Genomic DNA, 203,200 nt, shown 5'->3' on the forward strand with positions numbered 1-203,200 from the left:
TCCCTCTTTGAAACTCATACCCAACTCTAGTGCCCAAGAACAGGTTAAAAATGGGTGATGTGACATCTCAGGAAAGACATAGGATTACTTTTCTCCCCCTAGTTTGTGAAATGAAAATATTTCCTGCCATATCAATAAACAAGAAATGTCACAGCCATCAGTGATTTCTGGCCTCCAAATGTAAGTGAGGGCTCCCAAAACTTTGATTCTGGGGATGCTGCCACCCCCCATGGTGATTACTGAGGAGCTGGGGAATGCAAGAAGCAGCCATCTGCCGCTCCATAAGGTGAACGGGAAACAAGGTTGGCCCCAGATAGCTGAGCTGCATATGGAAGGAATGAATCCAGTGAGTCCAGAGGCTTGCATCTTCCCACACATAGAACACTACATTCCTTAACTTGATACCCGATCTTCGATGTTCAGCCTGACTGCTTCTTTTGTTGCAAACTCATGTGTAGCCTGACTTGCCCTCCTGCCTTTTTAGAGCAGTTTAGTCAGAGTTACTGAGATGATGTCTCCAGGGCCTGGAGTCCTAAACATTCCCACCAAATAAAATAAAACTACTTTCAGATTCTGACTATAGTTTTTGGTTGAGAAGTTCATCTTGCTAAGAAGGAGGGTATGAATGTGAACCAAGTTTAGACTCTTTTTCTAAGAGTGACCTGGAGCATTTGTGATCCTGGGCAAAGTCATGACCTCATTAGCCTTTGAAGGAGGTGAGAAAACAGGGCAGTGCACTCATCGTGTATTTCCTTTGAGGAAAATGGTGTTTGAGGATCAATCATCTAAAAGCATCTGACATGGAACTTGCTAAATTACCAACAAAGCAAAAAAGTTACTTTATTCAGAATATTTCACTTTGAGCAATTTTCATGTAACACAATTAGAGGCCAGCATTACTGCATTGAAATACAGGCAATTAGAATATCTGAGGCTTCATCTCATATTTAATGCAACATCACCAGAAAGTCACTGTGGATGTTCCCTGGACACTGAGTTCAACATCATCATACTCAGGGTGCCCTTTGTCCCCCTGGAGCAGCCAGGGGCTCTCTTCTCCTTCCCCAGGATTAGCTTCTTCTCTAGAAACATTTAGAGAAGAGCCTGAAAGAGGAAAGAGAAGTATGATTAGAACTGAGACAAGGGGACCAGACAATGTGGTGGAAGCAAGTTAAGCATGTGGTGATGACAAAGTATCCCTGGGACCCAGGTGTGGGCAGGAGGCTCAGGCTATTCCGCATCAGTTACAGTGAGAATGGACCTGGGTTGTCCTCTCGGATCTGGTCCATGTGGTCTCTGGGGCCTCAATTCATGTGGAAACCCTGCATCACAGGAAACCTGTGCTCACACAGGAGCTCTGGGAAGACCTGCTTCCAGGCTACACAATCAGCAAGGAGATGCCCAGGAATGGTAAGAATCATAACAATGAATTTAAATGCTCTCCTCTCACAACAGACAGATGTGAAATGACAATGAGAGAGTGGAGAAAGGAAAACCTGAGTTCCTCAATCACAAACCAGCTCTGCTCTTAGTTGACTTGACTCCTGTTCCCAAATGTCCACAAATACTATAACAGGTGCAGCCACAGAGGCCCCTCCCCAGGGACCACATGGGCCCTCAGATGGAAAAATGTTTTTTCCAGAGAATGAGTATCTTCTCTCAGCTACTGAACCGTCTGGAGTAATTAGACTTTCAGTTCAGTTCAGTCGCTCAGTCGTGTCCAACTCTTTGCGACCCCATGAATTGCAGCACACCAGGCCTCCCTGTCCATCACCAACTCCCAGAGTTCACAGAAACTCATGTCCATCGAGTCAGTGATGCCATCCAGCCATCTCATCCTCTGTCGTTCCCTTCTCCTCCTGCTCCCAATCCCTCCCAGCATCAGAACTTTTTCCAATAAGTCAACTCTTCGCATGAAGTGGCCAAAGCATTGGGGTTTCAACTTTAGCATCAGTCCTTCCAATGAGCACCCAGGACTGATCTCCTTTAGAATGCACTGGTTGCATCTCCTTGCAGTCCAAGGGACTCTCAAGAGTCTTCTCCAACACCACAGTTCAAAAGCATCAATTCTTCGGTGCTCAGCTTTCTACACAGTTCAACTCTCACATCCATACATGACTACTGGAAAAACCATAGCCTTCACTAGACGGACCTTTGTTGGAAAAGTAATGTCTCCACTTTACAATATGCTGTCTAGGTTGGTCATAACTTTCCTTCCAAGGAGTAAGCATCTTTTAATTTCATGGCGGCAATCACTATCTGCAGTGATTTTGGAGCCCCCCAAAATAAAATCTGATGCTGTTTTCACTGTTTCTCCTTCTATTGGCCATGAAATGATGGGACCAGATGCCATGATCTTCGTTTTCTGAATGTTGAGCTTTAAGCCACTTTTTCACTCTCCTCTTTCACTTTCATCAAGAGGCTTTTAGTTCCTCTTCACTTTCTGCCATAAGGGTGGTGTCATCTGCATATCTGAGGTGATTGATATTTCTCCCGGCAATCTTGATTCCAGCTTGTGCTTCTTCCAGCCCAGCATTTCTCATGATGTACTCTGCATATAAGTTAAACAAGCAGGGTGACAATATACAGCCTTGACATCCTCCTTTTCCTATTTGGAACCAGTCTATTGTTCCATGTCCGGTTCTAACTGCGGCTTCCTGACCTGCATATAGGTTTCTCAAGAGGCAGGTCAGGTGGTCTGGTATTCCCATCTCTTGCAAAATTTTCGACAGTTTATTGTGATCCACACAGTTGACTTTAGCTGACTGTGGACTCAAACTCTGAGTCCATGACCCACCTAATCATCTTTATGTTAAGGCCACTGTGTATCATTTATGCTTTTGAACTGTGGTGTTGGAGAAGACCCTTGAGAGTCCCTTGTGTTGCAAGGAGATCCAGCCAGTCCATCCTGAAGGAAATCAGTCCTGAATATTCATTGGAAGGACTGATGCTGAAGCTGAACTCCAGTACTTTGGCCACCTCATGCGAAGCGCTGACTCATTGGGAAAGACCCTGATGCTGAGAAAGATTGAAGGCAGGAGGAGAAGGGGACGACAGAGGATGAGATGGCTGGATGGCATCACTGACTCAATGGACATGCATGTGAGTAAACTCTGGGAGTTGGTGATGGATGGGGAGGCCTGGCATGCTGCAGTCCATGTGTTCGCAAAGAGTCGCACACGATTGAGGGACTGAACTGACTGACCATGTATCATAGATTTGTACATGTTAGTGCTGACAAATAAACAGAGCTCACCTTAAATTATCAGAATGCCTCACAAATTCAATACTGCAGTACATTTTTAAAAATCTCTAGCTACCTTTCATGTATAAGACAGCACAGAGGTGTTATCAAATATTTGTTCTATTTTTGGATTTTGTATATATGCCCAATTAATCTCTAAGTTTTCTTTTTCTTTTGGCCACTGAACAATGCTTGTGAGCTCTTCGTTGCTTGACCAGCGATTGAAGTCAGTTCCTAGCAGTGAAAGTGCAGAGTCCTAATCACTGGATTGTCAGGAAATGCCCTAATCTGTAAATTCTCATGCAAACATATTACATATAAAGTGAAAATTGATGTTGCAGTATAGATACATAATTGCCAAAAGTAGAGTGATTCCTCACAGCCAAGGCGTGTGACAGCATTAAAGACAACATATGGCTGAGAAGTGAAGTGACATTAAGTCCTGTCCAACTCTTTGTGACCCTATGGACTACAGCCTACCAGGCTCCTCTGTCCATGGGACTCTCCAGGCAAGAATACTGGAGTGGGTGGCCATTCCCTTCTCCAGGAGATCTTCTCATCCAGTGATCAAACCCAGGTCTCCTGCACTGCAGGCAGATTCTTTACCATCTGAGTCATCAAATGCATATGATTACCCAAATTTGAAACTCTAGAGAGGCTGGGCATTGAGGGGCTCAAATAAACCCTTTCCGGGACAGAAAGAAAAGATTGCAGGAGATCAGCTAACACCACTCACCTGTCTGAGAGGACCTCATCCCATATTCCTTCTCTGGGAGCACTTCCTCTTCGCTCCCCTGAGAGGCAGGAGGAGCCCCAGGCACTGGTACCTCTTCAGCATCATCATAATCCTCACCAGGGGCATCAGTCCTCTGATCTGGGGCCTCTGAGGGCAGAGCAGGGGTCTGATGAAACCACAGTAAGTGGGTGGGTCTGGGAAATACCTAAGATCCCTTCTCACCCAGAGTTTCTGAGCCGCTAAATAGAGTCTGCTGCTGCTGCTGCTAAGTCGCTTCAGTTGTGTCCGACTCTGTGTGACCCCATAGACAGCAGCCCACCAGGCTTCCCCCATCCCTGGGAACAAAGCTTGTTTCAAAAGATTTTTTTCTCTAAGACCATGTTTCAGTTTGAAGTGTCCAGAAGCCAAAACATGATTTTATGGATCTTTCTCAAAGGAACTCATACCATTGAGCATTACTAAAGTATTTTGACAAATTGTGCTTTCCAGATGTTATTTTTAAAAACATTTTGTGCCTGTTGTGATTCTGGACACAGAGAGCCCAGCCCCAATGTGAGACATCACAGAACAGCCAGAGAAGGGGAAGGACGGACCCCTTCCATCCAAGGGATGCCTCTGGTCCGTCAAAGGAAGACTGCTCCCCTTGCATCTTGTCTCTATGAGGGAAACCCCAAAGCCCAGCTGAGGCAGGTCCATCTCTATTACCTGGTGCAGACCTGGAGTCATTGTCCTCCCCATCTGACAGGAAGCCTAAAGTGGAGAAAAACATCACACAACACACAGAATGACCTTCCCACACCCACAGGACCTGTGTTAAGGCTAAGAAGAGACAGGCCTGACTCCTGCAGTGTAGGTTGGGAGCTCTCGGGGCTATGAGAGGCCATACTACCACGTTGGAGGAGCCGCCTCTGTGAGCCTGGGGCATGCATAGGGTCTGAAGATGCTGAGAAGACCTGCACAGCCAGTGGGTGGTAACAACCCTAGGTACCAGGAGGGCAGACAGAGACACCCACCTGGGCTGTCGAGAAGACCCTCCTTCTGAGTCACAAGGTAATCGAGCTCCTCATACACGGCTTCAGCAAGAGCATCTTCATAGCTGGATAAGGCTGAGAGATCTCCTAGAAGGTCAGAGAAGCCGCCCCAGACACCCCAAGCCAGCCAGCCCATCTTCACCTCCCAGTGCTCACATGGGGCTTGCCAGGGCCTTGGCTTAACCTCCCACCCCATGCCCCGTGTCAGCACCTTCTCCCCTTATCTGACCTGAATCCACAGCTCAGCCCCGAACCTGTCTGATCTCATAGGAGTGGCCATGACTTATGAGAGTTCACACCCCAGTCCTAAGAACTTCTGTCTACTTAGACTTTAGAGTTTAGCATGGAGCACATGGAGTTCTGTAACTCAGAACAGAGACCTGGCCCAGGTTCCCCTCCTCGCACCTGCCCCATCTCCTGCCTGCACACACCTTCCCTGGTCCCCAGTTCCCCCTGCAGCCCACCTCTGCGCTCTGCTCTCCGTCTGAGCAGCTGAGTCACCAGGATGATGAGGACCAGGAAGAGAAGGGCCCCCAGGATGAGGCAGAGGACCCCAGGCAGGGAGAAAATGCCAGGGAGGGGATTTGAGGTTGTTCTGGTCCCTAGGAGAACAAGGCAAGTGGGTGTGGAGAAGGTCACATAGAGGCACAGAGAAACCCCCTGTGCCAGCATTTCCAGGGAGCTCCGGACAATGGCGTCCCAGCCTCAGACACAAGTGCACTGACAGTGACTGGGGTCCTCCAGGTCTTGTCCTGAAATGAGTCAACTCCACTCCAGCTGAGGCAGAGCTGGGGATTGTCAGGGAGATGCCTGCTGGGACAACCTCTGAGGACCCAGCTCATCTCTTTTCCTTGGGCTTCAGGAGACAGAGTGTCAAACAGTCCTGTGACCTGCACCTCACTGATAAGCAGCAACACTCAGGAGCAGGTGGGAGATCCTTAGAATCTGCTCCATGGGAACCAGACTCACTTGGGCCTCGGGCATGAGAACCTTCTGACCTTAGGAACCAAGGCAGGGGATTTCCCAAACATAGTGCCCCGGTTTTCACCCACCAGCCAGGGCTCCTCAGGCTCTTTCCTCTCCTGAGCTGTCAGAGAGCCCACAGAACAGGCCCCCAGTATTTGAGTATTCTCCCCTACCCATGGATGGACCACAGTACCTGCTGTATTTAAGGGCAATGTTGTCCTTGCACCTAGAAAGAAAAAGAGTAGATTGGAGCAGGGTGATTGGCCAGAATGCAGGGCAGCCCATTTTCCCCTCCTGAGCCTGAAATCACCACTCAGTCTCCACAACATCAGTGTGCAGTCCTCCCAGCTCCCCTGCCCTAGATCAGAGCCCCAGCACCCGGGATGTCTGAACATAAACTCCCCACCATGCCCGACCCAACCCACTGCCCCCAACGCTGCCCCAGCTCACCCAGGGTGGACCCCGAGCCCCTCACTCACCAGAGCACCTCACACCAGCATCCTCCTCGTGCTTGCAGTCGCTCTGCCCCCAGGGGTCTGCAGCACAGTCCCACAGGGAGGACTCCCGGCCCTCGCACCGCACCTCATCCAGCCAGATGCTCCCATTTCCAGGGCCAAATGTTGCGGCTCGCACGGCTTCCAGGGCCTGGCCACAGCCCAGCTGCTGACACACCACCTCGGCCTCTGCCAGGCTCCAGGAGTCATCGCACACGGTGCCCCAGGAGCCACTGTGCCAGACCTCCACCCGCCCTGAGCACTCGCTGTCTCCTCCCCTGAGCCGGAGCTTCTCCTTGTCTGAAAAGGCAGCAGCCCCTCCTGTGACTCCCTTGGGGGGAGGAAGGAGCCCCTGGGAGCCACAGGGAGGGGGCGGGACTGATGTACCTGTGCAGGGGGCAGCAGTTGGACAGCTCTTGGGTCTTCTTCCTGCAGAAGCAATGATGGGAAGCTCTGGATCAGGGACAGCTGGGGGAGGTCTTGTCCCCAGACATGAGTAACTAAGGTTCTGGGTCACAGTCAAATGAGAAGAGACCACAGAAGCTTCACCATCTACTTGGCTGAGAGGGTCACTGCATCTTATCAGCAGCTGAAATTACTTTATCTAATTAGTAGTTTACCAGGCTCCACGTCCCATAACAACAGCAAACAGACAGACACAGAGACAAATACAAACATACACCTACATTTTGTAGATTCAATCAAAACCCATCATTTAGATCTGAAAATATTAAATCATCCTAACGATATCCTACATGGTTGGGAGTGACATAGAAACAGACAGTAAGTCACCTGCACACGAGATATAGGCTTCCTCCTTTGGAGAGCATGAGTTGTAATTCCAAGGGTCAGAAGGACACTGCCAGAGAGAGGTGTCAGTTTTCCGACACTGGATTCCATCTACCCAGTGGGGTCTAGAACCTTCCCTAAGAGCAACAGAAGAGTTGAGACTTCCACTGTCCCCACAGCCAAGCTGTCTGCAGATCACGGACATGGTGATGTCTTCCATTGGGCTGCGGCAGACACTGCCCCAGGTCCCGTTGTAGAAAACTTCCAGCCACCCAGTGCACTCCTGGTCCTTGCTCACCATCCTGAGGGCCAGGAACTCTAAGATTGAAAGGGAGGAAATGGGACACAGTGAGCACCCCACTCAGTGCTCTGGGTTTTCCTCTCCCCTAGAAGTTGTGACCATACATCCCTGACTCAGTGGAGGAGATGCCCACTGGGTGACAAGACTGACTTCTACCTCCCTTTCACCTGACTTTGTCCATTAATGTCTGTATACCTATTTCTACCACAACAATGTAGATATGAACAGAGAGCAAGGCCAACTTGGGCACCTGCAGTGACAGGAGCTGATTCCTGCTTCCTGACAAAACTTCTAAAAGAACAGAATGTGATGTGGATAGCAAGGTGGTCAACAGAATAACGGACCCCCAGAGATGTCCACAGCCTAATCCCAGAACCTGTGACAGTTACCTTACATTTCGATAGGGACTTAACAGATGTGATTAATAAGGACCTTGGGATGGAGAGATAAAGCTCAAATATTGAGGATTAACTATGTGAGCCCCGCCTAACACGTCTTTAAACTCACTACATTGAGAAATGCATCATCTTTCCCAGCTCCAGTCAAAGGGAAATGTGAGAGAGGGAGAATGGTTGGAAGAGGCACTGTTGTCTGAAGAAGAACAAAGAGGGCTCTGAGCCAAGAAATGAGGCCACACAGAAACCACAAAAGGCTGGGAAAGGAGTCCTCCCAGAGATTCCAGGAAGAACACAGCCCTGTGGACACTGGGATGTTGGCCCACGGAGACTCTCTTCAGACTCCTAGCAAACAGAACTGTAAAGGAAAAATCTGAGCTTTCACTATGTCAGGCTCCTCTGTCCATGGGATTCTCAGGCAAGAATACTGGACTGGGTTGTCATGCCCTCCTCCAGGGGATCTTCCTAACCCAGGGACTGAACCCACATCTCTTACATGTCCTGCTTTGGCAGGCAGGTTATTTACCACTAGGGCAACTTGGGAAGCCCAGGATTTCAAGATGTTACTACCACAAGTAACTGCAGAATGAGCCCTGCTTTCAAGTGTTAACTGTAAGAAATGGCTCTGTCAGGAAACACTGGTGAGAAGAAAGGACCAGAACCTCAGCTGATGCAGGAGGAAGTGAAAGAACCTCGTCTTCACATCTGCTGGAAAGACAGGTTCCATGGGAGGAAGCCTCCTACTCTGGTCCTTTCAACATCTCTCCAGCAGGGCTCAGACCCCCGTCCTCCAGGGCCCCACCCCTGCCCCAGAATGTGGACAGAGTGTAGTACAGACCTGAGCAGATGACCCCCGCGTCCTCCTTGTGTCTGCAGTCGTGCCGCCCCCAGCCCCGGGAAGGGCACCTCCACACGTGAGACTCATTTCCTGTGCAGTTCAGGTTGTCCAGCCAGATGGGCCCTGATCCTGCCCCAAAGTGAGCAGACCTCGTGGCGTTGAGGGCTTCTCCACAGCCCAGCTGCCTGCACACCACGCGGGCATCGTCCAGGTCCCAGCCGTCATCACAGATGGTGCCCCAGGAGCCCTGGTCAAGGATCTCCACTCTCCCGGCGCAGGGACCGCCCCCGTCCACCAGGCGGAGCTGTCTGCTGTCTGAGGAGAGAGAAATGGGACAATGGGGCGGTGACGGGGTTGTAAAGGGTCTTCTCTTCTGTGGGACCCTCACCTGAGCAGTAGGGGGCGCTCTCCTCTGAGGCTGCAGAGCCTGCTGGTTCTGACAGGGAGTCATTGCACTGGGGCAGCGCCTGGGTCTGGTTTCCTGAAGAAACAGCAATGATCAGGGTGTTGGTGATTGAAAAACAGGAAAATAATTAAACTAAATAATAACAAGCAGTGGGGTCTGAGAAGAAAAATGTGACATAGCAGTTTTTGCACTTTAGTTGCTCAGTAGTTTCCAACTCTATTTGACTCTATGGAGTGTAGTACTCCAGGCTCCTCTGTCCATGGGATTCTCGAGGCAAGAATACTGGGATGGATTGACATTTCCTCCTCCAGGGGATCTTCCCCAACCAGGAATTGAAATGTCATCTCCTGTATTTCCTGTATCGGCCAGCAGATTCTTTACCAGTGAGCCTTTAGGGAATCCCAGGTTAACATAGCTGCAAAATTTTCATAACTGTAGTGTTCACCTTCGCTATGAAGAGTTCTGTTTCTGACAGTGCCACAATTTTTGTCTTAAGCACTAAGAATGAGTTAAATAAGTTATGTTCTTAAAGTGAAAGTGAAGTCGCTCAGTCATGTCCTACTCTTTGCGACCCCATGGACTGCAGCCTACCAGGCTCCTCCATCCATGGGATTCTCCAGGCAAGAGTACTGGAGTGTGGTGCCATTTCCTTCTCCAGGGGATCTTCCTGACCCAGGGATCAAACCCAGGTCTCCCACACTGCAGGCAGAGCCCCCAGAGAAGCCCCAAATCTGTCTGTCCCCAAATCTACCCCTAAATAGAAGAAGCAAAATGAAACACTTTCTGAGGTATTTCTACAATTTGTCATCTACAGTGTCTGCATTTTAAAAAATATTTATTGAAAATAGATCTCATGAGAAACCAAGGGGAAATGTAGACATTAGAAACAATTCCCCAGGACACTCAGCTACTAGAGTTACTTGACAGAGAATTTAAAGAGCCTTGATTAAGGTGCCCATGGAATTAACTGACAAAATATGCACCCTGATGAAAAAAAAAAACGATAACAACAACAACAACAACAAATACAAACTCTAGAGCTGAAAAACTTACTAGTTGAAAATAAGAACTAAAGAATGAGAATATCAGCACATTAGCTCAGCGTAATGGAGAATCAATAAAGTGGAAAGTCATAGGACAAATAGACCTCTATTTAGAAGTGTTGGCCACATACTAAGTGTCCTGATTACACTGCTGTATAACAAATTATAAAAACAGCCTCTGAAGCAATATATATATATACACCCACACTCTTCATTTTCTTAAGTCTTCCTGGGCCAGTTATTTGAGAAAGACTCAACTTGGCAGTTGTGTCTTGGGATCTTTCATGTAGTTGCATTTAGATGTCATCTGGGGTTGAAGTCAGCCGAGGACTTAACTGCACTTTGGTTAATAAGGAAATTTCTTGAATTATCTTAGGGATAAAAGGACATCATGACTGCAACCTAATTCAGAAAGATTTTGCATATTTATGGAGAAATGGAGCAGGAGGGGGACAGAGAGAGAGAGAAAGACAGGAAGATTACAGCAAAGTACTAATATTGGGAGATCCAGGTAAAAGTCATCTTGGAATTTTTCTATTATTTTTGCAACTTTCAGGTCTTAAATTAGGTCAAAATAAAAAAAAATTAAAAGGTGAAAATAAGTCAGAAAGAATTCATTCCTAGGATACTTTCACTAAAAGAAATACAAATAATTTCAAAAATGTGAAACACCTAGAAGAAAATCTAGTAAAATATGTCAAAACCTCTGATAGACCTAAGTGAATGGAGGGATATCTCATGTCAATGAATTGGGATACTCAAAATTGTCAAAGTCAATCATCCTCAAATTTCTGGTAGATTAAATATAATCTCAATCAAAATACATTTAGGAAGTTTCTTTTGGTGAAAAATAACAAACTAATTTCAAAAATTTTTTCAAAATGTAAAAGGCCAAGAATGACCAACACAGTTGGCAAGAAAAGCAACGTAGTTAGTTAATATAAAGTAACTCTTATATGGGCGTCCCTGGTGACTCAGAGGTTAAAGCATCTGACTGGAATGCATCTGTCAGGAAGATCCCCTGGAGAAGGAAATGCAGAGTATGTCAAAAGAAACGCTGTGCTGGAAGAAGCACAAGCTGGAATCAAGATTGCCGGGAGAAATATCAATAACCTCAGATAAGCAGATGACACCACCCTTATGGCAGAAAGTGAAGAGGAACTAAAAAGCCTCTTCATGAAAGTGAAAGAGGAGAGTGAAAAAGTTGGCTTAAAGCTCAACATTCAGAAAGCAAAGATCATGCCATCTGATCCCATCACTTTATGGAAAATAGATGGAGAAACAGTGGAAACAGTGTCAGACTTTATTTGGGGGGGCTCCAAAATCACTGCAAATGGTGATTGCAGCCATGAAATTAAAAGACACTTACTCCTTGGAAGGAAAGTTATGACTAACCTAGATAGCATATTCAAAAAGCGGAGACATTACTTTGGCAACAAAGGTCCATCTATTCAAGGCTATGGTTTTTCCTGTGGTCATGTATGGATGTGAGAGTTGGACTGTGAAGAAAGCTGAGCACCAAAGAATTGATGCTTTTGAACTGTGGTGTTGGAGAAGACTCTTGAGAGTCCCTTGGACTGCAAGGAGATGCAACCAGTCCATTCTAAAGGAGATCAGTCCTGGGTGTTCTTTGGAAGGAATGATGCTAAAGCTGAAACTCCAATACTTTGGCCACCTCATGTGAAGAGTTGACTCATTGGAAAAGACTCTGATGCTGAGAGGGATTGGGGGCAGGAAGAGAAGGGGATGACAGAGGATGAGATGGCTGGATGGCATCACCGACTCGATGGACATGAGTTTGAGTGAACTTCGGGAGTTGGTGATGGACAGGGAGGCCTGGTGTGCTGCAGTTCATGGGGTTGCAAAGAGTCGGACATGACTGAGCAACTGAACTGAACTGAACTGAACTGAACTCTTGTAAATTAAAATTACAATAATTAAGAAAATATAGTATTTGTGCAAGGATAGACAAATGATACAATGGAATAGAACAGAGAGTCTAAAAAAGGCTTAGACACATATGCCCTTCTCCTTATGGCAAAGGTGGCACACAGTGGAGACAAAAATCTTTTCAGAAAATGATTCTGAGTCAATTAGATGTCAATATGAAACTTGACCCTTATCTTACATAGATATCAATCTCAGAAGGAATATACAATTATATGCAAGAGCAAAGTAAATTTCTATAAGATACTATTGAAGAATGTTTTTATGGTCTTGGAGTAAGCAAAGTTCTTTTCAAAAGGATATAAGAAGTACTAAGTATACCGGGAAAAATTAGTAAGTTATATTTCCTTAAGATTAAGAACTCTGCTCATCTAAGGACACGGTACCATTCAGAAAATGAAAATAAAAGACCAAGGATTAAATAAATAGCATAGATTTTCACCCAAAGCCATTGTCCTGGTAAATTGTGGCATCATATTTGTAATAGTCAAGGACAGAAAACAATTCAACTCTCTACCATCAGTCAAATGGTTCAGTATATTGTCATGTGATCATTCAAAGAACTACTCTACAGTAATAAAAATGAATAGTCAGCTGCTATAAACAACATCATGAGTGAATCCCAAACATAATGTTGAGTCAAGGAAGTGAGACACACAAGAAACATACTGCACGATTTTATATAAAGTTCAAAAATCAATAAAATATCCTATGGTTGTTGTTATTGTTGTTGTCCAACTGCCCAGTCATGTCCAACCTTTGCGACCCCATGGACTGCAGCATGCCCGGCCTCCCTGTCCCTCACCATCTCCTGGAGTTTGCCCAAGTTCATGTTCATTGCATCAGTAATGCCATCTAGCCATCTCATCCTCTGACACCCTCTTCTCCTTCTGCCCTCAATCTTTCCCAGATTCAGAGACTTTTCCAACAAGTCATCTATCCACGTCAGAAGACCAAAATACTGGAGCTTCAGTTTCAGCATCAGTCCTTCCAGTGAATATTCTATGATAGTAGAAGTTAAACTGTTTTCACTGGAGAGGACACAGGACATAGTTACTGGGAGGCAACAGTGACTCTGTAGTGCTGGGAGTGTTCTCTTGGCTTATCTGGGTTGGGGATCATGACTGAGGTCTACACTTATTGTTTGTACATTGTTTTCTATGATTATTTGTAAATAATAATGTTGCTTAAAAATATATTATTCCCTTTCACATTTCTTGCCCTGACCTGAAAAATGAATGAATAATGAGAAGAAGCATATTTCACCATGAAATATCTGATTTTTGAAGCCATGTTTCCTTCACTTTCTGCTCTTGGGAACATTTCACTCCACGAGTACCAGTAGCCTTTCCCCCCTCTCTTACCTGAGCAGATCACAGAGGCCGTGTTGCCATGGGAACAATCAAGACCACCCAGGGCAGTCACAGGGCACGTCCATAAGAAGGACTCAGCCCCCGAGCAGTGAAATCGGACTGTTGAGATCTGATCTCCTCCTTCCACAAAGCGTGGTCCTCTAGGGGTGGAGATGGCCACTCCACAGCCGAGCTGACGACAGACAACATTGGCATTGGCCAGACTCCAGTGGGAGGCACAGAGCGCTCTCCATCGTCCAGAAATGTTCACCTCCACCTGCCCCTCACACCGAGAGGAGCCGTTTGTCATGAGCCGGACTTCTGCATACACTGGTAGAAGAAGACAGGATGTCAGCAAAATCTCATTTTTTAAAAAACCTGAACAGAGAAGGGGGAGGAAAAAAAAAAACTTGAACACAGTGTGCAGGGAGGTCAAGTCCTGACCTGCATCTCACCTGAACAGACAACCTGAGCAGCTCCACTGTGGTGACATGTGCCTCCTAGACAGGGCGCTCTGGGGCAGGACCAGAGCTCAGGCTCCTCCCCCTCACACCTGAACTCTTCAGCCCAGACCCGGCCATCTGACTCTCTGAAGGGCCCATGTCCCAGGACAGACACAGCTTTGCCACACTGAAGCTCTGCACAGATGACCTGGGCAGTGGGGAGTGTGAAGTTTCCATCAGACACTGGGGTCCAGTCTTCTCCAGAATGCACTTCTACTCGCCCTGAGCAGGGTCCTTCTCCTCCAGCCAGACGCACAAATCCTAAGGGGAATAATCAACAGCAGCAACAAACCCTGTGAGTGTTCATAGTCCTTGCTTGGCATTGGAAACAGCACATCATAGGCAAGGATGTGAAAGCGTTTCATTTCTAGGAGTGGAGCATGGAGAGAGAATTTGACAGTTAGGGTCAGAATTGTATTAATATTTTCATGAGCAAGTTTATGAAAAAGAACCCAGAAAAATTTGCAGTCAGTAAGAATGTATATTTTGAGGTTGATTAGGATGATAATTCCTCATCTAGGCACCTGGAAACGACAAGACCCAAGGAAACTGCACTGCAGCAGGCATCAGACTTGAGCACAGAGCAGAACTAACTCAGAGTGAAATAGGTTTATGGGATTCAATAGTTTAGAGGACTAAGAGCCAGACAAGGTTAGAAGGCCATCTGAGATTTCTGGAGCTAGAATTCTGGCCAGTTTTCTCTCAGGAGCCAATAATCAAGTCACTGAAGACAGGGGACCTCATAGTGGGATATCTATTAATTCAGGCTAGACTGTAGACAGACTTATGGCTCACAGGAGGAAAGCTAGACATCATACCAAGTCTACCAGTCTATTATGATTTTTGTATATTATAACAAGCTTATTATGATTTCACATATATTTCTCATAATTCTTCATGATGAAAAATTCTTGGGATTTCTTAGGTGACTTGATTGTGAAAAGAAGTTGTCCATAGATGAGTCTGAATATTAAGAAAGTTCAGAGAGTCATAGAAGAGGGAGGGGCTGGTCCTAGCCATCTTTCTTGAAAGCCTAGGATTTATCAAGGGAGAGAATGAGTTTTCAGTGGGAGTACGCAAATCAGCCGAGTTTGATTACTTTCTACTAGACATGGGGATCTAAGACATGGGAATCTTAGCAAATACTAAGAAATGATGATAATTTAATGTATTTTAATCCTACATATATGCTAACTGCGTATTCCTTTCCTATTTGGATTCTTGAGAAACAGCTAGCATGCAGTAAAAAAAAAAAAAAAAGGAGAGGGAGAGAAAGAGAGCAGTTTAGAGATTTCCAAATGCAAAAACTTCAATATGGATGAAAGATAGACTTGAGGAAAATATTTGTCCAAGTTTTTGACAGATTTTATCCACTGCGCTCCTCCCATCTGGCCACCTATCCCTGCTACCCTTTCCCATTTTACCAGCTACAGACAAAGAGAACAATCGTAAAAGCTACAAATAGATGGAAAGGAGACACTGAAACAGAAGAACTTCTGTATGAGTGGAGTGTGGGTGGGATCTATGATAAATTAAACTGGGAGTGGATGGAGTATAAAACTGAAAGAGATCAAACTGGTCTGATGGGGAGTTCGGTCACAGGCTACTCTTTCTAATTAAATAATTTTTACTCAACACCTTGTTAGTTTCTGTATTAATCCGACCAGATTATGAATTTAGGAAGAACAAATATTGCTTACATGTTATTGTAGATAGCCTGACACATGTTAGACACTCAAATATATTCAGAAAAAAGTCTTATACACATCAGGATAGTCTCCCAAAACAAATTATTATTATTTCTTTTTTACTTTATATTTGCTTTCAAATGGAAAAATAAGTGTGGGAACATTGGAAGAAAATTTATGAACTAGAAGGATGATGTGAAGGGATAAGTTATTAAAAATAATAAAACCAAACATGTTCTTATATAACAATAGAGAGAATGGGGCAGAATATAAATATCTAACAGACACAAAGACATACACGCACAGAAATCTAGTATTTGAAGAAGATGATATTTTATATCATTAGAGAAGACAGACTGTTCAATAAATAGTGCTGAAACACTTTTGGCCCCCATTTTCCAGGTTTAGTCCATTTGCAAAAGAAACATCAACCTGAGACATAGGAGGGACCTCAGGGGCCAGGTTGTTAGGAAAGGACTCTGCCCATATGCCTGAGCCTGGGAGAGCCCTGATTTTCTGTATCTCAGCTTCTGCTTAGGGCCCTTTGTCCCAGAGGCAATCTCACTGTTATAGCTTTGGGGCTGGATTTTATCCAGGAAACCATAAGAGTAAGAGGAACCTGGTGGGTTTTCATCATTGTTCATGTAAATCACATCCTTACTTCTCTCCCTCTGACCAAGGTGGCCTCTCTTCTCCCTGTAGCTGTGATGCATCTGCCCCCAGACCAACTCTCAGCCCTCTGACCTTCAGCTTGACCTGACCCTGGACCCTCTGGTTCTTCACCTATCACTCCGGATTCCTACTGGTTTGACTGGGACAGAGCACTGTGTGGCCTGAGGTGTAGGAAATATCCTTGTTGGGTGAGGGATGTGGCCTCTCAGAGATCCACAAAGATCAAGTATCTTCCTGGAAGACCAGACCTGCCCTCGACCCTTGGGCTGCCCATTCCCCTCTGAAAGCCAGAGGGTATCAGTGTGACCTTTCCATCAAGGTGCAGCAAAGGTCAAGGAGAGTGGGTTCCTAGAGGCCCAGAAATAGAACCTCTGATTGGGAAATGAAATGGAGAGAGAGGAGAGGCTACAAGGGAGTCATATCTGAATCCTCTGCAGAGGTCTGATATTTAAGTAGGAGGATGTTATTTGAAGGTAATATTGAGAATCTATTTTCATGTGGTTTATTACAAATACAAGCACCTTTTTAGAGTCTGTTATATTCAGGAATTTTGGCCAATGTTGGGAATGTAAGTCACAGTAAAACAATGCCCTTATCTTTTTAGAAGTGCAGGAGAAAAACAAGTAGACAGTTTAAAGCCCTCCAAAATGTTTTTGAGAGACTTGGATAATCAAAGAAAGGGAAATTGCCCTTCAAGAGGGCCATTTATTTATATGAATGAACTGCAATAAAGACAAAATGAAACTGTGGTCAGATTTATCCTTGTCTGGTCTCTTGCTGTACAGACATCCTGTGTCCTTAGGCGCACGTAGCATCCTCCACATCACACCTGGACCTTCAGTGCTGCTCAGAGAACCCCACAGGTGACTTTGTCAGCTCCCATTGCCCTTCCATCACTCCTAGCTATGATAACTCTCTTCCAGGTTCTTCAAAAATTATATTTGTCCCCTTACTTCTATTCCTATCAAATAAACTCCCAAGTGTAATCCTCTTATATCACTGAAATCATCAGGTATAAACTATATAATCTCTTACTATAAAGCACAGAATCAATATTTCATTATCTCTACCACTGATGTGTCAATGCACAGCTAGTGTTCTTTCAAAGTTTTGGTTTATGCTGATGTCTTAAAAGAAAACATGGACAAAGAATCTTTTCTAATAACAATGGAAGGAGAAGCTATGGCTCAGAGCATTTCATCCACAGTTCTCTGGTCCTACTAGCCAAATGGCTATAAATATTTACATTTAAATTTGCAAAGGAGACTTGAAATTTGGCATAAATGCCTAAATTGCTTTCTGATTTGTTTAATGATATCCCCTGTGCCTCCCTCTACTCCTACTGACCTAGTGCAAAATAGCGTGTCATCGGGTAACTACAGAAACAACTCCACCCAGGGAGGTGGACCGTCATTCTTGTCCCTCCCTCCTATGGGTTCACTGTGCAAAGGGGTGTGTGTGTGGTGATTTGCAAGTATTTCACTCTTCCAAAAATTATATAAAAATTGTGAAGATCAATTATAATTGGAAATAATAGATTAAACTCTGTCAGGTAAGATCACTGGAGAAGAAGTATCAGAGACTGACAAGAGGGAAGCAGTGAAGCCCATCCTCACAGATAAACGTGCCCTCAGGGAGGACGGGTAGACGTCTAGACCTCCCTAACTCAGTCATCTTCTATGACTATCCATGATCAGACACCAACTTCCTTGGAACTTTCTACTTTCTCAGCCCATGGACAATGCACTGACTGTACCTGAGCAGACGATCCCAGCATCCTCTGCATGCCCACAGTCGTGCCGCCCCCAGCCCTGGGAAGGGCACCTCCACACGTGGGACTCCTTTCCTCCGCAGTTCAGTTCATCCAGCCAGATGGGCCCTGATCCCTGACCTAATTCAGCAAATTGCAAGGCATTGAGGGCTCCTCCACAGCCCAGCTGCCTGCACACCACGCGGGCATCGTCCAGGTCCCAGCCGTCATCACAGATGGTGCCCCAGGAGCCCTGGTCAAGGATCTCCACTCTCCCGGCGCAGGGACCGCCCCCGTCCACCAGGCGGAGCTGTCTGCTGCCTGAGGAGAGAGAAAGGAGACAATGAGGGGTTGACGCGGGCGTAGGGGCCTGGGACGGGGTGGTAGGGATGAGGAGTCTTCGGGTCCTGAGTCTCCATTGAGGCTGCAGAGCCTGCTGGTTGAGACACGGAGTTTTTGCACTCTGGCAAGCACCTGAGTCTGGTATCTTATAGCAGCAATAAGAATAATAAGGTTGAAAATGGGCAAAAATAGGAAATATTACTCCACTGAGTAGTGTGAGACAGCTGATGTTACCCAAGTCCTATTGGTATTAACCTTCTGATTTGTAGAGTTCTGCATTGTTGTTTTTGGGTCACCAAGTCGTTTCCAACTCTCTTGCGACTGTATGGACAGTAGTCTGCCAGGCTTCTCTGTCCATGGGATTTCACAGGCAAGAATACTGGAGTAAGTTACGCCATTTCCTTCTTCAGGGGATCTTCCCAACCCATCAATCAACCAGGCATCTCCTTCACGGGAAGGTAGATCCTTTAACACTGAGCCACCAGGGAAGCCAGACAAAGGTCTGTCTAGTCAAAGTTATGGTTTTTCCAGTAGTCATGTATGGATGTGAGATATGGACTATAAAGAAAGCTGAGCACTGAAGAATTGATGCTTTTGAACTGTGGTGTTGGAGAAGACTCTTAAGAGTCCCTTGGACTGCAAGGAGATCCAGTCAATTCTAAAGGAAATCAGTCCTGAATATTCATTGGAAAGACTGATGCTGAAGCTGAAACTCCAATACTTTGACCACCTGATGGGAAGAATTGGCTCATTGGAAAAGACCTTGATGCTGGGAAAGATTGAATGCAGGAGGAGAAGGGGACAACAGAGGATGAGATGGTTGGATGGTATCACCGACTCAATGGACATGAGTTTGAACAGTCTCCGGGAGTTGATGATGGACAGGGAAGCCTGGCATGCTGCAGTCCATGGGGTCACAAAGAGTCAGACATGACTGAGTGACTGAACTGATTGATAAATAAAAAAGAAAATTTTAAACATTCTAGAGAAAAATAAAAATGGTAATGAAAGCTATCATAAAGTCTTCTAAAATAACTTTAAATATTTACTGGTTTATCACTCCCTGCATCTAATAACAAATGTAAAAACAGACATACAGACATCTACAAATGTGTACACACACACACAAAAAAAAAAACCCTACCTGAATTAAAGTATCACTAGAGGAAGGACTTTGCATATCTTAGTTACCCTGTGATTCTATTAGGAGAGTGCCTAAATATTGTGTGCACTCATTCAACAAGATTCAACTAGTATGTATATGGAGAACCTTTTCTAAACACCATGATAGTTGCTTAATAAGTATTTATTGAATGAATGTGTAGATGAATAAAATTCATGAAATAGGAGTCCTTTAGCTTCATGCTAATCAGTGAGATATTAATAGTAAAGCAAATATAAATTAAAGGTAATGTTTTGTGATAATAAATAGTGCATATTAAAAATAAATTTAATTTACCACACAGCATTGCTATTAGGTAGGCATTGCTGGGTTTCCCCAGTGGCTCGGTGGTAAGGAAACTGCTAGAAATGCAGTAGATGCAGGTTTGGTCTCTGGGTCAGGAAGATCCCCTGAAGGAAATAGCAATCCACTCCAGTATTCTTGCCCGGGAAATCTCACGGATAGAAGAGCCTGGCAAGCTACAGTCCATGGGGCGGAAAAGAGTTGAACACAACTTGGTGGCTAAACAACAGCATACTTCCAGCACTAAGGTTAATGTCATGAGGATGTAATGTACAGTATGGGGAGTACAGTTAATGTGTGCATGTGTGGATGCTCAGTCTTGTCCATCTGTTTGTGACCCATGGACTGTAGCTTGAGAGGCTTCTCCATCCATGGGATTTCCCAGGCAAGAATACTGGAGTAGGGTTGCCATTTCCTCCTCCGGGGATCTTCACAACCCAGGGAGGGAACCCACGTCTCTTATGTCTCCTGCATTGCCAAGGGGATTCTTTACCACTAGCATCACCTGGGTTAATACTGTATCTTATATTAGAAAGTTGGTAACAAAGTACACCTTACAAGTTCTCATCACAAGAAAAAAGTAAGGGTTTCCCTAGTGGTCCATCCACCTTGCAGTGCAGGGGACACTGGTTTGATCTCTGGCCCAAGAAGATCCTACATGCCACAGGGCAACTAATACTGTGTGCCACAATTACTAAGCCTGTGCTCTGGAGCCCTCGAACCAGAACTACTGAGCCTGTGTGCAGCAACTCCTGAAGCCCTCGTGCCCTGGAGCCAGTGCTCCACCACAAGAGAAGCCTGCACAGCACAACTAGAGAAAGACTGTGTGCAGCAAGGAAGATACAACACAGTCAAAAATAAACATAGAAAAGCTGGTAGCTATACTATACTTAGGATAGTCAACATTTTCCGATATGTACAAATACATAAACATTATGTTGTACACCTGCAACTAATACTAATACTCTTATGTGAATTGTATGTCAACTGCAAATTTTTTTAAATAGTGTTGGGACATGTGGATTAAAGTTTCATCTTAACTTCTGAGTCAAATTCACCCATTCCAGTTCATTTTAGTTCACTGATTCCTAAAATGTCAATGTTCACTCTTGCCATCTCCTGTTTGACCATTTCCAATTTGCCTTGATTCATGGACCTAACATTCCAGGTTCCTATGCAATATGGCTCTTTACAGCATTGAACTTTACTTCCATCACCCATCACATCACAACTGGGTGTTGTTTCCTTTTGGCTCTGTCTCTTCATTCTTTCTGGAGTTATTTCTCCAAGCTTCTCCAGTAGTGTATTGAGCACCGACCAACCTGTGGAGTTCGTCTTTCATTGTCATACCTTTTTGCCTTTTCATACAGTTCATGGTGTTCTCAAGGCAAGAATACTCAAGTGGTTTGCCATTCCCTTCATTTTGTCAGAACTCTCCACCATGACCTGTCAATCTTGGGTGGCCCTACACGGCATAGCTCATAGTTTCATAGAGCTAGACAAGGCTCTGGTCCATGTGATTGGTTTGGTTAGTTTTCTTTGATTGTATTTTTCATCCTGTTTCTGTCCTCTGATGGATAGGGATAAGAGGCTAATGGTAGCTTCCTGATGGGAGAGACTGACTGAGGGGGAAACTGGGTCTTGTTCTGATGGGTGGGGCCATGTTCAGTAAATCTTTCATCCAATTTGCTGTTGATGGGTGGGGCTGTTTCCTTCCTGTGGCTTCACCTGAGGCCAAACTATGATAGAGGTCATGAAGATAATGGTGACTTCCTTCAAAAGGTCCCCTGCACCCACTGCTGCACTCAGTGCCTCCGACCTTGAAGCAGGCCACCGCCAACCCACACCTCTGCTGAACATTCCTGGACACACGTGGGCATGTCTGAATCAGTCTGTTGTGGGGTCACTGCTCCTTTCTCCTGGATCCTGGTGCACACAGGTTTTGTTTGTGCCCTCCAAGAGTCTGTTTCCCCAGCCCGTGTAATTTCTTGTGGTTCTATGACAGGGTAATGGTGACCTCCTCCAAGACGGCTTATGCCATACCAGGTCTGCTGCACCGAGAGCCACTGCAGCAGGGCACTGCTGACTTGCACCTCCACAGGAGACACAGACACAGTTCTGGCTCAGTCCCAGTAGGGAAAATGACTAGACAATTCAGGTATGGCCTAAATCAAACCCCTTATGATTATAAAGTAGAAGTGGCAAATAGATTCAAGGGATTAGATCTGATAGAGTGCCTGATGAACTATGGATGGAAGTTTGTGACACTGTACAGAAGGCAATGATCAAGTCCATCCCCAAGAAAAAGGAATGCAAAAAAGCAAAATGACTGTCTGAGGAGGCCTTACAAACAGCTGTGAAAAGAAGAGAAATGAAAAGCAAAGGAGCAAAGGAAAGATATACCTATTTAAGTGAAGAGTTCTAAAGAATAGCAAGGAGAGATAAAGTCTTCCTCAGTGATCAGTGCAAAGAAATAGAGGAAAACAATATAATTGGAAAGACTAGATATTTCTTCAAAAAAATTAGAGACACTAAGGGAATATTTCATGCAAAAATGAGCACAATAAAAGACAGAAATGGTATGGACTTATCAGTCAGTCAGTTCAGTCCCTCAGCCATGTCTGACTCTTTGCGACCCCATGAACCACAGCACATCAGGCCTCCCAGTCCATCACCAACTCCCGGAGTCCACCCAAACCCATGTGCATTGAGTAGGTGAAGCCATCAAACCATCCCATCCTCTATCGTCCCCTTCTCCTCCTGCCCTCAATCTTTCAGCATCACGGTCTTTTCAAATGAGTTAGCAGCTCTTCACATCAGGTAACCAAAGTATTGGAGTTTCAGCTTCAACATCAGCCCTACCAATGAACACCCAGGACTGATCTCCTTTAGGGTGGACTGGTTGGGTCTCCTTGCAGTCTAAGGGACTCTCAAGAGTCTTCTCCAACTTCACAGTTCAAAAGCAGTAAGCGTCTTTTAATTTCATGGCTGCAATCACCATCTGCAGTGATTTTAGAGCTCGGAAAAATAAAGTCAGCCACTGTTTCCACTGTTTCCTCATCCATTTCCCATGAAGTGATGGGACCATATGCCATGATCTTCGTTTTCTGAATGTTGAGCTTTAAGCCAAATTTTTCACTCTCCTCTTTTACTTTCATCAAGAGGCTCTTTAGTTCTTCTTCATTTTCTGCTACAAGGGTGGTGTCATCTGCATATCTGAGGTTATTGATATTTCTCCCAGCAATCTTGATTCCAGCTTGTGCTTCTTCCAGCCCAGCATTTCTCATGATGTACTCTGCATAGAAGTTAAATAAGCAGGGTGACAACATACAGACTTGACATACTCCTTTCTCGATTTGAACCAGTCTGTTGTTCCATCTCCAGTTCTAACTGTTGCTTCCTGACCTGAATACAGGTTTCTTAAGAGGTGGGTCAGGTGGTCTGGTATTCCCATCTCTTTCACGATTTTCCACAGTTTATTTTGATCCACACAGTCAAAGGCTTTGGCATAATCAATAAAGAAGAAATAGATGTTTTTCTGGAACTCTCCTGCTTTTTCCATGATCCAGCAGATGCTGGAAATTTGATCTCTGGTTCCCCTGCCTTTCCAATCTCCAGCTTGAACATCTGGAAGTTCACGGTTCATATATTGCTGAAGCCTGACTTGGAGAATTTTAAGCATTAGTTTACTAGTGTGTGAGATGAGTGTAATTGTGCGGTAGTTTGAGCAATCTTTGGCATTGCCTTTCTTTGGGATTGGAATGAAAACAGACCTTTTCCAGTCCTGTGGCCACTGCTGAGTTTTCCAAATTTGCTGACATATTGACTGCAGCACTTTAACAGCATCATCTTTTAGAATTTGAAATAGCTCAACCGGAATTCCGTCACCTCCACTAGCTTTTTTAGTAGTGATGTTTCCTAAGGCACACCTGACTTCACATTTTAGGATGTCTGGCTCAAGGTGAGTGATCACACTATGGTGATTATCTGGGTCGTGAAGATCTTTTTTGCATAGTTGTTTCTCAGCTGTGGCCACAGGACTGGAAAAGGGCAGTTTTCATTCCAATCCCAAAGAAGGGCAATGCCAAAGAATGCTCAAACTACCGCATAATTGCACTCATCTCACACGCTAGTAAAGTAATGCTCAAAATTCTCCAAGCCAGACTTCAGCAATACGTGAACCATGAACTTCCTGATGTTCAAGCTGGTTTTAGAAAAGGCAGAGGAACCAGAGATCAAATTGCCAACATCTGCTGGATCATCGAAAAAGCAAGAGAGTTCCAGAAAAACATCTATTTCTGCTTTATTGACTATGCCAAAGCCTTTGACTGTGTGGATCACAATAAACTGTGGAAAATTCTGAAAGAGATGGGAATACCAGACCACCTGACCTGCCTCTTGAGAAATCTGTATGCAGGCCAGGAACCAACAGCTAGAACTGGACATGGAACAACAGACTGGTTCCAAATAGGAAAAGGAGTATGTCAAGGCTGTATATTGTCACCCTGCTTATTTAACTTCTATGCAGAGTACATCAGGAGAAACACTGGACTGGAAGAAACACAAGCTGGAATCAAGATTGCTGGGAGAAATATCAATAACCTCAGATAAGCAGATGACACCACCCTTATGGCAGAAAGTGAAGAGGAAATAAAAAGCCTCTTGATGAGAGTAAATGAGGAGAGTGAAAATGCTGGCTTAAAGCTCAACATTCAGAAAACGAAGATCATGGCACCTGGTCCCATCACTTCATGGGAAATAGATGGGGCAAACAGTGGAAACAGTGTCAGACTTTATTTTGGGGGGCTCCAAAATCACTGCAGATGGTGATTGCAGCCATGAAATTAAAAGACGCTTACTCCTTGGAAGAAAAGTTATGACCAACCTAGATAGCATATTCAAAAGCAGAGACATTACTTTGCCGACTAAGGTCCATCTAGTCAAGGCTATGGTTTTTCCTGTGGTCATGTATGGATGTGAGAGTTAGACTGTGAAGAAGGCTGAGCACCGAAGAATTGATGCTTTTGAACTGTGGTGTTGGAGAAGACTCTTGAGAGTCCCTTGGACTACAAGGCGATCCAACCACTCCACTCTGAAGGAGATCAACCCTAGGATTTCTTTGGAAGGAATGATGCTGAAGCTGAAACTCCAGTACTTTGGCCACCTCATGCGAAGTGTTGACTCATTGGAAAAGACCCTGATGCTGGGAGGGATTGGGGGCAGGAGAAGAAAGGACGACCGAGGATGAGATGGCTGGATGGCATCACTGACTCAATGGACATGAATCTTAGTGAAGTCCGGGAGTTGGTGATGGACAGGGAGGCCTGGAGTGCTGCAATTCACGGGGTCGCAAAGAGTCGGACACGACTGAGTGACTGAATTGAACTGAACTTTGTGTATTCTTGACACCTCTTCTTAATATCTTCTGCTTCTGTTAGGTCCATACCATTTCTGTCCTTTATTGAGCCCATCTTTGCATGATATTTTCCCTTGGTATCTTTAATTTTCTTGAAGAGATCTCTAGGCTTTCCCATTCTGTTGTTTTCCTCTATTTCTTTGCATTGATCACTGAGGAAGGCTTCCTTATTTCTCCTTGCTATTCTTTGGAACTCTGCAATCAAATGGGTATATCTTACCTTTCTCCTTTGCTTTTCACTTCCCTTCTTTTCACAGCTATTTGTTAGGCCTCTCCAGAGAGCCCTTTTGATATTTTGCATTTCTTTTTCTTGGGGACGGTCTTGATTCCTGTCTCCTGTACAATGTCACAAACCTCCATCCATAGTTCCTCAGGCACTCTCTCTTTCAGATCTAGCCCCTTAAATCTATTTCTTACTTCAACTGTATAGTCATAAGGGATTTGATTTAGGTCATACATGAATGGTCTAGTAGTTTTCTCCACTTTCTTCAATTTAAGTCTGAATTTGGCAACAAGGAATTCATGATCTGAGCTACAGTCAGCTCCTGGTCTTGTTTTTGCTGACTGTATAGAGCTTCTCCATCTTTGGCTGCAAAGAATATTATCAGTCTGATTTTAGTGTCGACCATCTGCCAAGAGAAAGCACTGGACTTAACAGAAGCAGAAGATATTAAGAAGAGCTGGCTAGAATACACAGAAGAACTATACAAAAAAGACCTTCATGACCCAGAAACCACGACGGTGTGATCACTCACCTAGAACCAGACTTCTTGGAATGCAAAGTGGGCCTTAGGAAGCATCACTACGAACAAAGCTAGTGGAGGTGATGAAATTCCACTTGAGCTATTTCAAATCCTAAAAGATGATGCTGTGAAAGTGCTGCACTCAATATGCAGCAAATTTGGAAAACTCAGCAGTGAGCACAGGACTGGAAAAGATCAGTCAGCATTCCAATCCCAAAGAAAAGGAAAAGGCATTGCCAAAGAATTGCACTCATCTCACACCCTAGCAAAGTAATGCACAAAATTTTTCAGTCCAGGCTTGAACAGTACATGAACCGGGTACTTCCAGATGTTCAAGCTGGATTTAGAAAAGGCAGAAGAACCAGAGATCAAATATTCAACATCCATTGGATCATCGAAAAAGCAATAAAGTTCCAGAAAAATACCTACTTTTGCTTTATTGACTATGCCAAAGCCTTTGACTGTGTGGATCACAACAAATTGTAGGAAATTCTGAAAGAGATGGGAATATCATACCACCTAACTTGCCTCCTGAGAAATCTGTATGCAGGTGAGGAAGCAACAGTTAGAACTGGACATGGAACAACAGACTGGTTCCAAATTGGGAAAGGAGTACATCAAGGCTGTATATTGTCAACCTGCTTATTTAACTTATATGCAGAGTACATAATGTGAAATGCCAGGCAGGAAGAAGCACAAGCTGGAATCAAGATTGCCGGGAAAATATCAATAACCTTAGATACACAGATGACACCACCCTTATGGCAGAAAGCAAAGACGAACTAAAGAGCCTCTTGAAAGTGAAAGAGGAGAGTGAAAAAGTTGGCTTAAAACTCAGCATTCAGAAAACTAAGATCATGGCATCCGGTCCCACCACTTCATGGCAAATAGATGGGGAAACAATGGAAACAGTGACAACCTTTATTTTTCTGGGCTCCAATATCACTGCATTTGGTGACTGCAGCCATGAAGTTAAAAGTTGCTTACTCCTTGGAAGAAAAGCTATGACCAACCTAGAAAGCATATTAAAAGCAGAGACATTACTTTACCAACAAAAGTCCATCTAGTCAAAGTTATGGTTTTCCCAGTATTCATGTATGGATGTGAGAGTTGGAATGTAAAGAAAGCTGAGTGGCAAAGAATTGATGCTTTTGAACTGTGGTGTTGGAGAAAACTCTTTTTTTTTTTTTTTTTTTATTTGGGAGAAGACTCTTGAGAGTCCCTTGAATAGCAAGGAGATCCAATCTGTCCATCCTAAAGGAAATGAGTCCTGAATATTCATTGGAAGGACGGATGCTGAAGCTGAAACACAAATACTTTGGCTACCTGAAGTGAAGAACTGATTCATTAGAAAAAACCCTGATGCTGGGAAAGATTGAAGGCTGGAACAGAAGAGGATGACAGAGGATGAGCTGACTGGATGGCATCACTGACACAATGGACATGAGTTTGAGTGTGCTCCAGAAGTTGGTGATGGACAGGGAAGCCTGGCAAGCTTCAGTCCAATGAGTTGCAAGGGGTCGGACACCATTGATTGACTTAACTGTACTGGCCTTAACTTCATTTTGTAGACCTAAATTAATTACTTAAATATGAAAATATAAAATCTCACTATTATCATTCTATGGGTTTAAGACAGACACAGAAACAGATAGTAATTCACCTGCACATGAGATGTAGGCTTCCTCCTTTGGAGAACATGAAGTATAATTCCAATGGTTAGATGGACACTGCCAGAGAGAAGTATCCGTGTTCCGACACCGGATTCCATCTACCCACCGAGGTCTAAAACCTTCTCTAAGAGCAACAGAAGAGTTGAGGGTTCCGCTGTCCCCACAGCCAAGCTGACTGCAGATGATAGACACAGTGATGTCTTCCATGGGGCTGCGGCAGACACTGCCCCAGGTCCCGTTGTAGAAAACTTCCAGCCACCCAGCACACTGCTGGTCCTCGCTCACCATCCTGAGGGCCAGAAACTCTAAGATCGAAAGGGAGGAATCAGGACTGGTGAGAACTTCACTCAGTGCTCTGGGTTTTCCTCTCTCCCAGAAATAGTGCCCATTCATCCCTGAACTAGCTGAGGAGATACCCATTAAGTGATAAGACTGAAAGTTGTCTCCCTTTTACCTGACTTTGTCCATTTGTGTCTATATTTTTAAACATTTCTACCACCATGATGTAGTGAATATGAACAGAGAGGAAGAGCAACTTGGGTACCTGTAGGGAGGGGAGCTGAATTCTGCTTCCTGACAAAACCTCTAAGACAGCGTGAAAGGGATGTGATATGATATTGGGGAGGTGGCAGAATAGTGAACCCTCAGAGGTCTCACCCAAATCCCTGGAACCATGAATGTGTTACTTTACCTGGCAAAAGGGATCTCACAGATGTGATTAAGGTTAAGAATCTCGGGATGGTGAAGTTAAGCTGGACTATTGTGGATTACCTGTGTGAACCCAGTCTAATCACATTCTGTTGGGTTGGCCAGAAAGTTCCTTTGGTTTTTAAGTCAAAATAAAAGACATTTTTCATGTTCACCAAGAACTTTATTGAACAGCATATTCATCATTTTGTTCCACTACCTTCTGCCGTTTTCAGGCAACTTCATAATTCCCTCTTCCCATAACTTTATCTTTCCAAGCAAAGAAGTATTCCAACTGTGTTTTATAGTTTTCCAGGGAATTTAAATTTTTTCCATTAAGAGAATTTTGTAAAGATTTAAATGAATGGAAAGCTGAAACTGCAAAGTCTGGTAAATGCAGTTAATGAATCAGAACTAGCCAAACTGTCGCAGTTTTTGCCTGGCCTACAAAGATGTATGTGGTCTTGTATTATCCTGATGGAAGATTATGCATTTTTGTTGGATTAATTCTGAATGTTTTTCCTTAAGTGCTGCTTTCAGTTGATCTAATGGTGAACAGTACTTGTTAGAATTATCATTTGGTTTTCTGGAATATACTCTCTTAATAGAGGATTCCTTTCCAATACCACCACATATACATCATCACCTTCTTTGGAAGAAGACTGGCCTTTGGTGTGGTTGGTGGTGATTCATTTTACTTGTGCCACAATCTCTTCCATTCTACATTATTGTGCAGTGGCATCTGCTCCCATCACTTCATGGGAAATAGATGGGGCAAACAGTAGAAACAGTGTCAGACTTTATTTTGGGGGGCTCCAAAATCACTGCAGATGGTGATTGCAGCCATGAAATTAAAAGACGCTTACTCCTTGGAAGAAAAGTTATGACCAACCTAGAAGCAGAGACATTATTTTGTCGACTAAGGTCCATCTAGTCAAGGCTATGGTTTTTCCAGTGGTCATGTATGAATGTGAGAGTTGGACTGTGAAGAAGGCTGAGTGCCGAAGAACTGATGCTTTTGAACAGTGGTGTTTGAGAAGACTCTTGAGAATCCCTTGGACTGCAAGGAGATCCAACCAGTCCATTCTGAAGGAGATCAACCCTGAGATTTCTTTGGAAGGAAGGATGCTCAAGCTGAAACTCTAGTACTTTGGCCACCTCATGCGAAGAGTTGACTCATTGGAAAAGACCCTGATGCTGGGAGGGATTGGGGGCAGGAGGAAAAGGGGACGACAGAGGATGAGATGACTGGATGGCATCACTGACTCGATGGACATGAGTCTGAGTGAACTCTGAGAGTTGGTGATGGACAGGGAGGCCTGGCGTGCTGCGATTCATGGGGTCGCAAAGAGTTGGACACAACTGAGCGACTGAACTGAACTGAACTGATCCACTTTTCATCACCCATCACAAATTGTTTTAAAAGCAAAATGTTTTCATTATGTTTAAGTAGAGAATCTCATGTAGAAATACTGCCATGAAGGTTTTTTTCACCTATGTGAAACCCAAACATCAAAGCAATTACTATAACCAAGCTGGTACAAATGACTTTCAATGCTTGATTTGGATATTTTGAGTATGTTGTCTATCTCTTGCATGGTTTAACATTGATTGTCTTCAAGTAATATCTCAATTAGATTGCTATCAACTTCAACTGGTCTACCCTACTGTGCAGTACTGTTCAGTGAGAAATCTCCAACACAAAACTTCATAAATCACTTTTGATTAATGTGATCAGTCACCTCACTTCCATACGCTCTACAAATTCGTTTTGCATTTCCGTTGTGTTTCTAACTTTTCTTGAAATAATAAAGCATGATATGCTGAAAATATTGCTTTTTTCCCTTCCATTTTCAGTATTAAAATGGCTATTCAAAAATTCACCAATTTTGATTTTTTTTGAAAAGATGCATGTTGATATGATAGCTGCCACAAAAGAGTCTAACAAAATTGTTTCAAATGAAGTGAAAGACAACTAAGTGTTACTAGACCATCTTACAGGAAAAAAGAAGGGACCTTTTGGCCAAACCAACAGAAGCACTCTTTTCTGGCTCTGGCTCCGGGGAGGTGTGACTCTGGATAATGGTTAGAGATGTGCAGTGTTGCTGGTCTGATGATGGATGAAGGGAGGCTATGAGCCAAGGAATGCAAATCGTTTGAAAAGAAACTTGATATAAAAAACAGGATTCTTCTCCAAAGACTCAGAAGTGATGTGGCCCTGCTGAAATCTTAATTCCAACAGGGAGATCCTGTTGAACATCGACCCTACAGAACTCTAAGGCAATAAATATATGTTGTTTTAAACTATTGTGTGGTAATTTGTTACAGAAGCAAACAGAAACTAGTACGATGGACTTAAGCTTTTTGTCCCATATGTAAGGCAAGGTGAATCCTACTTTCAACTGGAAATTCTAAGAAACGGCTCTGCCAGGAAACTCTGCTGAGAAGAAAGGACTAGAAGGTCCGCTGCTTCAGGAGGACGTGAAAGCACCTAGTCTTCACGTCTGCTGGAAAGACCAGATCCACGGGAGGAAGCTTTCTTCTCTGGTCCTTTCAGCATCTCTCCCTCAGGGCTCAGACTCCCGTCCTCCAGGGCCCCACCCCTCCCCAAGCCTGTGGACAGTGTGCAGCACAGACCTGAGCAGATGACCCCCGCGTCCTGCTTGTGTCTGCAGTCGTGCCGCCCCCAGCCCCAGGAAGGGCACTTCCACACGTGAGACTCATTTCCTGTGCAGTTCAAGTCGTTCAGCCAGATGGGCCCTGATCCTGCCCCGAAGTGAGCAGACCCTGTGGCATTAAGGGCTTCTCCACAGCCCAACTGCCTGCACACTACGCGGGCATCGTCCAGGTCCCAGCCGTCATCACAGATGGTGCCCCAGGAGCCCTGGTCAAGGATCTCCACTCTCCCGGCACAGGGACCGCCCCCGTCCACCAGGCGGAGCTGTCTGCTGTCTGAGGAGAGAGAAATGCGACAATGGGGCGTTGACGGCGGCGGGGGCGGGGAAAAAGTTCTTCTGTTCTGTGGGACCCTCACCTGAGCAGTAGGGGGCGCTCTCTTCTGAGGCTACAGAGCCTGCTTGTTCAGACATGGAGTCGTTGCACTGGGGCAGCACCTGGGTCTGGTTTCCTGTAGAAACAGCAATGATCAGAGGGTTGGTGGATTGAAGAACAGGAAATTGAATTAACCTAAATAATGATGAAGTCTGAGATAAACAATGAAACAGTAAGGTTATCATAATCTTAGGGCTCACCTTCTCCAGGGAGAGTTCTGCTTCTGACAATGCCACAATTGGTTTCAGGCAACCATTGCACTAAAAATAAGTTTAATAAGCCCTTTTGTCTCTAAATCTATCCATAAACAGGAAAAGTAAATTAAAATCTTTCCCAAAGGGATTCTACCACTTTTTCATCTACAGTGTTTGTCACTAAAAACAATACACATATAAAAGAAATCTCATAGAAAACTAGGCTGAAATAGACATTAGAAAGAATTTCCCAAGTTATTCAGCTACTAGAGTTATCTGATGGAGAATTTAAATAGCCTCCTAGAATTAACTGACAAAAGAAATTGACAAAATAATAACAGATAAAAATTCTAGAGCTGAAAAACTTAACAGCCACTATTAAGAAATAAAGCGTAAGCGTTTCAACACATTAGCTTGGCATAAGGTAGAAACAGTAAACAGAAGATCAGAGGACAAATAGTCTTCTATTTAGAGATGCATGGGTCTCTAAATAAGAGGTCATGTAATAAGTGTCCTGGTTGTTGTTGTTGTTTAGTCACTCAATCATGTCTGATACTTTTAAGGATCATATGGACAATAGTCTACCAGGCTCCTCATCCATGGGAATTTTCAGGCAAGAATATTGCAGTGGGTTTCCATTTCTTTTTCCAGGGAATCTTCAAGACCCAGGCGTGGAACTTCTATTTCCTGACTTGGCAGGTGTGTTCTTTACTACTGAGCCACCAGGGAAGCGTGTCCTGGTTATATTGCTATATAATAAAATTTCCTGTAAAACTTAGCCACTTAAGCAAAAAAAAAAATACTTCATTTTGCTTAAGACTTCCTGGGTAAGTAATTTGGGAAAGATCCCACTTGGCAGTTCTGTCTTAGAGTCTTTCGTGTGGGTGCACTTAGATGTCATCTGGAGCTGAAGTCGTCTGATGACTTGACTGAAGTGTGATTATATAAGGAAATCCCTTGAAGTATTTTAGGGGTAAAGAGACATCATGTCTGCAACCTAATCAGAAAGATTTTACATATTCATGGAGAAATGTGGTGGGAGGGGGACAGAGAATGAAAGACAGAAACAGAGATAGAGAGAGATGTCAGTTGGGGGGAGAGAATAAAGCAGAATACTAACGTTGGGAAATCCAACTAAAGGTTTTCTGAATTCTTATATTATTCTTACACCTTTACTGTAAGTCTTAAATTACATTAAGATTTTAAAAAAGGAAAAGTAAAAACAAGTCAGAGATAAATCATTCCTAGGACATTTCCACTAAAAGTAATACTTATAACATCAAAAACATAAAATGCCTAGGAGAGAAACCTAGCAGAAGATGAGCAAAACCTCTGAGAGAAATTGGAGACCTAATTGAATGGAGATATATATATATATATATATATATATATATATATATAGCCAATGAATTGGAAGATTCAACAACGTCAGTCAATCACCTCAAATTTCTGTGTAGATTAACTCTAATCTCAAACAAAATACATTTATGCTTTTTTTTTTTTGATGAAAAATGACAAGATGAGGGACGTCTCTCCTGGTCCAGTGATTGAGACTCAACCATGCAATGCAGAGGACTCAGGTTCGATCCTTGGTGTGAGAACTAAGATCCCACATGCCACAGAGAATCTCAGCAAGAGCCTCACAACTGGGCAGTCCATGTGTCATAACAGAAGATCTCACAAGATATAATGAAGATCCATACACTGCAACTAATACCCAACACTGTCAAATAAATACATATGTTTTTTAAATGAAAATCTGATTCCAAAATTGGAATAAAATACAAAAGAACCAGAATGACCAACACAGTTGACCAAAAAAGCAACGAAAGTGGAAGAGTTAATAATATAAAGTAACTCTTATACATTAAAATTATCCAGACTTACTATAAAGTTACAATAATTAAGAAAATGCAGTATTGGTGCGAAGATAGAGAAATGATACAATGGAATAGAAGAGAGAGTCTTAAAAAAGACTCAGACATATGCTCTTCTTATGATAAAGGTGGCACTGCAGTGGGGAAAAGAGTCTTTTCAGAAAAAGATTCTGAGTCAGTTTGATGTCATATGAAACTTGATCTTAACTTACATGGATATCAGTTGCAGAAGGGATGCACAATTCTATGCAAGAGAAAAATAATTAAACTTCTGTGAGACACTCTTGGAGAGTGTTTTTATGGTCTTAGAGTAGACAAAGTTCTTTTTAAAGGATATAAGAAGCATTAAACGTTAAGGAAGAAGTTAGTAAGCAGCAATTTCTTAAGATTAAGAGACTGGCTCATCAAAGGACACCATACCATTAAGAAAATGAAAATGAAAGACCATAGGTTAAACACACAAGATAGCATGTTTGCACCCAAAGTCATTGTCAACGGTAAGTTGTAGCATCATTTTTGTAATTGTTAAGAATAGGAAACAATTCAAATCTCTACTATCTATTGTGGAATGGATCAATTCATGGTCGTGTGATCATTCAAAGACATACTCTACCGTAATAAAAATTAATAAAATGCTTCTACAAGCAACATCATGAGTGAATCTCAAATATAATGGTGATGCAATGTTATACACAAAAGAAAACATACTGCATAATTTTATACACAGTTCAGAAAACGATAAAGCACTCTATGGTAGTAGAAGTTGGGAAGTCAGTTTTAGCTGGAGAGGAGGGAGACAGAGTCATGGGGAAGGAACAGTGACTGTGATGCTGGGAATGTTCTCTTTGCTGATCTGGGTATATGACTGAAGTCTACACTTACTGCTTTTACATTATTTTCTATGATTACATTTAAATAATACTGTTACTTAAACATACATTATTTCCCCTTACCACTTCTTGCCCTGAGTTGGAAAATGAATGAACAATGAGAAGAACCACATTTCACCATGAAATATCTGACTTTTGATGCCAGTTTCCTGTCACTCTCTGCTCTTCAGGACATTTCACTCCAGAAGCATCCTGAGTACCAGTAACCCTTCACCCTCTCTTACCTGAGCAGATCACAGAGGCCATGTTGCCATGGGAACAGTCAGGACCACCCAGGGCAGTCACAGGACAACTCCACAGAAAGGACTCCACCCCGGAACAGTGAAATCGGACTGTTGAGATCTGATCACTTCCTTCCACAAAGTGTGGTCCTCTAGGGGTGGAGATGGCGACTCCACAGCCGAGCTGACGACAGACAACATTGGCATTGGCCAGAGTCCAGTGGGAGGCACAGAGTGCTCTCCATCGTCCAGAAATGTTCATCTCCACCTGCCCCTCACACTGAGAGGAGCCATTTTTCATGAGTCGGACTTCTGTGTACATTGGTAGAAAGAGACAGGGTTTCAACAGTCTTATTTTCTCACCTGAACAAGGTAAGTGGAGAGGTTATAAACCTGACCTGCATCTCACCTGAACAGACAACATGAGCAGCTCCACTGTGGTGACAGGTGCCCCCTGGACAGGGCACTCTGGGGCAGGACCAGAGCTCAGGCTCCTCTCCTTTACACCTGAACTCTTCAGCCCAGACCCGGCCATCTGACTCTCTGAAGGGCACGTGTCCCAGGACAGACACAACATTGCCACATCCTAGCTCTGCACAGATGACCTGTGCAGTGGGGAATGTAAAGTTCCCATCAGACACTGGGGTCCAGTCTTTTCCAGAATGAACTTCTACTCGCCCCGAGCAGGGTCTATCTCCATCAGCTAGACGCATAAATCCTAAGAGGAACAAACAAGGAAACCCAGTGAGTGTTCTTGATCCTGACTTGACAAATGGAAACAACACACACAGGCAATGATGTGAATGCTTTTCTTTTCCAGGAGTGGGGTATGGAGAGAGAATTTGATAGTTGGTGTCAGAATTGCCTTTTCATGAACAAGATTCTGAAGAGAAATTCAGAAGAATTTGCAGGGTCAGTTTGGATGACTGTATCCCAACAATGTTTACTCTGAGAATAGTTAGAAATATGAATTCCTTAATCTACAGGCCTGGAAACTACAGAGCCCAAAACCTATCATCAGAAATGGCTGAATACCAGGAACATGTAATTTATCATTGGTTGGAGAAGTGAATTTTACATGTAGGAGCCCAGGACTACAGAGCCCAAGGAAATTGCATAATGTGTTGGCATTCAAATGTGAATGCAGAGATATGAAAAACAGAACCATCCCAGAAAGACAAGAACTATGACAGAGTAGAGATCTGTCGTCTAGACAAATTTAGAAAATTTTCCTGAGACTTGTGAGGTTATTATTTTGAATAATTTTCTTTCCCAGGAGCTAGTCCTCAAGTGACTTAGGTAAGGAAAATCATGAAGCAGGATCTAAGAATGCATGCCAACCTGTAGGGAGGTTGTCTGAGAGAAGAAATATAGACATTATAAATAATTGACATTTATGGTTTTTATATTTTTCTGATAATTTTTAATGGCAAAAATTCCAAGAATTTCTTAGGTGACTTCAGTGGGAAAGAACATGAGTTAAGAAAGCTCAGAGAGTCATAGAAGAGGGTGTGTGGTCCTAACCATCTCTCTTGAAACCCCAGGATTTGTCAATGACCTTGGGAGAGAGTGAGTTCTGATTGGAAGTTTCAGCACTGTGAGTTTGCCAAACAGTTCCGGTTACAGGTTTTCCTTCTGACACAGGAATCACAGAAAATGCTAAGGCCTGATATTTAACTGATTTTAATTCTATTATTATGCTTTTTCTGTATCCATATTTGACATCAAGATGATAGAAAAGGAGATTCCCCTGCTCTCATTTTCCCACAGAAACAGGGTGCCCCCAGCAACATGCCTGCCAACTTCAGACAGAACTGTGGACCCAGAATCAGCTCCATAATGTTGCTCCAGCTCTGCACCACCATGTTCTGGGCAGTCCTGTCTGCCCAGACATCCAGAAGGAGGCACAACCTGTTGGAAACTCTGGTAATAGGAGGGCCAACTGCAGACCTGAGTACGGATTATGAAGCAGCCCCTTCACTTAACAAGACCCATTCTACCAAAGTAGGGAGGCAATCCTGACCATGCAGGAACCCAGAGAAAACCACATCCATCCATGCCTTTGCTATATACCCACTGACCATAGACCCCAAAGCAGCTCCAGGAGCAGCAACATAACCTAACTCCAGCTTTGCTAGTCCCTGATTCCAGAGGCAGTCCTATCAGTTCAAGGACAAGGCAGTAAATATTTACTTGTGGAAACCGGTCTGTAAAGTCTGGAAGAGGTGTCTGCTCCTTCAAATGCACAGTCACCAGTGCAAGCCTACCCAGATGATGAAGAATCTAGCAAACATGACACCACCAGAGGAAACTAATAAAGCTCCCAAACTGATCCTAAAGAAATAGAGATCTATGAACCGCTTGATAAAAAATTCAAATTCATTGTTTTGAAGCTCAGTGACCCACAAAAGAATGCAGAAAGACAAGTAAACACAATCAGGAAAACTGCATGAACAGAATAAGAAGCTTCATAAAGAACTAGAAAACATAAATAAAAGAACCAAACAGAAATTCTGGAGCTCAAGGATTCAATAATTGAATTACAAATCCAAAGGAAATCATCAAGGAAACTCTATCAAGAAAATCAAAGAATCAGTAAGCTTGAAGACATTCCATTTGAAATTATCAAATTAGAAAAACAAAACGAAAAAACAGTGAACAGAATACATAGCACATATGGGATACCATTACACACACACACACACACACACACACACACACACACACACACACATATATATATATATATATATATATATATATATATATATATATATATATATATATTTGAGAATCCCAGTAGGAAAAAAGAAATAAAGGAGCAGAAAGCTTATTCAAAGAAATACTAACTTAGAAATTTCCATATCTAGGGAGGGAAATGGACATCTTGATTCATGAAGCCTATGAGTTCCCAAATAGGTGAAACGCAAAGAGGTCCACACCAAGACACGTTATGATTAAATTACCAAACTTTAAGATAAAGAGAAATTTTTGAAAACAGGAAAAAAATAGTGACTTGTCACCAAGAAAAACCCTTTAAAACTAGAAATCTTGAAGTCCAGGAGAGCAGCATAATACATCAAAAGTACCACAAGAAAAAAACCTTGCCAACCCAATCATCAAAGCTTTACATGGATAAACTATCCTTTAAAAATGGGGGTACTAGATATATACACATATATATGTATACACACACAAAACGGCTTCCCAGGTTTCTTAAAGGTAAAGAATCAGCCTACCAATAAAGGAGACGCAAGTTCAAACGGAACCACAACCAGTACCCAAACAATAATATATGTATATTATATACGTTATATAATATGTGTGTGTGTGCATTATATAACATATACATGTTATATATACATTTGTGTGTGTGTTAGTTGTTCAGTCATGTCCAACTCTTTGTGACTCCAAGGACTGTAGCCCTCCAGGTTCTTCTGTCCATGGAATTCTCTAGGTAAGAATACTAGAGTGGGTAGACAATCCCTTCTCCAAGGGATCCTCCCAACCCAGGGATCAAACCTGGGTATCCTGCACTGTAGGAAGGTTTTTTTACCATTTGAGCCACCAGGCTCTCTCTATATATATATGTCATATATATAAACGACAAGCAAAATCTGAAGGATTTCATCATCACTACATTACCAAAGTGCTAAAACGGTTCTTCAAGTTTCAATGAATAAACAAAACAAGGATACAAAAGTATCTTCACATATGAAGGTGTAAATCTTACTGGTAAATCTAAAGAGAAATACAGAATATTGTAATATTGGTACATAACTTGCTTTTAACATTAGTATTTAAATATAAATCAAAAGACCATCATAAGAGTAACTATAATTACAGAAAACTGCTGTTTGAAACACAATATAGAAAGAAGTAAACTCTGATATCAATCACTTAAAATGTATGGGAGGAATAAAATGCAGTTTTTGCATGCTATTGAAATTAAGTTGTTTTCATAACAGTACTTAACTTTGCTATAGACTGCTATAGCTAGAAAATGTTTTATACAAGTTCATTGGTAACTACAATAAAAAGTATGGTACATACACACAAAAAAGAGAAATTAATCAAAGCATACCACTATAAGAAATCATCAAGCCATAAATACAACACAGAAGAAAGGAGGAACAAGAAACTATAAAACAGAGAGAAAACAGTTAATAAAAAGGCAATGTAAGTCCTTATCCTTCAATATGATTATAAATGTGAATGTACTGTACTTTCAAATGAAAAAGTATAGATTATCTGAATGGATTAAAAACAAGATCCAACTACATACTGTGTATAAGAGACTCACTTCAGATTTCATGACTCAGGTAGGCTGAAAGTGAACAGGTGGAGAAAGAGATGCCATGCAAATAATAACCTAAAGAGATCAAAGTCAGACAAAAGAGACTTTAAGTAAAAAACTGTCACAAGAGACAGTTCAACTGGAAGACATAACAACTACACATATATATGCACCCAACATTATAGCATTTCAGTATACAGGACAGCATGGACAGCTCTTAAGGGAGAAGCAGAAGCAATACATTAACAATAGAAAACTTCAATATCCCACTCTCTATAATTAACAGATCATTCAAACAGAAAATCAATATGCATTCTTCTCAAGCACACATGGAATATTTTCCAGGGTAAATGCATTGTTAGCCTACAAACAAGTCTTAACAAATTCAAGAAAATTTGAACAATTCCAAGTATGTTTCCTGACCACAGTGGAATGAAACTAAAAGTCAATAATGGTAAGGAAACAAAAAATCATGAATAGATTGAAAGTAAACAATATACATATTTTAGACCGTATTTCAGAATTGTACTTTCTATATCTATAATGAATGCCATTGGACTTTTGAGAAGGATTATGTAAAACCTGTAGATCACTTTGAGTAGTGTAGACATTTTAACAATATAGATTCTTCCAACCCATGAACACAGGATGCTTTTTCATTTATCTATATCTTCATTAATTTCTTTCTTATATATTTTATAATCTTGAAAGAAGGTGGCATGCTGCAAAAAGAGAGGGAGAAGAGAGTAATAAAGAAGCAGAAATCAAGTAAGTCCTAATTGGCAGAGTTCTGAGTTTTAAAAGCCTCAATCTGTATAAAATACACAAGTATTTGGGGAAAATAGTTGTTAAATTAGTAATTAAAATATTTCATTGCACTCTGCTCCTCTTATATGCTACCCAACTGTTCCATCCTTTCCCATTTCTCCCACTTCAGACAAGAAAACACAATTTTAAAAGACATGGATGGATGGCAAATAAAATGGAAAAAGGAAAGCAACTGCTGTAGAAGTAGAGTATAATTTGGGTATGTGGCAAGCAAAAGTGGGATAACAAGAAGTTTTGAAGTTAAAGTAGAGAAACCAAAATAAAAATTCATCACTTTGCCACCCAAGGAACATATTTTTAAGAGAATGCAATGTAACTCAATGAAAAACATTGTTTGATTCATCAAGTAAAATTCCCCGATATTTGACTGTATTTATATTAGTCTCCGTATTCTGATTGTTTGTTGCTAGAATTCTTTCTGTTAAAGGACATCCTAGCAGTGCCCAACATCCAATCAAAAAGTTACAAGGCTTTCTAAAACAGAAAAATGTAACTCATAGCAAAATTTGAAAAGAGCAATCACTAAAAACAGATTCCAGAATAACAAATTATTTAATTGACTGCTAATAAAGACAGTAATGTAAATATGCTTAGCAAAAAAATAAATAAATAAAACAAAGAGAAAAAACTAGAAAACAGCCAAATGGAACTTCTAAAACTGAAAAATCAATATGTGGAATGAAAAATTGTCTGGATTAGCATAAAAAGAGGTTAGATATGGCAGAACAAAAAAAGGGGGTGGGGAAATTAAACACCTATCAATAGAGACTATCCAAACTGAGGCAGAGAGAAAAAAGAGCCAGAAAATGAACCATGGATGGGAACTCTGTGGCACTTGGGACAAGAGTAAACCATGTAAAAATATATATATTTGGAGACTCAGAATAAGGGATGAGTAGAAAACTAGTTGTAAATAATGGATGGAATTTTCCCCAAATTTAACAAAAGCTATAAACGAAGCCAAAAAGCTAAACAAACTCTAAAAGATAAAAATAAGGAAAACTACCTCAGACACCTAATAATATAATTATGGAAAACCAGTGATAAACCAAAAAAAAAAAAAAAAAAAAAGTGGCATGAAACATTGACATGTTATGTAAAGGGGGACAAAAATAAGTATTCAGTTCAGTTCAGTTGCTCAGTCGTGTCCGACTCTTTGCGACCCCATGAATCGCAGCACACCAGGCTTCCCTGTCCATCACCGTCTCCCGGAGTTCACTCGAAGTATTACTGGCTATTTATTAGAGGCAATGCTAGCCATAGGCCAATGTAAAAATGTCTTCAGTGTGGTGAAAATTTCTAAACTAGAACACAGTCACTGGTGAAAATATTTTTAAAAATTATTAAAAGTTAAAATGTTTCATATAAAAAAGATGATAGAATTTGAGACCACCAGACCATCACTACAAACACACACAAAATGTTCCAGTAAGGTGCAAGAAAGTGATAACATGTGAAAATTTGGGTCTACCCGAAGCTATAAAGACTGCTCTAAATGATAATTCTGTGAATAAATACAAAAACTATTGCACATGTTTGAGATAAAAGAATATTTAAGATAAAAATAGCAGCAACATTTTATAAGATTTATTAATTTGTTTTATTTTTGTTAAGTGACAAACTGTCATTTTAAGGGCTTCTGTGAAAACTCAGTTGGTAAATAATCTGCCTGCAATGCAGAAGAAGCCAGTTCAATTCCTGGGTCAGGAAGATCTGCTGGAGAGGGGATAGGCTACCCACTCCAGTATTCTTGGGCTTCCCTGGTGGCTCAGCTGGTAAAGAATCCACCTCCTATGCGGGAGACCTGGGATCGATCCCTGGGTTGGGAAGATCCCCTGGGGAAGGAAAAGGCTACCCACTCCAAGATTCTGGCCTGGAGAAATCCATGGACTGTTTAGTTCATGGGGTCTCAAAGAGTCAGACACAACTGAATGACTTTCACTTTCAGTTTTCCCTTATCCTTTTAAGATAAAATATGAAGGATGGCAGAGTATAATGACTTAAGCTCACCTCCTCTCACAAAAGCACAAAAATCACAACTAACTTTTGAACAACCATCAACAAAAAAGAGTATAACCTATTAGAAATGATATTCTACATCCAAAGACAAAGAAGAAGCCACAATAAGATGGTAGGAGAGATTTATTTACAATATAATCAAACCTCATACCCACCAGGTGAATGATTAACAAGCTGGAAAATAATTATATGACAGATTACCCGCAGAACGTTTCTGAAACTCAGGTCAAGCTCCCCACCCTGGGGGTCTGGCGTCAGGAAGAGGAGCCCCCAAAGCACTTGGTTTTGAAGTACAGGGGGCTTGATCATAGGAACTCCACATGAACAAGGGAAGTGAAGTGAAGTGAAAGTCGCTCAGTCATGTCCAAATTTTTGTGACCACATGAACTCTAGCCTGCCAGTCTCCTCTGTCTATGGAACTCTCCAGGCCAGAATACTGGAGTGGGTAGCCTTTCCTTCCTCCAGGGGATCTTCTCAACCCAGGGATTGAGCCCAGGTCTCCTGCATTGCAGGCAGATTCTTTACTGTCTGAGCTACCAGGAAAGCCCAAGAATACTGGAGTGGGTAGCCTATTCCTTCTCCAGTGGATCTTCCCAACCCAGGAATTGAACCAGGATCTCCTGCATTGTAGGCAGATTCTTTACCAGCTGAGCTCCCAGGGAAGCCCACTGGGGCCCAGGGGAAAAACCATGACTTCACAGAAGTCAAGGCCAGACCTACCTGCTTGTCTTATAGAGTCTTCTGGGGAGGTGAGGGCAGCTGTGGCTCACTGCAGGGACAAGGACATTGGTGGCACAAGTACCAAGGAGTACTCATTGGCATGAGCTCCCCTGGAGGCTGCCATTTTGACACCAAGACCTGGCCCCACCCAACAGCCTGCAGGCTCCAGTGATGAGATGCCTCAGATCAAACAACCCACAGGGCAGGAACACAGCCTTGCCCATTAGCAGACAGGCAGTCTAAAGTCTTCCTGAGCCCACAGCTGCCTCTATACACATCTTTTGGCATGGCTCTGCACAGCAGAAGATCAAGATCTGGCTCCTCCCACTAGTCAGCAGGCACCAAAACCTCCACCAGGAAGCCTGCACAAGCCTCTAGATGAGTCTCACCCATCAGGGGGCAGGCACCAAAAGGAAGAAGAATGACAATTCCACAAGCCTGTAGAAGAGAGACTATAAACACAGAAAGTTAGATAAAATGAGACAGCAGAGGAATATATTTTAGAAAAAGGAACAAGATAAAATCCCAGGAGAACAACTAAGTGAAATGGATGTAGGCAATCTGCCTGGAAAAAAAAAGCAGAGTAATGATAATAAAGGTGATTCAAGATTTTGGAAAAAGAATGGAGGCGTGGAATGAAATGATACAAGAAATGTTTAACAGAGAGCTAGAAGATATGCAGAACAGAGTTGAAGAATAACACAGTAAAAGAAATGAAAAGTGTACTAGAAGGAATCAACAGCAGAAGAAATGAGGCAGAAAAATAGATAAGTGAGCTAGAAGACAGGATGGTGAAGAGTCACTGCTGTGGGACAGAAAAAAGAATGAAAAGATGTGAGGACAGTGTAAGAAACTTCTGGGACAACATTAAATGCACAAACATTCACATTGTGGGAGTCCCAGAAGGAGAAGAGAGCTGAGAAATATTTGAAAAGATAATAGCTGAAAACTTCCCTAACATGGGAAGGGAAATAGTTACCGAAGTCCAGGAAGCACAGAATCCTAAATGGGATAAACCCAAGAAGAAACATGTCAAGACTCACATTAATCAAACTGACAAAAGCTAAAGACAAAGAGAAACTATTAAAAGCAACAAATAACTTAAAAGGGATTATCATAAGTTTTTCATCTGATTTTTCAGCAGAAACTTTGCAGGCCAGAATGGAGTGGCATGATATATTTAAACTGATAAAAGAGGGAAACCTACAATCAGGATACTCTACCCAGCAAGGCTCTTATTCAGATTCTATGGAGAAATCAAAAGCTTTACAGACAAGAAAAAGCTAAAAGCATTCAGCACCACTGTACCAGCTTGCAAGAGCAAAAGGAACTTTTCTGGGCAGAAAATTAAAAGGTCAGAGAAGAAAAGAGTGAAGTATGAATGAGAAAGCTTACCAGTAAAAGCAAACTTACAATAAAGTTAGGAAAGCGTTCTTTTTTTTTTTTTTCACACACAAATATGATACTGAAACTAGCAATCGTGAGGAGAATAAAAATGCAAGATATTGGAAATCCATTAGAAATTTAAAGACCAGCAGCTTGCAATAGACTGCATATCAAAACCTCATGGTAACCACAAATCAAAAATCTACAGTATATATTCACACAATAAAGAAAAAGGAATTCAAACATAGCATTAAAGATAGCCATCAAATCATGAGAAGAGAACCAAAGAGGAAGGGAAGAAAAACAGACCTACCAAAAAAATATAAAGCAATTAACAGAGTGTGAGTAAGAACATACATTTCCATAATTACCTTAAATGTAAACTGATTCAGTGCTCTAACCCAAAGACAGAGACTGGCTGGATGAAAATGAAGACAAAACATATATATATATATATATGTCCATGGGTCCTCACACTCCATTTGGGGGGCACCACTGCTTGCATCAGGGTGTTCTACAGGCATCTCCCCCAAGTACCCACCGACTGATACTCTGTCTCTGTAGGATCTGTGAGTATAATAAACCCACACCTCTCCTTACCTGCACCTCTCCTATATCTCCTCTTAGAGCTGCACTTGTCTGACCATCCCATGAAAAAAATACAAAAAACTACGATGGTACTACGACTATATTAACCTAATTAATGTAGGTTCAACCAGGCAGTTGTACATGTATGAAACATTTGATCTCACCTCACTGCCTCCTGTGACACATCACACAGACTGGAAGGGCACAGTGCACACTGGATCTGGAGCCTTTACTGTCCATTGCCAAGAAAGCCCTTCTGCTCCCTTGAACACCTAATGGTCTAGGAATAACTGTATGACTGAAATCTTCACTCAAGTATGTACTAAAGTCTGTGATCCATATTCTTATAGTTAGGCTGGGAATGAGACTGAGGCTTTTCCTGCTGGAGATCCCCTCCCAGACCAGACAAGCCTTACCTGAGCAGACTACACCAGCATCCTGGTCATGGGAAAGGCCCTCAGGACGATAGTCTTTAACAGCACTATAAGTACATTCCGTGATAGCTGACTCTGTCCCTCTGCAGTAAATAGCATAAAACCAAATGGGGCCAACTGCTGATCCAAAGTGAACTCTTTGGAAAGCATCAACAGCAGCTCCACAACCCAGCTGTCTACACACCACAGCGGCCTCTTCTAAGCCCCACTTGTAACTATTCACTGTGCCCCATTCTCCTTGGTGCTTCACTTCCACTCTCCCCTCACAGCGGCGACCTCCATCCTTCAGCCTCAGCTCCAGATCTGCAAGAGAGACACAGACACAGATGCAGGACAGATTTTAGTACACCATGCAGTAGTGTACTGGCAAGTAATAAAAAATGAGCACTCTGATCTCTGAAAAAAATTCCCTGTGTACAGCATTTGTTGACTTCTGTGGTAAATATATTCCCCCCATGGCCAACTCTAAGCTCCCAATGTGCCATTACTGAACCCAGAGTTGGAAGGGAGGCACCAGGTGTTTCTCACAAGCCTGTAGAACCAGCTCCAGGGACACCACTGAGGACAGGCCTCCAGAGACTCTGGATGCTGCCCTCCCTGTAGATGTGCCCAAGGCTACTAGGGCCCAGCTTCCCTGTCTCAGTTACAGCTCATGGCCAAGGATCCAGAGAGGAATCTTCCCTCTCCTTCCCTGTCCATAGGGAGCATCTCATCCAGCTCAGGAACAGAGGGCTGGGGTAACAGGCTCTAAAGTGTTCCAATATTTTCTGTTGCCTGGTATCCACATCCTTGTGTAATCCCCACACTCAAATGTACTTAGTAACGTGCATGTAACAAATGGAATTTGGCAAAAGTGATGAGATGACACTTATGAGATTAGATTTCAGTTCAACAATACACCAAAGTCTCCATGCTGCTAACAATCAGGTAAGTACATGGGCGATATTCTCCCCTGATTGAACCTTCAGATAATTGCATCCTTGTGAGACATCATGAATCCGAGGATCCAGGTAAGCCATGTCAATTCTTGACCCACAAGGGGCGTTCCTAATATGGTGGAGGAATAGGACTGGGAGACCACTTTTTCCCCCACAAATTCGTCAAAAGAACATTTAAATGCTGAGTAAATTCCACAAAACAACTTCTGAATGCCGGCAGAGGACATCAGGCACCCAGAAAAGCAGCCCATTGTCTTCGAAAGGAGGTAGGAAAAAGTATAAAAGACAAAACAAAAGAGGTAGGGACGGAGCTCCGTCCCAGGAAGGGAGTCTTTAAGAGAGAAGTTTCCAAACACCGGGAAACACTCTCACTGCCGAGTCTGTGGTGAGCCTTGGAAGCACAGAGGGCAACGTAACAGGGAGGAAAAATAAATAAATAATTAAACCCCACAGATTACAAGCCCAACGGTAACTCCCCCAGTGGAGAAGCAGGGCAGACGCCTGCACCCACCACTAGCAAGCAGGGGCTGGGCAGGGAGGCGCTGGCTGCATCACTTAGAGTAAGGACTGGGCCTGAATGCCCCTAGGGCAATCTGACCGAACTAACTTGGGCTAGCGAACCAGACTGTGGGATAGCTACCAGTGCGAAAAGCCCAAAGACACCACCAGGCCCGTGCACAGAACAAAGGCCTGAACAGAACTAGCCGGCTGCAGACCATCCCCCTTCGGTGACAGGCAGCCAGAGCCGGAAGGGGGCAATCGCAGCCCCAGAGAGACATTATCTACCAAACTGCAAGCAGGCTTCTTCACTAACTAAGACTTCTAGGGGTTCTGGACAATCAACATCCGCCTGAGAAGGTGCACCGGTTGTACACCCAGAAAACCAAGCAGCAGGGACGGGGGAGGCAATAAGTCACAGCAACTGCGCTCACCAAACACCTCATCACCTAAGCTGCTAGAACCTGGGAAGGGCACAAAACGCAGGCCCAACCAAGTCTGCGCCTCTGAGGACTACCTGAGTGCCTGAACCTGAGAGGCTTAGACCTGGGAGGTGCATGCAGCCCAGGGCCAGCCTCAGACTGTTCCTGGTGGAGCAACCTAGAGCCTGAATAGTGTGGGCAGGGAGGGTACATGCGCCGTGAGCAGGGGCAGGCCCAGGGTGGCTGAGGCACTGCGAACACACACCAGTGTTATTTGTTTGCAGCGTCCCTCCCTCCCCACAGTGCAACTGAACATGTGAGCCTAAAAAACGTGTCCACCACCGCCCCCTTGTGTCAGGGCGGAAATCAGACACTGAAGAGATCAGCAAACAAGAGAAGCTAAAACAGAGGGAATCGCCTTGGAAGTGACAGGTGCAATAGACTAAAGCCCTGTTGTAGTACCGACTACATAGGAAGGGACCTATAGAGCTTGAGAAATATAAGCCAGACCAAGGAACTATCCAAAAATGAACTGACCCCACAATACCCACAACAACACCAGAGAAAAATCCTAGATATATTTTTACTATTTTTACGGTCATTCTTTTTTTTTTAATTAAAAAAAAATTTTAAGTCCTCTATTACTCCTTTAATTTTCACTTTTATAACCTACTATTACTTTGAAAATCAAAAAGAAGACCTTATTTTTTAAAAGCAAACTTCATATGTATATATATTTTATAATTTTTGTGACTTTTTTTCTGTTTCTTTTTTTTTTTTTCTTTTCTTTAATATTGTATTTTTGAAATTCCAAACTCTACTCTAGATTTTTAATCTTGGCTTTTTGGTATTTGTTATCAATTTTGTACTTTTAAGAATCCAATCTTCAGTTTCCATTTTTACTTGGGAGGGAGATTACGGGCTCGACTGCTCTCTCCCCCTTTGGTCTCTCCTTTTTCTCCACCAGGTCGCCTGTGTCTCCTCCCTACCACCTCTCTTCTCTACCCAATTCTGTGAATTTCTATGTGTTCCAGACAGTGGAAAACACTTAGGGAACTGATTACCGGCTAGATCTGTCTCTCTCCTTTTGATTCCCCCCTTTTATCCTCCTGGCCAGCTCTGTCTCCTTCCTCCCTCTTCTCTTCTCTGTATAACTCCATGAACATCTCTGAGCAGTCCAGTTGTGGAGTGCACATAAGGAAGTGACTACTGGATAGCTTGCTCTCTCCTCTATTGATTCCACCTCATCTCATTTGGGTCACCTCTAACTCCCTCCTCCCTCTTCTCCATGAAACTCTGTGAACCTCTCTGGGTGTCCCTCACTGTGGAGAACCTTTTCATCTTTAACCTAAATGTTTTATCAATGGTGCTGTATAGAAGGAGAAGTCTTGAGACTACTGTAAAGATAAGCCTGAAAACCAGAAGCAGGAGGCTTAAGTCCAAACCCTGAGAACACCAGAGAACCCCTGACTCCCGGGAACATTAATCGATAGGAGCTCATCAAATGCATCCATACCTACACTGAAACCAAGCACGACCGAAGGGCCAACAAATTCCAGAGCAAGACATATCATGCTAATTCTCCAGCAACACAGGAATACAGCCCTGAGCTTCAATATACAGGCTGCCCAAAGTTACTCCAAAACCATTGACATCTCATAACTCATTACTGGACACTTCATTGCACTCCAGAGAGAAGAAATTCAGCTCCACCCATCAGAACACTGACACAAGCTTCCCTAACCAAGAAACCTTGACAAGCCACCTGTACAACCCCACCCACAGTGAGGAAACTCCACAATAAAGAGAACTCCACAAACTGCCAGAATACAGAAAGGACACCCCAAACTCAGCAATATAAACAAGATGAAGAGACAGAGGACTGCCCAGCAGGTAAAGGAACAGGATAAATGCCCACCAAACCAAACAAAACAGGAAGAGACAGGGAATCTACCTGATAAAGAATTCCAAATGATGACAGTGAAAATGATCCAAAATCTTGAAATCAAAATGGAATCACAGATAAATAGCTTGGAGACAAGGATTGAGAAGATGCAAGAAAGGTTTGACAAGGACCTAGAAGAAATAAAAAAGAGTCAATATATAATGAATAATGCAATAAAAGAGACCAAAAACACTCTGGAGGCAACAAATAGTAGAATAACAGAGGCAGAAGATAGGATTAGTGAATTAGAAGATAGAATGGTAGAAATAAATGAATCAGAGAGAAAAAAGAAAAACGAATTAAAAGAAATGAGGACAATCTCAGAGACCTCCAGGACAGTGTTAAACACCTCAGCATTCGAATCATAGGATTCCCAGAAGGAGAAGACAAAAAGAGAGACCATGAGAAAATACTTGAGGAGATAATAGTTGAAAACTTCCCTAAAATGGGGAAGGAAATAATCACCCAAGTCCAAGAAACCCAGAGAGTCCCAAACAGGATAAACCCAAGGCGAAACACCCCAAGACACATATTAATCCAATTAACAAAGATCAAACACAAAGAACAAATATTAAAAGCAGCAAGGGAAAAACAACAAATAACACAAGGGGATTCCCATAAGGATAACAGCTGATCTTTCAATAGAAACTCTTCAAGCCAGGAGGGAATGGCAAGACATGCTTAAAGTGATGAAAGAAAATAATCTACAGCCCAGATTACTGTACAAAGCAAGGATCTCATTCAGATACGAAGGAGAAATCAAAAGCTTTACAGACAAGCAAAAGCTGAGAGAATGCAGCACCACCAAACCAGCTCTCCAACAAATGCTAAAGGATCTTCTCTAGACAAGAAACACAAAAAGGGTGTATAAACCCGAACCCAAACCAATAAAGTAAATGGCAATGGGATCATACTTATCAATAATTACCTTAAACGTAAATGGGTTGAATGCACCAACCAAAAGGCAAAGACTGATTGAATGGATACAAAAACAAGACCCCTATATATGTTGTCTTCAAGAGGCCCATCTCAAAGCAGGGGGACGCATACAGACTGAAAGTGAAGGGCTGGAAAAAGATTTTCCATGCAAATAGAGACCAAAAGATAGCAGGACTGGCAATACTCATATCCGATAAAATAGACTTTAAAACAAAGGCTGTGAAAAGAGACACAGAAGGCCACTACATAATGATCAAAGGATCAATCCAAGAAGAAGATATAACAATAATGAATATATATGCATCCAACACAGGAGCACCGCAATATGTAAGACAAATGCTAACAAATATGAAAGGGGAAATTAACAATAACACAATAATAGTGAGAGAATTTAATACCCCACTCACACCTATGGATAGAAAATTAACAAGGAAACACAAACTTTAAACAATACAACAGACCAGTTAGACCTATCTATAGGACATTTCACCCCAAAACAATGAATTTCACCTTTTTCTCAAGCGTACACGGAATCTTCTCCAGGATAGATCACATCCCAGGCCGTAAATCTAGCCTTGGTAAATTCAAAAAAATTGAAATCATTCCAAGCATCTTTTCTGACCACAATGCAGTAAGATTAGATCTCAATTACAGGAGAAAAATTATTAAAATTCTTGACCCAGAGAAAGTGTGAGATACCTGGTGTTTGCTGACTTAAGTTGCCAAGTTCAGCGCTAATTGGTTGCACAACAACACATAACTAATGCAGGGCTTCCCTCCAGAGTCAGAAGACAGTGAGTGAACAAGCTGGAGGTGTATATGTGAGCCTTCACTGCTTCATCCAGACGAGACTTCTTCCTGTGTGACCAGGTCTGCTGCCTGGTCCCACCTGGAACTGGGACCCAAACCACCTCTCTCTATCACATCAGGTCTCACCCAGTGTCCCAGGCTCCTGCCTGCCTGTCAGGAACTGAGAAGTGAGTTCCCTGAGACCTTGATCAGCTCCACTAGCTTTAAATTCAGGTCAGGAAATGAGAATCTTTTTATAATCTAACAAGACGTCGTCCTTGGGGCACCCTTAATGCCGCTCAGGTCTCTGCCCCACCCCATGTGCTCTCACTCTGGAAACCAAAGTGGTGCATCACAGAGGGAACACCTGGGGAAATGCTGCACTGGAGAAGACCCTGGTGGACAGTCAGACCAGGCAGGCAGCCACCCAAAAGCCAGAGTGGCTGGTTAAAAACAGAAATTACTTATCTTATCCCAGTTGTGGAGGCTGGTAAGTCCGAGACCAACGTGCTGGCAAGGCCGTGTTCATTCTGAGCCCTCTGCTCTTGGCTTGTAGCCATGGCTCCCTCACTGTGTGCTTCCCTGGCCTTTCCTCGGGACAGATGGACAGGGAGAGGGGGAGGGGGATCTGTCTCATCCTCTTTTTATAAAGTCACCTATTGAATTAGGGCCACATCCTTATGACCTTATTTAACCTTGGTGTTAGTGGTTTAGTCGCTAAATTGTGTCCAACTCTTGAGACGTCATAGACTGTAGTCTGCCAGGATCCTCCATCCTTGGGATTTCCCAAGCAAGAATACTAGAGTAGGTTGCCATTTCCTTCTCCAGGGGATCTTCCTGACCCAGGGATCAAACTTGCCTCTCCTGCATTGGCAAGAGGATTCTTTACCACTGAGCCACCAGGGAAGCCTATTTAACCTCAATTACTTCCTAAAGACCCTGTCTCCAGTGCAGTCACACTAGGGGCTAGGATTCAACATATTAATTATGGAGGGACACAGTTTAGTCCACAGACCCAGGGAGGTCCATTCTAGGAAGGAAATATAGATACTTGAGGGGAGGTAAAGGAAACAGTAGAAGTAGGGAGACATCCTATTACTCAGATTTTTTAGAATTCAGACACTGATATAAGAGTAAAGGATTTGAATAGGATCCTGAAAGCACACAGAAGCTATTTTTATTAATACTAAATGATTAAAATTTTATTAATGATAAAATTATCTATGGAGAGGCAGGTCTATTTTAAGTACTATAAATACAGAAAATAATAAGACAATGTCTTTGCCTACATGGAGCTTTTATCTAGTTTATGACACAAACACATAGGTGATTTCATTACTGTGAAGAGTTCTAGGAGATTTTCTCGGTAATGTGGGCTTTCTTATTGAGGCTATCTCTTCTGCTGAAAAAGTAGAATTAATTTACTAAAAATTATCTAAAAGCATTAAAGACCTGATAAAATAGGAGGAGAAAATAGGTCCAAATCTGAAGGGAGCTTGTAAATTCATTGAGTTTCAAGCAGATAGAAAACATTAAAAAAAAAAAAAAAAACCTAACCAGAAATTCTGGAGCTGAATAATACAATGAGTGAACTGAAGAATTCAATACAGAGCATCAAAAACAGATCTGACTATCAGATAGAGAAGGAGAAATATCATATGATATCCCTTATATATGAATCCAAAAACAAAAATTTTAATGGACTTATTTACAAAACAGAAAGAAACTCACAGATTAGAGAACTTAACTTATGGTTGCCAAGGGAAAAGAATGAAAGGAAGCGATATGCAAGGAATTTGGGACCAACTCCTACTCACTGCTATATTTAAAATGGATAATCAATAAGGGCCTACTGAACAGCACAGGGAACTCTACTGAATGTTATATGGCAGCCTGGATGGGAGGGGAGTGTGTGGGAGCCTGGATACACACATATATATGTATGGCTGAGTTTCTTTGCTGTTCACCAGAAGCTATCACAATATTGTTAACTGGCTATACGCCAATATGAAACAGAAAGTTAAAAAATGCAGACTTGACCAAGCAGAAGACTCAATGAGCTAAAAAAAAGATCGTTGAAATTATCCAATCAGAGGAGAAAAATAATGCAAAAGAAAAAATAAAACCTACAGGAATTATGGATGCCATTAGGAGAAACAAGGTATCCAAGATGCCTGCTCAGTTGTGTCTGACTCTTTGCAACCACATGGACTGTAGCCACCCAGGCTCCTCTGTCCATGGGATTCTCCAGGCCAGAATATTGGAGTGGGTTGCCATGCCCTTCTCCATGTGATCGTCCTGACCCAGGGATTGAACCCATGACTTTTACATCTCCTGAATTGGCAGGTGGCTTCTTTACCACTAACACCACCTGGAAAGGCCAATGCTCAGGTTCTAATTTTACCTGTGCTACTTACTCAAATCTTATCTGTCTTATTTAGGCAAGTGATTTAACTTTGCTTTGCCTCAGTTTCCTGATCTGTTTTTTAGAGATAAATGTACCTTGCCTTGTAGGACTGTTGTGCACTCAAATTCATATACGTAACAGCTAGTGGAGGTGATGGAATTCCAGCTGAGCTATTTCAAGTCCTAAAAGATGATGCTGTGAAAGTGCTGCACTCAATATGCCAGCAAATTTGGAAAACCCAGTAGTGGCCACAGGACTGGAAAAGTTCAGTTTTAATTCTAATCCCAAATAAAGGCAATGCCAAAGAGCATTCAAACTACCAAACAGTTGCACTCATCTCACACACTAGCAGAGTAATGCTCAAAATTATCCAAGCCAGGCTTCAACAGTACATGAATCGTGAACTTCCAGAACTTCAAGCTGGATTTAGAAAAGGTAAAGGAAACAGAGATCAAATTGCCAAAATTCACTGGATCATCAAAAAAGCAATAGAGTTCCAGAAAAACATCTGCTTCATTGACTACACCAAAGCTTTTGACTGTGTGGATCACAACAAACTGTGGGAAATTCTTAAAGAGAGAGGAACACCAGACTACCTTACCTGCTTCCTGAGAAATTTGTATGCAGGTCAGGAAACAACAGTTAGAACTGAACATGGAACAAAGGACTGGTTCCACATTGGGGAAGAAGTATGTCAAGGCTGTTTATTGCCACCCTTATTTAACTTATATGCAGAGTACATCATGAGAAATGCCAGGCTTAATGGAGCACAAGCTGGAATCAAGATTGCCAGGAGAAGTATCAATAACTTCAGAAATGCTGATGACACCACCTTTATGGCAGAAAGTGAAGAAGAACTAAAGAGCCTCTTGATGAAAATGAAAGAGGAGAGTGAAAAAGTTGGCTTAAAGCTCAGCATTCAAAAAACTAAGAGATGGCATCTGGTCCCATCACTTCATGGCAAATAGATAGGAAAACAATGGGAACAGTGGCTGACTTTATTTTGGGGGGCTCGAAAATCACTGCAGATGGTGACTGCAGCCATGAAATTAAAAGACACTTGCTCCTTGAAAGTAAAGCTATGAACAACCTAGACAGCATATTAATAAGCAGAGACATTACTTTGCCAACAAAGGTCCATCTAGTCAAGGCTATAGTTTTCCCAGTAATCATGTATGGATGTGAGAATTGGACCATAAAGAAAGCTGAACACTGGAGAATTGATGAATTTGGACTGTGGTGTTGGAGAAGACTCTTGAGAGTCCCTTGGATGGCAAGGAGATCAAATCAGTCTATCCTAAAGGAAATCTGTCCTGAATATTCATTGGAAGGACTGATGCTGAAGCTCCAATACTTTGGCCACCTAATGGGAAGAACTGACTCATTTGAAAAGACCCTGATACTGGGAAAGAATAAAGGCAGGAGACGAAGGGGATGCCAGAGGATGAGATGGTTGGATGGCATCACCGACTCGATGGGCATGAGTTTGAGCAAGTTCCAGGAGTTGGTGATGGATAGGGAAGCCTGGTGTGCTGCAGTCTGGGCATGCTTTGTGTCCACAAAGAGGTGGACACAACTGAGTGACTGAACTGAACTGGCATAGTAGTCACAGTCATTGTATAGAGAGCTCCAATATAAATCATGCCAAAATGACAAATATCACAGTTTAAAAAGCACAATGTCATGAGCAAGCAATGAAGGAGGAAATGAAGCAATAAATTAGTTAATATATGTTAGTTTTTGCCTATGAAACTGGGTAAGATTTTAAAGCTTGGTAAAAAGCAAATGTTGGTGAGGGTAAGTGGAAACTAATATTCTCACACAATACTAGTGGAAATGAAACTCAGTGCAAACATTTCAAAAGGCACTTTATCTCTATGTACCAAAAGCCTTAAAGATACTCACAGGCCATGAAACAACAGTTCCACCCAGAAAACATTAGAGAAATAATCATGAATGGTCCTTACATTTAAATACAGAAAGGCTCAGACCAACTTTTCTCATAATAGCAGAAATGTTGAAAACTACCAAATGCCTGAAGAAATAAAATTTATATTTTAAAGCAGGATAAGAAATATGGGAGGCTGGAGGATGGGAGAGAGGACCCAGAGAGAGGCAGGCAGGCAGGTACACAATAATCTCTGATCTGGTTACATGCAGCAGACATGACACCCAGCCCTGTGGGGACCCTGAGTGCCTCACAGACCATCACACTCAGTCCCTGCTCAGCAGTCCCATTCCTCTCACACAGGCAGACTCCACACCCTCATACAGCCTCATACATCCACAGACACCCTCACATGCACCCTCACACACACACACACAAGCACAGAGCCTACAGGAGCACAGACACAAGAAACACGGGGACCCAGGGGCAGTGCTCACACACCAGGCACATGGAGCATGTGGGAACAGCCCAGAGTCCCAGCTGCGGTCAGTCGCTGGACCTTCCACACACGGGGAGCCACTGGGACTCCTAGAAACTCCCCAAGAACAAGGGAGACAGTGGAGGGGACTCAGGCTGACCCAGCTCAGTCCAGACCAAGCCTCACTGCTCTGCAAAATCTGCTGCTATGACCAGTGTAGCCCGCACAGGAGACGGACCAGTATTCACAGTCAGTGTGGTTCTTTTTTGGTCAAAAACACTGAGGCTCGGCTCCAGAACTCCAGACACCTTTCCCTTCACCAAGGCATACACTGCCTGGTGTGGACCCAGGACAGAGGGGCAGCTCTTACCTTGACCACCCACCATGGTGCCGAGGAGGAGGACACAGAGTCCCTGCAGGGAGAGGTGTCTGCCCAGAGCCATCCTGACCCCACGTCCTCAAGGTCACAGTCCCAGCTGCAGGATCAGCCTGTGAGGAGCATCAGGGTGTCAACCGGGGTCTATATAGACCACCCCTTACACCCTCCCTCCTGAGAGCCAATAGCGACACCTCTCACCATTTCAGGCACTATCGGAGGCTGCATCTGCAAACTTTCTGCAGCTCAGACACCAATGAGCTTCTGAATCTTCAACATCTCCTTATATGAGCAACACGGTCCTTTGACCTCCTGCTTCCGTGGTCCTGAGAGCCGGGCTCCATGACTGAGGCTGGTGTAGAAAAGTTGCATGAAAAACCATGAGTAACAGTTTCTCATCTGATCACCCTGACCAATACCATAGACTGTGAAATTTGTCAGGGTCCGAGGAGGGGATCTCTTAGCCCGTGGAGAATTTCTCTGGTGGAATCAAGCATTGATCTTCCTTGGGACTGAGCTCAGGGACAAGGAAGAGAACTACAAGAAAGCTTGAAATACAAGAATATTTATCAGGCTAGCAGAAAGTGAAGACCAGGAGCAGAGGAATTCATAAGTGACCACGGTGTGAGTGAGGTGGGATCCATCATGTTGAGGGGATGAGTTTGCTGGTCTTTTCCCCCCTTCTCAGAAGGATCTGGAGCCTCGATACTGGGGCACGTGCGTGCATTCTCAGTTGTGTCTGACTCTTTGCAATCCCATAGGCTGTAGCCCTACCAGGCTCCTCTGTCCACAGGATTTCCCAGGCAAGAATACTGGAGTGGGTTGCCATTTTCTTCTCTGAGGGATCTTTCTGACTCAGGGATTGAACCCGCGTCTCCTGTGTCTCCTGCATTGGCAGGCAGGTTCTTTACTGCTGAGCCACCTGGGAAGCCCTATGAGGGATTTTCAGAAACACTAACTCCCTTCCCCTTTATTGCATTTCAGTTTATGTGAAATATCCCTTTCAGCTAGTCACCAAATAATGCTTCATGAGAGAAAGAGATTACTGTTATAGGAAACAAAGAGAAAGTAGGAGTCATCATTCAACTTGAGCCTGCCAAATAGGATTTGGGCATCTCTAGAATAAACCATGTAGTTTAGAAAGACTTAGGTTTCCTAAACTTCATGGTTTCCCCCTTTGCATATTGACAGTTTGGTTTGATAAGATTCATTATATTATAAGCCATTACTAAAGAAGATGCAAAATATAATTTAAAGGAACTTCCCCAGACGGAAGAATAAATAGAAAGTATTCTGCTACATGATAGCTGCAGGCAAGGGGTCAAAGAAGAGGCCTGTGAAGCAGAAAAGAGAAGGGGTTCATGCTGCCTGAAACTATCAGTGATCCCACCTCCTTCACTCTACATTTAACAGGAAAAGCGGCAACAAGAATGGAAGCCCGGGTGGATGAGGAGACAGATCAAAGCAGAAGGGGCTGAGGTTCAGGGTGGCCATTGCTGCCTTGCTCTGTTTCCACTGATCAGAAGAAGCTCCCAGACGGCAACCAGAAAGTACTCCTGGGGTGAGTAGAGACTGAGGAGGACAGTAAGGGGATACGAGATGGTGACAGAACCCAAGGCCACTAAGATGCTACCCCCCATGCCTCATGCCTTCTCAGCTAAAGATGCCCATGGTGCACCCCTGTGGTCCACGCTAGCCCACACTGAGGCCCCCTCACCCGTCTGACTCTCATCATTTCAGCAGAGATGGGGGAAAGACACATCTGTGACACACACTTCAGAGTCCCCACGAGAGCTCAGAGATGGATGGCTCCATGCACCCCACACACATACACCTTAAGGTCTCAGTGAAGGCAACCCTGAGGGCAGCTGAGGGCCAGTCCACAGCCCTGTCACATCCCCGACCAGATGGAACCCTCGTCCTGGTCAGCAGACATAGCTTCTCTGTCCTGTCATGCCCGTCCTTCCTACTTGAGACTCAGGTAAATGAAAAGGGAGAAAAGTCAACTGAACACATTTATTTCTCTCTCTCTATTTAAATGTGCTAATGTTTTATTTTACAACAGTCACTTACTTGTTCTGTGTTCCTCTCACTTCCAAGCCCCCATCTGTACATGAACTCCATCTCCTTCTGTATGTTTGACACATTAGTGATAATCACTGATTATAAATGTCAGAACCAGAATATAAACTCAGGCGCTGGAGTAGGACCAGGATCTGCTCAATCACTTAAGAGTCGATGCTCTACTCCCGCTGGGACCCAGAGTCATCATTCCTTACCCAGTTATGGACTCCACAGCATCACCAGAATCCATGAGGCAGACACTTAGAGCACAGGACATGCTTCCTGGGGTCCACTCATCCCTCCCACAGGATGACACAGGGATGCGTTTAGTGAACCAAGTACATACGGTCCTACCTTGGAATTGAGATCTCACAGATAAGACACTGTTAGGGGCTCCAGACTCTATTATAGGGAGGGGTGGGCTGGAAAGGAGGGGCTAACTCAAGGCTAGTATAGGGTCCCCAGCACCCACTACCCCAGAGCTGGGAGTGCAGAGTCAACATGAACCAACTCACCCTCTGATGAAGGTATGTCTTCTCTGACACATAAGAAAATCTGTGTCCAATCTCATCCAAGATTTGAAGGAGGAAAGCTTTAGGGAGGACACCAACCAACTTTGTCCACAATAAACTTGAGAGAGTGCAGTGCAGGGGTCAGGAGAACAGACTTAGGAGCCAGTCTGCCCTGTCGTGACTCAGAGCTCAGCCACGCACCACATGTGTGACCTTGTACAGGGTCCTGACACTCTCTGTGTACTGGCTTAGTCTGTAAGAGGAGAGTCATGTTTGTGCCTAGATGACAGAGTTTTGGTTAGAATTAAATGAGCTGGCATTAGCAAGAGATGTAACCTTTAGTTATTAGTGGTACATAGTAGTGATAGAGAAGCAATATTAGGGCCCCTCTCTCCATCCCATCCCAGGACTCACAGAACTCTAGAACAGGAATTAAATTCTGTTATCTGGAGCCTTGACTGGAGCTGTCAAAACTCTCCCAGAGTTTTGACATGCTGTGATGGTGATTGGTGCCAGAGTTGTGAGTCTTCCACACATCACTCCTTCTCTCTGCCCCCATTCTACTGCTCATGAACTTTGACCCTACCAACCGTGAATCTCATGAATTAAGTCGTTTACTTGCTAATTTCACTTTATAAATGGACTTGGTAAAAGTTTTGTGTCTAATTCACCTCCTTATCCCCAAAGCCTGCTAATAAAAAATCCTAAATGATGTCTCTTGTATATCTGAATGAATGAGTGTCAGCCAGGTATTTTACACAAATCATTTCAATCAAATGAAATCTTTTGAGAAATAATTTAACTTGTTGTGAGGACTTAAGAGCACAATGCAAGTTGTGTCAATTTTTGTAATGATATTTCAATATGATTAAATGGTATAAGCTACATTTGGTTCACTTCAACACTTTGCTGCAATGAATGCAGTAAATTGCAATACCAGAAACAAGGCTAGCCCCACTCCAAGAGCAGTGCTGAGAGAGCCAGTTCTAAACACGTTTAAAAAAGCTGCAAGTGTCTTTGTATATCTGAAGATAAAGAAGATAAACCACAGCACCCTGACAGGTGAAGGCCATGAAGCCTCCTGTTCTTGTCTTAATCAGATATAGCCAAGTGGTCAGGATGTTTATGTATTTATCATTTAGCACATTTTCAATTCAAACCACACATAACTGTAACAGGAAGAATTTTTTTTTCTAAAAATTTTATTTTAACAGCTTCCATATTGAATCAGAAGTGCAGAAGCAAAGAGCAGGAAGAATCCTTTTCTTTAACTTAGACTGTTTACCTGGTCTTATGATAAACAATACAATCTGTAGCATTATTATTCCCAAATCACCACGAGAAAATAGAGGTTTCAGAGGTTCAGTCATCTCTTTGCCAGGAAAGTTAATAATTAAACCTGCTTGCTTGAGGAACATTTCCTCAGGACTAATCAGACAGACTGACTAAAACACAAAATATATTAAAATTAAAATAGTGGTACACAGTTTAAAAGGAAATAATTTATTGAGTTGTTACACCAAAGCTATGGAGATCTGCATCACCATCCATGTTCCTTGCATGGATGGATGGACCAGGGTTTGTAAAGCCTCCTTTACCAAAGACCGCTTCATCACAAGGGCATAAAAGAAGGAGCAAAGTCATGAGCTGGTGATGTTCAGCCCATCATTTTTCTTCAGCCCTTTATGGTCTATAACCAGTAATATCGAACGAAGAGTATAGCTCTGGATTGGCCTCATTCATTCCTCCATAGTGCAGCATCAGATACCCAGAGACCAGAAACGATCAAAGCTTTAAATCAAAGACAATCAGATTCTAAGTGGAAAGCAAGCAAACCAAGGACCCTTCCCCGCTGCTGTTGGAAACAAAGAAGCCCTCCCACCCCAGACACCATCTCTGGGAGGAGAGAAAAGAAGATACCTCCTTAAATAGAGGAAAACCAGTCTCAGCATGGAGCTTGAACTAGAAATGACAAGACAATTATTACAGTGAACCCAAGCTAAGTTGAGGGATAAATTTTAAATGGGAGAGTCTGTGTTAATGTTATGGAACTTTCAATCCACACAAACACACCTTGCTAGTGCACAAGATGAAATCAGTTATAATAATAGAGAATATTACATTTATGTATATTTGAATTCTAGAGGACACATTTTTGAGCCTACTACAAAAAGAAAATTGATAAATCTTCTCTTGTTTTTAAATGCATAGAGTTTTCACCTCTGAGAATTCTTTCTAATTCCTCCAGCTCAAACTTACTGCTGCATCTATTTAATCTATATAAACTTTCTTGTATATACTATATGGTGTCCAAAGTGCAGGCTTCTGGAGAGCAAGTATTGTGTCTTATTCTTCAGTGTCTCTTTAAGGTCAAGTAAAAACACATAGAAAGAGCTTAACAAATATCGGCTAACTAAAGAAGTGAATTCATGGGCAAATGCTGAAAATCACCCTGCAGTTAGTGATACTGAGTGGAGAAGGGAGGTGGGGGCAGGGGAGATACAAATCTAACTAATCCCACTTGGCACAGACTGAGGTGGAGTAAGGAGTCAGAGACACACAAGCCAAAGGATAAAAATAGGAAATGTCTTCAAGTCCCACTCAGGGAGGGTAGGATCACATTCAATCTCTGCACAAAGCTGTACCTCAGAAGCTTCTCCAAGGTGAGAAAACCTGACAGCACTGCTCTCAGGAGTTCCACTGAAGGATGTCGATAGACAGTGATGCTCATCAAACAGCTGTATTTCCAGTCCTCAGTGACTCATTCTGGGCAATGAAACGTGGGTGGTGTCACCTCTGAGTAGAGGCATGAAAAGCCCAAGTGTGATTCTCTAGTCTCTTTCTTTTCTGCCCCAGAAGCTGTATGTTCCAGAGGTTGCACATGGAAGAGTCTCACTGACCACTAACAACTGTAGGTTGTGATGAGTGTGTGTGTGTCTGTATATGAGTGTGTGTGTGTCTGTATATGAGTGTGTGTGTATGTGTGCATTTGTGTGTGTGTGTGTGTGTGTGTGTGTGAGATTTGGGAGTCACTTTTTCCAGCAGCAGAGCAGAGTCTCTTCTGATGGATACAAAGGAGAAAGAAGACTTGAAAAGAAGACAGAATCTGTCACATGAAGCAGGTACTTTCCTGGATCTCCTCTTCCTTCTGTGTCTTCATCCCAAACTGCTCCCTCTGATCCCACCTTGCTTCCTCTGTTGGGCTTGGTTCTCAGTCACCATTTCTGATTGACCAACAACTAGACCTAAGTCCTGTTTAAGAGCACCTCCCCTGGTGCATCTCCTGTTCCCTTTACATCACTCTGTGCTGACAGTCAGGCTGTCTCCCAAATTTGTCTCAGCATTTTGACCCTCATCCTTAAACAGCTCTCATTTCCTCTGAGTTGGTCTGTCCATCATCTCTGATCTTATTTTCACCTTCCACCAATCCTGTACTAATGAGAGGGTAGCATGCGCTTTCTAAGTCCCCTGTTTCTCCTTGATTTCCTGAAGAAATCTGATTGTGCATTTACTGCTCCATGTATGTAATTAACTTCTTCCCCTTTCAGTTCAGTTTAGTCGATCAGTAGTGTCCGACTTTTTCTGACCCCGTGGACTGCAGCACGCCAGGCTTCCCTGTATCACCAACTCCTGGAGCTTGCTGAACTCATGGCCATTGACTCAGTGATGCAATCCAAACAGCTCATCCTCTGTCGTCCCCTTCTCCTCCTGCCTTCAATCTTTCCCAGCATCAGGGTCTTTTCCAATGAGCCAGTTCTTTGCATCAGGTGGCCAAGGTATTGGAGTTTCAGCTTCAGCATCAGTCCTTCCAAAAAATACTCAGGACTGATTTCCTTCAGGATTGACTGATTGGATCTGCTTTCAGTCCAAGTGACTCTCAAGATTCTTCTCCAACACCACAGTTGAAAAGCATCAATTTTTCAGTGCTAAACTTTCTTTATGGTCCTGCTCTCACATCCATATATGACTACTGGAAAAAACATAGCTTTGACTAGATGAACCTTTGTTGGCAAAGTAATGTCTCTGCTTTTTAATATGCTGTCTAAGTTGGTCATAACTTTTCTTCCAAGAAGCAAGCTTCTTTTAGTTTCATGGCTGAAGTCACCATCTACAGTGATTTTGGAGCCCAAAAAATAAAGCCTCTCACTGTTTCCATAGTTTCTCCATCTATTTGCCATGTAGTCATGTGACCAGATGTGGTGATCTTCATTTTTTGAATGTTGAGTTTAAAGCCTGCTTTTTCACTCTCCTCTTTCACTTTCATCAAGAGGCTCTTTAGTTCCTCTTCACTTTCTGCCACAAGGGTGGTGGCAGAGGTTATTGATATCTAAGATTATTGATATTTCTCCCAGCAATCTTGATTCCAGCTTGTGGTTCATCCAACCCAGCATTTCGCATGATGTATTCTGCATATAAATTAAATAAGCAGGATGACAATAAACAGCCTTGACGTACTCCTTTCCCAATTTGGAACCAGTCCTTTGTTCCATGTCTGGTTTTAACTGTTGCTTCTTGACCTGCATACAGATTTCTCAGGAGGCAGCTAAGGTGGTCTGGTATTCCCATCTTTGAAGAATTTTCCACAGAAAGAATTCTTCACATTTGAGTAAGAAATAATTTTGCTAATTTTCTTTTCCTCAACTCAAGAACATGGCACATTCAAAACCTATATCCTTGTGAGCACAGCCCTAGGGCCTGCCTTGGAACGTGGGAGGAGTTGGTGCAAGGAGAGTCTGTGAAGGTGAGGCTTCATTACCTTCATGATTAATCCACCTCTGCTCAGAATTGATGTAATTACCAACTCCAGAGCTATTGAGTTCCTGCAGGTGGTCATTCTTAAGCCACTTAAACTCAAGATTAGTGCTACTGGGATGGCACTCAGAGTTCAAAGGCTGGGTGGTTGCTCAGACTTGAACTTTATGACCTGATGCTCTATTGCACGTGGAGCTTTGATGGAGCTGAGTCCAGCCTGCATATCAGCCTAAGAACACTGGAAATATAGCAAGATGTGTTCCTCCTTTAACATCTAAAAGTCTGTGAACAGATTCTCTTTTCCTTATCATTGATTTCTTCCCCATCTGGGCATGCTACCCAAGGCTCCTGCAAGCTGCAAGTATCTGCTGAGGCCCTGCCAAGGCCCAGGATTGGAGTGAGGCCTGTACCTGAGTATAAGTTCTGTATTTCCACTCTCTATAACTTAACAGATGCTGAGATAATATTATTGAGTGATTGAATTAGACCCCACTAGACATTCAAGAGAACTTATCTTAAATATAGAGAACTGTTTTTGAGGAGGTCACTTAGCTAACTGACATTTTTGTTTTAAAGGCAAATGTTTTCAGCAATTAACAGGGCAAATTTTTATTTTCAGAGGGAGCTTATCACCAACAGACATGTCACGACAAATACTGCAAATCTCTATCTCTAAGGATACACAAGACAAACCACAACATACTAACCTGTGGCCTCTTATTAAGTCTTAATCAGACCCAACGGAGGAGACAAGGTATTCATATGATTTATCATTTGGCAGTTTTTCAATTGAAACCTCACAGCGATATCACAGGAAGAAAGTTTGCAATTAAAAAGTACAGCTGCACTGTCTGTATGACATAAGGAAGGAGATTAGCTGCAGAAAGAGTTCTTTTGTTTAAAAAAAAAAAAGCAGACTAATTCTTCTTTCACTTTGTGAAAGGAGAGTCCTCTGGGGCTGATCCTGAAGGATGCTGTAGAGACCAGGACAACACAACTGTTCTGCACAACAGTTAGAACTGGGAGCTAATAACTTTGGATAATGGTGTGCTCTGACTTCTTTCTTTTTACTTTTTGTGACTCTACTATAGGTTTTTACATTTTTGTTGCTGTGAGGCTCACGTATAACATGTTACAGACACAATAGTCTGATAAATTAATTTCAATCACATAAAAAAGCTATACCTTTTTATCCCCTTACACTTTCTGTTTTTGATGTCAGAATTTGCCTCTCTTTATATTGTATATCCACTAACAAAAAACTTTTCTTTATGGTTATTTTAATACTTCCTTTAGACTACAGTTAACTGGTTAGCACATTTAGAGTATTCTGAGTTGTATTACACTACCGGAGCCAGCGTGAGGAACTCCGCCCATGGCAAAGGTCATGAGGAAGGAGGCTCAGCATATGCAAAGGCGGGATCAAGCCTCAGGAGACCCCCTATTCCCGAGCATCTACCCCCAAAACCAGAGTCTGCCTACTTTACTGCTTCATGCTCTCACCTACACCTCTGACTTTACGGGGCGGGGGGTGGGGGTGCTGTCCCCCACCACCTCTCTCGGAGAAGGAGTTAACTTACAGCTCCAAGAGTGTTTCAACTTACAAACTCCTCTGAAAGTTCTGTAGCTTGCCTGACAGGTTCGTCCAGCCACATGTGATTGTTCACAGCCTCCCAACCATGAGAAGCACGAGATGTTTTAAACTTTCTAACTACAGACTCTTTTGAGAAGTTAGAAAATTATTAGTATAATATTAGTGGTGAAGGGTTTTCATTTGTTGGGCCAATATTTGCTGCCAAGTCTCCATATTCCCTGCTCTTATACACATAAATGAATATAACTAGCATAATGGAGAAATAGGTATTAAACTTTTATATTAATCATGTTAAACTTTAGGCTAACTAAATTCCTTTCTTAATTGTAACCCACTGCACCTTCACCCTATAGGAATGCAACTTTATCTGGTGCCTGGTTTAAGAAAATTCACCCCTGGAAGAATAAGTTTTCTGGTTGACTGACCGTATTCAGAAAGAAAGGGCCATAAAATGTTAGTTCTCTTGGCCAGAAGATGATGTAAATCCCTTAAGACCTTTATATACATCTGCCTAAAGCACCTGATTTTGATAAGGGTCAGGTCTGCTGACCCCACGTGACTCTGTATTCATCCCTATGTATAACAAAAAGTATATAAGTGGACCTGAAAAATAAAGAAACGGATCAGTTCCTGGAAAGACTGGTTTCCCTCGTGTGGTCTTTTTTCCTTCTCTTCTTTTCGGGTTGAATTCCCATCTGGAGAGTGGAGGCTCACCATGTCTACTTACTTGCCCTTGCTTCTAAGAACCACGTGGGAGGGAGCCCAAGGCGGGGCACTCTCCGCTATTCAAGCAGATGCCTGTGGCCTACGTAGATAGTGCAAACTCCTTGTCTTGGAGTTTTATTGGTTTTCCACGTAAACCAAGTTATTCAGCCCCTTTTCTCCACTAATTTTCCTACTACACTATCCTTTTCTAATCTCTCTTTATAGCTGCAATTAAATAAGTTCTTTCTTAGGACACCGACTCTGTCCCCCCTTCGAATTCCCTGGATCCACCAGGGCTGGACCCCGGCATTACACATTTACATTTACAAGTCCATTGTGTATTTTGTGGGCTTCCCTGATTGCTCAGTTGGTAAAGAAACCACCTGCAATGCAAGAGACCCTGGTTCATTTCCTGGGTCGGGAAAGATCCTTTGGAGAAGGGATATGCTACCCACTCCAGCCTTCTTGGGCTTCCCTTGTGGCTCAGCTGGTAAAGAATCTGCCTACAATGTGGGAGACCTGGGTTCGATCCCTGGCTTGGGAAGATCCCCTGGAGAAGGGAAAGTCTACCCACTCCAGTATTCTGGCCTGGAGAATTGCATAGACAGTCCAGGGGATCGCAGAGTTGGACACCACTGAACGACTTTCACTGTATATTTTGTATATTAGAGTATTCTGAATTGGATTACATACTTACATCTACAAATCTGTTATATCTTCTTTCATATGATAATTAGTATCCTTCATTTACCTTGAAGAACTCCCTTCAGTAATCTTGTAAGACAAACCTGTGTTGGTGAACTTCCTCAACTGTTGTTTGTTTGAGAAAGTCTTTGTATCATCTTCATTTCTGAAAGACAACTTTCCTGAGAAAAATATTCTTGGTTGGCAGGTTTTTGCTTTCATCACTTTGAATATATCATCCTAATCTCTCCTGGCCTGCCAGGTCTATTCTCATAAACCCAATGATATTCTTAAGGGAATTTCTTTTCTGTGAACATTTACTTTCCTCTTGATGCTTCTAAGATTCTCTCTTTGTCTTGATTACAGGAAATGTGTCTTGGAGAGAATAGTTTTGAATGAACTCCAGGGGTGACCTATTAGCTACATGAACTTGGATGTCTAAATCTGGTCCAATTTGGGACTTATCTGGTATTATTGCTTTAAGCACAATCTCTGTCTCTTCCTCCCTCTCTTCTCCTTCTGGGATTCCAATAATATGCAGGTTGTTTCTCTGAATGTTATCCCATAGTTCACAAAGGTTCTTTTACATTTTTTCATTCATTTTTTCTTCTTTGTCTTCTGGCTGCATAATTTTAATTGTCTGCTACATCACAGATTCTTCTGCTGTTGCTGATGCTGTCTGTAGCATTTTTCATTTTGTTGTGTTTCATTCATTGTAATCTTAAGCAAAAGAATTTGTTTGGTTCCTTCTCCTCTTTTTGCCTCATTGTAGAGACTGAGGAATCTCCATTCCCAGACTAGGATCAATCCAGGCACAGCAGTGAAATGATAGAATACTAACCAATAAACCATCAGCAAATTCCTTGTTGCTTCCTTTCTTATCATTTCTATCTCTGTAAAACAATTAATTTCCTTTGTGGAGCAACTCAGCCGGTGCACAACAACTACTGAGCCCATGCTCTAGGACCTGCACACTGCAAACAGAAGCCTGCATGCTGCAACCATTGAAGCCTGAGTGCCTAAAGCCTGTGCTCTGCAACAAGAGAAGCCCCCACATAGAGAAGCTGCTGCCCACAAAGAAGAGTAGTCCCTGCTTGTCGCAACTAGAGAAAGCCCACGTGCAGCAACAAAGACCCAGCGCAACCAAAAACAATAATAATAATGATAAGAAATATTTTTAATCTCATTTTGTTCACATATTCTTTTCCTGAACTTGATTGTTTATCTGTGTTTTTGGGAGTTCACTGAGCTTCTTGGTGGATATACTTTATTTCTTTCATCATATGTCATTTATTTCATTACTTCCCCGTGGTGAACAGCTATGTGAGCTGCCCTGGGAGAAGTCCTGGGCATCTTCCCACCCCCAGGCACAGCCTAGAACTACAAAGACTGCAAGTGTGAGAGTAGGTTGGAGCCCTGGACACCATGCAGGCCATCAAGCAGTAACTGGGTGGACTCAGCTCACAGCCAGGCCAGCACTCTCAGTTCTTATATTAGTTCAGCAGCTTCTCCACGTGTCCACAATGGAATGGGGGTGGGGGAGACATGTTGTATAAAAATAGTATTTACTTGGCCACTCCTACATGAGAGCTGTCCCTACCCTGAAAAATCACAGCAGGATCACGTTAACATTTTCAATAGTAACCAGTTTAAAGCAATCTTGAAACAATATGTTTTCAGAGAAGTCCACTAGTCTGAAATTCTTCCTTTAAGTTTTCAATCATATCAGATACCTCCATCCACATATTTGAAACATAAATACCCAAATGTTCCTGATCTTCCCATCTACATCCCTTCTTCTGCATCCCCTCTGCCTAGGTCTCCACTTTCTTGCCCTGCTGTTCCACCTGGAGGCAGGGTGTGGTGAGCACCAATTTGCCTTCCATCAACTTAGAAAGAGATATGAGCTGATATAATTCACTCAGAGGGATAGATTACTGGAGAGACAAGAAATAGCAACATCCTGAAGAAATAGCACAAAGGGATGGAAAGAATGGATTTATAAGGATTTGATAACCAACTAGACATGGGAGAAGAGCAAAAAGGAACCTCTCTCTACTTGAGAAATAAACAGATAAAGTAACCCAGGGAATGGGTAATGAAAAAGAAAGATGCAGTTACCTCAAGTTAGATTTTTAACTGGTCCATGAAAATTTAGGCAGGATAAGAAAAGCTGTATCCATTCTCTCTTACCAGCCAATGTCCCACTTTGAAACTCACATCCAAATCTGGTGCCCAAGAATAGGTTAAAAACAGGTGATGTGACATCTCAGAGAAGAACATACAGGATTGGGTTTTTTTCCATGAGTTTCTGAAATGAAAATATCTCCTGCCATATTAATAAACAAGAAATGTCACAGCCATTAGCGATTTCTGGCCTTCAAATGTGAATGAGGGCTCCCAAAACTGATCGAGGGGATGCTGCCACCCCCTGCATGGTGATTGCTGAGGAGCTGGGGGATGCAATCAGCAGCCGTCTGCCGCTCCGTAAGGTGAACAGGGAACCAGGGTTGGCCCCAGATAGCTGAGCTGCATGTGGAAGGAATGAATCCAGTGAGTCCAGAGGCTTGCATCTTCCCAGAAGCCGAGTGCTAACTTCCTTAACTTGATACCTGACTTTGATGTTCAGTCTGCCTGCTGCCTTTGTTGCAAACTTGTATATAGGCTGACTTCCCCTCCTGCCTCCTTGGAGCAGTTTTCTCAGAGCTGCTGAGATGCTGTCTCCAGGGCCTGGAGTCCTAAACATCCCCACCAAATGAAATAACTCTATCAGATTCTGACTGTATTTTTTGGTCGACAAATTCATCTTGCTAGGTTTGAGGGTGTGAATGTAGACAAAGTTTAGGTGCTTTTTCTAAGTAAGAGTGACCTGGAGCATCTGTGATCCCAGGCAAAGTCATGGCCTCATTAGCCTTTGAAGGAGGTGAGAAAAGAAGGCAGGACGTCTTGTTTTCCTTTGAGCAAAATGGTGTTTGAGAACCAGACCAATCCTTTAAAAGCATTTGATGTGTAACTTGTAAATTAGCAACACAGCAAAAAGTTACTTTATTCAGAATATTTCATTTTGAACAATTTCAATATAACACAATTACAGTAGGTCAGCATTACTGCATTAAAATACAGGCAATTAGAATATCTGAGAATTCATCTCATATTTAATACAACATCATGGGAAAATCACTGTGGATGTTCCTGAGGCACATCAATGTCATCATACCCAGGGTCCCCTTTGTCCCCCTGGAGCAGCCATGGGCTCTCTTCTCCTTCCGCAGGATCAGCTTCCTCTCCAAAGACGAACAGAGAAGAGCCTGAAATAGTAAAGAAAAGTATGATTAGAACTGAGACAAAGGGGACCAGACCGTGTTGTGGAAGTGAGTCAATTAAGTGGTGATAACAAAGCACCCCTGGGACCCAGGTGTGGGCAAGGAGGTTCAGGCTGTTTCACATCAGTTACAGTGAGGATGGATCCTGGCTGTCCTCTCAGATCCAGTTCATGTGGTCTCTGGGGCCTCAGTGCATGTGGAAACCCTGCATCACAGGAGACCTGTGCTCACACAGGAGCTCTGGGAAGACCTGCCTCCAGGCTACACAATCAGCAGGGAGATGGCCAAGAACGGTAACAACATACCAACGAGTTTAGTGTTCTCCTCTCACAACAGACAGACGTGAAATTACCATGAGAGGGAGAGTGGACACAGGGAAATATGAGTTCCTCACTCACAAACCAGCTCTGCTCTTAGTTAACTTCTGTTCCCAAATGTCCACAAATAGTATCAAGGTGCAACCACAGGATGCCCCTTCCCAGGGACCACACAGGCCCTCAGATGGAGAAATGCTTTTTTCTAGAGAATGAGTGTCTTCTCTTGGCTACTGAAAAGTCTGGAGCAAATTAGACTTTAGCTGACCACAAATTCTGGTCTACGAACTAGCAACATGGCTTAATGTTAAGGCCACTGCATATCATAGATTTTGTACATTAGTGCTGACATATAAACAGAGCTCATCTTAAATTATCAGAATACTTCACAAATTCAATACCGCAGTACATTTTTAAAAATCTCCGACTACCTTTCATGTATAAGACAGCACAAAAGAGTTATCAAAACACTTGTTCTATTTGTGGATTTCATAAATATGCTCAAATAATCAAGTTTTCTTTTCCTTTTGGCCACTGAACAATGCTTGTGGGATCTTAGTTGCTTGACCAGGGATTGAACTCGAGTCCTAGCAGTGAAAGTGCAGAGTCCTAACCACTAGATTGTCAGGAAATGCCCTAATCTGTAAATCTTAATGCAAGCATATCACATATAAAGTGAAAATTTGTGTTGCAGTATGGAGACATAAATGCCAAAAGGAGAATGATTCCTCACTGCCAAGGAGTGTGATAGCATTAAAGATAGTATATGGTTGAGACTGTCATGTCCAACTCTTTGTGACCCTATGGACTACAGCCTGCCAGACTCCTCTGTCTATGGGATTCTCCATACAAGAATACTGGAGTGGGTTGCCATTCCCTTCTCCAGGAGATCTTCCCAACCAGGAGAGATCAAATCTGGGTCTCCTGCATTGCAGGCATATTCTTTACCATCTGAGACACCAGGGAAGCCCATCAAATTCATGAGATTACTGATGTTTTGAAATTCTAGAGAGGCTGGGCATGGAGGAGCTCAAATTCACCATTTCCAAGACAGAGACTGAAGACTGCAGGAGAGGAGCTGACCCCACTCACCTGTCTGAGACCTCATCCCATCTTTCTTCTCTGGGGGCACTTCCTCTTCTCTCACCTGAGAGGCAGGAGGAGCCCCAGGCACTGGTACCTCTTCAGCATCATCATAACCCTCACCAGGGGCATCAGTCCTCTGATCTGGGGCTTCTGGGGCAGAGCAGGGGTCAGATGAAACCACGGTAAGTGGGTTCGTCGGGGAAATACCTAAGATCCCTTCTGACCCAGAGTTTCTGAGCCGCTAAATAGAGGCACCTTGTTTCAAAAGATTTTTTTTTCCTCTAAGACCATGTTTCAGTTTGAAGTGTTCATAAGCCAAAACATGATTTTACACATCTTTCTCAAAGGAACTCTCATACCATTAAGCATTACTAAAGCATTTTGACAAATTGTGCTTTCCAGATGTTATCTTTAGAAACAATGTGGTTCTGTTATGATTCTGGACACAGAGAGCCCAGCTCCAAATGTGAGACATGACAGAACAGCCAGAGAAGGGGGAGGATGGACCCCATCTCAACAATGGATGCTACTGCTCCATCCAAGGAAACCTGTTTCCCTTGCCTCTCATCTCTCTATGATGGAAACTCTCCTCCCCAACACCCAGCTGAGGCAGGTCCATCTCTATTACCTGGAGCAGATCTGGAGTCCTCATTGTCCTCACCATCTGACAGGAAGCCTAATGTGGAGACAAACATCACACAATGTACAGAATGACCCTCCCCACACCCAAAGGAACAGTGTTAAGGTTGAGAAAGAACTAGCCTGGCTCACGCAGTGTAGATGGGGGCTGGGGGCTCACAGGGCTCTGAGAGGCCATCCTACCACTTTGGAGGAGCTGCCTCTGTGAATCTGGGGCATGTGTGGGGGCTGCGGATGCTGAGAAGATGAACACAGCCAATGAGAGGTGACAACCAGAGGTCCCAGGAGGGCAGGCAGAGACACCCACCTGGAGTGTCCAGAAGACCCTCCTTCTGTGTCACAAGGTAATCAAGTTCTTCATACACAGCTTCAGCAAGAGCATCTTCATAGCTGGAAAAGGCTTAGAGATGCCCTAGCAGGTCAGAGATGCTGCCCCAGACACCCTGGTCCAGCAGGCTGAGAGATCCCTCAGTAGGTCAGAGATGCCATCCCAGATACCCCGATCCAGCAGACACACCCTTTATCTCCCCAGTGCTCACAGAGGGCTTGTCAGGACCTCAGGTTAACTTCCCACCCAATGCACCTGTTGGCACCTTCTCCCCTCATCTGGCCCTGAATACAGCTCAGACCCAATTCTGTCTCATCTCACAGGAGAGGCTATGACTTATGAGAGTTCATATACCAGTCCTAAAAGCCTCTGCCTACTCAGCACTCAGAGCTCAGCACGGAGCACATGAAGTTCTGCAGACTCAGAACAGACACCTGGCCCAGGTTCCCCTCCTCACACCTGCCCCATCTTCAGCCTCCACACACTCTTGCTGGTCCCCAGTTCCCCCTGCAGCCCACCTCTGCGCTCTGCTCTCCATCTGAGCAGCTGAGTCACCAGGATGACGAGGACCAGGAAGAGAAGGACTCCCAGGATGAGGCAGAGGACCCAAGGCAGGGAGAAGATGCCAGGGAGAGGATTCGAGGCTGGTCTGGTCCCTAAGAGAACAGGAAAGAGGGTTGGAGAAGGTCCTGGGCAGAGAAACCCTCTGTGCCAGAATTTCCAGAAGCTCTGAACAATGGTGTCCCAGTTTCAGATACAAGTACACTAACAGTGATTCTCCAGGTCTCCTCCTCAGACAAGCCAACCTCACTCCAGCGTGTTGCCCCAAGGCAGAGCCAGCGATTGACACTGAGCTGCACTGCCAAAAAAGCCTCTGAGGACCCGGCTCATCCCCTCTCCTTAGGCTTCAGGAGACAGAGCATCAAAGACTCCTGGGACCTGCACATCACTGATGAGGAGCAACACTCAGGGGCAGGGGGGAGAACAGTAAATTCTGCAACATGGGAACCAGACCCATTTGGACCCCGGGCATGAGAACATTCTGACCCCGGGAACCAGGGTAGGGGAGTTCCCCAACGTAATGCCCTGGCTCCTCCCCAACAGCCAGAGGCTCCTCAGACTGTTTCCTCTCCTGAGCTGTCAGAGAGCCCACAGAACAGGTCCCCAGAATCTTAGTATTCTCCCCTGATCATAGATGGATCACAGTACCTGCTGTAGTTGGGGGCAATGTTGTCCTTGCACCTAAAGAGAAAAACAGGAGTTTGGGTAAAGGGAATTGGCCAGAATGCAGGGCAGCCCTTTTTTCACTCTTGAGCCTGAAATCACCACTCAGTCTCCACGACATCAGTGTTTGGTCTTCCTGGCTCCCCCTTCCTAGATCAGAGCCCCAGCACACAGGATGTCTGAACATAAACTCCCCACCATGCCCAGCCCAGCCCACTGCCCCCGTGCTGCCCAGGGTGGACCCCAAGCCCCTCACTCACCTGAGCACCTCACACCAGCATCCTCATCATGCTTGCAGTCGCTCTGCCCCCAGGGCTCCGCAGCACAGTCCCACAGGGAGGACTCCCGGTGCCTGCACTGCACCTCGTCCAGCCAGATGCTCCCATTTCCAGGGCCGAATGTCGCGGCCTGCACGGCTTCCAGGGCCTGGCCACAGCCCAGCTGCTGACACACCACCTCGGCCTCTGCCAGGCTCCAGGAGTCATCACACACGGTGCCCCAGGAGCCGCTATGCCAGACCTCCACCCGCCCTGAGCACTCGCTGTCTCCTCCCCTGAGCCGGAGCTTCTCTCTGTCTGAAAAGGCAGCAGCCCCTCCTGTGACTGCCCTGGTGGGAGGAAGGAGCCTCTGGGAGCCACAGGGGAGGGGGCGGGGCTGACGTACCTGTGCAGGGGGCAGCAGCTGGACAGCTCTTGGGTCTTCTTCCTGCAGAAGCAATGATGGGAAGCTCTGGATCAGGGATGGCTTGGGGAGGTCTTGTCCCCAAACATGAGTATCTAAGGTTTTGGTCACAGTCAAATGACAAGACCACAGAAGCCTCATCATCTACTTGGCTGAGAGGGTCACTGTATCTTATCAGCAGCTGAAATTACTTTATCTAATTAGTTGTTTACCATAACAACAGCAAACAGACACAGAAACAAATATAAATACACATGTACATTTTGTAGATTCAACCAAAACCCATCAGTTAGATTTGAAAATATGAAATCATACTAACGACATCCTACATGGTTGGGAGTGACACAGAAGCAGACAGTAAGTCACCTGCACACGAGATATAGGCTTCCTCCTTGGGAGAGCATGAGTTGTAATTCCAAGGGTCAGAAGGACACTGCCAGAGAGAGTGGTCAGTTCTCTGGCACTGGATTCCATCTACCCAATGGGGTCTAGAACCTTCCCTGAGACCAACAGAGGTGTTGAGACTTCCACTGTCCCCACAGCCAAGCTGACTGCAGATGATGGACACGGTGACATCATCCATGGGGCTGCGGCAGACACTGCCCCAGGTCCCGCTGTAGAAAACTTCCAGCCACCCAGCACACTGCTGGTCCTCACTCACCATCCTGAGGGCCAGGAACTCTGAGATTGAAAGGGAGGAGATGGGACACAGTGAGCATTCCACTCAGTGCTCTGGGTTTTCCTCTCTCCCAGAAATAGTGACCATACACCCCTGACCCAGCGGAGGAGATGCCCACTGGGTGACAAGACTGACTTTTGCCTCCCTTTCACTGACTTTGCCCATTGTTGTTTGTACATCTATTTCTACCACAACAATGTAGATATGAACAAAGAGGAAGACCAAACGGGGCAGCTGCAGTGATGGGAGCTGAATCCTGAGTCCTGAGAAAACTTCTAAAAGAACATGTAAAAGGAATGTGATGTGGACAGTGAGGTGGTTGACAGAATAATGGACCCCCAGAGATGTCCACAGCCTAATCCCCGAACCTGTCACAGTTACCTTACATTTCAAAGGAGATTTTACAGATGTGATTAATAAGGACCTTGGGATGGAGTGATAAATCTCAAATATTGTGGATTAATCATGTGAGCCCAGCCTAACACATCTTTAAACCCGCTATGCTGAGAAATGCGCCATCTTTCCCAGCTTCAGTCAAAGGGAAATGTGAGTGAGAGAGAACGGTTGGAAGAGGCACTGTTGTTGAAAAAGAATAAAGAGGGCTCTAAGCCAAGAAGTGAGGCCACACAGGAAACCAGAAAAAGCTGGGAAAGAGTCCTGCCCAGAGACTCCAGGAAGAACGCAGCCCTGTGGACACTGGGATGTTGGCCTATGGAGACTCTCTTCAGACTCCTAGAAAACAGAACTGTAAGGGAAAAATATGAGTTTTCACTATGCCAGGCTCCTCTGTCCATAGGATTCTCAGGCAAGAATCCTGGAATGGGTTGTCATGCCCTCCTCCAGGGGATCTTCCTAACCCAGGGACTGAACCCACATCTTTTACATCTCCTGCAATGGCAGGCAGGTTCTTTAGCACGAGCACAACCTGGGAAGCCCAGGATTTCCAGGTGTTACTTCCACAGATAACTGCAGAGTGAGCCCTGCTTTCAAGTGTTAACTGTAAGAAACAGCTCTGTCAGGAAACACTACTGAGAAGAAAGGACCAGAATCTCAGCTGATACAGGAAGAAATGAAAGCACCTCATCTTCACGTCTGCTGGAAAGACAGGCTCCACGGGAGGAAGCCTCCTTCTCTGGTCCTTTCAGCATCTCTCCCTCAGGGCTCAGATCCCCGTCCTCCAGGACCCCACCCCTCCCCCAGCCTGTGGACAGTGTGCAGCACTGACCTGAGCAGATGACCCCGGCGTCCTCCTTGTGTCTGCAGTCGTGCCGCCCCCAGCCCCAGGAAGGGCACCTCCACACGTGGGATTCATTTCCTGTGCAGTTCAGGTCGTCCAGCCAGATGGGCCCTGATCCTGCTCCGAAGTGAGCAGACCTCGTGGCATTGAGGGCTTCTCCACAGCCCAGCTGCCTGCACACCACGCGGGCATCATCCAAGTCCCAGCCGTCATCACAGATGGTGCCCCAGGAGCCTTGGTCAAGAATCTCCACTCTCCCGGCACAGAGACCTCCTCCATCCACCAGGCGGAGCTGTCTGCTGTCTGAGGAGAGAGAAATGGGACGATGGGGTGTTGACCTTAGGGGTTGAGTAGCAGCTTCTGTTCTGTGGGACTCTCACCTAAGCAGTAGGGGGCGCTCTCCTCTGAGGCTGCAGGGCCTGCTGGTTCAAACACGGAGTCGCACTGGGGCAGCAGCTGGGTCTGGTTTCCTGCAGAAACAGCAATGATCAGGGGTCTGGTTGGGTTGAAGAACAGGAAACTGAATTAAACTAAATAATTACCTAGTGATGGATGAAAGCTGCAACAGCAGTGAAGTTATTATAGAGTTCAGTTTCTCCATGGAGAGGTCTGCTTCTGACAGTGCCACAATTTTTGTTTAAGCAAAGCTTTACACTGAGAATGAGTTAAATACTGTCTTCTATACCTAAATCTATATCTAAATAGAAGAAGCAAAACAAAATCTTTTCTGAAAGATTTCTAAAAGTTTTTATCTTCTTGTCTGTCACTAAAAGAAGGAAAAAGCTCATATAAAAGAGATCAACGGAAAACCAAAAGGAAAAAGAAGACTCCCCAAAATTTCCCCAAATATTCAACTATTAGAGTTACCTGACAGAATTTAAATATCCCTGATTAAAGTGCTCTTAAGATTAATTGAAAAGATGGGTTTCTTGGCAGAGAAATTTTAACAAAAAAGAAATAAAAGTTCTAGAGCTAAAAAACTTAATATTTGCAATTTTTTAAGGAATCTCCACAGTGTTCTCCACAGTGGCTGTACTAGTTTGCATTCCCAGCAACAGTGTAAGAGGGTTCCCTTTTCTCCACACCCTCTCCAGCATTTGTTGCTTGTAGACTTTTGGATCACAGCCATTCTGACTGGTGTGAAATGGTACCTCATTGTGGTTTTGATTTGCATTTCTCTAATAATGAGCATCTTTTCATGTGTTTGTTAGCCATCCATATGTCTTCTTTGGAGAAATGTCTATTTAGTTCTTTGGCCCACTTTTTGATTGGGTCATTTATTTTTCTGGAATTGAGCTGCATAAGTTGCTTGTATATTTTTGACATTAGTTGTTTGTCAGTTGTTTCACTTGCTATTATTTTTTCCCATTCAGAAGGCTGTCTTTTCACCTTGCTTATAGTTTCCTTTGTTGTGCAGAAGCTTTTAATTTTAATTAGATCCCATTTGTTTATTTTTGCTTTTATTTCCAGTAACCTGTGAGGTGGATCATAGAGGATCCTGCTGTGATTTATGTCAGAGAGTGTTTTGCCTATGTTCTCCTCTAGGAGTTTTATAGTTTCCGGTCTTACGTTTAGATCATTAATCCATTTTGAATTTATTTTTGTGTGCAGTGTTAGAAACTGATCTAGTTTCATTCTTTTACAAGTGGTTGACCAGTTTTCCCAGCACTGCCTTATGACCCAGCAATCCCACTGCTGGACATACACACTGAGGAAACCAGAATTGAAAGAGACACATGTACCCCAATGTTCATCACAGCACTGTTTATAATAGCCAGGACATGGAAACAACCTAGATGTCCATCAGCAGATAAATGGATAAGAAAGCCGTGGTACATATACACAATGGAGTATTACTCAGCCATTAAAAAGAATACATTTCAATCAGTTCTAATGAGGTGGATGAAACTGGAACCGATTATACAGAGTGAAGTAAGCCAGAAAGAAAAACACCAATACAGTATACTAACACATATATATGGAATTTAGAAAGATAGTAATGATAATCCTGTATGCGAGACAGCAAAAGAGACACAGATGTATAGAATGGACTTTTGGACTTGGTGTGAGAGGGAGAGGGTGGTATGATTTGGGAGAATGGCATTAAAACATGTATACTATCATGTAAGAAACGAATCACCAATCTATGTTCGATACAGGATACAGGATGCTTGGGGCTGGTGCACAGGGATGATCCAGAGAGATGATATGTGGAGGGAGGTGGGATGGGGCTTCAGGATTGGGAACTCATGTACACCCGTGGCAGATTCATGTCAATGTATGGCAAAACCAATACAGTATTGTAAAGCAAAATAAGGTAAAAATAAAAATTAAAGAAAACAATATTTGAATTTAAGAACTAAAGAATGAATGTATAAGCACGTTAGATCAGCATAAGGTAGTTCTTGAAACTGAAGATCAAGGACAAATATTCTATTAGGTTGGTGCAAACATCACTGTGGTTTCAGACCACGAATTTTAAATCATTATAATTAGGCTCAGACATATCTTTATTAATCAAATTAGGAACCATTACAATCAACACATTTTTGCCAATGAGAAATTAGTTTGTTTTTTCCTATAGTGTAAAGCTGTGCTTTGGGATTTGATGAACTCTTGGAAAGCCTTTTCTGCCTCCTGTTGGTTGTGGAAGCATTTTCTCTGCAAAAAGTTGTCGAGATGCTTGAAGAAGTGGTATTGAGTTGACGAGAGGTCAGGTGAACATGGCAGATGAGGCAAAACTTCGTGGCCCAACTCAATTAACATTTGAAGCGTTGTTGTGTGATGTGTGGCCAGGCGTTGCCATGGAGAAGAATTGGCGCCTTTCTGTTGACCAATGCCGACTGCAGGTGTTGCAGTTTCTAGTTCGTCTCAGTGATTTGCTGAGCATACTTCCCAGATGTAATGGTTTCACTGGGATTCAGAAAGCTGTAGTGAATCAGACTGGCAGCAAGTTTGGCCTTGGGAAGTGCTTTGCAGCTTCTTCTCAGTCCCACCACTGAGCTGGTCATCGCCAGTTGTTGTATAAAACCCACTTTTCGTCACAGGTCACAGTTCAATCGAGAAATGGTTCATTGTTGTGTAAAATAAGAGAAGATGATGCTTCAAAATGACAAGTTTTTTGATTTGTGGTCGGCTCATGAGGCACCCACCTATCAAGCTTTTTCACCTTTCAACATTTGCTTCAAATGCCAAATGACTGTAGAAAGGTCAACATTCAGTTCTTAGGCAACTTCTCATGTAATTGTAAGAGGATCAGCTTTGATGATTGCTCTAATTGGTTGTTGTCAACTTCCAATGGCAGGCCATTGCACTCCTCATCTTCAAGGTTCTCATCTCCTCTGCAAAACTTCTTTTAAAAAATTATTTATTACTTGTTTTTGGCTTTGCAGGGTCTTTGCTGCTGCTCAGGCTTTTCTCTAGTTGTGGCGAGTGGAGACTAGTCTTTGTTACAGTGCACAGGCTTCTCATTGTGCTGGTTCTTGTGTTATGCAGAACAAGCTCTAGGGCTTCTGGGCTTCCGTAGTTGTGGTTCCCAGGCTCTAGAGCACAGGCTCAATATTTGTGGCGCACAGGCTTAGCTGCTCTGCAGCACGTGGCATCTTCCTGGACTAGGGATTGAACCTGTGTCTCCTGCATTGGCAGGCAGATTCTTTACCACAGAGTCACTATGGAAGCCCTGCAAAACTTCTTGAACAACCACTGCACTATATGTTCAGTAGCAGTTCCTGGGCCAAATGCATTGTTGATGTTGCAAGTTGTCTCTGCTGCTTTATGACCCATTTTGAACTCGAATAAGAAAATGACTTGAAATTGCTTTGTGTTTAACATCATGTCTATAGTCTAAAATACATATAAAATAAGCAACAAGTAATAAACGATTAGCAAAATAAAAAGCAAGAAATACACATTAAATGATGTGTAACATAACCACATTTGTTTAAGAATACATTCCAATATCAAATGTAAAAAAAAAAAAAAATTCAACAGTGCGAAAACCACAATTACTTTTGCACCAGCCTAACTGCAGGTCACATGGTAAGTGTCCTGGTTAGAGTGCTGTGTAACAAATTTCCCCCCAAAATTTAGCCACTGGAGGAGAAAATATATACTTCATTTTGCTTGAGACTTCCTGAGCCAGCAATTTGGGAGACGCAACAGTTCTGTCTTGGGGTCTTTCAGTGCTGGCACTTAGATATCATCTGGGGCTGCAATCAGCTGAGAACTGGACTGAACCTGTGGTTACATAAGGAAATTCCCCCTAGCATTTCAGTGGTAAAGGGACATCATGACAGCAACCTAATCCAGAAAGATTTTATATGTTCAGAGAAATGAGACAGAATGAACCAAAAACTAGCATTGAGGGATTCCAGTCAAGGGTCAACTGGAAATGTTTATATTATTCTTCTAGCATTTCAGTGAGTCTAAAATTACATCCAAAAATTTTTTAAAATGTTAAAAGGTGAAAACAAGTCAGAGACAATTCATTCCTAGGACATCTTCCATAAAAGAAATACTAATAACATTAAAAAATATATAAAATGCTTAGGAAAAATGTAGAAGAAGGTGGACAAAACTTCTGAGAGAAATTCAAGATCTAGCTGAATGGAGGGATGTATTATGTCACTGGCTTCCCAGATGGCTCAGTAGTAAAGAATCTGCCTGCCAGTGCAGAAGTGGGTTCAATATCTGGGTCAGGAAGAAGCCCTGGAGGAGGGCATGGCAATCCACTCCAGTACTCTTGCCTGGGAAATCCCATGGACAAAGGAGCCTGGCAGACTGCAGTCCATGGGTCACAAAACAGTTGGACACAACTTTGTGACTAAACAACAATAAAAATTATGTCAATGAATTGAGAGAACCAAAATTGTCAAAGTCAGTCATTCTCAAATTTCTGTGTAGATTAAATCTAATCTTAATCAAAATATCCTTATGCTAATTTTTTAGGGAGTGTGAAAAATAACAAGCAGATTCCAAAATTTAGACAAAATACAAAACACCAAGAATGTTGATGTATGACAAAACCAACACAGTATTATAAAGTAAAATAAAGTAAAAAATAAAAAAAATAAAACTCATATATTACACACACACAATAAAATAAAATAAAATAAAAGACTATCCTCAATGATTAAAAAAAAAAAAAAAAACACCAAGAATGACCAACACAGTCGGTAAGAAAAGGGACAAAGTTAAAGGAGTTAATATAAAGTAACCCCTGTAAATTAAAATTATCTAGACTTATTATAAAGTTACAGTAATTAAGAAAATGCAGTACTGGTGCAAAGATAGACAAATGATACAGTGGAACAGAATACAGAGTATTAAAAAGGACTCAGACATATGTGCTCTTCTGCTTAAGATAAAGGTAGCACTGCAGTGGGGAAAAATGTCTTTTCAGAAAAAGATTCTGAGTGAATTGGATGTCCATGTGAAACATGACTTATCTATCTTACACAGATATAAATCCCAGAAGGAACGTACAATTACATGCAAGAAAAAAAGAAACTTTTGTAAGATACTCTAAGAGAATATTTTCATGATCTTGGAGTAGGGAAAGTTCTTTTCAAAGGGATATAAGAAGTATTAAATATATAGGGAAAAGTTGGTAAGTTATATCAATATTTCCTTCAAATTAAAAACTTGCTTCATCAAAGGATACTGTACCATTAGGAAAATGAAAAGACAAGACCAAATGTTAAACACATAAAATAAGTAACATATATTTGTGCCCAAAGTCATTGTCATGCTACATTCTAGCATCATATTTATAATAGTCAAGAGCAGGAAACAACTCAAATCTCTAACATCAGTTGAATGGATCAATGGCCATGTTATCAATGAAAGCAATATTCTACAGTAATAAAAATGAACAAAGTACTGCTGTAAACAACATCATGAGTGAATCCTAAACATAATGTTGAGTCGAAGAAGTCACACACAAAAGAAAACACACTGCATGATTTTATATTAAGTTCAAAAACCAATAAAACACTCTGTGGTAGTAGAAGTTAGATAAGCAGGTTTCCCTGGAGAGGAGGGAGGACACAGTTATTGGAGGCAACAGTGACTCTTGGCGCTGGGAATGTTCTCTTTGCTGCTCTGGGTACATGACTGAAGTCTACACACTTTGCTTATATGCTGTTTTCTATGATCATATGTCAATAACAATGTTGCTTTAGAGGCAAGAATATACAATGGAGTAAAGACAATCTCTTTAACAAGTGGTGCTGGGAAAACTGATCAACCACTTGTAAAAGAATGAAACTAGAACACTTTCTAACACCATACACAAAAATAAACTCAAAATGGATTAAAGATCTAAATGTAAGACCAGAAACTATAAAACTCCTAGAGGAGAACATAGGCAAAACACTCTCTGACATAAATCACAGCAGGATCCTCTATGATCCACCTTCCAGGTTACTGGAAATAAAAGCAAAAATAAACAAATGGGATCTAACTAAAATTAAAAGCTTCTGCACAACATAGGAAACTATAAGCAAGGTGAAACGACAGTCTTCTGAGTGGGAGAAAATAAGAGCAAATGAAGCAACTGACAAACAACTAACGTCAAAAATATACAAGCAACTTATGCAGCTCAATTCCAGAACAATAAATGACCAAGTCAAAAAATGGGCCAAAGAACTAAATAGACATTTCTCCAAGGAAGACATATGGATGGCTAACAAACACATGAAAAGATGCTCAACATCACTCATTATCAGAGAAATGCAAATCAAAACCACAATGAGGTACCACTTCACTCCAGTCAGAATGGCTGCGATCCAAAAATCTGCAAGCAGTAAATGCTGGAGAGGGTGTGGAGAAAAGGGAACCCTCTTACACTGTTGGTGGGAATGCAAACTAGTACAGCCACTATGGAGAACAGTGTGGAGATTCCTTACAAAGTTGCAAATAGAACTGCCTTATGACCCAGCAATCCCACTGCAGGGCATACACACTGAGGAAACCAGAATTGAAAGAGACACGTGTACCCCAATGTTCATTGCAGCACTGTTTATAATAGCCAGGACATGGAAACAACCTAGATGTCCATCAGCAGATAAATGGATAAGAAAGCTGTGGTACATATACACAATGGAGTATTACTCAGCCATTAAAAAGAATACATTTCAATCAGTTCTAATGAGATGGATGAAACTGGAGCCAATTATACAGAGGGAAGTAAGCCAGAAAGAAAAACACCAATACACTATTTACTAACACATATATGGAATTTAGAAAGATGGCAATGATAACCCTGTATGTGAGACAGCAAAAGAGACACAGATGTATAGAACGAACTTTTGGACTCTGAGGGACACGGAGAGGGTGGTATGATTTGGGAGAATGGCATTGAAACATGTATACTATCATGTAAGAAACGAATCACCAGTCTATGTTTGATACAGCATACAGGATGCTTGGGGCTGGTGCACAGGGATGATCCAGAGAGATGATATGCGGAGGGAGGTGGGAGGGGGCTTCAGGATTGGGAACTCATGTACACCCATGGTGGATTCATGTCAATGTATGGCAAAGCCAATACTGTATTGTAAAGTAAAATAAAGTAAAAATAAAAATTTTTTTAAAAATTAAAAATTCACAAGAAAAAAAACCTGGAAAAAAATAAAATAAAATACATTATTCTTCTTCATCCTACTTGCCCTAATCTGAAAAATGAGTGAACAATGAGAAGCACCATATTTCATCATGAAATATCTTCCAAAGCCAGGTTTCCCTAACTCTCTGCTCTTCAGGACATTTCACTCCAGGAGCATCCTAAGTACCAATAGCCCTTCTCTCTCTCTTACCTGAGCAGATCACAGAGGCTGTGTTGCCATGGGAACAGTCAGGACCACCCAAAGCAGTCACAGGGCAACTCCACAGGAAGGACTCAGCCCCCGAGCAGTGAAATCGGACTGTTGAGATCTGGTCACCTCTCTCCACCAAGTGTGGTCCTCTGGAGGTGGAGATGGCGACTCCACAGCCGAGCTGACGACAGACAACATTGGCATTGGCCAGACTCCAGTGGGAGGCACAGAGAGCTCTCCACCGTCCAGAAATGTTTATCTCCACCTGCCCCTCACACTGAGAGGAGCCATTCGTCATGAGTCGGACTTCTGAGTATGCTGGTAGAAGAAGACAGAAATTCAGATAAATCTCATGATTTCTCACCTGAACAAAGTGTGCAGGGAGGTTAGTCCTGACCTGCATCTCACCTGAACAAATAACCTGAGCAGCTCCACTGTGGTGACAAGTGCCCCCTGGACAGGGCACTCTGGGGCACCACCAGAGCTTACGTTCCTCCCCCTCACACCTGAACTCTTCAGCCCAGACCAGGCCATCAGACTCTCTGAAGAGCTCATGTCCCAGAACAGACACAGCCTTGCCGCACCCCAGCTCTGCACAGATGACCTGGGCAGTGCGGAGTGTGAAGTTCCCATCAGACACTGGGGTCCAGTCTTCTCCAGGACGTACTTCTACCCGTCCTGAGCAGGGTCCATTGTCTCCAACCAGACGCACAAATCCTAAGAAAACAACAACAAGAAATTCAGTGAGTGCCCATAGTCCTGGTTTGGCAGATGGAAACAATGTCACAGGCAATAATGTGAAAATTTTTCTTTTTCAGAAGTGGCGCCTGGAGAGAGAATTGGACGCTTATTCTCAGAATTTCATGAGCAAGTTTCTGAAAAGAAACCCTGAAGGATTTTCAGGGTCGGTTTGAAATGGCTGATTTCCAAAAACATGCATTTTGAGGTTAATTAGGAATGTGAATTCCTCATCTAGAGGCCTGGAAACTACAGAGCCCAAGGATACTGCTCTGTAGTGGGCACCAGACTCAGGTTCAGAGCTGAACTAACCCAGAGGGAAGTAGATCCATGGGCCGCAAAGGTTACAGGACTAAGAGCGACACAAGGTTAGAGGCCATCCTGAGATTTCTGAGGCCAGAATGCGGGCCAGTTTTCTCTCAGGAACCGATAATCAAGTCAGGAAAATCATGCGGGCTGGATCTGTGAGTGCTTGCTGAGAGTAGACAGACTTCTGGCTAACAGGAGGAAAGCTAGACATTACAAGAAGTTTTCACACATGTTTCTCAAATTTTCATGGTGAAAAATTCCAAAAATTTCTTCAGTTCAGTTCAGTTCAGTTCAGTCACTAAGTTGTCTCCGACTCTTTGCGACCCCATGAATTGCAGCACGCCAGGCCTCCCTATCCATCACCATCTCCCAGAGTTCACTCAGACCCACGTCCATCGAGTCAGTGATGCCATCCAGCTATCTCATCCTCTGTCGTCCTCTTCTCCTCCTGCCCCCAATCCCTCCCAGAATCAGAGTCTTTTCCAGTGAGTCAACTCTTTGCATGAGGTGTCCAAAGTACTGGAGTTTCAGCTTTAGCATCATTCCTTCCAAAGAAATCCCAGGGCTGATCTCCTTCAGAATGGACTGGTTGGATCTCCTTGCAGTCCAAGGGACTCTCAAGAGTCTTCTCCAACACTACAGTTCAAAAGCATCAATTCTTCGGCGCTCAGCCTTCTTCACAGTCCAACTTTCACATCCATACATGACCACAGGAAAAACCATAGCCTTGACTAGACGGACCTTAGTCGGCACAGTAATGTCTCTGCTTTTGAATATGCTATCTAGGTTGGTCAAAGCTTTCCTTCCAAGGAGTAAGCGTCTTAATTTCATTGCTGCAGTCACCATCTGCAGTGATTTTGGAGCCCAAAAAAATAAAGTCTGACACTGTTTCCACTGTTTCCCCATCTATGTCCCATGAAGTGATGGGACTGGATGCCATGATCTTTGTTTTCTTGAATGTGGAGCCTTAAGCCAACTTTTTCACTCTCCTCCCTCACTTTCATCAAGAGGCTTTTTAGTTCCTCTTCACTTTCTGCCATAAGGGTGGTGTCATCTGCATATCTGAGGTTATTGATATTTCTTCCTGCAATCTTGATTCCAGCTTGTGTTTCTTCCAGTCCAGCGTTTCTTATGATGTACTCGGCATATAAGTTAAATAAGCAGGGTGACAATATACAGCCTTGACACTCTCCTTTTCCTATTTGGAACCAGTCTGTTGTTCCACGTCCAGTTCTAACTGTTGCTTCCTGACCTGCATACAGATTTCTCAAGAGGTAGGTCAGGTGCTCTGGTATTCCCATCTCACTGAGAATTTTCCACAGTTTATTGTGATCCACACATTCAAAGGCTTTGGCATAGTCAATAAAGCAGATATAGACGTTTTTCTGGAACTCTCTTGCTTTTTCGATGATCCAGCAGATGTTGGCAATTTGATCTCTGGTTCCTCTGCCTTTTCTAAAACCAGCCTGGACATCAGGAAGTTCATGGTTCACATATTGTTGAAGTCTGTCCAGAGATCAGTTTGGATAGGAAAAAAGCTCAGTCATAGGAGAAGGGACTGGTCGTAGCCATCTTTCTTGAAAGCTTAGAATTTATCAAAGAACCTGGGAGACAGTGAGTTCTCAGTGGGAGCAGGCAAAACAGCTGAGGTTTTTGATTACTTCATACTAGACATGCGAACTTTAGGAAATGCTAAAAAGTGAAGATAAGTTAAAGTATTTTAATCCTGTCTATATGCTAACTGTTTCTTCCTTTCCTATTTGGATTCCTGAGAAATAGCTACTATGCTGTAAAGAACGAGAGGAAGAAGAAGAGAGCAGAGGTCAAATAGTGAAGTGAAGTGAAAGTCACTCAGTAATATTTGACTCTCTGCGACCCCATGGACTATACAGTCCATGGAATTCCCCAGGTCAGAATACTGGAGTGGGTAGCCTTTCCCTTCTCCAGGAGATCTTCCCAACCCAGGGATCGAACCCAGGTCTGCATTGCAGGCAGATTCTTTACCAACTGAGCTACAAGAGAATCCCAAGAATACTGGAGTGGATAGCCTATCCCTTCTCCAGTGGATCTTCCCAATCCAGGGGTCTAACTGGGGTCTCCTGCACTGGAGGTGGATTCTTTGCCAACTGAGCTATGAGGGAAGCCCAGAGAGCAAATAAGCCATACATAATTCAGAAATTTTCAAATTGCAAAAGCGTCAATATGGATGAAAGGTAGAATATTTGAGGGAAATATTTGTCCAACAAGTTTTTGACACATTTTACCCCCTGTGCTCCTGCCATCAACCACTTAACCCTGCCACCTTTCCCATTTCTCCCACTGCAGACAAGAGAAAACAATCTTAAGAACCACAAGTGGGCGGAAAGGAAATTCTGAAAGGGAAGACCTTCTGTAGGAGTGGAGTGAGGTAGGGTATGTGGTCGGTTAAATGGGGAGTGGATGGGGTATGAAACTGAGAGAGAGACCAAAGAAAAAAACTCATGATCATGGTTTGAACTTCAGGGACAATACTTTGGGTAGAGGAAGGTAATCCAAATAAAAAAGAAAACCACAACATAAAACACTTTCTTTAACACACTTGTCTGGTTTCGAAGTATGCTCATGATAAATTATGTACATGGTGAAATTCTTTCTGGTAAAGGATTCTGATTATATAAATATGTGAACTTTGAAGGTTCAGAAAGAATATTCTAACAAAATAAAAATCTACTACAGAAAACAGAAAAAAAAAAAAAAACAGAAAAGACCTAAAAGAAATTAAAGATTTGAAGGATCAGCTTGACCACTTTTACAAGAGTGAATGGTGAGAGAGAAGATGGTCTGCTTGCCTTTTATTATTTATCACTTTCATCTCCCCAGAGAGACACAGTCTGGTCTGGTTGGGAGTTCGCTCATAGGCAACACATTCTAATTAAAGCATTTTCAGTCAACACTTTTTGGTTGCTATATCAACCCCATAAGATTACTGATTAGGCAGAACACGAAAGAAATATTTGTTATATGCTGTTTTATGGTACCCTGATACATGTTAAATGCTCGAATATACACTGAATGATCAATAGTCTTATATATATAAGGATAGACTCTTCTGAGACAAATTATGACTTCTTTTTTTGTTTTCTATTTGATTTTAAAATTTATGTGGAAGATTATGTGTGTGGAAACTGCGAGAAAGTTTGTGGAATAGAAGGCTGATGTCAGTGGATAAGGATAATAAATAAATAAAAATATATCCTTCTCTGATCTCTTGCTGTACAGACATCCTGCATCCTTAGGCACACACAGCATCCTCTACACCACTCCTGGACCATCAGTGCTGCTCAGAACACCCCACATGTGCCTTTTTCAATTCCTATTACAATCCCTCTCCCTTCCAGCTGCTATAACTCTCTTCTACCTTCTTCAAAAATTACATCTGTCCCCTAACTCCTATTCATATCAAGTAAAACCCCAAATTCAATTCTCTTAAATCACTGAAGTCATCAAGTATAAACTATATAATTTCTTACCATAAAACACAGAAATTGTATTGCTTCCACTTTTGACTTGTCAGTGTATGGCTAAGTGTTCTTCCAAAGTTTTGGCCTGTACAGATGTCTTAGAAGAAAAAATGGGCAGAGAATCTCTTATAGTAACAATGGAAGGAGAACCCATGACTCAGAGCACTTCATTCAAAGTTCTCTGGTCTTACCTGCAGAGGCCTATGGACATTTACATCTAAAATTTCAAAAGAGGCTTGCAATTTGGCACAAATCCATCAATTCCTGTCTGATCTGTTTCGTGACATCCTCTGTGCCTCCACTCCTACTAACCTAGTGTAAAATAATGCCTCACACTGTAGGTACAGAAACAACTCCATCCACGACAGTGTGTCCTCATTCCAGCCCTCCCTTCCTATAGACTAATTGTGCGAAGGGATTTGTGTGGTGATTTGAAATGTCTCATGTGATTGATCTCCATCTTCATTATGAAGATCAGTTTTCATTGGAATAGTTTAATCTACTATGTCAGGTAAGATCACTGGAGAAGAAACAGCAGAGACTTACAGCAGGAAAGTAAATGAAGCACATCACCCGCAGAAGCTTTGTGCATTCAGGGAGGATGGGCCTGTCTCAGTCCTCTCTAGCCCATCTATCTCCTATTGCCCCAGTGATCAGACGCCAGCTTCCATGGACCTTTTCATTCTGCCATCACAGGGCGATACACTGACCATACCTGAGCAGATGACCCCGGCATCGTTGTCGTGACTGCAGTTGTGCACTCCCCAGCCCTGGGAAGGGCACTTCCACACGTGAGATTCCTTTCCTCTGCAGTCCAGTGTGTCCAGCCAGATGGGCCCTGATCCTGACCCAAAGTGAGCAGACCCCATGGCATTGAGGGCATCTCCACAGCCCAGCTGCCTGCACACCACACGGGCATCATCCAAGTCCCAGCCGTTATCACAGATGGTGCCCCAGGAGCCCTGGTCAAGGATCTCCACTCTCCCGGCGCAGGGACCTCCTCCATCCACCAGGCGGAGCTGTCTGCTGTCTGAGGAGAGAGAAATGGGACAATGGGGCATTGACAGTGGGGATAAGGGTCTTCTGTCCTGGAGGACCTTCACCTGAGTAGTAGGGGGGCGCTCTCCTCCGAGGCGTCAGAGTCCCCTGGTTCTGACAGGGAGTCATTGCACTGGGGCAGCACCCGAGTGTGGTTTCTTACAGCAGTGACAGGAGAATAATAACATTGAAAATGGGCACAAACAGGAAATATTACGCTACTGAGTAGGGTGAGACAGGAGTGTTAACCTTTGATTTGTAGAGTTCTGCACAGCATCTGAGAAAGATTTACAGGAAATGTTAGTCTGTCTACCCGGAGCAGTTGAATGAGTTCAGAGTCACAGGAATGGGCTGGCTGCTGGATGGATTCCTTACAAGCCACACACATATTGGTGCCCTTGACCTGAGAGTTAAAGGGATTAGATCAAAGGAAATGGAATCAGGAACTGGCCTCATCAGAAGCCTCAGGTAGCAGCCATGAATCCTCTATCGTTAGAATCTTTCTCCTTGGTACAGTCATGCAGAATTGAAAAACAAATGGTCCTTGAGATGTGTTGGTTTGCCCCGGAATACTTCACTGATGGTTCTAAGCTTGAGACTGCAGACCTGGATACTTTGTTTTAAGAAAATGGGATCTCTTTGAGTGGATTGGGCAACCTTGCATAAGAAGTTGGTCAGGTGATATTGGTTGACATCGACCAGATTCCACTGGGAATCTTGGAATGCTGCTTCTTCTCTCAAGTAAATATTATCTTTTCTTGCACTTTGTGGCAGGAATCGCTATTATTCAAAGTTGGGGGCTATTTGTTCTCCAGAGGGAAAATATTATGCATTTCTAACTTTACCATAGAGCAGAAATAGGTTAAATTCTTGCTCTGAAAGCACTTGAACAAAGGATATTGACAGGCTCACTGTGTTGTTCTTCTTTAGTACATAAAAAACCATGTAAGGAAAGGTTAAATGATGTCTACTCGGTGTTGCACTTTAGGTGAATGCTGAAGCGGAGAATAAAATCTAGAATTTTGTATTTCCACGAAGAGGGATTCCAATGGAGGGGTTCACAGCAGGCCAATCGTCTACTGGATACAACTTAAAATGCTATAAAATGTTAGATAAAAAATGAAGATATTAGACATTTGTGGACACAATATGAACTAAACATGCTAAAATTCTAAAGAGTGGAGATCATTTCATTGTTAGCCAAGGATCTGAAGCTTCTCTTTCTCTATGGGAATTTCCCAGTTTGTTGCCTGGGTTAATGGATCAAAGTGGGACAGAGAAGCCTGAATGATTTAGGGGTTACCTGGTGCTGCAGTGACAAAATTGCAGACTTGAGAGCCTCTCTCATATAGCAGATTTTCTCCTCAAATATCTGCCCAGTAAACACACTGTCAGTGGCAGAAGGCCAGAGAACTGTGTCAAACACCTTGGAAACAGAGTGGATCTTCCCTCATCCTCCTGACGGCTGAGCTACCAAAATAATCAGGTTTTCAATCATAAACTCTGAAAGCCCATAACACAGGGGCAGAGAAATCAGAGGTAGACTGAGTGCTACAAATACTGCCACCCAGACTTGTGACAGCTCAACTCTAGCTAGTGTTTAGACATCTGGGTGATCTAAGCCCCTCCTCCCACTTGCTTAACAAAACAGAATATGAATCCTTTCAGGTGTGAGAAAATGTATCTGGGATATCTTATTTTCTTATGCATCATTTCTCTCATTCAGTTAAAAATTGCATGGCATGTAAAGAGATGGATGACTTGACAAATTTAAAACTTGAAAAAAGGAAGGTAAGAGAAGGCAGAGAGACACATGCTAGATATGCTGGAGTTAGCAGATAAGGATTTTAACTATGAACAATGTGTTTAGGGGAAAAGGGGAAAGGAAAGAATCAATAGGTGAAAAATGAAAAATGTTAACAAATAACTGTAACTATAAGAAAATCAAAGGAACAGTTGCCAACTGAAAATAAAATATCTAGAATTAAGAACTGAATGAATAGGTTTAAAAGAATTTTAGACAGAACTGAACACAGAATTAGTGTTTTAGAGGAGTCCTAGAGTTGAGAGATGAGGAGGAGGAAAAAGAGAAGCAGGAGAAGGAAAAAGAGGGGGAATAGGAGGAGAAGAGAAACAGAGACAGTGCAGCAGAAGTAATATTTGAAGATAAAATAATTAAGACTCTTTTTAAATGGACAGAAGGCTATGAAAACCTCCACATCTAGTAAAGCTGCAGAAAATCAAAGGAAAATCTGGAATAAATGTGTTTAATACCAAAGAAAGAAAAAAAGGAGAGAAAAAGGAACTTGAAGCACATGGGTCAATTAAAAGGAAATGGTAGATACTAACCCAACAATATCAGTAATTGGATTTGCAATCTAATTACAATGGATTAGATACTTCAAATTAAAGCCCCTCTACTAACTGAAAAACCAAAAAAATTCATGTAAATGCTACCTGCAAGATACTCACATTGTATATGAGAGCAAAGAAAGGTCAAAAGTAAAATGATGGGGGAAACTGTATATACTATGTGAATGCTAGGCTTCTCAGGTGGTGCTAGTGGTAAAGAACCTGCCTGCCAATGTAGGAGACATAAAAGACGTGCGTGCAATCCCTAGGTCAGAAAGATCTCCTGGAGGAGGGCATGGCAACCCACTCCAGTATTCTTGCCTGGAGAATCCCATGGACAGAGGAGCCTGGCTGGCTACAGTCCTTAGCAAAGAGTTGGACATGACTGAAATGATTTAGCAAGCCGCACACATGTGAATACTAACTATAAGAAAGCTGCAGTAGCTATAGCAAGGTCACAGAAAGGAGACTTTAAGGGAGGATGTGCTAATTTAGTTAAAGAGGATAATATCATGATTACACGGTGACACACCCTTAATAAAGATATTACAGATATCTGAATCCAGGGAAGATATCGAAGCATAGCTTTGAAATACAGAATAATACTTCACAGAATGAAAAAGAGAAATAGACAAAATAACAATCAACCTGGGGGAACTTTAACAAATCTTTTTCAATACCATGCAGACCAGGCATACAAAATAGAAGGAAGACTATAGTAGACGTAAAACACCACAATCCACACATTTAGCTAAATAACATATAAAGAGAAATGCACCCAATAATGAAAGAACTCACATTATTGTAAATGCACTAGGAACATTTATCAAAAATGACCATATGGTAGGACAAAAGCCTTCAGATAATTGAATTTATACAGAGTATTTACTCTGACCACAGTGTAATTAAATTAAGAATTAATAAGAAAATATGGTTAGCCATCCTTATTGGAGAAATTAAGCAACACCCTTCTGAAACAGTACCTGGGTCTGGGAATTTAAACATTAGAATTTAAACATTAGAAAATATTGTGAAATAGTGATAGCAAAGATATATACCTAAATTCTTCTAATGCAACTAAAGTAGTGCTTAAGGGAAATTTATACCTTAGATTTAGAAAAGAAGAAAGGCTAAAAATGAAAAAACATGTAAGCTTCTATTTAAGAAACTAGGAGAAGAGAAAATAAAGCATAAAGGATACAGAAGTTAGGATTAACAAAGAAAAGAACAAAAATTAATTTTAAAAAAGAAGGTAAGGATGGTGGTAGTGATGGTGGTTTACTCCCTAAGTCAAGTCCTACTCTTGCGACTCCACGGACTGTGGCCCACCAGGCTCCTCTGTCCATGGGATTTTAGGCAAGAATATTGGAGAGGGTTGCCGTTTCCTTCTCCATGGGATCTTCTTAACCCAGAGACTGAACCTGCGTCTCCTGCTTTGCAGGTGGTCTCCTGCATTGCAAACGGATTCTTTACCGCTGAGCCACCAGGGAAGCCCAAGGTAAGCATGAGAGAGAAAACAGAGGAAAACCTTTCAAACATGGCTCCTTGAAAACTGATAACCACTGAGCAATACTAAACAAGAACAAGGAGAAAATGAAGTTAACAATACCAAGAGTGAAGAAATGTCATTATAAATCATTCAAATTTTTTGGTCATAGTTTTATTGAGATTAAATTTGCATATCTAGGGTCAGACTTTATTTTTTGGGACTCCAAAATCACTGCAGATGGTGACTGCAGCAATGAAATTAAAAGATGCTTACTCTTTGGAAGAAAAGTTATGACCTACCTAGATAGTATATTCAAAAGCAGAGACATTACTTTGCCGACTAAGGTCCGCCTAGTCAAGGCTATGGTTTTTCCTGTGGTCATGTATAGATGTGAGAGTTGGACTGTGAAGAAGGCTGAGCGCCGAAGAATTGATGCTTTTGAACTGTGGTGTTGGAGAAGACTCTTGAAGGTCCCTTGGACTGCAAGGAGTTCCAACCAGTCCATTCTGAAGGAGATCAGCCCCGGGATTTCTTTGGAAGGAATGATGCTAAAGCTGAAGCTCCAGTACTTTGGACACCTATGCGAAGAGTTGACTCACTGGAAAAGACTCTGATGCTGGGAGGGGTTGGGGGCAGGAGGAGAAGGGGACGACCGAGGATGAGATGGTTAGATGGCATCACGGACTCGATGGACGTGAGTCTGAGTGAACTCCGGGCAATGGTGACAGACAGGGGGGCCTGGCGTGCTGCGATTCATGGGGCCGTAAAGAGTCGGATACGACTGAGCGACTGAACTGAATTGAACTGAATGTGGATAAATACTCAGAAGATTTTCAGTTTCTCCACAACCTTGACAACACTTATTCTTTTTTTTTAAATCATAGCCATTTTGAGAGGTGTGAGATGATATCTCTTATGGCTTTGATTTACATTTCCCTGATGACTAATAATGTTGAGCATATTTTCCTATACCTATTGTCTATTTCTATATCTTCTTTGGAGAAATGTCCATTCAAGCCACTGGCTAATTTTTTAATTGGGTTATTATGGTTCTTTTCTTGTTGTTTTGTCCTTGAGTTGTAGGATTTCCTTATATATTTTGCAAATTGTCTATTTTTGCCTGTTCTTCTGGTGTCATATCCATGAAATCATGAAATAATGTGTATGTATTTGGTGAGGAACTAAATTATCAGATATCTAAAATGTAATTTGTATCTGCTGATGATATTAAAACATCACACACAGTAAAATAAATTCAGATTCAGTAAGATTATAGATATTCTTTACTCAAATTATAAAATTATTTGAAGAAAATAAAATGATTAAAAGCTATTTTGAGATGAAGAATGGCATCTGAAACACTGCATTAAAGGCAGAATTCATAAAAGTAAAGCATAGTATATTTGATCATATAACCACACCACATACACAACCCTAAAGACATATGCAAAAAATGGGGTAAATACTTCCAGTAGTATTTAAGAAAAGCAGTAAGTGGTGTTAATTTGTAGAGAGTTCCTATAAATAAATGAAATTTTAAACATTCTGGAGAAAAAAATATAAACGATGATGGAAGATATCTTAAAGATATCTGAAATACTTTTAAGTATTTACTTACTTATCATGTCCACATTCCACAACAAATACACACACATATACCCCTGAATGAAAGTTCCAGGGAAGGACCTTGCACATCTTATTTACTCCATGTTTCTGCTATTAGGATGGTGATTGCACATTCACCATTCAACAAGAATGCATGGAGAAGCTTTCCTAAATACCATGATGGGGCTTGATAAATATTTATTGAATGAATAAGTAGATGAATAAAATTCAATGAAATAGAATTTCTTTAAATTCATGGTAATCAGCAAAACAGTAAAGCAAATATAAATTAATGGTAATGTTTTCTGATAATAAATGGTGCAAATTAAAAGTAATTAGTGCATTAGCACAGAATTAATTTATATTCAATTTCCACTCATGCAAAGTTTTAAATGTTTTTCTTAAATTTATTTTTGGCTGTACTGGATCTTGGTGCTGCACATGGGCTTTCTCTAGTTGTGGTGCACAGGCTTAGTTTTTCCATGGCATATGGAATCTTCCTGGGGTGTGTGCAGGTGTGTGCTGTTTCTTCAGTCGTGTCCAACCCTGTGTGACCCAATGGACTGTAGCCTGCCAGGCTCACCTCTTCATGGGGTTCTCCAGGCATGAATACTGGAGTGAGTTCCCATGCCCTCCTCCAGAGGATCTTCCAGACCCAGGGATCAAACCTGCATCTCTTATATCTTCTGCACTGGCAGGCAGGTTCTTTACTGCTTCCTGGACAGGAGATCAGACTCATGTCCTCTGCATTGGCAGGTAGATTTTTAACCACTGGACCACTCGGGAAGCCCCACTTATGCAATTTTCAATGGACAATTATTAAATGAATTCTAAGCTACTGTTATGTGTTATTCAGTATGGCATTGGTCAAGCAAAGGTTGCTATAAAGAGAGAAAACTCTTAAAAAATGGAATATATAAAAAAAGTCAGAAAAAAAAAGGTATCTAGTAAGGCAGACATGTCTGCAGTAGACTTAAATAAATTTTCTAAGAAAGATTTGTATTTAGAGGAAGCAAAAATAACCAAAAAAAGACACAAAAGAATTGTAAGTGAAAGAAATACACATAAGTTCAAAAAACACAAGAAAATGGAAGTGTAAATGGTTCTTGTCATAAAATATGAGAACTTGTGTATTCTCTCCACATCATCCTACCAAACTTTCTACCCACTTCATGCAGAGAACCTCTGAAAAAATGATGGCATGGCCTCTGTGGGGTGATTGCTCACTTTCAGGGTCAGAGACTTCCCCACAACCCATTTTATGGTGCTTTATTGTCAAAAAAAATCATATATAAAAGTCCAATAGTTTAACACTACTTTGGCCTTTGAATGAAAAGACAAAGAGATGAAGAAACAGAGGCAAGGAAAGGGACAAATCTCTGCTTTTGAAATATCTATCTCATTTAGTTTAATCCATCTCATTCTCTCATTTGTAGATTTCAAGCAATGCCCAACATATCATTCAAGGTATTCCTGAATGGGGTGTGTGTGGAAGGTGGGGAATAAGAGAGAGAGAAATGTTGAAGGAAGTAAGGTGCTATGGTTTGACTATTTGTCACCCCACCAACTTTTTTTTTTTTAATTCCAATTCCCAGTATAATGGTATGAAGTGGTGGAGCCTTCTCAAACTCCTCCAAAAAGGATGAAAGGAACACTTCCAAAGCCATTTTATGGGGCCAAGATTATCCTGATACCAAAACCAGACAAGGACACCACAAGAAAAGAAAATACTGGCTAATATCCCAAATAAATATAGATGCAAAAATCCTCAACAAAATATTAGAAAACCAAATTCAACAATACATGAAGAGAATACTGGACAACCCACTCCAGTATCGTTGCCTGAGAAATCTAAGACAGCGGAGCCTAGCAAGCTATAGTCCATTGGATCGCAAAGTATCAGACACAACTTAGCGACTAAACAACAACAATAATAACAACACCAAGATCAACAGAGATTTGTTCCAAGGGTGCAAGGATGGTTCAATATTCACAAATTAATCGGTGTGATACACCAAATAAGATAAAGGCAAAAAAATCATATCCTTTCAACAGATGCAGAACAAATATTTGACAAAATTCAACAGCCATTTATGATACAAAAGATCTTTACAAAGTAGGTATAAAGGGATTATTCCTCAACACAATAAGTATCATATGACAAACCCTCAGCAAACTCCCTACTCAACTGTAAAGAGCTGAAAGCTTTTCTTCTGAGATCAAACACAAGGCAAAAATGCCTACTCTCATCACTTTTATTCAACATAGTTTTGGTAGTTCTAGTCAGAATCATCAAGCAAGCAAAAGAAAATAAGAACATCCAAATCTGAAATGAAGAGTCAAAACTGAGACACTATTGAAAACTTTAGACATTGTGAAAGATATTGAAGAAGGCACAAATAAACTGAACGATATTCTGTGCTCATGGATTGGATGACCTAATATTGTTAAAATGCTCATACTACACAAAGCAACCTACAGATCCACTACCATCCTTATCCAAATTTCAATGAAAATTTTCAGAGATATGGAACAAACGATTCTAAAATTTGTGTGGAACCACAAAAGACCCTGAATAGCCAAAGAAATCCTGAGAAAGAATGATAGAAGTGTCATGCTTCCTGATTTCAAACTATATAACAAAGCTGTGTTAATCAAACAGTATGGTACTGCTATAAAAATGGACACAGAAATCACTGGAACAGAATAGAGATCCCAGAAGTAACCCCAAATACATGTGGTCAATCAATTTATGACAAAAAAGTAGAGATTATACCATCGGGAAAGCCTTGTCTCTTCAAAAATGGTGTTGGGAAAGCTGGACAGTTACATGCAAAAGAATGAAACTGGAAAATTCTTGCACCATTCACAAAAATTAACTCAAAATGGATTAAAGACTTGATCATAAGTCCTGAAGCCATAAAAGTCCTAGAAGAGGGTCTTCCCTTGTGGCTGTGGTAAAGAATCCACCCACCAGTGCAGGAGACTCAAGTGTGCTCCTTGACCCAGGAAGATCCCACATGCCACAGGGCAACTCAGCCCATTGGCCACAACTATTGAGCCTGTGCTTTAGAGCCCAGGAATGGCAACTACTGAGCCCACGTGCCACAACTACTGAAGCTCAGTGCCCTCCAGCCTGTTCTCCTCAACAAAAGAAGCCACTTCAATAAGAAGCCTGTGCAATGCAAAGAAGAGTAGCCCCTGCTCACTGCAACTAGAGAAAAGCCCATGCAGCGCAAAGACCCAGCACAGCCAAAATAAATAAATTTTAAAAATTATTTTAAAAAAAATCCTAGAAGGAAAATTAGGATGAAAAGGTCCTGACATCAATCATCATGAGGATATTTTGGGTTTGATGCCAAAAGCAAAAGCAACAAGAGCAAAAATAAGCTTTGAAACTATAGAAAACTAAGAAACTTCTGCACAACAAAGGGAAAAGGTCAACAAAATGAAAAGGTAATTTATGGAGTTGGAGAAAATTTCTGACAAGGGTTAATACTCAAAATACTTAAAGAATTCATACATCTCAATAGCAAAAGCAAACCAACAAACAATCTCATTAAAAAATGGGCAGAGGACATGAATAGACATTTTTTTTTCAAAGAAGACATAAAGTAGGCCAACAGGTAAATGAAAAGGTGCACAATGTTATGTCATTAGAAAAATGCAAATCAAACTATAATGGGGTAATATCTCACATCTGTTAGAATGGCTTTTATCCAAAAGACAAGAAATAACAGGAGTTGGTGAAAACGCAGAGAGAAGGCAAAACTTGTGCACAGTTGGGCGGGGAGGGGGGAATGTAAGTTGATGCAGCCCCTATGGAGAACAGTATTGAGGTTCTCCAAAAATTAAAAATAAAACTGTCATATGGTTCATCAGTTTCACTTCTGGGTATTTATCTGAAAGAAACAAAATACCAAGTTGAAAAAACTATGTGCAACCAAATGTTCATTGCAGCATTATTTACAATAGCCAAACAACATAGGTCTTCACTGATGGATAAATGGGCAAGGAAAATGTAATATGTACAGCCAACAAAAAGAAGAAAATCCTGCCATGTGTAGCAACATGGATGAACCTAGAGGGCATTATGCTAAGTGAAACAAATACCATTTGATCTAATTTATATGTGGAATCTTAAATCAAATTTAAAAAAGGTGGGGGGGGGGCGCGGTTCAGAGATGCAGAGAACAGTGTGGGGGTTGCCAGAGGTGGATTGATGTGGGCAAAACAAGTGGAGGTAGTCAAAAGGTACAAACTTGCAGTTCTAAAGTGAACTCCATGAAGATGTAATGTACAGCATGGTGACTACAATGAATTCTGTATTGTATACTTGAAATTTGGTAAGAAAAATTCTCCTTAAAAAATTGTAATGATATATGGTGATGGATATTACTAGACTTATTGTGGTGATCATTTACCAATATACAGAAATATATAAGCATTACATTTTACACCTGAAACTAATATAATGTTATGTGAATTATATCCAAATTAAACTCTAAATCACAGGGTTGAAACATGGATTAAATTAGCTCCATCCTAACGTTATTTTGTGGACCCAACTTAAACTCATCACTTAGACATTTTAAAATATAAAATCTCACTACTGACATCCTACAGGGTTGGGACAGATACACAGAAACAGACAGTAAGTCACCTGCACACGAGATATAGGCTTCCTCCTTGGGAGAGCAGGAAGTGTAATTCCAAGGGTCAGAAGGACACTGCCAGAGAGAGTTGTCAGTTTTCCGACACCGGATTCCATTCACCCACTGGGGTCTAGAACCTTCTCTAAGAGCAACAGAAGGGTTGAGACTTCCACTGTCCCCACAGCCAAGCTGTCTGCAGATGATGGACACGGTGACATCATCCATGGGGCTGCTGCAGACACTGCCCCAGGTCCCGTTGTAGAAAACTTCCAGCCACCCAGCACACTGCTGGTCCTCACTCACCATCCTGAGGGCCAGGAACTCTGAGATTGAAAGGGAGGAAACAGGACACAGTGAGCACTCTGCTCAGTGCTCTGGGTTTTCCTCGTTCCCAGAAATCATGAACACTCACCCTGACTCAGCTGAGATACCCACTAGGTGACAAGACTGAATTCTGTCTCCCTTTTACTTGACTTTGTCCATTAATGTCTGTCTTTCTATTTCTACCACAATGATGTAGTGAATACAAACAGAGAGAAAGGCCAACATAGGCACCTGCAGGGAAGGGCCCTGAGCCTTGTTTCCTGAAAAAACCTGTAAAAGAGCATGTGAAAGGGATATGGGTAGTGGAGAAACAGGCAGAATGGTGAACCCACAAATGTCTATGTTCCAATCTTTCAATCCGGTGAATGTTGCCTTATATTTCAAAAGGCATTTTACAGACATTATTAAGACAAGAAACTTAGGAGCTTGGGATGGTGAGACTAACCTGCAAGATTGTGAATAAATCATATAAACCCAATGTAATTATCCCTAAAATGGAATACTCTTCCTGAGTGTGGTTAGAGGAAGATGAGACTCTGAAGAATGGTCAGAGGAGGGAATGTTGTCTGAAGAAGGAGATGGGCTCCAAGCCAAGGAATGAGGCCACATAGAAACCAGAAAAGGCTGGGAAAAGTGTTCCCCAGGGCCTCCAGGAAGAACGCAGCCCTGTGGACATGGGCATGTTGGTCTGCAGAGACCCTTGTCAGACTCCTTGGGTACAGAACTGAACGGAGTAAATCTGTGCTTTCATTACAACGTCAAGAGGCTCTCCAGACTGTACTACCACAGGGAATGGAAGAGAGAGCCCTGCTTTCATGTGGAAACCATAAGAAACGGCTCTGCCGGGAAACACTGGTGAGAAGAAAGGACCAGAATCTCAGCTGCTGCAGGAGGAAGTGAAAGCGCCTCATCTTCACGTCTGCTGGAAACACAGGCTCCTTGGGAGGAAGCCTTCTTCTCTAGTCCTTTCAGCATCTCTCCCTCAGGGCTCAGATCCCCGTCCTCCAGGGCCCCACCACTCCGCCAAACTGTGGACAGTGTGCAGCGCAGACCTGAGCAGATGACCCCTGCGTCCTGCTTGTGTCTGCAGTCATGCCGCCCCCAGCCCCGGGAAGGGCACTTCCACACGTGGGACTCCTTTCCTGTGCAGTTCAGATCATCCAGCCAGATGGGCCCTGATCCTGCCCCGAAGTGAGCAGACCTCGTGGCATTGAGGGCTTCTCCACAGCCCAGCTGCCTGCACACCACGCGGGCATCGTCCAAGTTCCAGCCGTCATCACAGATGGTGCCCCAGGAGTCCTGGTCAAGAATCTCCACTCTCCCGGCGCAGGGACCGCCCCCGTCCACCAGGCGGAGCCGTCTGCTGTCTGAGGAGAGAGAAATCGGACAATGCGGCGGTGACCCGGGCGGTGACCGGGGCGGTGACCCGGGCTGGTGGGCGGGGTGGGGGGCGGTGGTTAAGCGCCTTCTGTCCAGTAGGACCCTCACCTGAGCAGTAGGGGGCGCTCTCCTCTGAGGCCGCAGAGCCTGTTGGTTCAGGGAGGGAGTTGCTGCACTGGGGCAGCACCTGGGTCTGGTTTCCTGCAGAAATAGCAATGATCAGAGGGACATAAGTTAAAGCAAACTCCGGGAGATAGTGAAGGATAGAGAAGCCTGGCGTGCTGCACTCCAGGAAATCGAAAAGAATTGGACACAACTTCCAGTAGTCATGTATGGATGTGAGAGTTGGACTGTGAAGAAGGCTGAGGGCCAAAGAATTGATGCTTTTGAAGTGTGGTGTTGGAGAAGACTCTTGAGAGTCCCTTGGACTGCAAGGAGATCCAACCAGTCCATTCAGAAGGAGACCAGCCCTGGGATTTCTCTGGAAGGAATGATGTTAAAGCTGAAACTCCAGTACTTTGGACACCTCATGCGAAGAGTTGACTCATTGGAAAAGACTCTGATGCTGGGAGGGGTTGGGGGCAGGAGGAGAAGGGGACGACAGAGGATGAGATGGCTGGATGGCATCATTGACTCGATGGATGTGAATCTGAGTGAAGTCCGAGAGTTGGTGATGGACAGGGAGGCCTGGCGTGCTGCGATTCATGGGGTCGCAAAGAGTCGGACATGACTGAGCGACTGAACTGAACTGAACTGAGCGACTTTATGGCAGCGCATAATTTTTGCTGTTACATTCACTGAGAAGTGAGGTCTGTGCCTCCTTCCCTTAAAGTTCTGCTGAACTTCTTGAATTCCTAGTAAGTAATGCTGCTGCTGCTAAGTCGCTTCGGTCGTGTCCGACTCTGTGCGACCCCATAGACGTCACCCCACGAGGCTTCTCTGTCCCTGGGTTTCTCCAGTCAAGAATACTGGAATGGGTTGCCATTGCCTTCTCCAATGCATGCATGCATGCCAAGCCGCCCCAGTCATGCCCGACTCTGTAGTGATAGAAGGGAGTTAAGGTAAAGTTGCTTGACTCTCAGCACTAGGCCTGAAAACTCATGCAGCCTCGTGTGAAATCACTGAGGACCTTTGCTTTAGGGCAAGTCTGCCCTGTTGAGACTCTCGTCCTGCGGAGATTGTCATATGCAGGTCTCTGGTCGCTCAGTTCAACCCAGCTGACCTCCCAGCTGCCAGGCTTTCCTCATGAACCATCCTGGGTCCCCAGCCCAGTGTCCTCAGATGATGTCAGCCCCAGCTGATACTGGGCCGCAACCTGATAAGACTCCAAGACAATACAAATCGGAGCACTTCCCAAATTCCTTCCCAAACTCCAGGAAACCATGAGCAAAAGTAAAAAGGGGTTTTAAGATGCTAAGTTTTATGGGAAATTTAGTTATGCAGCAATAGTAAACAAACACTTATAATTAGCATGCTACTAACTATTTACTGAAGACAAACGAAGTGTTTGTTTTCAGAAGAAAAGTATATGCATTTTATATGCATATATTTGTATATGCAAATTTGTATATGCATGTATACCAAGGAATGAGGCCGCTATACAAATAGTATAAATTTGTGTATGCATATGCATAGCATCTTTATCCATAATGGCCCAAATTTGGGATGCCACCTAAAATATGTGACATTGCTTTTGGAACAAAGTAACAGGCAGAAGCTAGAAGGGGTGGAGGAGGCTATTAGCAGAAGCCTGATGGGCTTGGGCAATGCTGTCAATGAGGATTGAAAGGAAGTGAGGAAATACATTTGGGGCTGAAGGAAAAATATATGGTGATATTTATGCAAAATAAAATGGTTGCCATAAGTGACTAGATTTTGAAGTACTTTGTTACCAGGCAACAATAACCAGAAACACCTTTCTTCAGTCTCAGTAACTATAGAGTAAAACAAGCAAAGCCAGTCACTAAATATTTAGAACATTTGAGTGGGGTGATTTAACAAACATACCTCTCAAAACTAGAAAATACACCTTATTCCAAGCACTTACAGGTCATTTTCCAAGGCTGATCATATATTTTACAAAAAGTGAGATCCAAAAAATTTTCAAAGGGTAAAATAATTAAAAAGATGGTTTTTTTAATTAAAGTAGAATTAAGCTAAAAACAAAAGACAAATAGTAAAATCTTCAGTTGTTCGTTTAGTAGCTAAGTCATGTCTGACTCTTTTGCAGCCTCTAGGGTTGTAGCTCATCAGTCTCCTCTATCCATGGGATTTCCCAGGCAAGAATACTGGAGTGGGTTGCCATTTCCTTCTCCAAAAACCTTCTGTAGTGAGATATAATTTTCATGCATAAAATACACTTATTTTGAGTATGTTTTCATAAGTTTTGACAGTTGCATGTGCCAGCATAACCATTACCACAGTTAAAATTCAGAATATATAGCATTATTCACAAAGTTCCTATATGCCTCTTGCAATCAATAAAAGCCCCACAAACCCAGATCCAGGCAAATACTGATCTGTCTTTTATCATAAATAGATTAGTTGTGTTTTTTGAGAATTTAATAAAATCATACAGTATGTAATCCCTTTTAGATGGTTTCTTTCACTTAGCATGCTTTGAGATTTTCTGTGTAGTTGGATTTATGAGTAGCTTTTTCTTTCTATTGTTAAAGTCTTACATTATATGAATATGCCAAAGAAAGTTTTCCTTTCTTTCATTAAAGAAAATTAGAGTGGCTTATACTTTTTCACTCTTTTAAATAAACATGTCTGATTTTTCAGCCTAAATTTTTTGTGGACATCTTTTCATCCCTCTTGGGTAACAGAAATTTTGGGTGACATAGAGTTGCAAAGAAGTGTTTTCTGTTACGTTATCATCAGCAATGTATAAAGGTTCTAGTGGATCAATAACCTTCTCCAAACTTGGAATTGTCTGTCTCCTTAATTGTAGCCAGTCTAATTTGTGAATTTATATCTCATATTTTTTTTAATTTGAATTTCTTTACTAACTAATGATATTTGGTATCTTTTCATTTACTTATTGGCCATTTGTATATAATCTTTGGGAAAGTGTCTTTCTTAATATTTTGCCCATGCTTAAACTGGATAGTTCTTTCCTTATTTTTCTGTTATAAATTTTTCACTTATTCTTGTTACAAATCCTGTTAGATATATGTATTGCAATTAATTTCTCCCTATCAGTTGAATGCCTTTTCATTTTCTTAATATTTTTTTCAAAAAGCAAAAAGTTTTAATTTTAATGAAAATCACATCTCAGTTTTTAATGGTTAATGTCTTATCTGACTTAGGAAATGTTTGCTTACTCCACAATCATAATAATTTTTCTTATATTTTCTTCTACCAGTTTCATAATTAAATTCTATATGGGAATAACCATTTATTTGAGCTACCCTGATGGACTGGGGTTTTTCTTCAGGGTGAGGATGGGGGGAATGGCGCTTATGATGTGAAATAAGGATCACAGTTCATTCCCCCCCATGCAGATATTCAATTAGCAGATCATTTTTTGAAGAGAATGTATTTTCCCCTTTGAAATATCTCTATGCTTTTGTAGAATTTCAACACATACATGGGTTTGGGTCTGTTACTAAACTTTATTGTGCTCTGTTGATCTATTTAGCTATTCTTGTTCCATAGCCATGATGCTGTGGATATGTAGTAGGAAACTTGAAGTTAGCATACTTCTTTTGGGCCTTCTTTTTCAAAATTGTTTTGTCCATTCCACTTCTTGCACATTTAAAGAAATGTTTAGAATTTGCTTGTAAAGTTCTACAAAAATATTGCTTGGGTTTTTATTAGGATTAGATTTAGTTTGTATATTAAGTTAAGAGAATTGACAGCCGTTTAAATTTTCTAATCCATGAACATGGTATATGTCTTTATATTTTTAGATGCTCTGTGACTTTCAGTGCAAGCCCTTTAGATATTTTAAGTTTCTTCCTACATATTTAATAGTATTCATACTATAATAAATGGGATTTCCCCCTAGACTTTGCTAGTATAAAGAAGTACCACTTATGTCTGATTTATGCTTCATTGGTCACTAGTGAAGACAGTCTGTCTACATGGATGAACTATATCTAAGTCATCAATCTGCAACCCTAAGCAACGTGAAAATGCTGGTTCTGCATCTGACCAGCAGTTTGAAATTTTAAATAGCACACTAAATAATCATTTAGTTATTCCACTTTATTCAATATTTTTTCTGCTACTTTTATTGATTTTTTACAGTTTAACTATAATGTTTCTAAGAAAAGGTCTTTTTCATAAGGGTTATAAGGTGACCTATTAGTTTTATCAGCTTGAGTTTTCAAGCCTCTCCCCAAGTCAGAAACTGTTCATTTAAATACACTTTTTCCCACCCTCTCCCTCTCCCTCTCCTCTCCTAGATATTTTTATGTTAGTGTAGATGCATAAATCACATAGGATATATTCTTTCTTTTATACTCATTTTTAACCACTGATTCTATCTTTAATTTGATCTACTCTGTTGTAGATGCTATCTGTTGCATTTTCCCCCATTTCATTATTAAACTTTTCAGCACCAGAATTTCTGTTTGGTTCTTTTTAGGACTTTGCTTTGTTAAACTTCTCATTTTTTTATCGATTGTTTCCCTGATTTCATTGAATTGCCTTTCTGTCTTTTCTTACAGCTCATTCAGTTTCCTCAAAGCAGCTGTGTTGGATTCTTTACAAGCTAGATTGCGAAGATCCATGTCATTGACATGTGTCTTTGTCAGTATTGAAAAGTTACTGTTACTCTTTGGTGATGACAACTTTCTTTAGTTCTTCAAGTTCCTTGAAATTTTGCTTTGCTGCTTTTGCCTGAGATGTAGCAGACACCACATTAAATCTTTACTGATTACCTTCAGGTGGTATATACTGTTCTCTGACCTTGTATAGACTCACTCTACATTTATTGCTTCCTCTTATAGAAAATACCTTAAGTTTTTATGTCTTCTTTGGTCCTTAAAACTCAGCAGGCTGCTGGAAACCTCTCTTTTGTTTTGCAGAATGTTGTGCTACAGCTGAAGCCTGTGGTTACCTCCCTGCCACAGACCCTAGTCTGTTTTTGGAGATCACTCCAATTACTGGAGTTTGCTTTCATCTCCATACTTGGAAACACATAAAAGCAGCTGTTAGAAAGGTGGCAGTAAAGATGATTTACTAAAGATTTAGTACCTTCAGGGACTTGGAGTACCTACGGGCCCAGGGAGAGATCTTTGGGTGACATTCTCCTAGAGGCTTGTGGATGGGCTTCCTGCTGAAGCCCTGAGTGTAGTCACAGGAACTGCATCCCTTTTACATTTTTTGACCTTCTTAATGATCTTTCATATTTCCTCTCTCCCCTCAGTCATGGAGGTTCAGCCCCAGAACTCTGGGTGCTGCTGGAGGGAAACTGGTTTCCCCAGCAATATCAAGTGGGCACTAGCTCACTACTTTCCCTTTCGCCCATGAGAGAGGCCCCACCAGCTAGTTCAAATTTATGCTGTGTCACCTTGGGGTAAGGAGCAGCACTGGCAAAATCCTTTAATCCTCTCCAATAATTCAAACTTACTTTTTTGGCTCCAACAGAGTAATGAAATCTCCCTTCAGGAATCCTGGACTTCTAACAATTTCTATAGGCATTCGACCAAATGAGCACTCACCACGTTTCTCCATGTTTTCCCTGACCATGGCCCAGGGGGCTGAGACTGCTTCACTAGCTCCTGCTGGCTCCAGTCTGTACCAATGTCTACCTGACTATTACTGGATGCCCAGGTGAGTGACGATCTTCCTGGTCCTTTGATATAAGTTATGGGATCCAAAAACTTTCACAGAGGCACTATTAATCATGGATATACGGTTAATTAGTTGTTAAAAAGAGAAGCAAATAAGAAGGAAGCAAGCCACCATGATGCTGACATCACTCCTTCTTTGCCAAGACTTTTACACAATTAACTGAAGTACAGAAATTCTTTGAATAGTTCCATTTGAAATGACATATGGATGAATAGAAAATCTGAATAATTCTGATTTATTAAAAATACTGAATTTGTAGTTAAACCTTTCTACTATAACTTCAAAACAAAACAATTTCAAGTTCAGGTGTATTTCAAAATAGTTAATAATGTTGTGTGAAATTGAAATTTCCTGAATTTGAATGAATGTCTCAAGAAATGGAGAAGGCAATGGCACCCCACTCCAGAACTCTTGCCTGGAAAATCCCATGGATGGAAGAGCCTGGTAGGCTGTAGTCCATGGGGTCTCTAAGAGTTGGACACGACTGAGCGACTTCCCTTTCACTTTTCACTTTCATGCGTTGGGGAAGGAAATGGCAACCCACTCCAGTGTTCTTGCCTGGGGAATCCCAGGGACGGGGGAGCCTGGTGGGCTTCTGTCTATGGGGTCGCACAGAGTCGGACGCGACTGAAGCGACGTAGCAGCAGCAGTCTTAAGAAGTACATACTGAGGTTATCAGGTAAAGGAATCTGATGGGTATAGAAATTCTCACGTGGTTCAGTGGGGGAAAATCCCTGACTGAGGTGTATTTGCTTATACATTGTTCACTATGATTATACTTAAATAGCTATGTTTACTTAAAATATGTATTCTCCTTTATGCTTCTTGCCCTGATCTGAAACATGAATGAATAATGACAAAACCCGTATTTCATCATGAAATATCTAACTTTTGAAGTCAGTTTTCCATCCCTCTCTGCTCTTGGAGACACGTCACTCCAAGAGCGTCCTGTGTACCAGTAGCCCTTCCCTTTCTCTCACCTGAGCAGATCACAGAGGCTGTGTTGCCATGGGAACAGTCAGAACCACCCAGGGCAGTCACAGGGCAACTCCACAGGAAGGACTCAGCCCCCAAGCAGTGAAATTGGACTGTTGAGATCTGGTCATCTCTGCCCACCAAGTGTGGTCCTCCGGGGGTGGAGATGGCGACTCCACAGCCGAGCTGTCGACAGACAACATTGGCATTGGCCAGAGTCCAGTGGGAGGCACAGAGCGCTCTCCATCGTCCAGAAATGTTCATCTCCACCTGCCCCTCACACTGAGAGGAGCCGTTTGTCATGAGCCGCAATTCCGAGTACGCTGGTGGAAGGAGACAGGATTTCAGCAAAATCTCATGATTTTCTTACCCCCAACAGAGAGTGCAGGGAGGTTAGTCCTGATCTGCATCTCACCTGAACAGGCAACCTGAGCAGCTCCACTGTGGTGACAAGCGCCCCCTGGACAGGGCACCCTGGGGCAGACCCAGAGCTCAGGCTCCTCCCCCTCACACCTGAACTCTTCAGCCCAGACCTGGCCATCAGACTCTCTGAAGGGCATGTGTTTCAGGACAGACACAGCCTTGCCGCATCCCAGCTCTGCACAGATGACCTGGGCAGTGGGGAGTGTGAAGTTCCCGTCAGACACTGGGATCCATTCTTTTCCAGAATGTACTTCTACACGCCCTGAGCAGGGTCTATCCCCTCCAAATAGACGCACAGATCCTAAGATAAAAATAATGACAAACACAGTGAGCGTTCATTTTCCTTGCTTGCAAATTGAAAACAATATGTCACAGGCAATGGTGTGAAAACTTTCCAGGAGTTGAGCACAAACTGAGAATTTAGTGTCAGAGTTGCATTTTCATGACCAAGTTTCTAAAGAGAAACCCAGAAGCAGGGTCAATTTGGAATGACTGGATCCCAGCAAGGTGTACTTTGAGGTTGGTTAGAAATGTGAATTCCTTATCTAAGGTCCAGGAAACTACAGGGACCAAGACAGATCATCTGTAATGGCTGAATACCAGGAACATAGATTTAATTTTGGTTGGAGAAGTTTCTCATTTAGGAGCCTGGGATCTACAGAGCCCAAGAAAACAATGCATAATGTGTGGCACTCAAACTTGAGTATAGAGACATGAAGAGCAGAACCAAACCAGAGCAAAATGGCTATGAGAGTGCAGAGATCTATCTTTTAGACAAAGTTAGAAAGCTTTTCTGAGACTTTCTGCTACTAGTCTAATCAGATTTTCCCCCCATGAGCCACTCCTCAAGTGGCTTGGCATACAGAAAATTGTATAGGCTGGATCCATTAGTGCATGCCAACCTGCAGACAGATAATGGCTCAAGAGAAGAAATACTTACATAATAACTAATCCACTTTCAAAGTAACAAATTTTATTTTTCTGGTAATTTTTGATGACAAAATATTCCAAGAATTTCTTAGATGACCTAAATGGGGGGAAAGATGGGTCTGTTCTGTTAAGTAAGCTCAGAGAGAAAAAGGACTTGATTTATGAAGCTCAAAAGTTCATAGGTAGGTAGAACCAAGACTTGCTATAATTAAATTACCAAAATTCAAACACAAAGATAATTTTGAAAGCATTAAAAGAAAAATGAAGTGTTACATATAAGGGAGTTTCTGTCATAAAGCAGATTTCTCAGCAGAAACCTTGCTGACCAGAAAGCAGGGTAACATATACAAAGCATTTAGTGAAAAAAATCTGCCAATAATCAACTCTTTATCTAGCAAACTGTCCTTTAAAAATGAAGAGAGTGTTTTTTTAATTTTAAAAAAGCAAAAACTGAGGGGTTTCATCACCACTCATCTTGTCTTGCCTCTCATTAGTAAAGATAAATATAAAGAGAGTACAGAATACTGATATATTGTAATCTCAGCACGTGATTTTAACCATGTTTTGTAAATCAAAAGTCAAACACAGCAAGAATTACTATAATCACAGAAATTTGCTGGTGGAAAAAGAATATGTAAAGAAATAAAATCTGACGTCAATGATATAAAGTATTGCGGAGATAGTAAAATACAGAGTTTCCATTAGCTATCAAATTTAATTTGTTACCTTAATTGTACTTAACTTCAGTTATAGACTATCATAGCTATCAATTGCTTGATGCAAGTTCCCAGGTAACCACAAGTAAAAGTTTAGTGGATAACAAGATAAGGAGAAAAGAGTCAGAGCATAGCACTATGAAAAGTCACTTCACAAAGAAAGCAACGGAAGAGAAGAACAAGAGAACTACAAAACAGACAGAAAACAATGAACAAAGTAGTAACAACAAGTCCTGACCTTTCAATAATGATTTTAAATGTAAATGTATTAAACCTTCCAAATGAAAAATGGTGAGTGGCCTGAGTAGATTAAAAAACAAGACCCAACTACATACTTTAGATTTCATGACACACATAGGATGAAAGTGAAGAGGTAGAGACAGAGATTCCATGCAAATAGTAATCAAAAGAAAGCAAAGTCAGGCCAAAGAGAAGTTAAGCCAAAACCATCACAGGAGACATAAGGATTAAATAGTTCAACAAGAATCGATAACCCATGTTATTACATATATATTCAATATATGCCCCCAACATCAAAAAATGTAAATAAACAAAGCCAACATTGATAGATCTTAGGGAGAAATAAAAGCAGCACAAAAATATCCCACTGTTTATAATGGATGGATCGTTCAGACAGAAAATCAATAAGAAAGCAACAGAACTGAGCAACACTATAGGCTAAATGGCATTACCAGACACATAGTGCCCATTGACCCAATACACTGACCCAGAGAGCACATTTTTATCCAATATGTAGAAAAATACACATTCTTCTCAGTGACACATGAAATATTCTCCAGGACATACTAGGTCACAAACAAGCCTCAGAAAATTTAAGAATATCAAAATAATTCCAAGTGTCTTTGCTGACCATAATGGTAGGGAGAAATCAAGAATGAAAAGAAAACAGGAAAAATTCAGAAATACATGAAAGCTAAATGACACACTCATATTTTGAGGCTTTTCTCTATTTATATAAAGAATGCTATTGAGATTTTGATAGGGATTGCATCAAGTCTATAGATTACTTTGAGCACTGTAGACATTTTAGCAATATTAATTCTTTCAATGTATTAACACAGAATGATTTTCCAATTATTTGTGTCTTTTTAATTTTCCTTCATGCAGGTTTAACGTATTAAACATTTTATAATTTTAAAAGAAACTGACATTTAAAAAAAAAAAAGGTAGAAGATGAAAGTAGAGAGTAAGCAAGCCATTATTTGGAGAGCTCCCAGTTGAAGAAAACTAAGATCATGGCATTCAGTCCCATCACTTCATGGCAAATAGATGGGGAAACAATGGAAACAGTGACAGACTTTATTTTGGGGGGCTCCAAAATCACTGTAGATGATGACTGCAGCCATGAAACTAAAAGATGTTTGCCCCTTGGAAGAAAAGCCATGACCAAACTAGACAGCATATTAAAAAGCAGAGACATTACTTTGCTGACAAAGGCAGTGGCAACCCACTCCAGTACTCTTGCCTGGAAAATCCCATGGACGGAGGAGCCTGGTAGGCTGCAGTCTATAAGGCCGCTAAGAGTCGGACACTACTGAGTGACTTCCCTTTCAATTTCAATTTCATGCATTGGAGAAGGAAATGGCAACCCACTCCAGTGTTCTTGCCTGGAGAATCCCAGGGACGGGCGAGCCTGGTGGGCTGCTGTCTATGGGATTGCACAGAGTCGGACATGACTTAAGCGACTTAGCAGCAGCAGCATGGTTTATCCAATAGTCATGTATGGATGTGAGAGTTGGACTAGAAACAAAGCTGAGCGCAGAAGAATTGATGCTTTTGAACTGTGGTGTTGGAGAAGACTCTTGAGAGTCCCTTGGACTGCAAGGAGATCCAACCAGTCCATCCTAAAGGAGATCAGTCCTGGGTGCTCATTGGAAGGACTGATGCTGAAGCTGAAACTCCCATACTTTGGCCACATGATGTGAAGAACTGACTCATTGGAAAAGACCCTGATGCTGGGAAAGATTGAAGGCGGGAGGAGAAGGGGATGACAGAGAATGAGATGGTTGGATGGCATCTCTGACTCAATGGCCATGAGTAAACTCTGGGAGTTGGTGATGGACAGGAAAGCCTGGCATGCTGCAGTCCATGGGGTTGCAGAGTCGGACATGACTGAGTGGCTGAACTGAAGTTGTGTAAGCCTCAATACTGATAAGACACATAAATATTTGGGGAAAATATTAGTTGAAACAGTTTTTAGCATATTTCATCACCCTCTGCTCCTCCTATCACCTAACCCTGGATTTTGTCATTTCTCCTGCTTCACACAAGTAAGTTCAGTTCAGTTCAGTTCAGTTACTCAGTCATGTCCGACTCTTTGCGACCCCATGAATCGCAGCACGCCAGGCCTCCCTGTTCATCACCATCTCCCGGAGTTCACTCAGGCTCACGTCCGTCGAGTCTGTAATGCCATCCAGCCATCTCATCCTTGGTCGTCCCCTTCTCTTCCTGCCTGCAATCCCTCCCATCATCAGAGTCTTTTCCAATGAGTCAACTCTTCGCATGAGGTGGCCAAAATACTGGAGTTTCAGCTTCAGCATCATTCCTTCCAAAGAAATCCCAGGGTTGATCTCCTTCAGAACGGACTGGTTGGATCTCCTTGCAGTCCAAGGGACTCTCAAGAGTCTTCCCCAACACCACAGTTCAAAAGCATCAATTCTTCAGTGCTCAGCCTTCTTCACAGTCCAACTCTCACATCCATACATGACCACAGGAAAAACCATAGCCTTGAGTAGATGGGACTTTAGTCAGCAAAGTAATGTCTCTGCTTTTGAAAATGCTATCTAGGTTGGTCATAACTTTTCTTCCAAGGAGTAAGCGTCTTTTAATTTCATGGCTGCAATCACCATCTGCAGTGATTTTGGAGCCCCCCAAAACAAAGTCTGACACTGTTTCTACTGTTTCCCCATCTATTTCCCATGAAGTGATGGGACTGGATGCCATGATCTTCGTTTTCTGAAAGTTGAGCTTTAAGCCAAATTTTTCACTCTCCTCTTTTACTTTCATCAAGAGGCTTTTTAGCTCTTCTTCACTTTCTGCCATAAGGGTGGTGTCATCTACATATCTGAGGTTATTAAGATTTCTCCCAGAAATCTTGATTCCAGCTTGTGTTTCTTCCAGCCCAGCGTTTCTCCTGATGTACTCTGCATAGAAGTTAAATAAGCAGGGTGACAATATACAGCCTTGACATACTCCTTTTCCTATTTGGAACCAGTCTGTTGTTCCATGTCCAGTTCTAAGTTTTGCTTCCTGACCTGCATACAGATTCCTCAAGAGGCAGTTTAGGTGGTCTGGTGTTCCCATCTCTTTCAGAATTTCCCACAGTTTATTGTGATCCACACAGTTAAAGGCTTTGGCATAGTCAATAAAGCAGAAATAGATGTTTCTCTGGAACTCTCTTGCTTTTTCCATGATCCAGCGGATGTTGCCAATTTGATCTCTGGTTCCTCTGCCTTTTCTAAAACCAGCTTGAACATCAGGGAGTTCACGGTTCACGTATTGCTGAAGCCTAGCTTGGAGAATTTTGAGCATTACTTTAGTAGCATGTGAGAAGAGTGCAATTGTGCGGTAGTTTGAGCATTCTTTGGCATTGCCTTTCTTGGGAATTGGAATGAAAACTGACCTTTTCCAGTTCTGTGGCCACTGCTGAGTTTTCAAAATTTGCTGGTATATTGAGTGCAGCACTTTCACAGCATCATCTTTCAGGATTTGAAAGAGCTCAACTGGGATTCCATCACTTCCACTAGCTTTGTTCGTAGTGATGCTTTCTAAGGCCCACTTGACTTCACTTTCCAAGACGTCTGGCTCTAGATTAGTGATCACATCATCATGATTATCTAGGTCATGAAGATCTTTTTTGTACAGTTCTTCCATGTATTCTTGCCACCTCTACTTAATATTTTCTGCTTCTGTTGGGTCCATACCATTTCTGTCCTTCATTGAGCCCATCTTTGCAACATGATCTTAAATATACAAATGTTTATTGATTTAAAGATGGGTTTGTCAAAAAGGGAAGCAACTGCTATAGAAGTGAAGGGTAGGTATATAGGTGGGGTTTGTGGCAAGTAAGCTGAAATCATAAAAAGTTTTGAAGCTTGGGAGGGAAACCAAAATGACAATGTATCATTAGTCATCCAAGGAACATATTTTGAAAAGAATCAAAGGGAATCAATTACTTAATTTTTTTTTAAATTCCCTTGTTTCTGAATATATGCTGATTATTTATTGCTAGAGTTCTTTCTGGTAAAGACTACCTAGTAACGCCTGAATCCAGTCATAAAACTAGACTTCCAAAGAAGAAAAATACAACCCATAAAAAATTTTAAATGAGCAATCATTAAAAGCTAATTCAGAAAATACAGAGATGATTTAATTGGCTGATAAGGTCTTTAAACCTCTAATATAAATATACCTACTGAGATATAGAAACAAAGTAGAGAAAAAATAAGCAAATGGAGCTTCTAAAAGTAAAATACAATATCTGGAATGAAAAATTGTCTGGATTAACTTAACAAGAGACAAGACATTGCAGAATAAAAGAATTGGGAATTCAACACATACCAATTGACCATCCAAATTGAAGTAGAGAGAGAAAAATATGAGTAGAAATTAGTATCATAAAGGATAATATCAAACCATGTAAAGTATGTTATTTGGAGATTCAGAATAAGGGATAAGTGGAAAAAAATTTTTTAATGATAGATGAAAGTTTTCCAAATTTAATGAAGCTATAAACCCACTGATCCAACAGGCTAAACAAACCTCAAACAAGATAAACTAAATAAAACCACCTAGGGCACTTGATAATATATTGCTGAAGTCCATTCATTAACAAAAATAACTCTTTAACAGCAGCCAGGAAATTTTGACACACTATATATAGAGGAACAATGTTAAGTATTACTGACTTCTTGTTTGAAGTAATGCAAGCCAGATAATTATGCAAAAACATCTTTAGAGTAATCGGCGGGGGGCAAATATTAACATAGAATTCAGATACTTTTGAAAATAACATTCAAACCTGAAAGAAAATTAAAGTGTTTTCAGATGAATAACAGATGATAGAATATGAGGCTATCAGACATACACTACACAAAAATGTTATCTAAAGGTCTAAAAGTTAAAGGAAATTGATAATAAATTAAAGCTTGGATCTACCCAAAGCTATAAGAACTGTGTTAAATGATAATTCTGCAAGTAAATATTTTAAAAACTTCTTCTCATTTTTAAAATACTACAATATTTAAGACAAAAATAACAATTTTGTATTACAAAATCATAATATATTTATAAGTAGAATATATGACAACAGTAACATAAATAATAAGAACAGTGAAATAGAATTATACTATAATAAGGTCTTAATTATATATTAAGTGACATGATATCTAAAGAAAAATGTGATTAAAAAGTAATATTTTCAACATTATGATAAGCTCTGCAAAAAGAGATATAGCCAATAAACCAAGAGAGTACATAAAATAGAGTATTAAAATGCTCAATTAAAGATTACAATAGGGGAAAAAAGCGTAAAACAAACAGCAAGCTAGTAAACTTAAACACAAGTATATAAATAACTACATTAAATTTAAATAATTTAAACACTCCAACTAAAAGAAGATGATCAGACTAGATAAAGTAAGACAAACTCATACACTGTATAAACACAGAGACATAAGGTCACAAAGATATACCATGCAAACACTGATCAGAGAAAGCTGTATTATATAGATTAATATTATATGAAGCAAGCCTATAGGATAAAGAATATATTCAGAGAGAAAAGAACATTTCATGATGATAAAATACAAAAGGAATTATGTATGAAAAGAAATTATGTATTATGTATGTACTGATTTCAAAATCAGTATGAAGCAACTGAAATGGTCTTTAGAGGAAAATTTATAGCCTTTATGCTTCCTTGAGGCTTACATTAGAAAAGAAAAGAAAACCGAGAGCAAATGATCTAAGATTCCACCTCAAGAATCTATAAAAATACAGCAAATCAAAACCAAATGAGAACAAAAACTAATAGAAATCAATGAAATAGGAAACATAAACAATAAAGAAAATCAGCAAAGTCCACTGGTAATTCTTTTTGAAAGGCTAATGAAACTGATAATCTTCTAGCAAAAAATTCAATCAAGAAAAACGAAGAGAACATAAATTTAACAACACCAAGAATGAAAGGGGATCTTACCGATATTTAAAATATACATTGTTGTTCAGTCACTAAATCGTACCCAACTCTGTAACCCTGTGGACTGCAGCACCCAAGCCTTCCCTGTCTTTCTCTATCTTCTGGAGTTTGCTCAAATTTGTATCCATTGAGTCAGTGATGCCATCCAACCATCTCGTCCTCTGTCACCCCCCCTTCTCCTCCTGCTCTCATCTCAATCTTTCCCAGCATCAGGGTCTATTCCAATGAGTTGGCTCTTCACATCAGGTGGTCAAAGTATTGGAACTTCAGCTTCAGCATCAGTTGTTTCAATGAATCTTCAAGGTTGATTTCCTTTAGGATTGACTGGTTTGATCTCCTTGCTGTCCAAGGGATTCTCGAAAGTCTTCTTCAGCACCACAGTTCAAAAACATCAGTTCTTTGGTGCACAGTCTTCTTTATGGTCCAACTCTCACATCCATACCAGACTACTGGAAAAACCATAGCTTTGACCTTTGTCAGCAAAGTGATGTTTCTGCTTTTTAATATGCTGTCTAGGTTTATCATAGCTTTTCTTCCAAGGAGCAAGCATCTTTTAATTTCATCATTGAAGTCACCATCTGCAGTGCTTTTGGAGCCCAAGAAAATAAAATCTGCCACTGTTTCCATTTCTCCCCCATATATTTGCTTCCCAAGTGATGCTAGTGGTAAAGAACCTTGCTATCAATTCAGATAGACATAAGAGATGTGGGTTCGATTCCCTTCCATCCTGCGAAGATTCCCTGGAGGAGGAAACAAACCCACTTCAGTATTCTTGCCTGGAAAATCCCATGAACAGAGGAGCCTGGCAGGCTACAGTCCATAGGGTTGCACAAAGTTGGACACAACTGAAGCAACTAAGCACTGCACATTTGCCGTGAAGTGATGGGACTGGATGCCATGATCTTAGGCTTTTTTTAAATATCGGGCATGTTCAGGATGGTGTGACCATAGACTGATCTTAGTTTTTGAATGTTGAGTTTTAAGTCACTTTCTCACTCTCCTTTCACCTTCATCAAGAGGTTCTTTAGTTCCTCTTCACTTTCTGCCACTAGAGTGATAACATCTGCATATCTGAGGTTATTGATATTTCTCCTGAATATCTTGATTCCACCTTGTGCTTCATCCATTCCAGCATCTCGCATGGTGTACTCTGCATATAAATTAAATAAGCAGGGTGACAACATACAGCCTTGTCATACTCTTTTTCCTGTGTTGAACCAGTCCATTGTTCCATGTTTGGGTCTAACTGCTGCTTCTTGACAGGTTAGGTAGTCTGGTATTCCCACCTTTTTAAAAATTTTCTACAGTTTGTTGTGATGCACACAGTCAAAAGATTTAGCATAGTCAATAAAGCAGAGGTAGATTTTTTCTGGAATTCTCTTTCTTTTTCTATGATCCAACAGATGTTGGCAATATGATCTCTGGTTCCTCTTCCTTTTCTAAATCCAGCATGTACATCTGGAAGTTCTCAGTTCACATACAGTTGAAGCCTACCTTGAAGGATTTTGAGCATTACCTTGCTAGCATGTGAAATGAGTGCAGTTGTGTGGAACTTTAAACTTTCTTTGACATTGTCCATCTTTGGGATTGAAATGAAAACAAACTGACTTTTTCCAGTTCTGTGGAACTCCATTGCTAAGTTTTCCAAATTTGCTGGCATATTGAGTGCAGCACTCTAACAGCATCATATTTTAGGATTTGAACTAGCTCAGGTGGAATTCCATCATTCACTAGCTTTTGTCGTCTTAATGCTTCCTAAGGCCCACTTGACTTCAGACTCCAGAATATCTGGCTCTAGGTGAGTGACCACATCATCATCGTTATCTGGGTCAATAAGACCTTTCTTGTGTAGTTCTTCTGTGTATTCCTGCCACCTCTTTTTTATCTTTTACTTTTGTTAGATCCTTGCCATGTCTTCCCTTGAAAATACAACTACCAATATTTGAAAGCACAAAAAATGGAAAATCTGAAGTTTCTTCAAAAGTTCCCATTAATAAAATTGCAGTCCTCCAATGTCAGCTCTTTCACAGAGCTCAGAAACAATTTCTACTCTGGATTTATCCTAAACACAGTACTTCACCTTCACCAATCTGATACAGAGGGTGAAATTCTCTTTCACATCACTTTCCTAAAATTGAGAAGAAACTCCGAGACTTCAGTTTCAATTAGAGAATTGGAACAGACATGCTATTCTCTTCTTACTTCTCCTGTGTCACCACTTTGACCTGCCTTCACTAAAACATGTTTCTGAAAATATAGAAGCGGTAGACCAGAGGGAAGAAACTGACAAAGAGATTAACACAAGAAAACTGGAACAGTTCATAAACACGTGAAAATCTAAATTAGAGCAGCATTAGGGAGTAAAAACCATAATCAAGGTTAAAATGCCAGAGCACCCTGCTAATTTTTAAGTATATCCTGCTGCTGCTGCTGCTAAGTCACTTCAGTCGTGTCTGACTCTGTGCGACCTCATAGACGGTAGCCCACCAGGCTCCCCTGTCCCTGGGATTCTCAGGGCAAGAACACTGGAGTGGGTTGCCATTTCCTTCTCCAATCTGAAGGGTCCAGCAGTCCACAGATCTGGAGTTTTTACTGTCCAGGGCCAACCAAACCCTTACTTGCCTTTGAGAACCTAATGCTCCAAGAACCAAGTGTGACCAGAGTCTTCCCCCAAGAGTGCTGTAAAGCATGTGATCTGGTTTCCCCATGGTCATTCTGTGAATGAGACAGAGGTGTTTCCTGCTGGGAATCCCCTCCCAGACAAGACAGGCCTTACCTGAGCAGACTGCTCCAACATCCTGGTCATGAGAGAAGGTGTCATTATAGTTTTTAAAATCAATATGGACACACTTATAGAGAGTCAAAGTTGATTCAACCTCTCTCCTCTCACAGGAAACATATAAAAACCAAATGGGGCCAAGTCTTGGTCCGAAATATGACCCTCTGGGAGCATCAATGGCAACTCCACATTTCAGTTGTCTGCACACGTTTTCTACATGTGCTATGAGCCAGTACTCAGTATACACTGTGCCCCATTCTCCTTTGTACTTCACTTCCACTCTCCCCTCACAGCGGTGGGCTCCATCCTTCAGCCTCAGCTCCAGAGCTGCAAGAGAGACACAGACACAGGACAGAGGAGAGATTTTAAAAGAGAGTGCAGTGGTGTGCTGGTAAATATTAAAAAAAAAAACAAAAAACAAAAAACCTCTCTGAGGGGAAAAATATCCCTGCATTTGTTGACTTTTATGGTATAAATATTCCCACATGGCTAACTCGAAGTTCCCAACGTGCCATCACTGAACCTGGAGCAGCAAGAGAGACACCAGGTATTTCTCAGGTATGTAACAAATGGAATTTGGCAAAAGTGATGAGATGTCACTTAAGAGATTAGGTTTCAAGATGACTCTGGTTTCCCTTTGAAGACCTATCTTACTCTCTGTTTTATTTCTGTTTTATTGACTGTGCCAAAGCCTTTGAATGTGTGGATCACAATAAACTGTGGAAAATTCTCAGTGAGATGGGAATACCAGACCATCTGACCTGCCTCTTGAGAAACCTGTATGCAGGTCAGGAAGCAACAGTTAGAACTGGACATGGAACAACAGACTGTTTCCAAATAGGAAAAAGAGTAGGTCAAGGCTGTATATTGTCACCTGCTTATTTAACTTATATGCAGAGGATATCATGAGAAATGCTGGGCTGGAAGAAGCATAAGCTGGAATCAAGATTGCTGGGAGAAATATCAATAACCTCAGGTATGCAGAAAACAGCACCCTTATGGCAGAAAGTGAAGAGGAACTAAAAAGCCTCTTGATGAAAGTGAAGGAGGAGAGTGAAAAAGTTTGCTTAAAGCTCAACATTCAGAAAATGAAGATCATGGCATCTGGTCCCATCACTTCATGGCAAATAGATGGGGAAACAGTGGAAACAGTGTCAGACTTTATTTGTGGGGGCTCTAAAATCACTGCAGATAGTGATTGCAGCCATGAAATTAAAAGACGCCTACTCCTTGGAAGGAAAGTTATGACCAACCTAAATAGCATATTGAAAAGCAGAGACATTACTTTGCCAACAAAGGTCCTCTAGTCAAGGCTATGGTTTTTTCAGTGGTTATGTATGGATGTAAGAGTTGGACGGTGAAGAAAGCTGAGTGCTGAAGAATTGATGTTTTTGAACTGTGGTGTTGGAGAAGACTCTTGAGAGTCCTATGGACTACAAGAAGATCTTCAAACTATAGCATGACTATTTTAAGATATTAAGAATTTATGCAATGATTTCTTACTTTGCTGAACATGAAAGTGACAGAGATCTGTATTATTTTGCTAATATAGTCTTAGAGTCATTCTTCTAATTCCATTTCATGGGTCTATAAAGTGCTTATTGAAAATCAAAGGTATGTGTAAACATTAGTAAAATCTCAATATGATTATTTCATTAAATATTATAATTGTATTTTTAAAATAATGCTATAGTTTAATTTCATTTTATTCATTAAAAATCTAAGTATATAAAAAGATCCAACCAGTCCATCCTAAAAGAGATCCGCCCTGGGTGCTCATTGGAAGGATTGATGTTGAAGCTGAAACTCCAATACTTTGACCACCTCATGCGAAGAGTTGACTCATTGGAAAGAGCCTAATGCTGGGAGGGATTGGGTGCAGGAGGAGAAGGGGACAACAGTACGAGATGCCTGGATGGCATCACTGACTCGATGGACATGGGTCTGGGTAGACTCCAGGAGTTGTGAAGGACAGGGAGGCCTGGCATGCTGCAATTCATGCGGTCCCAAAGAGTCGGACACGACTGAGTGACTGAACTGAACTGAACTGAACTTACTCTATCTCTTGGCAACAGCCAGCAAGAGACTGAGGCTCTCAGTTAAACAGTCTCCTAAAGTCTGAATGCTGCCAATAACCAGGTGGGTGTGAGTGGTACCCACCCCTCACTGAAACTTCAGACGATTGAACCAGTGAGACAACACGAGTCAGAGGACCCTGGTAATCCTTGCTGATTCCTAGTCCATGGAAATTATGAGGTGCTAGATGTTTGCTGCTTTAAGCTGTTGTTTTGTTTTGTTTATTTATTTTTGGCTGTGCTGGGTTTTTGTTGCCACTCACAGACTTCCTCTAGTTACAGAGAGTGGAGGCTGCTCTTCATTGTGGTGCATGAGTCACTCATGCCGGCGGCTTCTCTTGTTGCTGAGCACGGGCTCTAATCACGAGGGCTAAGGTGCCAAGATTTCAGTAATTTGTAGCACAGCAACACATAACTAATGTAGGAAGGCATTATGCTAAGTGAAAGAAGTAAAACAGAGAAAAGCAAATACTGTTTGATCTCATTTATATGTGAAATCTAAAAAAAAAATTCGTAGATAAGGAGAGTAAATTCGTGGTTGTCTGGGTAGAGGTGGGAGTGGGAGGAAAGGATGATGGTGGTACAAACGTCTACTTAAAACATAGATAAGCCCTGGAGATGGAACGTACATGTGACTGTAGTTGACAATCGTTGTTGTTTAGTCACCAAGTCATGTCCGACTCTCTGCAACCCCATGAACTTCAGCACACCAGGCTTCCCTGTCCCTCACTATTTTCTGGAGTTTGCTCAAACTCATGTCCATTGAGGTGGTGATGCCATCCAGCTCTCTCACCCTCTGTCACTCCTTTCTTCTCCTGCCCTCAGTCTTTCCCAACATCAGGGTCTTTTCCAGTGAATTGGCTCGTCATATCAGGTGGCCAAAGTATTGGAGCTTCAGCATCAGTCTTCCAATGAATATTCAGGGTTAATATCCTTTAGGATTGACAGACTTGATCTCCTCGCTGTCCAAGGGACTCTCAAGAGTATTCTCCAGCACCACAGTTTGAAAGCATCACTTCTTCAGCGCTCAACCTTCTTTATGGTCCAGCTCTCACAACCATACATGACTACTGGAAAAGCCATAGATTTGATTATAGGGAGTTTTGTTGGTAAAGTGATCTCTCTGTTTTTTAATATGCTGTCTAGATTTGCCATAGCTTTTCTTCCAAGGAGAAAACATCTTTTGATTTCATAGCTTCAGTCACCATCTATGGTGATTTTGGAGCCCAAGAAAATAAAATCTGTCACTGTTTCCACTTTTTCCCCATCTTTTTGCCAAGAAATGATGGAATCAGTTGTCATGATCTTAGTTGACAATACTGATTGTATATTTGATCATAACTAATAAAGTCAATCTTAAAAGTTTTCATAACATATACACAGTAACTATGTGACATGATGTGATCAATGTGTTAACTAACTTAATTATGTTAATAGTTTCAAAATACATATGTATTGCTTTTTTAATACCTTAATTTTTGGAGTATAGCTGATTTACAATGTTGTGTTAGTTTCAGGTGTACAGTAAAGTGACTCAGTTATACTTTTTAATACATATACTCATTCTTTTTTAGATTCTTTTCTCTTCTAGCTTATCACAGAATACTGATTAGACTTCCCTGTGCTGTACAGTAGGTCCATGTTGATTGTCTATCATATATATAGTAAGGTGCATGTGTGTTAATTTCAAATTGCTGATTTCTCCCTCTCCCTAACTCCCAACATTTCCCCTTGTGTAGCGATAAGTTGTTTTGGATATCTGTAAGTCTGCTTCTGTTTTGTAAATAAGTTCATTTGTATCCTTTTAAAATTAATTTTTATTGGAGTATAGTTGCTTTACAATGTTGTATTTCCTCTGTACAACAAAGTGAATCAGTTATTTGTTGTTGTTCAGTTGCTAAGTCATGTCTAACTCTTTGTGAATTCATGGACTGACACACTCCAGGCTCACCTGTCCTCCACTATCTCCTGAAACTTGCTCAAATTCAAGATGATTTGTAATCATCATGCTATCTAACCATCTCCTCCTCTGCTGCACCCTTCTCCTCTTGCCTTCAATGTTTCCCACATAATTTCCAATGAGTTTGCTCTTGGTTGAGTCCCTTTTCTCCACACCATCCCCAGCATTTATTGTTTATAGAATTTTTGATGGCCAATTCTGACTGGTGTGAGGTGATGCCTCATTGTACTTTTGATTTGCATTTCTCTGATAATTAATGGTGCTCAGCATCTTTTCATGTGTTTTTTGGACACCTGTATGTCTTCACTGAAGAATATATACATATGTATTTCAAGTCATCATACTGTATACCTTTCACTTATATCTTATTATATGGTGATTACCTTCCAATAAAGCTGGAAACAATAGACAGAAAAAAATAGAGAGAAAGACAAAAACTTTTGCAAATTCAAGGGAAAAATGACAGGAATAATAGTAATGGGAGCTGGAAATATATTTCTCAGCTTTCAATACTTGAAATGGTCATCTGAACTAAATTCAATGGGGAAACAGTGGAAGTAGTGACAGATTTTATTTTCTTGGGCTCCAAAATCCCTGTGGACAATGACTGCAACCATGAAATTAAAAGACACTTGCTCCTTGGAAGAAAAGCCATTACAAACCTAGTCAGTGTATTAAAAAGCAGAGACATCACGTTGCCAACAAAAGTCCATATAGTCAAAAGCTATGTTTTTCCCTGTAGTCATGCATGGATGTGAGAGTTTAACCATAAAAAAAGCTGCGTGCATGTGTGCTAAGTCGTTTCAGTAGTGTCCAACTCTTTGTGACCCTATGGACCACAGTCTGCCGGGTTTCTCTATCCATGGGATTCCCCAGGCAAGAATACTGGAGTGGATTGCCAGTTCCTTCTCCAGGGGATCTTCCCAACCCAGGGATGGAAACTGCATCTCTTATGTCTCCTGCATTGGCAGGCAGGTGCTTTACCACTAGCACCAGCTGGGAAGCAGCACCGAAGAACTGATGCTTTTGAACTGTGGTGTTGGAGAAGATTCTTGAGAGTTCCTTGGACTGTCAGAAAATTGAAACAGTCAATCCTAAAGGAAATCAACCCTGAATATTCATTGGAAGGACTGATACTGAAGTTGAAGCTCCAATACTTTGGCCACTTGATACAAAGAGCTAACTCACTGGGAAAAAAACAAAAACAAAAAAAATCCTGCTGGTGTCCCCACTGATGGCACTTATAAGAGTTTATTATAATTTCTAGTTTTATTGTCCAGCTTCACTAGACTATCAGTTAATATGGGCCAGGGACCTTTATTCACCATCATCAGGGCCTCAGCATCTGGTGAATTGCACAGGGTATGGGTTGAATGCCCCACAAACCCATCTTTAAATTAATAAACATTTGTGGAATGAAAGTCTAAATAAATTCTGAAAAGAAGGTATGGAAATGATATAATTTAGCACATTTATGGCCTTCAAATCAGTAAGAAAAGAAAAAGAAATAATTCAAGAATGACATTGGAAAAAATAAAATTAGGTGGAATGTCATATCATATATAAAATAACTGACACAATTATTTAGTATTTACACATGTAAATATATTCATAAAATTATTACAGATAAAAATAATTTATTTAAATATGAAGTGTGGAAGAACATGCTTGACAAGGCTCTGAAAGTGGAAACAAAAACAGGAAATTTTAACAGGCAATTAATATTATTAGAAACTTCCATGAGGGACTTCCCTGGTGGTCCAACAATTAGGACCCTGCACTTTCAATGAAGGTAACCCAGGCTTGATTCCTGGTCTGGTTTGGTACAGTCAAAAAAGTCAAACAATAAACTGAAGGAAGCATATTCAGTCTAAAAAATAATGTAATTCAATAGGACGGGGACTTGCACCCAAACTGCTTGGTTTCAAGTCTTACCTCTATTTCTTACAACTGACTCATCTTGGGCAAGTGACTTTGCTTTGCCTCAGTGATCTGTTTGGTGGATAAAATGTATACTCTGCCTTGTTGGACTGTTGTGTGCTCAAATGAGTTCATATAAGTAAATGCACTGTAGGTTGTTGCAGTAGATGATAGTAGTAGTATAAAGAGCTTGAATACAAATCATGACAAAAATGATAGCCGTCACAAGGTAAAAAGGACAAATGTAATGAGCAAAGTAATTCACAAATGAAGGATTAAATTAGCTAATATATGCGAGTATTTGCCTACCAAACTGGCTAAGATTTTAGAACATCATAAGAAGACAAAGTTGGTGAAGCTATGTGGAAACTTCTCATTCACCATTTGTAGAACTAAAGTTCAATGCAGCTATTTCTGGCAAGCATTAATCTCTATGTACCAAAAACTTTAAAGTTATAGGTATAAAGCCTTAAAGCCTTAGAGGTACTCAGCCTATAAAGCAGCAACTCCACTTTTTCTTTCAACATTTAAATATTTGTTTATTTGTCTGTTTATTTGACTGCCCAGGTCTTAGTTGCCATATGCAGGATCTTTAGCTGAAGGATGAAACTCTCAGTTGCCACATTTGGAATCTAGTTCCCAGACCAGGGATTGAATCTGGGATCCTGCACTGGCAGCATGAATTCTTAGTTACTGGACCACCAGGGAATTCCCAGAAACCTCACCTTTAGAATAGGATTAAGAGAAGCAATCATGGATGGTCCTACATTTAAACGCAGGGAAGTTCAGAGTAACATTTTTCATAATAGCAAAAAATCGTTGAAAACAACTAAATGCTCAATACAGACAGTCAGGTGAGCATATTGCACTTCTGCATATAGTGAAATAACTGGAGGCAGTTAAAAAATTCAGTACTATCCCTGTGATAGCCTGTATTTTTAAATTCTACAATAGAAAGCTTTAGTGTGTAAAAGAATAGTTAATGATATAGAAAAATGTCCAAAATATATTCTGGATTGTAAGAACGGGATAAAAAACAACATATGCCAGATTATCTAATCCTGAGAATCTACATTTTTGTCTAATGGTATCAACTGCATTTGAGAGATAGTTTTATGCCAATGCCCATCATGAATTTCAAGGTGGAGATTCCTGTAACGTGTGAGAAATCATCAGGTGCTCAGAAAAGCCAAGACTCTTATTTTACAAGGAGCAAGTCTACTGTAGCATGAAGTAGAAGAACAAAATGTTATAGGATAACTCTGAATGGTGTTGTTTCAAAGAAAATGAAAATAGTGCTTGCTTTGGTGAAATATTCTTGCTTCTTAAAAACAGCTGATGATATTTCCTACAATTTTCCTTGTAACAGGAAGGGGCCATGCATCAAAACATCCGTCATCTCCCCCTTGTGAGACCAAAACCCACCTCTGACCTCCAGAGCCCTCAGGAGGAGACACTTCACCAGCATCTGCTCAGCACTCAAGGAGGAGAGATGAGGAGGGAAGGGACTTCCCAAGGAGAGCTGTGGACTGGAGGCTGAGGTCTAGGGGATGACAGTGAGCTCTGAGATGAGATGGGGCTGCAGTGAGTCTCAGCCAGACCAGTACCCATATCTGAGAGGGCCGCCTCCACCAGACTGGAGACCAGATTCTCCACAGCCGCAGCCCTGACGCCTGCCGTCCTCTCACTCAGGGGAAACCAGCTCCAGGGAAGGACAGGAGAGGGCACGAGGCAGAAAGTGCTCCCTACAGAGTCACAGCAGATCCTGGGAGGGGAAAGGACCATCCCAGCTCCCCAGCACATCAGGAAATGTCACAGGGACTGGGGCCGAGGCTAGGGAATTTAAACACCTGGGGCTGCACAACTGATCTCTTCGGACAAGAGGTCCCCGCTCCTGGCTGTGGGCTTCTGCTCCGTAACGGGGACAAGTGAGATAAGCAGGCAGAGCCTCTCACAGAGCCCAGTGCTGGGCAGACGCAGCAACATGCAGAGGGGAGCCTGGGGGTTGGGGGAGAGGAGCCAGAGAGAGGCAGGCAGGTGCACCATCATCTCTGATCTGGCCACATGCAGCGGCCATGACCCCCAGCCCTGTGGGACCCTGTGTGCTTCACAGACCCGCGGACTCAGTCCCTGCTCAGCAGCCCCGTTCCTCTCACACAGACAGGATCCACACACACTCACACACACTCACACGCACATACACACAAACTCCTCATACACTCCCACTCCACACACACACACACAAACTCCTCACTCACTCCTCACACACACACACTCACACACACACTCCACACACACACCCTCACACACTCCCCACACACCCTCACACACACACAAACTCCTCACACATGCCTCACAATCACACACGCACACTCCACACACAACCTCACACACTCCTCACACCCAAACACACTCCTCACTCACCCGCTCACACACACACACACTTACACACACACACTCCTCACCCTCACACACACACTCTCACACACTCCTCACACACTAACTCCTCACACATCCTCACACCACACACAGACACACACAAGGTCCTCACACTCTCCACATACACACACATACCCCCTCACACACTCCTCACACACCCTTGCAAACACACATACCCTTGCACACAAACACAAACTCCTCACACACTCCACACACACACCCTCACACACACACACACCCTCTCTCAGACACAGCCTCTCTCACACACACACACACACACACACTCACACACTCATCACAAACCCCTGCAAATACACATATCCTTGCACACAAACACAAACTCCTCACACACAGACACAGACACAGACACACACACACATACAAGAACAGAGCCTACAGGAGCACAGACACAGGAAACACAGGGACCCAGGGGCAGTGCTCACACACCAGGCACATGGAGTGTGTGGGAAGAGCCCAGAGTCCCAGCTGGGGTCAGTCGCTGGACCTTCCACACACTGGGAGCCACTGGGACTCCTAGAAGCTCCCTGAGAACAAGGGAGACAGCGGAGAGGACTCAGGCTGACCCAGCTCTATCCAGACCAAACCTCACTGCTCTGTAAAATCTGCCGCTATGACCAATATAGCCCGCACAGGAGAGAGACCAGCATTCACAGTCAGCGTGGCTCTTTTTTGGTCAAAAATACTGAGGCTCAGCTCCAGAACTCCAGACACCTTTCCTTTCACCAAGCGGTCCACTCCCCTGCCGTGGACCCAGGACAGAGGGGCAGCTCCTACCTTGACCACCCACCATGGTGCCGAGGAGGAGGACACAGAGTCCCCGCAGGAAGAGATGTCTGCCCAGAGCCATCCTGACCCTATGTCCTCAAGGTCACAGTCCCATCTGCAGGATCAGCCTATGAGGAGGCATCAGGGTGCCGACCGGGGTCTATATAGACCACCCCTTACACCCTCCCTCCTGAGAGCCAATAGCGACACCTCTCACCATTTCAGGCACTATCGGAGGCTGCATCTGCCACTTTCTGAAGCTCAAACACCAATGAGCTTCTGAATCTTCAACATCTCCTTATATGAGCAACACGGTCCTTTGACCTCCTGCTTCCGTGGTCCTGAGAGCCGGGCCCCCTGACCAGGGCTGAAGTAGAAAAGTCTCATCAAAAACTATGAGTACCATTCTTTCCTCTGATTACCTTGGCCAGTCCCCAAGGACTGTAAGATCTGGCAGGGTCAGGTTGTGGAATTCACTGGACCATGGAGAATAACATCAGTGATATCCAGCATTGATCTTCCCCAGCACTGAGCTCAGGGTCAAGAAGAGTACTACAGGAAGGCTTCAAATATGAGAACATTTATTGGGCCAGCAGAAAATGAGGACAAGGATTTCAGGAATTCACAGGTGACCGTGGAGAGGGTGGGGAGGGAACCGTTAAGCTGAGTGGATGAGATTGCAGGTCTCCTCTCAGAATGACCTGGAGACTGGGTCCCAGAGAAGGTGCCTGTGAGCTCAGTTGTGTCCTACTTTTTGTGACCCCTGGACTGTAACCCGCCAGGCTCCTCTGACCACAGGATTTCCTAGGCAAGAGTACTGGAGTGGGTTGCCATTTTCTTCTTGAGGGAATCTTCTCGACACAGGCATCGAACCCACGTCTCCTGCATCCCCTGCATTGGCAGGCAGGTTCTTTATTGCTGAGCCACCTGGGAAGCCCTATAAGGGATTTGCAGACATGCTAAGTCCCTTCCCCTTTATTGCATTAATTTTATGTGAAATATCTCTCTCAGCTAGTCAACAAAAATGATGCTTCAAGAAAGAGATTGCTGTTACAGGAGACAAAGAGAAAGTAGGAGTTATCATTCAACTCTAGTCTGCCAAAATAGGATTTGGGGATCTAAGAGAAGAAAACATATAATTTAGAAAGATTTGGATTTTCTAAACTTCACATTGTCCCTCTTTGCATATTGAGAGTTTGGTTTCATAGGATTCAGAACACCCTTGTATTATAAGCCATAACTAAAGAAGATGTAAAATATAATTTAAAGCAACTGCCCCCAGACAGAAGGATAAATAGAAAGTATTCTGCTGCACAGTGGCTGCAGGCAAGGGGCAAAGAAGAGGCGAGTGAAGCAGAAAACAGAAGAGGGTTCATTCATTCTAGTCTAAGAGGAAAGGTGGCAGCAAGAATGGAAGCCCAGGTGGATTGAGGGCACAGAGCCAAGCAGAAGGGGCTGATGTCCCGTGTGGCCACTGCTGCCTTGTTCTGTTTCCGCTGATCAGAGAAGCTCCCAGATGCTCTCCAGATAGTAGCCCAGGGATGAGTATAGAGACTGAGTAGGGCCATAAGTGATGCAAGACAGAGCTCCCCCATCAAAATTCAAGGTCACTAACACTCTGCCTTCATTCCCCATAATCCCTCAAGCTCAAGATGCCCCTCTGTGGTCCACACAAACCCACCCTGAGGCCCCTTCACCCTGACTCTCATCATTTCAGCACAAATGTGGGGAGGACCCACCTGTGACACACACGCCCCAGAGTCCCTACCAGAGCTCAGAGATGGCTTCAGACCCTCCCCCTCCCACACCTGAAGGTCCCAGTGGGGCCAACACTGAGGGCAGCTGCAGACCAGTCCACAGCCCTGTCACATCCCCGCTGGAGAAACACCTCATCCTGATCAGCAGACATAGCTTCTCTGTCCTTGAGACTCAGGTAAATAAAAAGGGAGAAAAGTCAACTGAACATATGCTCTTCTCCCTCTAAATATGCTAATATTAACCCATTATTTTGCAACTGTCACTTATTTGCCCTGTGTTCCTCTGACTTCCAAGCCTCCATCTGTACATGAACCCCATCTCCTCTGGATGCTTAAAACAGTAGTGATGATAACTGATTATAAATATCAAAACCAGAATATAAACTCAGGGACTGGGGTAGGAACAGGACCTGCTCAGTCACTAGAGTCGATGCTGTACTCCCCGTGGGTCCCAGAGTCACCACTCCTTACCCAGTTACGGACTCTGCAGCATCACCAGAAACCACCAGACAAACACCTAGAACATGGGATGTGCTTCCTGGAGTCCAGTCATTCCTCCCACAGGATGACACAGGGATGTGTTTAGTGAACCTAGTACACATGGTCTCACCTCAGGATTGAGATCTCACAAGTGAAATACTGCTTTGGACTTCATACCCTGTTATAAGGATGGAGTGGGCTGGAAGGAGGGGTTAACTCAGGGCTGGCAGGCTGTGCCCAGGCAGCACCCTCTACCCCAGAGCTGGGGACGAAGGGTCAGCAGGGACCAACTCGCCCTCTGATGAAGGTTCATCTTCTCTGACACATAAGAAAATCTCAGTGTCTAACCTCATCCAAGATTTGAAGGAGGAAAGCTTTAGGGAGGACACTAACCCAGCTGCGTCTATGTGAACTTCAGGGGTCAGGAGAAGAGTCTCAGGAACCAGTGTGCCCCGGCCTGACTCAGAGCTCAGCCACATACCGTGTGTGTGACCTTGAACAGGGTCCTTACACTCTCTGTATAGTGGCTTTGTCTGTAAAAGAAGAGTTATACTTGTGTATAGATGACAGAGTTTTGGTTAGAATTAAATAAGTTGGCATTAGTAAGAGATATAACCACCAGTCAACAGTAGTACCTCATCTTGGCAGAGAAGCAATATTAGGGCCCCTCTCTCCATCCCATCCCAGGAATCCCAGAACTCTAGAACAGGAATTCAATTCTGTTACCTGGAGCCTTGACTGGAGCTGTCAGAACTCTCCCAGGAACCACACGCTGTGACGGTGATTAGGGCCAGAGTTGTGAGTCTTCCACACATCTCCCCTTTTCTCTGTGCCCCAGAGAGAGGTTCTACTGCTCATGAACCTCGACCTTACCAACTGTGAACCTCATGAATTAAGTTGTTTACTTGCCAAGTTTACTTTATAAATGGACTTGGTAAAGGTTCTGTGTCTAATTCATCTCCTTATCCCCAATGCCTGCTAATTAAAAATCCTAAATGATGTCTATTGTATACCTGAATGAATGAATGTCAACCAGGTATTTTACACAAATCATTTCAATCAAAAGAAATCTCGTGAGATATAATCTAACTTGGTGTGAGGACTTAACAGCACAGTGCAAGTTGTGTCACTTGTTGTAAAGCTATTTCAATATGACTAAATGGCATAAGCTAGGTATGGTTCACTTCTACACTTTTCTGCAATGAATGCAGTCAATTGCAATACCAGAAACAAGGCTAGCCCCATTCCAAGAGCGGTGCTGAGAGAGCCAGTTCTAAATACGTATAAACACTGCATCTTTGTATATCTGAAGATAAAGAAGACAAACCTCAGCACACTGACAGGTGAACACCATGAAGCCTCCTGTTCTGGTCTTAATCAGATAGGGCCGTGTGGTCCGGATGTTTATATATGTATCATTTGGCATATTTTCAGTTCAAACCACACATAACTGTAACAGGAAGAAATTTTTTTATAAAAAATTTTAGTGTAACAAGTTCTGTATTGAATTAGAAGTGCAGAAGTAAAAAGCAGGAAGAATCCCATTCTTTAACTTAGACTAACTGTTTATTCAGTCTTATGGATTGTAAAGCAATACAATATGTAGCATTATTATTCCCAAATCACCATGAAAATATGGAGGTTTCAGAGGTTCAGTAATCTCTTTACTAGGAAAGTTAATAATTAAATATCCTTGGTAGAGGGACATTTTCAGGACCAATCAGAGTGACTAATATACAAAATATTTTTGAATTAAAAAAGAACTATATGACTTCAAAAGGAAACAATTAATTGAGTTGTTATACCAAAGTACTGGAGACCCAACTCACCATCTGTGTTCCTTGCATGGCTGGGACCAAGATTTGTAAAGGCTTCTTTACTAAAGACCACTTCATCACAAGGGCATGGAATGAGCTTGGTCATGAACTGGTCGTGAGTTGACTGAGGTCCAACCCGTCATCTCTCTTCAACCCTTTACAGTATATTACTGTGGCACTGAATTGGCCTCCTTCACTCCTCCATAGTGCAACATCTGATACCCAAAGACCAGAGCAGATCAATGCTACTAAATCAAAGACAAGCAGATTCTAAGTGGAGAGTGTGCAGACAAAGGGCCTTTCCTTGCTGCTGTTGGAAAGGAAGAAGCCCCCTCATCCCAGACACCATCTGTGGGAGGAGAGACAAGAAGATGTCTCCTGAAATAGAGGAAAACCAGTCTCAGCAGGGAGCTTGAACTGGAGTTGACAAGATAATTATTAACATAAATCCGAGCTAACTTGGACAAATTTTAAATGGGAGAGTCTGTGTTAACTTCATGGAAATTTCAGTCCATGTAAACACCCCTCGCTACTGCACAAGATGAAATCAGTTATAAAAATAGCGAATATCACATTTATGCATATTTGAATCTAGAGGACACATTTTCAAGCCCACTACAGAAAGAAAATATGTATAACCTCCTTTGTTTTTAAATGCACAGAGTTGTCATCTCTGTGAACGCTTTCTAATTCTTCCAGTTCAGAATTACTGCTGTGTCTATTTAATCTGTAAAAACTTTCTTTTTGTCTCTAAAGTGGTGTGTTTTTTGAGAGCAAGTATTGTGTCTTGTTCTTCAATGCCTCCATAAGGTCAAGTAAAGACACATAGAAAGAGCTTAACAAATATCAGATAAGAAATGAATGCATGAACAAATGCTGACAATCACCCTGCAGTTAGTGATACTGAGTGGGGAAGGGAGGTGGGAGCAGGGGAGACACAAATCTGATTAATCCCACTCGAACAAGCTGAAGTGGAGGAAGGAGTCAGAGACACACCAGACCAAGGAGCTAGATAGAAAATGCCTTCAAATCCCACTCCGGAGGGTCAGATCACGTTCAATCTCTGCACAAAGCTGTAGCTAAGAAGCTTCTCCAAGGTGAGAAAAAGCTGACAGCACTGCTCTCAGGAGCTCTACTGAAGGACGTGGATAGACAGTGATGCTCGTCAAACAGCTGCATTTCCATTCCCCGGTGACGCACTGTGGCCAGGGAAGCGTGGGCGGTGTCGCCTGTGGCACCTCTGAGTGGAGGCCGGAAACGCCCAAGTGTGACTCTCTAATCTCTCTCTTTCTCCTGCCCCAGAGGCTGCATGTTCCAGATGGTGCATGTGCAAGAGCCTCCCAGACCACAGACGTCCGTAGGTTGTGATGAGTGTGTGTGTATGTGTGTGTCTGTATATGAGTATGTAAGTGCATGTTCATTTGTGTATGTGTGTGTATATGTATGTGTATGTGTGTGTGTGTGTTGCCACTGAGATTTGCGGGTCACTTTTTCCAGCAGCAGAGCAGAGTCTCTTCTGATGGATACAAAGGATAAAGAAGACTTGAAGACAGAATCTGTCACGTGAAGCAGGTCCTTTCCGGGATCTCCTCTTCCTTCTGTGTCTTCATCCCAAGCTGCTCCCTCTGATCCCACCTTGCTTCCTCTGTTGGGCTTGGTTGTTTCTCAGTCACCATTTCTGACTGACCAACAACTAGGTCTAAGTCCTGTTTAAGAGCACCCGCCCCTACTGCATCTCCTGTTCCCTTTACATCACTCGGTGCTGACAGTCAGGCTCAGTTTCCCAAATTTCTCTCTTAGCATCTTGACATTCATCCTTAAACAGCTCTTCTTTCCTCTGAGTTAGCCAATCCATCATCTTTGATCCTGTTTTTACCTTCCACCAATCCTGTACTAATAAAAAGGCAGCATGTATTTCTAAGCCCCCCAAGTTTTTTCTTGATTTCCTGAACAAATCTGATTCCTGGATTTAGTGCTCCAGGCAGATAATTAACTACTTCACCTTTGGTTAAGAAATAATTTTGGTGAATTTTTTCCCCTCAACTCAAGAAAATGCCACATCCAAAACCTATATTCTTATGAGCACAGTCCTAGGGCTCCCCTCCCAGGACTTAGAAGGTGAAGGTGAAGCTTTGCTAGCTTCACGATTAATCCACCTCTGTTCAGAGTTGATGTAATTGCCAACTCCAGAGCTATTGAGTTCTTGTGGGCGGTCATTCTTAAGCCACTTAAACCCAAGATTAGTGCCACTGGAGTGGCACTCAGAGTTCAAAGGCTGGGTGGTTGGTCAGACTTGAACTCTATGACCTGATGCTTTACTGCACATGGAGCTTTGGTGCAGCTGAGTCCAGTCTGAGGACCAGCCTAAGAACACTGGAAATACAGCAAAATGTGTTCCTCCTTTAACATCTGAAAGTCTGTGAACAGATTCTCTCTTCCTTCTCATGGAATCCTTCCCCATCTGGGCATGCTATCCGAGGCTCCTACAGGCTACAGGCATCTGCTGAGGCCCTGCCAGGGCCCAGGATTGGAGTGAGGTCTGTACCTGAGTATAAGCTCTGTATTTCCACTCTCTATAAGTTAATAGATGCTCATCTAAGGTTTATTGAATGATTGAATGGCACTATGCTAGATATTCAAGAGAAATTATCTTAACTATGAAGAACTATTTTTGAGGACATCATTTAGCTAATTGACCTTTTTGTTTTAAAGGTAAGTGTTTTCAGCAATTGACAGGCCAAAATTTGATTTTCAAACAGAAGGTGCATATCACCTTCTGTGATATCTGGTGCATATCACCAGATACATCACAACAAACTGCAAATCTCCATCTCTAAGGATACACAAGACAAACCACAACACACTCACATGTGGCTTCTTATTAAGTCTTAATCAGACCCAACAGAGGAGACAGGGTATTTGGATGGTTTATCACTTGGCAGTTTTTCAATTAAAACCACACAGGAACATCACAAGAAGAAAATTTGCAATTAAAAAAGTACAGCCACACCATCTATATGACATACGGAAGGAGATGAGGTGCAGAAAGAGTTCTTTGGCTTAAAATAACAAACAGACTAATTAGTCTTTCACTTTGTGAAGGGAGGGTCTCTCTGGGGCTGATACTGAAGGATGCTGTAGAGACCGGGATAACTTGACTTTTCTGTACAACAGTTAGAACTGTGAATTGATCGTTTTGGATAATAATGTGCTTTGATTTTTCTCTCTCTACTTTTTGTGAATCTACTGTAGGTTTTTGGCACCACATGGCTCACATAAAACATCTTAAAGACACAACAGTCTACATTACACTGATAACAAATTAATTTCAATCACATACAAAAGCTCTACATTTTGATCCTCTCCTATACTTTCTCCTTTTGATGTCAGAATTTATCTCTCTTTATATTGTATATCAGTAACAAAATATTTTTCTCTATGGTTATTTTAATGCTCACCTTAAACTAGAGCTAACTGGTTAGCACACTACCATATTTAGTGTTAGAATATTCAGAATTGCATTACATATTTAAGCTTACAAGTCTGTTGTACAGTTTCACTTCTTTAATATAATAATTAGTATCCTTCATTTGGGCTTCCCTGGTGGCTCGGAGGTTAAAGCATCTGCCTGCAATGCGGGAGACCTCAGAACTCCCCTCAGCAATCTTGTAAGACAAAACTCTGTTGGTGAACTCCCTCAACTGTTGTTTTTTGGGGAAAGTTTTTCACTCATCTTCATTTCTGAAAGACAACCTTCCTGAGAAAAGTATTCTTGGTTTGCAGGTTTTTTTCTTTCATCAGTTTGAATATATCATCCCTTTCTCTCTTGGCTTGTCAGCTTTCTTCTGAGAAGTCTGCTGATATTCTTAAGGTTCTTCAGAGAATTTCTTTTTTGTGAACATTTGCTTTTATCTTGATGCTTCTAAAATTCTTTCTTTGTGTTGATTACAAACAATGTGTCTTGGAGACAATCATTTTGAATGAACTCTGAGGAGTGACCTATTAGCTACATGAACTTGAAAGTCTAAATCTTATCAGATGTGGAACTTATCTGGTATTATTTCTTTAAGTACAATCTCTGTCCCTTTCTCCCTCTCTTTTCCTTCTGGGACACCAATAATGTGCAGGTTGTTACTGTGAATGTTCTCCCATAGTTCACACAGGTTCTTTCACACTTTTTTTCATTCTTTTTTCTTCTTTGTCCTCTGGCTGGGTAATTTCAATTATCTTGTCTTCTGCCTCAAAGATTCTTCTGCTATTGCTGATGCTTTCTGTAGCATTTTTCCATTTTGTTGCATTTCATTCATTGTAATCTTAAAATAATTTCTGTTTGATTCCTTCTCTTTTTCTGCCTCATTGCACAGCTTCAGGGATCTCAGTTCTCTGACCAGGATTGAATCCAGGCACAGCAGTGAAAGCATCAAATCCTAACCACTAAATCAACAGCAAACTCCCTGTTTGCTTCCTTTTTTTTTTTTATTTATGATTTCAGTCTGTTTAAAAACAAAACAAAAACAAAACAAAACTGAATTTATTCTGTGGAGTGACTCAGAGCCCATGCACAACAAATGCTGAGCCTGTGCTCTAGGATCCGCAAACCACAAATAGGAACCTGCATTCTGCAACTACTGAAGCCTGAGCTCCTAGAGGCTGTGCTCCAAACAAGAGAAGCCCCAGCATAGAGAAGCCTGCTGTCCACAAAGAGAAGTAGTGAGAGGGTAACAGGCAGGAAGGCCAGGGGTCTCCAAACGGAGGAAATAGCCTGCAAGTGTCAGAGATTTTTATCTCTCTTAAGCTGCAGGAGGAAACAAACTAGCGATATTTTTCCTTATCTATACAAATTTAAAAGGAAGTTTCTCTTAAAATTCTGTGTTGCCATAGTGACACCTGGTTTCATCTGAAGTTAACCAATGCCTTTTTCTTATGGAAATGTTTATCTTAAGCTATGCTAATATACTATGCATTTACCCCAAACTCTGTCTTTAAGTCGGTTCCGCCTTTTGGCTCAGGACCTACTTGATAAACCAGTATGTTATACTCAAATATTGTTCCTCTAATCTATGTAATGGAGAAGGCAATGGCACCCCACTCAAGTCCTCTTGCCTGGAAAATCCCATGGAAGGGGGAGCCTGGTAGGCTGCATTCCATAGGATTCGCGAACAGTCGGACACGACTGAGCGACTTCACTTTCACTTTTCACTTTCATGCATTGGAGAAGGAAATGGCAACCCACTCCAGTGTTCTTGCCTGGAGAATCCCCGGGACGGGGGAGCCTGGTGGGCTGCCGTCTATGGGGTCACACAGAGTCAGACACGACTGAAGTGACTTAGCAGCAATCTATGTAAATGAAACTATTTGTATGGTGATCTGCCCTTCTTCAAGATTCAAGTTAATCCTTTTATGGCCCAAGATGAACCATTTGGTGCCAAGATTATCCCGAAATACATCTTATGGGTGAGGGGCCTGGTGCCATTCTGAGTTTTGAGACATTCTTTCTTTCATTAAGAGGCTGCTTGTGACTATATAACATCCAGCTGAAGACTAGCAGGAGGGTACTCTTTCTGTCCCCTTCTGATGCCTATGTCAGAAGCTTTCTCTATCTCCTTTATACTTTATAAAACTTTGTTACACAGAAGCTCTGAGTGATCAAGCCTGTCTCTGGCCCCGGATTGAATTCTTCTCCTCTGGGGTCCAAGAATCCCGGCATCGTAATTCAACAACAACCTTTCAGTAGTGCCTGCTTGCTGCAACTAGAGAAAGCCCATGTGCAGCAACAAAGACCCACTAAAGCCAAAAATTAAAAACAATAACAATCATGATAATAAATAATTTTTAATCTTATTTTGTTCACATATTCTTTACCTGAATTGGATTATCTGTGTTTTTTGGAGTTCACTGAGCTTCTTGGTGGGTATTCTTTATTTCTTTCATCATATATCATTTATTTCATCACTTCCCAATGGTGAATAGCTATGTGAGCTGCCCTGCGAGAAGTCTTGGGTATCTTCCCATCCCCAAGCACAGGCTAGAACTATGAAGACTGCAAGCGTGACTGTAGATCTGAGCGCTGGACACCATGCAGAGCCATCAGCCAGGGACTGGGTGGGTTCACCTCACAACCAGGCCTTCACCCTCAGGTCTCATATTAGTTAAGCAGCTTCTCCACATGTCCACAATGGAACTGGGGGCAGGGGGGTGTTGTGAAATGTAACACTTACTTGGCCACTCCTACATGACATCTCTCTCTACCCTGAAGAATCACAGCAGGATCACCTTTACTTTTTCAGTAGTAACCAGATTAAAGCAATCTTGAAACAGTGTGTTTTCAGAGAAGCCCATTAGCCTGAAATTTTTAATTTAAGTTCTAGATTTAATTCATCAAGAGATGGGAATATCAGAAAACCTGACTTGCTTCCTGAGAAATCTATATGCAGGTCAAGAAGCAACAGTTAGAACTGGACATGGGACAACAGACTGGTTCCAAATACGGAAAGGAGTATGTCAAGGCTGTATGTTGTCACCCTGCTCATTTAACTTATATGCAGAGTACATCATGAGAAATGCTGGACTGGATGAAGCACAAGCTGGAATCAAGATTGCTGGGAGAAATATCAATAACCACAGATATGCAGATGATACCACCCTTATGGCAGAAAGCAAGGAAAAACTAAATAGCCTCTTGATGAAAGTGAAGGAGGAGAGGGAAAAATTTGGCTTAAAACTCAACATTCAGAAAACTAAGATCATGGCATCTAGTCCCATCGCTTCATGGGAAATAGATGGGGAAACAGTGGCTGACTTATTTTGGGGGGCTCTGAAATCACTGCAGATGGTGACTGCAGCCATGAAGTTAAAAAACGTTTGCTCCTTGGCAGAAAAGCTATGACCAACCTAAATAGCATATTAAAAAGCAGAAATATTGCTTTGCCAACAAAGGTCCATCTTGTCAAAGCTATGGTTTTTCCAGTAGACATGTATGGATGTGAGAGTTGGACTATAAAGAAAGCTGAGTGCTGATGTATTAATACTTTTGAACTATGGTGTTGGAGAAGACTCTTGAGAGTCCCTGGACAGCAAGGAGATTCAACCAGTCCATCCTAAAGGAAATCAGTCCTGAATGTTCATTGGAAGGACTGATGCTAAAGCTGAAACTCCAATACTTTGGCCACCTGATGGGAATAACTGACTCATTTGAAAAGACCCTGATGCTGGGAAAGATTGAAGGTGGGAGGCAAAGGGGACACCAGAGGATGAGGTGGTTGGATGCTTTTGAACACAGGTATTGGAGAAGACTCTTTAGAGTCCATTGGACTGCAAGGAGATCCAACCAGTACATTCTAAAGGAGATCAACCCTGGGTGTTCTTTGGAAGGAATGATGCTAAAGCTGAAACTCCAGTACTTTGGCCACCTCATGCAAAGAGTTGACTCATTAGAAAAGACTCTGATGCTGGGAGGGATTGAGGGCAGGAGGAGAAGGGGACGACAGAGGATGAGATGGCTGGATGGCATCATGGACTCGATGGACGTGAGTTTGAGTGAACTCCGGGAATTGGTGATGGACAGGGAGGCCTGGCGTGCTGCGATTCATGGGGTCGCAAAGAGTTGGACACGACTGAACGACTGAACTGAACTGAACTGAGACATGGGAGAGAGCAAGGAGGAATCTATATCTGCTTGAGAAATAAACAGATAAAGTAACCTAGGGAATGAGAGGTGAAAAAGGGAGAGGTAGTTAGGTAGAGTTAGAGTTTTAATTGGCCTGTGAACACTTGGGCAGGATAAGGAAAACTGTATCCCTTTTCTCCCAACAGCAAACTCCAACTTTGAAACTCACATCCAAGTCTAGTGACCAAGAACAGGTTAAAACAGGTGATGTGACATCTCAAGGAGAACATACAGGAATGTTCAGGATTGGGTTTTTTCCATGAGTTTGTGAAATGAAAATATCTCCTGCCATATCAATAAACAAGAAATGTCACAGCCATCAGTGATTTCTGGCCTCCAAATGTGAATGAGGGCTCCCAAATCTTTGATCCTGGGGATGCTGCCACCCTCCATGGTATGGCTGAAGAGCTGGGGGAAAGCAGGAAGCAGCTGTCTGCCGCTGCTTAAGGTGAACAGGGAACCAGGGTTGCCCCAGATAGCTGAGCTGCATGCGGAAGCATTGAATCCAGTGAGTCCAGAGGCTTGCATCTTCCCACACATAGAGCGCTACATTCCTGAACTTGACACCTGATCTTTGATGTTCAGACTGCCTGCTCCCTTTGTTGCAGACTTGTATACAGCCTGACTTCCCCTGCTGCCTCCTTGGAGCAGTTTTCTCAGAGCTACTGAGATGCCATCTCCAGGGCTTAGAGTCCTAAGCATTCCCACCAAATAAAATAACTATCAGGTTCTGACTATATTTTCTGGTTGGCAAATTCATCTTGCTAGGAAGGAGAGTGTGAACGTGGACCAAGTTTAGATGCTTTTACTAAGTAGGAGTGACCTGGAGCATTTGTGATCACAGGCAAAGTCATGGCCTCATTAGCCTTTGAAGGAGGTGAGAAAACAGGGCAGTGCACTCACCGTGTATTTCCTTTGAGGAAAATGGTGTTTGAGGACCAATCGTCTAAAAGCATTTGACATGGAACTTGGTAATTATTAACAAAGCAAAAGTTACTTTAATCAGAATATTTCATTTTGAGCAATTTCCATATAACACCATCACAGGTCAGCCTCTATTGAAATACAGGCAATTAGAATATATGAGGCATCATCTTGTATTTAATACAACATCACAGGAAAGTCACTGTGGATGTTCCAGGGACACTGAGTTCAACATCATCATACCCAGGGTCCCCTTTCTCCCCCTGGAGTAGGCAGGGGCTCTCTTCTCCTTCCCCAGGATCAGCTTCCTCTCTAGAGATGTTTAGAGAAGAGCCTGAAAAGGCAAAGAGAAGCATAATTAGAACTGAGACAAAGGAACTGGACAGGGTGTTGGAAGCAGGTTAAACAAGTGATGATGACAAAGCACCTCTGGGAGCCAGGTGTGGGCAGGAGGCTCAGGCTGTTTCACACCAGTTACAGGAGGATGGCTCCAGGCTGTCCTCTCAGGTCAGGTCCATGTGGTCCCTGGGGCCTCAGTTCATATGGAAATTCTGCATCACAGGAGACCTGTGCTCATACAGGAGCTCTGGGAAGATCTGCTTCCAGGCTACACAATAGCAAGGAGATGCCCAGGAACGGTAAGAGCGTAACAATTTAAATGTTCTCCTCTCACAGCTGACAGATGTGAAGTCACAATGAGAGGCAGAGTGGACACAGGGAAAATCTGAGTTCCTCACTCATAAAGCAACTCTGCTCTTAGTTATCTTGACACATGTTCCCAAATGTCCACAAAGAGTATCACGGGTGCACCCACAGATGGCCCCTCCCAGGGACCACACAGGCCCTCAGATGGATAAATACTCTCTTCCAGAGAAAGAGTGTTTTCTCTTGACAACTGAAATATCTGGAGGAAATTAGACCTTAGCTGACCATAAGCTCTGAGTCAATGACCCACCAACATGGCTTAACGTTAAGGCCACCACATACCACAGACTTTGTACATGTCATTGCAACCTTCTACACACAGAGCTCATCTTAAATTATCAGATGACTCACAAATTTCAATACTGCAATACATTTTCTAAATCTCTGTTTTTCACATGCAGGGCAGCCCAGAGATGTTATCAAAACACTTGTCTACTTTTGGATTTGGTAAATATGCTCAGTAAATCTATAAGCTATCTATTTCTTTTGACTACTATACAATGCTTGTGGGATCTTAGTTCCTTGACCAGGGATTGAACCCAGAGGCCCTAGAAGTGAAAATGCGGAGTCCTAACCACTGGATTACCAGAAAAGTCCCTAATCTATAAACTTTAATGCAAGCATATTACAAATAAAATGAAAATTTATGTTGCATTATGGGGACATAAATGCCAAAAGTAGAGTGATTCCTCACCCCTCAAGGAGTCTGACAGCATTAAAGATGGCAAATGGTTGAGAAGTGAAGTGTTAGTTACTCAGCTGTGTCTGTTTGCAACGCTATGAACTGTAGCCCACCAGGCTCCTCTGTCCATTGGATTCTCCAGGCAAGAATACCAGAGTGGGCAGACATTCCTTTCTTCAGGGGCTCTTCCTGATCCAGTGATCAAATCCAGGTCTCCTGCATTGCAGTTGGATTCTTTACCTTCTGAGCCACTAGGGTGGCCCATCCAATGCATGAGGTTACCCATATTTTGAAACTTCAGGGAGGCTGGGCATTGAAGAGCTCAAATTCACCTTTTCCAGGACCAAGACCAAAGATTACAGGGGATCAGCTAACCCCACTCACCTGTCTGAGACCTCATCCCAACTTCCTTCTCTGGGAGCACTTCCTCCTTGCTCCCCTGAGAGTCATGAGGAGCCCCAGGCACTGGTACCTCTTCACCATCATCATAACCCTCACCAGGGGCATCAGTCCTCTGATCTGGGGCTTCTGAGGGCAGAGCAGGGGTCAGATGAAACCACAGTAAGGGGTTGGTCTGGGAAATACCCAAGATCCTTCTGACCCAGAGTTTCTGAGCTGCTAAATAGAGGCACCGGTCACTCCTTGTTTCAAAAGATTCTTTTCTCTAAGACCTTGTTTCATTTTGATGTGTCCATAAACCAAAACATGATTGTACATATCTTAATACTTCCTGTTTGAAAATATATATCCCAAAGTAACTCTCCTACCATTGAGCGTTACTAAAGTATTTTGACATATTGTGCTTTACAGAAATTATTTTTAAAACCAGTGTGTGCCTGTTGTGATTCTGGACACAGAGAGCCCAGCTCCAATGTGAGACATCACAGAACAGTCAGAGAAAGGGAAGGACGGGCCCCATCTGGACACAAGGGATCCTTCTGGTCCATCAAAGGAAGACTGTTCCCTTTGCATCTTGTCTCCATGAGGGAAACTCTCCTCCCCAAAGCCCAGCTAAGGCGGGTCCACCTCTATTACCTGGAGTGGATCTGGAGTCATGGCTGCCCTCCCCATCTGACAGGAGGCCTAAGTGGAGAAAAACATCACATGACACACGGAATGACCCTCCCCACACCCATGAGACCTGCATTAAGGCTGGGAAGGGACAGGCCTGGCTCCTGCAGTGTAGATGGGGGCTGGGGGCTCACGAGGCTCTGAGAGGCCATCCTGCCACTTTGGAGAGCTGCCTCTGTAAGCCTGGGCACATGTGGGGTCTGTGGACGCTGAGAAGATGTTCATAGCCAATGGGAGGTGACAACCAGAGGTCCCAGAAGGGCAGGCAGAGACACCCACCTGGGCTGCCCAGAAGACCCTCCTTCTGAGTCACAAGGTAATCGAGCTCCTCATACACAGCTTCAGCAAGAGCATCTTCATAGCAGGATGAGGCTGAGAGATCCCCCAGCAGGTCAGAGATGCCACCCGAGACACCCCGATCCAGCAGGCCCACCTTCATCTCCCCCATGCTCACACAGAGGCTGCCTGGGTCTCAGCAGCATCTCTTACCCCATGCACCATGTCGGCACCTTCTCCCCTCGTCTGACCTGAATTCACAGCTCAGCCCTGACTCTTTCTGGTCTCACAGGAGAGGCCATGACTTATGAGAGTTCACACCCCAGTCCTAAGAACCTCCGTCTGTTCAGCCCTTATTGCTCAGCACGGAGCACATGGAGCTCTGCAGACTCAGAACAGAGACCTGGCCCAGGTTCCCTCCTCACACCTGCCCCATCTCCTGCCTCCACACACTCTCCCTGGCCCCCAGGTCCCCCTGCCGCCCACCTCTGTGCTCTGCTCTCCTGAGCAGCTGAGTCACCAGGATGACAAGGACAAGGAAGAGAAGGGACCCCAGGATGAGGCAGAGGACCCCAGGCAGGGAGAAGATGCCAAGGAGAGGATTTGAGGCTGGTCTAGTCCCTAAGGAGAGCAAGGCAACAGGGTGGGGAGAAGGTCCTGGGCACAGAGAAACCCCCTGTGCCAGCATTTCCGGGGGCTCTGGATGATGGTATCCTAGCTTCAGACACAAATTTACTAATAGCGACTGGGCTCCTCCAAGTCTTGTCCTGAGATGAGTCAACTCCAATCTGGCCAGTGGGGCCCTGAGGCAGAGCCGGGGATTGTCAGGGAGCTGCCCTGCTGAGACAGCCTCTGAGGACCCAGCTCATCCCTTCTTCTTGGGCATCAAACAGTCCTGAGACCCACACCTCACTGATGAGGGGCAACACTCAGGGGCAGGTGGGAGAACCTTAGAATCTGCACCACCGGAACCAGACTCTCTTGGATCCTGGGACTGAGAAACATGTGGCCACGGAAACCAAGGCAGAGGCGTTCCCCAACAATGCCCTGGCTCCTTCCCAACAGCCAGAATTTCTCAGGCTCTTTCCTCTCCTGAGATGTCAGAGAGCCCACAGAACAGGTTACCAGAATCTGAGTATTCTCCCCTGACTGTGATGGATCACAGTACCTGCTGTAGTCGGGGGCAATGTTGTCCTTGCACCTAAAGAGAAAAACAGGAGATTAGATAAAGGGAATTGGCCAGATCACAGGGTAACCCGTTTTTCCCTTCTGAGCCCTAAAATCGCCCCCTCAGTCTCCATGACATCAGTGTCCAGCCCTCCCAGCTTCACTGTGCTAGATCAGAGCCCCAGACACTCTCTGAACACAAACTCCACACCACTCCTGGTCCAGCCCACTGCCCCCGCGCTGCCCCAGCTCACCCAGGGTGGACCCCGAGCCCCTCGCTCACCAGAGCACCTCACACCAGCGTCCTCCTCGTGCTTGCAGTTGCTCTGCCCCCAGGGCTCCGCAGCACAGTCCCACAGGGAGGACTCCCGGCCCCCGCACCGCACCTCATCCAGCCAGATGCTCCCATTTCCAGGGCCGAATGTCGCGGCCCGCACGGCTTCCAGGGCCCGGCCACAGCCCAGCTGCTGACACACCACCTCGGCCTCTGCCAGGCTCCACGAGTCATCGCACACAGTGCCCCAGGAGCCGCTGTGCCAGACCTCCACCCGCCCTGAGCACTCGCTGTCTCCTCCCCTGAGCCGGAGCTTCTCTCTGTCTGAAAAGGCGGTAGCCCCTCCTGTGACTGCCCTGGTGGGAGGAAGGAGGCCCTGTGAGCCTAGGGGATGGGGCGGGGCTGATATACCTGTGCAGGGGGCAGCAGTTGGACAGCTCTTGGGTCTTCTTCCTGCACACAACAGAGAAACAGTGGATCAGGAATAGCTGGTGGGGGGGTAGTCCTGTCCCCACATAAGATTATCTAAGGTCTGACTCAGTGCAAATGACATGTGAAAACACAGGCGCATTATCTCCTGGTCTGAGACATTCAGTGCATGTGCTCATCAGCTGAAATAACTGTAACTGTTCCTCATTTATTGGTCTCCACACCCCACAACAAATACAGACACACACACAGACACAGGCACATAGACATTTTGTAGACTCAACTTCAAATCATCACTTAGATTGGAAAGCATAAAATCACTCTAACATCCTTCAGGGTTGAGACAGACACAAAAACAGACAGTAAGTCACCTGCACATGAGATATAGGCTTCCTCCTTTGGAGAGCAGGAACTGTATTTCCAAGGGTCAGAAGGACACACTGCCAGAGAGAGGTGTCAGTTTTCTGACAGTGGATTCATCTACCCACCGGGGTCTAGAACCTTCTCTAAGAGCAACAAAAGTGTCAAGGGTTCCACTGTCCCCACAGCCAAGCTGTCTGCAGATCACGGACACGGTGATGTCGTCTATGGGGTCACAGCAGACACTACCCCAGGTCCCATTGTAGAAAACTTCCAGCCACCCAGCACACTGCTGGTCCTCGCTCACCATCCTGAGGGCCAGGAACTCTAAGGTTGAAAGGGAGGAGATGGGACACAGTGAGCACTCTGCTCAGTGCTCTGGGTCTTCCTCTCTCGCAGCTGTGACCATACATCCCTGAGCCAATTGCGGAGATACCCACTGGGTGACAAGACTATCATTGCCTCGCTTTTACCTGACTTTGTCCATTTGTGTCTGTCTTTCTATTTCTACCACAATGATGTAGTGGATACAAACTGAAAGAAAGACCAACCGAGGCACCTGCAGGATGGAGAACTGACTCCTGCTTCCTGAAAAAACTCTAAAACGGTTTGTGGATGGAATGTGATGTGGGTAATTGGGGAGGGAAGCAAAATAACGGAGCCACAACTGTCCACATACCAATCCTTAGTACCTGTGAATATGTTACCTGACCTGGCAAAAGGGACTTTACAGATGTAACTAACTTAAGGACCTTGGGATGTTTAGACCCCAGTTTAAACGCCTCCTTAGCCCCACTATCCTTAGAAATGGACAATCTTTCCCAGTTCCTATCAGAGGGAAACGTGAGTGAGGAAGAATGGGCAGAAGAGGCACTGTTGTTGAAGAAGAGGAAAGACCCAAGCCAAGGAATGAGACCACCCAGAAACCAGGAAAGGCTGGGAAAGGGGGCCTCCAGGAAGAATGCAGCCTTGTGTACACTGGGATGTTGGCCCGCGGAGACCCTCAGCAGGCTCCTAGCATACAGAACTGAGCAGAGTAAATCTGTGCTTTCATTACACCATCCGCAGGATCTCCAGACTGTACTACCACAGGGAACTGGAGAGAGAGCCCTGCTTTCACGTGGAAACCGTCAGAAACGGCTCTGCCAGGAAACACTACTGAGAAGAAAGGACCAGAATCTCAGCTGCTGCAGGAGGAAGTGAAAGCACCTCGTCCTCACGTCTGCTGAAAAGACAGGCTCCATGCGAGGAAGCGCCCTTCTCTAGTCCTTTCAGCATCTCTCCCTCAGGGCTCAGACCCCCGTCCTCCAGGGCCCCACCCCTCCCCCAAACTGTGGACAGTGTGGAGTGCTGACCTGAGCAGATGACCCCCGTGTCCTCCTTGTGCCTGCAGTCGTGCCGCCCCCAGCCCCGGGAAGGGCACCGCCACACCTGGGACTCCTTTCCTGTGCAGTTCAGGTCGTCCAGCCAGATGGGCCCTGATCCCGCCCCAGAGTGAGCATACTTCGTGGCACTGAGGGCCTCTTCACAGCCCAGCTGCCTGCACACCACGTGGGCATCATCCAGGTCCCAGCTGTAATCACAGATGGTGCCCCAGGAGCCCTGGTCAAGAATCTCCACTCTCCCGGCGCAGGGACCACCCCCGTCCACCAGGCGGAGCTGCCTGCTGTCTGAAGAGACAGAAATGGGACAATGAGGCATTGACCTGGGGAATGAGAAGGGTCTTCTGTCTTGAGGGACCCTCACCTGAGCAGTAGGGGGCACTCTCCTCTGAGGCCTCAGAGCCTGCTGGTTTGGACAGAGTCATTGCACTGGGGAAGTACCTGGGTCTGGTTTCCTGCAGAAACACCAATGATTAGAGGGCTGGGAGGGTTGAAGTACAGAAAACTAAATTAAGGTTAAAACATGACCTAGCAGTGGAGCCTGAAATGAAATGTGTGACATATCAGTAAAGTTATCATAACTTTAGTGTCCACTTTCTCTATGGACAATTCTGCTTCTGACAGTGCCATAATTTTGGTTAAGCCAAGTGTTGCACTAAGAATGAGTTAAATAAGGTGTGTTACTCCTAAATCTATCCCTAAGTAGAAGAAGCAAAACAAAATCCTTTCTGAAGAATGTCTACAATTTTTCATCTTCAATGTCTAAACAAATACTTATACAAAAGAGATTTCATGGAAACTCAAGAGGCAAAAGGAAACATTGGAAAGAGTATCCCAGGGTATCCAGCTATTAGTAATTAGAGAATTTATTTTATTTTGTTATTATTTTTATTACTGGAAGATAATTGCTTTACAATGTTGTGTTAGTTTCTGCTGTACAACAACGTGAATCAGCCATTAGTATGCACATATACCCTCCCTCTCCAGCCTCCGTCCCGCCCCATCCCCCATCCCACCCTTTCAATCATCACAGAGCATCTAGCTGAGCTTCCTGTGCTACACAGCCGCTTCCTGCTACCATCTGTTTCCCACGCGACAGTGTATATAAGTCAGCGCTACTCTCTCAGTTCATCCTGCCCTCTCCTAACCACCGCGGTGTGTTCCCATCTGTTCTCTAGGTCTTCATCTCTGTTTCTGCCCTGAAAATAGGTTCACCTGTACCCTTTTTCTAGATTCCATTGACAGAGAATTTAAACAGCCATGAGTAAATGCTCATCGAATTAACTCACAAGATATGTATCTTGGCAAGGAAATGATTACAAAAACAAATAAAAATTCTAGAGCTAAAAAACTTAATAGGTGGAATTAAGAACTAGAGAATGAGTGTATCTCAGTGTTAGATCAGCATAAGGTAGAAAGAGTTCAATGGAAGATCAGAGGACAAATATTCCTCTATTTAGAAATGCTGGTCACATGGTAAGTGTCCTAGTTATAGTGCTGCAAAACAAATTCCCCCCAAAACTTAGCAACTAAAGCAAAACATATATACTTCAGTTTGCTCATGATTTCCTGGGTGTAATCTGAGAAAGACTCCACTTGGCAGTCCTGTCTTGGGGTTTTTCATGTGGTTGCACTTAGATGTCATCTGGGGCTGAAGTTTGCTGAGACTTGACTGAACTGTGGTTAATAACTGTGGAAATTCCCTGAAGTATTTTAGGGATAAAGGGACATCATGTCTGCAACCTAATTCAGAAAGAGTTTACATATTTAGGGACAAATGGAACAGGAGGGGGACAGACAGAAAAAGAGGGGAGACAAACAGAGAGATAAAGATTAAAGCAAAACAGGACTTCCAATTCAAGATGGCAGAGTAGAAAGAATGAATATGAAATAGAAAAAGTGAAACATACTGGATAAAAGTAAAAGATCATGTTTCACTTTTTCTATTTCATATTCAGTGCTCCCATTTCATTTAGTTTATGTTCTCCAATTTCTCCATCTCTTCTTTTTTTTTTTTTGATGTTCTTACTCAAGCCTTTCTCAAGTGTAGTAGAAAAGCTTTTGTACACATACATAATGATGTATAATATGTATATTTTAGAAAACATAAATTTTTTGCCTAACTAAAAACTTTATGACATTTTGATTCCACTTGTTTGACTTAGTATGAATAGAATGCTAGATTTCTAATTTAAAAATAGATATGCAACAAGTAACAGTGGTTTACTGTATAGTATAGGGAACTATAGTCAATATCTTGGAATAACCTATGATGGAAAATAATTTCAAAAATAATAATGTGTATTTGTATAACTGAATCACTTTTCTGTGCACCTGAAACATTATAAGTCAACTACACTTCAATTAAAAATATATATATTTAAAATAAATGTATTTTTTAAAAAAGATTAAAGCAAAATACTAACATTGGGAAATCCAGGTAAAGGTCATCTGGAAATTTTTTTATTATTCTTACAACTTTTCTGTAAGTCTCAAAAAATATATTAAAAGGTGAAACAAGTCCCAAAAATTCATTCTTAGGACACTTTTACACACACAAAAATACGAATAGCAACAAAAACAAAATGCCTAAGAGAAAACCTAGTAGAAGATGGGCAAAACCTCTGAGAGAAATTCAAGACCTAACTGAATGGAGGGATATATGATGTCAGTGAATTGGGAGACTCAAAATTGTTAATCATCCTCAAATTTATACATAGATTCAATCTAGTCACAATCAAAATACATTTAGGCTTTTTTTTTTTTTCTGGGGGATGGGCGGTGGTGAAAAGTGACAAGCTGATTCCAAAACTTATACAAAACCCAAAAGGCCTAGAAAGACCAACACAGTGGGCAAGAAAAGAAACAGTGTTAGAGGAGTTAATAAAAAGTAACTTTCATAAATTAAAATTATCCAGACAATATAAAGATGCAATAATTAAGACATACAGTATTGGAGCCAGGATAGACAAATAGTACAATGGACAGAGCAGACGGTTGTAAAGGACAGACACATATGCCCTTCTGCTGATGACAAAGGTGACAGCAGTGGGGAGAGAGCCTGTGCAGTAAAAGATTCTGAGTCAGCTGGATGTCCACATGAAACCTGACCCTTATCTTATACAGATATCAATCCCAGAAGGAATGTACAGTTATATGCAAGAGAAAATAATTAAATTGCTGTAATACTTCACCATGAAATGTCTACCTTTTGAGACACAGATGCAAGAACAGACAGTTGGACTCACTGGCATGAGTTGTTGTTGTTGTTCAGTTGCCCAGTCGTGTCTGACTCTTTGCAACACCATGGACTGCAGCACACCAGTCTTCCCTGTGCTTCACATCTCCCAGAGCTTGCTCAAACTCATGTCCATTGAGTCAGGGACGCTATCCAACCATCTCAACCTCTGTCATGCCCTTCTCCTGCTTTCAATCTTTCCCAGCATAAAGGTCTTTTCTAATGAGCCAGCTCTTTGAATCAGGTGGCCAGAGTATTGGAGCTTTAGCTTTAGCATCCATCCTTCTAATGAATATTCAGGAGTGATTTCCTTTAGGATTGATGGGTTTGATCTCCTTGCAGTCCAGGGGACTCTCAAGAGATTTCTCCAACACCAGAGCTCAAAAGCATCAATTCTTCATCATTCAGCCTTCTTTATGGTCCAACTCTCACATTCATACATGACTACTGGAAAAACCATGGCTTTGACTATATGGACCTTCATTGACAAAGTAATGTCTCTGCTTTTTAATATGCTGTCTAGGTTGGTCATAGCTTTTCTTTCAAGGAGCAAGTGTCTTTTAATTTCGTGGCTACAGTCATCATCTGCAATAATTTTGGAGCCCAAGAAAATAGTCCACCGCTGGTTCCATTGTTCCCCCATCTATTTGCCATGAAGTGATGGGACCAAATGTTGATGTATGGCAAAACCATAATCTTCATTTTTTAAATGTTGAGTTTTAAGCCAGCTTTTTCACTCTCTTCTGTCACCTTCATCAAGAGGCTTTTTAGCTCCTCTTCACATTCTGCCATAAATGTGGTGTCATCTGCACATCTGAGGTTATTGATATTTCTCCTGGAAATCTTGATTCCAGCTTGTGCTTCACCCAGCCTGTCATTTATCATGATGTACTCTGCATATAAGTTAAATAAGCAGGGTGACAATATATGGCCTTGGTGCACTCCTTTCCCAGTTTGGAACCAGTCCATTGTTCCATATCCTGTGGTCACTGCTGAGTTTTCCATATTTGCTGGCATATTGAATGAAGCATTTTCACAGCATCATGTTTTAGGATTTGAAATAGCTCAGCTAGAATTCCATCTAGCTTTGTTGGTAGTGATGCTTCCTAAAGCCCATTTGACTTTGTACTCCAAGATGTCTGGCTCAAGGTGAGTGATTATCTGAGTTATTAAGATTATCTGGGTCATTAAGATTTTTTTGAGTAGTTCTTCTGTGTATTCTTGCCACCTCTTCTTAATATCTTCTGCCCTGTTAGGTCCATACCATTTCTGTCCTTTTATTGAGCCCATCTTTGCATGAAATGTTCCCTTGGTAGCTCTAATTTTCTTGAAGAGATCTCTAGTCTTTCCCATTCCATTGTTTTCCTCTATTTCTTTGCATTCTTCACTTAGCATGGCTTTCTTATCTCTCCTTGATATACCTTGGACCTCTGCATTCAGATGGGTATATCTTTCCTTTTCTCCTTTGCTTTTCACTTCTATTCTTTTCTCAGCTATTTGTAATGCCTCCTCAGACAGCCATTTTGCCTTTTTGCACTTCTTTTACTTGGGGATGGTTTTGATCACCACCTCCTATACAACGTCATGAACTTCTGTCCATAGTCCTTCAGGCAGTCTATCAGATCTAATCTCTTGAATCTTTTTGTCGACAGGGGGATGATTTGAGAGAATACCATTGAAACATATACATTACCTTATGCAAAACAGATAGACATTGAGAGTCTGATGTATAATGCAGGGCTCCCAAAGCTGGTGATCTGTGACAATCTGGAAGGATGGGCAGGGGCGGGGAGGAAGGTGGGAGGAGGGTACAGGATGGAGGGGACAAATGGATGCCTATGGCTGATCTATACTGATGTATGGCAAAAACAGTCACAATACTATAAAGTAATTATCCTCCAATTATAATAAATAAATTTTAAAAAGAGAAATTACACTTTAAAGCCAGTTTTCCTTCAACCTCTGCTCTTGGGGACATTTCACTCCAGAAGCATCCTGAGCACCAGTAGCCCTTGCCTCTCTTACCTGAGCAGATCACAGAGGCCGTGTTGCCATGAGAACAGTCAGGACCACCCAGAGCAGTCACAGGGCAACTCCAAAGGAAGGACTCAGCCCCTGAGCAGTGAAATCGGGCTGTTGAGATCTGATCACCTCCTTCCACCAAGTGTGGTCCTCCGGGGGTGGAGATGGCGACTCCACAGCCGAGCTGACGACAGACAACATTGGCATTGGCCAGACTCCAGTGGGAGGCACAGAGCGCTCTCCATCATCCAGAAATGTCCATCTCCACCTGCCCCTCACACTGAGAGGAGCTGTTTGTCATGAGCCGGACTTCTGAGTATGCTGGATATGAGATAACAGAATTTCAGAAACATCTCATGATTTCTCACCTGAACAGAGTATGCAGGGAGGTTAGTCCTGACCTGCATCTCACCTGAACAGACGAGCTGAACAGCTCCACTGTGGTGACAAGTTCCCCCTGGACAGGGCACTCTGGGACAGGACCAGAGCTTAGGTTCCTCCCCCTCACACCTGAACTCTTCAGCCCAGACCTGGCCATCTCACTCTCTGAAGGGCACGTGTCCCAGGACAGACACAGCTTTGCCACACCCCAGCTCTGCACAGATGATTTGGGCAGTGGGGAGTGTGAAGGTCCCGTCAGACACTGGGATTCAGTCTTCTCCAGAATACACTTCTACTCGCCCTGAGCAGGGTCCATCCTTTCCAACCAGATGCACAAATCCTGAGAGAAACAAATAAATAAACCCACTGCATGTTCATGATCCTGGCTTGGCAACTGGAAACATGTCACAGGCAATGGTGTGAAAGCTTTTATTTTCCAGGACTGAGGCATGAAGAGACATGAATTTGACAGTGTCAGAATTGCATTTTCATGAGTGAGTTTCAGAAGAGAAATCCAGAAGCATTTGCAGAGTCAGTTTGGAATGGCTGAATTCCAAAAACTTATATTTTGATGTTGGTTAGGATGTGAATTCCTCATTTAAGGGCCTGGAAACTATAGGGCCCAAGGAAACTGCACTGCAATGGGCGTCAGACTTGGGTGCAGAACTGAACTAACCCAGAGTGAAATAGGTCCTTGGGATTCAAGAGGTTAGAGAACTAAGATCCAGACAAGGTTAGAAGGCCATCCTGAAATTTCTGGGGCTAAAAGTCCAGCCAGATTTTTCTCAGAAGTCAATATTCAAGTCACTGATACAAGGGAAATCAATTGAGAAATCTGAGTGCAAGTAAGTCTATAAACAAACTTATGGCTCATGGAAGGATATTATAACAAGTCTACTTTTTATGAGTCTCATATATTTCTCATAATCTCTGATGGTGAAAAATTCCAAGAATTTCTTAGCCAACTTGAATTATGAAAAGAAACTGTCCACAGATGAGTTTGAATATGAAGAAAGGTCAGAGTCATAGGAGAAAGGGTTGGTCCTAGCCATCTTTCAAGAAAGCCTAGGATTTACCAATGAACCTGGAAGAGAATGAGTTCTCAGTGGGACTATACAAGATGACTAATTGTGTTGATTACTTCATATTACTGGTTTTCTTCCAACACATGAGAATCTTAGCAGATGCTATGGAGTGAAGGTAATTTAATGTGTTTAAATTCTATCTATATGCTAAATGGAGCTTCCCAGGTGGCACTAGTGGTAAAGAACCCGCCTGCCAATACACAAGTTCAATCGCTGGGAGGAGGGCATAGCAACCCACTCCAGTATTCTGTCCTGGAGAATCCCACAGATGAGCGAGCCTGATGGGCTGCAATTCACAGAGTCGCAAAGAGTCAGACATGACTGAAGAGACCTAGCATGCACTCATATGCTAACTGCAAACTACTTCCCTATTTCTTGAGAAATAGTCATCATGCTGTTTAAAAAAAAGAGAGAGGAGGAGAAGAAGAGAAGACAGAGCAAACAGTCATATATAATTTACAGATTTCTACCTTACAAAAGCCTCCATATGGATGAAAGAAAGATTTGGGGAAAATATCTGTCCAGCAAGTTTTTAACACATTTTACCCCTGTGCTCCTTCCATCTGTGACCTAACCGATTCTCTTTCCCATTTCTCCCACTGAAGACAAGAGAAAACAATCCTAAGAGCTACAAATGGATAGAAAAGAGACTTTGAAAGGGAAGAACTTCTGTAGAAGTGGAGTGTGGCTGGGATGAGGGGTAGGCTAAACTGGGAGCGGAGGGAGTCTGAAACTGAAAGAGGGAGACTAAGGAAAGACTCACGACATGATTTGACCTTCAGGGACCATATTTTGGATAGAGGAAAGGAACCTAATGAAAAAAATAAAACCTCATCATAAAGAACTATTTTTAAATACATTTGCGTGATTTCTGACTGTGCTTATAATTATTTATGTACATGGTGGAATTCTTTCTGGTAAAGGACTCTGATTTCATAAGTATGAGACATTGAAGGTTCAGAAAGAATATTTCAACAGAATAAAAATGTACTATAGAGAACAGGAGAGAACAGAAAATACGCTATAGAAATTAATGAATCGAAGGACCAGCTTGAGCACTTATCCAAGAGGGAATGGTGAGAGCCAGGATGATCTGTGAGCCTTTTGTTACTTACCCACTTTCAACTCCCCAGTCCAGGTTAGGACAGCTGGTGTGGTCTGGCTGGGAGTTTGGTCATAGGATACACATTCCAGTTAAAACATTTTTACTTAACAGGTTGTTAGTTTCTATATCAATCCCATAAGGTTACAAATTTTAAAAGAACAAAAAAGAAATATTTCTTGTATGTTGTTTCATATACCAAGATACATGTTAAACACTCAAATATATGCTGAATAATCAATAAAGTCTTATACACATCAGGATAGATACTTCTGAGACATATTATTATTTCTTTTTTATTTTCTACTTGATTTTAAATTTTATATGAAAGGATATGTGTGTGAAAATTATAAGAAAATTTGTGCAATAGGAGGCTGCTGTGAGTGGATAAAGGTATTAAATATAATAAAAATACATCCTTGTCTGGTCTCTTGCTGTACAGACCTCCTGTATCCTTAGGCACACGTAGCATCCTCCACACCACACCTGGACCCACATTGATGCTCAGAGAACCCCATATGGCCTTTGATATCTCCCATTGCCCTTCTTTTTCCTCTTGGCTACTATAAGTCTCCTCCACTTTCTTCAAAAATTACAGGTGTCCTCTTACTCCTATTCCTATCAAACAAGCCCCCAACACAATTCTCTTATATCATTGAAGACATCAGGTATAAAATATAATTTCTTACCATAAAACATAGAAATTCATATTTTATTGCCTATATCTTTGACTTGTCAGTGTGTGGCTAAGTGTTCCTCCAAAATTTTGGTTTATACAGAGGTTTTAAAGGAAAAAAAAAGAACGGACAATCCTTTCTAGTAACAATGAAAGGAGAACCCAGACTCAGAACATTTCATCCACAACTCTATTGTCCTACCAGTCAAAGAGCTATGAATATTCAAATCTAAATTTTCAAAGGGGACTTGCAATTTGGCACAAATCCATAAGTTCCTCTCTGATTTGTTTGATGATGTCCCCTGTGCCTCCACTCCTACTAACCTAGCACAAAAAAGTGTCTCACACCATATATTCAGAAAGGACTCCATCCTGGAAGGTACATCCTCATTCTAGCCCTTTCCTCCCATGGGCTCACTGTGCAAAGCAGGTGCGTGTGGTGATTTGCAAATGTTTCACTCTTCCAAAAGTAAATTATATAAAAAATGAGTATCAATTTTTATTGGGATATAGATTAAGCTATATCAGGCAAGATCACCGGAGAAGAAATAGCAGAGACTTGTAAGAGGAAAGTAGCAATAAATGAAGCCCATCAGGAAATCAGTCCTGAATATTCATTGGAAGGACTGATGCTGAAACTGAAACTCCAATACTTTGGCCACCTGATGTGAAGAACTGACTCCTTTGAAAAGACCCTGATTTTAGGAAAGATTGAACGCAGGAGAAGAAGGGGAAGACAGAGGATGAGACGGTTGGATGGCATCACCGACTCAATAGACATGAGTTTGAGTAAGCTTCGGCAGTTGGTGATGGAGAGGGAAGCCTGGCATGCTGCAGTCCATGGGGTAGCAAAGAGTCGGACACCACTGAGCGACTGAACTGAACTGATCACTCACATACTTTATGCATTCAAGGAGGATATCTCAGACATCTCTAGCTTACACATCTATTGCCCTGGTGATCAGACACCAGCTTCCTTGGAGCTTTCAGTTCTTTCGGTCAGTTGGCAATTCACTGATCATACCTGAGCAGATAACTCTTGCCTCCTCGTCATGACCGCAGTTGTGCCGTCCCCAGCCCCGGGAAGGGCACTGCCACACGTGGGACTCCATTCTTCCACAATACACGTGGTCCAGCCAGATGGGTCCTGATCCCGCCCCAAAGGGAGCAGACTCCACGGCACTGAGGGCTTCTGCACAGCCCAGCTGCCTGCACACCACACGGGCATTGTCCAGGTCCCAGACGTCATCACAGATGGTGCCCCAGGAGCCCTGGTCAAGGATCTCCACTCTCCCGGCGCAGGGCCCGGCCCCGTCCACCAGGCGGAGCTGTCTGCCCTCTGAGGAGAGAGAAATAGGACAATGGGGTGCTGACCAGCAGATGAGAAAGATCTTCTGTCCTGTGGGACCCTCACCCGAGCAGTTGGGGGCGCCCTCCTCAGAAGCTGATGCTGCGGAGTCATTGCCCTGTGGAACATTTGGATCTGGTTTCTTATAGAAGTGATAAGAGCATAACAAGGATGAAAATGGACAAAAACAGGAAATATTACTTTACTAAATAGTCTGAGACAGATGGTGTTACAAGGTCCTATCAGACTTAACATTCTGATTTGTAGAGCTCTGCACAGAATCTGAGAAAGATTTACAGGAAATGTTGGTTTCTCTACCCTGAGCAGTTAAATGAGTTCAGAGTCACAGGATTAGGCTGGTAGCTGGATGTATTCTTTCTAAGCTACACAGTCTTGGTCATTGACTTTAGAGTCAGGCAGTGGCCTCATCAGAAGCCTCGGGGAGCAGCCATGAATCCTCTGTCATTAAAATCGTTCTCCTTGGTATAGTCATGAGAACTGAAAAACAAATGGTCTGTGAGACACCATGGTTTACCCCAGAATAGTCCACTTATGATTCTAAGCTTCAAACTTCAGATATGGATGTGAAAGTGAAGTCGCTCAGTCGTGTCCAACTCTTTGCAACCCCGTGGACTGTATGTAGCCCACCAGGCTCCTCTGTCCATGGGATTCTCCAGGCAAGAATACTAGAGTGGGTTGCTATTTCCTTCTCCAGGGGATCTTCCCGACTCAAGGATCGAACCCAGGTCTCCCGCATTGCAGGCAGACGCTTTAACCTCTGAGCCACCAGGGAAGCCTGGTGGATACTTATGGATACTTAGTTTCAAAAAATATAATCTCATTAAGTAGATTAAACAACCCTGCGTGAGAGATGATGTCAGAAGACATTGACTGACATTGATTAGATTCTACTGGGAATCACAGAATGTAGCTTCTTCTCCCAAATGAATATAATCTCTCCTTAGACTTTGTGTCAGGAATTGCTATTATCTAAAATTTGGAGTTATTTGTTCTCTAGGAGAAAATATGTATTTCTAACTCACAGAGGAAAAATATATTACATTCCTGCTTTGAAAGCCTTTGAACAAACAATATTGACAGACACACTGCATTATTCTCTCCTTTGATACATAACCAGTCATGGAAAGAAAGGTTAAATGATGTCTATCACTGTTGTAGTTTAAGTAAGTGATAAAGTAGAGAATAAAACCTCAAATTCTGGACTTCCATGAAGAATGGAAGAGAAAGTAGGCCAATGGTGTTGTTAGACACAACTTCAAATGCTGGAAATTTTCTTTAAGTAAAGGTATCATTGGAAAAGACTCTGATGCTGGGAGGGGTTGGGGGCAGGAGGAGAAGGGGACGAGAGAGGATGAGATGGCTGGATGGCATCACCAACTAGATGGACGTGAGTTTGAGTGAACTCTGAGAGTTGGTGATGAGCAGGGAGGCCTGGCGTGCTGCAATTCATGGGGTCGCAAAGAGTAGGACACGACTGAGCAACTGAACTGAACTGAAAGGTATCAGACATTTGTGGACACAACATGGACTAAATATGCTAAAATGCTAAAGAGTGGAGATCGTGTAATATGTTTCGATGTTAGCCAAGGATCTACAGCTCCTTTTTCTCTGGAGGAATTTCCCAATTTGGTGCCTGGGTTAATGGCTCAGAATCCGGGCTCAGAGAAACAGAGGACTCCTATTTGGACAGAGAAGCCAGCATAATTTGGGGTTACCTGGTGGTGAGACAGAGTTGGAGATCTGAAAGCCTCTCTCACACAGCAGACTCTTCCCTCAAATGTGTGCTCATTATACAGCCATGAAGCTGGCAGGAAGCCAAAGATCTATGTCAAAAGTCTGGGAGAGCAGAGTGGCGATTCCCGCCCTCTCTTGGGTGCTGAGCTACCAGAATATCCAGGTTCTCAACCAAATCTCTGAAGGCCCATGCCGCATGGACAGAGGTAAGAGGTGGATTGAGGGCTACCAAAACCTCGACCTAGACTTGTTACAGCTCAGTTCTCAGTTGTATTTATATATTTGAGTGATTTCGAACCTTCTCCTACTTGCTTAACAAAACAGAATATGAATCCTCTCAAGGGTTAGAAAATGTATCTGGAGGATCATTTTTTCAATGCCAAAGGCATGGGATGACATGACCTACTATCAAAGTGAAAAAAAGAAAATAAGAGAAGGCAGAGGCTCACATGACAGAGGAGCTGGAGTTAGCAGATATAGATTTTAACCATGATCAATATATCGAGGAAAAAGAGGAAATGAGAGAATAAATGGGTGAAAAGATGAAAAACATTAACAACTAATTATAACTATAAAAAATCAAGGAACAGTTACCAACTGAAAATAAAATGTCTAGAGAGTTGAATTAATAAGTTTAGAAGAATTTTAGATAGAACGCTACACAGAATTACTGACTTAGAGGAGTCCTAGAGGTGAGAGATGAGAAGAAGGAGGCGTTACAGGAGGAGAAGAGAAGCTCAGACAGAGAGACAGAGCAGCAGAAGTAACACTTGGAGATACAATAACTGAGAATTTTTAAAAATGGATGGATGGGCGTGAAAACTCCCACACCTAGTAAAGCTGCTGAAAATCAAAGGAAAAAGGAAAATTTGGAATAATAACAGATCTGTTTAATACAAAAGAAGAGGGGAAAGAGAGGAAAAAAAGAACATAAAGCACATGGGTCAATTAATAGGAAATGATAGATACTAGCCCAACAATACCAATAATTGCAGTTACAGTAAATTGATTAGATACTTCAAATTAAAGCCCATCTTGATGAAACCACAAAATCCATATAAAGGCCACCATGAAGATATTCAGCTTATATATGAGGGTAAAGAAAGGTTGAAAGTAAAATGATGGAAAAAATGTACATACTTTGTGAATCCTAATTGTAAGAAAACTGGAATAGCTATATAAAGGTCACAGAAAGTAGACTTCAAAGCAAGATGTGCTAATTGAGTTAAAGAGGGTATTTTCATGATTATAACAGGATACACCCTTAATGAAGATATTATAGATATTAAAATCCAAGAAAATGTCAAAACATTGCTTTGAAATACAGAATAATACTTGACAGAACAAAGAACAGAAGTAGATAAAATCATAATCAAAATGGGGGGGGCTTTAACATCCATTTTTCAATAGCATGCAGACCAAGTATGCAAAAAAGAATGAAGAATATAGCAGATGTAAACAACACAGTTAGCCAAATAACATATATAGAGCAATACGCCAACAATGAAAGCATTTGTTATTTACATTATTGTTAATTCACTGGAAACTTCCATTTTTAAATGATCATCAGTTCGGCTCAGTTCCGTCACTCAGTCATGTCTGACTCTACAGCTCCATGGACTGCACCATGCCAGGCCTCCCTGTCCACCACCAACTCCCAGAGTTCACTCAAACTCATGTCCATCGAGTCAGTGATGCCATCCAACCATTTCATCCTCTGTTGTTCCCTTCTCCTCCCACCTTCAACCTTTGCCAGCATCAGAGTCTTTTCAAATGAGTTAGTTCTTCACATCAGGTGGCCAAATTATTGGAATTTCAGCTTCAACATCAGTCCTTCCAATGAATATTCAGGACTGATTTCCTTTAGAATGGACTGGTTGGATCTCCTTGCTGTCCAAGGGACTCTCAAGAGTCTTCTCCAACACGACAGTTCAAAAGTGTCAAATCTTTGGTGCTCAGCTTTCTTCATAATCCAACTCTCACATCCATACATAACTACTGGAAAAACCATAGCCTTGACTAGATGGACCTTTGTAGGCAAAGTAATGTCTCTGCTTTTTAATATGCTGTCTAGGTTGTTCATAGCTTTTCTTCCAAGGAGTGAGCATCTTTTAATTTCATGGCTACAGTCACTATCTGCAGTGATTTTGGAGCTCCCCAAACTAAAGTTTGGCACTGTTTCCACTGTTTCCCCATCTATTTGCCATGAAGTGATGGGACCGGATGCCATGATCTTAGTTTTCTGAATGTTGAGCTTTTTCACTCTCCTTCACTTTCATCAAGAGGCTCTTTAGTTCTTCACTTTCTGTCATAAGGGTGGTGTCATCTGCATATCTGAGGTTATTGATATTTCTCCCAGCAATCTTGATTCCAGCTTGTGCTTCATTCAACCCAGAATTTCTCATGATGTACTCTGCATATAAGTTAAATAAGCAGGGTGACAATATACAGCCTTGACATACTCCTTTCCCTATTTGGAACCAGTCTGTTGTTTCATGTCCAGTTCTAACTACTGCTTCCTGACCCGCAGACAGATTTCTCAAGAGGTAGGTCAGGTGGTCTGGTGTTCCCATCTCTTGAAGAATTTTCCACAGTTTGTTGTGATCCACATAGTCAAAGGCTTGGCATAGTCAATAAAGCAGAAGTAGATGTTTTGATGATCACATGATAGAACAAAAACCTTCAGAGAATTGAATTTATACAGAATATTTACTTTGACCAGAGTGAAATTAAGTTAAGTATTAATAATAAAATATACTTAGCCATCCCTACTGAGAAAATTAAGAAATATTCTTCCAAAGAATTCCTGCGTCTGGAAATAACTTTCAAACTTGAAAATATTGTGAAATAATGGTAACAAAGGTATTCTGTAACTAAATTCTTCCAATGCAACTAAAGTAGTGTCTAAGGGAAATTTATACCCTAGATTTAGAAAAGAGGAAAGATGAAAAATGAAAAAATGTAAGCTTTCATTTAAGAAGCTAGGAGAAATAAAGCCTAAAGGATGTACAAGATTGTAATTAATAAAGAAAAAAATAAAGTTAATCTAAAAACCAAAGTAAGCATAAGACAAAGACAATAGAGGAAAGCTATTCAAACATGGCTCACTGAAAATTGATCAACACTGAGCAATACTAATCAAGAACAGAGAGAAAAACTCAACAATACCAGGATGAAAAGGCAAATCACTATAAATCATACAGATTTTTTGGTCATAGTTTTGAGATGCAATATACACATTTAATGTGGATAAACATTCAGAAGAGTTCCAGTTTCTCCACAACCTTGCCAACACTTGTCTTTTTTAAAATTATAGCCATTTTGACAGGTGTAAGATGACATCTTATCGTGGTTTTCATTTACATTTCTCTGATGATTACAGAAGTCAGTATATTTTCATATACCTGTTAGCTATCCATATGTCTTCTTTGGAGAAATGGCTAGACCCTGACCAATTTTTTAAATCAATTTATTAGAGCTTTTGTTGCTGTTGCTTTGTTTTCCTCTTGAGCTGTAGGATTCTTATTTATTTTGGAAATTAATCCCTTATATGACTTGCTGTAACGTGCCTTTTCACTCTACTGTTGTTTCTTTTACTGTCATGCTTGTGTTCAGTCATTCAGTTGTGTCTAACTCATTGTGACCCCATGGAGTATAGCCTGCAAGGCTCCTCTGTCCATGAGATTTCCCAGGAAAGAATACTGGAGTGAGTTGCCATTTCCTTCTCCAGGGGATCTTCCTGACCCAGGAGTTGAATCCGTGCCTTGTGTGTCTCCTCCACTGGCAGGTGAACTCTTTACCACTGAGCCATCTGGGATATTCTCACTTGTCTGTTTTTACCTATTCTTTTGGTGTCATATCCATGAGATCGTGAAATAATATATTTTTATTTGAAATTATAAGTAAAAATACCACATATCTAAAATGTAATTCCTAACTGATGACAATATTACACCATCATGCACAGTAAAATAAATTTATATGCAGTAAGGTTTTAAATATTATTTAGTGGAATTATAAAATCATTTGTAGAAAATAAACTTGATTAAAAGTTATTTTGAGATGAAGAATGGCATTTGAAACATTGCATTAAAGGCATAGTCAAAAAATTAAAACGTTATAAATTTCATCACATAGCCTCCCATACACATATACAAACCTACATACACAAAATCATACACAAAACATGGGGAAATATTTCCAAATAATGTGAAAAATGGTAAATGATGTTAGTTTATACAGTTCCTAAAAATAAATAAGAAAATTTGTAAAATATTCTAGAGAAAAAATTAAAGATAGAGAAAGATATCTGAAACACCTATAAATATTCATTTATTAATCACTCTGCACATTCAATAACAAATACAAACACAGCCGTCTATACAGGCACACATACACACTAACGCACCCATGAATGAAGGAAAGACCTTGCATACTTTAATTACCCTGTGTTTCTTCTATCAGGACAGTGCTTGCACATTGTATGCACTCATTCAACAAGTATGGATGGAGAACATTTTCTAAATACCATGATAAGAGCTTGTTAAATATTTATTAAATAAATGAGCAGATGAATACAATTCGGTGAAATATATTTTCTTTAAATCAATGCTAATCAACAAAATAGTGAAGCAAATATAAATTAATGATAATTGTTTATGAAAATAAGGTATATTAAAGAAAATTAGTCCATAAACACAGAATAAATTTATATTTAAAATTTCACTTACATAATTTTTAATATAAATTTATTTATTTTAATTGGAGGCTAATTACTTTGCAATATTGTATTGGTTTTGCCATACATCAACATGAATTCACCATGGGTTTTAATGGAAAATTGTTAAATAGACTCTAAACTACTCTCATCTATTATTCAATATAACATATGCATAAGAGAATATTTCTGTAGTAAGAAGAAACTCTTTAAGGGAATATACAGATTTACCAAGTAGACTTCAGAAAAAGACAAATAGCTACTGAGCAAAGCAAAACCCTCCTTGCTCTTCTTTGGAACTCTGAATTCAAATGGGTATACCTGTCCTTTTCTCCTTTGCTTTTTGCTTCTCTTCTTTTCACAACTATTTGCAAGGCCTCCTCAACAGCCATTTTGCTTTTTCACATTTGTTTTTCTTGGGGATGGTCTTGCTCCCTGTCTCCTGTGCAATGTCATGAACCTCCATCCATAGTTCATCAGGCACTCTGTCTATCAGATCTAGTCCCTTAAATCTATTTCTCACTTCCACTGTATAATTGTAAGGGATTTGATTTAGGTCATACCTGAATGGTCTAGTGGTTTTCCCTACTTTCTTCAATTTAAGTCTGAATTTGGCAATAAGAAGTTCATAATCTGAGCCACAGTCAGCTCCTGGTCTTGTTTCTTCTGACCGTATAGAGCTTCTCCATCTTTGGTTGCAAATAATATATAATCAATCTGATTTCGGTGTTAACCATCTGGTGATGTCCATGTGTAGAGTCCTCTCTTGTGTTGCTGGAAGAGGGTGTTTGCTATGACCAGTGCATTCTCTTGGCAAAACTCTGTTAGCCTTTGCCCTGCCTTCTTTTCTTACTCCAAGGCCAAATTTGCCTGTTACTCCAGGTGTTTCTTGACTTCCTACTTTTGCACTCCAGTCCCCTATAATGAAAGGGACATCTTTTGGGGGTGTTAGTTCTAAAAGGTCTTGTAGGTCTTCATAGAAGCTTTCCTAGAAGCTTCATAGCTTCAACTTCAGCTTCTTCAGCATTACTGGTTCGGGCATGCTGCTACTTCTACTAAGTTGCTTCAGTCGTGTCTGACTCTGTGTGACCCCATAGACGGCAGCCCACCAGGCTCCCCTGTCCCTGGGATTCTCCAGGCAAGAATACTGGAGTGGGTTGCCATTTCCTTCTCCAATGCATAAAAGTGAAAAGTGAAAGTGAAGTCGCTCAGTCATCTCCAACTCCGAGCTACCCCATGGACCGCAGCCAACCAGGCTCCTCCATCCATGGGATTTTCCAGACAAGAGTACTGGAATGGGTTGCCATTGCATAGACTTGGAATACTGTGATATTGAATGGTTTGCCTTGGAAATGAACAGAGATCATTCTGTCATTTTTGAGATTGCATCCAACTACTGCACTTTGGACTCTTTTGTTTGCTATGATGGCTATTTCATTTCTTCTAGGGGATTCTTGCCCACAGTAGTAGATATAATGGTCATTTGAGTTAAATTCACCCATTCCAGTCCTTTTTAGTTCTCTGATTCCTAAAATGTCTATGTTCACTTTTGCCATCTCCTGTTTGACCACTTGCAATTTGCCTTGATTCATGGACCTAACATTCCAGGTTCCTATGCAATATTGTTCTTCACAGCATCAGACTTGCTTCTATCCCCAGTCACATCCACAGCTGAGTGTTGTCTTTGCTTGGACTCCATCTCTTCATTCTTTCTGGAGTTATTGCTCCACTGATCTCCAGTAGCAATTTGGGCACCTACCAGATTGGGGAGTTCATCTTTCAGTGCCCTATCTTTTTGCCTTTTCATACTGTTCATGCGGTTCTCAAGGCAGGAATACTGAAGTGGTTTGCCATTCCCTTCTCCACTGGACCACATTTTGTCAGTATTCTCCGCCATGATCTGTCCATCTTGGGTGGCCGTATTGGCATGGCTCATAGTTTCACTGAGTTAGGCAAGGCGTGGTCCATATGATCAGATTGGTCAGTTTTCTGTAATTGTGGTTTTCAGTTTGTTTGCCCTCTGGTGGAGGAGGATAAGAGGCTTATGGAATCTCCTTGAAGGGAGAGAATAGCAAGGAAAGATAAGAAAGACTTCCTCAGTGATCACTGCAAAGAAATAGAGGAAACCAATAGAATGGAAAAGACTAGAGATGTCTTCAAGAAAATTAGAGATAAAGGGAATATTTCATGCAAAGATGGGCTCAATAAAGGACAGAAATGGTATGGACCTAACAGAAGTAGAAGGTATTAAGAAGAGATGGCAAGAATACACAGAAGAACTATACAAAAAAAGATCTTCAGGACCCAGATAATCACGATGGTATGATCACTCATCTAGAACCAGACATCCTGGAATGCAAAGTCAAGTGGGCTTAGGAAGCATCACTACAAACAAAGCTAGAGGAAGTGATGGAATTTCAGTTGAGCTATTTCAAATCCTAAAAGATGATGCTGTGAAAGTGCTACACTCAATATGCCAGCAAATTTGGAAAACTCAGCAGTGGCCACAGGACTGGAAAGAGTCAGTTTTCATTCCAATACCAAAGAAAGGCAATGTCTAAAAATGTTTAAACTACCACACAGTTGCACTCATCTCACACACTAGCAAAGTAATGCTGAAAGTTCTCCAAGCTAAGCTTCGACAATAGATGAACTGTGAACTTCCAGATGTTCAAGCTGGTTTTAGAAAAGGCAGAGGAACCAGAGATCAAATTGTCAACATCTGCTGGATCATTGAAAAAGCAAGAGACTTCCAGAAACACATCTGTTTCTGTTTTATTGACTATGCCAAAGCCTTTGACTGTGTGGATCACAACAAACTGTGGAAAATTCTTCAAGAGATGGGAATACCAGACCACCTGACCTGCCTCTTGAGAGACCTGTATCCAGGTCAGGAGCAACAGTTAGAACTGGACATGGAACAACAGACTAGTTCCTAATAGGGAAAGAAATACATCAAGGCTATATATTGTCACCCTGATTATTTAACTTCTATGCAGAGGACATCATGAGAAATGCCGGGCTGGATGAAGCACAAACTGGTACCAAGATTGCCGGGAGAAAGAGAAATAACCTCAGATATGCAGATGACCCCACACTTATGACAGAAAGTGAAGAAGAACAAAAGAGCCTCTTGATGAAAGTGAAAGAGGCGAGTGAAAAAGTTGGCTTAAAGCTCAACATTCAGAAAACGAAGATCATGGCATCTGGTCCCATCACTTTATGGCAAATAAATGGGGAAACAATGGAAACAGTGACAGACTTTATTTTGGGGGGCTCCAAAATCACTGCAGATGGTGACTGCAGCCATGAAATTAAAAGATGCTTACTCCTTGGAAGGAAAGTTATGACCAACCTAGATAGCATGGCTATGGTTTTTCCAGTAGTCATGTATGGATGTCAGAGTTGTACTATAAAGATAGCTGAGCACGAAAGAATTGATGCTTCTGAACTGTAGTGTTGGAGAAGGTTCTTGAGAGTCCCTTGGACTGCAAGCAGTTCAAACCAGTCCATCCTAAAGGAAATCAGTCCTGAATATTCATTGGAAGGACTGATGCTGAAGCTGAAACTCCAATACTTGGGTCACCTGATGTGAAGAACTGACTCATTGGTAAAGACCCTGATTTGGGGAAAGATTGAAAGGGGGAGGACAAGGGGACGACAGAGGATGAGATGATTGAATGGCATCACTGACTCAATGGACATGAGTTTGAGCAAACCCTGGGAGTTGGTGATGGACAGGGAGGCCTGGTGTGCTGCAGTCCATGGGGTTATAAGGAGTCAGACACGACTGAGTGACTAAACTGAACTGAAAGTAAAACTGCAATAAACTCAAATAGATATACTGAGAAGGCTAAGTAATCAGAGGAAACAGAAATTACAAACAAAACACCAAGAAAAAGGCATAAAAGCCTGAAAGAAATATACATAAGTGTAAAATGTACCTGTTTAAAAATATCAGAATTAATGTATTCTTTCCACATCATCCTATCAAACCTCCTACCCAATCTATACAGAGATCCTCTGAGAAAGTGATGGCAAGATCTCTGCAAGGTGATTACTCACTTTCAGGGTCAGAGACTTAACCACCTCCCACTTCCTTGTGCTTTACTGTAAAAAAACTATCATCAATAAAAGATTTAATAGTTTAATGATTCTTTAGCCTTCAAGTGGAAAAGACAAAGGGATGACACAAGAGAGGCAAGGAGTGGTGAATATATGTTTTTGAAATATCTGTCACCACATTCTCTCTGCTATGTGAAATATCTATCACCACAGTCCTCAGGCAACACCCAGCATATCATTCACGATATATCTGAACGGGGTGTGTGTGTTTGTGTATGTAGGAAAGAGAGAGAGAGAGAAATGGTGCAGGGAATAAGCACTTTGGCTTGAACATCTGTCACCCCCCAACATTTATTTACTTCATTCAGCACTTGCTGTCGAAATCCCAGCTCCCAGTGCAATGGTATTAAGTGGTGGAACCTTCTCAGCCTCTTCAAAAGCAGAAGAAAGGAACACTGCCAAACTCATTTTATGAGGCCAACATTGTTCTGATATCAAAACCAGACAGGAAATATCTCTGATAAACAGAGGGACAAAAATCCTCAACAAAATATTAAAAAACATAATTCAATAGTGCATCCAAAGGATCATGCACAATGATCAAGTGAGATTTGTTCCAAAGGATGCAAGGATGGTTCAATATTCACAGATTAATCAATGTGATACACCAAGTAAACAAAATCAAAATCAAAAAACATTTGAAAACATTAACATCCATTTCTGATTAAAAACCTCTATAAAGCAGATACAGAGGGATTATACCTCAACATAGTAAAGACCATATGACAAGCTCACAGCTAGCCTCATACTCAACAGTAAAAAGCTGAATATTTTTTCTCTGAGATCAGATGCAAGACAAAGATGCTTAATCATCACTTTTATTCAACATAGTTTTGGTATTCCTAGCCAAAACAGTCTGGCAAGGAAAAAAAAATAAGGACACACAAATCTGAAAGGAAAAGACAAAACTGATGCTATTTGGAGATTTCATAATATTATATATAGAAAACCCTGAAGCCCCCACCAAAATCTGTTAGAACTAATACCCTCAGTGAAGTCGCAAGATACGAACTTCATATACAAAAATCAGTTGCATTTCTATACACTAATAACAAATTGCCATAAGGAAAAATTAAGAAAACAATTCTATTTACAGTTGAACAAAAAAATGATAAATTATTAGGAACAAATTTAACCAAAGAGGTGATAGTCCTGTATCCTGAAACTCTAAGACAATGATGAAAGATAGTGCATTTTGTAATCAAAATTCCAAAGGAAATTTTCACAGACATGGAACAAATAATCCTAAAATTTGTATGGAACCACTAAGGAGCTTGAATAGCCAAAGCAATCTTGAGAAAGAAAAACAATATTGGAGGTGCCATGTTTCCTGATTTAAAACTATATTTCAAAGCTGTATTAAGCAAAACAGTATAGTGTTGGTATAAAAATGGGTGCAGAGATCAACAGAATAGAATAGAGATCCCAGAAATAAACCCAAATACCTGCAGTTAATTAATTTTTGACAGAGGAACTAGGAATATGCAAAGCGGAAAGGACAGTCTCTTCAATAAATGGTGTTGGGAAAAGTGGACAGCTACATGCAAAAAATAAAACTGGACCACTCTCTTATACCATTCACAGAAATTAATTCAAAATGGATCAAAGACTTAATCATAAGTCCTGAAGCCATAAAAATCCTGGAAGAAAAAGTCATAAACAGCAGTTTTGGTGGGGGCTTTTTGGATTTGATGCCAAAAGCAAAGGCAACAAGAGCAAAACTAACTAAGTGGGACGACATAAAACTAAAAAACTTCTGTGCAACAAAGGACACCATCAGCAAAATGAAGAACTTACGGGGCAGTCCAGGGGTTGGGACTCAGTGCTCTCACTGCCATGGCCCAGATTAAATCTCTGTTTGTGGAACTAAGATCCAGTAGGGCATGCAGGTTGGTAAATATATAAATAAAGGGCAAAGATATTGTGGTGGAAAATATTTTTTTTTAATGGAAAGACAATCTATAGTAGAGAAAATATTTGCTAAATATATTTCTGATATGGGTTAATATGTGGAATACATAAAGGACTCATACAACTCAATAGCAAAAGAATACAGTCTCATTTAAAAATGGGCAGAGGACCTGAATAGACATTTTTTCAAAGAAAGCATACAGTTGTTCATGAAAAGGTACATGAAAAGATACACAACATTACTAATTATCAGGAAAATGCAAATCAAAACCACAATGAGATATCACCTCATAGAGTTGTTTTTATCAAAAAGACAAGAAATAATGAGAAGTTTTGAGAATGTGGCGAGAAGAGAAAGCTTGTGCACAGTTGGGGGAAAGATAAGCTGGTGCAGCCACCATGAAAACAGTATTAAGGTTCCTCAGTAGAAACTCAAACCTAAAAATAAAACTGCCATGTGAGTTAGTAATTTCACTTTGGGGTATCTATCTGAAGAAAATAAAAACACTAACTTAAAAGATATGTGCAACCCGATGTTCATTGCAGAATTATTTAAAATAGCCAAACATTATTAAGCCTTTTTTGATGGATGAATGGATAAATAAAATTTGCTATGTACATATATCCAGCCATAAAAAAGAAGAAAATCTTGCCATTTGCAACATGGATGGAACCTGAGGGCATTATGCTAAATGAACTAAATCAAATGGAGAAAGAGAAATACCATTTAATCTTATTTACATGTGGATTATTAAAAATTTTAAAACAAGAAACCAAAACAGAAAAATGAATTCAGAGATGCAAAGAACAGTTTGGTGGTTTCCAGAGGGTCAATGTGGTCAAAATGGGATGGGTGAAGGTAGCCAAAAGATACAAACTTCCAGGTCTAAAATTACTGTCATGAGGATGTAATGTACAGCGTGGTGACTACAGTTAACCCTGTATTTTATACTTGAGAGTAGGTAGGAAAATACATCTTAAAGTTTTCATCATAAGAAAAATAATTGCAACTACATGTTGTGATGGATATTACTATACCTGTGGTGATTATTTACCAATATGTACAAATACATAAATACCATGTTGTACACTTAGGACTAGTACAATGTGACAAGAATTACATCTCAAAAATTTTAACAATCAAGGTTAGAATACGTGAATTAAATTAGTTCCATCCTTATCTCATTTAGATTTCTCTGGTGGCTCAAACGGTAAAGAATCTGACTGCAATGTGGAAGACCGATTTTGATACCTGGGGTCAGGATGATCCCCTGGAGAAGGGAATGGCAACCCATTCCAGTATTCTTGCCTGGAGAATGCCATGGACAGAGGAGCTTGGCAGGCTATACAGTCCACAGAGTTGCAAATGGTCACACACGACTGAGTGACTAACATTTTTACTTAATGTCATTTTTGTGGACCCAAATTAAATTACTAAAATATCACTTAGATTTTAAAATACCAAATCTCACTGCATCCTACAGGGTTGGGACAGACACACAGAAACAGACAGTAAGTCACCTGCACACGAGATATAGGCTTCCTCCTTTGGAGAGCATGAAGTGTAATTCCAAGGGTCAGAAGGACACTGCCAGAGAGAGGTGTCAGTGTTCCGACAGCAGATTCCATCTACCCACCGGGGTCTAGAACCTTCCCTGAGACCAACAGAAGAGTTGAGGGTTCCACTGTCCCCACAGCCAAGCTGTCTGCAGATCACGGACACAGTGATGTCTTCCATGGGGCTGCGGCAGACACTGCCCCAGGTCCCGTTGTAGAAAACTTCCAGCCACCCAGCACACTGCTGGTCCTCGCTCACCATCCTGAGGGCCAGGAACTCTAAGGTTGAAAGGGGAGGAGACAGGACACAGCAAAAACTTTGCTGTATGTTCTAGGTTTTCCTTTCTTCTAGAAATGGTGAACAGTCATCTCTGAATGTTCAAGAGATACCCACTAGATGACAAGACTGACATTGCCTCCCTTTTAACTGACTTTGTCCATTTGTGTCTGTCTTTCTATTTCTACCACGATGGTGTAGAGGATTTGAATTGAGAGGAAGACCAAACTTCGTGGGTGCTAGTGAGGGAGGGAAGCTGAATCCTGCTTCCTGACAAAATCTTTAAAGAGTATGTCAAAGGGATGTGATGCAGATACTGGGGAGATGGGCAGAATAATTAACCCCAGAATGTCCACATCCCAATCTCTGCAACCTGTGAATCTGTTACCATATCGGACAAGAGGGATTTACAAATGTGACTAAGGTAAGGACAGTGGGATGGTGAGTTTAAGCTAGAATACTGTATTAACAATGTGAGCCACATCCTTAGACCCACTGTCTTTACAAGTAGAATACTTTTCTTAGCTCTGGTTAGAGAGAGAGATGTGACTGAGGATAATGGTTGAAGACAGGCAGCACTGCTGATCTGAAAATGGATGAAGGGGACTATGAACCAAAGAATGTAGGCAGTTTCTAGAAGCTTGAAAAGACAAGAAACAGATTCGCCCCTAAAGCCGCAAAAGTGATGTGGCACTGCTAGAGCCGTGACCCCAGCCCAGTGAGATCCGTGCTGCACATCTAAGCTACAGAAGTAAGGTGGTAAACACACATTGTTTCAGACCACTAGTTGGCATGTTGTTACGTAAGCAAATGAAAACTAGTACTGTGGGTTTAAATTTTTTGTATGTAACTGGAGAGATAGCCCTGCTTTCAAAAAAACCTGTGAGAAAAGGATCTGCCAGGAAACACTGCTGAAAAGAAAGGACCAGAACCTCGGCTGCTGCAGGAGGAAGTGAAAGCACTTCATCTTCGTATCATCTGGAAAGACAGGCTCCATGGGAGGAAGCCTCCTTCTCTGGTCCTTTCAGCATCTCTCCCTCAGGGCTCAGACCCCCGTCCTCCAGGGCCCCACCCCTCCCCCAGCCTGTGGACAGCGTGCAGCCCAGACCTGAGCAGATGACCCCCACGTCCTGCTTGCGTCTGCAGTCTTGCCGCCCCCAGCCCCGGGAAGGGCACCTCCACACGTGGGACTCGTTTCCAGCACAGTTCAGGTCGTCCAGCCAGATGGGCCCTGATCCTGCCCCAAAGTGAGCAGGCCCCGTGGCATTGAGGGCTTCTCCACAGCCCAGCTGCCTGCACACCACGCGGGCATCGTCCAGGTCCCAGTTGTCATCACAGATGGTGCCCCAGGAGCCCTGGTCAAGGATCTCCACTCTCCCGGCGCGACGACCTCCTCCGTCCACCAGGCGGAGCTGTCTGTTGTCTGAGGAGACAGAAATTGGACAATGGGGAGGTGACCCCAAGGGTTGAGAAGGGTTTTCTGTCCTGTGTCACCCTCACCTGAGCAGCAGGGGACGCTCTCCTCTGAGACCGTAGAGCCTGCTGGTTCAGAAATGGAATCATTGCACTGCGGCAGCACCTCGATGTGATTTCCTGCAGAAACAGCAAGGATCAGAGGTCTGGAAGGGTTGAATAACAAGAAACTGTTAAGGGAAATAATGACCTAGTGATGGAGCCTAAGATGAAAGTTGTGACCCAGCAGTAAAGCTATCATACTCTTAGTGTTCACCTTCTCCAAGGAGAGTTCTGCTTCTGACAGTACCACAATTTTTGTTTTGACCCAAGTGTTGCTGTAAGAATGAGTTAAGTAAGATGTCTTATCGCTAAATCTATCCCTGAGCTGTGCTTAGTCACTCAGTCTTGTCTGACTCTTTGCAACCCTATGGACTGTAGCCCTCCAGGCTCCTCCGCCCATGCTGATTCTCTAGGCAAGAATATGGAGTGGGTTGCCACACCCTCCTCTAAGGGATCTTCCCAACCCAGGAATGTAACCCACATCTCCAGCTTTGATGCTTTACCATCTAAGACACCAGGGAAACCCAAATCTACACCTAAGTAGAAGCAAAACAAAATTCTTTCTGAAGGAGTTCTACAGTTTCTTCAATATCTATCTTTAAAACAAACACATAAAAAATAGATCTCATGAAAAACAGAAAGGAAAAAGGAGACACTACAAAGAATTTCCCAGGGTTTTCAGCTGCTAGAGTTACCTGACAGAGAATTTAAATAGCCATGATTAAAGTGCTTGTGGAATTAAGCACTGACAAAATGTGTATCTTTGTAGAGAAATGATAACAAAAACCAAATACTTCTAGAGCACAAAAACTTGTTACCAGAAACTAAGAACTAAAGAATAAGTGTAGCCACACATTAGCTCAGCATAAGGTACAAACATCAAAATGCAAGATCAGAGGGTATTCTTTGAATCAGAAATTCAGGTTCTGGCTATATTGTATAGCAGATTTTCCCCCAAAACTTAGTTCAGTCTCTCAGTCATGTCCGACTCTTTGCAACTCCATGGACTGCAGCATACCAGTCTTCGCTGTCCATTACCAACTCCTGGAGCTTGCTCAAACTCATATCCATCGAGTCGCTGATGCCATCTAAACATCTCATCCTCTGTTGTCCCCTTCTCCTCCTGCCTTCAATCTTGCCCAGCATCAGGGTCTTTTCAGATGAGTCAGTTCTTCACATCAGTTGGCCAAGGTATTGGAACTTCAGCTTCAGCAACAGTCCTTCCAATGAGAACTGATTTCCTTTAGGACTGGCTGGTTTGATTTCCTTGCAGTCCAAGGGACTCTCAAGAGTCTTCTTCAACACCACAGTTCAAATGCATCAGTTCTTCAGCACTCAGCCTTCTTTATGGTCCACCTCTCACATTCATACATGACTACTGGAAAAACTATAGCTTTGACTAGATGGGTCTTTGTTGCCAAACCAATGTCTCTGCTTTTTAATACGCTGTCTAGGTTGGTCATCATAGCTTTTCTTCTAAGGAGTGAGCATCTTTTAATTTCATGGCTACAATCACCATCTGCAGTGATTTTGGAGCCCCCAAAATAAAGTCTGTCACTGTTTCCACTGTTTCCCTGTCTATTTGCCATGAAGTGATGGGACCGAATGTCATGATCTTTGTTTTTTGAATGTTGAGTTTTAAGCCAACTATTTCGCTCTCCTCTTTCACTTTCATCAAGAGGCTCTTCAGTTCCTGTTCACTTTCTGCCTTAAGGGTAGTGTCATTAGCATATCTGAGGTTTGTGATATTTCTCTTTGCAATCTTGATTCCAACTTGCGATTCATCCAGCCCGTCATTTCGCATGATGTACTCTGCATATAAGTTGAATAAGCAGGGTGACAATCTACAGCCTTGACATACTCCTTTCCCAATTTGGAAACAGTCTGTTGTTCCATGTCCAGTTCTAACTGTAGCTTCTTGATGTGCATACAGATTCCCCAGGAGGTAGGTAAGATGGTCTGGTATTCCCATCTCTTGAAGAGTTTTCCAGTTTGTTGTGATCCACATAGTCAGAGGTTTGGTGTAGTTAATCATGCAGAAGTAGATGTTTTTCTGGAACTCTCTTGCTTTTTCTGTGATCCAATGGATGTTAGCAATTTGATCATTATGAAAAAGCAAAATTTAGTAGCTGAAGGAAAAACATATATACTTCATTTTGCTTATGACTTTGGGTCATTAATCAGAAAAAGACTCAGTCTGGCAGTCTCTCAGTTCGGTCTTTCAGTGCTGCAATTAGATGTCACTTGGAGCTGAAGTCATTTAGAGACTTGACTGAACTCTGTTTCTGTAAGGAAATTCCCAGAAGTGTCCTAAAGGTAAAGGAACATCATGTCCTCAACTTAATTCAGAAAGATTTTGCATATTCAGGAAGAAACACGGCAGAAGGGGAACAGAGAAGGAAGGACAGAGAGAGAGAAAGAGATTAAAGAAAATGTTGATACTAACATTGAGAAATCCAGATAAAGGTCATCAGGGAACTTTTATATTATCTTCCAAACATGTTTATTAGTCTCAATTACATCAAAATTTAAAAAATTAAAAGATGAAAATCAGTCAAAGAGAATTCATGGCCAGGACACTTTCACAAAAATACTCATAACATCAAAAATCAAATACCTAGGGAAAACCTAGTAGAAGATGGGCAAAATCTCTGAGAGAAATTCAAGATCTAACTGAATGGAAGGATGTATTATGTCAATGATTTGGGGAGCTCAACATTGTCAATGTCAATCATCCTCAAATTTCTATGTCTCCTCTCAAACTTCTAAACCTAATCTCAATGTAAATACCCTTAAGCTTTTCTTTTGGTGAAAAATGACAAACTGATTTCTAAATTCATACAAAATACAAGCAACCAAGAGCGACCAGCACAGTTGGTAAGAAAAGCAATGATGTTAGTGGAGTTATATAAAGTAACTCTTGTAAATTAAAATTATTCAGACTTACTACAAAGTTTGAAACTCAGGGAGATAGTGAAGGACGTGGAAGCCTGGTGTGCTGTAGTCCATGGGGTCACAAAGAGTCAGACATGACTTAGCAATTGAAAAACAACTATGAACTTATAATTAAGAAAATGCAGTATTAGTGCAAGGACAGACAAATGATAACATGGAACAAATAGAGAGTCTCAAATAAGACAGACATACTTGCCCTTCTGCTTATGATGAAGGCAGCACTACAGTGGGGAAGAGTCTTTTCAGAAAAAGATTCTGAGTCAGTTGGATATCCATATGAAGCCTGACCCTTATCTTACACAGATATCAATCCCAGAAGGAATGCCCAATAATATGCAAGAGTAAAAGGATAAAAGTTCCATAAGATACTCTTAGAGATTGTTTTTAAGATCTTCGAGTAGGCAAAATTCTTTTTTAAAGTATATAAGAAGCATTAAATATACAGAAAGAAGTTGGTATGTTATGTTTCCATAAGATTAAGAAATGAGTTCATCAAAGGACACCATTTTATTAAGAAAATGAAAATAAAAGACCAAGGGTTAAACGTGGAAAATAAGTAACACATATTTGCATCCAAAGACACTGTCATGGTAAGTTGTCGCATCATATTTGTAATAGTCAAGAACTGGAAATAGCTCAGATATCTACTGTCAGTCTAATGGATCAGTACGTGGTCCTGTACTGATACTCTAAAGTCATTTTAAAAAAAAAGTAAAGTGCTACAATAAACATCATGAGTGAATCCCAAACATAATTTTGAGGCTAAGGAATTAGATACAAAAGATTCAACATACGGCATCCTTTTATAGAAAGTTCAAGCATTGATAAAACACTGTTAGCAGAAGTTAGCTAAGTGATTTTCCCTTTAGAGGAGGGAGGACACAGACACTGGGGACGACAGTGGCTGTGGTGCTGGGACACTCTCCTTGCTGCTCTGGGCTGGGCTGCATACTGAGGTCTACACTTACTGCTCCTACATTGTTCTCTATGATTACATGTGAGCAACAGTGTAGCTTAAAAATATATTATTCCCCTTCACACTTCTTGCCCTGGCCTGAAAAATGAAGGAACAATGAGAAGATCCATATTTCACCACGAAATATCTGACTATGAAGTCCATTTTCCCTCCATCTCTGGTCTTGGGGACATTTCACTCCAGGAGCATCCTGAGCACCAGTAGCCCTTCCCTTTCTCTTACCTGAGCAGATCACAGAGGCTGTGTTGCCATGGGAACAGTCAGGACCACCCAGGGCAGTCACAGGACAACTCCACAGGAAGGACTCAGCCCCGGAGCAGTGAAATTGGGCTGTTAGGATCTGATCACCTTCTTCCGCCAAGTGTGGTCCTCTGGGGGTGGAGATGGCGACTCCACAGCTGAGCTGATGACAGACAACATTGGCACTGGCCAGACTCCAGTGGGAGGCACAGAGCACTCTCCATCGTCCAGAAACGTTCATCTCCTCCTGCCCCTCACACTGAGAGGAGCCGTTTGTCATGAGCCAGACTTCTGAGTATGCTGGTAGAAGAAGACAGAGTTTCAGCAAAATTACATGACTTTCTCACCTGAGCAGGGTGTTCACAGAGGTGAAAGGCCTGACCTGCATCTCACCTGAACAGACAACCTGAGCAGCTCCACTGTGGTGACAAGTGCCCCCTGGACAGGGCACTCTGGGGCAGACTCACAGCTCAGGCTCTTCCCCCTCACACCTGAACTCTTCAGCCCAGACCTGGGCACTGAACTCTCTGAAGAGCTCATGTCCCTGGACAGACACAGCCTTGCCACATCCCAGCTCTGCACAGATGACCTGGGCAGTGGGGAGTGTGAAGTTCCCATTAGACACTGGGTTCCAAGCTTCTCCAGAATACACTTCTACTCGCCCTGAGCAGGGTCTATCCCCTCCAGCCAGATGCACAAATCCTAAGAAGAAACAACAAAACCCATGAGTGTTGATGGTACTGACTTGAAACCTCACATTACAGGCCGTGGTGTGAAAGTTTTTCTTTTTAGGAGTGGAGCATGTAAAGAGTCTTTGGCAGTTAGTGTTCTAATTGAATTTTCATCAGCAGGTTTCTGAAGAGAAATCTGGGAGGATTACAAGGTCAGTTTGGAATGGCTGAATCCCAAGAACATACACTTTGAGACTGGTTAGAAATGTGAATTCCTAGGTCTATGAGCCTAGAAACTACAGAGCCCAATTCAGATCAATGGAATGGCTGAATACTGGGAACACATGTTTTAGCATTGGTTGGAGAAGTGAATTTCTCATTTAGCAGCCTAGGACCTACAGATCCAAGGATAATATATGATATGCAGGCACTTGAACATAAAGATACGTAGAACAGAAGCCACCCAGAGGGATGTGGGCTATGAGATTAGAGACCTAGCATCCAGACAAGCTTAGAAAGCTTTCATGGGACTTGTGGGACTAATATTCTGACCAGTTTTATCTCTCAGGAACTAGTCCTCAAGTGACTTAGGTTAGGGAAAGTCCTGAGGCTGGATCCATGAGGGCATGCCAACCTGTAGGCAGGTGATGGCTCCAGAGAAGAAATATAGACACTATTATTAATTCACATTTATGTCATCACATCTTGTCTTTCTGATACTTTTTGATGCCAAAAAATTCCATGAATTTCTTCAGTGACCTCAGTGAGAAAGAAAATGTGTTAAGAAAATTCAGAGAGTCATAGAGAATCCCAGCCATCTCTCTTGAAAGCCTAGGATTTGTCAAAGAACCTGGGAGAGAGTGTGTTCTCAGTTGGACTTTTACAGACAGCTCAGTTTCCAGATCGTCTCCTTTAAAGGTTTTTCTTCTGAAACAGGACTCATAGAAAATGCTTAGGGCTGATAATAATTGATTTTAATGCTATCATTGTACTAATTATAACCACAGAAAAATATGCATTCTTCTCAAGTGTACATGGAATATTCTCCAAGCTAGGTTACAAATAAGTCTTAACAAATTCAAAAATATTAAAATAATTCCAAGTATCTTACATGACCATAATGGAATGGAACTAAAATTCAATAATGATAAGAAAACAGGAAATTCATGAATATATAAAAGTTAAACCACATGCTCATATTTAAGATTGTTTTCTCTATTTCTATAAAGAATGTCTTTAGGATTTAGATAGGACTTGCATTAAATCGTAGATTACTTTACAAGTACAGGCATATTAACAATATTAATTCTTCCAGGCCAGAAGCACAGAAAAACTTTCTATTGATCACATTGTCTTTATTTCATGAATGTTTCATAATTCTAAAAGAAGATGACATGTTGAATGTTTTACAATTCTAAAAGAAGGAGGAAGAAGAAGGAGGAGGAAGAGGAAGTGAGCAACAAGCCATAATTTGGAGAGTTCCAAGTTGAAAAAGCCTCAATATGGATACAATATGCAAATATTTGTGGGAAACACTCACTGAATAGGTTGTTAGCATACTACATCACCCTCTTCTCCCATCTACTACCTAAGCTGTTATTTCTCATTTCTCCCACTTCAGACAAGCAAACACCATTTTAAAAGATAGAGATGGATGGAAAAGAAAATCAGAAAGGGTAGCTACTGCTGAAGAAGTAGGATGTGGCTGGGGCATATCGCAGGCAAAGTGAGATCAAGGAAGTTTCGAAACTAAAAGAGGAAAACCAAAATAAAAGTGCATCATGTGGTCATCAAAGGAACACATTTTGAACTGAATGAAGATAATCCAATGAAAAAACTTTGTTTAATTCATCAAGTACAATTCTCTGATTTCTGGGTGTGTTTTGATTATTTACTTCTGAAATTCTTCCTGGTAAAGGACTGCTTAGTGATGCCCAACATCCAACCAAAATATTATTAGAATTTCCAAAAGAGAGAAATGTAACCCATAACACATTTTTTAAAAACAATCATTTAAAGCAGCTTCACAAACTACAGAAATGATTGAATTGACTGAAGAGCTCCTTAAACCCCTAATATCAATATGCTTAATGAAGCATAAAAATAAACAGGGAGAAAAACTAAGAAAAATAAACAAATGAGACTTCTGAAACTGAAAAATATAGTATTGGAACGAACATTTGGATTAATTACACCAGAGACTAGACATTGCAGAATAAAAGAATTGGGAAGTAAAACACAGCAGTAGAAACTATCTAAACTGAACCAAAGAGAGTAAAAAGGCAGAAAAATATGAATGGAAACTCAATAGCATGTGGGATAATATAAAAATATATAAAGTATGTGTATTTGGAGATTCAGAATAAGGGATATGTAGAAAAATATTAAGAAAAGATAAATGAAAAATTTCCCAAATTTACTGAAAACTGTAAACCCACTGATCCAAAAAGCTATATAAAACCCCAGACAAGATAGTGAAACCATTCTCAGAAAACTTGACAATGTAATTACTGAAATTCAATAAACAAAACAAAAATATGTTAAGAGCAGCCAGAGAAATTTGACACATTATATACAGGGAACAAAAGGATAAGTATTGCTTACTGACTTTTTGTTGGAGGCAATGAAAGTCAGATGACAATGTAAGAACATATTTAAAGTATTGGGGTTGGGCATTTGTTAACCTAGAATTCAATCACCCAAGAAAATACTTTTCAAAACTGAATGAAAATTAAAATGGTTTCAGGTAAATGAGAGATGATAGAATTGATGGCCACCAGACACACACTACACAAAACTGCCTCAGGAAGTTCTTCAAGCTAAAGGGAGATGACAGCAGATGAAAACATGGATCCTCTCAAAGCTATAGAGACTGTGCTAAATGTTGATTCTCTATTAGAAGATTTAAGGCAAAAATATTAGCAGCAAACTATAAGATTCATAATAAATTTATAAATAGAATGTATGACAATGAGAGCACCAATGACAAGAAGAGGGAAGTGGAAGAAAACTACAGTGACTGACACTGCATGTTGTGACATCATAATATTTCAAGGTAAAATATAATTAAAGGTTAATAATTCAACATTGGGCTTCCCAGGTGGTTCAGTGCTGAAGACTCCACCTGACAATGCAGAAGACAAAGATTCGACCCCTGGTCTAGGAAAATCCCACATACCATGGAGCAGCTATGCCCGTGTGCACTGCAACTAGTGAGCCTCTGCTCTAGAGCCCGGGAGCCACAACTACTGAAGCTTGCGCCCCATAGAGCCTGTGCTCCACAGCAAGAGAGGCCACCGCAATGAGAACCTCATGCACTGCAACTAGAGAGGAGCCTCTGATCTCCACAACTAGAGAAAAGCCCATGCACCAGTGAAGACCCAGCACAGACACAAATAAATAAAAATTATCTTTAAAATGAAAAAATAATTCAGCATTATCTCCTAAAAATCTGATATGATTAATAAACCAATAGAGTATTTAAAATAAAATAATAAAATTAACTCAAAGATTAAAATAGGAACAAAAAAAGATATAAAAAATAGCAGGCAAGTACACTTAATTCCAATTATATCAACAACTACATTAAATGTAAATACTTTAAGTACTCCAAATAAAAAACAAGATGATCAGACCAGATAAAATAAGACAAAATGATATACTGTCTATAAATATATATATGCTTAAATATAAACACAAACATATTAAGAGGTAAAAAATTATATACCATGCAAACACAAATCAGAGTAGGCTGTATACAGTATCTATATTAATATCATACAAAATCAGAGTGTAAGACAAAGAATACATTCAGACAAATAGAAATATTGTATGCTAATAAAATACAAAAGAAATTATATACTATCAAAACTGGTGGGTTAAAAAGAAAGTGATGCTTGGAAGAAAATTTAGAAACTTGAGGTTTCCATGATGCCTACATTAGAATAAAAATAGAAACAGAAGGAAATGATCCAAGACTCCACCTCAAGAATCTACAAAAGCAACAGTCATAACTGAAAAGTGAAAGTGAAAGTTGCTCAGTCATGTCTGACTCTTTGTGACCCCATGGTCTATACAGTCCTTGGATTCTCCAGGCAAGAATACTGGAGTGGGTAGCTTTTTCCTTCTCCAGGAGATCTTCCCAACCCAGGGATCAAACACAGATCTCCTGCATTGCAGGTGGATTCTTTGCCAGCTGAACCCCAAAGGAAGCCCAAGAATACTGGAGTGGGTAAACTATCCCTTCTTCCCACCCAGGGGATCTTCCCAACCCAGGAATCAAACCAGGGTCTCTTGCATTGCAGGCAGACTCTTTACCAACTGAGCTATCAGGGAAAACCATAACTGAAAAAGAGGAATGAAAACTGAGTATAGAAATCAATTAAGTAGAAAACAAACACACAATCAAGAAAATCAATGGAGTCCATTAGTGATTCTCTTTAAAAGAACATTAACACTGATAATCTTTTAGCAAAACCAATTAAGAAAAAAAGAGGGAATACACATTAACAAAACCGGTAACAAAAGGAGGAATATCATTATAGATTTTCCCAGCATCTAAAGATACAAGATATGAACCAGTGCTACTTAGATCATATCTAAAGATTTGAGATATGAAAGAGTGTTATTCTAATTTGAAAAACTTTTTATAAAATGAACCAAGTCCTTGAAGACAAATTACTTGTGAAATACAACTCACCAAAATCTGATACAAAAAAAGAGAGAAATATGAGTACTGTTATATTTGTTAAATAAACAGAATCCACGAAGAAAACTTCAACCTCCAAATGCTAGCACTTCCACAGAGCTCAGAAATGACTCCCACAAAGATAAAAGAAGAGAGGGAGGGAAGGAAGGCGGGCAGGAAGGAAGTGTAACACAGAGGCTACACTGTGAATGTATGAGTTGGCCTGGATCTTGATCTCCTTGAACTCCCCTCCTGCTATCCTTGTATTTTCATCCCCTCACCATTTTGCACTTCAGTACTGTAGTCCCTGGTGGTTAGGACAATAATCAAGACTCTGTCTGCAATGTGTGAGTCCCAGGTTTGATCCTTGGGTGAGGAAGATCCCTGCAGAAAGAAATGGCAACCCAGTATTCTTGGCTGGAAAATTCAACGGACAGAGGACCCTGCTGGGTTACAGTTGATGGGGCTGCAAAAAGTAGGACAGGACTGAAGCAATTCAGCACACTTGCACCACAGTCCTTCTCAATTTGTATAGCCCCTCATTGAAATCTCCTCCTTATTTCAAACAAGCTTCTCTACATTCTTCTTGGGTCATTGTTTCTACTCTAGATTTCTCCTAAACATGGTACCTCACTTCCAACAATCCACTACTGAGGCTGAAATTTCTCTTCCATACCTGACTCCTAAGTGTTCAATTTTGATCAAGATAATGAAAAGACATGCTATTCTAATATTATCTTGCTACATCACCACCACTTTGACTTGTCTTCACATCATTAAAACATGTCTGAAAATACAGAAAAGACAGAACAGAGGGAGGAAACTAGTCACAGAAAGAGAAATAGAAGGAACCTGGAACCATTGATAAAAATGTGAGAGCCTAAGTTAGAGCAATGGTAGTCAGGGAGTACAAACCACAGTCAGGGTTTAAATATCAGAACACTCTCCACTTCTCTACTTTTAAGTGTATCTTAACTGGAATTAATATCAAGACATCAGTATTCTTAGGATGGTAACATTGGGAGTTCTAATTTCACACAAAGTTCCAACATCACACACTCCATTTTCATTCAGATGCTGATTTATCAAAATAAGGTAGAGACACCTGCAGTGTTTCCACAAATTTATCTGCAGTTGGAACCATGATTAGGACATTGTGACAATGAGGAAGGTTACTTGAGATGTCAGAAAACAGGTTTGTTTAAAACAAAAGCTTCTAACTAAAATTCAAATGCACCTTGAAAATAATTATTTTTAATAAGGATGATAAAGAGAATGGAAGTAAACTTTTTGAAGAGATGAATAGATTTATGACATAAGTGCTGTAACAGTTTCACAAATGCATACTTATCCAGCAGTCTTGTATGTCACTCAGACCTCAGTAAAGCACTTTTTAAAAAGGAAAAGAATTGTTTCCTTAAGGGCCTCAACTAGAATCATCAAAAATGCTGAAGATGAGATTAGAAAAGATCACTTTTCCAAAGATCTTCCTAGACATAACACCCAATAGCTGATTGGCTGTGGTGTTAAGGGCCTACTACAGATGACCTCAGGGCTCCACTGTCCCACCATCTCAACAGATGGGATGAAGCTCACCTAAGCCCAGCCTCTTACCTTAGGGAATTCACTGTGGTAACTGACAATATCTTCCTCCAGCCCAGCTGCTCTGATGGGATTAATATCCTGGATATCCAATCTGCAATTGTGATAACAACTAGAAGCCCCTGCCAAATACTGTGATTACCCACTCACACCACTTCACTGCTGTCTTTACTGCATCCACCTTGGCACAGGTCAAGCACACTTCAGTTCTGTTCAGTCTCTCTGTCATGTCCTACTCTTTGTGAGCCCATGAATCGCAGCACGCCAGCCCTCCCTGTCCATCACCAACTCCCGGAGTTCACTCAGACTCACGTCCATCGAGTCAGTAATGCCATCCAGCCATCTCATCCTCTGTCGTCCCCTTCTCCTCCTGCCCCCAATCCCTCCCAGCATCAGCATCTTTTCCAATAAGTCAACTCTTCGCATCAAGTGGCCAAAGTACTGGAGTTTCAGCTTTAGCATCATTCCTTCCAAAGAAATCCCAGGGCTGATCTCCTTCAGAATGGACTGGTTGGATCTCCTTGCAGTCCAAAGGACTCTCAAGAGTCTTCTCCAACATCAGGTTCAAAAGCATCAATTCTTCGCTCAGCTTTCTTCACAGTCCAACTCTCACATCCATACATGACTACTGGAAAAAACATAGACGTGGCTACATGGACCTTTGTTGGCAAAGTAATGTCTCTGCTTTTGAATATGCTGTCTAGGTTGGTCATAACTTTCCTTCCAAGGAGTAATCGTCTGTTAATTTCATGGCTGCAGTCACCATCTGCAGTGATTTTGGAGCCCAAAAAAATAAAGTCTGACACTGTTTCCACTGTTTCCCCATCTATTTCCCATGAAGTGATGGCACCGGATGCCATGGTCTTTGTTTTCTGAATGTTGAGCTTTAAGCCAACTTTTTCACTCTCCTCTTTCACTTTCGTCAAGAGGCTTTTTAGTTCTTCTTCACTTTCTGCCATAATAGTGGTGTCATCTGCATATCTGAGATTATTGATATTTCCACCAGCAATCTTGATTCCAGCTTGTGCTTCTTCCAGCCCAGTGTTTCTCATGATGTACTCTGCCTATAAGTTAAATAAGCAGGATGACAATATACAGCCTTGACGGACTCCTTTTCCTATTTGGAAACAGTCTGTTGTTCCATGTCCAGTTCTAACTTTTGCTTCCTGATCTGCATACAGGTTTCTCAAGAGGCAGGTCAGGTGATCTGGTATTCCCATCTCTTGCAAAATTTTCCACAGTTTATTGTGATCCACACAGTCAAAGGCTTTGGCATAGTCAATAAAGCAGAAATAGATATATTTCTGGAACTCTCTTGCTTTTTCAATGATCCAGTGGGTGTTAGCAATTTGATCTCTGGTTCCTCTGCCTTTTCTAGAACCAGCTTGAACATCGGAAAGTTCATGGTTCATGTATTGCTGAAGCCTGACTTGGAGAATTTTGAGAATTACTTTACTAGTATGTGAGATGAGTGCAATTGTGCGGTAGTTTGAGCATTCTTTGGCATTGCCTTTCTTTGAGATTGGAATGAAAACTGACCTTTTCCAGTCCTGTGGCCACTGCTGAGTTTTCCAACATCATCTTTCAGGATTTGAAATAGCTCAACTGGAATTCCATCACCTCCACTAGCTTTGTTTGTAGTGATGTTTTCTAAGGCCAACTTCACTTCACATTCCAGAATGTGTGGCTCTAGGTTAGTGATCACACCATCATGATTATCTTGGTCATGAAGATCTTTTTTGTACAGTTCTTCTATGTATTCTTGCCACCTCTTCTTAATATCTTCTGCTTCTGTTAGGTCCATACCATTTCTGTCCTTTATCGAGCCCATCTTTGCATGAAATGTTCCCTTGGTATCTCTAATTTTCTTGAAGAGATCTCTAGTCCTTCCCATTCTGTTGCTTTCCTCTATTTCTTTGCATTGATCTCTGAGGAAGGCTTTCTTATCTCTCCCTGCTATTCTTTGGAATTGTGATTCAGATGCTTATATCTTTCTTTTTCTCCTTTGCTTTTTGCTTCTCTTCTTTTCACAGCTATTTTAAGGCCTCCCCAGACAGCCATTTTGCATTTCTTTTCCATGGGGAGGGTCTTGATCCCTGTCTCCTGTACAATGTCACAAACCTCCATCCATAGTTCATTAGGCATTCTATCTATCAGATCTAGACCCTTAAATCTATTTCTCACTTCCACTGTATAATCGTAAGGGATTTGATTTAGGGCGTACCTGACACACTTAGACAGCACTGGGCACTTCTTAGGAGTCGCCTCAGGTCCTCTTAGTCTCACTACCTCGTATATGTGATGTGCTTTAGCTGCTGTGTTGTAAACTTCAAGACTGCATTTTCTGCTCCCTCAACATCCCTGCAAATGTGATGTGAGCTCCCCACTCTCCTGATCAGGTGCACCAGTGTGATGAGACTGTTCCCTGCCACGAGCCCCACTTCTGGCTTCCTCTGACTGTGACCTAGAGACATTTAAATGCACCAGTGAAATCCCTTCACACCTTTTCCTTGTGTAACTGCATCCTGACACCTGGTATGGTCACTTGTCCATGGGTCTTCACATGCCATTTGGGGTCACCATTGCTTGGTTGAGCCTGTTCTATTGGCACATCCTCCACATACCAACATGATGGAATGTGTGACTCTGACTTTTAGACCCTAGGAGTATGATAAACCTTGTTGCCCACAACTCTTCTATGACCCTTGCCCCCACTGTGTAGCCACACCCTAGTGACCATTACATCAAAGAAAACAGAACAATTACCATGATGAGACTACATCACAGAGGTCAAACCCAGAAGCTGAATCTGTATGAAACTTTTGACCTCACCTCTGCCTCCTGTGACACATCACAAAGACCCTTCACCCAAGCATGTTCTAAAGGCTGTATCCGTAATCTCGAGTCATTCTGGTGATAAGACAGAGGCTTTTCCTGCTAGAGATCCCCACACAGGCCAGACAGGACTTACCTGAGCAGACTACTCCAGCATCCCAATCATGGGTATAGCTATCATTACGATGGTCTTTAATATTAGAATGCTTACAGTCACTGACAGTTGACTCCACCCCTTTACATGAAGTATACAAAAGCCAAATGGGGCCAAGTCCTGGTCCAAAATAAGCCCCTCCAGGAAAACCAATGGCAGCTCCACACCCCAGCTGTCTGCACACTACAGATGCATCCTCCAAGCTCCAGTTGTGATCATCCACTGTGCCCCATTCTCCTTGGTGCTTCACCTCCACTCTCCCCTCGCAGCGGTGGGCTCCATCCTTCAGCCTCAGCTCCAGAGCTGCAAGAGAGACACAGACACAGGACACAGGAAAGACTTTAGGAGACTTGCAGTGATATAAGTATTTAAAATATTAGCTCTCTGAGGAGCAAAAAAAGTGCATGGTATATAGTATTTGTAGACTTCTGTTGTATAAATATTCCCCCTGTGGCCAACTCTAGGCTCCCAATGTGCCATCACTGAACATGGAGCAGGAAGGGAGGCACCAGGTGTTTCTCACGAGCCTGTAAAACTAGCTCCAGGGACACCACCAAGGACAGGCCTTCAGATACTCTGGATGTTGCCCTCCCTGTAGATGTGCCCAAGGCTACTAGGGCCCAGCTTCACCATCTCAGTTACAGCTCATGGCCTGGGATCCAGGGAGGAATCCTCTGTCTACTTCCCTGTCCATAGGGAGCATCTCATCCAGCTTAGAAACACAGGGCTGTAGAAACAGGCTCTAAAATGTCCTGGCTATTCCTGCCATCTGGTGTTCATGCCCTTGTGTAATCCACACTTGAATGTACCTAGTAACATGCATCTAACAAATGGAATTTGACAAAAGTTATGAGATGTCACTTTAGCTATTAAGTTAGACGACTCTGGTTTCTGCATATAAAAAGGAGTTCATTTGTAGGAACATCATAGATGGAGACATTACTAGTGTTCAGCAACACTTTATGAACATGTGGAAATAGTAATACTTCCTTGCCTGTTTGAAGTTAAGCATAACCCTGTGATCTGGATCATTCAATGAAGTCAAGAACAAATGATGTCAGTTCACCACAGAAACATTTAAGAGCAAATATATTTTTCTACCACAGCAAATACTGAAGCCTTGTGTTGCAGTGGTACCATAATGAAATTGTGGAGCATTCAACAACCTGAATGCTTGAAGATTTATGATAGCAGAAGTCCTGCCAAAGTGAACAGAACTTGTCATACAAGGATAAATTTTGTGGGGTTTTTTTGTTTTTACTACAACATACCTAGCTTACTTTTACTAAAATGGACAATAACAGCAGACAATTGACAAGAAGAAAAACACTGAGATAAAGATTAGCCATATAAAATTGACAAACACCTATACTAATGTCTAAATCCCCAAGAACAAAAAGAGATGCCAGGGTGGAGTAGATTGAAACTTTAGATTTACCAAAAGAAAAAAAAAAAAAAACTGCCAATCTAAAATTCTACACTCAAAACCGTTCTCTCAAGGAATAAAGATCTCAAACATGCCATTACCTAAATGCTGATGTAGGAGACAGCAGCCTCCATCCTCTTGAAGAAAGACCAAAAGGTAGACAATGACCAGTAATAAAAACAGCTCCAGAAAGATCTGGATACTCTTAGAAGTCTGACCATGCCAAGACACTGTCATTTGGTGGCATCATTCCATCTTTCAAACCAGCATCACTCAGAGTTTCTCTCACCAGGAGGGTAAGAGCAGGCTGAGTAACCAGTGTCCCTAGCCTTTGGAGGCACCATATGAAAGTCCCACTTCAGGTTCACTTCACGCAGACCTGCAAAGCTGAGCCAGTCTTATAGAGCTGGCTAGGCATAAGAAAGAAGAGCAAAGGACCAATAGCAACCACATGGCAGGAGAAATCACACTTCACAGTGACCTGCTCTGCAGACAGAGACAGCAGATTTTGCCCCTGAAAGAATTAATAACCAGCACAGATGATTGTTTCCAGTAGTCATGTATGGATGTGAGAGTTGGACCGTAAAGAAGGCTGAGCACCGAAGAATGGATGCTTTTGAACTGTGGTGCTAGAGAAGACTCTTGGGAGTTGTTTGGACAGCAAGGAGATCAAACCAGTCAATCCTAAAGGGAATCAACCCTGAATATTGATTGAAAGGACAGATGCTGAGGCTGAAGCTACAATACTTTGGCCACCTGGTGCAAAGAGCTGACTCGTGGAAAAGACCCTGATGCTGGGAAAGACTGAAGGACAAGGAGAAGAGCAGCAGAGGATGAGATGTTAGAGAGCATCACCAACTCAATGGACATGAGTCTGAGTAATGAACCATTGTTGGTCTCCGTCTTTGCTGCCTTCCTAGACCTTCCCACAACCTGACCACCTGCAACCATCAACTCCCCCAACAGAGGCACCTGCAACAGGCCCCCAAAGCCAAATGTGTGCACACCATTAGCTCTGGCCACCGCCACTGCTGGCCATGATCCTTAGGCTCTGGAACCAGAGGCACTGCTGAGTGACAGCAGACCCCCTGCAACACTTTCCAAACACCACACAGTCGTCAATGCTGTGAATGTCAGCAGCCTGAGCCAAATGGATCTCATGCCCTCCCAGACCCAGTGCCACCTTATGCCTCTGCGCTTGGCACCCTGCCGGACATTCCAGTGTTCCCCTACCCAGAGGTGAAAGGCTTTCCCTACTGAAATCATAATATAGATTCTGGTACAGGTGACTGCTTTTTTAAATGTTCAGACATCTACAAGAGACTAAGACATCAAGAAGAATCGGGGAAGCAAAATCCCACCAAAGGAATACAGTAAACCTCCTGTAACCGACTCAAAGTAATGGAGATCCAGGAATTCAAAATAGTACTTCAAAAGATGATCAGAGAGTTATAAGATAACTCAAATATTTAATGATACCAATAAAACCATGCAAATAAAATAAGAAGAACAATAAAGATACATAAAATACTTTTTTAAAAAAGAACGAACCAGATATCTTGAAACTGAATAATAAATGAATGGGCTTCCCAGGTGGCTCTAGCGGTAAAGAAGCCACCTGCCAATGCAGGAGATGTAAGAGACTCGGGTTCAATCCCTGGGTCCAGAAGATCCCCTGGAGGAGGGCATGGCAACCCACTCCAGTGTTCTTGCCTGCAGAATCCCATGGACAGAAGAGCCTGGTGGGCTACAGTCCATAGGGTCACAAAGAACCACACATGACTGAGGTGACTTAGCAAACACACAATATAATGAGTAAACTGAAAAATTCAATACAGAGATTCAACAACAGACTTGACCGAGGGAAAGAAAAAGAAAAAAGAATCAATGAGTAGAAGAAAGGTCAGTTGAAAGTATCCAAAGAGAAGCAAAAAGAGAATGAAAGGAATATAGAAAGCCAGTGGGAACTGTGGACACCATAAAGAGGAACAATGTATGCAATGGAGTCAGGGCAGGAGAAGTGAGGGAGAAAAGAATTAAGGGCTGAGGACTTCCTGGTGGTGCAGTGGGTAAGAGTCCACCTGCCAATGCAGGGGACATCAGTTCAATCCCTGGTCCAGGAAGATTCCACATGCCGCAGAGCAACTAAGCCAGTATGCCACAGCTGCTGAAACCTCTGCACCCAGAGCCTGTGGTCCACAGCAAGAGAAGCCCCTGCAGTGAGAAGCCTGTGCACTGCACCGAGGAGCAGCCCCTGCTCACCGCAGCTAGAGAAAGCCCGCGGGCAGCAAGGAGACCTAGCACAGCCAAAAGCAAATAACTAAAACAGAAAGGGGAAAACACAGGCTGAGAATTTCCCAAACCTGGGGAAAGATCTGGACATCTAGGCTCAAGAAGCTAATAAGTCACCCTAAAATTTCAATCCAAAACAACCTTTTCTATGACTCACGGAGTTAACTGTTCAAATGCAAAGACAAAGAATTCTAAAGGTGTAAAGAGAAGAAAAAGTTCTGTCACCCAAAAGGACTCCCATAAGGAGATCAGCGGATTTGTCCAAAGAAACCCTGCAGACCATGAGGAAGGATTGGTAACACACTCCACCCTCACTCAGGGGAAAGTAGCTCCAGGGCGGGACAGGAGAGGGCACGGAGAAAGGGCTCCATACAGAGTCACAGCAGATCCTGGGAGGGGAAAGGACCGTTCCAGGCCTCCAGCACATCAGGAAATGAGTCACAGGGACCAGGGCAGGGACTCAGGAACTTATACACCTGAGGCTGTGCTTCAGCTGGTCTCTACAGACAAGAGGTTCGCTCTCCTGGCTGCAGGCTCATCTGATCCACAGTGAACACCTGGTGGGAACAGGTGAGGCCAGCAAGCAGAGCCTCTCACAGAGCCCAGTGCTGCGCAGACACGGCAACAAGCAGAGGAGAGCCCAGGGAGTTGGGGAGAGGAGCCAGAGAGAGGCAGGCAGGTGCGCCATTCTCTCTGATCTGGTTACATGCAGCGGCATGACACCCAGCCCTGTGGGACCCTGTGTGCTTCACAGACCAGCAGACTCAGTCCCTGCTCAGCAGCCCCATTCCTGTCACACAGACAGGCTGTATCGTCCCTTACACACACGTGCACACACACACACATTCTAACACACACACAACATCACACACCCTCACACACTCCTCACACACTCCACAAACACACACACTCTTCACACCCTCACACACACATTCTCTTCACACACACACACACCCTCACATACTCACACCCTCACACACTCCTCACACACTCATACACATACTCCTCATACCCTCACAAACACACACACTCCTTACCTTCACACACACACACACAGAGCCTACAGGAGCACAGACACAGGAAACACGGGGACCCAGGGGCAGTGCTCACACACCAGGGACGTGGAGTGTGTGGAAACAGCCCAGAGTCCCCGCTGGGGTCAGTCGCTGGACCTTCCACACACTGGGAGCCACTGGGACTCCTAGAAGCTCCCTGAGAACAAGGGAGACAGCAGAGGGACTCAGGGTGAGCCAGCTCAGTCCAGACCAAACCTCATTGCTCTGTAAAATCTGCCACTACGACCAGTGTAGCCCGCAGAGGAGAGGGACCAGTGTTCACAGTCAGCGTGGGTCCTTTTTGGTCAAAAACACCGAGACCACAGCCCCAGAGCTCCAGACACCTTTCCTTTAACCACAGTGTCCACTCCCTGCTGTGAACCCAGGATAGAGGGCAGCTCTTACCTTGATCACCCATTATGGTGCCGAGGAGGAGGACACAGAATCCCTGGAGGGAGAGCTGTCTACTCAGAGCCATCCTGACCCCACGTCCTCAAGGTCACAGTCCCAGCTGCAGGATCAGCCTATGAGGGGGCATCAGGGTGCTGACCGGGGTCTATATAGACCACCCCTTACACCCTCCCTCCTGAGAGCCAATAGCAACACCTTTCACCATTTCAGGCACTATCGGAGGCTGCATCTGCCCCTTTCTGAACACCAATGAGCTTCTGAATCTTCCACATCTCCTTATATGAGCAACACAGTCCTCTGACCTCCTGCTTCCGTGGTCCTGAGAGCCCAGTCCCATGACCGGGACTGGGATAGAAAAGGTGCATCAGAAACCTTGCGTGCCTTTCTCTCTCCTAATCACCCTGGTCGACATCTGCAGACTGTGAGATCTCACAGGGTCTGGGTGTGGGATCTGTTGGCCTGTGGAGAATATCTTTTGTACAATCAAGTAATGATTTTCCCCAGCACTGAGCTCAGGTTGGAAGCAGAGACCTCAAGAAGTCTTGAAATACAACAATATTTATCAGGTCAGCAGAAAATGAGGGCCTGGAGTACAGGAATTCACAGGTGACTGTGGAGGCATGAAGTAAGACCCATCAAGTTGGGAGGATGAGATTGCAGGGTTATCCCCCTTCTCAGAGTGATCTGGAGACTGGGTCCTGGAGCACGTGCCTGCATGCTCAGTCGTGTCTGACTCTTTGCAGCCCCTGCAGTGTAGCTCGCCAGCCTCCTCTGTCCAACGGATTTCTTAGGCAAGAGTACTGGAGTGGGTGGCTATTTCCTTCTAAAGGGATCGTTCTGACTCAAGGACCAAAACCGTGTCAGCTGTGTCTCCTGCATTGGCAGGTGGGTTCCCTAGGGATGTTCAGACATGTTAAATCCCTTTCCCTTTATTGCATTTCATTTTATGTGAAGTATCTCTTTCAGCTAGTCACCAAAAAATTTTTATGGAGCGAAGGAGAGAAAGATTGCTATTAAAGGAAACAAAGAGAGGAGGAATCATCATTCAACTCTAGTCTTCCAAAATTGTAGCAGGGATCTCTAGAAGAAAGTGTGGAGCTTCCCTGATGGCTCAGCAGTAAAGAATCCGCCTGCAAAGCAAGAGATGTGGATTTGATCCCTGGGTCAGGAAGATCCCCTGGATAAGGAAATGGCAACCCACTCCAGTGCTCTTGCCTAGAGAATTCTGTGGACAGAAGGGCCTGGTGATCCTTTCGTGTCCAACGCAGTCCATTGCATTGAAAAGAGTCAGACACAGCTAAGGGACTAAACAACAACAAGAAAATTAAAGTTTAGAAAGACTGAAGTTTTCTAAACTTCACATTTATCCCCCTCATAAGCTGAGAGTATGGTTTGATAAGATTCAGAATACATTTGTATTATAAACCATAACTAAAGACAGTGCCAAAGGTAATTTAAGGGAACAGCTCCAGACAGAAGGGGAAATAGAAAGTCTTCTTCTACATGACAGCTGCATGTGATGGGGAAAGAAGGAGCGAGTGAAGCAGAGAATAGAAGGGGTTCATGCTTCCTGGAACCATCAGTGACCCCACCTCCTCTGTTCTGCATTTAAGAAGAAAGGTGGCAGCAAGAATGGAATCCCAGGTGGGTTGAGGGGACAGATACAAGCAGAAGGGACTGATGTCCAATACAGCCATTGATGCCTTGTTCTGTTTCCACTGATCAGAGAAGCTCTCAGATACTTCCCAGAAAGTAATCCTGATGAATATACAACTGAGAAGGACCATAAGGGATGCGAGAGAGCTCCCCCATCAAAATTCAAGGTCACTTATGTGTTGCCCCCATTTCTCATGCCCCCTCAGGCTCAAGATTCCCATGATGCAGCCCTGTGGTCCAAACAAGCCCAGCCTGAGACACCCTCATCCTGACTCTCTCTTTTCAGCACAGAAGTGGAAGGAAGCATCTGTGACACACAGGCCCCAGAGTCCCCACTGAAGCTCAGAGACAGCTTCATGAGCCACGCACACATGCCCACCTTAATGTCTCAGCCTGGACAACACCCAGGGCAACTGCTTGCCATTTAACAGCCCTGCCACATCCCCCACCAGAAGGACCGTCATCCTGGTCCGCAGGCACAGCTTCTCTGTCCTGTAATACTCATCCTTCCTTCTTGAGACTCAGGAGAAAAGACAATTGAATACAAGCTTTCCTCCCTCTAAATATGCTAATATTTACCCATTATTTATACAAGATTCACTTCCTTGTCATCTGGTCCTCTCACTCTCAAACTCCGTGACTGTACCTGAGCCCCATCTCCTTCTATATCTGGACCTTTAACTCATTAATGATAAAAAGTGATTATAAATATCAAAACCAAAATTTACAGTCAGGGGCTGGAGAAGGACCAAGTTCTGCTCAGTCACTTGGAATTGATGCTCTACTCCCTCTGGGCCCAAAGTCATCACTCCTTACCCAGTTATGGACTCCACACCATCACCAGAAACCACCAGACAGACACCTAGAACATGGGACATGCTTTCTGGGGTCCAGTCATCCCTCCCAAGGGATGACACATGGATGCATTTAGTGAACCAGGTACACACGGTCTCACTCACCTTGGGATTGAGATCTCACAGGTAAGACACTGTTGAGGGTTCCAGACTCTGTTATAGGGAAGGATGGGCTGGAAAGGAGGGGCTAACTCAGGGCTGGCAGGCTGTCCCCAGGCAGCACCCTCTACCCCAGAGATGGGGCGGCAGGGTCAACGTGGACCAACTCACCCTTGGAAGAATTTACTTCTTCTCTGACACATAAGAAAATCTCAATGTCCAATCTCATCAAAGATTTGAGAAGGCAAGTTTTAGAGAGAACACTAACCCAGCTGTGTCCACAGTGAACTTGAGAGAGTGGAAGGCAGGGGTCAGGAGAACAGACTCGGGAGCCAGACTGCCTGGTCTTGACTCACAGTTTAGCTGCATGCCATGTGTGGACCTTGAACAGGGTTCTTATACTCTCTGATTAGTAAAAGGAGGGTTGTGACCATGCCTAGATGACTGAGTTTTGGTGAGGATTATGTGAGTTGGCATTAGCATGTGATATTACAACACTAGTTAGCAGTAATACATGTGCTGATGCTGATTTGCTCAGTCATGGCCAACTCTTTGTGACCCCATGGACTGTAGCTCACCAGGTTCCTCTGTCCATGGAATTTTCCAGACGATAACAGTAGTACATAGTAGTGGTATTATGTACTACTGTTAACTTGCCTTCCTGATGACTCACATGGTAAAGAATCTGCCTGCAGTGCAGGAGATCTGAGTTCGATCCCTGGGTCAGGAAGATCCTCTGGAGAAGGAAATGGCAACCCACTTCAGTATTCTTGCCTGGGAAATCCCATGGACAGAGAAGCCTGGAAGGGCTACAGTCCATGGAGTCGCAAAGAGTTAGTCATTAGTGAGTGACTAACACACACACATACACACACAGTAGTAGTAAAGAAGCAGAGTTACGGCATCTCCCACTATCTCGTCACAGGAATCCCAGGACTCTAGAACAGGAAGTCAATTCTGTTACCTGGAGCCTTGACTGTGGCTCTTGGAACTCTCCCAGGAGCTATAGGCTGTGATGGTGATTGGTGCCAATCAGAGTTATGAGTCTTCTACACATCACCCCTTCTCTCTGTGCCCCATGCAACTGCTCAAGAACCTCAATCTTACCATTGGTGAGCTTTTGTGAATTAAGTTGTTTACTTAATCATTTTACTTTATAAACTCGAATGTACTTGGCAAAACATTTTGCATCTAATTCAACATAAATCTGCTACGGGTGTACATAAGTTGTAAACTAGAAAAATAAAAATAAAATAAATTTAAAAAATTAAAAAAAAACATTTTGCATCTAATTCACCTTCATATCCCCAATGCCTGGCTAATTAAAAATCCTAAGTGATGTCTTTTGTGTACCTGAATGAATGAATGTCAGCCTGATATTTTACAGAAATCATTTCAATCAAAAAGAAATCTTTTGAGAAATAGTTTAACTTGTTGTGAGGATGTAACAGCACAGTGCAAGCTGCATCATTCGTTTTAATGATATTTCAATACTGTTAAATGGTATGAGCTATATACGGTTCACTTCAACATCTTTATGCAATGAATGCAGTAAATTGCAATAACTAGAAACAACCAAGCCCCAGTACAAGAGCAGTGCTGAGAGAGCCAGCTCTAATCATGTATAAACGCTGCAAATTTCTCTCTCTATCTGAAGATAAAGAAGACAAACCACAGAACACTGACAGGTGAGGACCATGAAGCCTCCTGTTCTGTCTTAATCAGATATGGCCAAGTGGTCAGGATGTTTATTAATTTATCCTTTGGCACATTTTCAATTCAAACCACACACAACTATAACAGGAAGCAATTTTGTTATAAAAAATGTGAACAGCTTCCGTTTGAATTAGAAGTGCAGAAGTAAAAAGCAGAAAAAATCTTGTTCTTTTATTGAGGCTAACTATTTGTCCTTATGGATTGTAAAGCAATACAACATGTAGCATTATTATTCCCAAATCACCATGAGAATATGGAGGTTTCAGAGGTTCAGTAATCTCTTTGCTAGGAAAGTTAATAATTAAACCTGCTTGTTTGAGGAAAATCTCCTCAGGACCAATCAGAGTGACTAAAATATTAAATATTTTTTAATTAAAAAAGAGGCATACAACTCTAACGGAAAATTATTAACGAAGTTGTTATACCAAAGCATTGGAGACCTGCCTCACCATCTGTGTTCCTTGCATGGATGGGACTAAGGTTCGTAAAGACTCCTTTACCAAAGACCACTTCATCACCAGGGCATGAAGGAAAGCAAGGTTATGAGCTGGTGATGTCCAGCCCATCACCTCTGTTCAGCCCTTTACAGTCTATAACCAGAAACATCAAACAAAGAGTATGGCACTGAATTGGCCTCATTCATTCCTCCATAGTGCAACATCAGATACCCAGAGACAAGAGCAGATCAAAGCTGCTAAATCAAAGACAAGCAGATTCTAAGTGGAGCACATGCTGACCAAGGACCCTTCCCCACTGCTGTTGGAAAGGAAGAAGCCCTCCCACCCCAGACACCATCTGTGGGAGGAGAGACAAGAAGGTGCCTCTGTAAATAGAGAAAAATCAGTCGGAGCAGGGAGCTTGAACTAGAAATGACAAAACAATTATTACAATGAACCCGAGCTAAGTTGAGGGACAAATTTTAAATAGGAGAGTCTGTGTTAACGTTATGGAACTTTCAGTCCACACAAACATCCCTTGCTAGTGCACAAGATGAAATCAGTGATAAAAAGAGTATATTACATTTATGTATATTTGAATTCTAGAGGGCACATTTTTAAGCCCACTACAGAAAGAAAACTCATAAATCTTCTCATTTTTAAATGCACTCTAATTTCCCCAGCTCAAAATTACCACTGTGCCTATTTAATCTATAAAATCTTGCCCACTGTCTTTAAAGTGGGGGCTTCTTGAGAGCAAATATTGTGTCTTACTCTTCAATATCTCTTTAAAGTCAAGTAAAGACACATAGAAAGATCTTAACAGGGTTATCGTTACCAGGTTCATGTTGACGTATGGCAAAACCAATACAATATTGTAACGTAATTAACCTCCAATTAAAATAAATAAATTTATATTTTAAAAAATAAAAAAAAGAAAGAGCTTAACAAATAGTGGATAAATAAAGAAATGAATGCATGAACAAATGCTGAAAACCACCCTGAGTTAATGATACTGAGCGGGAAAGGGATAGGGGAGACACGAATCCGACTAATCCCACTCGGCACAGACTGAAGTGGAGTAAGGAGTCAGAGACACACCAGCCAAAGGAACCAGATAGAAAACGCCTTCTTCAAATCTCACTCTGGGGAGGGTCCAATCACATATAATTTCTGCACAAAGCTGTAGCTCAGAAACTTCACCAAGGCAAGAAAAAAACTGACAGCATTGCTATCAAGGATGTGGCATTGACAATAATACTCATCAAATAGCTGTTTTTCTAGCTCCCAGTGACTCATTCTGGCCAATGAAACGTGGGTGGTGCCACATGTCTCTTCCGAGTGGAGACATGAAAACCGCGTGTGACTCCCTAGCCTCTCTCTTTTCTGCCCCAGAAGCTGTGTGTTCCCAGTGGTGCACACGCCAGCTGATGCCTCGCTGACCACGGTGCGTGTGTAGGTTGGTGATGCATGTGTGTACGCATGTGTGTGTTGCCTCTGCGATTTGGGGGTCAGTTGTTCCAGTAGCAGAATGGAGTCTATTCTGACAGATCCAAAGGGGAAGGAAGACTTGAAAAAAAGACAGAGGCTGTCACATGAATCAGGTACTTTCCTGGATCTCCTCTTCCTCTGTGTCTTCATCCCAAGATACTCCCTCGGGTGGTCAGCTTGCATCCTCTCTTGGCCTGGTTGGTTCTCAGTCACCATTTCTGGTTGACCAACAGCTAGATCTAAGTCCCGTTTAAGAGCACCAGCCCCTGGTGCATCTCCTGTTCCCTTTTCATCACTCTGTGCTGACAGTCAGGCTCAGGTTCCCAAACGTGTCTCTTAGCATCTCGACCTTCATCCTTACACAGCTCTCCTTTGCTCGAGTTAGTCAGCTCATCATATTTTTACTTTCCACCAATCCTGTACTAATGAAAAGGCAGCATGTACTTTCTAAACATCTTCAGTTTCTTCTTGATTTCCTGAACAAATCTGATTCCTGGATGTAGTGCTCTATGTAGTTAATTAATCTCTTCACCTTTGGGTAAGAAATAATTTTTCTGAATTTTCTTCCCCTCAACTGAAGAAAATGGCACATTCAAAGCCTAACTCTTTGTGACCATGTTACCGAAACGTATGTGTGTGGGGTCTGGCTGCTTAAAAGCCAGTAAACAGGTCAGGTTGGTGAAAAAGAAAGTTTGCTTTATTTCATATGCCGGCAACTGGCAGGAGCAGTGGCAGACATCTGTTCAAAGGCCAACGTTCACCCGCCATGACAAGCAGGCGGTGAGAGTTTTATAGACAAAGTGGGAGGGGGGTTACATGCAGAAATAGTACAGTCATCTTCACATTGGTCATGAGTGGTCTGACTAGTGTCATCTTGGTTACTTTCAATTCAGTTCAGTTGCTCAGTCATGTCTGACTCTTTGCTACCCCATGGACTACAGCACACCAGGCTTCCCTGTCCATCACCAACTCTTGGAACTTGCTCAAACTCATGTCCATTGAGTCGGTGATGCCATCCAAAACATCCACAGTTAATCTTTAGTGCTGGGGTGGACTTGTTCCTATGTCTTGTGGTCAGTTCTCAGAACTGTGGGTGCTCAAGTCCTGGGTACAGTGTGGTCATCACGTAGTCACTGCTCCACCTGGTGTTCTGTATCTATAAGAAGCTCCCAGGACATGGCTCAGAATATCATCCATAACCCTTGAGAAAGAACTAAAGGTCCTTACTGTGCTTAATGACTACAATATTATTGTTTAGTCTCCTTTGAATGCTTTCCTTTGTTTCCACGTTTCTCACTTCTCCAATTAAACGTATTCTTTGACTAAAGTTTTCCACAGGCAAAAGGCAAGCAGAAGACACAGTGAGGGGCAAGGATCATAGAGTCCTCTCTGTTTCAACCACAGCCCTAGGGCCCCTTTGGGACTTGGAAGGGGCTGGTGCAAGGAGAGGCTCTGAAGAACACGCTTCATTACCTTCATGATTAACCCACTTCTGCTCAAAGCTGATGTAACTACCAACTGCAGAGCTATTGAGTTCTTGTCGGTGGTGATTCTTAAACCACTGAAACCTAAGGTTAGTGCCTCTGGGGTGGCACTCAGAGTTCAAAGCCTGAGTGATTGCTCAGACTCAAAGTCTATGAACTGAGGCTCTGTTGCATGTGGAGCTTTGGTGCAGCTGAGTCCTGCCCGCAGACCAGCCTAAGAACACTGGAAACACAGCAAAATGTCTTCTTCCTTTAACATCAAAGACTGTGAACAGATCTCTTTTCCTTGTCATTGAATGCTTCCCAATCTGGGCATGCTAACCAAGGTTCCTGCAGTCTGCAGGCATTGTCTGAGGCCTTGCCAGGGCCCAGGATTGGAGAGAGGCCTGTGCCTGTGTATAAGCTCTGTATTTCCTCTCTCTATATAACTTAATAGATGCTCAGCTAATATTTATTGAATGGCTGAGTGGCACTGTACTAAATGTTGAAGAGAAATTGTCTTAAATATAAAGAAATGTTTCTGAGAACATCATTTAGCTAATATTTTTGTTTTAAAGGCATATGTTTCTTGCAATTAGCAAGGCAAGATTTGATTTTCACAAACAAGCAGCTTATCACCAACAAATATGTCACAACAAACACTGCAAATCTCTATCTCTGAGGATACACAAGACAAACCACAAAGTACCTACATGGGGCTTCTTAATAAGTCTTAATCAAACCCAACTGAGGAGACAGGATATTCATATGGTTTATCATTGGCAGTTTTTTCATTAAAATCACACAGCAATATCAGAGGAAGAAAATTTGCGATTAAAAAAGTACAGCTGCACCATCGATATGACATAAGGAAGGAGATGAGGGGCCAAAAGATTTCTTTGCCTTAAAATAACAGACAGCTTAATTAGTCTTTCACTTTTTGAAGGAGAGTCCTCTTGGGCTGATCTTGAAAGATGATGTGGAGACCAGGACAACTCAACTGTTCTGCACAGCAGTTAGAACTGAGAACTGATAATTTTGGATAATGTTGCTCTTTGAGTCCCTTCTTGTTACTTTTTGTGAATCTACTGTAGGCTTTTACATTTTTGTTGCCACATGGCTCACATAAAACATCTTAGAGGGACAACAGTATATACTACACTGATAACAAGTTAATTCCAATGACATGCAAAAGCTCTACCTTTTTAACCCCTTCTACACATTTTGTTTTTGATGTCAATTTACCTCTCTCTATATTGTGTATCCACTAACAAAATATTTTTCTCTATAGCTATTTTAATACTTTCTTTAGACTGAAGCTGACTGGTTAGCACGCTACCATATTTCAGCGTTAGAGTGTGCGGAACTGGGCTCAGCACTTACATTTACAGGTCTGTTGCATATTTCTACTTCTTTCATATAAAAATCGGCATCCTTCACTTAGTCTGAAGAATTGCCCTCGGCAATCTTGTAAGACAAGCCTAATGTTGGTGAATTCCATCAAATGTTTTTTTCCTCAACAGGATATTCATGATTTGACTTTATATCGGGAAAGTCTATACTGTCTTCATTTATGAAAAACAACCTTGCTGAGAAAATTATTCTTGGTTGGTAGGTGGTTTTTTGTTTTTTGTTTTTTGTTTTTTGTTTTTCATAAAATTGAATATATCATCCTTTCTCTCCTGGACTGTCAGGTTTCTACTCAGAAGTCCACTGATATTTTTAAGGGAATTTCTCTTTAATGAGCATTTACTCTTCTCTTGCTGCTGATAGAATCTCTCTTTTTCTTGATTACAAGGAATGTGTCTTCGGGATGATCATTTTGAATGAACTCTGAGGAGTGACCTATTAGCTACATGAACTTGGATGTCTAAATCTCATCAGATTTGGGACTTTTCTGGTATTATTTCTTGAAGTACAATCTCTGTCCCTTTCTCCTCTTCACCTTCTGGGGCTCCAGAATGTGCAGGTTGTTTCTGTGAATGTTACCCCACAGTTCACACAGGTTCTTCCACACTTGTTCATTCCTCTTTTCCTTTGTCCCCTGGCTGGGTAATCTGAATGGTCCTACCTTCTGAGTTACAGGGTCTTCTGCTGTTGTTGATGCTCTAGGCAGCATTTTTTCATTTTGTTGCATTTCATTCATTGTTGCCTCAAGCAACTGATCCAACAAGTCCATCCTAAAGGAAATCACTCCAGAGTATTCATTGGAACGACTGATGCTGAAGCTGAAACTCCAATATTTTGACAACCTAATGTGAAGAACTGACTCATTAGGAGAGACCCTAATACTATGAAAGATTGAGGACAGGAGGAGAAGGGGACGACCGGGGATGAAACGGTTGGATGATGGCATCACTGACTCAATGGACATGAGTTTGGGCAAGCTCTAGGAGTTGGTGATGGACAGGGAAGCCTGGCGTGCTGAGGTCCATGGGGTCGCAGAGTTGGACATGACTGAACCACTGAACTGAACTGAATCTTAAGCAACTGAATTTCTGTTTGGTTCATTTTTCTGTTTTGTTCCTTCTATTATTCTCTTTGCCTCACTGCAAAGCTTGAGGGATCTTAGTTCCCCTACTGGCATTGAATCCAGACCACAGCAGCAAATGCATCGAATCCTAACCACAAAACCATCAGCAAATTCCCTGTTTACTTCCTGTTTCATGATTTCTATCTCTGTTAAAAAAATCTGAATTTATTCTGTGAAGTAACACCCTAGCTCAACAATTACTGAGCTTCAGCTCTAGAACCCGCAAATCACAAATAGGAGGTGATCCTGCAACCCTTGAAGCCTGGGTGCCTAGAACCTGTTCACAATAAGAGAAGCCCTTACATAGAGAAACGTGCTTGCTGCATTTAGAGAAAGCCCATGTGCAGCAACAAAGACTCAGTGCAACCAAAAATTAAAAACAATAATAATGATGGTGATAATTTTTTAAATCTTATTTTCGTCATATGTTGTCTTCCTGAATTTAATCGTTTATCTGTGTTTTCTTGGAGTTCACTGAGCTTCTTGCATGTGTGCCTTATTTCATCATATGTCATCTATTTCCACACTTCCCAAGTGAATAGCCATGTGAGCTGCCCTGGAAGAAGCCCTGGCATCTTCCCATCCCCAAGCACAGCCTAGAACTATGAAGAGTGCAAGCGTGAGTGTAGGTTGAAGCCCTAGAAACCATCCAGAGTCATCAACCAAGTAGCTGGGTGGGTCCAGCTCAGAACCAGGCCAGCACTCTCAGGTTTTATATTAGTTCAGCAGCTCCTCCACATGTCCACAATGGAATTGGATGAGGGGTGGGGGTGCAGGGGGTTTGCGGGGGTAGTGCTGTGTAAACGTAATCTTTACTTTGCCACTTCTTCATGACAGCTCTCTCTACCCTGAGGAGTCACAGCAGGATCACAATTACATTTTCAGTAGTAACCAGATTAAAGAAATCTTGAAACAATCTTGAAACGCTCTTGAAACATCTGAAAAAATAGATGTTTTCAAAGAAGCCCCTTGGTCTGAAATTCTTCCTCTAAGAGATCAGTCATGTCAGATGCCTCCATCCATATCTCTGAAACATAAATAGCCAAATGTTCCTGATCTTTCTATCTACATCCATTCTTTTGGATCCCCTCTGCCTACGTCTCCACTTTCTTGCCCTGTTGTCCCACCTGAATACAGGGTGTGGGTGAGCACCAATTTGTCATCCATCAACTTGAAGATGTATATGAACTGATATTCACTTAGAAGGAGAGATCCTTGGAGAGAC

General features: G+C 42.3%; 1 protein-coding gene and 2 pseudogenes across 1 annotated transcript; all 3 read right to left on the minus strand.

The window, feature by feature from the left end:
• Positions 1 to 958: 958 nt before the first annotated feature.
• Positions 959 to 55,733, minus strand: LOC128048720 (antigen WC1.1-like). Its single transcript, XM_052641147.1, has 21 exons — positions 55,661 to 55,733; positions 44,969 to 45,289; positions 35,124 to 35,432; positions 34,718 to 35,035; positions 31,516 to 31,608; positions 31,119 to 31,433; positions 27,785 to 28,099; positions 18,162 to 18,476; positions 13,998 to 14,306; positions 13,555 to 13,872; positions 9,183 to 9,275; positions 8,795 to 9,109; positions 7,264 to 7,578; positions 6,859 to 6,900; positions 6,457 to 6,771; positions 6,171 to 6,203; positions 5,476 to 5,613; positions 4,994 to 5,086; positions 4,686 to 4,730; positions 3,981 to 4,118; positions 959 to 1,104 (listed from the first exon to the last, which is right to left on the minus strand). Exons 1-21 carry the CDS (start codon positions 55,731 to 55,733, stop codon positions 959 to 961), a joined length of 4,359 nt encoding a protein of 1,452 aa, XP_052497107.1.
• A 13,410-nt stretch (positions 55,734 to 69,143) lies between these two features.
• Positions 69,144 to 127,805, minus strand: LOC128048719 (antigen WC1.1-like; annotated as a pseudogene).
• Positions 127,806 to 140,555: 12,750 nt separating this feature from the next.
• On the minus strand, positions 140,556 to 191,793 carry LOC128048721 (antigen WC1.1-like; annotated as a pseudogene).
• Between the last annotated feature and the right edge of the window lie 11,407 nt (positions 191,794 to 203,200).

This window comes from Budorcas taxicolor, chromosome 5 (genome assembly GCF_023091745.1).
Source record: "Budorcas taxicolor isolate Tak-1 chromosome 5, Takin1.1, whole genome shotgun sequence".
Taxonomy (NCBI): domain Eukaryota; kingdom Metazoa; phylum Chordata; class Mammalia; order Artiodactyla; family Bovidae; genus Budorcas; species Budorcas taxicolor.

Coding starts and splice junctions, on each gene's coding strand:
- LOC128048720 (XM_052641147.1), bottom strand. CDS start 55,733: ATGGCTCTGGGCAGACACCTCTCCCTGCAGGGACTCTGTGTCCTCCTC. Junction 35,433..44,968: donor TGCTGGTGTAGTCTGCTCAG/GTAAGGCTTGTC, acceptor TGTTCCTCTTAG/GATTTATGCGTCTAGCTGAT. Junction 4,731..4,993: donor GGGTCTTCTCGACAGCCCAG/GTGGGTGTCTCT, acceptor TCTCCACTTTAG/GCTTCCTGTCAGATGGGGAG.